This window comes from Lissotriton helveticus, chromosome 1_1, assembly GCF_964261635.1.
Source record: "Lissotriton helveticus chromosome 1_1, aLisHel1.1, whole genome shotgun sequence".
In the NCBI taxonomy this organism is placed as follows: Eukaryota; Metazoa; Chordata; class Amphibia; order Caudata; family Salamandridae; genus Lissotriton; species Lissotriton helveticus.
Window position 1 is genome coordinate 29202622 of NC_136057.1, and position 284409 is coordinate 29487030.

The 284409-nt window shown below is 48.2% G+C and overlaps 1 long non-coding RNA gene and 1 pseudogene across 1 annotated transcript; both read right to left on the reverse strand.

The window, feature by feature from the left end:
• Positions 1-41466: 41466 nt before the first annotated feature.
• Positions 41467-212368, reverse strand: LOC144818438 (uncharacterized). The gene is made up of 2 exons (XR_013607106.1): positions 210315-212368; positions 41467-42210 (listed from the first exon to the last, which is right to left on the reverse strand). It is a non-coding gene; the product is annotated as an uncharacterized LOC144818438 (long non-coding RNA).
• LOC144777279 (5S ribosomal RNA) lies at positions 67570-67681 on the reverse strand (annotated as a pseudogene).
• Positions 212369-284409: the final 72041 nt, after the last annotated feature.

The window sequence follows — 284409 nt, forward strand, 5'->3', positions numbered from 1 at the left end:
GCTTCAGGCCTATCGTGGGATCATGTTATTGCTACAGTGGAACACGGGGTGCAGGGCACCGAGGGGAGGGGACTCAGGGCTGTGCCTGGTGCAACAGCTAACCTTCTCCTTTCTTCATCCTCGCACGCAGAGTACCCACTGAATCAGCAATAGGGCGCACGCCAGCATAAGGTCCACCACCCAATCCGGATTAAGTAAGTATAAGGGTTGGGGACGGGGCAGAGCAGCTGGCGGACTTAGGGTCATTGAAGTCCAACCAATAACAGTGTGAAGTCCAGTGTTATTTTCTGACGCCAAAAATGTGTCTCCTCAGATTGGGTGGACTGTGGGGCCTGCAGTTCAGCATGGATGGCCACGGCTCTCCCCCCCTATTCTCGCAGATGTCTCAGGTGGAAGGCTCTTTGCTGGACACCTCCCAGGCCACACAGTGGGCGGCATTTATCCAGATGGCCAAGGGATTGGCATGGGCCACTGGTCTCATGAAGGCGGTCGATCCGGAGGACTCTACATTAGGATCCTGCTCTGGGGTAGGGGCATCGATGACGATACTAGAGGCAGGACCACCAAGGCCTAAGCGGGTCCGCAAGCCCACGGCAAAGGATTTTCCGGCAGATCCGCCACCCCCCAAGACCAGGGCACTACCTACACCCAATGATGCTGGTCCCCCACTGGTCTCTCCCCCGCCCATGGGGCCGGCTACTCCTCCAGACAATATGGCAGCCGCAGGGAACTACGCCACCAGGGATGATCTGGGTAAGCTCATGGACACAATGAGGAATTTCATGGCGGAGTTCAGAGCAGGGCAGACAGGGACGGACTCACTGCATCTGGGCAGTGGAACAAGCACAAGAGAGGGAGGAGCGCTGTTGTTGTGTGGGCAAGCCAGGGGAGAAAGCAGCAGGCAGAACGAGGGGCCACCGCCGCAGACGCTCCGGTGTTATCGAAGGAGGGGGGCGACCCCACCAGGGACATGCAAGTCATCAACGGCCTCAGGGGGGAATCGCTTACATCCACGCCCACCCTCCATCCCCCGTCAACGACACTAAGCTCGGGGACATTGGCGGGTCCGGCGGACATGCCGGCCGCCGGGGTAGGGTCACCTCCTTCTACCAGCGCTGTGAGTGTTAGTCCCCCAGCCAGCACCGGGGACCTCACAACAGGACCACATACACCTCCAGTCACCCCCCTGCCCGCAAGTGTTACTCCACTACAGCTGATCACGCCTCCGGCTCCCACCCGGCTTGTCACCGCAGCCCCGCTGCTGTCTGGCCGTTGCTCCCTAGCTTGGCAGGTACCTCAGGCGGCCAAGGAAGCATTATGGAGGCGCGAGTTGATAGACGTTTTCTCTCTGCTCATACTCGACCAGGAGGGCCTGGATGCCAGAAAAGCTGGGGGGAAAGAGGAGGACAAGAACATTAAGTTCCAGGCATAGCCAAAGTAGACTACTGAGAATTGGCTTGAACTGTTTTCTATCTTGTCTGCTGTCATTTTGGAAAAACAACCAGAGTTGGGCCAAGGGCATTTGCAATACGGCAGGTTAATTCACAATGAGGCAATTAAGCAGGGGGGACTTGACTGGTTGAATTACGATAGGGAATTCCGGAAGCAAATGTCCATGTGTCCTGAGCTGGCGTTTGACCAGGAGGTTCAGTTATGGTTAGACCACATGTGTTCTCGCACACAACAGAGCTCAGGGGCACAGTCCAAAGTACAGGCGTGCTGGGCGATAGGCAAAGGTTCCTTTCAGTCAGACATGCGCGAATGTAAGCAGACATTTCGGTGAGGGCACAGGGCGGGGAGCCAGAGGGGTGGTTTCAGAGGTCTCCCTTGGGGACATGTCGCTTGTTTAACACTGGATCATACCCTTGGGACAAAACGTGCAAGTTCTTGCACGCATGCAACAGATGTGGGTGGCCCCACCCCGCGGTCTCTTGTCATATACAGCAGGAGGGTCAGCCCGCCGCCAAAGGCAGGCAAGATAGCTGAGATTTCCAGGAATGTCTCAGAAACACAAGACACCCCCGACCTTAGGCACAGTGCATCCTTTGTCCCTGCGACTGCACCAGGCAACGCCAGCATCGCCCCTCCCCACAATGGACAATGCCCCGGTACCAATGCGCGCAGTTAAGAGCCTGTCACAGTCAGCCTGAACAACCTTTTTCCTCTCCTCAGACAGTACCCAAACAAACAGGACAGTGTCATGCTGCTGGCTGATTTTAGCGAGGGCGTCAAGATCCCCTATGGGGGCCACCTGGGAAGTAGGGAGGCCGACAATCTTAAATCAGCAAGGGAACTACCAGCAGTAGTCAGAGCCAAGGTGGAGATGGAGAGGGCTCTAGGAAGGGTGCCGGGCCCCTTCCTGCGGCCCCTGTTGGACAACTTTGTGGTCTCTTCCCTGGGGGTGGTGCCCAAGAAGGAGCCAGGGTCGTTTCGACTAATTCACCACCTGTCCTACCCGGAGGAAAACTCCGTCAACCATGGGCTGGAGGAGGGATCCTGCTCTGTGACGTATTGTACCCTGGACATAGCATTCAACTTAGTCAGAGGGCGGGCAAGGGGGACTGGTTAGTCAAAGCAGACATTGAATCCGCTTTTCGCTTGCTACCAGTTCACCCGAGCAGCCAACACCTGCTGGGTTTCAGGTTTGATGGCTGCATTCCCATGGGTTGCGCGGTTTCCTGCGCCTACTTTGAGGCGTTCCGCAGTTTCCTGCAGTGGGCTCTCCAAGCAAGCTAAGGGTGGTAGGGGTGACCCATTACCTGGACGACTTCCTTTTCATAGGGGGTGAGGGCAGGATTGCAGGAAGGCCCTCGCGGACTTTGAAAAGCTCTCCAGTCATTTGGGGGTACCACTCGTGCCAGGGAAGACGGAGGGTTTGGCACAGGTCTTAACTTTTCTGGGGATTGAGCTGGATACCATAGCAGGGGAGTCCAGGCTGCCAGCCGACAAGGTCCAGGACTTGGCACATCATATCCAGTCAGCCTTAAGTCAGGAGAAGTCCTCGCTTGGTTTCATCCACAGCCTCCTGGGAAACCTAAATTTTGCGGCCAGAGTAATACCAGCTGGGAGGGTGTTTGCACTTAGAATAGCTAGGGCAACGGCTAAGGTTAAGAAGAAGCACCACATGGTGAGGATAAGCAAGGGGATGACAAAAGACCTGAGCAAGTGGGCTAGGTTCTTCGCGAGCTTCAACAGCTCGGTCATCTGGAGGGCCCCATGGGCTAGCACTATTCACAGATGCGGCGGGAAGAGAAGGCTTTGGGGTGATCCTAGACAGCAAATGGTGTGCTCAGAAATGGCCCAATGTCTGGCACAAAAAGATCACGTCCAACATTACGGTTCTGGAGTTGTTCCCTATAGTGATAGCGTTCCACCTGTGGCCTGCAGTGCTGGCAGCGAAAAGGGTCTTGTTCTGGTCCAACAACATGGCTGTGGCGCAGGCCATCCATTGCCAGTTGGCGACTTGTCCCTTGGTCTTGTGTCTGTTGAGAGAACTGGTGCGGGCATGCCTGTTTAACAATGTTGAATGCTGGGCGCAACACATTCAGGGGGTGCAGAACACAGCTGCTGATGCTCTCTCTCGTTTTCAGTGGCACCGGTTCCGGGAGGCGTGGCAGAGAGCGAGAGAGGAGATTACCCCTTTTCCACCACACCTCTGGTTCCTTCTGAAGTGGAAAAGCGATTGAGAGGGCTGTGTGAGCTGTCCCAAGCACCTAGGACCAGTAAGCGCTATAGGGCTTGTGTGGCCAAGTTTTGTGCAGTGGCAGGAGCCGGGGAAGAAGGGAGGTCGGCACTCGAGAGAAGGGTACAAACTTTCATTGTATGGGCCAAGGATAAGGGGAAAAGCCACCCATGGATTGCAGGACAATCCCACAAAATCCTTCCTAATCAGGGCGGCGCTAAGGGGCTGGGCCAGGAGCGAGCCGTAGGCTCCGGACAATAGGTCCCCTATCAATTTTGAGACTCTGCATGGGATGCTGGACTGGGTGCACAAGGCTACCCATTCAGCTTTTGAAGCGGCCCTCTTTTCGGCCTGCTTTATCCTGGCCTTCTTCGGGGCCCTCAGCATTGGCGCGCTGGTGGCTAGGTCCAAGCAGTATATGTCTGGGTGGTCTTAAACAGGCAGGACGCAGCACAGTCTGCGGACGCCCTCACAATATTGGTAAGAAGTTCGAAAACGGACCAAGCAGGGGAGAGGAGGGTGATCTTGCTGCATCAACTTGACATTGCCCAGTGCACCTGGTCGCCGCCTACCTGGCCTTGCGCCCAGCAAGAGAAGGTTATTTGCTGGTGCATGCAGACAGAATGCCCCTTACGAAGTTCCAAGTGCAACGCATAATTCAGGCATGCTTGGCGTTGTCAGGCAACAAGGTCCGGGGAAAACGCTTCTGCAGCCACTCATTCTAGATAGGGGCAGCTACCATGGCCTTTAGGACAGGCTTGTCAACAGAACATATCAAAGAGGTAGGGCGGTGGGAGTCCCAATGTTATAAGAGATAAATCCGGTCTTGAGGTTCACACAGTAGGGCCTGTGGACTTGGGAAGTCTGTATGTACTGGCAAGGTTACTTGAGGGAACATGTTGCAGCACCAGATGCCGGTAGCTTGCAGTGGAGTATAATGAATGCATTTTAGATGTTGTAGTTGTGTGCAGTGAATCAATAAAAAAATGTGCAAACTTTCATTTATTTAATTACCAGGAACAAAGGTCTGGGTGATTGGCTATGCAGGCATCTTGCGAGTGTCACGGCGGGCTGAAAGCAGGAAATGAAGGCACGGCCTTACTGCCACAGAGCTAATTTTGCTTGGATACCAGGCATGCGCTGGAACTGCTTGCTGAAGAAACTGCAGCAGAGACTGGGGGGGGGGGGAACTCTCCGCCCAATGTGTTGGTCATACACCTGGGAGGGAATGATCTGGCATCTCTGGGGAGAAGGGCATGCTGCAAGAAATGAAGTCCACAATGTGTAAGTTGAGCAACCAGCTGGGGACCTGTGAATTATGGTGGTCAGAGATAACCCCCCGTGGGTGTGGCAGGGTGCACGTTCAGGGGAAGCCGTGGAGGTCTTGTGCAGGAGGGTTAACAGCGCGATGCGGAAATTCATCGAACAAAGGGAGTTTGGCTTCATCCAACATGGTTTACTGCACGCTAAGTCCATATGGTGTTTTGATGAAGATGGGGTACACCTGTTCAGAGTGGGAATGGACCTGTTCTTGCTTGATCTGGGGAGACCTTGGAATCAGCAGGGTGTAGGTAAAGGTGCCTATCTTAGTGGGGGGCCCTGGTTGTAACGGTGGCCACACCCAGAGCTGTGGCAGAGTTACATGGCGATCCAGAGGCTTTAAGATACAGAGGGGTCCCCTCAGCAGGAGCACAACAAGAGAGCAAAGGCCAAATATCCCCAGGGAGCTCCTCGCGTTGGACCCTGGAGGAGCGACGGCACCCCGTTAGTCCTACGGGCGGTTGTGGCCCGGGCAACTGGGGGTTACCTGGAACGCTCCGCCCCCTTCTTGGGGCATGAGTAATGGGGTGGACTGGCGGCCCTCTATGGGAGGGGTTATCCCCCCCCCCAAATCTGGCAAACACTGATTGGCTATGGCCACAGTGTAATTTGTCTCATCAGGTGGGCAGGCGGGGAGGGGCTGCCTGCCCTTGGATCGCCCGTAAGATAACCCAGCACGTTAGCATATTTGTTATGGAAATAAACCTGCAGCAATTTTCTCCACAAAGAAGGTGCCTTGTCTGTTAATTTCTCCAGGAGAATGCTTTATGGAGGATGGGGAGTGTTGCCGATATTGGCCCAATGACCATGACACGTATTTACTGTAAGCACAAAGGGCTGTGCAACCTGCCAAGCTGTAAAAACCGCAGGGCATGCTCTGTGTACACTGCAGTAAAATTAGATGATGTATTTTACAAGCAACAGAATATGTTTTTTATTGCTGTACAGGAAAGAGGAAGCTGCGCGTTTTAAAACGTGTAAACTAAGGTTGGCTAAAGTATACTTTCTGAGGAGCGAAACAAAGACAAAGGTAACTAACATCTAAGTACTGAAAAGTCAGATGAAAAGAATCTATGAACCTCTTGGTTACGGATGTCTCTCGTGGAGAGCCATAAGCTTGGACACTGGAATTTGAATTTCCGAACCCTGGGCCTAAATGAAAACCAAACTGAAAAAAGTGGCAACAACTCCCTTTCCCCTTCCATCCTCAACAAACCGACCCAATGCCGCAGCCACTCCACCTTATCTGGTGTTTGCGCTCTTTCCCATAAGGTACTGCCGCCCTCTGCTCCTACCCCGCTTGCTAGAACGTGTTCACTGCCCCCCACTGCCACATTGCTGCCCAAACTCACCCCCTTGAGGCCTACACTGTGTCAGCATGTGTTGCCTGCTGCGTTTTGCCAATTCATGTCTATTCTTACAGTACTCCTGCAATCATTGTAGGACTAGCAAGCTTGCCCGCTCCCTGACTGTCCCCTCCCTCCTCCACCCAACCCGTCTGGGTGGGACGCCCACTCTCTGTGTAAGTCAATGGGGTGGGCTGTTCTGGCATAATCGTTTGAAGGAACAACTTGTTGTCCAGCTACCGCCTAATACAATCCACATAATCTGCGTGGTGAGTGTGAAACTCCTCGTCATAGCGCACCAAAGACAACCTTCGAACCTAACTTGTGGTTTCCGCAGTAGATCGAGGTACTTAAACAATGGCATGCACCTCTATAGATATTTCTCGTAGTACAAGCTTGAATAAATAAGAAAAGCAGTTGTCCAGTTCTCATTATTGACCGGCACCGTGGGCCTGTGGGACAGTTCATACTCTTCCTCCTTGGAGCCCTCCTTCGCCCTCACCAGTGGGGAAGTGTGGCTCACTGGTTAGAAGCGGCAGACCCGGAAGCCGAGATCGGCCCGGGACCAGGGTTCAATTCCCGACGCGGCAGGGTCTTGGGTCAATGTCCGCAGACTCGATAATTCTCGCTGAGGTGCCTACGCTAACCATGGGTTCCACTCTGCAACTCTGGGCAATAGCTTGCTTAATCTCCACTACGGCCCCATCAACGCTGGGGATGCCTGGCTTCACCTTGGAGGTGCCCAGGAGGGACCATCTCACAGGGAAAGCCAGGATGGGTTCCCCAGCGGTATACAGCGCCAGGACACTCCGAGATGGAGTAACAGTGCGCTTTACAAGTATACTTACCTACCTACCTACCTCCCTATAGAAGAGCTTAAATATCTCCACTGGCCCACCTTTTCAAATGCACTAGTTAGTGACCAACAGCAGCTTTGTGATCCCCAAATATGGCAGTTTTTTCGCTTTCCCTCCTTGCTCTTCTTCTTCTAATCCATGCTCTTGTCCTCAAGAAGCGTGGCTCAGTGGTTAGAGGCGGCAGACTCGGAAGCTGAGATCGGCCATGGACCAGGGTTCGATTCCCCGCCTCGGCGGGTCTCGGGCTCAAAATTCCACGGACTCGACAATTCTCGCTCCGTTACCTACTCGACTCACGGGGTCACACTCTGCGACTCTGGGCAATAGCTTGCTTAATCTCCACTACGGCCCCTCGTGGCGGGATGCCTGGCTTTCACCTTGTGGATACCCTGCCGGGGTATCTCACAGGGGAATACCAGGACGGGTTCCCTAAGCAAGCGCCTTGATACCTTCGGGTGATACGTGCGCTATATAAGTCGCCATACATTTACATTTACCTGTTTCTCCAGACACCGGCACCGCCTCCTGCGATTTGTCACTCATCCTCTCCTTCTCCTCCCCGCTCCCCCACTCCCTCTGTGCCTGTCCCCTGATCCTGCACATACTTACCCTTCATCAAGCAAAGGCCAGACTCCCCCTGTACTTCTGTGTCTGTTTCCACAGCCTGCACTCCCACTTCCGCACCACCACCAGCAGAGTCAGCTGCACAAGGCTCCTTACCTGGCGTCAGGTCAGAGCCTGCACCAAAGCTGCCTGTCCTGATGCCAATCTCGTCTCTGATTGGGTGGACACTGCCCTTGCCGATGCCAAAACAATTTACAATCATCAATAAATGAAGACATTACATACAATCATCATATGCGGTTATGACCTGCAAGAAAAGAAAGAGAAATAGGCCTAATGCATTTATAAACATAAAATAGTACCCGCAAATGAATTTCAAGCCAATATAAAGGCAGTTTTATTTTTAGTTATTCAAATGCATCAATCACTTAGCTGGCACAAATCGGACCCTGGCCTGCCTGCCTGGGCACACGCCCCTGCCACCCCTTAATCCCAGAACCCCTCCCCCTTGACCTGAGGTCATCTACAGTTTATTGTGAAGTGAAAGCGAATAAGCTACTGGGGAAGATTCATATAAGGTTCCTAATGAAAATGATTAATAGAAATGATAAGAATGAGGGGCCCAACAATAAAATTGATTAGTGTTGATAGGAAACTCCAATTGTAACCCAAGTAGAGTGTTCTTCCAAATGGGATGTGAACCAGGTCTTGACTGTTTCCTCAATCTTTCCCACTGCCCCCGAGACATCCAAACGGAGACACTGGTGGTCCCTGCATTAGATGCAGGTGATGAATCAAGAACAGCCAGCAACACACGGTGCCCTCTAACCAACGAGTCCATGGTGGTGACTACCACATCTAGCCAGGCTGTCGCCATTCCATGGAAGGTCTGACCGAGACTGATGTGTGTCTCAGATGGTATTGTGTTGTGGGCGCAGTTCAATAGGAGTTGTTAATATGCCACAATCTGTTGGTCTGTAGTTAAGGGGATGTTCTACCCTGAGGTCTGTTTTTTAAGCAGAACATTTAGTTTGGCCCTAAGCCCTTCCAGAATGATGCATCAGTGAAATCTTGAACAAGTGGGCAGACCAGTCCAGCCCAGAACAACTTCAATAGGACAAATAGGTTTCACTGATTGTAGAAGGTTGAATAATTCCTCAAGGGATGCTGGGGCAAAGTAGGAGAGTGTAGGGCACCTGGTCATGCTGGGACCATGTAGCAGCAATACTTTTCAAGCAACGTTGGTTTATCGATTGCCTGAAAGTTGCTGTGTGAAATGAATACTTTGGCTGAGGAAAAAACTGTGATCATATTTTGCATATATATTTTTTTCTATTAAGTGCAGACCAGGACAGGAAGCTAGTGTCAGAGTGATATAAAACACATCATTCAGGAGAATGAGAAATTATGCCTGTTGAGGGCTGTGGAGGAGGCACAAATTAAACCAAAAGTCTTGAATCCCTTCTGGCAATGAGAACGACCCTCAAATGTTATTACAGCTCCCATGAGCTAGGGTCTAGGAAACAAGTTAACATTCATTCCAACTGGCAATGATAATGTGTGGGAGATGCCTTGGGCCAGGGAAGACACACTACTTTCTCCTCTCGAAAAATAAAGGATTTAGTGATAAGATGTACGCAATGATACTGGTACCCAGGTTTTATTTCGATTTTGCCATATCTAGTAACAGTGGATGCTTTAGAAATAAAAACACCCTCTTTAGGTGCCTTTTTCCAGAAGGTATAATTCTAACCTCTTGTTTTCACCACTTAATAGGACTACAGTTCGAGTCCAGACCATAGGGGCCGTGACCATCTTCAACACACACTGATGCCGTCCCTTAAGAGTAGATGAGGTGAGGATACCTACATCCCGATGAAATGCCTAGATACGTTTGGACTGTATAGGGCATGAAACATGTCGATCCCCTGAACACCTTACACATCCTCCTCAACTGAAGCAGGTATATTCCCCCCTCTCCAGTCTATGACTTTGCAGTCGATGTTTTACTCATGGCACAGGAACCCAGAGAATAAACTACTTTTGGAGAATCATGTAGCTATTTTTAAACCACACTCAAACTATCCCACTTCTACTCACTCCACATATGCCCCCACAATACATTTTCTCAGCTTCACGTCGGCAACCAGAGAAGACCGCAAGCAAAGAGCACCCTTGTGTGGCCCGTTAGGCATTGCAGCACCGGCCCAACGAGGAGCTGCCCTATGATGAAGTATTATAGGAAAAACAGGAGGGAACCCATAGACCACGTTGGGATGGGTGTATCATGTAGACAAAAACAATTCCCAACAGGTATTATTTAGAGACGGTTTCAATTGTGTATGCCTTAAGCATTACAAAGAACAGAAACAAGGAGTCAAATGATTTTAGAAAGGGGTGGTATTATTCACCAAGGACAAAGGTCATTCAAAAGCATTTACAGTTTAAACGGCACTGTAAAGATCAGATCTTGTGACAACCCAGTGGCACTTGGTGCAAGGTGCTATATACAGTTTAAGTGAGGTGAGAGTGCAAGTGCTTTTAAAAACAGCATTGGTGGCGCATAAAATAAAGTATATACATCAGTTAAAGCTTCAAATACAACACAAGTTACAATCACTTGGAAAACAGTTATTTTCTTGTAAGAGCTTTAAGTGCGATATGCGTCATATAATTCAGGCTGTATAGTCGACGGCGTTTCGATCCCCTTTGGTCGGGATCGTCATCAGGACGCGGCATTGAATGCATTCAATGCCGCGAACAGCCACGCCAGATGAGCCTTCGCCTTCTGTGCCCTTGATTTTTTCAGACGCTGCCTAACTACGTGAGCAGTCCTAGGACGAGCCGCGATCAGCAATCGGCCCAAAGTACCCCTGAGTGCCGCCAGCCACGCATCCATGCTTGGCTTCTTCACTGTACATATCGACAACCCCGTCCTGATGACGATCCCGACCAAAGGGGATCGAAACGCCGTAATGCTTAAGGCATACACAATTGAAACCGTCTCTAAATAATACCTGTTGGGAATTGTTTTTGTCTATGATGAAGTATGACACTCTTTAGGGTGTGTGAGTGCCCCTGCTCCTTATTGGAGCTATTCCTTTCTAACCATGTGCCTCTTTATAAGCACCTGGTTCTAACAATCATACCATCCTTGCCTGCCCCCAAATCCCCCAATCCTACAAAGGAACAGCATACCATTTTTTTCATTGTAACTGTTTGGGGCCTGTTTGCTGAACTTCCCAAGCCCCTGTCCCTCCTCGTGAGATCATATATTTTGATTTTGCCATATCTGGTAACGGTGGATGCTTTAGAAAAAGAACACACCACTAATGTTCATGTTTATAACCTTTAAAAACCCATCACACTAACAAATGGATGTGCAAACTTGCGAATCCTTAGCACTTCCTTGCTGAGTCAGTAATTATCCAGGTCTGGCTAATCAGAAGAGCCCATTTGCTCCTGCAATGGAGGGTGAGCATTCTTCCTTTTCTTGGGGACTGAATTTATGGGCTTCCTGCATTAGTTTCTCTTCTGAGACCACTTTGTGCTGGCCCTGGTGGAAGTGGACTGGCTTGGTCTGGAGAGTCATCTTACAGGAGATGTTGGACACCAGCCTGAAAGGGACAGGTTCATTTTTAGTTCTCGGCTAGACAGTGCATGAGCTGTCTCGAAGAGACATGTACATACCTTGTGGGCTTCTGATTGATGGCTTCATCGACACTCTCCTATTATTTCTACCCATTTGTCCATGGCATGCATGCATCATGCCTCTTTCTGTGTTTTGCCCTCCCCAAGAGTATGGGCCAATTACTACTATCCATCGAGTGCTCCCATTTTAGGAAGTGTCTTAGGAACTACTTTTTTCTTTGTTGAAGAGCAGTTCACACGAGTGCTCATGTTTTCACTCGATCCTAGCTGCGTTTCTGTCAGCCTAGCTGATCATATCCTTCACCGAAGACCCACACACCGCCAAAGCCAACCTCCACAGAGGAATGAAGGCCGTCACCGAATGGATGAAGGACAGCAGGCTGAAGCTGAATTCTGACAAGACAGAGATCCTCATCCTCGGCCCCACCCCCTCAGCCTGGGACGACTCCTGGTGGCCAACATCGCTAGGAACAGCCCCAGAACCCACCGACCACGCACGCAACCTGGGGGTCATCCTCGCCTCCGCCCTCTCCATGACCAATCAGGTCAACGCCGTCTCCGCTTCCTGCTTCAACACCCTACAAATGCTCCGCAGGATCTTCAAATGGATCCCCTCCGACACGAGAAAAACAGTCACCCAGGCCCTCGTCACCAGCAGACTGGACTACGGGAACGCCCTCTACGCAGGAACAACAACCAAGCTCCTGAGACGGCTGCAACGCATCCAGAGCGCCTCAGCATGACTGATCCTCGACGTCCCCCGACGCGGCCACATCACACCACACCTGAGAGGCCTGCATTGGCTCCCTGTCAACAACAGGATCACCTTCAAACTCCTCATCCACGCACACAAAGCCCTACACAACGCCGGACCAGCATACTTCAACGACCGACTCAGCTTCTACACCCCCACCTGCAGCCTCCGCTCTACCAACCTTGCCCTCGCCACAGTCCCTCGCATCCGTAAAACCACCGCCGGCGGCAGATCCTCCTCCGACCTCGCCGCCAAGACCTGGAACACTCTCCCCACCAGCCAACGACAGACCCAGGACCTGCTGGCCTTCAGAAGACTTCTCAAGACCTGGCTTTTCGATCAGTAGCAGCCCCCCCTCAGAGCCTTGAGACCCTCACGGGTATGTAGCGTGCTTTAAAAATGAAATGATTGATTAAATCTTGTTCTTATCTCCCCACATCTGCTGTGCATTCAAAGACCGAGGTCAAATGTTAGCGCTGCTTGCCCCCCAGTTGCTTGTTTCTTTTTGTGGACGAACTCCATGAGAGTGAATGTTTTCTGTCTCTCACTTTTGTCCCCTCTCCCCCAATCCAGACACCCTGCACTTCGTGTTGCATTTGTTCTATAACATTTTTCAGCGTTGTTGGCTTTGGTTTCAGGCTTGCTCCACACAGTAAGTGTTGGATTTAGCCCTGATCTCTTGACTGGGTGAGAGTATTCTGCTTAATTCAGAGACTCTGTCCATCACCACCCCTTGTTGTAAATATTTTTGTCCACACAGTAAGTGGCAGTGTTGCATTTACATTTATAACTTTCTTGTTATGTTAATGGATCTTATAAAGTGCACATAATACCAAACGGTTTCATGGCGCTGAACAGACACACCACAGTGCTCTCTGTATTACTTCCTAGTTTTTATCTTTTGAAGCATGCTGGGCTGCTTTTCTTCACTTATGTTGCCCGAGGCTAGATTATTCAAGTAGGGTTGTATGATGGAGGCACGAATGGTTAAACCACGCGTGCCTCTACAACGCAGCCTGACCATTAATGTGACTTAACCACACATGCCTTTACCATGCATTTTCGCTGTAAAGGCATGTTTGGTAAGGGAATGTACATTGTTAAGTCCACCACTACCTCAACCGTTCCCCTGCCCATAGCATCTATCTCTGCTACCTCGTACCCCACCTGGTGCTGAGGCCTAAAACCTACCCCATTCTGCCCTTACAACTACCCCTCCGCTCCCCTGAGCCCTAACGCCCTTCCCCCTTTAAAAAAAACTACCCTCACCCCCCCCATCCTGAGGCCTAAAACATACCCCTGCGCTGCCTTCAAAACCACCCCTACCCCCAAACCCCTTTGCTCCCCAGCCCTTAAAGATACCCCAACCCCACTCACCCTGAGCCCTAAAACCTACCCTCACCACTAAGCCCTCCCAAACCCAGCCTTTAAAACTACCCCTTCCCGCTCCCTCCACCCTGAGTCTTAAAACCGGAAACTCTGCCCTCTTCCCAAAATCACCCCCAACATCCCAACCCTGCCTTGAGCCCCAAAAACGACAGCCAACCCTTTCGTATCGTATCGTAAGGGGTGCTTATAAAGCGCACTGACACCATGGGTTTCCTGGCGCTGGTCAGAAGTGAGGGGGGACAGAAAGACTAACCAGATTGGGGGAAGAGCCAAGTTTTTAAAGATTTACGAAAAAGAGTCAAAGAATTAGAAGTTTTAAGAGAGAGAGGGAAAGAGTTCCAGAGCTTGGGGGCCAGGTAGGCAAATCTCCGGCCTCCAGATCTGCAGAGCTTGTAAGAGGGGACCGTCAAGAAGTGGAGGTGAGAGGATCTCAAGTTGCGGGATGGACAGTAGGGTCTGATGAGGGATTTCACAAAGGCAGGGCAGGGGCCAGCTAATGACTTAAAGGTAAGGCAGCCGATCTTGAAGGCTGCCCTAGAGATGACAGGGAGCCAGTGGAGTTTGACAAGGAGGGGCCTGGCGGATTGCCACTTCGGAATCCCTAAGGCCAATCTCGCCGCCTGATTTTGGACCACTTGCAGTCTAGCCAACGATGTTTTAGGCAGACCATGGTAGATCGCATTGGAAAAATCTAGGCGGGAGAGGACGAGGGCCATGATGACCTGCAGGAGGGCATCAGGTGTAAGAAGATATGCCATTTTCCTGATCCTGCGCAGTTGGTAGATACAGGACGAGACCACGGTCCCCACCTGCGGCCCTAGGCATGAGGCGGAATCAATGGTGACCCCCAGACTCTTCACCGAAGCTACCGGGGTGGGAGAAGGGCCCAATTCCGCCGGCCAGAATTGAGGCCCCCAGAAGGTGGCGCTCCTACCGGGAAGGAGGAGCTCTGTCTTACCGGGGTTCAACTTTAACTGGTTGTGGCCCATCCACTGGAGAATGTGGGACATGACTGCCTGAAAGTTGGGGATAGCAGAGGGGGAGTTGAGAGAAAAGATGAGTTGCAGGTCGTCCGCGTAATTAAATACGGTAACGTCCCACTGCCTCAAAGAAAAGAGAAGGGGGCGAAGATAGAGGTTAAAGAGAAGAGGGGACAAAGAAGAACCCTGGGGGACCCCACAGAGCGAGTGCTCTCTAGGAGCCCTGAAGGCGCCCAGACTGAGGGTCTGAGACCTGCCAGTCAGGAAGGATCTGACCCAGGCCAACGCCAGGCCCTGAATGCCAGCCTGCTCGACACGGCGGAGAAGGATGTTATGATCCACCGTGTCGAAGGCGGCTGACAGGTCTAGTAGTACCAGGGCCTGGGGGGCCCCCTTGTCAACACCGTCTCTCAGGGCATCCAGCACGGCCAAGATCACTGTCTCCGTAGAGTGGCCGGGTCTGAAGCCCGCCTGATTGACCTCGAGAAAGTTGGAGCTCTCAATGAACTGTGAGAGACAGGTGGTGACGTGGGCTTCCAGGATTTTTGAGAAGAAAGGTAAGAGGGAGATAGGGCGGTAGTTAGCCGGGGCAGCGGGGTCAGCCCCCGGCTTCTTCAGGAGGGGCACCAACACCGCCTCCTTAAAGGAGCCCGGCACCGTACCAGAGTAGAGAGAAGAGTTTAGCAGAGGGAGAATGCAGTCGGGTAAAGAGTGGCAGATGTCCCGGAGTATAGAGGGGGGGCAACAGTCATCTGGAGATCCCCACTTGATTCGGGTAGCGAGAGTGGCCAAGGAAGATGAGTCTAGGAGAGGAAATTGTGTGAAAGAGGAAGTATTGTGAGGGGGAGAAACGGATCCAGCGCCAGGAGACATAACAGAGATGGTGTCCTTAATCAATACGATTTTTTCGATGAAAAAAGTACTAAGGGTGTTACATGCTTCCTGTGTGGGGGCCTGGGTAGGGAGCGTCCTGGAGTCGGAGGTAAATTCATTAAGAACCTTAAAAATTTCCTTAGACTGGCAGGGGGCAGATAGGATTTTACCTGAGGCATACGTTTTTTTGGCAGCCATAATGGCAAGTTTATACCTATTGCGGGCAGCCACATAGGCGTCTCTGCTAGAGGGGCAGTAGTCCCTCCTCCACTTGCGCTCAAGCTGGCGGAGTTCCAGGTGGAGAACTTTTAGGTGGGGGGTAAACCATTTATGGGAATTGCTGTGCCGGGATTGGGGGAACTTAGTGAGGGGGGCAAAGATGTCACTGGCTGTGGTGAGCCAGTCTGCCACAAGCCCATGGACGGAGACAGAAGAGCCCCAGGGAATGCCAGTGGCTCGCAGTCTGTCCCCAGCGCTCAGCGGACCTTCGGTAGTGCTGCCACCACACCTCCTAGTACCGCAGAGCGCCCCAGATGTCTGGTCGATTTAAGCACAAACCCCACCCCCAGCTAGAGCGCAGCGCGCGTCGCCGCCAGGGACCAGGCCCTCACCCAAGATGGCGCCTGCCCTCCACAACAATCGGCACGTCAGCCGTGATGGACCGGGGCAGGGAGACACACCTCGGGATGTGGGAACGAGTAGTAGATCACCCGCTGTCTGGCCAGAATTAATCAGGTAAGTGAGTTAAAATGATTTTAAAAGATTAAAAAAAAGATCGCGCTGCCAAGCGCTGTGAAGTGGTCAGGAGTAGGTAAGACCAGGAATAAAATGAAGACGGAGACAGAAGAGCCCCAGGGAATGCCAGTGGCTCGCAGTCTGTCCCCAGCGCTCAGCGGACCTTCGGTAGTGCTGCCACCACACCTCCTAGTACCGCAGAGCGCCCCAGATGTCTGGTCGATTTAAGCACAAACCCCACCCCCAGCTAGAGCGCAGCGCGCGTCGCCGCCAGGGACCAGGCCCTCACCCAAGATGGCGCCTGCCCTCCACAACAATCGGCACGTCAGCCGTGATGGACCGGGGCAGGGAGGCACACCTCGGGATGTGGGAACGAGTAGTAGATCACCCGCTGTCTGGCCAGAATTAATCAGGTAAGTGAGTTAAAATGATTTTAAAAGATTAAAAAAAAGATTGCGCTGCCAAGCGCTGTGAAGTGGTCAGGAGTAGGTAAGACCAGGAATAAAATGAAGACGGAGACAGAAGAGCCCCAGGGAATGCCAGTGGCTCGCAGTCTGTCTTTAAAACAGAACCAGCCCTAGACCCACTTACCTGTCCGTGTTCCTGTCTGCTTCCATTCGGACATGTCTTTTCCGACATATGCAGTAAGTCTCCCCTCAGGCCAACTGACTGATTGAGCGTTTTATGAGTACGTAAAGAAAGCAGTACAGCGTGCAACTCTTGACATGCTCAGTTAAAAAAACTGTATTGAATTCCACCTTTCCAGCCTAGAGTTCAACACCTCACTCGACCACATGTGAAAGTCCTATGACTTTGAGGTTTGAGAGAGCATTGACAAACAAGTGACCTTAATGGATCAACAAAAGAAAAGGAAATGAGAACACAACTCATACAAAGGACTTGATTAAAAGCAGAAAATGAAAGCCTATCAGACAATAAGCGACATGCAGAGAACATCCAGTTTAAGAGAGGAGATCTGGTGATCGTCAGACAAACGCGAAGGAGGAAATCTGATGCTCCATATGATGCAGAACCTTTCCACATAGTGTCCCCACAGGGACATATGGTGACTGCCCAGCGTACTGGAAAGTCTGTTACCAGAGACTCTTCTCACTTTCGTCATTTGATTCATCAGTCTTCGGATTGAGATGGTGAAGGAAAGACTGAATCTGAAAACTCAGTGACTGCTGTTACCTCTTTAGTGTTCCATGTGAAAACTCTCACCATTCCGAGGGTCGCTCTTGGATCTTTATTCTTCGAAAAACTGTGAAGCTGTTCTAAGCCACACTCAGCTACCAATGAACTGCTTCGCATCAGACTTCAAAGGCTGCGGAGGTCAATAAACTGTGTAATTGCTGACTTCAAAGGAATGCGCTCCCTGCCCCTCCTACTCTGTCTACACTTCCCCCGCTCTCTCTTGCTTCCTTTCCCCACCTTGCCTCCTAACATTCCATGTTGTGCTGTTTAGGTTATGTTATTATATTATACGTTATGTAATTTTGTGACACACTTGTAACGTTTATTTGTGCAGCGCTGCCAGTATTTCTGCTCCTACACAATGTTGCTCCTGTTCCCTCTCTCACTTTCCGCTCAATCACCCCTCTCTCTTTTCCATACGTTCTCAGCATTCTTTCTCTAACTTCTCCGTTCTCTTTTACTTTCAGTCCGTCAATCACTCCTTTCATCTCCTCGCCTCTAGCCTCATTCTTTTCTCCTTATTCATTTATTTTCGTCTTCCTCATCCCACTTTTCTGCTCTTCGACTGCACGCCACACACTGCTGCACGTTCCAGGCCACACACTGCTGCAGGCCACACACTGCTGCACGCCACACACAGCTGCACGCCACACACAGCTGCACGCCACACACAGCTGCACGCCACACACAGCTGCACGCCACACACAGCTGCACGCCTCACACAGCTGCACGCCTCACACTGCTGCACGCCTCACACTGCTGCACGCCACACACTGCTGCATGCCTCACACTGCTGCACGCCTCACGCCTCACACTGCTGCACGCCTCACACTGCTGCCCGCTGCAGACCACACACACCTTTCCTCCTTACTCATTTATTTTCGTCTTCCTCATCCCACTGCTCTACTGCTGCACGCCACACACAGCTGCACGCTCCAGGCCACACACTGCTGCACGCCTCACACTGCTGCACACTTCAGGCCACACACTGCTGCACGCCTCACACTGCTGCACGCTCTAGGCCACACACTGCTGCACGCCATACACTGCTGCACGCCTCACACTGCTGAGAACGAGTGGAACAGAGGGCAGAAAGGCACAAAAACGAGGTAAAAACAAGGGGGAACAGAAGGCAAAAGGGGCACAAAAACGTGGGAAAAATGAGCGGCACAGAGGGAAGACGGGCACAAAAAACGAATGGCATGGAGGCAAAATACAGAAATATAGGGGCAGCTAAGAACAGAAGGCAGAACGGGCAGAGAGGCACGAGGGCAGCAAGGGGAACAGAAGGGAAAACCGGGCAGAGACACAGGGCAGCGAGGGGTACAGAAGGAAAGACTGGGCAGAGAGAGCACGGGGATAGCGAGGGAAACAGAGGGAAGAAAAAGGGGCACGGACCACGTACAGGCGGCGGGGGAAGACAGAAAACAGCAGTCACAGACACAACAATGAAAATACAGGCAATACAATACAAGCATTTACAATGCAATAGGTCTCGCAGCATTAAAGTTTGAGTTATTGGCATTGTGTATGACAATGCGTTGCATAACTTTTTTAGCAAACTTTGAATTGGTGAGCAGTCAGAGTGTGTGCAAGAGTATGCTGTTCTTGAAAGCAGTGTGGTACAGAGTGCAGGAATTTGGATGACCTGAGCAATGTGGATGATGCACCTCACGCACGGGGCTGACGCAGTTATTATTCACACAGCTCAGATGATGCACCTCAGGCACGGGGCTGACAATTATTATTCACACAGCTCTGATGATGCACCTCATGCACGGGGCTCACAGCTGTTATTATTCACACAGCTCTGATAATGCACCTCACGCACGGGCTCACAGCTGTTATTAATCACACAGCTCTGATGATGCACCTCAGGCACGTTTTTATAGCTATTATTATTCACACAGCTCTGATGATGCACCTCAGGCATGGGTTCACAGCTGTTATTATTCACACAGCTCTGATGATGCACCTCCGGCACGGGTTCACAGCTGCTATTATTCACACAGCTCTGATGATGCACCTCACGCACGGGCTCACAGCTGTTATTATTCACACAGCTCTGATGATGCACCTCAGGCACGGGCACACCATTCAAATGTTTTGAAAAAAAACAAACATGCATTAAAGCCATCCTTTAAAACAATGTTAATCAAAGCAATACCACCTTTAAGATTAAATCAGGAACTCCTGTCATTGGAAATCATGTCTCTAATCTCAGAGGGACATCCTACACTTGGATTCTGAATAAAATGTCACTTTCTGCATTCAGTATTTCAGGATTTGCTTTCCAAATAAAATGCTTACAAAGGCAGAGGCATAATATTTAGCTTAAATTCCAGTGTGTTGCGATCCGACAATCAGTGTGGAGGTCCCCTGACATATACATATAATCTGTGCTGAACATTATTTACCGTGATAAGATACGAAAGCAGAGCGACAGAGCTGCTGAACAGGAGAGCGAGCCCTTCTTAAAATGGCCAATGACTGCAATATGTGCGCGCGCACTCGAAAACGAAACCTAGCGTGGGGGTGGAACTTCTGTCTTGTGCGCGAAGCCTGCGCCCACGGAGTTCCTGGTCTGAGGAGCAGTGGTGACGCGGGGCTCCCATGCCTGAGGGAGAGCCCCGTGGAGGCGACAGAACACCGGATTGGCGGTAAGTGGGTCTTGGGGGGCGCTTGTGTGTGTGTGTGTGCGCGTGTGTGTATGTGTGCGACGGCGGGGGTGTCTCTGTATGTGTGTGTGTATGTGCGCTCCTGTGTGTGTGTCTCTGTGTGCGACGGCGGGGGGGTGAGTGTCTCTGTGTGCGTTTGTGTATGTGCGCTTGTGTGTGTGCGCGCATGCGTGCAGGGGGAGGTGTGCCTGTGTATGTTTGCGCTTCCCAGGAGACAGTCACGGCGAGCGCGGGGTGTGCCAGTTTCAAATCGCCTCCAAGGCGATGCGCGCGGTCAGGATTGTCTCCTGGGAAGCAGACACGGCGACAATAGGTTCTCGGCGAGAACGCGCTTCCGCGCGCTTAGCCGAGACCTAAAAAGCAATAAAGCGTTGAAAGGCACATGTGTATAGATTACCGTTACTTGGCAGGCAGGTAAAAATAGATGCAGCCAGGATCAGCAGTAGGATTTTCGTGCTGCTGTCCGATTGCTCACTTTCCACAAGCCCTTGGGTACCACTAAATAATACACTGCTGTATGCATACATGTCCATGCCAATAGACCCTATTCAGACGGTCTCCCTCTTGAAATTGACTTTGCTTCAAAAGGCGTTTTAAAAAATTTCAATTGTACAAATTGCTTGGGGGTCCCCGGCTTCCAGTAGTGATTCAGTGGGGGTCCTCAGGAGTCAAAAGTTTGGGAACCACTGCTCTAGTCTAAATAGGTCCCATTAATTCAGGGGCAGATTTAAAAACATTGACTGCCTGCTTTTCCAAATTCATTTCACGTTATTGGTAAAAGGTTACTCTTTAGCCCTTCTTTGGGCCTGTTTTTCACTTTGTGGCGACCTACCCTGGTACGTGTCCCCTTACATTACAATATATTGTTCTTTTGTGCGGCGCACTCTTTTATAGGTCACGCTTGAGCCAGCGCATGCGCTGGGCTGGCAAGAAATTTAGTAAGTGGGCTTTAGAAATCCAACCCTGGCCTAAAACTTGCGGTTACACGCACTGTGACGCATACAGGCACCATCTGGCTTTCTGTCACAGCTCATTAAGCGCTCGCGGCACCCTTCCAGCATGCTATCACTTTCACAGGCACCACGCCATGAGATTGATGGTTGACTTTTGAGGTACTGGGTTTTTCAGAACCGGTACCGAACCGGTAACCCAGTGGTGTCAGGGTACACACCCAAAGACCTCGAGTACTTTCCTGATTTAGACCACAGAAACTCAGAGTCTTCTAGCTGAAGTCAAGGATCGATTTTATTGGCTGCAACCAAGAAACAGGCGTCCTAGAAGTACAACAGCACGGGATGTATATTCTCAGGAGACTGCTCAATCTTACAAAGCCAGGCTTCTCTTTTTATACAAAATATTAAGCTCCAGGCAAACATTCTTACATTTACAGTAGACTATTCACATATTTTCACTACAAAGAAAAAGCAGAGTCATGATGACAAACCCACATTTCAGTTCGTCCAGCCAACAACAAATTACCCGGCAAGGCCCAACATTTTCATCAGATATCAGTGGACCCCCAATAAAAACGGGGACCTCCTCCTCGTAAAGCAAGTAAGAGAGAAAGGAACAGGGACAGGTGGGAGCAAGATTAGGCAGGTGTGTGTGCGATGAAAAGAGTTTATGGCATGTTCTGCCTTGATGCTATCTCGTTCGGCCACTGGGAGAGGAACTGACCAAACAGGTTCAGCCTGGGGCAATGGTTTCAGCTTGTCCAGGTCAGAGAAAAGTCAATTAAGGTGTACGTGTCCTTTGGAATCGAATTTAGCTGTATTATAAGCCTATGTGAGGGCAACTCACAAAATGGCTGCCGTACACAAAATGGAAGCCAAGGGTTCAGAACGAAAATGACGATTTCGAGGTGAAATCGTCACTCGAATATGACGAAAATGCTTGTACATAGTGTACTAGCCATTCTCGGTCTTTTGAAATAAAAATCGTCATGCTACGACGAAGTTTTATTCACGAGTCCAAAATGTTCAGAACTACAAACCCTCCTTTTGCCCTTACATAGGCAATTAACCTATCCTCATGCTAATCTGAGTCCAGGTCTATATTCCTAAAGTCATTGAGATGTTGCTGTAACATCATCCTAGTACTTAGCTCGTCTCTTGATACAGGTTTCCTTACACATGATGTAGCACAGAGGCCACATATTGCAGGAGCACACTGCACGCACAGACAGAACAGGAAAAGAATGGCTAAGACCATCCCAATGACCATCAGAATTTTCCATCCCCAGCCGGATATCAGTTCCCAGAACCATCCCATCAAAGACCAATCTCCTTTATCTACATGAATAGATTCGGAAATCTTATGCAGTTTGGAGATGGCCTGGTACACTGTTGGAGCGTTATCTGGAATGAAAACACAGCAACTCGATTGGATCAATTTACATACCCCACCTCGGTCTGCAAGTATGACATCTAATGCGACCCTGTTCTGAAGGGTCATAAGACGATCCGACTGGAGCTCAGCAGTCAAGTTACTAAGGGCACCAGCAGTTTCAATTACGGTGGACTCAACCACCCTTGTCAACTGCCTTATGTTCCTGCTGTTAACCATGGGTCCCCAGAACGGCAGAAAACCCTTTGCGAAGTCCCCAAATTCTTGTCCTGCAGTGTCTTCTTTACTCAAGACACCTCTAACTATCCTTGTCTTGTGTGTAGGTGGGAGGCAACAGGAACGAAACAAAACATGAGCCCGAAAAGTCAGGGGGCAACCATGTATAGGCTCTATCATGGCAGATGAAATAGGTACCCTTAGCTGCTAAAAACGAAGGGGAAGTCTGGGCTGCAAAAACATACGTTTTAGTGCAGATACTCTTCCCTAACGGAGCTCTGGGATTCTTGCCAGTACCTTGCAGACACAGGTGACCCTGATGGGGTACAATCCAAATCGGGGAAGATCTCTTAGCTTGCTGTTTCTCACTCAGGGTAGCTCCATATCCGGTTACATTCCATCCTATGTATACTAGTGTCTCATCTCTAGGGATAGTCTCATAAGAAATATCTTCCTTAATCATGTCTACTATACCCTTAACTAGAGCACTATTAGTAGGGGGTAGACTTCATGTGCATATATGAACATTGTTCTGTATGCCCACACAGAACCATTGTGGCTGAAAGGCAGGACCAGATAAGGGATACCTTTATCCGTTGTGTGAGGCATAAGACCACACACCCAACAGTTAGTTGTATTCATTACAAGTTGGTGTTGGTGCAAGAGCTGAACAAAGGAGTTATTAATAAACTCTAATCTCCTAGCTGATTCGTGTTCAGGAAGGGGCTAAAAAGAATGAGAGGAAACAGTAGAAAGAGGAGGTGTAGGCGATGTAGTGGGTGCAAATGTTACTCGAAAAGAGACTAAAACATATCCTATTAAAAACATTATCATACTGAATAACATGAAAATGCACAATATCAAAAAGCTTTTCTTTGTCATCATTTTACGTATTCTGGCTTTAAAGTTCAATGTCTTGGCAGGTCTCTCCATCTCGAAATACTCCATCCTCTCTAAAGTGCTGCCCGCGATGGGAGGTTGTTTCTGCTACGGAATGCTTCTGTCAGTCTAGGGCAACTCCCTTAGACCAACCAGAACTGTCGACCTAACGTCGTCAGCTGCACCCCAAAGACTTTGGGCAATCACGGCCCTAGCAGCGGAACCCGGATGGCGGTTCGAAAAACAAAAATAAGCAAGTTTCTCAGATGGGAGAGCTGCGCTTTCAAAAATAGTACTTGGTGGAAAAAAAACTTTTATTAGTTCGTATTTCTCGGCCTCAGATTATACCGCTGTTTTCCTGGTATTGTATTATCTTGGAAAAGGAGTTTAGGTTCTGTAGTGTCCAATCGAACTGATGGTGATACAGCTGGTTGCAAAATTGTATCACTCTCTTGTTCAGTAAGTGTTCCTTGTACTCGTGCATCACTGAAAGGCAGAAAACGTGGCACAGTTTCAGTCTCTGAGTCGGCTACACCCTTCTGGACCCACTGGTCGTACGGCAGAGGTAAAGGTACCCTCTTGCAGTGGACTCCGTGGATCCAGTGCTTCTTCCCTTCCACTCGAACAGCTGATCTCGTGGAAAGAAGGACGAGGTGCGCTGCGGTCCACCTGGGCTGGTCGTTCTTGGTTCGCTGGAAATTCTTCACGAGAACCCAGGATCCAGGGTCGATGGGGTGACCTGGAGTTTCAGAGACCGGAGACAGGGTGTCATGGACCTGTTGGTGTAAAACACGCAATTTAGCCATCAATTCGTACAAATAATCAAGCAAAACAGGGTGTTCGATTTCACTGAACTTTGTGGGCCTTGGCACTCCCCATATGTTGGCCGGGCGGCCAAAAACAATTTCATAGGGACTAAGTCCCACTCGCGAATGCACAGTCATTCTGGTGGATAGGAGTGCTAAGGGTAGAGCATCAGGCCAGACCAGTGCTCGCTTGAATTTTGGCTAATTTAAGTTTCAATGTGCCATTGTAACATTCTACTAGTCCAGCTGATTAGGGGTGATTTGCAGCGTGAAATTTCTGATGAATGCCTAGCCCTTCGCATACTTTCTTTATCACTCGACCCACAAATTCACTCCCATTGTCACTCCAGACCATTCTAGGCATTCCGAATCTGGGGAAGAACTCTTTCACAAGGGCTTTAGCTGTGGATAAGGCAGTATTGTCCTTTAGGGGATATGCTTCTACCCATCTTGAGAAGGCACAAACAACAACGAGTACATATTTTAAGTTGTTGCACATCTCCATGTGGATGAAATCTAGCTGCAAAACCTCAAACGGATACATAGGAGGTGCAAAATGACCAGCTGGAGTTGGGGTTCCCCTACCAGGATTGTGTTTCAGACACACCATGCAATTTTTTGACAACATTTTCCGCACACTTAAGAATTCCTGCATTTTGCCATACTGGAGCCAGCAACTTACAAATCCCTTTCACACTGATGTGAGCCATTCCATGAGCCATTGTAACCACGGCAAGCACATACGCATCGGGTAGCAACCATCTCTGATGCTCTGACAATTCAATCCAATAACCATTTGCATCCATTCTACCCGTACTTTCTCTCCACATGTTCAAATCTTTCTCTGTAGCCTCAGCTTGAATAGACTTCACACACTCTATCGTGTCTTCACACATTCCAACATCAACAAACCCATCTTGCAGGGCCTGCAACATACATTCGGCTCATCACATTCCTTGCAGTTTCTTTCGCGATTTCGTCAGCAAATGCATTTCCACGACCAACATCATCAGTCACCTTCTTGTGAGCACTACATTTCACAATCGCCACTTGCAGAGGCAAGGTCAGTGATTCAAGAAGCTCATTCACCAACTGACCATGCTGAATCTTAGCTCCATGCGAAGTCAGGAACCCACGTTCTTTCCACAATCGTCCAAAACTGTGAGCCACTCCAAACGCATACTGACTATCGGTGTAGATGGTCACTTTCATTCCTTTTGACAACACACATGCTCTTGTAAGTGCAATCAACTCTGCTGCTTGAGCTGAATTATGTGGAATACGTGCAGCTTCAACAATTGTATGCAAAGTCGTGACAGCATATGCTGCAGTCGTATCACCATTCGGGAGCTTGAAGCATGAACCATCCACCCATAATGTACCATCACATTCAGCAAGAGGAGTATCTTGGAGATCTACTCTCCCTTTCGTTTCTTCCTCTGTTCTAAGAAAACAATCATGCTGTTCTGAAGCATCTAGTTCCTCTACAATTGGCACCAACGTAGCTGGGTTGAGAGTGTTGCATCTTTTTAAGTGCACATGACTTGCTAACAAGGTTAATTCGTAACCTGACAATCGAGCACTAGTTAAGTGCTGTGTCTTGGTTCTGTTTAACAACGTGTCCACTGCATGTGGAACCATCACGACTAACATGTTATTCATCACTAGACCGGCAGACTGTCGAATAGAAACAGCTGCTGCCGCTGTTGCTCTTAAACAACTTGGCAATGCTTTAGCTACCGGATCCAAAGTCGACGAAAAATATGCACATGGACGCTGCTTGTCTCCAAACAACTGTGTCAACACTGATAATGCACAACCCTCGTTCTCACGGACATACAATGTAAAGGGCTTACTGTAGTTGGGGGTACCCAACACAGGAGCCGAACATAATGCTGTGCGCAATTCAGAAAAACTTTTCTGACACTCTTCAGACCAAGGAACGGGATTGGGTGTATCTTTACACGTTAATGCCACCAAAGGTTTGGCTAATAACGAAAAATTTGGTATCCATTGCCTGCAATATGATGTAATGCCCAAGAAAGCACGCACTTCTCTCTGTGTTCTTGGCACACTCAATTTTGCTATTGCCTGAATTCTCTCTGGGGTCAGTTTCCTTCCCTCCTTCGATAAGAGATGACCTAAGTAGGTCACTTCTTGTCGACAATATTGCAATTTGGAAAGTGACACCTTGTGATGCAAATCACACAGATGACGCAACAATGACAACGTGGCTTCTTTACAGATTTTCTCAGTATCTGCAGCAACAAGCAAATCATCAACATACTGAATGAGGGTAGCGCCATCAGGTAAAACAATCGTATCAAGCTGTGTTTTTAAAGCTTGACTATATATTGATGGACTTTCACAGTAGCCCTGGGGAGCGCGTTTAAAGCGGAAGCTTCGTCCTCCTAAACTGAAGCCAAAAATATCCCTGCTCTCCTCAGCAATCGGGATGCTGAAGAAAGCATTCTTCAAGTCAATCACCGAAAACCAGGTTGCAGAAGCTGGAATCATAGTCAATAGGGCAGTAATGTCAGGAACAACTGTAAATTGTGGCACAACTATTTTATTCACCTCTCTAAGATCAATCACGAATCTGTAAACAGGTGGCTGGGAAGGATTAGTTTGTTTCAAAACAGCCAGAACAGGACTATTGCAAACGTTGCCTCGTCTCTTCAATCACATCTTTTTCAATCAGATCGTAAACGATCGCTAGCAAAGCTTTTTCACCTACACTAGAGATTTTGTATTGGGGAATTCGTGGCATTTTAACATTGGCTTTCAATGTTACAACATATGGTGGTATTTCTAAAAGACCCACATCATTAGGACCAGTAGCCCAAAGAATATCAGGAAGAAACGACAATTCTGTTGGAAGTTTATCCCTTGATAAATACATTGTAGAAACCACTTTCTTACTTAAAGTAAGTTGTACTCCTGAAGGAGAACAGTACAAAGTCGCATACAATCTTTTTAACAGATCTAATCCTAACAAGTTTTCACCACAACCTGTTGTCAGAATAAGGGGTGCTTCGAATTCACAAGGACCAACAGAAAGAGACAAAGGGTCAGAAATCGGATTTCTAACCGGGGCGCCAGAAAAACCTACTGATACATTCGTTTCGCCAGACAAAGGTGCGCCAGGGAGTTTGGAGTGCATAATAGAACTCTTTGTAGCACCAGTATCCAACAGAAAAGGCTCTGACACACCTGATGTAATCACCTCAACGTATGGTCCACTCTGATCTACTGGAACTGAAACAACTCCCTCTCTTTGTCTATGACTCTCTTAACAATCATTACCTTCCATATGCTCATCTTCTGCATAGTAATCATCAGCATAGTACTGAGCCGTCCTACCAGATGCGTTATTCTGCTGATCGAACCTATTCATCGAATTTTGAGGTGGAAGAGACTGTGTGTTCTGGGGGAAATTTCCACGTCCTCTACCTCTAGACGCTTGTTGAACACCTCGACCTCTTACACCAGAAGCACCATTTGCATGCTGTAATAAAATAGGACAACTATACTTGAAATGACCCTCTTCCTTACAATAGGAACATTGATTGGGACCTACAGGGACAAGTGGTTGAGTATACTCGACTCTTTGCGAGTTCCTCTGATACTGTTGAGGCTGCTGATAATTATTCTGATAGTTACTCTGAGCACCATTATTCTGGCCACCACCACCACGTGGCGGATATGCTTGCTGTAATAGAACCTTCGTTTTCAACTCTTTAGTTTTCTTTTCTGCTCTATCTTTCTCGTCTTTGTCTCGATTTTCGTAGTACTGTGCAGTAGCCAATATCTGTGCTGAAGAGGAAACTGCCCAAGAACTCTCTGAATCTTTTAACTTTTTACACAACTCGGGAAGCTGATTATGCACAAATTTATCGACTAACAATCGCTGACCACCTTCTGTGCTCATATCTTGACCACTGTGGTCGACAAAAGTTTCTTCAAACCTGGTGAAGAAATCTGACACCGTTTCATCTTTCTTCTGCTTACACGCAGACAACTTATCCCAATTCACACGCATCGCAGGCATTATAGTTTTCATGTAATCAATGATCTTACCAGGAAGTTCTGCTACTAAAGGCTCAGGTTTAGCACCACCAATTTGTAGGGCATCTGCAGCAGCAATATTAGCCCATGAGTCACCTAATTCCTGATCATGATCTGCATGGTGAATCTTTCCCCATAAAGGCTGTGGAACAACGTTCCCAAACAACATGTCTATATCCGCAAAATTCATGATACATGTTGGACCCGGCCTCGTGGCGTGGTCCTACCCCTCCCGCATGGCGGGCCCCGGACGACATCGGCCCTTCATCCAGCCCAGGTCGGCCTCGGGCACACGTCTGCACGACCTACCAACCACCAGACCCGCCATCCGGCGGCCCCCAACCACTGACACGGCACACTCGGGCCGCCCCAGCATTACCGGTCCGGTGCCACCCTGGATCCACATCCCAGGCCCGACGCCATCTTGGGCCCCTCACGTCACAGACACGTGGTCCCGGCCCCACCACGGCCACAGCCCCAGCGAACCCGCCATCGAGGCACCAAGAACCTCCGGGGGGTAAAGTGGCCACTCAACCAGAGACAAGGAGAGGAGAGTTTCGATGGTCCTCCAACCATCCCCGGATGCCTGGTTTCGATCGGCCTCCGGCCTCCCTGGGCGCGGGCTCCACCCCCCTGCTGGGTGTCTGGACACCATCATCCCGGCCCCTCTGACCCCCAGGCGAGAGGGTCCGGACATCAAAGGACTCCAGACCTATATCTGGGCCAGCCCCGGAGTAGGAAGGCAGTTGTATCCCGGAGTCGAGAAGCCCTGCTGACGCTGTCGAGGCTGACCCCGAGACGAACTCACCTTGCTGTTCTCCCTGGACCCTGCTGGCGCTGCCGCGGTCCATCTTTGCTGTAACCATCTTGGAGCCTGCTGGCGCTGCCGCGGTCCATCTGTGCTGTAACCATCTTGGATATAAACAAAAAGGTTAGTTTTTTAGTTTACGTCACTAGTTTATTTTTGATTTAAATACTAGTTGAATTTTTTTTATTTTTCTATGATTTATAAAGTTACTGTTTTTTGGTGTATATACAAAAAAAGACTAATACGTTGACATATATACAGATAATTCAAAATATACATGAGACAATTTCCATCAATTTTTGGACACATTCAAACTTGCACGCTGGCCACAAACATTCATCCATCTACATTCAACCAATACAAACAGTACAAATCCCAAAGGTCAAGGTCAAAAAAAGAACAAAGGTATATATAACAGTGTCAATATACATATATACAGTTTTCACATTTTTGAGTATTCTTTCTTTTTTTATTTACAGAAATGTTCGCCCTATCTTATTTGGACCTAATTAGAGCAGCAAAAATTCAAATTTTTTGACACAATGACCATACAACCGGTCGACGCGTTTCGAACTCCCCAGTGCGGAGTTCTCCTCAGGACCAACAATCTACAAAGACAAACAAATCGGTTTTAACATCTATGTCCTTAAGATGCTGTTAATTAAATCAATTGTGAACCTCCCAATCAATAGCTCCGCTCATACCGTAGTTGGGTAACTCAAATACTCCCAGAATGTTGTGTGCTTAACACGATGGACAGCTGTAAATACAGAGACATAACATACAATTTAACACTCATTTCTGGTGTCAGACCTGCCATTGTGCAACTGCACTAATGCGACCTCAGGGCTTACCTTGAAAAGAAGGTTTGAAGAAATATCTGGAGGGAAAATGGAATGCATGTAAGCCTTCATCAAAAACCTTTTGTCCCAGAGAACGAGTCTAACCCAATGTTCCTCACCGTTTGTTTGAAGTACAGGAATCCTTTTAATTTTTACGGTATGCGTGTGACTGAAGCACAAGCGCCCTGCGGGGACAAAAATGTCACGTACCCTGGTTACTGGTGGAATTCCTCAACTATTTTGCCGTAAACCTCTGTGCTCCCAGTGTGTTCTTACAGTGGGTTTCTCTCAGAGTCCGCCTACAGAGTCGAGTTTCCTGGTTTGCAGGTCCCGGTTTACCTAACTGGCAATATTATTGGTCGCCCGTGCGATCACGTGATCGCTACCTCCGTTAGTGTTTTTTATGGATTTAAAGCGGAACTGCCCATTGCGGGAACCGAAACATTATTGAGGGTGAAACCTCAGCGCTTGAATAGATCTAATCCTGCACGGGATACTGGCCATAACGGCTTAGGGACATGGTAAAAATGAACAGAGGATTGCCTCGTCACGGTGTTAATAGGCCCCCTAGGGGTGCGCCCCAATATTGCACTCAGATAGTCTTTTCATAATTGCAAATTGCATTCTGGAATTTCCTCTCCGCGTGCAACTTCGTGGCTCTGTGTTTAGTGGGTGAATGCAACTGAAAGCATCACAACCCCTGTTATGAGTACCCAAACTGCGTGAACCTGGGTCTGAAAATGGATTATCCATCTCCCCTCACTATCTCAGAAATTTCGTTGAGACCTGTGACAGAGGTATTGTATTTCAATATGAGCATCGCCTCACGTTGGTTCAGTCTTTCCTCTAGGTTTCCACCCCGGGTATCATTCTCAATTTTGGAAATTACGGTCCATTGTAGATCCTCCTCTGTATGGTGATGGGTATTCCAATGATGCACTAATGGTGCATTTGGTGTTTCTCGTCTAAGTCTCGATTTGTGTTGAGTTATCCCCCGCTGCCTGACCTCTTGCGTTGTCTTTCCTATGTACAACTTCGGGCAAGGACACATAACTCCATACACCACATTTCTGGTGAGACAATTTGTGAACGTATTGTGCTTCCAATGTATCCCATTGAACGAGAATACAGATCCTTCCTTGGTTTGTGAGCAGCAAAGACAATTCCCACATTTACGATGTCCCTGAATGGGGGGTAGTCCTAGCATCCCTCTCAATGAAGTTTTTTCTGCCTGGGGTAATGAGGTCCTCACAATATGCTGTGCAATGTTTTTTTCTTTCTTAAACGCGAAGAGTGGGACCTCATTCAGATCACTATTAAGGTCTTTAACTAAGTGCCAATTTTGGGTTACCATTCTCCGCAGCACATTGGCATGTGGACTGAAAGTGGATACACATACTATTCTTCAAGCGCTGAGGTGTCACCCTCAATAAAGTTTCGGTTCCCGCAATGGGCAGTTCCGCTTTAAATCCATAAAAAACACTAACGGAGGTAGCGATCACGTGATCGCACGGGCGACCAATAATATTGCCAGTTAGGTAAACCGGGACCTGCAAACCAGGAAACTCGACTCTGTAGGCGGACTCCGAGAGAAACCCACGGTAAGAACACACCGGGAGCACAGAGGTTTACGGCAAAATAGTTGAGGAATTCCACCAGTAACCAGGGTACGTGACATTTTTGTCCCCGCAGGGCGCTTGTGCTTCAGTCACACGCATACCGTAAAAATTAAAAGGATTCCTGTACTTCAAACAAACGGTGAGGAACATTGGGTTAGACTCGTTCTCTGGGACAAAAGGTTTTTGATGAAGGCTTACATGCATTTCATTTTCCCTCCAGATATTTCTTCAAACCTTCTTTTCAAGGTAAGCCCTGAGGTCGCATTAGTGCAGTTGCACAATGGCAGGTCTGACACCAGAAATGAGTGTTAAATTGTATGTTATGTCTCTGTATTTACAGCTGTCCATCGTGTTAAGCACACAACATTCTGGGAGTATTTGAGTTACCCAACTAAGGTATGAGCGGAGCTATTGATTGGGAGGTTCACAATTGATTTAATTAACAGCATCTTAAGGACATAGATGTTAAAACCGATTTGTTTGTCTTTGTAGATTGTTGGTCCTGAGGAGAACTCCGCACTGGGGAGTTCGAAACGCGTCGACCGGTTGTATGGTCATTGTGTCAAAAAATTTGAATTTTTGCTGCTCTAATTAGGTCCAAATAAGATAGGGCAAACATTTCTGTAAATAAAAAAAGAAAGAATACTCAAAAATGTGAAAACTGTATATATGTATATTGACACTGTTATATATACCTTTGTTCTTTTTTTGACCTTGACCTTTGGGATTTGTACTGTTTGTATTGGTTGAATGTAGATGGATGAATGTTTGTGGCCAGCGTGCAAGTTTGAATGTGTCCAAAAATTGATGGAAATTGTCTCATGTATATTTGGAATTATCTGTATATATGTCAACGTATTAGTCTTTTTTGTATATACACCAAAAAACAGTAACTTTATAAATCATAGAAAAATAAAAAAAATTCCACTAGTATTTAAATCAAAAATAAACTAGTGACGTAAACTAAAAAACTGACCTTTTTGTTTATTTCAGATAGGTTTATTTCAAGGTGATTGAATAATACCTGGTACTGGCACTTGTTTTGTTATTTAATAGTTTTGACTCAGCCTTACCGGTCAAGAGTCACGACCCTGTGTCGTTGTGTATGTGTGTAACCATTTTGGAGCATGCTGGCGCTGCCGCGGTCCATCTGTGCTGTAACCATCTTGGAGCCTGCTGGCGCTGCCGCGGTCCATCTTTGCTGTAACCATCTTGGAGCCTGCTGGCGCTGCCGCGGTCCATCTGCGCTGTAACCATCTTGGAGCCTGCTGGCGCTGCCGCGGCCCATCTTTGCTGAACCATCTTGGAACCTGCTGGCGCTGCCGCGGTCCACACTCGCTGACCCATCTTGGAACCGGCTGGCGCTGCCGCGGCCCACATCCACTGAACCATCTGGGAGCCTGCTGGCGCTGCCGCGGCCCAACCTTCCGGGACCCCCCAGCTCGAGGATTGAGAGCTGTGCGAAGGGTCTCCTTACAACCGACCATCTATAAGACTGTCCCGCTACCTTGCCCCCTTTGCCACGAGACTTTCTAGATCTCCGGATCTGCTGTATATAATTGAAACAATACTTATTGCCAGATAAAAGATTGAGAACGCTATCCACGTGTGGTGTACTTTTGTAGTGGTGTGATTACTCTGCTGTACGATTCTAGGAGAGGGCCCTCCCGTCGGAGGCCTCTCGACATCGCTCGGTCCCTTCTCTGAAGGAGGGGTAGACCTAGGGGTGGTCAGTCAGACACCTTCTGCCGCCCCCGGGTTCGCCTTTCTAACATTGGTGGCAGGCGCTGCGATCCGAGCCCACGCAAAATCGTACAGAGAGGGATCTACCCGCTACGTCAGAAAAACACACGGAGACCATGACGACCCAAGGAACCAACCTACCTACCGAATTCCAGAAAGAGAAGATAGAAGAATACAGCCACAAGGAACTAAAACAATTTTGTAAAGACATGGGTATCGCTACCACTGGCCTGAGCACAAAAGAGGACTTCAAATCGGCCCTACAAGCCTGGGTGGAAACCCGAGACAGACCACCCCAAGAGGAGAATAGCCCGAACGGGCAACCGGAAACCAGCGCACACCCGACGGGGGAAAGAACCGCCACACTAAATGCGGACCTCATCCATGAAGACGCTCGAGAACGAGAGCGCAACCGGTTACACGAATTGGAGCTGGCACGGCTCTGGCTAGACGGAGAACTCCAGCTAGCGGAGAAAAAGATAGCCCTCGAGCAACTGCGGCTGGATGGGGATCTAGAAGAGAAACGGAGACAACGTGACCTCGAAGAAAAACGACTATCATATGAACACGAACGAGGCCTGAGAGAACTAGAAATCAAAGCCAAGATCAACGAAGAGAGCGCGGCCGGGGCCAAGACCTCGGCCCCTCCCGTGGACACCAAGGTTCACCTACTAAAAGAGGTAGTCAAAGAATACTACAAGAACGATGACATCCAGCAATGGTTCAAAGCCTACGAGGTGGCCATGACCGCCCATCGGGTGCCCCTGAAGGATTGGGGCGCCGGCCTGTGGGGAAAGTTCATCAACGAAGGGAGGGACGCCCTGCTGGAACTCCCTGACACCGAGATGACCTCCTATGAACACATGAAAACGGCCCTACTCACGCGCTACGGACGCACACCCGAAATGTACCGGCAGAGGTTCCGAGACTGTAAAAAAATCCCCGGTACCACGTGGGTGGAATATGTGAACTTTTTTAGCAGAGCCTTCGAGGGGTGGGTCAAAGGCAGTCAAGTCACTACCTACCAGCAGTTGGTCGACCTTATGTTATGGGAGCACCTCTCCAACAACTGCTTCATTGAACTACGACAGCACCTCCTCAACAGCAAGTTGACCGAGCCACGAAAGCTAGCGGTCGAAGCAGATCGGTGGGCGAGCAACCGCGTCCACCGGAACCCCACTGGAGAATACGGACGAGGGTCCCCGGGGAACCACCGGCCGCGAGGCGGCGGGTCTGGTATCAGCCGGGGCCGAGACCTCCCGCCGGGGTCTACGCCCGCCGCCGCTACACCGGCCTCCAGCCCGAGGGGGGCCCCTCCAGCCCGACCGGGGCCACGCCCCCACGTGACGTGCCACAGATGCCAGCGGCCGGGTCACTATGCCAATGATCCTTTCTGCCCCATGTACCAGCGGCCCGGCACCACCGGGCCCCCCGGTCGACAAATCACCGCGGCGGCTTTGAGCGCAGAACAGGACGAAGAAGAAGAGGTCCCTATGGAACCAGAAGAATGGGAGTCCGTGGCCATGTGCCTCGCCTCCCTGGGCGACAAAGACATGATCCCCCGAGACCAGATTCCGATCAACACCCAGAAGTACCGCCAGTGGGTCACCATCAACGGACGCCGGGCCGAGGCTCTCCGGGACACGGGGGCCAGCATAACAGCCGTCCGCTGTCATCTGGTGACCCCAGAGCAAATCCTGCCATACGTCCTGTGCCCTGTCCGGTCAGCAGACAATTCCGAGAGCCTGTGCCAGATGGCTCGCATCCCCTTCGAGTGGGGAGGAGTGTCCGGCTGGCTGAAAGTCACCGTCCGAGACGATGCCCCAGTGGACTGCCTCCTGGGGAACGACCTGGAAAGTTCCCCCTGGGCACAGATCGAGCGAAGAGAGCATCTGGGTAACCACCCGATCCATGTCCACCCGGGACACCGTCCCACCCGAAGACAATCGGCCCGAAGAACAGGAGTGGCCGGCACCACCGCCACCCGCCACTGCCACAGCCGAACCCGAACTGGGGCCGCAGGGCCCCAGCCATGAAGAACTTCCCGAGCTCGGGCCCCTTCCCGAACTAGCCCAGTGGCGCCAAGAAGGGGGGCCCACCCGCGAGCAGTTCCGTCGGGAACAAAGGACCTGTCCTTCCCTTGAGGGACTCCGACAACAAGCCGCCACACAGGCCACGGGAGCCCCCTTGGGGTCCCACTGGATCTACTGGGACCAGGACCTCCTGTACAGCGAACAGAAAATCGCCGAGCTGGGGGCCGGCCGAGTGCTAGTCGTCCCCCTCCACTTCAGAGACTTTCTCTTGACTCTGGCACATGATGTGCCCCTCGCTGGGCACCTGGGGCAGGACAAGACCTACTGCCAGCCGCCTGGTGACCCACTTTTATTGGCCGAAGATGCGCAGCGACGTGTACAACCACTGCGGACCTGTCTGACCTGCCAAGCCAGCGGAAAGAGTGGGGGGAAAATCAAGGCCCCACTCCAACCGTTACCCGTGGTGACCACTCCCTTCGAGCGAGTGGGGATCGACATCGTGGGGCCCCTGGATCCTCCAACCTCTCAGGGGCACCGCTTCATCCTCGTCCTGTTGGACCATGCCACCCGCTACCCAGAAGCTATCCCCCTACGGACTATCACAGCCCCCGTAGTGGGGCGAGCGCTAATGGGGATCTTCTCTAGAGTCGGCTTCCCCCGAGAGGTCGTAAGTGATCGGGGAACAAACTTTATATCCAAATATATGCGGTCCCTGTGGCAACAGTGCGGGGTCGCATATAAGTTCACCACCCCGTATCACCCTCAAGGGAATGGACTCGTAGAGCGATTTAATAGGACCCTGAAAGGAATGATCAAGGGCCTGGAAGAGCCCCTCCGGCACAAATGGGACGTTCTGCTGCCATGCCTCCTGTTCGCCTACCGGGAGGTACCCCAGAAATCCCTGGGGTTCAGCCCCTTTGAACTATTATATGGACACCCTGTGCGGGGCCCCCACAGCCTGGTCAAGGAAGGCTGGGAGCTGGCCGCCTCCGATGTCCCCTCCGATGTTTTCCGATACCTCTTGACTCTCCGAAACCAGACTCGGAAGTTCCGGGAACTGGCCGAAACCAACATGAAGGCCAGTCAAGAGGAGATGAAGCGCTGGTATGATGAAAATGCCTCGTCCATTGAATTCGAGCCGGGCCAGCAGGTCTGGGTCATGTCCCCGGTCGACCCCGGCGCCCTCCAGGACAAATGGACGGGGCCCTTCAAAGTGGTGGAGCGCAAGGGCCCGTCACCTACCTAGTGGACATGGAGTCCCCCCGGAACCCCCTCCGGGTCCTACACGCCAACCGGCTCAAGCCCCACTTTGTCCGCACCGAACTGAGCCTGTTGTTGGCTACCGATGACGGAACAGAGGACGACTCCGAGCCTCTACCGGACCTCCTGAGCACCTCTGAGAAAGATGGTTCCGTCGAGGGGGTCGCCCTCTCGCCCATGCCGACACCCAAACAGCACCAGGACTGCCAGAACTTGCTGGGTCAATTTGCGAACTTATTTTCCCTCACCCCCGGGGTCACACAGTGGTGTGTTCAAGACGTAGACACTGGGGACAGTCCGCCCGTGCGGCACCGAGCCTATCGCGTCCCCGACCGAGTCCGGGCCTGCATCCAAGCCGAAGTTTCCAAAATGCTGGCCTTAGGGGTGATCGAACCCTCAGACAGTCCATGGGCCAGTCCCGTCATCCTGGTCCCTAAGGCCGCTGCCCCCGGGGTGCCCCCGGAGCTGCGGTTCTGTGTCGACTACCGGGGACTGAATGCCGTCACCAGAACCGACGCCCATCCCATTCCCCGAGCGGATGAACTGATCGATCGCCTGGAAGCCGCCAGGTACCTCAGCACATTCGACCTCACGGCCGGATATTGGCAAATCGGCCTCACGCCCGGGGCACAGGAACGATCCGCTTTCTCGACCCCGGATGGCCACTACCATTTCAAAGTTATGCCCTTCGGCATGAAAAACGCCCCGGCCACCTTCCAGCGACTCGTGAATAGGGTGCTGGCGGGGCTAGACGAGTTCAGTGCCGCCTACCTAGACGACATCGCAGTGTACAGCCTTCACTGGGATGAGCACCTGGCCCACCTCTGGAAGGTCCTAACCGCCCTCCAACGGGCCGGACTAACAATAAAAGCCAGCAAGTGCCAGATCGGTCAAGGGTTCGTGACCTATCTGGGACACCAAGTGGGGAGCGGCCAAGTGGCTCCCCTCCAACCCAAGATCGACGCCATCCAGGCCTGGGAGCCCCCCGTCACCCAGACCGCCGTCCGAGCCTTCCTGGGGCTCACTGGATACTATCGGCGGTTCATAAAGGACTATGGGAGCATCGTGGGGCCCCTCACAGAACTAACCTCCAAGAGACTTCCCCCGAAAGTGCACTGGACCCCCGAGTGCCAAGTAGCCTTTGAGACACTAAAGACTGCCATGTGCACCGCCCCTGTGCTCCAAGCCCCTGACTACAACCGAGAGTTCATCGTCCAAACTGACGCCTCGGAACACGGCATTGGGGCCGTACTCTCCCAAGTGAACTCTGACGGAGTCGACCTTCCGGTGGCCTTCATCAGCCGGCGCCTGCTGGCCCGGGAACAGCGATGGAGCACCATCGAGAGGGAGGCCTTCGCCGTCGTGTGGGCCCTAAAGAAACTCTGGCCCTACCTCTTCGGCACCCACTTCTGAGTACAGACCGACCACCGGCCCCTGCGGTGGTTGATGCAGATGCGGGGCGAGAACCCGAAGTTGCTACGTTGGTCCATCTCCCTCCAAGGAATGAACTTCGCCGTGGAGCATCGCCCTGGCAACGACCACGCCAATGCTGACTGCCTCTCCAGATTCTTCCGCCTCGGCGAGGAGAACCCCCAAGAAGATGGGAGACTCTCCCCTGCCTTCAGCTGGGGGGGGACGCGTGTTGGACCCGGCATCGTGGCGTGGTCCTACCCCTCCCGCATGGCGGGCCCCGGACGACATCGGCCCTTCATCCAGCCCAGGTCGGCCTCGGGCACACGTCTGCACGACCTACCAACCACCAGATCCGCCATCCGGCGGCCCCCAACCACTGACACGGCACACTCGGGCCGCCCCAGCATTACCGGTCCGGTGCCACCCTGGATCCACATCCCAGGCCCGACGCCATCTTGGGCCCCTCACGTCACAGACACGTGGTCCCGGCCCCACCACGGCCACAGCCCCAGCGAGCCCGCCATCGAGGCACCAAGAACCTCCGGGGGGTAAAGTGGCCACTCAACCAGAGACAAGGAGAGGAGAGTTTCGATGGTCCTCCAACCATCCCCGGATGCCTGGTTTCGATCGGCCTCCGGCCTCCCTGGGCGCGGGCTCCACCCCCCTGCTGGGTGTCTGGACACCATCATCCCGGCCCCTCTGACCCCCAGGCGAGAGGGTCTGGACATCAAAGGACTCCAGACCTATATCTGGGCCAGCCCCGGAGTAGGAAGGTAGTTGTATCCCGGAGTCGAGAAGCCCTGCTGACGCTGTCGAGGCTGACCCCGAGACGAACTCACCTTGCTGTTCTCCCTGGACCCTGCTGGCGCTGCCGCGGTCCATCTTTGCTGTAACCATCTTGGAGCCTGCTGGCGCTGCCGCGGTCCATCTGTGCTGTAACCATCTTGGAGCCTGCTGGCGCTGCCGCGGTCCATCTGGGCTGTAACCATCTTGGAGCCTGCTGGCGCTGCCGCTGTCCATCTTTGCTGTAACCATCTTGGAGCCTGCTGGCGCTGCCGCGGTCCATCTGCGCTGTAACCATCTTGGAGCCTGCTGGCGCTGCCGCGGCCCATCTTTGCTGAACCATCTTGGAACCTGCTGCCGCTGCCGCGGTCCACACTCGCTGACCCATCTTGGAACCGGCTGGCGCTGCCGCGGTCCACATCCACTGAACCATCTGGGAGCCTGCTGGCGCTGCCGCGGCCCAACCTTCCGGTACCCCTCCGCTCGAGGATTGAGAGCTGTGCGAAGGGTCTCCTTACAACCGACCATCTATAAGACTGTCCCGCTACCTTGCCCCCTTTGCCACAAGACTTTCTAGATCTCCGGATCTGCTGTATATAATTGAAACGACACTTATTGCCAGATAAAAGATTGAGAACGCTATCCACGTGTGGTGTACTTTTGTAGTGGTGTGATTACTCTGCTGTACGATTCTAGGAGAGGGCCCTCCCGTCGGAGGCCTCTCGACATCGCTCGGTCCCTTCTCTGAAGGAGAGGTAGACCTAGGGGTGGTCAGTCAGACACCTTCTGCCGCCCCCGGGTTCGCCTTTCTAACAATACATGACCCAGCAGTCTGTGAAAACTCTTTGTAATACCCTGCAGGATTTTTACGGGGATCAGGCAATGTCTGCTTAAGGGCCAAAACTTCAGATCGCTTCCATGGAACATGTACCCACACACGCTGAAAATTAGGCTGAATAGGTGGGTTAGCTTGTAGGTCCCCTTCCCTCCATTGTGGGGGAACTTCTCTCCTGGGATATTGTCTTCCCTTCTTTTTAACAGAAGAATCGGACTCAAACAACGACCTAGAAACACCTTCAGTCCTAAGCGACAACAATGTCGCAACTGCAGACTTATTTTTGTCTGCCTCTGTCAACTGCCCACAGTGTGCGAAGAGGCCAGGTGTTGTTGTGACCTTTGGGCCAGTCTCACCTAGTTGTCAGTTCTCACCTATAAAAGCAGGTCCTTCTGCGGTCATAGCCCTGAAAATACAAGATTTTAAAAAATATTATTGTCTACGGGTGCTCGGGAAGGCAATTTCTATGGACTGGAATCTAGAGAAAGATAAAGTGATTCTGGTATTTTACTGGCCTCTGCTGGTCATTTTTCAAAAAAGAACGTTGAATAGAGGCAGTTGCCAGAGAAATTTAAAAAAAGAAAGTCCCTCAGCAGAAAGCAATTCTGGTATTTTACTGAGCTCTGCGGGTCATTTTCTATCAAAGACACAGTTAGAGGCAGTTGAACAGAAAAGAAAGTCCCTAAGCGGAAGCAGACCTGTCCTAGGGCTGTTCTCGATCCCACAAAGTACATAATAGAGTATATAACAATAAGTCTCGAATGCCCGACCTAAAAAAGGGTCAGAGTTGCCAAAGCCACTCACTTGTATGGCCAGCAGACCCTATAAGCATCGGATTTCCTACCACCCTTCGGCAACAGAATTCAGTCTGAAAACAGGACTTACACAAGGTTACAGGAAGAAAGTAAACAGCCAAGCTCTATGAAACCACCCTGCTCTGCAGAAGAGGACAACTTAACATTTCTTCTTCACCAGAGTAAGAAAAGTACAATGGAACGTCTCAGACACAGCTGTTCAATGATTACATATTTGTGGGTGGCATGATACAACTGTCTGTTGTCCAACTTTGAGACAGTTTATGCCTTTTAGTCTTCGACTACAAAGATGAACAGTCGGTTGAGGGTGGGGAATCGGGTTAATTGGGTAAAACAGATTCCTTGGTGACCCCAGAACGAGGGACCCACACTTCTCTGAAACCTGTGGGGTGAAGCCCTAGCTTGGAGGTGAATGCTCTCTGTAGACTAAAGTGCAATTATGCTTTCCACACCAAACATCCAGACACAGTAATCACAACTCTACGAGTCCCAATCAGGAAGTTTACTTGCTAGACGTTAGTGGTAAAAGAAATCCTATAATATCTGGAGGACGTGCCTTATCCAAAAAGGTGATCCACCAATTGAACTTCTGTCACGTTATCATCAGTTATGGTTGTATCACTTGTAAGAAAATGTAGGATTCCGAAAGGGGCAATGTTTACCCTTTTGTTATTTACCCCAAACTCTGCCAAGTATTGCCTTGATGTCCCTCTCCATATCTTTTTAACACATTTCACTTACCCGTTGATGCATTTATGAACTATTTCGGCTAATCACTTCCCCTTCTTTCATCCCATTGGCTGCTTAAAGGTCCACCCTTCCTAGGGAAGGCAGTCGCCTTATGTCCCTCAAAACCCAACAGGCAATCGCAAATATCCCTCGAAACCCAACAGCTCCCCACACCAAGCCAACTGCTCCAATGAAAAAAGCTCCCCACACCAAACCAACTGCTTCAAAGAAAAAAGCCCAGTCCGTTTCACTTTTTGGGATGAGTAGTAATACCCCATTTATTACTACAGAAACATTTAAAAAACATTGCATGTAAGAATAAAACAAATGAATCACATTCTTATTTACATAGCTGAGACTTAACCTTAACAGAGCTGCTGGTACATGGACGTTACCTAGCTAACTAATTTGTTCCTGTGCAACCAAGAGAAAAAGAAAAACATTTAAAGTGAGATTACGACTGGCTTAAGGACACCTACTCTTCGAATCCCCTATCCAATAAAAACGTATAGATCCCCTAAGGGGGGGCCCCACCATCACATAACAGGAGGGTATGTGCAGATGGGGCCAGCTGCCCCTAGGACACCTACTGTGGTCACCCCACATTCTTCGCCATCCCAGCCCAGGGTATGCCACCAGCAGAGGTAGCTGCAACTTAGGGGCCCAGTGTTAAACACCACCCCCACCTCCCCAAAACCTCTCATGGACTTGCGGCCAGCACCCCTTTGTAGGGTCCCCTGATGTCAGTTAACTTTGGGCTAACGGATACCTTCTATGGACTCTAAAACGTCCCCACTAATCATGTCCTCACTCGACAAACACTTAAATAGAACATACCAGCACCAGACAATAAGATAACCATGCAAACCAATGGTGGTTCCTGCAAAAGAAAACCTATTCAGAACACCTGTGCCACAGGAATATCCCCCCACCCAAACCCCCCGTACTCCTTGCTCTGGGGATGCCAGACGAAAAAGCAAAACTAGGGCCTGAAAAGATCCAGGCGAGTCTGGTGACTTGAGCGAGAAGCAAAGAGGCCTGCATGCGCCAACTCAAAAAATCCTTTATCTGGGTTGCGACTCCTAGAAGCACTTTAGTGCCTCCGGAGGTTGCACCCAGCCAGTCTGACTGCCCTGAAAGCCCACAGTGCACCTGCATCACTAACAGCGCCCCAGGCTGCCCACCATAATGGGCAGCTCCCCCAAGCGAGAGCCCCTGTAATATGACAGGAAGTCGCTGATGTCCCTCAAAACACAAAAGCCCCTTAACCAACCGCTCAAATGAAAAAAGACCCCCTGGCTGTATTCCAGCATATACACAAACATTATCTCAAAAACATTGCTCAGTTCTTAATTACATAGTTGAGAACTAGCCTTAACAAAGCCACTAGTACATGGGAGTTACCTATCAAACTAAGTTTTTATTCCTGTGCAACCAAAAGAAAAAAACAAAAAACATTCAGAGTGAGGAACACCCATGACCTCACCCACCACAGACAGGCCTACCACCTACTATCTGGGCCCCCCACCCGACAAGGACAATGTACCAACCATGACAGTAGATAAGACAAGGATTGCATTCTCTTCCTTGGATAAAACTTCTCCATGCAAGAAAATTGTTCTCTTGATGCACCCATGTGGTGGAACGGTTGACAACCAAGAAGACCTGAACAGCTTACCAACCGTGTTATTCCCCCTCATAACCTAGTCAGTAAGGGCTCACCATGCCAGTTTAACCTGGGAGCCATACAATTACAGTTGCAAAGAACCATTCTGAAAGCCATCCAACCTCTAAAATAATGTGCTCAAATAAGTTTTTCCGGCCAGACCGTTGCTGCCCAGGTACAATATTATGAGCCCTGAGAGGGTAACCACAGGGTCAAGTGTCTGTTCAAGGCTGGGACAAATGTCTGTTCCTCAACCAGCCAAGCGTAATCCAGGACCACAGAATGTCAGCCTCAATTGTACTACCATTCCACGCACTCAACAGCCTCTGGCTAAATAAACAGACTGGCCTGACTCACATACGAGCGGCCTCACACCCACATTTCTGTAGCACTTCTCGCTCCCGTGTAGACAGAGGATGAAGGCCAGACAACCGGGGAAGGGGCTTTTACCAGAAGGGTGCTTTCAGGAAGGCTACTCCGGGATATTGTCTCGACTTTTTAAAACATTTGGACTCTGGGTGGGAATAAAGACCACAAAAGGAACAGCAGTGTTTGAACTTACACACTCCTGGGGGTCTGGAGCAGAATCTCCTATTGAAGTCCCAGCAATACCCTTTCTTTGGCCTGCCTCCTGGACTACCATTTCCTCCAGTCCCTGACCGAAACGGCTCACTGGGGACAACATCCAGCCTTGGTCTAGTTATAATATCGAAATAGGAGTACTCATGAATCTGATTCCATGCTAGACTGGGCATGTTTGCTTTAATCCTTCTAAATTCCTTGTCATAATCACACCAGGCCGTGCCTCCATGATGTTGTTCAGTGGTCACAATCCTATACTGGTAGCATAACAACTGCCCCCACAAGGAGGGGAAACGCTCTGCCATGATTGCGAGGAAGACCGAGAAACACTTTATCCAATTCAATAGAGTCTCCTCCACCCTCTGGTTTGGACAAGGGCCAACCTCCCAACAGCAATCGCATTCCTCACTCTGCTTCCACTCTGGTCTGTCCGAAATCAGATCAAACATATTAATGTAAGAATCCTTCCAAATTTTCTCTTTTATTTCCATTGGTATATGCCTAGTAAAACCGGACTTCGCATACCCCAAGTCGATGCTTGGCAAGGGCACCACTGTACCTATTGGTGCCGTATCCTGAGGGGGTGCTGCCCCCGCTAGTGCCGGAACTACTTGCTGAACACTGGCTGAGCTCAGGGTGCTTCCCCTCTCTGACTCTTGTGGCCCTGGCCCAGGCAACGGCTTCCTTCCCGTGCACTCAACATGGGCCACAAGTCTCCTGGCCATTTCCACATAGTCCCCTTCAGCTATACCGGCCAAAGCTCCCCGAATCACATGCTCAGACAACACCCCCAGCTTAAAAAGCCACGGTAAGGCATTGGCTAACTTTGTGACAAAGTCTGGCTGCTCTGCGGACATGACGCAGCCTGCCATACAAGGGTCGCCATTCTGCACGGGAGGAAGGGCCCCCTGTGCCCGGCCATCGTCCACACCGCTCTCAGGCGGGGAGCCCGCAGCGGTCTCTGCCCTTGAACCCTCCTCGGTGGCTGCCGGTCTGCGCGCTCGCTTCTTTGCCCTCCGTGGCCTCTCCACGGGCACCACTGGCCCTGGAGCTTCCTCCCCTTGCGAGGCCCGCTGGCACAGCAGCTCCAAGCTCTCGTCCATCGCCTCCAGACCCAGCTCAAAGCGAGAGCGCTTGCGGCCCTTCTTTGCACTCCTATGGATGGAGACCCCCGGAGCAGGACACTGCCGGCGTCCTAGCCACAGGGGTCGAGAGAGGGGACCCCCCGCCGCAGGACAAACACCGGGGCCAGAGGGGAGGGAAGCCCCCACAAGCAGCCCCTTACCTCCGCGGCCCCCACCGAGCGACGCACACCTCGGACCGAGCTGCTCCCGGCCACGAACTCGAGGGCCCCGCACAGCCGAGCTGCTGAGGGCCGAGGCCGGCGAGGGCAGGGCCTGGAACAAGGACCAGAAACAAGAGGGAGCCCAGGGGAGTCTCTGTAGAGCCGCGCGGCCACCGGAAGTAAACAGAGCCGCGCGACCACCGGAAGTAAACAGGCCCGCCCGTCCAGCGAGCGGGGTTATATGGGGCGGGCCCGACCGTCTCCTGGGCCGCGTCCCCCGGAAGTACTCCAGTGTTTCCGGAGGTCACGCCCGTCCGGCCAATCAGAGCCCATGCAGCGCGCGCCTGCGCCGTGAGCAGGCGCCGCCGCGTGCCACCACGGCTTCCGGTACAATGGAGTCTCCCAGAGATGGAGGGGCCCTGTTGTAAAGTGGCCTCGGATCAGCAGCGGTTATCACGAAGAAAGGGCCTCTGTGATGGAGTATCGGGAAACGTTTCAGCTCCTAGCATTAAAACACACACACAGGCTCCTTCACAAGAGAAGGGTATAAATGTGACAAAAGCTGGGGGTGCGGGGGGGGGGGGGTGGATGAGAATTCGCATACTTGCCAATAGACCCGATTCAGGCGGGAGACTACCGATTTTTCAAGCCAAAAATGGTTTTATTTGAGCTGTCTCCCGCCTTAAAGTGCATTTTCTACAATAGAAGTCAACAGGGAATTCTCATTCTCCCGATTTTTTCCTTTAAATCTCCCACGTCCCTGTCCCAAAATGCATGTATGAATTCGGGTCATAGCTGGCTGGTGTGGGCGCTCGGAGGCAGCGAGTAGGCCATTCTGTTCATGGCACAGACGACCGTCAGCATGTGGCTGACGGAACTGCAGTTAGCAATGTACTATGGAAAGAAGAATGTTAGCATGAACACTGTTAGGTCAAAGTAATGTCTAATTTCCTTCTCATACTGATACCTATTCCAATAATCTCCATGTGTCCCCCCTGCACAACTGGCGGTTCACAGGGACTTTGCTCATGCGATACAGAAGTGAGGCATGGGGCGAGCGAAGGGCAGATAACTACCTCAAATGTAACTTAAGTTGGGAGCAGGGAGTACGTGTGGTAGGTACTTTAAATCTGGTATACACCACAGCAAAGTTAATGCTCATAAATAAAGGATATACTATTCTTAGTAACTCCTGCCTGAATATATTTATAATGGGCAAGTCATGTTGCACACGTACAGTGAGATGTTAACCCTCGAAACATTTGTCACATTCGGTTTAAGAAAGGGAGAGGTTTGGTGATCTGACCTGTAGTTTGAAAGACCACACATCTACGCTGGAGTCCTGGCTGGCCCCAATGTAGTACTGAAAGTCAGCCATGGGGGTGGGAGGGTCCTCAAGCCTTGAGGTCCCGGTATCCACAATGGCTTGGCACCCTCCACTGCAAGCAATCACTTGTCCATTCATGGAGGAGCTGAGAGAAGAGGCAGACTCAGCAAGTCATGAAGAATGTCCTCTCTTATCCAGCACTGTTGTGGGCATCAGATGTCAATCATAGATGGGGCATCTTATGGTTGAACTAACAATACTATTTACAAATAGATAGGTCCCTTCTCTCATTGGTAACTGCAATACCTATCAGTTTTGAGGCAAAAAAGAGCGTTTGAGAGGCACATTAAATAAAGACCATTAAATCAGTAATGGAAGTGAAGATAAGAAAATGCTCAAAAGAAACATTTGTTGAAGTAACAACATTAGCATCGACAAGAAGATTTTAGGAAAGCTAATGATAAAAGCACAGATAAAATACTTTGTTTAATAAAAGAGATGGATACATTCAAGATAACTGGACCCGATTCACAAAGGTAAACTTACACTTTAGTGTAAGTTTACTACTTTTCGATATTCACAAAGGTAAACTTAGACTAAAAGTCTAACTTTACTAGTAGTAACTTATCTTTGTGAATACCGAAAAGTGTGAAGTTGGACTTTTGGTCTAAGTTTACCTTTGTGAATACCAAAAAGTAGTAAAGTTACACAAAAGTGTAAGTTTACCGTTGTGAATCGGGCCCTTTTGTCTTTAGTGTACAATTAGAAGAATTATGGGGTTTCATTCATACCAGGATTGTAACCACGTATAAGTAACATCCTTGTAGGTTTGAATAAGGAATCATCAAACTATGAACAATAACAATGAACTTTAACAATCTTTTCAAGATGAGACAATCTCTTCTTAGTAAGGATGAGAAGATTAGCAAGGCAGTGGACAATTCTCATAGATCCATTATTAGCTCAATCACATATTTTTGTTATTTTAGGACACATACAACAATAGGATTAAAGTACACTTTCCTGTAGATATGTGACTTGTCTGCCTGTCGCTCTCTTGCTTTTGCTTGCATCAGTACCTCTCGGAGGGTTATACATCCCTGTCCACAGTGATCTGCCAGTATCCCTCAGCCGAGAGGAGCACCCAGTAGAGGTTCCCAAAGTAGTATGAGGAATCAACTCCTCCAAAGATCACAACACTTTCAGACTGATCATTCCTTTTTTTTATTTATTTATTTTTATTAGTTTTATTTTTTGTAAATCAGACAATATGGTTGTGGCAACAAAAACGTATGCAAACAACAAATTTCATACACAATGGAGAAACAAAAAAATTAAAGAATAGTTCGTGAAACAACAGCACTGTACGAATTTCCAGATTATACATAGAAAAAACAGATAAAAAAGAAATCATCCAGGGTGTTACTTTAACCATGCCTCCACCGGAGGCCAGATCTTACAGGCTAACTTCCGCCTTCGCCTACCCTTTAAGGGAAATACAGAAGATTCTAATTCATAAAAAGCCAGCAACCTTGCTCTCCAATTAATAAATGTTGGAGCTTCCGGACTAAGCCATTGCGATGTAATGCAGAGACGAATCATTGACATGGCGATGAACAGAAATGCAGACGTAAACCACAAAGTTCTAGACACTGCTGAGTCTTCAACCCCCATTACCACCATCTCTGGGGACAATAAACACGGAACATGGAGCGTAGAATTAATAAATCGCTCAACCTCAGATAGAAAGTCGCGAAGACTCGGGCAAGAATAGAACATATGTATTGATTCTGCTGCATGCATACCACACCTTGCGCAATGATCTCCCTTACTACAGCCCCATTTCGCTATTTTTGCAGGTGTGTAGTATAGATCGAATACCGCCATGTAACTTTGCATTTGGAGGCTTCCAGAAACTAAGACCTTGCTGGCTAATTCTAATGCTGGCCTCACATCAACACCGGTCTTGCCTAGTTTACCTTCCCATTTAAGATTTAACATCTCAAGATATTCCGGGACGCTGGATAACAGATATTCATAAATGGTCCCTATTTTTGCCTTTTTCTGAATCAGCTCAAAAATGTGATAATTATCAAGCATGGAGGGAGATACCCTAAGATGTTTAAGTATATAGCTTCTAAGCTGTAAGTATTTAAAAAAAAATCATGAATAATCAGCTGAAATTTATCCCTGAGAGACATATAGTTCAAATAGTTCAAGTTCAAATATTTGTATAGCGCACTACTCACCCAGAGGGTCTCAAGGCGCTTGAGGGAGGGTGGGTGTATTACTTATCGAATAGCCAGGTTTTTAGATGCCTTCTGAAGGAGAGGTGGTTCTGTGTGAGGTGGAGGTGAGTGGGGGAGAGTTCCAGGTTTTGGCCGCTAAGTAGGAGAAGGATCTTCCCCCCATGGTGGATCTATGGATGCGCGGAATTGCGGCGAGGGCTTGATTGGATGATCGTAGTTGGCAGGTGGGTGTGTAGAAGGACAGTCGTGTGTTGAGGCATTCGGGTCCTAGGTCGTAGAGGGCTTTGTGTGCGTGGGTGAGGAGACGGAACGTTATTCTCTTGTTGACGGGGAGCCAGTGGAGGTCTTTCAGGTGACCGGAAATGTGAGCTTGACGGGGTATGTCCAGTATGAGTCTGGCTGAGGCGTTTTGGATGCGTTGGAGTTTTTTCTGTAGTTTGGCTGTGGTTCCGGCGTAAAGGGTATTTCCGTAATCGAGTCGGCTAGTGACCAGTGCGTGGGTGACTGTCTTTCTTGTTTCGGTGGGGATCCAACGGAAGATTTTTTTGAGCATGCGTAGGATGTTGAAGCATGAAGATGAGACGGCGTTGACTTGTCTTGTCATCGAGAGGGAGGAGTCTAGGATGAATCCCAGGTTACGTGCGTGATCTGTGGGTATGGGTGCTGTACCCAGGGCCGGTGGCCACCATGAGTCGTCCCAGGCAGAGGGGGATGATCCTAAGATGAGGACTTCTGTTTTGTCTGAGTTTAGTTTTAAACGGCTGTTCTTCATCCATTCGGCTACTTCTTTCATTCCTTTGTGTAAGTTGGTTTTGGCGGTGTTAGGGTCTTTGGTGAGGGAGAGGATCAGCTGGGTGTCGTCTGCGTAGGAGATGATGTTGAGGTTGTGTTGTCGCGCGATGGATGCGAGTGGACCCATGTAAACGTTGAAGAGGGTGGGACTGAGTGATGATCCTTGTGGTACGCCGCAGATGACTTCGGTAGCCTCTGATTTGAATGGGGGGAGGCGGACTCTTTGGGTTCTTCCGGCGAGGAACGAGATGATCCAGTCCAAAGCTTTTCCTTGTATTCCGACGTTGCTGAGGTGATGTATGAGGGTGCTATGACAGACTGTGTCGAAGGCGGCGGAGAGGTCAAGTAGGATGAGGGCAGCTGTTTCTCCGTTGTCCAGTAGTGTTCTAATGTCGTCAGTTGCTGCGATGAGGGCGGTTTCGGTGCTATGTTTGGCTCGGAAGCCGGACTGTGAAGGGTCGAGGGATTTGTTGGATTCGAGGAAGGCGGCGAGCTGGCTGTTGACGGCTTTTTCGATGACTTTGGCGGGGAATGGGAGGAGCGAGATGGGGCGGTAGTTCTTAAGTTCAGTGGGGTCTGCTGTGGGTTTCTTCAGAAGGGCACTGAGTTCAGCGTGTTTCCAGCTTTCCGGGAAGGTGGCGGAATTGAAGGAACAGTTGATGACATCGCGGAGATGGAGTGCGATGATGGAGTCTGCTTTGTTGAAGATGTGGTGGGGGACATGGGTCGGTTGGCGAACCTGAGTGGATGGAGTTCATCAGGCGGATGGTGTCTTCAGTAGTAACTGGGTTCCAGGCGCAAAGGTTGTTAGGGTGCAGTTTTTGTTCGGAGGTGGGTGGAGTGGACTGTTCTTCGGACTGGTTTTCAAAGCTGTTATGTATGTCGGCGATTTTGTTGTGGAAGAAGGAGGATAAGGAGTCGCAGAGGTCTTGGGAGGGAGTGATGTCGTTGGTGCCGGCGGTGGGGTTGGTAAATTCTTTGACGATGTTGAATAGTTCCTTAAATCCTTAAATGCTGATTTTTTGGTGGAACGGATCAATTGGAGGTGTTTGCGGGTGGCTTCCTTGAAGGTGGCCAGGTTGTCAGTGATTGGGTTTTTTCTCCAGGTTTTCTCGAGGGTGCGACATAACTTCTTGGATTTCTTAAGGTCATCGTTGAACCAGGGGGCCTTTTTGCTACCTTGTTTGATTTGATGGTTTTTCAAGGGTGCTAATTCGTCAGCGCTGTGGGTGATCCATTGTGTGAGTTTGGTGGCAGCTTGGTTTGGGTCCGAAAATATGGTAGGAGGGTTTTGGTTAAGCGATGTGAGGAGTTGGTCGGTGGTGATTTTGTTCCATTTTCTTCGAGGAATAGGTTGTGGGGGGTTGTGGGTCGTGGTCTGTTTGTAGCTGAAGTGGACGCAGCTGTGGTCCGTCCAATGTAGAGCTGTGGTGTGGTCGAAGGAGATGTGTTTGCTGGAGGTGAAGATAGGGTCGAGCGTGTGTCCGCCCAAGTGGGTGGGGATGTCAACAAGTTGTTTGAGTCCGAGGTTGGCCAGGTTGTCCAGAAGGGTGGATGTGTTGCTGTCGTTTTTCTTGTCCAGGTGGAAGTTGAGGTCTCCCATTAGGATGTAGTTCTCGGAGGTGAGGGCATGTGGGCTGATGAAGTCTGTGATGTCTTCGCTGAATTGTGTGCGGGTTCCTGGTGGTCTGTAGATGAGGGTGCCTCTAAGTGTGGTCCTGGGGTCGGTGTGGATCTGGAAGTGAAGGTGTTCGGCGGTAGCGAGGTTATCGTCGGAGCTGGTCGTGATACGGATGGGGATCTTATGGACGATGGCGATGCCTTCCCCTGTGTGGTTGGTGCGGTCTTTTCGGATGATCTTGTAAGCGTCCGGGATAGCTATGGCGATGTCGGGTGCTGAGGAGGCGTTCATCCAGGTTTCTGTGAGGAAGGCAACGTCTGGTGATGTGGTGTCGAGTAAGTCCCAGAGTTCAGTGGCGTGTTTGTGGATCGAGCGGGTGTTCAGCAGGATGCACTTCAGGTGGGTAGGGTCGGAGCTGTGTTTGGAGTTCGTGGATTTGGTCTGGGTCCTGACGCAGGTGAATTTGCAGGAGTGGCAGGTGAAGGGTCCATGGGTGTGTCCAGGGACAGCCTTGCAGCATAGTGGTTTGCGACCAGGGTTAAGGGTAATGAGGGCAGCCGCATCGTACGTAGTGCGGGAGGCGTGGGTTTTGCGAGGACCAGGGGGTCTGGCGCTGGGCGCGGTCCAGGCGCGGAGGGGCGTAGACGGGCTTACCTTTGGCGTACCTTCGGCGTGCATGGGGCGCAACCGCGGAAAGGCATCTGTCATATATGGATAGTGGAGGGGGGAGGGGCGAGGGAGGGTCAGCAGGGAGGCGGGAGCGGGTGGAGAGGCAGGCTGGGAGGCAGCAAACAAACAAACAAAATGGCAGCAGACTAGGATCGAGGCAGGGCGAGATTGGGGCACAGGCAACAATATTGCCGGCTAATGCAGCCTTCCCAGAAAGCGCCACGAAGTCCCACAGTTACAAACACACAGTGCGCGCGATGTGGGCTATGCGCTCACAGCGTTATGGCAATTACAGTCAAGCAGGTAAATAAATGTACTAGCGTTACAGAAATTACAATGTAAACAGGCAAAAGAATGCAATAGATGCTAATAGGTGGTGAAGTTAGCAGAGAAGCAGCAAAGCGCTACGATACCACAGTGCAGTCAAGCGCCAGGACACCGGTAGTGGAGCAGGGAGTGACCGCCTTAGATCGAGTCAGGACGGTCACAGCTTAAGATCGGAGAGGTCAGCCCCTAACTTCCAGTGGGAGGGAGGGTCAGCAGGGAGGCGGGAGCGGGTGGAGAGGCGGTCTGGGAGGCAACAAACAAAATGGTAGCAGACTAGGATCGAGGCAGGGCGAGATTGGGGCACAGGCAACAATATTGCAGGCAAATGCAGCCTTCCCAGAAAGCGCCACGAAGTCCCAGAGTTACAAACACGCAGTGCGCGCGATGTGGGCTATGCGCTCACAGCGTTATGGCAATTACAGTCAAGCAGGTAAATAAATGTACTAGCATTACAGAAATAACAATGTAAACAGGCAAAAGAATGCAATAGATGCTAATAGGTGGTGAAGTTAGCAGAGAAGCAGCAAAGCGCTACGATACCACAGTGCAGTCAAGCACCAGGACACCGGTAGTGGAGCAGGGAGCGACCGCCTTAGATCGAGTCAGGACGGTCACACATATAGGAAAGTACTTGACCGGCCCCGACTAAGTCCCCTATAGTTTGAATTCCGAGTGCCTGCCATCTGAAGATGGTTTGATCTTGGAAGATACCGGATAGGAGTCTTGCAGATTTGAATGAAGTATAAAGATTTACATTAGGAATGGATAGTTTCCGTTCGATCTTTTGACTGATCATTCCTAAGGGAGAGAGGAAGGAGTGGTACTTTCTCACTGCCCCCACACAGTGCAATGCAAGCAATGAATGAAAACGTTGAGGGTGATATCTTTATCGGATAAATTAAAATGTGAACTAGCTAGAAAAGTCATACATGATTCTTCTAAATAACGTGTTCCTTCCACAAATAATTGTAGCCTACTCCACTCTGGGTAGATTACAACTGTGGGTGAAGCCACCTCTGAATGCTCTGCAGACCCCTTGAAGGGTAGTTGGTAATGCATATCAACCTGTTGAAGTTAGATAAATTGACACATAGAAGAAAGTGGGTCTCAGTCTCTTTCTAAAAACAACTGGTAGATCTGGGAATAGGGGCAGCGCAAAGGTTGCCCATTTCTTATGCTGACTGTGATAGTGGACATCATTCTCTTAGGACTAGGATCCTGTCACATATCTCACTCCTTCCAGAGCTGGGGTTAGACTCTAGAAGCAGAGACTCCCAGTCCTGAGGTCCTATCACAAATATCACTCTTTCCAGAGCTGGCATTAGAGGCTAGAAGCACAGAGTCTCAGACCTGAGATCCTATCACATCCTCTCTAGAACTGGGGATAGAGTCTATGGCACAGACTCCCAGAGCTGAGATACTATAGCAGATTTCACTATTTCCAGTGCTGAGCTTAGAGGTGCAGACTCCCAGACCTGACATCCTCTCATAGATCTCACTCTTTCCAGAGCTGAGGTTAGAGTCTAGAAGCAGAGACTCCCAGACCCGAGATCCTATCACAGACCTCACTCTTTCCAGAGCCGGGGTTAGACTCTAGAAGCAGCGACTCCCAGGCCCGTGATCCTATCATAGATCTCACTCTTTCCAGAGCTGCGGTTATAGTCTAGAAGCAGAGACTCCCAGACCTAAGATCCTATAACATAGTTTCTAGAGCTGATGTTAGACTCTAGAAGTACAGCCTCCCAGCCCTGCAGATCCTATCAGAGCTTACCCTTTCCAGAGCTGAGGTTAGAGTCTAGAATGGTAACTAAGATGGCCGCGAGAAGAGAGCACTGGGATCACTGCTGCAGTGAGAATCCATGCTGCCCCCATCTCCTCACCGCAAGAACGAGGACTCACCGGAATAAGACCCCAAGTCGGACAAGCCTGAATCAAGCTCCCATCATCATCAGAAATGAAGATATGAGGATATGCACCCCATCATCTCCAGGATTGAAACTGATGCCTCGAAGGTGATCGGCGGCTAGCAGACCTCACTCGATCCAAGGGCACCCCACTTTGGACCCGCGAGAGTCCCGACAGTCCCGGACCTGCACCGAAACTTCCACCTAGCTGGCACTGGAAGAATCATGGGAAAGCTGAGCCACCCAATCACTGGTGCTATCTAGACTTGACTATGGGAATGCAGTCCTCACTGGTACAGCTCGATCCCACCTAGCGCCCCTCAGAACAATTCTTAATGCAGCTGCCAGAATGGTCACCGTTGTTTAGAAATATGACCACCTATTTCCCGCATTCACAGAACTAAAATGGCTCCCAGTCAAAATGCTTGCTAGCTTTAGAACTGCCTGCCTCACGCTCAAAGCCCTGCACACAGGGAAACCAGAATACCTGGCCTCTAACCTCAAGGAAGCCGGCCAGACAAGAAACCTCAGGAGCTCCAAACCCCCCACTTACTCATCCCTATGAAACACGCAAGCAAAAAACCGCTGCACGATCCTTAGCTGGAAACAAACCTAAAATTTGGAACTCCATCCCAGCCGATATCAGGACTATCCCTTCCTTTAAAAAATTCAAAAGACTCATAAAAGACCGCTACCTCAACCATGCCTTCCCGAACCGAGAACCGCCACCAAAACGCACAGGCCTGCACTCCACAGCCACTTGACAATGTTCCACCGTAACCTACCTCTTCCAGCACTTTACAGCCCCTTGACAATGTTCCACCACTTCCTACATCATCCCCGCTCCCCGACCCACTCCTAGTTCCCTCCTCCTGGAAGGAGTTTTAGCCCAGAACACTGTGCACTCAGCAAGGCTATCTCAGAACTACCATACCTCAACGACGGACATCACACCGGGTCTTTCGAACATTTACATTTACCTATGCCTATTTTATGTGACTTTTGCATTGAATATGTTGTAAAGTGCTCCGATACCCTCTGGTCTGGCCAGCGCTGTATAAAACTTCTTAATAACAATAAATAATAATAATAATAGAAGCACAGACTCCAAGACCCAAGATCCTATCGCAGATCTCACTCCTTCCAGAGCTGAGGTTAGAGTTTAGAAGTACAGACTCCCAGACCCGAGATCCTATCATAGAGCTCACTCTTTCCAGAGCTGAGGTTAGAGTCTGGAAGCACAGACTCCCGTGCATCCAGATAGCAAGGGACTCCTTGGCCCCAAGGACACTGGAGCTTGTGGTCCCGATCAGCGCGATGCAGACAGGCAGAGCCTTTTCCCTTAATGTGCTTTTCTCCCAGCTGCCCCCTTTTCACATAAATTATATTCTGTATAGGATGGTACTATGCCTACTGAAAGGAGTCCCTCTTTCTTCAAACAATCTTGAATGGCCCATTTTATTATCACACTTATGTTTCCCTTTGCACCACACAAGATCAGGTAATAAAAGCATTGTCCAAAAATATAAACATAATTTTACAAAATGCACAACAAAGTGCACCCCCATACACCCCCACACTCCAGCCTAGGAGGATACCTCCTCTTTGGGTTTGATTAGTGTGAGAAAGTGGGTTTCTGTTGCAGTACCCCCCCCCCCTTTTTATTGCGGTATTTCTGATGCACTTTCACTTGATGTGCCCTGGATCCCTGCCAATCAGGCTCCCAGGGCCTGTGTTCTTCCCCCAAAACCCAATTGGCATCTCTGGCCACACGTCAGCCCCTGGTAAATGGTACCACAGGTACCCAGGGCACTGTGACTAGATAAGGCCCCTAAGGGCTGCAGCACTAATTGTGCCACCCTTAGAGGCCCTGTACCCTGACACACAAACACTGCCTTCGCAGGCTGAGTGTCGTGGTGCAGAACAAAACAAAGAGTCGACATGGCAGACATTCCTGTGTGCCATGCCCACAAAACCCTGCCCTGGCATACCTCAGTCATCCCTCATCTGGGTGCCCTATGCCATTGGTGTGGGTACAGGTGCATGAGCCCTGTACCCCTACTGTAGTGGAGTGCTGCCATTAGGAGTATATGGCGCTGGGAGATTGTCATGACAAACTCCGCAGCACCATGATGGCAACACTGAAGACTGAGAAGTTTGGTATCAAACTTCTCAGCACATTACACCCACGCTGATGCCAGTGTGGGATTTAATGTAAAATGCACGACAGAGGGCAGAGGCTGCCTAGGCTGCCACCCAGCAGACATGTTGCTGGACCCCTGGGTAGAGAGCCATCCGCTCTCGTGGGCCTGCAACAATGCACATCCTGGGGTGAAGTGCTAGGCCTCCTCCCCCAGGATGGACAGGGGAAGCTTCAAAGGCATGCCACCTTTGTGAGCCTCTCCAGACCACTTGCTGTACTCAGCAACTGGTCCCCACCGGTTCTGGCCCCCACTCTGGCAGGAAGACTGGTGGTAGAACCAAAGTGAGGAAGGGGGGTGTGCCAGCCTCTGCCAACCCCACCCCTCAGGTGGGGGAGGCGAGGTGAAGCACAACTTGGGCTGCCCCAATCTTGAGGATGGGGAGCCCTACCCAATCAGGACTAGGCTCCTGCCCCCTCCTACTGGAGAGTGGCAGGATAGGGGGTGTACTCACCCTAGGAAAGGGACCCATAGGTCCCTGACCTTCCCCTACCTGTAACGCCCCTAAATGTAGAATTTAGGGGCACCCTGAAACTTCCTTCCTCAGATCCCGATTCCGAAACAAGAAGAAGAACAAGAAGAAAGAAGACCTGCCGTGCAGCTGCTAACAAGAGGATGACACCAACTGACTTGGCCCCAGCCCTACTGGACTGTATATCCTTGAAACTGCTCCTGCTAAATCCCGGCATCTCCTATGGTCAGCAACCTCGAAAACCCCAGAGGTCCTGACTGCCTTGCTCATCCAAAGGCTGGGACTCCCACGAGCAGTGTTTCTGCTCAAACAGCAACAATCTCTGGTGCCAGCCAAGAACCGCGAATCCAGCACACTCTGCACCCGCCGAGCCCGGCCTGTGCCTGAGTGAACTAAGACCATGAGGACGGCCCCAGGTGACTGTTACCACGAATCCAGCACCCAAGGACCCTCTTCGACGCTCCTGACGACGCCTGCAGCCTCACAACCAGGGACCCCTCCAACCGCGACCAGCTGAGGTTAAGATTTCTCGACACCAAAAGACACCCCTGCACCCGGCGCCCCACGGCCCCCTGTGCCCAACTCCTTGGTGTCTACCCAAACTACAGCTTCCCAACTTACCTCGCGAAGTGGTGGTCATACCTGAAGAATGTCTGTCCCAAGCTTGCAGCCTTTGTTCGTTTTGTAGCTTTCCCATTGAAAACCATTGGGCGCCAGAGTGCCACTGGAAGTGCAAAAACTATTCTTTTTCACTTCCCCACTTGACCTGCATGAGTGACCAGGAGCCCAGCTCCCACAGCCGCGTGGCCTGCCTGCTAGCAGCCACCAACCAAAGGCACCCTCCCCGCCGTAGGCTAACATTGGGCCTACTCTCTCTGCACCCGGCTGCCCATGTGCCGCTGAGGATGTAACTACTGTACCTACCTGAACCTGGGAGACCCCTGAGTCTAACCCCAGAACCTTAACTCTGCCAGTTGAGTACTTACCTGAAAGCTGTTAACCTACATTTTCTCTATAGGGTAACATTGACTCGTTTCAAAGTGTCGAGTTTTGAAACTTTAAAATATTCACTAAAAATCAGCTGAACAACGAAAACGGAATTACTCAGCTTTTACTAGAAGAGATCCCAGTGCTGGATCTTTGGGCCCAGCACTGACCCAGAAAAGTAATTACAACTGTGATTTACCGCTAATCATATTTTCCTCCATAGGATAACATTACTTGGTTTTTACCAAAATTTCTTCGAAGTGTCGATTTTCAAAACATACAAATATTCCATAAAAATCGCTTGTGTAACAAAAACAATTTCTTTCAACTTTCAAACTTCCCATTGAGCTCAATGTTATTGTGTTGAAATTATGTTGCATATTGCAACAACTGTAACTATTGCATTTAAAAGTCTATTGCTCATCGAAAGTATTCAACTGTAGCATCTCACTCTAAGAAAGTATTTTCTTTTTACCAATTTGTGGTTCTAAAATAAAACAACAATATATTGTTATATACAAAACAATTGGCCTAGAGTTCAGTTCTTGAGTGTATGAGACCATTTGCTGACTGAGTGTCTACAACAAATGCTTTACACTGTCCTCTGATACTGCCTCACTGCTCGACCAAGCTACCACTTTAGAGAGTAAGGTTATATCTAACTTTAACCTCTGCAAAACCTCTGGGGACTGTGGACACTGTACCTTACTTTGGTGCAGTATATACAGAGCCACTTTCTTACAATTAGTTTGCCAGAGGGGACTCAATGTAAATGTAGTTGAGCTTATAAAGCGCACAGCTACCCGCAGTGGGTTTCCCGGCGCTTGCTTAGGGAACCCTTCCTGGTATTCCCCTGTGAGATAGCAGGGTATCCACAAGGTGAAAGTCAGGCATCCCGCCGCGAGGGGCCGTTGTGGAGATTAAGCAAGCTATTGCCCAGAGTCGCAGAGTGTGAACCAGTGAGTCGAGGAGGCACCGGGGCGAGAATTATCGAGTCCGTGGAATTCTTTAGCCCAAGACCCGCAGAGGCGGGGAATTGAACCCTGGTCCAGGACCGATCTCAGCTTCCGGGTCTGCTGCCTCTAACCCCTGAGCCACACTTCTCCACTATGTGTATGTATTCCTCATGCTAGTATATCCTCACTCCCTTCTTTTTAATTAGATTAATTTTTGTTGATATCCAAGCAACTCAATACCATATTGTGCTTGTATGTTTATCGATATTTGTGCGTACAAAAGAGCTTAAATCCATTTTATTTATTGATTTCAGTTGTCATGCTTGTGGGACCTAAAATCCCATTAGCAGCAATTCAATCATATTGTTTCATTGCCTGCGTAATCTTAAATTCATGAAGTTGGGTAACATTAGTTGGTACATTTCAGGGAATCACGCTCGGTTGCATTGCTATGCCTTATCCTGTAAGACTGCAAGTTACCATGAATGGGATCTCAAAGATTTTTCTAGATCCCTCAGAAGGCACTCAAGATCTACACTAAGGTGCAACAACGTGCAGCACCAGTGAAACAATGGCAGGGCCCTGAAGGGGGCACTATGGATGAAATTGACTAGATTAATAAGGTAAGCATAGCTCACAGTGGGACATCAGTATACGGTGGGGTTGGGGGAGGGGGAAGATCGGTGAACCCCCCCCCCCCATTTCTATTTCTTGTCTGTTCCTGTCACTGATCAGGTTGTGTTATTGGCTGTTAGACAACTAGGGAGACAGATTGGAGTGCTCTTGGCTGGTAGCTGTAGTATGGGACGTTCCCCATCAAATTTCATTTTTCAGTCTGACTGTTATAGCTGAGAAGCTATGACCACACACAACTCCACATGTAGATTCACAACTTAGGGCAATGCTGTATTACTTCCTTGTTTTTATCTTTTGAAGCATGCTGGACTGCTTTCTTCACTTATGTTGCCCCGAGGCTAGATTATTCAAGGGTTGTATGATGGAGGCACGAATGGTTAAACCACACGTGCCTCTATAACGCAGCCTGACCCATGAATGTGACTTAACCACACATGCCTTTACCATGCATTTTGGCTGTAAAGGCATGTTTGGTAAGGGAATGTACATTGTTAAGTCCACCACTACCTCAACCCTTCCCCCGCCCATAGCATCTATCTCCGCTACCTCGTACCCCACCCAGTGCTGAGGCCTAAAACCTACCCCGTTCTGCCCTTACAACTACCCCTACCCTCCCCTGCCCTGAGCCCTAATACCCTGCCCCCTTAAAAAAAACTACCCTCACCCCCATCCTGAGGCCTAAAACATAACCCTGCGCTGCCTTCAAAACTACCCCTACCCCCACTCTGAGGCCTAAACCCCTTCCCTCCCCAGCCCTTAAAGATACCCCGACCCCCCTCACCCTGAGCCCTAAAACCTACCCTCACCACTAAGCCCTCCCAAACCCAGCCCTTAAAACTACCCCATCCCGCCCCCCCGGCCCAGAGTCTTAAAACCGGAAACTCTGCCCCCTTCCCAAAATCACGCCCAACATCCCAACCCTGCCTTGAGCTCTAAAAACCGATACCCAACCCTTTAAAACGAAACCAGCCCTAGACCCACTTACCTGTCCGTGTTCCTGTCTGCTTCCATTCGGATATGTCTTTTCCGACATATCCAGTAAGTCTCCTCTCAGGCCAACTGTCTCATTGAGCGTTTTATGAGTACGTAAAGAAAGCAGTACAGCGTGCAACTCTTGACAGGCTCAGTTAAAAAACTGTATTGAATTCCACCTTTCCAGCCTAGAGTTCAACACCTCACTCGACCACATTTGACAGTCCTACAACTTTGATGTTTTGGAGAGCATTGACAACCAAGTGAACTTAATGGATCAACAAAAGAAAAGGAAATGAGAACACAACTCATACAAAGGACTTGATTAAAAGCAGAAAATGAAAGCCTATCAGACAATAAGCGACATGCAGAGAACATCCAGTTTAAGAGAGGAGATCTGGTGATCATCGGACAAACGCGAAGGAGGAAATCTGATGCTCCATATGATGCTGAACCTTTCCACGTAGTGTCCCCAAAGGGACATATGGTGACTGCCCAGCGTACTAGAAAGTCTGTTACCAGAGACTCTTCTCACTTTCGTCATTTGATTCATCAGTCTTCTGATTGAGATGGTGAAGGAAAGACTGAATCTGAAAACTCAGTGACTGCTGTTACCTCTTCAGTGTTCCATGTGAAAATTCTCACCATTCCGAGGGTCGCTCTTGGATCTTTATTCTTCGAAAACCTGTGAAGCTGTTCTAAGCCACACTCAGCTACCAATGAACCGCTTCAGATATGGACTGCTCCGTAAGCACAACACTGAGCACTTCTCCATGAGTCATCTTCACCAAGTGCTGTGGTACGATGACTCTCTTTAGTGTATTCAGTAACTAGTTTATTTCCTCTCTTCTAAATGTCAATTTGCATTTTCTGACACCTGGTTATCTCCGCCTTGCTGCACTTCAGTTTGCAGCATTATTTTGCAAGTTATGATTAGCCACGTAGGCAATGCGTAAACCAGGTTGAATCTGCCTTCAGCGTTAGCACTCCGTATAATGTACAAATTTATCTTACATGGCAGCGTAGTACCTTTATGTTTGACCTGACCACCAGGTTCTCAACCATAGATGTTTAGATTCTTTGCAACGCTTCCGTTGTCTTCACCTGCTTTACAGTGGCTGGAGTTGCGCTTTGACTCCACATGCATGAAGTGTCAATTCTGTACTTTTACAGAAACACACGTGGCACACACAAGCAGTGTGCTTGAAAAACAGCAAACTAACTGGGAGAGCACAGTCATTCTTCAAGTTAATCCTCCCCGATCTCGTCACCATTTGTAGTGTCCTCCCCAGCCTGAGTGCTCGCCAATGACTATGCCTCACATGGAGCTTAGAATTACACGTCTTTATTTTACTGCATGTATCTGCAAACGAAACATCCTAAAATAAGTTTCATTATGCTCTGCTCTGACACCTATGTCACAGCTCTATGGAGTTGGTTAGGAGCCAGAGGGGTTCTGCCATATAATTTGCAAGACACTACAGGCAGCAGGGAAGATGAGCAGCAGAACAGCTGGGCAGTCCTTCTTGCAGCAGAGCAGCAGAGTAGAAGAGCAGTCCTTCTCATGAGTCTGCCACTGGTCCGAAATGATCTGATGAGTGGGTCTGAGGGCCCCTTTTTTATACCTGGTTCACTCTTTGACGTGGGAGCAGCTTCTGGAGTTTCCCCCTAAAGAGGTGTCGGAAGTATCCTGCCTCCCTGCCCTGGTCTCAGTCGGTCTTGGGGTACAATAGGCTTGTGTAAATTCATTTGTGTGTAGGCTGAGCCAGTATCTTTGAAGTGCAAGTACAGTAGGTGACAGCCCGACCCCATCCGGCCAGAGATGGCTCATCCAGGAACACCTAGTCCCCATTTACAGCTAGACCGCGCACTGCCTTAACCAGGCATATGCGTAGTTAAGGAAAGTGTGGTTTAGCTTGCAGGGAAACGCACATGTGGCTCAGCCTGTGTAGTAAATGCTGTTTCCCTTCAAGGAGAAGCACAACTGAATCGCACTCGCCCTTTTAATTTCAGCAGGTGCAGGCGGCTCATTGTTTGTTTGGGAGTACGGGCTTTCTGTCTCCTTTGTAGTTCTGCCTCACAGAGCTGTCAAGTTTTCAGGCTGCTTATATGCGATGTTCAAATGTCTTACGAGTGACACTGAGGATACTTTACCATGAGTGGAGCCATTTAGTTATGGCTATGTAATGAGATACATTTCAGAATGGTTTGAGTGACACCTTCAGCCATTATTTACCTTTCAACCAACAGTACAGTTGCACTTGGATGAAAGTTACAGTCCCCTGGATACATTTTTAGTGAACTTTAGATCCAGACACAAATGTAAGGGATTTGCAACATCATGTTTGCTGCTATACAAAGTTAATTAAGTAAACACTGCTGAGTGCTTGTTCAGTCGACCAATCAAATTTACAAGACCAAAAAGAAGAATGCCCTCATTTATTAACACTACATTCTTCTAGGTTACTACTGCTGCTAAAGGTGCTATTTACAAATGATTTGTTTATTGTGATTTAGTATAAAATGAAACTGTACAATTTAGTTCCACTTGCAATGCAATGTGTCCATCTCCATGTACATATAAACAAAATTCTCCAGCAGTGAGAAATTATCTTACCTAAAACTGTCAAACTTGATGGTTTGATGGAAATCAGTGCTTAATTTGTTGAAGATGCAACAAGAGCAGATGATGGACAGAATACTGAATTAATCAAACATTCAAACATTCAAACATTCAACTTCAGTCACAGATCTGGGTTAAATCCATAGTTTTTTTGCACGCCACTTCATTCCAGGTAAACCCAGCCATATGCAAATCCGATTTGACATCGCTCCCCATGGGAACACTCCAGCCTGAACTGCCAGGCAAAGTGGAAACAAACATCCTGGGACCGGTTTCGGGGTAACACCCCTCATCAGCCATGCTAGCTTGAATCTGGTGGCATAACGAGCACAGTACCCATGTTTGGGCATCCCCTTCCCACTTAGAGTGACAAAAGAAATATAAACAGACGATGGACGGAATGCTGAATTAATCAAGTATTCACCCCCAAACACAGATCTAGGTTAAATTAATCGGTTATTTGCATGCCACGACATACCAGTTTAGACTCAGCCATATTCAAATCAGTCTAGATCCTGCTCCCTATGCGAACAATCTAGCCCGAACTGCCTGGTGATGTCCTCCCTGGACCAGAAACAAGTATCCTGGGACCGGTTTCGGGGTAACACCCCTCATCAGCAAGGCTAGCTTGAATCTGATGGTGTAGCGAGCATGGGACCCACTCCTGGGCATACCCTGCACACGTAGGGGGACAAATGCAAAAAGAACAGATGATGGATGGAATGCTGAATTAATCAAACATTCGGTATGGACTGTTTCCATGAGGAACAGGGTCAAGACTGATTTGCATATGGCTGGGTCTGAACTGGGGTGGTGAATAAGCTAAAGAACGATGCTGGATTCAACCCAGATCTGTGAATGGGGGGGTGTGTATGAAAAGATTCAGCGCTCCATCCATCATCTCCTGATGTTTGCTTTGTTCTCCCAAAGTTGGCAGGGTAAGCTCAGACATGGGTCCTTTGCTCACTTTGCCACTCGATTTAAGCTAGCCTGGCTGATGAGAGGTGTTACCCCAAAACCCGTCCCAGGATGCTTGTTTTCGTTCTAGGGAAGACCTGGCTTGACAGTTTGGCCTGGAGTGTTCCCATGAGGAACAGGGTCAAGAAAAATTTGCAAATGGCTGGGTCAGTACTGAGGTGGTGAAGTGAACGATGATGGTTTCAAAACAGATCTGCAACTGGGGGTGAGTGTCTCAAACATGTCAGTGTTCCAGCCATCATCTCCTTGTCTATGCTTAGTTCCCATGGGCGTCCGCAGAAATGTTTCCGGGGGGGGGGGCAAAATTTTTACTTCATCACCATCCTCTGACATGGTTGAACACATGTATTAAATACATTAAAAAAAATCTAATAGGACAAAGAGCTTAAATAAACAAAGAAACCCATAAGGGGAAGAGAAAAATCCTGTGAGGTGCCACAGCAGACGACCTGGCAACTACAATAAAACAGAGGGAAAAACAAAACATGGCCAGAAAAAAACAAAAACATTCTAAATCAGGTTGATGTGGTTCTAGAGCATGGGTACTCACAAACTTTCTCTCAGGGGCCAAATTTACAGTGTGGTTTGTGGCCGAAGGTCGCACCAGTGGGGGCGGGGTCAGTGAGGGAAGGAGGTGGGGCTAGCAACAAAAAAAACTATGACCATGAGGTTGAACACATACCCGGCAGCGGCCGTCTTCATCCACTGAGCCACCAGACCCGGCATACACACATCTATCTTTCTCTTTCTCTCTCTCTCTCTCTCTCTCTCTCTCTCTCTTTCTCTCTCTCTCTCTCTCTCTCTCTCTCTCTCTCTCTTTCTCTCTCTCTCTCTGTCTGTCTCCCTCCTTCTCTCACTGTCTCCCTCCCTCTCTCTATCTGTCTCCCTCCCTCTCTCTATCTCTGTCCATCTCTCCCTCTCCATCTCTCTGTCTCCCTCTGTCTCACTCACTCTGTCTATCTCTCTCTCCCTCTCTGTCTCCCTCCATCTCTCTCCCTGTCTCCCTCCCTCTCTACCTCTCCCTCTGTCTCTCTCCCTCTGTCCGCCTCCCTCTGTCCGCCTCCTCTGTTGCCCTCTTCCCTCTGTCTGTCTCCCTCTATCTGTCTCCCTCTGTCTGTCGCCCTCTGTCTGTCTCCTTCTGTCTGTCTCCCTCCCTCTGTCTCTCTCTCTTTGTCTCCCTCCCTCTGTCTCCCTCACTCTTTGTCTCCCTCTCTCCCTTTGTCTCCCTCCCTCTGTCTCCCTCCCTCTGTCTGCCTCCCTCTGTCTGTCTCCCTCTGTCTGTCTACCTGTCTGTCGCCCTCCCTCTGTCTCCCTCCCTCTGCCTCCCTCCCTCTGTCTCCCTCCCTCTTGTCTCCCTCTCTCTCTCTGTCTCCCTCCCTTTCTCTCCCTCCCCCTGTCTGTCTCCCTCTGTTGCCCTCCCTCTGTCTTCCTCCCTCTGTCTGTCTCCCTCTATCTGTCTCCCTCTGTCTGTCTCCCTCTGTCTGTCTCCCTCTGTCTGTCCCCCTCTCTCTGTCCCCCTCCCTCTGTCTCCCTCCCTCTGTCTCCCTCTCTCTGTCTCCCTCTCTATGTCTCCCTCTGTCTCCCTCTCTCTGTCTCCCTCTCTCTCTGTCACCCTCTCTCTCTGTCACCCTCTCCCTCTGTCTCCCTCCCTCTGTCTCCCTCTCTCTGTCTCCCTCTCTCTGTCTCCCTCTCACTCTGTCTCCCTCTGTCTCCCTCTCTCGCTCTCTCTGTCTCCCACCCTCTGTCACCCTCTGTCTCCCTCCCTCTCTCTCTCTCGCTCCCTCTGTCTCGCTCTCTGCCAGTCTTAGTCTCTGCCTCTATTTGTCTGCCCCTTTTCCCTCCCTCTGTCTCCCTCTCCGTCTGTCTCTGCCTGTCTTCCCCTGTCCCTGTCTCTGCCTCCATCTGTCTCTCGGTCTCTATCTCTTTCTGTCTCTGTCCTTCTCCCCCTCTCTCTCTGTCTCCCTCCCTCTCTGTCTCCCTCTCTCTCTCCCTCTGTTTCATTCACTCTGTTCGTCTCTCTCTCTCTCTCTCCCTCTCTCTGTCTCCCTCTCTCTGTCTCCCTCTCTCTGTCTCCCTCCCTCTGTCACCCTCCCTCTGTCACCCTCCCTCTGTCACCCTCCCTCTGTCACCCTCCCTCTGTCACCCTCCCTCTGTCTGTCACCCTCTGTCTGTCACCCCCTGTCACTTCACCCCAGCTTCCCAGGCACACACACAGCCGCACCAGAGTACTTCACAGGTCTTTAAAAGACCATTTACTTGTTAATGAGGCTTTTTTGTGAATCACCCAGCCCCCATAGAGCAGAGTGTCTCGGCGTCCGCGCTGCTGTGGTGGTGTTTGCTGACACTCTTTAATTAAAAAAAAAAAAACACATGTAAGATGTCTGCAAGGCACGTTAAAGGCAGCTGGCCCATTGTCATTCTTTATGTGATGATCAGCAGCAGACAGAATGACAATGGGCCTATCCACAGTCTGCTCCGGGGTCGGGAAGGGGCTGCTGCAGCCTCTAGAGTTCATAGAGAAGTGCGAGAGGCCCCATGTGAGAGAACGTTTAAACTCCTGGGCCTTCTCGCAGGGTAACAGCACAGCCTGCTGTAATTGTGAAAATTAAGGGGACCAAAGGCGTCCGTAAAAGGAATGTTGATGGCCTCCCTGCTCAGAACACATGGGCGTCCGCTACAGCAACGTGCGCTGCCTGAATGTTAATACCACACTGTCACTGGGCCAGCACCAGACGGACCGGCGATCCAGGCAGACCCGGTTCTATGATTCTTGCTCAGGGAGGGCCACGAGCATCGATGGGTGGGCCACAAACATCGATGGGTGGGCCACAAACATCGATGGGTGGGCTACAAACATGAATGGGGAATGGACAGGGTACAAAATATTGCAAAGATCTGATATTTTAGGTATTTACATTGTCAACTTTTGACATTTTGAACACCATAAGTATCAAACAACGAGGGACCTACTTTATTTTCCCTGCTTTGCTTCTAGCTTTATGTTTCTGTTGCCACACATCTCTTTGCAGTTTTTCTTGTTTAAAAAAAAATTACTTTTACACTTTGCACTTTGCAAAGCATTGAAGTTTAAAAGTGTGGTGCAGCAAGCCCTCTGACAACTTTGCACAACCCGGCCTAATAAAATAATTCAGACTTTACAATTATTTATCCTCCCTTTCTATGTACATAGGCAATAAAACACAGTTAAAAACTGAGCTATGGTTTTGCCAAATGTGCAAAACCAATGCAACTCACCAGTTGTGCTAACCAATGCACACATAATTCATGTTCCCCACCATGCTCAAAACCCTATCTTAACTGGGCCTGGGTCTTTCTCCCATCTCTTTTCAGGCCATCAAAGTTTTTACTGAGATATTGCTTTTTTTCCCTTCCAGCCTCTGGCTGTCATCCCTGTAGAGGTGAAACTCTCAGCATTCACATCTCCCCCTTAATGGAAGAAGCAACAACGTGCTTGAAGTGCTAGTAGTGAGTTGTCTGCTTGTTTAGGTAGGAGCGACCCTTTCTGGTAGCCACAGTGCTGCTAACAAGTCAACGTCAGGGCAGACAGTGTCTTCTCAAAGGAGGCTCCGAGACTAAAAAAAAACACCCTGAAGGGAAAAACCTCTGATGGAAGAGATGACTCCAGAATCCAGGCAACAGGACACGAAAAGGAGGATAGTCAGCAAGGGGATGACAGACCTGCGAAGAAGAGGAGAATTGCAGAAGAAGGAACCCACAGGACCAAAATACCAAACTGGAGAAAAGTGTCACCAACAGAAGTGAATAGATATCAACAGGAGAAAAGAGCACCAACAGGAGTGAAGAGTGTTGCAACACAAGAAACATGAGAAATCCAGTCCCTTATATATACACAAGGACAGCAAGGAAGTGACGCAACAGGAAAAGGAGAACCACCATCTTGGTTTAGGAAGAAAAAGTAAGAAGGTTATAAAACCTCCATCTTGGAATGGTGAAGAAAAAACAGTACTCAAGGCACTCTGGGAACCAGACAGAGGAATTTTGGAAGGAAGGAACACGAAAAAATAGCCCCTAACCATGACTGCAGGCAACTCATATTAAGGTCACTCTAAGATTCAGATAAGTCTACAGCACCTGGTTTTCCCAGGCAGTCTCCCATCCAGGTACTAACCAGGCCCGACCCTGCTTAACTTCAGATGAGATCAGGTGCTTTTAGGGTTGTATGGCCACTGCCCACAGTGGCGGCGTACCCCAAGAGAAAAGAGAAGTGCTTCATGGCGCGTCTTTGCACCCAGAAAAGAAACTGCAGGGCGCCACACTGAGCTGCGGCATGCCCAGCGTACAGAAATAGGTGCCACGGACCGAGTTACAGCCCGCAGCTGTGAGGCGGGACGTGCGCAGGTCATGACCCAGTCCACGGCGTATCACCACATCTATTAGATTTTCAAAGTTTTTGAATGTCTGACCATATATCATACCAACTTTTCATTCTGTCTTCCTCCCTCTGTCTTTCTCTCATTCTACCAACCCCTCCTTTATCATACTCTATCCCATTATCCATCTCTTTCATTATCCATCCCTCTTTTCCTCTCTCTCTTCCTGTTGTTACCCTGATTTTCCCATTTCAATTGCCCCTGCACTATTTCCCTCCCTCTCTCTTAGTCTATAATTTACCCCTCTTTCTCACTTGTCTCCCATAAACACTCTATACTTCATTCTATTTCTATCTCCTATGTCCTTAGTCCCCACTCTCCAAATTCCTATTGCTTCTTTGAGATTTACAGCTGAATAGAAAAGAAGGAAACCCTGCCAGGGTCGATTTCAAGGTCCCACTAGGGGATCCTTACACTCAAACAATGGGTGACAAGAGGTTACATATCAGAGCTGACCCAGAATCACATAGGGTCCATACACCTTTTTTATGGAAAAATATGTATTTTATTTATCATTGATTAAGCTAGACTTGATATAGAAAATTCCACATAGGTGCTTAGAAAAACATGTAAAACGCCAATTGATTTTGGATCTAATATACAGTGTGTCATAAGAGATTTAAAGTAACATACATTTATTCAAGTCCCACACACTCCCACAGTCATCCACTGCAGATACTCTCACTCACAACCTCAATCAATACAATATTTAAACATTCATACATAGACAATTATAGAGATACATGGCAGCCTGCAGAAAAGATTTTCCAATAGTCGCTAGAGCTGAAGTTATAACATGGAGGCAATACAAGGTAAACAAGATGGTAAAACATGAGCTACATAGATGCCATCCATGTGGGTCACGCCAACGCGCGTTTCGATGCTGAGCCTAATTAGGCTGCCCCTTCATCAGGGCGAGGAGGGCCAGGGGGGGCAGGGACAGGTACACAATTTTTCACACTATGTGGGAAGGTTACATAGAAAGGTCAAGATTCGTGGAGTAACTGATTCTGCTTCAAGGAAATAACTATGCAGATTTGTGGTACATCCTCCGGTTGTTTTTTTTCCCTGGGGGGCGCTTCCAATTTCCAGAGGGCCCGTGAGATTGGTGGTCGTAGGCTGAGAGGGTATAGGAGCCAGGAATTCCACGGGCAGAGAAATTCCCTTATTATACAAAGGTTCCGTTCTGAGTAGATGCTCTTTGTAGACTTCTGTGGGTCGTTCTAATTCAAAAGGCCGCCCCAGGATTTTAAGGTCCAGATCAGAGGTCTCAAGGGTTCAAATTAGGTCTTCGCATGCTTTGTAGGTCGAGTCGGTCACCCGTCAGAGAAGGACAGAGGGGGGGACCCTTAAAATAGTGGGGCAATTGGACTCTCAGGGCAGTCGATTCTGTTCTGGCAGGGGATACGGGTAGATTCAAAGAGCGGTCCTGGTTCGGGAGCGGTAGCGCGGACCGCAGAGCGGCGTCCTCTTCTTTGAGATTTTCGTCAGTTCTTTTTCCGGTATTGAAAATTCTCCTGTTCTTCAGTTATGTCTTCTCATGCCAACTACCTGCTTTATCAAACCTTGTCATTTGCAAAAGACCCTTCTCTGTAGACATTAAATAGATTCCTGTCCCTGTGAGTGCTTTCCGTTCTGCCTGCTTCTAAAGGTTAGGAAAGTGGAAAGACCTTGTTCAACCTTTATTAGGCATTCGATCAAAAGAAAGTTTATTGTTGAGTGAAATGGAAAATCCACCTATTTCTGGAGGAGTTGTTGGATACCGTTGAGACTCCACATGTGGCATTTCTTTTACCGAACTATCCTTTTCCTGAAGTGATAGTGCCATATTTCTTTGATTCTACTCCTGATTTGGCACTTCCTCAAGGTATCACCAACCTCTAAATCATGCTGTAGGCTGCTGAAAGTTAGAACTAAGAAGTGTGTGTGAGGCCTTGATTCATCCTTTCCTTATTAATACTGACCAGGAAACTTCTAATAATCCTCTTCTGCATCCATCCTTTGCGTTGTCATTCACTATTCTTTTTACTCCCCTTGCCATCGCCCTTCTCCACTTTCGTTTCCTACCCTATCTTTACCAATCTCTTGCTCTAACCTTCTCTCCACTTAGTCTGTTCTCACTTCATCTTTTACTTGGCTGTTTCCCTCTTTCATTTCCCCCTCTCTCCTTGTACTTATCTATAATTATGTCCCTCCCCTCTCGCCTCTTTTCCTATCTTCTCTCGTCAATCATTTCTCCCTCTTTCCTCTCCCCCATTTCCGTTTGTCTCTACTCCCCACTCCGTCTCTTATTTTTCCTTTTGGCTCTGTCTCTCTCTTTATCTCTCCTCTGCTCTTAAGTCTCCCTTGGTCTCAACATGGAGGGTTAATAAGATTTTTCACTACAACATGGTCAAAATCGAATTTTCATTTTTTCTCTCCATTTTTAGTCATATTGTTCTTTCAATGTAGTTATTTCAGTCTTCAGTGTTTTTTCTGGATTTTTTTTCACTCTCAGCTGTGTACAGCACACTCCACATTGCTCAAACGGATTAAGTGCAACCTGTGTTGTCACGTTATTCCAATATCTTCATAACACTGAGACTTTCCAATACCTCCAAAAAGGAGCCAGAGATGAGTTACCAGAGATGAGCTGCACAAGTTGCCTCTCCTTCTAATGGTCAAACGTAGCTGCTGCTTTGACTGGAGTAGAGTTTTCTTTTAAAGTGGTAGACATTTCCAACATAGGTTTCATAGAGGGGGGGGGATAGTTATGGTTCAAGCAGTTATGTCTGTAATGTATATCATCTTATTATGCGAACAATAGAAATACTGGCCCAGTTACTATACATTGTTATGTTAACTATGTCATTATCAGCGTCCTGCTTTGCATGTACTATATTCACCTCAAAAACTATCAAATAGATGGTGTGGTAGTTTCCTTTACTCCCACATAAGTATTTGTTGACATGAGAGTCGGTCTTGCGATCCTGGTATTTGAATTGTGACTTTCAAATAAAATTGATCTCCTTTCCCCTGGAAGGATTGGTTCCTTTTAAATCCGACTATTAGTAGTAAAGCGCATTCCGTGATCTAACTCAAAGTGATGGGGCTCAAAGGGATTTGGAGCACCCTGCTGACACGTCACAGCTGAATTACCTCATGCATCATGGTCGATGTGGTTCAGTGTTACTCGCTTCACACACAGTTCTCACAGTTTGTTGGCCAGTGCCAGTACCAGTATTCTTTTCAAGTGTATCTCCAGACACGTGTTTCTAGATTCCTCTTTCATTTTCCCCACTGATGAAAGAGGAATCTAGAAACACGTGTCTGGGGATACACTTGAAAAGAATACTAGTACTGGCACTGGCCAACAAACTGTGAGAACTGTGTGAAGCGAGTAACACTGAACCACATCGACCATGATGCATGAGGTAATTCAGCTGTGACGTGTCAGCAGGGTGCTCCAAATCCCTTTGACTGTCAAAGTGATGGGGCTCACTGCAGAATGCAAAGCGGGCAGTGCTTAATATGAAAATAAATAAGAAGTGCTTGGGATACACATTGTTCCTGCCAGCACTGCCAATGACAACCCCTATCTATCACACTGTCACCAATGTGACAATTCCGAATATTCCAGGCCCCGGCTCAAATCTGTAAGAATGGCTTGGGTTGCAGGTATAAGTCTTTCTAATGTAGGTAGAATTAATAAACAATTATTGTGCTCATATCTGAATTAGGCAGACAGCGCTACCCTGCAGCAGCCTTCCATAAGTTGCGGTGTTAACAATTGAGTGCAGTGTCGAGCACAGGACACAATCGGCTCAAATTAAATACTAAAAGAGGGCCCACTGAATTTAAACATATTTCACAGATATTCATTAGACTAGCCCCGCTCACCAAACGCCCCACCCGCGCCCCATACCTTTTTATCCGATCATGTGGCCTGCTGTGAGGGACTAAAGATCACGTCCCCTGCCTAAGACTTGTTAATTGTGCTGCTGGAAAGCATCAGCAGCTCCCCAAGGACTCAATCTCTTCTCCTGAGGCCTGGGATGGAGGAGATGCTCCCTGCTGTGTCTCCTCTTCCGGGCCATTATCATTCTGCCCATGACAATGGAACGGCTGACTCGGTGACCTGCTGAGAGTCACACTCGGGCTGTAGCAGCCTTTCAGGTGTTGCCCCAGCAGGAAAGTCGGCCCAGGTATGTGGGCCTGCTTTTCCACTTCTGAATCGCCTTGGGAATCGGGCCTAGATCCAGGGGGGGGGCAAGCGCCCCCTCTTGCCCCCCCCTGCGGACGCCCATGTTAGTTCCCCCTAAGTTGTCAGGCTATACGCAGACGTGGGTCCCTTGCTCACTTTGCCGGTGGATTCAAGCCAGCCCGACTGATGAGTGGTGTTACCCCGAAACCGGTCCCAAGATGCTTGTTTCTGTTCCAGGGAAGACCTGGCTTGGCAGTTCAGTCTGGACTGTTTCCATGAGGAACAGGGTAAAGACTGATTTGCATATGGCTGGGTCAGAACTGGGGTGGTGAAGTGAACTAAAGAACGATAATGTATTCCACCTAGATTTCTGACTGGGGGCGAGAGTCTGAAAGGTTTCAGCGCTCCATCCATCATCCCCTTGTGTTTGCTTAATAAGTTGAAGAATCAGTATTGATGCCTAAAGTGTTGCTCAGAATCCTGTGCCCGGCACCAGCCCTCACAGTTCCAAGGCTGCATAATCTGGAGTAAACCTCATGCCTCTTTAACAGACTTTCGGACAGTCCTTGCACCTTTATCGCTCACTTGTAGGTTCCTGCTTTCTCCTTTTTTTGATGTTTTTTCATCTTTTTCTTTTTCATTCTTTCTCCATTGTAATGAAAAAAAATGAAATGAAAAATTCCACTTATATAGCGCATAACCACCCGGAGGCCTCGCAGCGCTGTGTGTCCAATAGCACTGCTAGGAAGTTATTTTTCCAGAATCACACAGTTATGTTTAACACATGGAAGCCAGGATCATAACTTAGGTGTCCTGGTGTCACAGCTAACACTTTATCCACCAGACCACATCCTCTGCATGAAGTGGGAAGCTGAAAATCACAGGCCTGTTACATTGCGTCCGATTGCACCAGCCAGAGACTCGACCCCCTCCCTCCCACACAACTGCAGCTCAGCTCCTGCCAGCGGGCTGAGTTACTTACTGTTGATAACTTCCCTCATAAATCAACTTTCTGAGAGGTAAACAGAACATGAGAGCTATGAGGCAGATGAACCTCTCCAGCCCAGCAGATGTTCTGCACAAGTGTTTATTTTTGCATATACTGAGTGAAAGGCATATTAATGTACACGATCACAATAGTCCGAATTTTCATATGATGTTTTTATCCTTTTTTGCATGGTTATCAGATAGGCATAGAGAATACTTATCCAGCCCTGTCACGGTTGAGGAAGTGACTGATATCATTAAGGCCCTCCCTAACGGCAAAGCACCAGGACTGGATGGCTTCACTGGTGAGTTTTACAAGGCGTTTGCAGATCTGCTGGCCCCACGCCTGGTAGAAATGTAAGGTGATGCGCATGAAAAGCAAATCCTCCCGGCGTCTCTTCGTGAAGCGATGCTGATAGCACTGCTGAAGCCGGGAAAAGATCCAGAAGCCTGCGACTCATATAGGCCATTGTCACTTATTAACGTAAACACCAAGATTATTGCGAGTTTGCTGGCCACGCGACTTAAGCCATTGATGCCGTCATTAGTCAGACCATATCAGTCAGGTTTTATACCTGAGAGGTCCACAATGCACAATACAAGACCTCTCTTTGCGCTATCCCATTACTTATCACCTGAGACCAAAACCGCGGCGATCCTGTTAGACGCCGCGAAGGCCTTCGACACGATTGAATGGGAGTATTTGCATGCAGTATTAAGACGCATGGGTTTTCCGATAATGTTTATACAATGGATATCAATGCTGTACACGGACCTCTCAGCCCGAATAAAGGTAAATGGCTATGTCTCGGATCCAATAGTGATAGGCAGAGGGACCAGACAGGGATGCCCCCTGTCCCCACTGCTGTTCGCGTTGGTGGTAGAACCACTAGCATGCAAGATTAGACAACATCATCATTATTCGGCACTCCAGTTCCCAACACGACCCCTGCACATATCCCTATATGCGGACGATATGGTGCTATATGTAAAAGACCCCGCCCAAAACCTCAACCCCTTAATGCGGGAATACATTACATTTGGCCAGCACTCTGGTCTGCAAATTAACTGGGCCAAGTCTCAAATACTGGCGTTATCAGACAGCACTACTCCATTCACATTAGAATACCCGCTGGAATGGCGGGAAGAACCCACGAGATATTTAGGCATCTGGTATCACCGAGACCCTGAACTGGTCATCCGTACAAATTATGGGAGGGTCATTTCGGAGCTGGAAGGGAAAATTAACAGATGGAACAAGTTGCCACTTTCATTAGCGGATAGAACTGCCATAGTAAAAATGGTGCTTCTGCCCTAATTCCTCTATTTATTCAACAACATTCCCATTAAACCGCCTGCAGAAGTGTTCCGGAATATAAACAAATTGGCCCTGAACCTCATTTGGGCGGGCAAGCAAGCTACGTTGGAATTACAAACATTAACGTTGCCTTATGCACAGGGAGGCTTCAGGGTACCGGATCTCTATGTTTATTATCTATGCGCGCAGGCGCAATTTGCACACTTCTGGTATCATGAAATACCGTTCATGTCGCATATTGCGGTTGAGACAGGAGATGCCTACCCCATTCCCTTATCGGCCATACTACAACACAAACGTCAGCCATTGCATACCCGGGACATAAATACTATAGACGCCACCAACACAGCCTGGTACCTGATGGGCAAAAAGGCGGGCAAGCTCCCATTATATGCTCCTGCCATGCCATTGGCACATCACCCGGAGCTCTCGGTCACCCAAGAGGTAGTGGGCATGGAATTGCTGCAACGAGCAGGAATAGATAAAATGGGTGATCTCTATGAAGAGGGGCGGTTTAAGACGGTGGAATCGTTGAGTTATATCAGTAACCCGACACTATTGTTCAATTTCACATACTACCGGTTACAGAGGGCGATGAAAGAACTCTACACAATGTACCCCGAGGAACCTCAACAACTGCTCTCACTGCAGTTTCTATTAATGGCACTGTCACCTTTCGGTCACAAGAAGGGAAGGAGCCAAGACTAGAGGGCGACTGTTTATCTAGTTTATTGCGGGTTACAGACTGTAGAACAACAAAACAAAGTCTTTCAGTCAGACACGGGGTCGGTGGTAGGTTTGTGATCCTCGGGGCACTTCCTGGGTCGGGGTCCGGGACGCTCCAGCACATGGAAGAAAAGAAAACAATGTGGCTTTTAGTGGGTTGTTCCGTTTACTAGAAACTCTTGGAATAGGGAGGGTGTGAGGGATAAAGCAAAAACCACCACCACATTCAGGGAGCTATACACGGCTTTGCTAAACGAGGTGCCCCGGTGCTTGCACGGTCCCTTATCCGGTCCCTCCCTTCTTAAAGTTTAACAAAGAACCCAAACGAGCACGCACCTGGGAGAGCCACGCGTCCTCCTTTGCGTGGCTGGGCGAAACGCGGTGTCGTTGGCCTCCTGGCTTTACAGCTGCCTCCGTCCGCTCCTCTTCTGTGATCGGTCCGGCACCTTCTCTGCTCCTGGTGTCGTCCACTTCCAAGGAATCCGTCCCTGCGGTGCTTTCCGTCCTCCCGGTCGCGTGGTTCTCCTGGCGTCTCACTTCCTCCTCCCACGACGGAGACACAGCGTCTTCCGGGTCTCTCCTCATATGGTGAGAGGCCACTCCTGATAGGCCCGAAAAGTCAGGTGGTCCAGATGCGAAGCCTCCGTCACGTACACAAAGGCTATCCTTAAAGGGCCCGTAGTAATCCGCCTGTTGAGGAGACGGACAATCAGTTAGCCCTGTCGGGGCTGAGCATGGGACCCCCTGACAAATCCCTCCCCTAGACTTTTCCCGTTCGGGGGAAAGTGGATAACGGGACAAGTAGTCAGCATTCGTTTGAGCCGTACCCTGACGGTGACAGACTACAAAGTCGTACGGCTGTAAGGACAGAAACCAACGGAGTATACGCTCATTGCGTCCTTTGTTCCGCTGGAGCCACTGCAAAGGGGCATGGTCAGAGTACAGCGTAAAACGCCGACCATCCAGATAATAATGCAGCCTCTCTATGCTCCATTTCACCGCAAGGCACTCTTTTTCTATGGTAGGATAGACAGTCTCTCTGGGGAAAAGTTTCCTGCTTAAGTACAGAATAGGACGTTCCCTCCCCTCTTGATCCAATTGAGACAGAACAGCCCCCAGTCCCACCCCGGAAGCATCCGTTTGCAAATAGAAAGGTTTGCCAAAGTCAGGTGTAATCAGGACTGGAGATGAGGAGAGAACATCTTTCAATGCCTGAAAGGCAGACTGTGCTTGGGCAGAGGGTTGCTTGAACTGAACAGAAGAGGCTGTTTTCTTTAACATATCCGTCAAAGGGGCTGAGAGCGTGGCAAAGTGCGGTATAAACCGTCGGTAGTAACCAACCAAACCAAGAAAGGCCCGGAGATCTCGCCTATGTTTAGGAAACTCCTGTTGTTGTATAGCCTTCACTTTTTCTTGTTGCGGAAACAACTGACCGTTACCCAGCATGTAGCCCAGGTACTTCACTTGAGAGAAGGCAAAACGTGATTTCTTTGCATTTATGTGTAGTCCTGCCTTTTCCAAAGCCGTAAGGATTTGATTTAAGTGAAGTAGATGGGTCTGCCAATCTGGACTATGGATGACAATGTCGTCTATGTAGGCTGCCGCAAAGTGTCTATAAGGGGCCAACACAGTGTCCATAAGACGTTGGAAGGTAGCAGGGGCCCCATGAAGTCCAAAGGGCAAGACAGTGAAATGAAAGAGACCATCAGGGGTGGTGAACGCTGTCTTTTCCTGATCTTTGGGGGAAAGAGGCACCTGCCAATATCCTTTGGTGAGGTCAATGGTTGTTATGTATTGAGCCTCCCCAAGGCGTTCTATCAGCTCATCTACCCTGGGTAAAGGATACCCGTCTTGTTTTGACACTTTGTTCACTGCTCTGAAGTCAATGCAAAACCTCTTACTCCCGTCAGGCTTTGGCACCAATACCACTGGGGAAGACCAATTGCTTTTAGAGGGGACTATAATCCCTGCTTCTAACATTTTATGTACCTCCTCTTTTATCACTGATCTTCGCGCTTCGGGGACCCTATATGGTTTCTGTTTTACAACTACCCCCGGAGCTGTCGGGATATGGTGTTCAGCCAAGGTAGTTCGACCTGGCTGGTCCGAGAATATAGCCTGGTGGGTTAGCATCAGCGCCTTCAGTTCACACCTCTTAGGATCTGTAAGGTCGTCATTTACAACAGCATGCTCGATGGTATGAGCAGGCGGTGTTGCTAGTGACACTGAGACATGAGGCCTCGGAGGGGTACCCAACCACTTCTTCAATATATTAATGTGGTAAATCTGGGTTCGGGAGGGAGATAGTTTCAGCGCATATGTGGTCCTACCTATTTTCCTGACGACCTGGAAAGGTCCTTGCCACTCCTTCCGAAGCTTGTGAGTAGAAGTTGGAAGAAGGACCAGAGCCCAATCACCTATGTCCAACTCTCTCCACTTCTTGCCTTTATCATAAAAGGTCTTTTGTCTGTCTTGAGCTTTCTCTAGGGTTTCATAGGACAGGGTCCTTAGCTTGTGTAACCGGGATTTCAGCTGCTGGGAATAGTCCAACAATTCTTCAGCATCTTTTGAGCTTGTCTTTTCCCAACTATCCCTGGTTATTTCTAACAAGGTACGGGGTTTCCTGCCAAACAGTAACTCAAAGGGGGAAGTCCCTAAACTGGTTTGGAACTGGCTTCTTAACACATACAGTGCCAACGGTAGAAGTTGATCCCACTGTTTACCATCTCCTGTCAAAAGTTTCTTTAGAGTGGTTTTGATCAACCCGTTGTAACGTTCAACCAGACCATCGGTTTGTGGATGGTACACAGAGGTACGCAGATGTTTCACATTGAGGAGCTTACACACTTGTTTCATGAGGCGAGACACGAACGGTGTCCCTTGGTCGGTTATAAGATCTTTAGGGAATCCCATCCGTGCAAACAACTCAACCAGTTTTTGGGAAATGGCGCTAGTGGTAGCTGCTCGTAATGGGAACGCCTCTGGATAACGTGTCGCATAGTCAACTATTACCAGAACGTATTGGTAACCCCTATGTGATTTCGGTAAAGGGCCTATGATGTCTACCCCTATCCTTTCAAAAGGTTTCCCTATGATTGGTAGTGGAACAAGGGGAACCTTAGGTGGAATGTAAGGATTCCTCTTCTGACAAATCTGGCATTCCTGGCAGTACTTCTTCACTTGTGCATACACCCCGGGCCAATAGAAATGCTCAATGATGGAATTAGTGGTCTTTTCGGCACCAGAATGACCGGCCAACAGATGTGCATGAGCATAAAACATTACTTGCTCACGGAACAGGGTAGGAACTAGTAGCTGTGGAGTGTCCTGATTCTGCCCTACTCTGTACAGAAGACCGTTTTGTTCAATGAAACAGGGATAAGTAGGGGGATTCTGATTCTTATTATCCTGTGCTTTTTGCCAGGCAGAGGACAATGAGGCATCATTTAGCTGTGCAGCTCTAAAGTTGGTATCGGTGGACCAAGGTTCTTCCGCTAACAGGCCCTCTCTGACCCCGCCTCTACCTTGTTTCTCTAACACTTCTGTCATCAGGGTAGAAAACCACTTATTGTCTGTACCTATAATGAGTGGTTCTGGTAGATTAGGAAGGACTCCTACTTCACACTGTACATGGGTTCCTTTTTCTGTTGTTATGGTGATCCTGGCTAGGGAGTAAGTACGTATGTCCCCGTGTACACATTTTATCCGTACACTACGGTCTAAGAGTAAAGAGGAACTATTCAGGGCGTTTTTCTGGATCACCGAATGGCGACAACCAGAGTCCAACAGGGCACGGGTTCTCTTACCGTCTACCAAGACACTTACATAAAAGGCTGGACCAGTCTCTTGTGCATACAAGAGGGCACGCGGAGCATACCCCACCTCCATGGGCTCTTCCTCCTTCTCTTTCTTTTTACGGCAGTACTTGGCAATATGTCCCCACTCGCCGCATTCATAACACTGAGGACTTGTAAAGACTGGTGGCTCGGGCTTCAAAGGTTTTGGTTTTATAGGAGGAGGCTCGTTTTGAGGTTTGTAGGGTTTTTTCTCAGTTTTCGTAAAGTTTTTGTTCACAACAGGTTTTTCAGAATCTCGGAAGACAGGCCTGGTTTGGGCTCTTGCATAGGAATTAGCCATTTCAATGGCGTGTTCTAACGACAACCCTGCGTGCTGTCGGAGCCACCTTTGGGTGCCATAGGGTAAGGCTTCAAGAAATTGTTCCAAATAAATTTTATTCATAACATTCTCGATATTCCCCTCTTGTGGTTTTAACCACCTATCTGCTGCATCTTTCAGCTTATAGAAGAGAGTTTTAGGAGCATCGGTTGGGGATCCCCTCTCCTGTCGAAATTGTAAACGATGAGTCTCATCATCGACTCCCAGTCTATCAAGGATTATTTGTTTCACGTGTCCATAGGTCGCCGTACCGTCCTTATTGGCCAACTGATAGGCTGCCTGGGCTTCTCCGGTAAGGAGAGGAGCTAGATAAAAGGGCCATCTCTCACCCGGCCAGGAACTAGCGCGGGCTGCCCTTTCGAAATTGAGGAAGAAGGAAACAGGGTCGTCTCCGGGAACATATTTTTGGAGCGGCACGACTGCCCCGGGTGGGTGTGCGGCTCGACTTTGACCCAAAACAGCCAACAGCTGCGTTTGTCCCTCTGAGAGTTTAGTAAGGTGATCAGCCTGTGTCTGTATGGACGCAGTGAAAGTAGCTCTGTCACTGTCCGCTTGTTCGTTAGAACGGTTCATTGCCCACTCTAGCTTGGACTGGCCTTCGCTCAATTGATTTAGTAAGGTCTCCATCTTGTTTAAATCAGATGGAATGTCTCCTGGCTGGCTCGCCACTTGTCACCTTTCGGTCACAAGAAGGGAAGGAGCCAAGACTAGAGGGCGACTGTTTATCTAGTTTATTGCGGTTTACAGACTGTAGAACAACAAAACAAAGTCTTTCAGTCAGACACGGGGTCGGTGGTAGGTTTGTGATCCTCGGGGCACTTCCTGGGTCGGGGTCCGGGACGCTCCAGCACATGGAAGAAAAGAAAACAATGTGGCTTTTAGTGGGTTGTTCCGTTTACTAGAAACTCTTGGAATAGGGAGGGTGTGAGGGATAAAGCAAAAACCACCACCACATTCAGGGAGCTATACACGGCTTTGCTAAACGAGGTGCCCCGGTGCTTGCACGGTCCCTTATCCGGTCCCTCCCTTCTTAAAGTTTAACAAAGAACCCAAACGAGCACGCACCTGGGAGAGCCACGCGTCCTCCTTTGCGTGGCTGGGCGAAACGCGGTGTCGTTGGCCTCCTGGCTTTACAGCTGCCTCCGTCCGCTCCTCTTCTGTGATCGGTCCGGCACCTTCTCTGCTCCTGGTGTCGTCCACTTCCAAGGAATCCGTCCCTGCGGTGCTTTCCGTCCTCCCGGTCGCGTGGTTCTCCTGGCGTCTCACTTCCTCCTCCCACGACGGAGACACAGCGTCTTCCGGGTCTCTCCTCATATGGTGAGAGGCCACTCCTGATAGGCCCGAAAAGTCAGGTGGTCCAGATGCGAAGCCTCCGTCACGTACACAAAGGCTATCCTTAAAGGGCCCGTAGTAATCCGCCTGTTGAGGAGACGGACAATCAGTTAGCCCTGTCGGGGCTGAGCATGGGACCCCCTGACAGGCACCTACAGCGACACACATAGTATCTAGACTATATGCTAGGTTACAAGAGGATATTGCGGGTAACACTGACAAAGTGAGACATAAATGGAACGATGTAATGCTTGAACCGCTATCCACGGAAGAATGGTCCACGACATGTATGAAATGAAATGAAATGAAATGAAATGAAATGAAATGAAAAATTGCATTTGTATAGCGCATAACTGCCCTAGGGCCTCGCAGCGCTTAACTGCCCTAGGGCCTCGTATGCTAACTGATATGCTCACCCCGAATGGAAATTTAAGAATAATTCACTATAAGTACCTGCATCAAATGTACTACACACCACACTGGTTAAATAGATATGGTTTGATTGCAGACTCTAGATGCAAAAGGTGTAAAATGGAAGGGGCTGATTTCATTCATTTAGCTTGGCATTGCCCCAAAATTGCTGACTATTGGAGAAATGTGACGGAAGCACTAAGTGTAATGTTAGATACTGATGAAGCAAAGCTTCGCATATTTTGCGACTTGCTGTATTCATGAACCTCGTTTGTGTGTAACAAGGTAATAAATTGTATGTTTTACTAACGTTCATATTAAGTTTAAGCAAGGATTATGAAGCTTGCCTATGTGTATTTCTAATGCATTTAATCCGTGTCCTTAAAACATGGCCGCCGCTTGTATTTAGTTACTGCGCATGCGTCAGCCACACTCACGTGTCCTGACGTGTCTGCAGAGTTGGAGGGAAAATAATGCGCATGCGTAATACATAGCTTGTACTGCTCGTGCAGTTCGCTCTTGTTCATGTGTATGTGTAGCTAACATTTAGACTGCATAAGTATATTTTATGATGATAAGTTGAAAGTACAAACCAAATGATGTGTTTTCATAATGTTATTTCTATGTATTAATTTGTTTTCGCTTGCTTTTCATGTACCGCGGGGAATGGGGGTCTGTCTGTACCGAAAGCCATCTTGGAGGTCCCTTCTGCGCATATGCGACTTTCCGGGGACCTGACAACCTTGGCTGATGGAACTTAGCCAGCTGGCAGTGATGGGCAAGATGCTCCTGAGAACTGACCTGCGAACTCGGCTGAACGGAGTCATGTGTTCCTGCTCCGATACATTGTACAATTGTCATTGTATTTCTCTGCAGTTTCTCATGGGAACCCCAATCTCGCTAGGCGGTACCCAGATATGTAAATGAAGCATCCAAATAGTGTGTTATGATTGGTGTGTTACCCAAATCCTACCTTAGGACCAATCGAAATTGGGGATTCTGACACTTTGCAACATTTGGGGGGTGGTACCCTGTCCCAAAACAGTATATCTACCCTGGGCTCACCTAGGGAATTTGTCCGACTTGTCTGGTTTAGCTGACCTGTCACTGACCCATCGTACTCAATAGGTGACTGAAGATACAGAGCGCTGCGGAGCACTCTGTCCGAAATTGACCATAGACTAAGGTTTTACTGAACCTTAAAGTGCTGGCGAAGCATTTTGCTGGGAGTTCGCTGACCCAATCGGGGTCTTGATCGATAGCCGCAGAGAGGGTGGAGCGCAGGCGTTGCTTCCAAACTGCGGGTGCGGTCCTGTCCTGAGCGGTCCTGTCCTGAGCGGTCCTGTCCTGAGGGTTTGCTGTCCTGTCCTGAGGTCCTATCCTGATTCCTAATCTGAGGGTATCCTGTCCTGTCCTGGGTGTCCATTCTGCACCTGCTGTCCTTTGAGGGGTATCCTTCCTTGAGGGTTTCCTGTCCTTAACTGACCAGTGGCCAGGGTTTGGTTTCCACACCAGTCTAGGTAAATACTGCTCTAAGTTCTTTTAAACTTGCACCTTTCTATATTTCTGTCTTTTGCTTTAATAAAGACACACCTTGCATATGTTGATTTTTCCATGCTTTTTCCGCAAACTGTTGAAACGTAAAGTCATTTGCATATTTTCTGATACGTTCCCATGTTACCCTACCTTTTAGAAATCATATTTTGCATTGCAGTTTGTCATTTTCTGATATGGTCTAGAACGGCCTTACTTAAATTTTCTAAAGAGTTTTTGCCTTGAATGCATAGTTTTCTTGTTGCATCTCATATTTGCATTTAATGATTACCCTGACTTTATTTCTCTATAGTTATGTACTTTTCATTACCTTGGTTATTGATTGCCTTATTCTTGTAAGTTTGATGCTTGATGAAAACGAACTTTAGATAAACATTTTAAAACTTCCAGTTGTCCGTGGTCATTTTACAACAGTATTGAATGTCATTTGAATTTGCATTTGCTGCCTTTCCTTTTACAGCTAGGCCCCTGATCCGTTGAAGTCATAGGTACCCGTGTCGGTGGATGGTAAGTCGGGTACTCTGAGTAATAACGGTAGGGAACACACACAATTGGTAGCAGCCCGTGAAGTCGCCCTGTCAATGAGTAGTGTGAATTGAAAGTATATGGGCCCTGAAGCCGGAAATGGCGGAATCATTGGCTGGGTGACCTCGCGCGCTCTATCAGTTTTCTGGTAGATCAGAGGATGGTTAGGGACTAGCTAAAGGTTAGGTAGGACTAGTTAGACTAGTTAAGTCGGTAGCTGCTAGTACATTATTGCTGCTATAAGAGCGGCTGTTCCGAGGGACCCGATCACTCTCTTGTGAATACGCTGCTGAAAATTCATGAATTGTTGTATCATTATTATTCTTGTTCTTATATTGTTATATGTACTAATCCGTGCGTTTGTAAACCGAATTGTTTCTTGTTGTCCGAACTCCCCGGGGAATTGAAAGGGCAAGTGGTGAATAGAATCCATTGTCCTGAGGTCACAGGCTTAAGGAAATTTAGGTGCAGGTTAGGATAACCGGGAAGCACTAACTAGGGTTTTCTGAATACATGTGTGAATAAATGTCAGTAACGAGGTTCATTGGCAAAATTCCCATAGTGGCGTAACCTAGTAAGGGTCACATCGGAAGAGTAGCAGGTTCCTCTGAGCTAGGGTGAAAGCAGAGGTGTCCGCTGGGAAACCTTAGACTCGGATATATCCCGGAGAAGTGGATGAGTTTAGGGGAATAACAGGTTCACCAATGCTAGAGTGAAGGGTAGGCGGAAGAGATCTGCCCGCAGCGCGTGAAAAGTAAATGGAAGTAGTTTACTTGCAGTAAAAGAAATCTTTCTGTCTAGACACTTGAGCACTGTGGCGAATGTGTATTTGTTGTAAAATAACCTAGCACTGAGCACTTTAAAAGGAAAGAAAGTTTCCGTTACCTTGTGAAGGGAGGGAGTCAGTCGCGAAGCGTCTCTGACGTCACTCCGTGCCGCGCTGGGATTGGTAGAAACAGCGGGCGGGTAGCGGGGCTGGAATTGTAAAGGAGGGGTGAAGCGCCGAGGAGTGAGAACTGTCTCACGAAGGGGCCGCGCACCCATTGGCCGAAATTATTTGAACGCGCGCACCGCATTGGTTGCACGGAATTACAAGACGCGTTCTGATTGGAGGTGACTTTGTAAACAGAGTTAAGCGTAGAAATCGTATGTGGCACTCATATTGTCCAGAGACTAGACCCGATCCGAGAAACCAAGGGTTTGAAAGGGATCAGTGGAAAGCCAATAGATACGATATTATGTATGGAGTTAAGAGAAAGATGTCCCTTGTAAATAGGGTAAAGAATTATTTCAAAACGGACAAACCGATTAAGTCTAGAGAGGGCGTTACTATCCCGCCACCGAATACTCCCGCCTCATTCATGATGTTTGACCGAGGGTACAACACCTGTGTGTGGTTGGAGAATTGGGTAAAGTACACAAAAGATGACGGGGTATTGGCTTTTCCGTTAGATGGTACTTTCAATGGCAGAATTTTATTTAATTTGAGAACCCGAATGAATGAATTACATCCTAGACCAAGATTAACGCAGTATGAGGCATTAGAGGAATGGGAGATTGAGGCTTTTGAAAGAGAGAAACCCCGAATGGACAAAGGTCTGACTAAGTGGTACCCCAGGCTGAAACAAGAGACCAGGGATAAGAGGATGAAACAATGGAGGCAGAGCATGATTGTTGAGGGTCTGTTTCCCATGATGCCAGCAAGTAACCCTTCTGTGGGAGAGAAAAGGACAGAAAAGAGTAAGCATTGGGGAGCCCATGGGGAGTCAGATGATGAATTGTTAGATGACATCTTTACGAGAAGTCCGCCCCCTTATAATGAGGGAGCCCGACCTTCCAGTGCAGGAGAGAATCTCCAGCGTCCCTCTATTAAGGAGGAGGACAGATCCCTATGTAGGGGGGGAGGTGGCCAGGTGTTGCCCTATTTTGAGAATCCCGGACCGGCGGAGGTACGAAATATATATCCCAGTATGCCCGCGAGCCCGGAGGAAAAATATTCCCGTGAAAGAGCCTTCTTCCCCAGACCACTTTATGAGAACGAAGAAAAGCCAGTAGGTTCAGGAGTGCCCTTTTTGCAGCCTCCATATGGGGAGGAGCGCAGGTCATTTGGGACAGGAACTTTGTTCCCGAAACCAAATTATGGTGGGGGACCGAGTGAAACGCATCCTACTGCCCCGAGTTTTACGCCTCAACTGACCCCACAGATAATGCCTGAACGAACATTAGGAAGGATACTGGAAGAAAGGGAGCAAGAAGTTCTAGCTAGACAGAGAACAGAAATAATTCAGAAAATCTCCCAGTTAAATACCAGTCCTGAAGCTCTGACTATTCCAGTAACTATTGGACCAGTGGTTCCGCTATATGGGAATAGTCAGGGAAATCCGAACCCTCCAGTTATGAACCCAGTAATGGCCCCGCCGAGGCAAGAGCCCCTACTGATAGATGATCAGTCCAGTGAGTGTGAGTCTGAAGTTGCGTTCTTGGACCTGCCAAACAAACAGACCGGGAAGGGAGTGCAGAAGAGGCATAATCCTTTTGATGCGAAAGAAATTAAATTAGAATCAGCAACGGGTACCAGGAGTGTCTCTTTGGTAACGCCGGAAGAAATTGAAAATTGGAGTCGTGAATTAGAAAAACAGGCTCCGCAAACGAAACCTTTAGAACTCTACACACTGAGAGTAGAAATAGAGGAATTAATGGCAGGAAATGTGGGATTAGACAGATTGAATACTTATTCTGAAGAAGAATTGCTGTTTATGTGTAAAAGCCTTACCCGGAGTACTAGGGTGCTCCACGAAAAACTGACAGACACCGCAGTTAGTATGGGGATAGATATATCCAGATCGAAGCCCTTGCAGAAACCATACCGAGCTGAGTTCTCAGACAAGGATTTAGAGAACTTGAATGTGTCAGGGAGGAAGTTGCAGATTAAAGAGTTGCTTGCAGTTTTGCAAAAATGGGGAGACGTGGAAAGGTGGAAAACGAGGTGGGCACGAAAGAAAGATGAGGCCCGATCCAGACAAGCTACCCCTGAGTTCCCTCTGAGAGAAGTAGACAAGCCCGAAACGTTATGCCCCATGCGGGAAGTACCCGGTGGGAGGTATGTGCACGTTCCGTGGTCCAGACAGGATATTGTGTCCTTTACTAACGATTTTCCGAAACTGCGCGAGAAGCCGGTTGAATGGTACCGGCAAGTGGAAAGGTTCGTAAAGGTGCAAAAATGCCTGTGGAAAGACCTGGATGGGTTTTTCGACATTGTGGTCCCGGTCGATCTATGGACCGAGTGTAAAATAGCCATAGCCTGGCCTAGTGAAGAGTACACAAGAGATAAAGAAACAGGGGAACCTTCGAAGGAAGTCATGAGAAAGTATGAGCAGGTAATTCAGCACTTGAAAGAAAAGGTGCCCGCAAAGGAAACTGATTGGACCAGGATAGATAGAACAACGCAGGAAAGAGATGAGACAGTGCACTCCTATTATGAAAGGCTGTTGCAGGTGTTTAAAACCTACAGTGGTATAGATAACATCGAGATGAAGGATATGACGCACTTTATTTACAGGTTTGTAAACGGTTTAAGACCTGAAATTTGCCAGTGGATAAAAGATAACAAAATCTGTTGGCACTCCAAAAAGGTAGACGAGGTCCTGCGGTACGCAAAGTACTGCGAGGACGAAATGGCAGAAAAGAAAAAGGCTCTCAAGGAGAAGGTCATGTGGGCTCAGGTGAAGCTCGCAGAACAGCAGGAAAAGCAGTTGAGTAACATGGTCAAAAATGCTAAGAACGAAGGTCCTGGGGGAGGGGGAGGAGGCAAGCCCCGGCCCAAAATGAGCAGGGAAGAGGCTATGAAGAAATTTCCCTGCCATCAGTGCGGCGAAATTGGACACTGGCGTAACGAGTGTCCTTATTTGCCAGATGATAACCCCAAAACTCCTGATTTAACTCCACAGACGCAGAAAGAAAGACCAAGAAAGACTCAACCACAGGTAAAAACGGTGCAGGCGCCCCGAGCTCCTAAGCAAGTGCATAGGGGGAAAGCGACAGAGGGTGATGAGATAGAAGTCTGGGAAAGCAATGAAAACAGAAATGCAGCAACTTCGCAGTATCTATTGAATGATACCTTCCTTTGTGATGACCAGTACTGACGGGGCCTGAGAGGGGAGGACGAGGAGTGCGTACTTGGCGCCTCCTTGCCGGTAGACCAGTCCGGACCATACATTGAAGGAAAGGTTGACGGAAATGATGTCACCTTCCTGTTGGACACTGGCGCTACCCGTTCTACTGTGAGAACAGTGGACGTTCCAAACCTACCCCTCTCGGGAGAAGCCATCCAAGTAGTGGGTGTATCTAATCAATTGATTAGTACTCCTGTTACCAAGCCCATGGAAATATCAATTGGAAACTTTAAGGAAATGCATAGATTTGTCGTTTGCGACACCAGTCCAGTGAACTTCCTGGGACGTGATTTGCTGTGCAAAATTAACTGTACCATCTTTTGCACACCAAAGGGTGTTGAAATTCAGACCCCAGATGAAGACGGCATTTATAAATTAATGTTGGTTCGCCCTGACTCGGAAATTAAACGAATGACCATGCAGGATTTACCCAAAGAACTCCAAGAAGCAGTGAAGCCAGAGGTGTGGGACTTTACTGGGAAAGATGTAGGGTCAATGAAAAACGTGGACCCCATACAGATAGCAATAAAGGACAATGCAGTATACCCCAATACTAAACCCTACAGAATGAATGCAGAAGTGAAAGCTGGTGTTACTGTGGAAATACAGAAATTGCTAGAAGGGAACATCATACAGGAGGTAATGAGTAGCCCATGTAACTCCCCGATTATGGGCATTAAGAAGCCTAGTGGGATGTACAGAGTAGTGCAGGATCTACGAAAAGTCAACAAGATAGTAGTTCCCTGTTGCCCTATTGTCCCGAACCCAGCAGTGATTCTGTATCAGATTCCCTGGGATGCTGAGTGGTTCACCGTGATAGACCTGTGTCATGCATTCTTTTCCATTCCCTTGCATCCAGATAGCAAATTTCTTTTCTCATTTGCCTTCAATGGTCACGTGTATTGCTGGAACCGGGTCCCTCAAGGGTACACAGAGAGCCCCTCTATCTTTAATCAGATCTTGAAAAAATGTTTGGAAACTTTGGTCTTACCTGGGAACTCTGTCTTAGTGCAATACATAGACGACCTCTTGGTGGCGTCTAAAAGTCATAAGGATTGTGTGATTGACACCATTGCCCTATTGAATCACCTGTGTGAAAAGGGACATAAAGTGGCCCCTGACAAGTTACAGTTTTGTGCAAAATCGGTAAAATATCTGGGACACCAGATAGAGAAAGGTGTCAGAAAAGTGACATCGGAAAGAGTGAGAATAATTCAAAAGATGCAGTTACCCCGTACTCAAAAAGAGATCAGAATGTTCCTGGGTGTGATAGGATACTGCAGGCAGTGGATTCTGGGATTTGCAGTCCTGGCCAGGCCCTTGATAAAAATGACCAAGAGGGGAGCACCCGATATTGTAGAATGGAATGATGAAAGCTTAACAGCTTTCACCAAACTGCGAGATTGTCTGTGTACAGCCCCTGCATTGGGAATGCCAGACTATTCTAAAGAATTTGCCCTATTCTGTGACACTCGCGATAATTGCGCGTTGTCTGTCCTAACTCAAGAACATGGCACAATCAGAAGGCCTGTGGCATATTTCTCTGCCACCTTGGATCCAGTGGCTGCTGGATTACCAGGTTGTCTGAAAGCAGTAGCTGCTACCTGTGCCAGTTTAGAACAGAGTGAGTCAATTGTCATGGGACATCCGGTAACTGTGTATGTTCCACATGGAGTGGTAATTTTACTGACCAGAACAAAAACTCAGTATCTCACCCCTAGTCGGCTGACTAAATACGAGAGGATTCTTGTGGGTGCTGCAAATGTAAACATTGTTAGGTGCAGTATTCTGAACCCAGCCACCTTACTCCCCGACCCAAAGGACATGGAAGGGGGGGTGGATGATGAACATGATTGTATTGATCTAACAGAATTCAACACCAAGCCACGCCCAGACATAAAAGAAATGCCATTGCCTGAGCATGACAAAGAATTATTTGTAGATGGTTCATGTCTAAGGCATGAACAAGGAGGCCTGAGTGCTGCCTATGCGGTAGTCTCCTTAGAGAAAATTGAAGAAGCAGGTTACCTGTATCACATAAAGTCTGCACAAGTAGCCGAATTGATTGCTATGATAAAAGCTTGCCAAATTGGGAAGAACTTACGCATAACAGTGTATACTGACAGTCAGTACTGTTATGGGGTTGTGCATGACTTTGGCCAATTATGGCTACAGAGGGAGTTCCTGACTTCATCAGGTACCCCTATTCGAAATGGAAAAGTTGTTCAGGACCTTTTAGAGGCAATCCAGTTACCAAAGGAACTGGCAGTGGTAAAATGTGTTGCTCATAAGAAGAGCATGGACAAAGTATCACTGGGAAACGATTATGCTGATCGAGTGGCCCAATGGTGCGCCAGAGATCGGTATATCGTAAATCCAAAACGAGGGGGGCCAGGAACCAGCTGCCAACTTCAGGTGTTTGAAGAAGTGCCTACATGGGATGAAGTGAAAGAGTGGCAGCAGGCGGCACCTTGGCAAGAAAGTGAGAAGTGGAAGGACGATGGGTGTAGACCAAGACGTGTGGATGGTGTCATCTTAGGTCCAACTGGTATGCCTGTGTTGCCTAGACACCTACTTAGCACCATGGCGAGGTTGATACATGAAGGATCACACATTGGTAGGGATGCCATGATTCTAGTGTTCCAACAGACTTGGTACAGTAAAAAGTTCAGGAAAGTAGCAGAGTCCCTCTGCCAGAGGTGCCTGTCATGTCAAAAGATGAACCCAGGGAAGAAAACTTTGGTGGAACTGGGCAAAATTGGGAGGTCCGGGGGTCCTTTTGTGAGAATACAGGTTGATTTCATCACCATGCCCCGTTGTGAAGGGAAGCGATATGTCCTTGTCATGGTCTGTTTATTTTCAAAGTGGGTGGAAGCTTTCCCTACTCCCCAAAATGACGCAAAAACAGTAGCTAAGTGTTTGCTGAAAGAACTGATACCTAGGTTCGGGGTTCCAGTCACTATTGAATCAGATCAAGGCTCACATTTTCAGAATGCAGTGATCGACGAACTCTGTAAGGCCTTTGGAATTTCCCAGAAGCTTCACTGTGCCTACCGTCCAGAGGCTTCTGGAGTAGTGGAACAAATAAATGGAACTATCAAAAACAGACTAGCAAAACTGTGTGATGCATCTAAATTGACCTGGGTGAAGGCCCTGCCCCTGGTCCTGATGGGACTCAGAAGTGTTCCTGATCGCAAGACAGGCCTAAGTCCCCATGAAATCATTATGGGAAGAGTGATGAGACAAGCATGGGTACCAGGAAGCAAACTGTTGAGTATTACTGATGATTTGGTGCTTGAATACTGCAAGAGATTGGGTGACCAAGTGCGTTCTATCTCTCGCCAGATCGGAGAAGACGCCATCCTCAATCCAACGACTCCTCTCCACAAACTGGTCCCAGGGGACTGGGTGAAGATAAAGAAGCATACTCGGAAGAGCTGCCTGGAGCCAAGGTGGGGAGAGAAACGTCAGGTGATCCTGGTAACTACCACAGCAGTAAAGTGTGCAGGAGTTCCACGCTGGGTACACGCCAGCCACACCCAGAAGGTACCACCAGACGAGGTGCCTGAAGCAGAAGGACGTCCAGCAGAGGACTCTGCAGGAGCCAGACCGGAAGTAGCTGACGTACAGCCCAGTACCAGTCGAGCTGCAGAATCAGCAGACGTTGGCCCAAGAATAGTTGATGACGAACTACCAAAAGTCCAGCCTGCTGAAGGGGTCCAAGAAACTGAGCCAGAAGTAGCTGAAGACGAGCTGCCAAGCATATGGCCAGAAGAGTGGATTCCATTGATTGACCTCACTGAAGACCCTATTCGAACAAGTGAGAGACTTTGGGAAGGTAGAGAGTGGACTAGTCAGGAAAAGCAAGGCACAGGCGAAGAACCTCAGAATCTTGAGATTCACATCAAAACTGAGGAAGGAGAAGGTCAGACAGGGACAGAGCACGTGATTAATACAGAACAAGTGAATAATACTGAACAAGTGCCCAATACTGAACAAGTGAAGGATACAGAGCCAGCGTTTGATACTCCTCCACTGACTCCTGATATCGGGAAGGGACAGACTAGACATAGTGTAATAGTTCGAGCAGAAGAAGGTTCAGAGATCGAAGTGCTTGAACAGGATCAGACAGAAGTAGAAGAACGTGTTCAGGAACAAGAAACAGAGACATTTGAAAAACAAAAACAAGATTTACCTGAACAAGGCCAGATTAGTAACCAGGCAGAAGAAATAGATGCGAGCCCTGGACTTAGTCAGATAGAAGAAGAAGAAACTGAAACAGAATTGCCAACAGCTAATGAGAACAAAAGGGCAAGAGAAGGAAACGAAGTCCAAGTACCAACCAAAAGAGTTAAGAAAAGAAAACATCTTGAGCCCAGGTTCGTAAAGAAATTAAGACTGAGGATAAAAACGGTGGAAGAGAAACGTGCAGAAGAAAGGAGAAGTGCACGCATAGCTAAGCAACAAGAAGATACCTCCAACCGAAGGAGTGATCGAATAAAGAAACAAAACAAAAAGTACAAGTCACCTGAATGGACACTTGTGTTGGAAGAACTTGAAGATCTTGATATAACTGACGTAAGCGACGGAGAGCCCGTCCCTGAGTACTCTGACGAAGAAGAAGACGAGCCACCGTGAATGTGCACAAAGTAAGATACTCGTGTAAAGTCACAAAGAGGGGTCGAGAAACTTCTTCTGAAGCCAAAATGTCTGATTCAAACGTGAGTGGTAGACCTAGTCGCAGCTGTTGCAAAACATGCTGCAAGGTATGTGTCTGTAGTGTAGTTGTCCTGATATTAGTTTGGATAGGATTAACAATTTTTATTCCCTTTGCTGTAAGTAAAAATACTAACATTGTCCCTACTGAAATTGTAAATACTGACAGTGAGGAGCTGACAACACAGAGTGTAGCAAGACATGAGAGAGCACTGAAACAAACAAAACAAGACTTAGAAGCATCAGATGAGGGAGGACTACATTATCACGGAGTTAAGAACAAGACACACTTAAATGTTTTCGCAAACTTGTTGATACACTATGTAGAGACTATGGAAATTGAAGATTGCTATGTCTGCATGAAGCTACCTACCTCTGTAGCTGAAGGCGTGACATACCATCACTTGCCGTTGACATATGGAATCTCCTGTAGCATTTTAGCTAGTTTATTTTACAAAAGAGGACCGTTACAGTACTATTACTCTAATAATGACGTGATCTTTTCTGAGCTTCCTATACGTGGGAACTTGAATCCTGTACATACCAAAAGTGACGTAATACGATATATGGGAGACTACTTTCTGACTATAGGTAACATTGACATAGCGGACGCACACAGAGATAACTTGACTTGTTCTTTGCGTGAGCAGGAAAAGATGTTCCTGAACATGGCAGAGAAAAGGAGAATTAAAATACAAAAGAAGGCTAATGACGAAAGTCAGAAAAGGCCGAGATAGGCAGAGAACATGGAAGGCACCTCAACTGGTGGGGCGGGTCCTGCTCTGTTGCTGGATTTTGAAAAGAAAGGCAAGCTATGTCTTCACCGCGAGAAGACTAGCTATTATAATAACATTTTCATTGGTTCCAGTGAATGCGAACATAATTACAAGGTAATTGGAGGTTGGGGTTTCAAAAATGGGTCAGAGCCTGTGTTTCCTGGAATTTATTATATTTGTGGGGACAAGGCTTATTTCAAATTGCCGGATCACTGGTATGGAAGCTGCTATTTTGGCATTGTCTTCCCGAAAATATACCATGTGAATGGAGTTGCTGGAAGCAGTGAAAATACTAATGGCTTAGTGCGTAGTAAAAGAGAAAGTATAGGTGAAATTATGGGTAGTATTTTCAGTGCACTGATACCTGGAGTGGGAGTGGTTCTGAACACTCACAGAATTTGTAAATTGTCCACTATAGTGGATGTATTGTCTACTGAGACAGCTCATGGATTTCTGTTGGTCAATACCGAAATGGTTGCGATCAGATCAATGGTTTTGCAGAATCGACTTTCTCTTGATACCTTATTAGCGAAAGAGGGCGGAGTCTGCCGGATGTTGAAGGCGCAACATTGTTGCACTTATATTCCGGATAAAAGTGTACAGATCAAAAGATATGTGAAAAACATTACTAATTTGACAAAGGAACTCAGACCACTCGAGGTTGATAGTGCCTGGAAGAGACTGGTAGATGGTCTCTCAAATGTAGGTCATTGGCTTGCTAGCGTAGGTAAAGGCTTATTGCTCAAAGTACTGATGCCAATTGGAATTATAGGTCTCATCCTATTTTTCATATTTGTCTGTTGCAAATGCCGTAAGCGCACCAGAAAGCATGAAGTGAATGCAAGAGGGGTGAAACGAAGTGTGGATGAGCTCGAATTAGAAGAGGTGAATGATCAGATTTATAAAAAGGTGAAGAGTTCTCACCCTACCAAAACTGAAAGAGAAAAGCTGGAACGATTGCTGGAAGAGATGGAGCTGTATAAAGTATGAGAGAAAGTTGGCATCTGGTTCCATTATATTTTGTGATGATAGTAAATATGATCAAAGAGGGGATTGATGAAGCAAAGCTTCGCATGTTTTGCGACTTGCTGTATTCATGAACCTCGTTTGTGTGTAACAAGGTAATAAATTGTATGTTTTACTAACGTTCATATTAAGTTTAAGCAAGGATTATGAAGCTTGCCTATGTGTATTTCTAATGCATTTAATCCGTGTCCTTAAAACATGGCCGCCGCTTGTATTTAGTTACTGCGCATGCGTCAGCCACACTCACGTGTCCTGACGTGTCTGCAGAGTTGGAGGGAAAATAATGCGCATGCGTAATACATAGCTTGTACTGCTCGTGCAGTTCGCTCTTGTTCATGTGTATGTGTAGCTAACATTTAGACTGCATAAGTATATTTTATGATGATAAGTTGAAAGTACAAACCAAATGATGTGTTTTCATAATGTTATTTCTATGTATTAATTTGTTTTCGCTTGCTTTTCATGTACCGCGGGGAATGGGGGTCTGTCTGTACCGAAAGCCATCTTGGAGGTCCCTTCTGCGCATATGCGACTTTCCGGGGACCTGACAACCTTGGCTGATGGAACTTAGCCAGCTGGCAGTGATGGGCAAGATGCTCCTGAGAACTGACCTGCGAACTCGGCTGAACGGAGTCATGTGTTCCTGCTCCGATACATTGTACAATTGTCATTGTATTTCTCTGCAGTTTCTCATGGGAACCCCAATCTCGCTAGGCGGTACCCAGATATGTAAATGAAGCATCCAAATAGTGTGTTATGATTGGTGTGTTACCCAAATCCTACCTTAGGACCAATCGAAATTGGGGATTCTGACACTTTGCAACATTTGGGGGGTGGTACCCTGTCCCAAAACAGTATATCTACCCTGGGCTCACCTAGGGAATTTGTCCGACTTGTCTGGTTTAGCTGACCTGTCACTGACCCATCGTACTCAATAGGTGACTGAAGATACAGAGCGCTGCGGAGCACTCTGTCCGAAATTGACCATAGACTAAGGTTTTACTGAACCTTAAAGTGCTGGCGAAGCATTTTGCTGGGAGTTCGCTGACCCAATCGGGGTCTTGATCGATAGCCGCAGAGAGGTTGGAGCGCAGGCGTTGCTTCCAAACTGCGGGTGCGGTCCTGTCCTGAGCGGTCCTGTCCTGAGCGGTCCTGTCCTGTCCTGAGGTCCTATCCTGATTCCTAATCTGAGGGTATCCTGTCCTGTCCTGGGTGTCCATTCTGCACCTGCTGTCCTTTGAGGGGTATCCTTCCTTGAGGGTTTCCTGTCCTTAACTGACCCGTGGCCAGGGTTTGGTTTCCACACCAGTCTAGGTAAATACTGCTCTAAGTTCTTTTAAACTTGCACCTTTCTATATTTCTGTCTTTTGCTTTAATAAAGACACACCTTGCATATGTTGATTTTTCCATGCTTTTGCCGCAAACTGTTGAAACGTAAAGTCATTTGCATATTTTCTGATATGTTCCCATGTTACCCTACCTTTTAGAAATCATATTTTGCATTGCAGTTTGTCATTTTCTGATATGGTCTAGAACGGCCTTACTTAAATTTTCTAAAGAGTTTTTGCCTTGAATGCATAGTTTTCTTGTTGCATCTCATATTTGCATTTAATGATTACCCTGACTTTATTTCTCTATAGTTATGTACTTTTCATTATCTTGGTTATTGATTCCTTATTCTTGTAAGTTTGATGCTTGATGAAAACGAACTTTAGATAAACATTTTAAAACTTCCAGTTGTCCGTGGTCATTTTACAACAGTATTGAATGTCATTTGAATTTGCATTTGCTGCCTTTCCTTTTACAGCTAGGCCCCTGATCCGTTGAAGTCATAGGTACCCGTGTCGGTGGATGGTAAGTCGGGTACTCTGAGTAATAACGGTAGGGAACACACACAATTGGTAGCAGCCCGTGAAGTCGCCCTGTCAATGAGTAGTGTGAATTGAAAGTATATGGGCCCTGAAGCCGGAAACGGCGGAATCATTGGCTGGGTGACCTCGCGCGCTCTATCAATACACCCATTGAATGTTCGATAAGAGTATGCCTGCTAGGCCTTGTCCCTAATATACGAGCGAGAAAACGTAAGTACTGTGTAATAGCACTGCTGATGGCTAAGCGCAGAAACTCGCTCCACTGGAACAGCACAAGGTGTCCCACCCAGAGGAAGTGGTTGGAAGACCTCACATACTGTAAAGACACACTAGTCACCTATAAGGAGGAACTGCCTGCGGGTTCTAGACCCAAAGACTACTGGGCGTACCTAGTTGAATATCTAAAAGAGAGGCCACTGACAGCCACAGAGTAAACTGACAACTGTCAGACATACATGTTTGTACAAGGATACACCATATCTGGGAATAACAAAACAAAAGATAAAAACAAAAGGAGGGAGAATGTTGTGATGCAGTGATCACTGTATAGTTAAAGGAAGGTTATGTATGGTTACTTTAAAAAAAACTAAAATGAGTTCTAATGTAATGCTTTGTCAGATGTATTTGTCACAGGTGCATGACACGTAACACATATTCCTGTCGAGCGCCGCCGGACCCCCGGGTTGCCGGTCAAAGGGCTGTGTTAATCTGTTACATACTCCATTATCTTTAAACTTAACATGCTGCCGGCCCCAGGGTTGTAGTCACACAGCTGTGTACCGTGTGGAAGAATCAATAAAGCAGTTTGAACCCAAAAAAAAAAAAAGAAAATGTTTTTATCCTTTTAAAAGAAAGATATTGGCCTTAGAGTCTTGTAATCACAATTTTTGTGACGCATTATGTGTCTCCTAGAAAGTTCTTCGAGACTATAAGAAGAAAGACCCTCCGCGCAGTTTTTTCCCCTTGAACGACCATAAAACAAATAGCATACCTCAGCAGAACATGAGAACAGTAGGCCGGATGTACACTAAAGTTTTAGCAAAGATAGTCTTTCAGGAGGTTAGGGGCCACCTTTCTTGGCAGTGATAACATTTGAGTTGACGGCACCACAGAATTCCATATCATGCTAAAATATTCAACTCCACGCCACATAATTCCACTCCACTACATGCCACTTCATGACACACAATACCACTCAACATAATTCCACTCCTTTTAAGCCAGAGAATAACAAGCTTTAATACACAACACGGCCCATCGAGAATTGGTGCGTTTGTGCATGGCCCGACCCTTCTTTGCGCCCACGTAGCCAACAAAAAGTTGATAATCCACTCGGAACTGTTTCGTGCGATCAAGGTAGAAGGAGAGCGCGCGTTTTGGGTCCAGACAGTGGAGCCTCTCTTCCTCCTTCGAAGGATGCGGAAGCGGAAAGAAGGTGGGCAAAGTTATGGTCTGTCCGATGTGGAAGGCAGTGACCACTTTAGGAAGGAAGGACGGACGGGTCCGGAGAACCACTTTGTCCAATGAACTGACAAGAAAGGAGGCTTTGAAGAAAGAGCCTGGAGCTCACTCACCCTTCTAGCAGAAGCGATGGCTACCAGGAAAGCAGTCTTAAGAGTCAAGAGACGTAAGGGACAGTTATGAAACGGCTCAAAGGGAGCACACATTAAATAAGTCAGCACAAGATTTAAGCCCCACTAAGAAATAATGAAGGGGATTGGAGGAAAAAGATGTGTCAAGCCTTTTAAGAAACGGTTAACTACTGGGAACTTGAAAAGAGTCGGCTGATCTGGCAGCTGAAGGAAGGCAGAAATGGCTGAAAGGTAGCCCTTGTTAGTGCCCAGAGCAGAGCCTTGCTGAGAGAAGGAACAACAGTACTTCAGAAAGAGGGGCAGAAAGGGGATCCACAGCCTTTGCTGTGCACCATGCCACAAATTTGTTCCACCGGCAGGTGTATACCGTTTTAGTGGAGGGACGCCTGGCTGCCAAGATTACGTCACAGACTTTAGGAGGCAGGTCGAAAGACGTCAACTGCCGCCGCTCAATGTCCACGCAAGGAGGTGGAGACTGGACTGGTTCGGTTGGAGGACCATCCCCTGCTGCTGCGACAGAAGATCCTCCAGAATGGGCAGTCTCATCGGAGGATTGATGGCCACGTTGAACAGCTCCGGATGCCAGACTCTTCGTGCCCAATCCGGAGCCACAAGAATGACTTGGGCCCGTCGCACCTGATCTTCTTCAGCACTCTGGGCAGAAGTCGTATAGGCAGAAAGGCGTACAACAGACCGCAACTCCACTCGTGACAGGAAGCGTCGCCGAGCGAGTGCCGCCTTGAAAATTCCAACATGCAGAATTGCTGACATTGTGCGTTCTCTTCAGTGGTGAATAGATCCAACCAAGTCTCTCCCCACTGTCGAAAGAGACCTTGCACCACCTCTGAGTGAAGACGCCATTTGTGATCCATCATGCACCTGCGGCTGAGTTTATCCGCCCTGGGGTTCAGAGAACCTGCCAGATGTTGAACCACTGGGGATATGCCCTGATGGTCCAGCCATGTCCAGAGGTGGAGGGCCACCTGACATAGGGTCAACGACCCCACCCCGCCCTGTTAGTTGCAGTACCTCATGGCAGTGGTGATGTCCATGAACACCTGCAATACTCTTCCCCGGACAGAGGAAAGGAATGCCTTGAGTGCAGGACGAATCACCCTGAGCTCCAGAAGGTTGATATGGAGCCCAGACTCCACTGGAGACCAGAGGCCTCTGATCTCCTCCTCTCCCATGTGGCCGCTCCATTGCAGAAGGGATACGTCCGTCACCACTGTGTAATCTGGTTGGGGGAGGGAGAGGGATCTGCTGCTGACCCAATCCTGGTTTGGGAGCCACCACTGCAAATGTTGTGCAGTGCCCGTCGAGATCTGGACGCAATCGGACAGACTCCCCTGATGCTGCGCCCACTGGAACTTCAGGTCTAACTGCAGAGCCCGTATATGCCACCTGGCATGATCAACCAGCAGGATGCAGGAGGCCATTAGGCCCAGCAGCTTCAGGGTCATTCTGACTGAAACCCGGGATAGAGGCTGAAAGATCAGAATCATAGCCCAAATCTCCTGGACTCGCTGCTCGGGAGGATAGACCTGCGACCTGCGTCGAGAACGGCTCCGATGAAGAGGAGCTTCTAAGAGGGAATCTCGTGCGACTTCAGCACATTGATGGAGAACCCCAGTGAATGCAGGAGGTCGGCCATAGTCTGGAGGTGGGAGACAACTGACTGTGGCGAGCCCACCTTCAACAGTCAGTTGTCGAGATAGGAGAAGACTGAAACCCCTGATCTGCGCAGATGATGGGTTCTGGTAAGGCCTAGGAGGAGCACGGTGAACGGAAAATGCTTGTGGCCAACCGTGAACCTCAGGTAACGCTGGTGGGCTGGCAGGACAGGGATGTGAAAATAGGAGTCCTGCAAGTACAACGCTACCATCCAGTCTTCTGGGTCGAGGGCAGACAGGACCTGAGCAAGCGTCAACATCTTGAACTTCTCCTTCCGGAGGAAGCGGTTGATGTTCCTGAGATTCAAGATAGGATGTAGGCCCTTGTCTTTCTTGGGCACCAGAAAGTAGTGGGAGTAATAACCACGACCTACTTCTGGGGCAGGAACACGCTGAATGGCCCCCTTGGCCATGACAGCCGCAACTTTCCGTAGGAGAAGTGGCAGGTGATTCTCCGACATGCAGTGGTATTGCGATGGCATGGCTGGAGCGGTAGTCTCAAAGGGGAGGGAGTATCCCCTTCGGACTATGTGCAAAACTCACCTGTCCGAGGTGATGGTGCACCAGTAGGGGAGGTGATGGCGAATCCTTCCGCCCACTTGCGTTTGGTGGGCCTGAAATGTCAGTTTAGGAAGGTTAAGAGACTGCTGCAGAGGGGGGATTGGTGGATTGGCCCGCCCGCTGGCCCCCGGAACCATGCCGGTTGTTTCCACGTCCCCGCCTACGCGAAGGTTGGGTAACTTGCTGTGGCCTGTGGCTGTGGGTGGGACATAGCGGGGCACCCCTTCCATGGCCACAAAAGGGGCAAATAGCAGACTGCACCAGATGGGTGGAGAGGCCCAAGGACTTGGCCTTAACCCGTGAGTACTTGAAGTGCTCCAGGGCGTTGTCTGCTTTGTTGCAAAAAAGGAGACGCCCATCAAAGTGTGTTCTGGACATCCCCTGACAAGCCAGTGGACCTCATTCAAGCGTAGCGATGAAGCGCTACCGACGTTGAAATGGTCCTGCCCAGAGAGTCGGCGGTGTCCAGCCCACAACATATCGTAAACTTTGCTGCATCTCTCCTGGTGGCAACAGCCTGGGAGAGCACTACACGGGACTCCTCTGGACACTGAGGCAGCACTTGCGCCACCGTATTCCACATACAGTGCAAATAACGGCCCATGAGACATGCAGGGTTAACGGACCACAGTCCTAAGCTGGCGGAAGGGAAAATGTTCTTGGCAGGTGGTCCAGTTTCTTGGACTCCCTTTCCAGTAGAGCAGTGGGGACGGGGTTCTTGGAAGTGGAAGCTTGAACTACCAAGCTCTCTGGGGTGGGATGTTGGGAGAGGAAAGTAGGGTTGTCCGCAACCGGGCAGTGGCGTCGGACAATAATCCTGTCCATGGGAGCCATCGTGTTGGGCCTGGACCCCGAGCCCAAAAGGATGTCTGTGAGGGCTTCATTAAATGGCAGCAGGGGCTCCAAAGAGCTCACAGCAGGTTGAAGCACCTCAGTCAGGAGTTTAGTCCTGACCGCTGCCATAGGAAGCTCGAGGTTGAGAGCCTCGTCTGCCCTACGCAACACCACTGTGTATGACGCTCCCTCCTCCGTAGCCACGGTAGTAGGAGACAACATGCCATGGTCTGGGGAGGTGTCCAAACCACTGGCATCCCCCAGTTCCTCTCTCAAGTCCTGCCCAGTTTCCAGTTGGTCAGTCAAAGGGTCACCTGACCCCTCCCAGTCCTCCACCTCATCCTCTGGGTGCCATTGTGGTTAAAAAGGGACCCCAGGAGTCAACAGAGGCACAAAAACCCCACCCGGCACCGGATCTGGCACCGATTGACGCCGGTCCACCTCCGTGTTCACGTTGGGATGGAGGCCTGAGTCGACGCCGGCTGGGACGCTGACCTGCGTGAAACGTGGTAGTGGTACTATCGGAGGCGGCGCCGATCCAGATCTGGATCCAAGGGGGGCCTAAGGCGCCAGGACCGGTGCTGCCGGCAGCTAAGACCTAGACACCCCAATCAAGTCTGCGGGCCTGAAGGTGCGCCAGTGGGGTCGGTCTGCTCAAAGATCGCATGTATCCCCTCGTAGAACATACGAAGCTGGGCGGGAGTCGCTCCGGAGCCCGGAACGGGAGGAAAACTCGGATTCGACCCTTCTGGATCTGCGGGAGTTGCACCACCCGTAGGCCTCGTCGGATTGGCGGACCAAAGAGGAGAAGTCAAAGGGCGATGATGCTTCTTCGACTTCTTCAAATGCTTCGACTTACCCGGCCCCAATTGCGAAGACTTCGATGATTTCAAACCGGACTGGTGGTGGCTCCGTGTCCGGTCCCTCAACCTACCTCTCGACCGGGACCTCCAATGGCGTGGAGCCGATGGCCGGTGTTTAAGCAGCTTTTGGGACCGCTCCCGCAAAACCTTCGGTGCCATCGATCGGCAGTCGGAGCATGACTTGGGGTCGTGGTCGCGCCCCAGGCTAAAGAGGCACACGCAGTGTGGATCCATCACCAACATCAGTCAGTTACAGAAACCGCAGGCCTTGAAGCTGGGCATCCCTTGTGCTCCTTTTCGGAGTTGAAGACTCAAAACAAGAAGTCGCCAAAAGTCGAGAAAAAGTTAGTCAAAAGTTGACTGAGGTACCGCTCTTCCCAAATCTACGCTGGCTGGCACATAAAAAGAAAGCACTGACATCAGCACAACAGGGTAGCGTCTAAGTAGCTGCCGCAATGTCATCCTGGCGATCACGACGTCAATGATGGACGCAGAGCCGACCAACGCCACCTTCCGACGCGCAGAGGTACTGCTGACAAAACAACTTTCCAGATCCAGTCTGACGCCTGGGGGTAATTCTAAGGTAAAGAATCTATAACTAATGTGTCTCTTTCAGATATTGATGTAACAGCGACAACTTCAGAGGGAACGTGGTTGGCTGTCTCTTACACCCTACAGGCAAGCTTACTATTGTAGAATATTGTTTTTCTGTCTTGCATGGAATTCATTTTGTCTTGCTGAGTTCTGTGATATTCAGTGATAAGGCCTGTAGAATGTGCACAGCTTGTATTTTGAACTTTTGTGAGCTGCTGTACTCTACTGTAAGTAAGCTGCATTGCAATGCAAGGCTTGCTCAGGAACATCATCCACACAGCACGATGCTAGCATAAGCAACAGGCATTGGGCCACACCATATTTAGAAGCTGCAACACTTATATGTCCCTTATTGGACAAGTATCACAAATCTTTCAGACAACATTTAACGTTACTAGTGCATTGTTCAAGTGTGGAAGAAACCCTACTGTCCAAATCTGGACATGTGGGAAGGATGTAAGTAAGTACGAATTTTATTATGCATGATTAATTAAAACCATTGCATTCAGAACATTGGTGGTTAATATCAAAGAGACTTACATTTAATAAAACTATTTTAAAAAGTTAAGATTAAAGAGAGTATTTCTATTGAGATTAGAAGACAAAGTTATTCTATTTTTAGTAGCGCTGCTGTCACAGGATTGCAGGCCTATTTGAAAGCATTTATGCGACGTAGTTTTGAAACCAATGGAGCGGACAAGATCAGAGTCTGCTGTTGTCCTAATAGGGCACAACTATTGGCAGCGAGAGTTTACCAGTCTCTGTGCTGTCAGGTCAAAGAATTTTGTAAGACGACAGTTTAGCTGCACTAAGGAGGGATTAAATCACATTATCACTGCCTGTCTGCAGGACCTTGCTCCGTGCTGCTTGAATAGTGGTTTTAACAGGCTTTTCCGTATGTCATCTAGCTTCCTGCATATACATATAATGTGAATCAAAGTCTCCGTGTCATTCGCACACAACCAGCACAAGTGATCGGCCCCTCTTCTTTCCCACGGGGGCATGAACGGGTAGATCAGACCGACTCCCAGCGTAGTTTTAGACATTTTTCTTTTGTCTCAAACTTGGTTCCAACCTTTAGGTAGGGCTGAGGTTTTAGAACATTGTAGTTGTTGAGCACGGCCCAGCCGTGAGCTCTCTTGGAAACCAATTAATTGTCCTCTAAATCCGATATGAGCCTTGTTGATTTTATTACTATTTTTTTAAAAGCCAAATGGCCCATTGGAGTGTTCCAGGCATCAACAAGTCCTGCAGAGAATTCTGAAGGTCGGCGTTAACTGGTAATTTTCCAGTGCGGGACAGCTCTTGCCAGAGTTGGTTGTTCAAGGACCCTCTCTCACCAGCTCTGATTTTGTGCCAACTCTTTAAGAAAGCTCCCTGCCTTTCTGTTTCCTGTTTCTGGATTCCAAATTCCAGCCTTATTTGGGCTGGTGAGACATATTTAGGGAGCTGGAATATCGCTCGGTAGGAGGTTGTGAGTATACAGTCGAGGGTAGCAGCATCTCTACAGGTCATAGATTCGCTCCCATAGGTAATTACTGGTTGTAGCTTCGCTCGTAAGACCTTTTTAAAAGAGGGTCAAGTGTTAAATCCGGCAACAATTTCTATAGGGGCTTTAAAGCCAAGCAGGTCATTACCCCCTTTCTTCGTAAAGATTCAAGTTGTGGTTTGAAGGAATTGTTTTTATCTAGGAGTACGTCCAAGTATTTGTAGGTAGTTTTCGTGGTCCAGGCTTTTGCCTTCCATTTACCAGCTGGGACTTGACTTCTTGCGGTGGTTTGCACTCATAACTTTCGATTTAAAAAAAAAAAAAAATTTATGCGTTCCGATATGAGAATTTGTGTGTGGCATCTAAAAGGTGCTGAAGTCCTATCGGAGTTCTACTGATCAGCACTAGGTCATCAGCGTAAAGTAAATTTGTCAAGTCCATGGTTCCTAGCTTCGGGGGTGTGAGGAACAAGCATCCAATTCTGCCGGCAGGTCTGCCAGGAAAAGGCTAAAGAGCAAAGGGGCCAAAACGCATCCTTGCTTTAAGCCCTTCCTTGTAGTGATTTTTCTTGAAAGGTGCCTACCTGCACCTAATTCGATTCTGACCCATGTGTCGGTATGCAGCTGTAGGAGTTGGTCTAGGAGTGTTAGCGGAATCCCCCATTCTTTCAGCTTTAACCAAAGTTTGGAACGGCCTACGTGGTCAAAAGCTGCGGAGTAGTCAATGAAACAAAGGGGAAGGATGTGAACACCACCACTTTGTAACATGATGGTAACACATAATACTAGCTTCTTCTGATTGGCTCTGTATCTAATTGTGTAACCTGAACTGTCTGTAGCGTGGACACGTATTGTATTAGTCCATAGTTGCTGAGAAACTCTCCTATTCTTGTGACATACAAGGAAACACCTTTTGTGGTTTGGGGGCTTAAAAGATTGTGTTGAACTTTTGCAATTTGGACATTTGGATTTTCCATACCATCTGTTCCCATATATACGTATAAAGCAGCTTGTGAAATTCAGCTGTGTCTGTTATTATTTTATTTAGCTTCCACACTATCGGCTAAAGGAACCGGAGATGTGTATGAGTGGGCTGGCGTGGCCAATGGGACAAAACCAGCCCTGCACCACGGAGACTCCAGGCCAAGCCTGCTATTGGCTAAAGGAACAGGAGATGTGTATGAGTGGGCTGGCGTGGCCAATGGGACAAAACCAGCCCTGCACCACGGAGATTCCAGGCAAAGCCTGCTATTGGCTAAAGGAACAGGAGATGTGTATGAGTGGGCTGGCGTGGCCAATGGGACAAAACCAGCCCTGCACCACGGAGACTCCAGGCAAGCCTGCTATTGGCTAAAGGTACAGGAGAAGCGTATGAGTGGGCTGGCATGGCAACGGGACAGAACCAGCCCTGCACCATCTTGTACAGCACACACGTGACGTCCAATGGACACAAGCATTCACCCATACATGTACTTTCACATGTGAAGCCGCACACATGCAGGTACTCTTCATTCAAGTCCCAGACATGATGAACACCAAGGATGCAAATTATGAGCAACTTAACTGAACTTTACAAGGAGGGAACTTGGTGGCACAGGTGAAAGGGCTTGTGCCCCTGACTATATCATAAGCAGCCACCATTCAAGTCTCCTCTTTCACAAAAGGGATTCACACTATTGAACCCTCACTCCCCCTCTCCACCGTCCCCCAAGCCTCAGAGCCCTATTATTTATGCCCTGGAGTCTGAGAGACCCCTCTGGGAGAGCCCACAGTGTAAAGGGAGCACACACAGCGGAGGTGTGGGAATGGCACCATTTCCACTGGGATCACAGCACTCCGGACGTTGGACACGGTTTTCTCTCGTCTCCCGGTTGCGTTTCCTTCACCCCCCACTTCTTTCCCTCTTTCATTCTTTGTCTACCTCCCCTGCTCCTATCCTCTCTCCTCTGAATCTCTCCCCTTGCCTGCTTTTTCCCTTACGTATATGTTTTTAACACATGTAACTACGCTCCAGCAATTTGTAACTATGCTCTGAAACTGTGTAACTTGTAACTATGTAACTGGTAACTGTGCTCTGAAACAATGCTCGTCCTCATGTAAAACGCTCCGATACTATATAAAACTTTTCAAATACAATAAAAAATAAATACAATAAAAATAAAATCAGTCTGAACCCCGCAGCATTGCATGACTGTCGAGCTCACTGAGGGGTGTTACGGTGTGGTCCAGAAATGTAAAACGGTGGGTTAATGCCGCGTCTCAAAGCCATGGAAAGGACTCACACCAACAGTCATTTTATTTCCTTTCGCCAGTCCTACAGTTCATGCCATGAGTCAGTGATGGCGAGCTTCGACCATTTGGCATATGCAGTAAGGCCTTTCTTTTGCAGTGAAGATACCAGGTGTAAGAGTGGTAAGCGTGCCAGTGAGAGGCACAGACAGGGCACCATCTGCACAACAAGCCACACCCAGCAGTGCAGAAACCACAACATCTTACTTCACTTGGTGAAAATCAGGACCATGCATGAGGGTTGTTTTAAAAGGTCACACACACTTTAAACTCCCTTTTAGCTTCTGAGTTATTAGTGAAAGGTTTTCTACATGAATCAATTATTTCCACACAATAGTTGCAAAGTCTGGTTGGATGCCCACCAGAACAATGATTTTCATCTCTCTATGATGTGCACACGTATCATTATTCTTGTTTCAGTTACACAGTTTTGTGTCCTTCTGTGTCATTCAGTTCTCACGCCGATCGGCAAAGCTTATAATTATATTATATATATCATTTTTTGGTGCCATACACGCTGATAAACACAGCTTTGTGTTTGCATGTGTCATTCATGTTCCACGCTGATGTCCATTTATTTTATTTATTTTATATTCTTATAAAGCGCCAGACTAGACCCCCGAAGGGGTATCTCTGCGCTATTGCTGCAAAAGATGGTGTTCTAATACTGATTGTGTGTCCAGAGGAGGAATGTAGACTAAAGAAGCATTATTTACCGGGATAGAGGTACGTTTTTAGAGTTTTCCGAAAAGTCAAGTGACTGGTGAGAGACCTTAGTTCTGGGGGCAGAGAGTTCCAGAGCACTGGTCCAGCATGGGCTAGCGCGCGGCCACCTTGTCTGGTCTTTTTCACTCTGGGTACCTGCAATAGCTGCTGGTTACTGGAGCGCAGAGAGCGCCCGGGGATGTAGGGCTGGAAGATTTCAGTCATATATTTCGGGCCCTCCCCTATCATACTCTTGTGAATTGTACATAGAGTTTTAAACTGGACTCGTTTCCTCACTGGCAGCCAGTGGAGTCTCATCAGCAGGGGACAGGAGGGAGTCCTTGGTGGAACATTCAGGACAATCCTTGCTGCTGTATTTTGGATTACCTGCAGTTTGCTAAGTTGTTCCTCGTTAGCTCCGAGGAGCAAACCGTTGCAGTAATCCACCCTGCTGATGACAAGAGCCTGCACAAGCGTCTTCCTATGATGGTCCGGTATGTAGGGGAAGACTCGTCTTAACATCCCAATAGCCCGAAAGCAGGTACCAGCAACTTGATTTACATGGCCTTTGAATGTAAGTTGCTGATCAAAAAGCACTCCCAAGTTCCTAACCGTGCTCTTGGGAATGGGAACAGGGCCTAGCTCTAGAGGCCACCAGTCAGATGCCCAGTGTGTTGCCGCTTGCCCAAACAACATGACCTCAGTTTTCCCCACATTACACTGCAGACAGTTTGATTACATCCATTCTGCAATGGCTTTCATGCCATCTGCAAAAGATCTTTTTATTGCAGGTGTGATGTTTTTAAAGGGAAAAAGGAGTTGGGTGTCGTCGGCATACGACACCGGGGTGAACCCGAAAGATCTTGCTAAGTTGGCTAAGGGGGCCACATACACGTTGAAGAGTGTAGGGCTTAAACACGAGCCTTGTGGCACTCCCTTATTGAGCTCCCTATGAGTGGATTTGTGGGAGCCCAGCCTAACTTCTTGGGAACGACCAGACAAAAAGCTCTCCATCCATGCCAGAGCCCCTCCCTCCACGCCCACCTCACCTAGGCGGTTGAGAAGCACCGTGTGAGACACCGTATCAAAAGCGGCGGAGAGATCCAACAGCACCAGAATCATAGAGCTGCCATCATCCAGTGCCATTTTGATGTTATTGGTCACTGTCTGAAGGGCTGATTCCGTGCTGTGGTTTGGCCTGAACCCAGATTGTGAATAGTCCAGGCCATCCGTCGCTTCAAGATGTTGAGAGAGATAGGTGTTCACGTGCCTCTCCGTAACCTTGCCTAGGTAGGGTAGGAGAGAGATAGGTCGTAAGTTGGAGAGGTCTGTCCATGGGGATGATGCTTTTTTTCTTATCGGGTTCACCACCGCCCTTTTCCAGTCTGCTGGGACCTGGCCTTTCGTTAGGGATGTATTAATCACATCCAATATGGGGGGTCCCAGGAGGGAAATCATGGGGCCAACCATCTTGGCAGGAATAAGGTCGCTGGAAGACCCTGATTTAATATGGCTGCAGAGGGAAAGGAGCTCTGTGTTGGTAATTGGAGGGAAGGATGTTAGAGGGGGTTTATTATTTATTGCCGGAGTCTGAGGAGGGCAGTTGTTGGTTTTGTTTATGATGTTATTGGCTGCTACTATTCTTTCATAGATAGTGTTTATTTTATCCTCAAGAAATAGCGAAACTTCATCACATAGATCTTGTGAGAAGTCCTCTGAGCTCTCACATGCAGTTGGTTTAATAAAATTCTGCAGAATATTAAAGAGCTCCTTAGAGCAGTTGCCAGCTTGTGCTATCTGTTGCGTTAGGTGTTGTTTCCTAGCTAGCTTTATGTTTTTATAATACTCTGATTGAGCATCTAGGAAAACTGCTCTGCTGTTCTCGGTTTTCCTTTTCCTCCAAGCCTTCTCAGCTCTTCTGCATTTTGTTTTTCTGCTCTCAATTCATAGGTATACCAGCTTTCCTGTTTAGATGCAGGATACTGCTTATGCCTTTTTAAAGGAGCTACAATGTCAATGGCTTGCTTAATAGAGACATTGAGCTTAGCTAAGGCCATATCGGCTGTGTCTGTTGCTAGAATATCCGGGTTTATCCAGAATTCCTGTATTTTGTTGGCAGTGACTTTATGCCATTGTCGTCGCCAAATGGGGGGAAGAGGAGCACTTTTAACAGGTCTTAATGGAGTTAATAATAAAAATTCTAGCATGGAGTGATCTGTCCATGATATTTCTTTTGCCGGGGAACAGATTACTTTGGCGCAGTTACAGAAAAGTAAATCAAGCATGTGTCCTCCTATATGGGTAGGTCCATGATTTTGTAATTCTAGACCTAGATTAGAGAGGTCTGTAATCAAGGCAGTGGATTCAGACAGTGTTGGAAGGTCTACATGTGTGTTAAAATCGCCCAAAAGAAGAAAATCTTCTTTGGATTTAAGATGGGGGGCTAAAATTTCCTGGAGGGTAAGTGCAAATATCGGGTTTGGTCCCGGAGGCCGGTAGACCAAAGCACCTTTCCAGGTAATGTGGTTGGTTAAAATGATTTTAAAAATCATAATTTCTAGCTGTGGGTGTATGTGTTGTTCTCTAATTGTGACTTTTATACAATCTTTATGTATGATTGCTAGACCACCTCCAGTTTTAATTTCTCGATCTAAATGTTTGATCTTGTACCCGGAAGGGATCCCCATTGCTATGGCAGTGACTGTATGGGGTTTTAACCATGTTTCAACAAGAAAGCAGATATCCGGCTGAGTGGTATGAATTAGGTCCCAAACCTGATGTTGGTGTTTGGGTAGTGATCGTACATTTAAAAGGAAACTCCTCAGACCCTGTAAGGGAGTATTTAGGTCGGAGGGAGGTATGCTGTTTTTGGAGAGACGCCGACATTGTAAACAAGAGAAGCCTCCCTCTACCCGGTGCCATGGAATTGTAGTGCTACATAGCCTAGATGGTCTAAGGCTCAGTAGCGTTTGGCCAGAGTAAGTAATTATACGATTACCCTTACCGGTAGAGGCTCGATGAACGGTGTCAGAGTCCATCGCCCCGCGCCCCGTCCTGTCGCGGACGGGCGCAGACGGGCTTTTCTTCGGCGCTTCTTAGGCACGCTCGAAGGCGCCCCCTGCGCGCAACCGCTGCGCGCTTAGAGGAAGGGCGTGGCTAAATAGCCCGGAGTGAGGGAGCCACTAGAGCGCTAACCTCAGCTCCGGCAGAACCGGAAGTGCTGCCTGCCTGGCTCTTGCCTGTCCGCCCTCCGCACAACGGCACTGGTTGCCGAGTCGGAACGAGGCGGGCAGGCTGTAAAATCGAGCCCAGGCGGTCAGTTGCAGGGAGAGAATGCAAATATTAGTGGGACACGTGAGTCTGTCCTAAATTAAAAATACAGTTTACACTTTTAAAATCAGTCCGCTAATGCTGATGCTTCTCGCAGCCCTCGCGTAATCACAGCAATCACTAAAACACTCACAGGTACAGCAGCGGGTCCAGGAGACACTGCCACCGTCTCCCTACCGCCATAGGAGAAAGAAAGCTCCTTATTTGAAGAGAGTTTATATACGCTGATAGGCACAGCTTGTTTGGATTAATGCTCATCGTTCACAAGAGTCTTGTTGATGGATTTAACTGGTTCATTCTTTGTCTCTCACACTCTTCTTGCTGACCAGCACAGTTTCTTACCTTTTAACACTCATTGTCACATTTAGTGATTCCTTTAATTATTTTATTTGAATGTTTTTTTCAATTTTCTTCATCCACATTATGAAAAACGTCACAGCTCCTCCTTTCTTCTTGGTGTCCCATGAAGTGGCAGAAATTGAAGAAAGTATTCGAACGTTATGCAAAGGTGTGTGGCACTTCACTCAGTACTGAACGGAGGTCTTCGCTACTGCTACACTGTTTGGGCTCTGAGGGACAAGAAACATATGATCTTCTCCCTGAGTTGAATGACACCGAGTCCCAAGGTCTCTATGAATTTGAGGTTTGTATTAAGAAATTGGATAAACATTTTCTTCACAAAGTTAGTACCATATTGGAAAGATATAATTTAGCAAAAAGACTACAAGCTGAAGGAGAGTCTGTCCAGACTTATATTACTCACTTAAGGACGCTGGCATCCTCTTGCAAATTTGCTAACCTTCTTGATGAGAGAATTAGGGATCAGTTTATGGTGGGGTGTAATATTGAGAGGGTTAGAGAGGAGTTGTGGATGCGTGATGAACCTCCTCTTGATGAAGTGCTACAGGTGGCAAAGCGTGTTGAACACTCTTTGAAGTGTGTTGAGATTATCAACAAGGATAAGCAACCCGTTGTACGTCATTAAAGATTATTGTAAGAAACTTGTAGCCAAAGCAGAAGGAGGTGAGGTAAAAAGTAAGTTCATCATCAGAAAATGCTACAGATGTGATAAGCCTGGGCATTTAGCAAATGATAAGAATTGCCCAGAGTTGAAAACTGTAAGCTCCAAATGCAAGAGAAAGTGACATTTTATTAGCATGTGTAAATCTAGGGGAGCAGCCTTGTAGGAGAGGAGGGTCTGCTTCCTACGGTCATCCCCACTTTTTGCTGTGATTTTCTGGTTTTCCAGACTGGCAGTGGCCCTGCTAATCAGGTCCACAGCCTAGCTGTTCTCTCTCTAAATTGTAACCATGTACTTTAGGTACATACCAGATTGGGTATTGGGTCACCTTTGTGAGCCCCTGTATAATGTACTGTAGGAAATGGGGTCTCCAATCCCACAGGAGGTAGCTTGGCGCAAGCAGGCAGGCAGGCAAAGATTCAGGTAACTCCTTCCGCCTCCCCGGGGAGTTACCTGAATCTTTGGCCCTTCCCGGCCCTTGCGGCGGTCTCCGGGAAGGAGGAGGGCTCTCGCTCTTCTCAGAGCCCTCCGGTGTGTCCCGCGCTGCTGGGGGCCGGCTACGAGGCACAGTAGGCTACACGGGGCCCAGCGCTGATGGTAGGGCCGGTTGGAGGGGGCTCTCACTCCTCCAGGCCCCCTCCGTGATGTTTCTCGGGCCGGTCCGTGGCTTCTCCCAACGTTGGGCCAACCGGAGGCCTCCCCTGAAGCGGTGCGGTCCAGCGGGCCAATCACGCTGCAGCAGGGGTGGGGGCGCGGCCAGTGACGCGGCCGGGCGCCCCCGTCACGTGATAAGGGTGGTGATGGCTTCAGGGCCTAACGCTGCCCACTATAGCGCTGCGGCGGCCCTCTCCTGACACCGGGGGCCGCCGCGACAATGCCGGCAGCCGCGGAGGGGCCCTCCAGATCGATACGGGCCCACGGCGGTGACAGCAGAGCGGGGGCAGCTGGTAGCGCTCCAAGGCTCAGCCCATCACGGGGCTGCGGCGGTGAGTGCACGATCAGCGCTTCGGCCGGGGGCCTTCAGGGACCACAGCGCTTCTAGGCAGAGGGCTAGCAGGGCAGGAATAGAGCTCAGTAACTTTGTGGCGCTTCGGAGGCAGTTACAGCAGCCTTGACCAGTCTAGCGCTCGGGGGCAGTTACACAGCGCTTTGGAGGCACCGCAGTTCTGGGGTCGGCAGCGCCTCCCAGGGGGGCACAACAGGAGAGCGCTTGAGAGGCAGCTCAGTTCAGATCAATTTTGGGCAGTCCAGGACCACGCAGCTGTGGTGGGACAGTACCAGGCAGTTGGGGAACAAGCACAGTCCAGGCAGGGCAGCGCAGGAGGACAGAGCCGATGGTAAGCGCTGGGTACCTGGTTGATCCCCAGTAGTTCTTCTTAGCAACAAGTGTTCTTCTTGGCGCTTGATAGTTCCTGCGCCCTTGGTAGGTGATTTCTTGAGGGGGGGGGGGTTGAGTTGGAGGCTGGAGGCAGAATAGTCTCAGCAGGTCACTACAGGTGGTCCCAGGGTTCCCCTCCCGCCGGGTCCGATCAGTGGGCTAGACCAGAGTCCCTTACACAGCGTCGAAGGCAGCACCTAAGCCCTGTCACTCCCAGTGGTATAGGTTCCCCTCTTGGCCCTACCGCCTAAGTCTCCTGCGTAGGTTCCGCCAGGTCAGAGATGCCCCAACTGACTAAAAAGTTTCCCTCATTTCCTTATATCTGCCCAGGTCAGGTGACCACTCTCTAAGGTGGCAAAAGCAGACCCCTCCCCTGTTCTGGAAGGTTCCAGGAGCTTCCCTAGGCTAGCTATGGCAGAAAAAGGCGGGCTGGTGTTGCAACAGTATCTAGGGTCCCAGCCAGCTCCTGGCAACTAGGGTGCTACTAAAAAGACCACTCCGCAGTAGCAGGGGCCTGTGGCAGCCATGTTGGAAGAAGAGAGCACCTGCACCTTAGCATTGATTAGCAATGGGAAGGCACTCGGAGACCTAAGGCCAACGAAAAAGAGGGTGGGAAAAATAAGGCAAGGGGTTTTGTCGTAGTCCATCCGGAAGTGTCCTTAAACAGTAACTTTGTAACTTCTTTGTTTCCCATTATATGTCAATGGTAACACGCGGCTGTGTTTAGACACTGCACGCATCTCCCGTGGGCCTCCTACATCCTAACCTTTGGTTGTTCAGTTGTTCAGTGTAGCCCCAGTGATTCCACAGGCCCTAGGCCTACTTTCCATTCCAGACGTGGTTCTTACACCACTATTTTAGTATATGGTTCGTGAGGCCCCTAGGGCATAACGTATACTGTGCAACTTATCGTATGCTAATTAAGTTCCTTGTATTGTACTTTTACCTCTGACCTCATAAAGAGTGCAGAGGGGTTGGTGTAGAATAAATACACATATATTTGATATATATCTTGTGTGGTGTCCTTTCATTTGGTATTCAAGGGATTATACATGGTAAAACAACTTGCTTCACATGCTCTCTGAAGTCTTAGCCTGTTGACTGCTGGTCCATGCTACTACTAAATGGTACTCCGCGGCCATCTTGCGTAAGGCAAGAGGCTAGTAGGCGGTCCTCCGCACTCTGGGGTGCTACTAAAGGAACTTCGAGGCAAGGTCAGCCAGAACCTGCTTCCAGCGCATTCAGCTGCCGCGCTTATATCTTGCTGTATTTTAAAGCGTCAATTGCATTTGTATTTTAATTCCCGCGGCGCTCTGACATTGCGCTTACCTGTCGGCGCTCACCCTCTTGGCCAGAAATTTCCCTTCTACTACTCTTGTCGGCGTCCATAGGCCGGGGAACCTTGTGAGGCATACCTGCATCATAATAGCTCACTTCCTCGCACTCGGCGGGGATCAGTAAGATTTAGCCGGGTCCGACATCTTGGGTTGGGTAGTGAGGCGAGGTACTCTGCGGCCATCTTGCGTAAGGCAAGAGGCTAGTAGGCGGTCCTTCGCTCAGCGTAATAGTATTTAGGATGGACAGACAGACGCGCAGCGGGCGCGTCGTAGGCGCGCCGGAGGTGCGCCAGAGGTAAGCCCGTTTGCACCCGTTCGCGCTACGGACGCGCTTAGGGCCGCTACCTCTGGCCCCTCGGGCTCATTTCGTATAGCCTATTCCCGGGCTGAGCTTTTTAGACTCAGACCCAGCCAGAACCCGGCAATGCAACCAGCCAGTGCCCATGTCTCAACTACTAGGCAAATCTCCTGTGGGTTGCTTAATGTCAGATCCCTTTGCAAGCACCACACGGAAATTGCCTTCCTCATTGACTCAGAAAATCTCGATGTCCTCTTCCTCACAGAAACGTGGACTCGGGAAGACTGTGAGGTTGAATTGGGCCTAGCCTGCCCTGCAGGCTATAAAATTAGTCATACTCCGCGCACACTTAACCGAGGAGGGGGTATCGGGTTTATTCATAAAGACTCGTTGACCCTTTCCCAGTTGAAGATTCGAGAGGTGCCAGGCTTTGAACTGATGGGATTCTCGGTCAAAAAGCAGGAGCTGATACTTTGTTTGGGCGTCCTATGTTATCGACCTCCAGGACCGGCCTCTTCAGTATCGCTACTTATTGACCTGATCTGGGAGCTCTCCAGCTCCCACTCCAAGTTATTGATTCTTGGAGATTTTAATCTGTGGGCTGGCGGCCCATTGGACAAGGCATTCTCCTCCCTTAGTCAAGCCTGTAAAGATATCAGTCTGGAACAGCTGGTGAATGCCACCACGCATCGGAAGGGTCATATCCTGGACCTAATATTTGCTGATCCACAATGGGTATCTATGGATGAGATTAAGCGCCAGTTTTGGACAGACCACTTCCTGATTATGTTCTCTCTTTGTTTAGAGGACCACTCTTTGCGGGAAGCTGGACTATCCCAAGCCAAGTTATGGAGACCTTGGTCCCGAATACTTAACAGCTCTCCACTTCCGAATATTTTAGGGAAGGATTTTAAGCTTGGCAGTTCAGCTGAAGAGAGCTATACTCTCTTTAGTCAGTCCATCACGAGCTCGCTGGATAAGTTGGCACCCCTCCGGAAGTCCCGAGGGAGGGTGAATCGAGCTAGTCCTTGGTATACGAGCGAACTACGCCAGCTTAAACTTGGCTGTAAACGCGCTGAAAGAGCGTGGAGGAAACAGTATTTAGACTCGGAGAAAGCTGTGTTCCGGTCCGCCTTACAAAAATATAAGGCACAGATCAAGATAGCTAAAGCGGCTTATTTTGAATCCTTTTTGAACCAGGCCCCAAACAAGGCACAGGCCCTCTTTAAGATTGTTAGGGACCTCGCCCACCCTGTGTGTGCGGCTAACACCGTACCTACATCGCAAGCTCTGTGTGATTCGCTTGCTGATGCCTTCGAGGAGAAAATTTGCAAAATTCTGGAGGGTCTGCAGGATTCAGTTAATCCTACCACTGGTTCGGGAACTCCGGAGGCGATGGCCAGTCGACCCCTGCAGAGGGGTTCTGACCTCTGTTCGGAAGCTCCGGCCTCGCCTTCCAGTCGACCCCGACCAGAGGCCCACGCACTCAGCTTGGGAGCTCCGGCGATAGAGTCCAGTCGACCCCAGCTGAACAGCTTTCCCCTTCCCACTGGTTCGGGATCTCTGGAGGCGAGGGCCAGTCGACCCCTGCAGAGGGGTTCTGACCTCTGTTTGGAAGCTCCGGCCTCGCCTTCCAGTCGACCCCGACCAGAGGCCTACGCACTCAGCTCGGGAGCTCCGGCGATAGAGTCCAGTCGACCCCAGCTGAACAGCTTTCCACTCCCCTCCTTGGAGGAGTTTGGCAGCCTGGCTCTTACGATTTCATCCGGCTCGCCTCTCGATCCTCTTCCTCCAAAATTTTGGAGGGTGTTTCAGGAGGAACTTTTCCAGCCTTTGCACTCCATCTGTTGCCAGTCGTTTGGATCAGGGATTGTACCGGACTGTTGGAAGAAGGCTGTGGTCTCTCCGCTCCTAAAAAAATCCACGCTCGACCCTGCCTGTCTTTCCAACTATCGGCCAATTTCCCTGCTTCCTTTTCCAGTCAAAATCATGGAAAAACTGGTCACCCGCACTCTGACCGGCTTCTTAGAAGGGAACACCTGCATGGATGAAACGCAATTCGGTTTCCGCCCAGCTCATGGGACGGAATCCGCGTTAGTGACCGTGCTAGACAATGTCCGGACGCCAGTCGACAGTGGTCGGGCAGCCTTTCTGGTGCTGCTCGACATGTCGGCCACGTTCGACACGGTCAGCCATCCTACCTTGATCATGAGGCTGGAAGAATGCGGGGTTAAAGACAAGGCCAGGGATTGGCTGATCTCTTACTTGGACAACCGTCAGCAACGGGTATCGCTCCCTCCCTTCAGCTCAGAGGAGCGGAGAGTAGGACAAGGAGTACCTCAGGGCTCAGCCATCAGCCCTATACTCTTTAATATCTACCTCTGCCCTCTGGTCCAGCTTATTAAATCATTTGGGATTTCCGCATTCAATTATGCAGATGACACCCAGCTGGTCTTTTCACTGGAGGGACAGGATGCAGTCCCTTTGGAAACTTTCCATCGATGCATGCAGGCTACAGCGGAATGGCTCCGGTTGAACTCGTTGCAGTTCAATGGGACTAAGACAGAGGTCCTGTATTGTTCCAACGACCGAATTCCTCGGATTCTTCCAGACGACTTCTGGCCTTCGTCATTTTCAGAGACGGTGTCAGCCGCACAATCAGCGCGCAACTTGGGTGTTAGTTTCGGGCCCAACTTGCAGTTAGATCTGCACGTAAACAAGGTCACCTCGACGTGCATGATGCTGATCCGCATGCTGCGCAAAGTCCTGCCCCTCCTCCCTGAGCAAGCCAGACCAGAAGTAGTACGGAGTACCATACTAAGTCGACTTGACTATTGTAACGGACTACTTCTGGAGGCCCCGATGACACTACTGGGTAAGCTACAAAGGGTGCAAAACATGGCTGCCAAACTCGTCCTCTCTCGCCCCTACCACAGCTCATCCACGGCAGCGCTACAGGAACTTCACTGGCTGCCGGTCCATTTACGCGTGCATTACAAAGCAGCCTGCATCGTGTTCAGGGCTATTCATGGCCTTGGCCCGGTCTCTTTGCGGAAGATGTTCGCTTGGTACCTTCCACCTCGAGCCTTACGCTCCTCCTCATCCAGGTCACTCATAGTTCCGCGCTTCCAGAGAGTGAGGATGGGCGGCCGATCTTTTAGAGTAGTGGCGGCTAAACTCTGGAACTCCTTGCCGATATCTCTAAGGAGTCTTGAGGATCTCTTAGCCTTTAGGAAGGCGTTAAAAGCCCATCTTTTTCCCAGGATAGGCTAAGTTGCTGCAAATTTGTTGGTTCATGGTTCGAAGCGCCAGGATGCCCTTGGGGTGACAGGTCTGCGCTCTACAAATACACCACAAATACAAATACAAAATACAAATACTAGGATAGCTTTCTATAAGGTTGACTTTACAACCACCATCAATAAGGGTTGATTAGACTGGTGCAAGGTGGCCACTAGAACTAGTGGACATCATATGCCAGGCTAAATTCTCACATTGGTGGCAGCGGATGGGATAAGAGCTTGCATTTGTTTTACCATATAATCTTGAAATATCGTTTGAAAGATCACATTAAGGTACTTGTAGGTGCATATAAATCAAGTCTTATAAATATATAAGTTCTACTGAACTTAGCAGTTGTAGGTGGTAAGGGCTTAGCACACACTGACTACAACTCCTAGAGAGGTTCTAGTAGGAAACAAATAGTGTAGGTAGGTGCACACACCACACCTCACTAGAAATGTCCTTGGATGCAGGGCTTAGTGGCCCTCTGCCAGAAGACAACCAGAGGTTGCCTCCTAAAGATGACACATTCACTTTTCAGGAACTGAGAAGTTTGTGTTCAGTCAGGAGACTGAGACAAGGACAGAGTCCAACCTTTAACCACCTGGTAGACATCTTAGTGGCCTATGATGCAGAAAATGCATCAGACCCAAGTAACCCAGGTAGTGGAGAGGGGGGCCATTCCTCAACAGAAGAGGAGCACACTGGTGAGCACCCAGTGACCTCTGATGATGATGTGGATGCTGGCCAGGATGAGGTTAATTAACCCCACCTGGGCCACTTAGGATTACCTGGGACTGGAGGAGGAAGAATCCACTCCAGACCCCCAAGTAGGCCTAATGGTGACCACAGGAGAAACAGCTCTGATTCAGAAGACTCTATACATTCCGACTCATCAGTAGGGTCCAATGCCTCAGCTCTAAGGAGGATGTCTTCCCCACAGAGAAGAGAGCATAAAGCTAGGATGAAGGAATCTAAGCTTAGGATCAAGAGGCAATAAATTGCCCTTGCCAAAGAGACCCTGGCTCTTGAAAGAGAGAGAAAACTGTGTGGGCTTGAGCCCACTGGTGGCAGTATAGTACCTAGAGATAGGGAAAGGTCTCATGACCATAGGAACCTGAACAAAATTGTCCCTCCCTATCAGATTGGGGATGACATCCACAAGTGGATAACTGCTTTGGAGAGGGCCTGCAAAGTGCAGCAGGTACCCCAGAGTCAGTGGGCAGCAATTTTGTGGCTCTTCTTTGCAGACAAAGGCAGAGATAAGCTCCTGACAGTTAGTGAACAGGATGCTGACAACTACTATGTCCTGAAGAGCGCTCCGATAGATGGGTTTGGCTTAACCACTGAGCAGTACAGGTTGCTGGTCAGAGATACCCAAAAACACTGACTCAGGATTGGACTGACTTTGTAGATTGTGCTACTAAGGCTCTGGAAGGCTGGTTACTGGGCAGTAAAGTGAGTGACTATACAGGATTGTATCACCTTATAATGAGAGAACAAATTCTTAACAACTGTCAACACCAGTTATTGCATCAGCACTTGGTTGACTCTGATCTGACCACTCCCCAAGAATTGGGTAAGAAGGCGTACAAATGGGTCAGAACCAGGGTGAGGCAGAAGGTACAGAACCAAGGTGGTGATCAGAAGAAGCAAGACCAAAAGGGCGGGGAGAAAGCAAAAGACCAGAAGTCTTCTCATGGTCCCCAAAAAGCTTCTAATGGTGGGGGTTCACAACAATCCAAAAAGAAAGAAGGTCCTAAGAAACCATGGTGTAAGATTTGTAAAGTAAATACTCACTGGACCAGTGAATGCGCCAAGAAGGAGGCAGCTCCAGCCACCATTGCCCCTAAGGCAACTGTTCCCCCTAGTTCAGCTAATAGTGATGGTTCTCAACCGAAGGGTGTAGTAGGGTTAACCGTGGGAACTGAGATGGATTCTGGCCTAGTCAGGATACCAACTCAAGCTGTTCTTGTCTGTGATGAGGACATAGCAATGTCCTCTACTGTGAGTCCCAGTAACTTGGGCAAGTACAGACAGACTCCTTTGATTAATGATAAAGTGGCTCAGGCCTACAGGGAGACATGTGCTAGTATCACTATGGTGACACCCAGCTTTGTGGGCCCTGGACAGATCACACTAGGTGAGAATGACCTAGTGACCAATGCTAGCAATGTCACTACCACACACAGTATGGCAGTTGTTCATTTCTCCCGGGGAGGGGTAACTGGCCTAAAGAAGGTTGTTGTTAGCTCAGACCAATCCTGTTGAATGTTTGCTTGGCAATGACCTGTTGTCTTCAGCCTGGTCTGAAGTGGAGGATAGGACACATGCAGAAATGTTAGGCATCTCAGCTCATGAGCTAGCTGTGACCAGGTCACAGGTCAAAACGTGCAACACTGAACTGGCACTGGATCCTGGAACAATGGACCAGCTGCCTGCCAGGAGGAGAAGCAGTAGGGTTAAGGCAGTGCCTTCCCCCTGCCTCAGAATGAGGATCAGCCTTCTCAGGAAGCTGATTGTGAGACCCCAGAAGGAACTGTCCTAGAAGAGCTTGAACCTGAGCAGGTTGAGTTTCTTGGGATAGGGGGACCTTCCAGGGCAGATCTGAGGCAGGCGCAGTTGGACTGCCCCTCTCTTGAACCCCTCAGACAGCAAGCTGCTGCTGAGGCTGCAGGGAATGCTAGTGGCACCCATAAGACCTATTGAGATGAAGGGCTCCTGTATTCAGAGGCTAGAGACCCCAAGCCTGGTGCTTCCAGGAGGTTGGTCATACCTTTGGCATTCAGGGGCTTCCTTTTGTCACTAGCCCATGATATTCCCCTTGAAGGACATCTTGGCCAGAACAAGACTTGGGACAGGCTTGTCCCTCACTTTCACTGGCCCCATATGTCAGAAGACACAAAGGAGTTTTGTCACCTGCCAAGCCAGTGGTAAATCAGGTGGTACTACAAAGGCCCCCCTAATACTACTACCTGTGGTGGGGGTTCCCTTTGAAAGAGTAGGGATTGACATTGTTGGACCAATGGATCCCCAAACAGCATCTGGGCACAGGTCTATTCTGGTGGTAGTGGATCATGCCACCAGGTACCCAGAGGCTATTCCCCTTAGGACCACTACAGCACCTTTGGTAGCAAGAGCCCTTTTGGGAGTGTTCTCAAGAGTGGGTTTCCCTAAGGAGGTTGTATCAGACAGAGGTGCAAACTTCATGTCTAGTTACCTGACTGCAATGTGGAAGGAGTGTGGAGTAAACTATAAGTTCACCACCCCCTATCACCCACAATGCAATGGTCTAGTTGGGAGGTTCAACAAGACCTTAAAGGGCATGATTAAGGGTCTCCCTGAAAAGCTAAGGCAGAGATGGGACGTCCTGCTGCCCTGCCTTTTGTTTGCTTACAGAGAAGTCCCACAAAATGGGGTTGGTTACAGCCCTTTTGAACTTTTGTTTGGGCATCCTGTAAGAAGACCCTTTTGTCTGGTAAAGGAGGGATGGGAGTTACCTCTCAAAGCTCCCAAACAAGATATTGTGGATTATGTACTTGGTCTCCGCTCCAAGATGGCTGAGTATGTGGAAAACGACAATGTATATGTACATAAGCGGCGTTCATTTGTGTTCACCCTCGCCACTGTTGAAGGTAAAGCGAAAGTCACGTAACGGTGGCCCCGCCACCTTGTCCCCCTCTAGGCCCCATCACGAACATAGATAATAGCCATTTTGTGTGTTATGACCTCTCTGCCCACTGCCAATAACCTGCGTCTTTCTCTCTCTCCCCCCACTCCCCAGCCTCGCGAGTATTCCCCCGCGCCCGACAGCCCCCGGTCTCTCCTGCTCGGGCCATAAACGCACCTCTAAACATGACCCTGTCTCCGTGCTGAACCCCTGCCCCCTTTCTCTTTCATCCTACCCATAGAACAGGCCCTTTTGGTAACCTCTTCCTCCCTGCCCGATTGCCCGGCCTGATCCCAGGCCATCACCTAGTCCAACAGATGCAGTTTATTGCCCCCTACAGTAGGACCTCGCCTCACATCAGAGGAGCGGTGATTAATCAAGGCCTTCACACCCCTAGATCTGACCGACACCCCTGCATTCCTCCCAGGAACACCCTTCCTCTCTTCTGATGACCCCCCCCCCCCCGGCTACACCTGGCCTCTCGACCCAGTCCCATGTCATAAACCTAGGTCTCGTGGATGTACCCCCCCCCCGGCCCCGCATAGCGAAACGTGATCTTATCGCCTGCCCAACCTTATATCCGACCACCCCCTCTTGCCCTCGTGTCCTGTTGGAATGTCCGGCTGCAGATTACAATCACATGTTACATTTGGGAGGGGAAACAACATCAGAGCGACCGGTATGGGAATAGGCCTGAAGCTGGGATTCCAAACATGCTTTTTCGTACTTCAAAGTGTCTTTATTGCAAATAGGAATGTTTGTGCATCATAAACCTGTGTATAAGAGACAGAGCCGTAGAGAAACTTGTTAGAGCACCTCGAGAAGATACCCTGTTGTCTGATTTGACGTGTTCTGTTCCGTCGGAAATAAACTCCTGTTTCCTGCCCTCCAGTCTCCAGCGCCTGCCTCTTTATTTGGTAATCGTGAATTGGGTAAGAAGCGGCTAACGCCGGGCAAACCTAGAGAAGGGGTAAAACGACCTGATCTGCCTGAACCCTTTTTCATCAAGTATATGAAAAAGGTATCCAAAAACCTTGAGGCAAGTCAGGAATTGCAAAAAGCCTGCCATGACCAAAAGGCTGTGCTGACTGTTTACCAGCCAAGGCAGAACGTGTGGGTGTTGGAGCCAGTGGCCCCAGCAGCTCTCCAAGACAAATGGGTTGGACCCCACACTATTGTTGAACAGGATGCCCTTTGGGTGACAGGTCTGCGCTCTACAAGTATACCACAAAAAAATACAAAAAATACAAACAGAAGGGAGAAGTAACCTACTTGGTTGATCTTGGAACTCCCAGGAGCTCCCACTGGGTGCTTCATGTCAACAGACTGGAACCATATGTTGACAGGGCGAACATGGGCTTGCTCATGGCCACTGATGAAGGGCAGGAGGAAGAGAGTGACCCTCTCCCAGACCTGCTTTCTCAGAACCTTGATGATGGTTCAGTTGATGGTGTAGCCTTGGCAGGCAGCCTCACTGACCAACAGCAGAGAGACTGCAGACAAGTTCTGCAGGCCTACTGACATATGTTTTCACTGACTCCAAGTCAGACTACCTGGTGCACTCATGAAGTGGACACTTGGGACAATCTGCCTGGTAAAAGTAAGATTTACAGGCAACCTGATCATGTCAGGGACTGTATCAGGACAAAGATATTGGAATTGGGAGTCATTGAGCCCTCAGAGAGCCCTTGGGCCAGTCCAGTAGTCCTAGTGCCTAAACCTTACACCCAAGATGGTAAGAGAGAGATGAGGTTTTGTGTGGATTACAGAGGCCTCAATGCTGTCACTAGGACAGATGCCCATCCAATAACCAGGGCAGATGAACTCATAGACAGATTGGCTTCTGCCAAGTTTTTGAGTACATTTGACCTGACTGCTGGCTACTGGCAGATCAGACTAGCTGAGGATGCAAAAGCTAAGACAGCATTTTTGACCTCAGAAGGACATTATCAATTTGTGGTAATGCCCATTGGTTTGAAGAATGCACCTGCCACTTTCCAAAGGTTGGTGAACCAAGTCCTCTCAGGCCTGGATGACTACTGTACAGCTTATCTTGATGATATTGCTGTCTTTAGCTCCACTTGGGAAGATCACCTGATCCATCTGAAGAATATTTTGGAGGCCCTGCAAAAGGCAGGCCTAACTATCAAGGCTACTAAGTGCCAGATGGGGCAGAGTCAGGTTGTGTACCTGGGCCACCTTGTAGGTGGAGGCCAGGTTCAACCATTGCAGAGCAAGATCCAGACCATAATGGACTGGTCTGCTCCAACCACCCAGACTCAGGTCAGAGCTTTCTTGGGCCTGTCTGGGTATTACAGGAAATTTGTCAAGGGGTATGGTTCCATTGTGACACCCCTGAATGACTTAACTTCCAAGAAAATGCCAAATAAAGTTCAGTGGACAGTAAGCTGTCAAAAGGCATTTGATGACCTGAAGCAGGCCATGTGCTCTGCACCTATTCTGCAAAGTCCAGACTACTCCAAGAAATTCATTGTTCAGACAGATGCTTCTGAGTTGGGAGTGGGGGCTGTGCTTTCATAATTGAATAAAGATGGTCAAGACCAGCCAGTAGCTTTTATTAGCAGAAGGCTGACCCCTAGAGAGAAACGTTGTTCAGCTATTGAGAGGGAGGCCTTTGCTGTGGTTTGGGCCCTGAAGAAGCTGAGGCCATTAATTCTTTGGCACTCACTTCAAGATTCAGACAGACCATAAGCCCCTCTTGTGGCTAAATCAGATGAAGGGTGAAAATCCAAAACTGCTTAGGTTGTCCATTTCCCTACAGGGGATGGACTTTACAGTGGAACATAGACCTGGGACTGACCATGGCAATGCAGATGGACTCTCCAGATATTTACACTCAGAACATGAAGACTCAACTGGTCAAGGTTAGTTTAATGTCCCTGAGTTGGGGGGGAGAGGGGGGTTGTGTAGGAGAGTAGGGTTTGCTTCCTATGGTCACCCCCACTTTTTGCTGTGATTTTCTGGTTTTTGACTCTAGACTGGCTGAATAGGTGCAGAGCACATGGCCTGCTTCAGGTCTTCAAATGTCTTTTGACAGCTTACTGTCCACTGAACTTTCTTTGGCATCTTCTTGGAAGTTAAGTCATTCAGGGGTGTCACAATGGAACCATACCCCTTGACAAATTTCCTGTAATACCCAGACTCAGATCAGAGCTTTCTTGGGCCTGACTGGGTATTACAGGAAAGCCATGTGGGAATCGCAAAACAAATATTACCTACATATGGCCCTAAATCATTCTTCTTCAACAAACCTATTGATAGAGTTACTTTGAACAAACCTGACATCAAGCCAATAGCATATGGTGGTGAGCCTATACCTCTGCAAGGTTAGTTCATTGGACTAATAGAGTATGAACAACGTTATGTTTCTGGGAAGATATATGTTTCTGAGAAAAGAGACAGCATAATAATAGTGATTTTGGGGTAATTCTTGACCCGAGTAGTAGTAATCACATTATTCTTAAAGACAGAGTTAAAGCGGCTCAACACTCCACTTCTCTCAGTACTGTCACTGTAGATCACATAAAAAATAGGTTTCCTAATGTTTTCAGAGAAGGACCTAGGTGTCTTACAGATTTCAAACTTGAAATACAATTGCGTGCTGGTGCCCAGCCGGTTTGCTCCAAAGTGAGAAATGTCCCTTTAGCCACCAGGGAAGAAATGGGAAAAGAACTGCAGAAACTTAAGGATGGAGGAATTATAGAGGCAGTGGAGAGTACTGAATGGTTGGCACCCGTTGTCACAGCTCGCAAATCCAACGGCAGTCTCCGTCTCTGTGTTGATTTGAGACAACTTAACAAGAGCGTTATCGTAGATCATTGTCCGCTACCAAACATTTCTGAGCTTTTAGTTTTGCTAGAAGGTGCCAAAGTGTTTAGCACAATTTATCTCACCTCGGATTACCATCAGATTGAGCTGGATGAGGCTTGAAGAGATCTTACTGTGTTTGTAACCCCTTTTGGGGGCTTTCAGATTTGTGAGGATGCCATTTGGCCTTGGGTCAGCAGCGTCTGTTTTTCAACGCATTATGGAGAAAGTCCTGAAGGGTTGCAAAGGAGTATGTGTCTATCAGGATGACATACTTATTTTTGGTAAAGATGAGGAGCAACAAGGGCATCGCCTTTGTGAGGTACCAGAAAGGCTTATTAATGCTAATTTAACCATTAAAGCTGAGAAGTGTCAGTCTGGTGTCGCTACTATTAGTTATTTGGGCCACTCTGTCTCAGGTAATGGAGTCTTGCCTAAACCTACTTGGTAGAGACCATTACTCGCATGTGTGCACCAAAGTCTAGAGAGGAGTTTATGAATTTGTTATAGTATTCTATCATGCCAAGGAATTTCATTGAGACTTTTTCTATACAAAGTGCCAACATGAGATTATTACTCAAAAGAGGGGCTGAGTTTATATGGAGTGATCCTTGTGAACATGAATTCAAAGTTTTAAAACAAAGTCTCAATTCAGCTCCATGCCTTAAGAGTTTCGACCCCCTTAAAGTATCTTTCATCACCACAGATGCTTGTCTTAAGGGTTTAGGAGCAGTACTCCAACAGCAGAGTGATGAAGGTTTGACAATCATGTTTGCTTCCATAGGATTGAAAGAGGCTGAGTCACGCTACTCTGTCATCGAGCATGATGCTTTGGCAGTATTTTGGGCCATAAAGAAGTAAAAAAAATTCTTATGGGGTACAAAATTCATTGTTAGAATCTATCCCCTTTTTAGTAAGTCTCACACAAGGGATTGTGGTCAGTCCTGTCTCCAGCAGAATTACTAAACGGGTCATTGGCTTACAAGAAATTGATTTTGACATGAGGTACATACCCGGATTTGAAAATGGAATAGCTGACACATTGTTAGACCTGTCAGCCCTAGGGTGGTCTTTCCCTACTTTTTTCGCCCTTGCCTCATTTTTCCCACCTTTTTTTTTTGCTGGCCTTAGGTCTCCGAGCGCCTTCCCATTGCTAACCAATGCTAAGGTGCAGGTGCTCTCTTCCCCTAACATGGCTGCCACTGGCCCCTGCTACTGCAGCATGGTCTTTTTAGTAGCACTCTAGTTGCCAGGAGCTGGCTGGACCCCTTAAACATTGTTGCCATACCAGCCTGCCTTGCCTGCCCATAGCTAGAGTAGGCAAGCTCCTGGAACCTCCTAGAATAGGGGCGGGGTCTGCTTTTGCCGCCTTAGAGTGTGGTCACCTGACCTGGCATATATAAAGGAGGGAAAGTTTTTAGTCAGTTGGGGCTTCACTGACCTGGGGGACCCTACGCAGGAGACTTAGGCGATAGGGCCTAGTCAGGAACCTATACCACAGGGGGTGACAGGGTTGAGGTGCTGCCCACCAAGCTGTGTGAGGAACACTGAACTAGCCCACTGATCTGGCCCGGCGGGAGGGGAACCCAGTCACCTGCAGTGACCTGCTGAGGAATCCTGTCAGCAGCCTTCAACTCAAACCCCACGCCCCTAAAGAAACTACCTACAAAGGGCGCAAGATCCACCAAGCGCCAAGAAGAAACCCACCTGCGCTAATCAGGACTACTGGGGATCAACCAGGTACTGGGCTGTGCCATCTCTGCACCCTCTGTCTGCACCTGGGGCCCCAGCGCTGCCCTGCCTCATCCCCTCTGTTAAAACTGCCTGTGCGGCTTGGCTGCTTTACCTACCTACCCAGCGCTCTCCTACTGTGCCCCCTTGAGAAGCGCTGTGATTCGGGAGATTATTGCTGCCCTTGAGAAGCGCTGAGTCCATGAAGAGCTATTGTGGAGACTGCCCCCGAGCGCTGACTCTGCTAAACGCTAACTCTGCCAAGCCTGCTGCTAGCCCGAAGCCTACAAGCGACCGCGCCAGTCCGCCCCGGCACTGGGCCCAGAAGCGCTGCTGACCCGAGTGGCCCCGGCGAGGCGCTACTACAGGACTCACCGTCACGGCCTGGGGCTGCATCAGCGAAGTGCCGTCAACATTCCCAGGGCCTCTGAGGGGCCCGGCGCTCCGCCGTCGCGACCAAGGCGCTGCTTCCCAAAAGGCCCGACTGCTGCACGTCCTTCGCGGCGGCCCCCGGCATCACGAGAGGGCCGCCGGACTCCGGAGTGGGCCACGCTAGGCCCTGAAGCCTGTCTCCTCATCACGTGACGGGGGCGCGGCTTGCCCCGCCCCCGCCAACACCGCACTCCCATTGGGCATTGAGGCCGTGCCCCCGCGTTCCTCGCCGGAGCGGGGCCTCCACTGCTGCAACGGAGGCCCCGTGGTAGCCCCTGCCATCACCGGCCCTGCTCAGGAGGCTGCATCATCGAGCGGAGTGGGCTCAGAGGAGAGCCAAGCCCTGCCCCGCATACAACACCTCAGAAACCTCCGCAAGGGCTCCCCGAGGAGCCGAAGAGACCAGGTAACCCCCGCGGAGGTGGGCGGAAGGCCAAAGGAGGCCCCGAGTTTGCCCTTCCCCTGGGGCACATTGTTGTTGGGCCCCGTTGGCTCTTATTAGCCCAAAGAAGGCCCCCCTGAACTGGGCTAAGACTCTGGTAGGCCCCTTGACCCGAGGCTGGATAAGTTAACCCTTGCCTGGGGTACAGTTGAACACCAGACCCTGTCGCTTTATGAGTGGACCATTCTGGATATCTGAAATGCTCATTTTTAGCCGGATAGGTGGTTTATTAATGCCTAATGCAATGGTTATTCCGGCCTAATGAAATGTTGGCTTTTCCTGACGTGATGTTTGTTCTCTTGCCTAATGAAATGTTCACCCAGCTTAAGGAAATGTTTCACCTTCAATGACATGTTTTACTCCTGCTCAGGGAAGTGTTTTCTACTCCTGCCTAATGCCGCATTTCCTGAATGCCTACAGTTACATGATGCAATAGTTATTACAGAGTAATGAAATGTGCAATCCTTTAATGAAATGGTTATGATGATATGCTATAGTGAATATTGAATTGCTCCCCTCACCACCCTCTGATGAATTGCATGCCGAGACATTGATGTTTTGAATATTGAGTGCCCTGAACCTTGAACTTAGATAAAACGTATTGATTTTTACTCCAACCTCACTGGTGTGGTGTCAGTCATTGCGTGCATTTATTGTCTCAGTGGATGTGTGTGCTGTATAGTCACTTTACACCTAAGCTTTCGGGTGCCTACCTGCTCATGCCAGGCTACCCCCTGGGGAACTGATGACCCTAGTTCCTACATTTGGTGGCGAGCGGTGGGATCAGAACCTGTGACTATGCAGCACCCTCCAGTAAGACAGAGTGCGCCGCAATCGGACTAGACACCTGTTGTGTATGCAGGCCTAATCAATTGACCCCCCCACTGTCTAACCTGAGTGTGTAGAGTCCTGTTTTGACCCAATACTGTTACCTGCGTCCTAGTGTCTTTCCCTTTGAGGATCTGGGTCCCCACCTGTCAAAATGGAGTTCCAGCTAGCCGACCTGGAAGAGTATACAGTGGTGCAGCTAAGGGAATTTTGTCAGGGAATGGGGGTGCCGGTTGGGCGGAGAGCCGCAAAGGAGGAGCTCCGTACAGCCTTGAGGACATGGGTAAGGGCCCACCCAGAGGGGAGAGGGGAAGGGGAACAGGAGGGGCAGGTCACACAAGGGGAGGCGGGTGCTCTAGGAGAACTAGACCTACTCAATATTGTTTTTTTTTTTGTGTAAACGATTTTTATTGCAGAACAAAATGCACAGAATACTTATCATCACAGGATCTTTTCAGTACAGAGTTTCCTCCCCTTATCCCCACACCCGATTAGTACACACAGCCATTCAGCCCACATCCCGGAGGCCGGGCGGCGTCTATTGCATTCCTGGTGCATGTTACAGTTTCTACCACACATCGTCTTTGTATGAGGCAATCTGCTGTCTGCTTTTCAACCTGTTCTCCCCATCTCCCAGTGCCGACGGGCAACATTTCTTCAGTTCCTTCAATTTTGTAACCCTGAACTTATCCCCCCCACCCCCCCTCAGTGTCCCCGCCTGCGCCTAGCTCCGAGTAGCACGAACCTATGGTAATGGGCAGAAGCATTTTAGTGTTTACTGTGTGTGAGTGTCTGGTAAGGGGGCCGGCACCGCGGCATTCTCGGTCGGGTCAACAGGGTCCTCAGGGTCCACCCCTCTCTCCTCCTCCACTGAACTATCTCGTAGTGCCTGCACCATCACTTCCCATGCCAACGCCGCCTCCTGGGCACGCTCGTCTGAGCCACGGCGGGCCAGTTGGTACCTGATCGTGCTCTCAGATGCCGGCCATTTTAGAAATTCGTTCAGCCATCTCCGGTGCGTCGGCCCCGTTCTCGATTTCCATCCCTTGGTTAGTTCCCTCTTCGCTAAGATTAGGCCTGTGTCAATGAATTTACTCGACATTTAGTTTTTGGGCGTATGTGGGAACCAATGTAATATGCTGACCGCTCCGTCGAGCTGCAGGTCCCTGCCCGTCACCTCATTCAACGTGGCGCCAATGTCCTTCCAATATTCCTTCAGGTGAGGGCAGTCCCACAGCATATGCACTAAGTCTGCTCCCATCTTATTGCATCTGGGGCATGCCGCGTCTACTGCACCGAAGTACTGTGCGATTTTGCCCGGGGTGAGGTAGGCCCTGTGAATAACATAAAGGTGTATTAGTTGGAAGCGCGCATTTCTAGTGCTCTTTCTAGCCCTCCGTACTAGCTGGGACCACGCGGTGTCCGGGATTTCCCTCTGCAGGTCCGCCTCCCACTTGGCCTTCAGCGCCGTGAGCGGCTGCAAGGACTCCCCCAACATTCTCGAGTAGAGGCATGTCACCGCCTTGAAGGTGCCCGCCGCCATCATTGTGTACTGGCAAGCCAGTGTCGTCGGCGGTTCGATCAGTCCTTCCCCCCAGTGTGCCTGAACTGCCCTCACCACAGCCGCGTGTAGTAGGTAGACCCCCTCGGGAGATCGTAGCGCTCTTGCAGCGTCTGGTATGGGGTTAGCACACCATCTTCGTAGAGATCCCCTATCACCTGCAATCCCGCATCCTGCCATAGCTGGAGCCTCGACCAGTCTCCACCGTGCGGGAGTGCTGTCACCATGCCCAGTGGGATTTCGGGCGCATATGGGTGTTTGATTCGTGCTCGTTTCTGCGTGCGGTTCCAGCATAATCGGAACGTCCGTTCCTCTTGGGATAAGTCACTGAGCACTAGCTTTTGCTGCAGGGCGATATAAGCCAACACGTGGCGGGGGGTGCCGTCGTCCCTTTCCCGTTCCGGCCCGCGGTAAGCTCTCGCAATTTCTTGCGTGAGTGTTTGCAGTTGGGCAGCCAGGTAGTAGCAGCGAAGTCCGGGACCGCTAGACCGCCTTCGTCTTTGGGGCGGGTTAGTGTTGTTAATGCAATCCTACGTCTGCCCTTACCCCATAAGAATGATATAATCGACGTCCTTAACTGCTGAAAAACCGCTCCAGGAACCCAAATGGGGAGAGTCCTGAAGTAGTACAGCAGGCGCGGCAAGGCCACCATTTTTAAAAGTGACACTCGACCGGCTACCGATAGAGGCAGGGTGGCCCAGAAGGACATGCTGTTCCGCAGAGCACGGACACAACGGCCCACATTGCCGTCCAGCATGTCCGCCGTTTCGTGGTAGACGTGTACCCCTAGATAGGTCAGGCAGTCAGGTTCCCATCTAAGCAGTGGGCGGGCTGGGGGTTGGTCCTCCTCCTTCCGTAGGGAGAAGAGACAGGTTTTAGCCCAGTTCACTTTTAGGCCAGATAAGGCGCCGAAGCGCGTCAGCAGTTCTTCTGCGCCCTCCACAGCTCCCTTGGCATCCTCCAAATAAAGGAGAATGTCATCTGCATACAATGAGATAAAGTGTTGTGCTCCTCTGAACTCCAACCCTTTATAATAAATACCCCGCCTGGCCAGCGCTGCCAGAGGTTCCACCGCCAGTGCAAACAGTAGGGGAGAAAGTGCACATCCCTGTCTGGTACCTCGACGCACCTCGTACTGGTGTGAGACCAGGGTGCCAACCCGCACTCTTGCCCTCGCCTCAGCGCATAGTACTTTCGTCCAAGTTATATATCCCTCCCCTAGGCCGAATCTCCGCATCACTTTATACAGACACTCCCATTCTAGGCTGTCAAAGGCCTTCTCTATGTCAACAGCTAATACGAGGGGAGTCTCTGCCCCTGGGGGTGGGTCGTCTATCAACCTTAGCAACCTCCGGATGTTGTGTGTTGTGTTACGGGTGGGTATAAATCCGGACTGGTCTTTATGGACTAGGTCTTGCATGTGGGTTAACAATCTGGAGGCCAGCACAGTACTTAGGATCTTATAATCTGTCGTTAGCATGGACAGTGGTCTATAGGAGGCGGGGTCCGTGCTCTCCCTGCGCGGCTTCAATAGGGGAATCATTATAGCTTCACGCATTGACGGGGGGAGTTGGCCCTAATCTTTGGCTTCGTTGTATATTATTTGGAGCTTTGGGGTCAGTTGGTCTAGATATCGTCCGTAGAATTCCACGGGCAATCCGTCTATACCCGGAGTTTTGTTACGTGGCATCCGCTTCACTGCTCCCTTTATTTCTGTCAGCTCTATTTGGCCCCCTAGGGCGTCTGCCTGTTCCCGTTCGAGCTGCGGCAACTGTAGGCCACTTAGAAAAGCGTCTATCGCCTCTCCCTGGTCTCCTAGTGCACTCTTGTATAAATTCTCGTAATACGCCTGAAAGCCAGTCAATATGTCAGATTGCGTGTTACCGATGCAGCTGTCAGCTCCCTTCAGAGCTAGGATCGGTTGACTGCTCCTAGTGGGGTTCGCCAGCCAGGCTAGGAGTGTGCCAGTCTTATCTCCCTCTGCGTGTGATTTCGTCAGATACGTTCTGTAATCAAAGCTGCGAAGGCGCTCCACCTCCACTGCTACCGCTTCCCTCGCGTCGCTAACCTTCCCCTGAAGCTCGGGCCGGTTGGGGCGCCTACGCTCAGCTTCCCTCAGTGTATGCTCAGCCTTCTCCAGGTCGTCCAGCAGGGTCCTGCGTACCCCCGTATACGTCCCTATGCAGTGCCCTCTTACTACAGTTTTGAAGGCGTCCCATTCCACTGCTCTGGTGGAAGCGGATCCCTCATTCTCTATAAAATATTGGGAAATCCTCTCTCCCAGCTCACCCCGGAATGGTGGGTCATCTAGTGTGTCCCGCCGCAGCCGCCACGTCGGGATCCGCGGCACCTCAGTCATCCAGTTCAGCGTTAGGAGGAGGGGGTTATGGTCGGACAGGGTACGCGCCAGATACTCAGTTCTTGTTACTGCAGGGAGCACCGACTGGGAGCACAGAAAGTTGTTACAGAAAGGGGGGTTGAACCCATGCAGTCGCGGGGACCTGGGCGCTACGTGGTACATAAACAGAAGGGTCCCCGCAAGGACAGCGTATTGTACACTACATACACTGAAGACTAAACACAATACAAAAAAATACTGTAAAAATATGTATAAAGTATTGGCATTTATTTGTCAACACCATGTAATTGCCAAATAGCAATCAAAATTCACAATCAATTAATGGCCCCATAGGAAGGCAAAGGGACAGAGGGAGAGGAAGGTAAGTGCTCGTGAAGCGAGTGGGGAAAAGGTGAACACAGTCCAAAGACAAAATCAATTGTAACTTTATCGATCAATCACAATACATAAAATACATAAGCCCTAAATCAGGGCGGACAGTGAGACTAAATAAACAAATGACAATCAACGGTCACATACAGATTTTGAGAACAGTCTGGGGCATGTGCCGGAAGTCCAAGGAAAAACAGTCGACGTTTCGACCCCTGTCTATAGGCTATCTTGAGTCCTTTTACGGGGTCTTCATCAGGACATAGAACCGGGAATTGGGGAGGGAAGATTGGGGCGATGGTCTCTGAAAAATTAAAAACAAAATTGGCACTTAATATGGCGAAGGTGGACTAAATCCAACCATCCGTAAGGTGTTCTAACATACAATGAAATGGTAAATTACCATGGAGTAAAGGCCCACAATGGCTCTAAACATGGAAAAGGAGATGATGCCACGCGATGTGTCGTGATCAATCTCATCGATAAAAATTCACAACTACAGAGGGGGACAGTAAATCATGAAGGTGAGTACAGAACTCCGATCATCAATATGATCTAACATCAATTAACTTGAAACACAATAAAGGATTAACACATGACTCAAAAGATATTGCCGTGATGGACAGTGAATGAGTCAATTGTTGATTTATGAGCCTACCCGGCCTACAAAGGCACCAGCTGTAAATAGACATCATTAAACTACGTAAGAAAGGGAGGAATCACTACAATGACCTTAAAAAAGATCCAAACTTACATACCATTGCTTAAATGTTCAACCACACATGTGTCATGTGGAAGTATAAAGGAATTTCGATTTGTGGCAGCTCTTACTGTAATATACAAAAGAAAAATCTTTAAAAAGGAGTTGGTGAACAATTATACAATATACCTCGTAAGACCAATGTCTATAACATACCTCTTCGAATTGGAAGAAACAGCGAGGTGCTTTAAAACGTGGCTGTTGTCAATATTGACGGACCTTAGGCTCATGGATGCATTCACTCGTGGGTGACATTCGAAGTTAACACTCTAAAAACGAGTGAATAAAAGGCGGACTTAGTGATTTAATTACATCATCCTTCGCTTCTAAAACGGTCACGAAACTGTTGCCTACCTCTGAGTGTTAGACGGGCTGTCTAAGAAGCTACGACATCAATGGCGTGTTGTGTGGCAAAAACAAGGTAGGGCGGCAAACTGTCCAAACGCCTTAACAGAGTCAGTCCTGCGGGTTAAGAGGAAAGACCGGTAAGCGCGTGCTCTCTCTAAAGAATCTAAAAGGGTTAACGGCAGAAACCAACGCTACTTACATGTATACGGATCAATGTTGCCTGGTGAGATACTCGCGCGAACAACAGCCAAACCACTACGCAAAGTTGGAGGCGGAGTTTGGTTAGGCAGCAACCTGTCCAAACGCCTTAACAGAGTCAATCCTGCGGGTTAAGAGGAAAGACCGGTAAACGCGTGCTCTCTCTAAACAATCTAAAATGGTAAACGGCAGAAACCAACGCTACTTACATGTATACGGATCATTGCTGCCTGGTGAGATACTCACGCGAACAACAGCCAAACCGCTACGCGAAGTTGGAGGCGGAGTTTGTGGGTTAAACAAGGTTACCAAATAGAAACGGGAGAAAGACTTCATTGGTATCTGAACATTTTCCTCAATAGGAGGGCAGACTCACTTACAATTAATAAACGTGCATTCTTTACAGTCAGAGGGAAAGAATAAACCTATTTTTTAGAAAAACATTACATTATATTTGAAATTATATTTGTTCTTGCCACCGTGCAACTCCCACACAGGAGGTTGAAAACGGGTGAGATCATCTTACAAAATATATACATGCCACAATACAAAATTCTATCAGTGGGAGAGAAACAATACTTGGATGAGGCTACAGTAACAGTCAGTGGTAACGCACAACTCTCAATACATGAGGTTGTAAGCGAAATATTTATACATATTTAACCTTGATCTCACAATCTGCAACACTTAAAGTGTAATATTACAAGATTTTCAATATAACTAGAATTGAAGGCAGTTTCAGATAAGCGGTATTACCCCAATGATGCCAATTGTGCTAAACTGCTGTCCTGCTCATTCAACCCATTATTGATTGAATCAAGACTGGACATCCATTTGGATTCACGTGTGTTTAGTACCAGAGGCAGGTTACCTCCTCTCCTACCAAGGAACACCTTTTCAATTACAAACCATCTCAGGTCTGATACAGTATGGCCTGCTGTCTGCCAGTGTTCTACCAGCGGCGAGCCCGCCACTTTACATCGCAGTCTACTGCAATGGGAAGAAATCCGAGATTTGATTTTTTGTTGGGTCTGTCCCACATAGACTAAACTGCAGGGACACTGAATAATGTAAATCACGCCAGTAGAGTTACAATTTGTGTAGCGTTTCAGATTATATTTGAGACCCCTATACTCGAATACTTTGGTTTGAACAGTGGTTTCACATGCAGTGCATGTCCCGCATCTATGGTGTCCAATTAGTGGGGGCAAATTCCATAAGGATGTCAGAGTGGGTTGACTCTCTGACTCCAAATATGAATGGACCACCATGTCCCGTATGTTTTTGGCTCTCTTAAAGGAGTGAAGGGGAAGTTGTGTTTGCTTAACCACCTCGGCCACCAAAGGCCAATTTTGGTTGATGATTTTCTTAATTTCATTGCTACGGGTAGAGAAAGTCGTCACACAGATAATGCGATCTGTGGCAGATTGAGTAGTTGCCTCTGGGTTGAGCAAAGAGTCTCGTGGGTTATACCACGCACGTTTCCTAGCTCGTTTCACCATCCGAGCAGGGTAACCTCGTGAGACGAGGCGCTCGCTAAGGATTTCAGATTCCAAAAAATAATTAGCTCTGGTGGAGCAATTTCTCCTAATTCTAAGGAATTGGCCCACAGGTAGGTTATCTTTGAGACCTCTGGGATGATGACTGTAGCAGTGAGTTGCGTTCGGTTGGTTTCCTGAATAAAGTGGTTCGTAGACGATCTCCATCTCTATAGATTGATATATCCAAGAATGGTATAGTGTCATTACTGGATTCCATTGTGAATTGAATGTTGGAATTTCTAGAGTTAAGCCAATCATGAAATACATTAAGTTGATCTTTATTGCCCTCCCAAATGCATAGCACATCATCGATGTATCTGACCCATAAAGTCAACTGGGTGTGGAAAGGGTTGTCAGATGAAAAAATGTGTTGTTGTTCAAAATGGTCCATATAGATTATGGCCAAATTGGGAGCAAAGGTCGCTCCCATCGCGACTCCCTTCGTCTGCAGATAGAAAACCTCCTGAAAGATGAAAAAATTCTGCATCATAGCGATCTTAAGTAGCTCTATTATGAAGTCAGTAGGAACAGGTACAGGGGCCGGTCGCTTATCCAAAGCCTCCCGCATCACTTCCAGAGCCTCCTCTTGGGGGATGCTGGTGTATAGCGATATAATATCGCAAGTGACTAAGAGAGAGGTTTCATGATTAAATGGTCTTTCATCTATCAAATTGATAGTCTGAGTGGTATCTCGCAGATAGGCCCTTGTATTAAGTGCAATGGGCTTAAGAAAAAAGTCAACATATTTACATATAGGCTCTAGAATGGATCCGCACCCGGACACAGTCGGGCGTCCTGGAGGACTATTCAGGTTCTTGTGTACCTTCGGGAGGGTGTAAATAGTGGCCAATCTTGGAAATTTTGGATTAAGAAATTTAAATTCATGCTCACTTAAGAAACCCGCATCTACACCTTTCTGTGTGGTTTTCAAAATCGTAGAGGCTATATCACGTAAAGGATCACTGGGTAATTGTCGGTAGCTGACCCCATCTGTCAGCTGTCTGTAAATTTCATCTTTATAGTTGTTAAGATCCTGCACGGCAATTGCCCCGCCCTTGTCGGCGGGCTTGATGATGACACTTTTGTTGGTACACAAATCAGTGAGAGCCTTTTTCTTATTTTTACTCAAATTGAATCGGGTGAATTTATGCTGGTCTGTTATCCGGTCTACCGAAGCAGTCACAATTTCTTCAAAAGCCAGGATTCTAGGGTTCATAGCATAGGTAGGTGGAAAAAAATGTGGGAGCACAGAAAGGCATCAATGCGGACATGGAGGTCATGCGGACTGGAGTAAAATTAATAGTCTTGTTCTGCTGGGTGTTGTGTGCGCCAAGCGTCTGTGAGTCCCCATTGTCCCTGCCAGTCTGATCTATATCTCGCTAGCCTGTGTACTGGATATGAATGCAGTGGTGGATGCGACCTATCTAGTACCGTGTCCGCTACGGAATTGAAGTCCCCTCCCATCAGAACAGGACCTGTGAGATAACTGGCCAGCTCCCCGGATAACTTTGTGAAGTAGTTAGCCTGGTCTACATTGGGAGAATAGATACTGCTGAGCACGACGTGTCGGCCTCTAAGCTTGCCCTCGACTACCACAAACCTCCCTTCGGGGTCAACTATATGTCTGGTTACTTGAAAAGGAGTGCCCGCCCGTATCCATATTAATACCCCTCTAGCAAAGGCAGAATACGTAGTATTGAACAAGTGCCCTCTCCACCTACGCTGCAGCGCGAGCCCTTCCGACTTCGTCAGGTGGGTTTCTTGCAGAAATGCTATGTGTACCCCCCTCCGAACCAGATAAGCATGAATCTTGTGCCTTCTAGCCATGGTATGCAGCCCCCTCACATTCCAAGACACACATTTTAACGATCCCGCATTAGCCATTGTCCCACAGTGTTCGGGTCAAAGCAAGCGTGTTTCCCCTCCCGGCATCAGGCGTGACACTGTTACCAACCCCCCCACTGAGCATCCCCTATTCCCCTCCCCTCCCCTCCCCCACGCCTTGAGTCACCCCAACTTCTCCAGGCCTCCCCCCCCCAGGACAGGACCTAATCCCGAAAGAGCAGCTCCCATCCAAACTGCGTATGAGCAAACGTGCTCACAAGTTCTTCTATTCCGCAGTCTGCACTACGGAGCGTGCACTAGCCTCAAGCACTTTAGTCCCAGTTCCAATTCCCCCCGCCCCACATACGCAGTAGAACTCACGGTGATCTAGCCTTACAGCTGCCTGCTCAGGTGTTCAAGGCGGCAGTCCCAGCAATTTCTATTCCATTAAGAGCGCCATTGCTGTCTCTCAGCCCTCAATTATGTTCTCCGACGTCTGTGGCGTGATCGACGGGCCCTTCATGTCGCCAAACTCCGAATGCTCTGTCTCTGAGCCCGTTCCCTGTTCTTCCGAGCCCGAGGCTCTCCCCGATTGGGCGAGCGCCGAGCCCATGACGTCCATTACCGCCTGCAACGCTGCCCTCCTCTCGTCCTCCGTTTGGGATTCCGTAGGTCTTCTGGATCTCCGGCTGCGCCCACGGTGTCTCCGCGACTTCTCCGCCAGTTGCTTCTGCCGTTCCTCCTCCGCTCGAAACCGGGCCCCGTCTGTGCCCGCCTTGTAAGTGTCCCACCAGGTCCATGCCTCCGCCGCCGTGGGGAAGAACAGCGATTTCTCGTCCACTACCACTCGGAGTCTAGCTGGGAAAAGGAGCGAATACTGTATGCCTTCAGTACGCAGTTCTTTCTTGATGGAGAGGAAAGAGGCCCTCAGCTTTTGAGTCTCGAGCGTGTAGTCCGGGAATAGCGTGACTCTACTATTGTCCACTTGGAAGGGGCCCGCTTCCCGGGCTCTTTGTAGAAGCCAATCCCTGTCTTTGTAATGTAGCAATTTGACGACCACTGGGCGGGGTGGTAGGCCCGGTTTCGGGGGTCTGGCCGGTACTCGGTGTGCCCTCTACAGCGTGAAAAAGGGCGACAAGCCCTCCGGGGCGACAGCCGTCTTCAGCCATTCGGTCAGGTAACCCACCATGTCTGTACCCTCTTTTTTCTCCGGAAGGCCCACTAGGCATACGTTGTTCCTTCGACTGCGGTTTTTGGCATCCTCCGCTCGCCTCTCCAGGGTGTGTATGCGATCCAGAGCCTCTGTAAGTCGCCCCTCCATAGTCTTGTGTGCCGGTGCTATGTCCTTCAGAGTATCTTCCGCCAATTTGACTCTGTCCGCCAGCTTCCCGTGGTCTGCACGGAGGAGTCCCAGTCCCGTCGACACCTGCACAATATCTTGATGCAGGGCGTCTTTCGTGGCCATGATAGCCTCCAGTATACGGTTCTGCATCGTCTGTAGTTCAGTCGAGGTTTGCGGATCATCCTCAGGTATTTCCGCGGGTGGGTGACCGTCTCCCTTCGCTCCCCTTGGCTTTCCCATCTTGTGGTGGGGTGGTTGGTCGTACCGGAGCCCCAGCTAAGCCCACCCGCGTCGAGGCGGCCCGCGTCGCGGGAAATCAGGAGGGCAACGGTCAAGCAGGCCCCAGTTCGAGCCCGTTTGCGGGCTCCCTCGGAACTCACAGTCTCCTTGCGTGTCTGTACCCCACTGGGGTCCGGTCAGGTCGGGGTGGTGGAGGCTCCCAGCGCAGGTCCCACACGCCGGGGCGGGCGATCGTCGTCCACTCGCCCGCGGGCTGGTGCAGTTTCCTCCGCCAGCGCAGGGTAGGTCAGCACCCAGGGTCCAAGGCCAGCAAAGGGGTATTGGGGGCGAAAGCGCGCCGGGCGGCGCGCGATTCTACTGTCCTTCAGGAATCAGCACTTCCGATAGGCACCCCCGGGATCGCGAGGACGCAGCCAGCGCCCGTGTCAGGGGGGGTCCACGTGACAATCTCAGCCCACAAAGCTCGGGTAGCGGGGATGTCCAGGCGGCGAGCGAGCCCCGTCGCGCACCGCGGCCCCAATCGCGAAATCTGTTCCAGGGCTCCGCCTCACCGCAGCTCCCGGTGGCTCCCAAGTCACCCGGGAGGGAAGGGTGGTCTGCCGCCACCACGGGGGTGCCCCTAGGATCCGCAGAATCCGGCAGTGTTCCGAGTCAGCGAGGTGAAGGGCCGGGGCTCGATGTGAAGCCTCCGATTCAGCCCAGGGCCCCTGAGGCGGCTCCGCGGTCACAGCAGGAGGCGGTGTCGGGGCTCCACAGACCTCCGGCGGTCGGGAGGGCCTGAGTCCGTTGTAGGCCCCAATCCGGGGGGTTGCGTGGTCGGGCGCCCCGGCGGAGGGATACTCAGTCGGGTCAGGGCCTCACCCGGCAGACGGGACTCCGCCCAGCTGACTTTTCCAACGCGCCCGCAGGTAGAGCCTCCGTCGCGGCAGGGCGCTACTCGCTGAGATCCCGACTGAGGTCTGGGGCACCGGCTGGCTCACAGGGCCAGGGTCCGTCAGGGCCCAGAAGCCGGGGAGTCTCGTAGGTCCGCCAGCCAGGTGTGGAGCGCAGCGAGACCCGCCCGGAGCAGGGAGCCGAGTTCCCGCGTTTCGAGCCGGGATGTACCTCCGCTGGATCGAGCCGCACCGGGCAGGGGTAGGCTCCTCCGATACACGCCTCTCCGTCCTCAGTCTGCCGACAGCTCCAGCCGGGTAGCTAGGGCCTCTGTGCGGTCGCCATTTTGTGCGACGCCGAACGCTCTGCTCCCCGCTGGCTTCCAGCCGTCCCGCAGCGGCCAAACGGGCGCTGTCAGCTCCAAAGCAAGCACCGGAATTCGTAGTCGGGGTTTCCCCCCAGGTATCCGGGGGAAAGCCCACGTTCACCGTGGATTATATGCAGGATTAGCGGGCGGAGGTCGGGAGCCGCGTTAGGCAGCGACCATCTCCGTTGGCTGCTAGCCATGCCCCCGACCTACTCAATATTGATGTGAGTGAAAATGTGTTGCCAGGAAGACATTCCAGGGCAAGTAGTAGTGGGTCTAGAAGGAGTACGTCGTCGCAGGAATATGAGGACAGGAGGGAGGAGAGGCAATTGAAATGGGAGCTTGCTAAGCTAGAACACGAGAGGGAGAGAGAAAGGGAAGATAAAAAGTTCGCAATGGAAGAAAAGAAGCTGGCGCACGAGCTTCAGCTTAAGGAGTTGGAGCTGCGAGCCTTGCAATTAAGTGCGCTAGGAAGTCCTAATGATGGCAGCGTACTAGGGGCTCCACATGAGCCTAAGTTTTGGTTACCCAAAGAGGTGATGAAATGAAATGAGGGCATTTGTAAAGCGCACAGCTACCTCACCTGAGGTGTCCCGGCGCTGTCGGTATACCGCTTAGGAACCCTTCCTGGCTTTATCCCTGTGAAATGTCCACTCCTGGGCATCCCCAAGCTGAAGCCAGGCATCCCAGCGCTGTTGGGGTCATTGTGGAGATTAAGCAAGCTATTGCCCAGAGTTGCAGAGTGGGACCCATGATTAGAATAGGCACCGAGGCTAGAATTATCAGGTCCAAGGAAATTGAGCCCAGGATCCGCCGAGGCGGGTATTGAACCCTGGTCCCCGACCAGACTTCTGCATCAGGGTCTGCCGCTCTAACCATTGAGCCACACTTCTCCATAGCGAGTTACACTCAGGGGGATGACATCGCCAAGTGGTTGGAGGCGTATGAGGTGGCCTTGACAGCCCATGGGATGCCTGAGAGCTACTGGGGAGGTGGCCTGTACCGATACATACCTCCCAATGTGAGGGACACCCTCCTGTACCTTGATAAGGCGGATCAGTTCAGGTATCCTCCCATGAAGGAGGCGCTACTTAAAAAGTTTGGCCTCAACCCCGAAAGGTATCGCCAGAAGTTCCGTGACAGCCATAAGCTGTCCACACAAAATTGGGTAGACTTTTTTGATTATGCCCGTAAGGCTCTGGATGGTTGGGTGCGTGGCAGCGAGGTGCATGATTATGAGGGCCTGTACAACTTATTTCTAAGACAGCACCTCTTACATAAATGTTTTCGGAGCTGTGCCAACATCTGGTGGACGACAAGCTGACTGATCCCCGTGAGCTTGCAGAGGAGGCGGATACTTGGGTTAGCACCCGGGTGTCTCACAAGGGCCCCGGGGGAGATGGCCCGAAAGGCGGACAGGGTTTCCCCCAGAAGAAAGATGGGGGAGATAAAAAGAAGGAGTTCTCACAAGGCCCACAAAACAGACAGTTTGGGAGAGGAGTAGGTACCCCACCTCAGTCCAGTTCCCCAAAGCCCACTTACCCTGACAAGAGTCAGCAGCCAAGAATTGTCCGTTGCTACGAATGCGGGGAGGTTGGACACTACAAGGGGGATCCCCAGTGTCGCAAGAGACCCCCAGCCCCCACAGGAGGCAAGAGTCCTGGGGGTGGCTAGTGTAGCGCTTGGGATGGAGCTGCCCCTAGATAGGGAAGGGGAGTGGACAGGCCTGACCCTGGTTTCACTCGGGGACAGAGAGATGGTCCCAGTGACGCCCTTACCATCGAACACTGCTAAGTACCAGCAGAGGGTGAAGGTTAACAGGGAGGAGGTGGAGGCTCTGAAGGACACAGGTGCCAGCATGACCACCGTAGTGAGGCGGCTAATGTCCCCTGAGCAAGTGATCCCTGACGTATTACATCCGGCCGTGTTGGCTGACGACAGTCTGAGTTACTATCCCGTGGCTCAGGTTCCCTTTGAGTGGGGAGGAGTTAAAGGCCCGTTGAGAGTTGCTATAAGCCCTGCCTTGCCTGTGGTCTGTCCGCTAGGAAACGACCTGGAACATACCGCCTGGAAGGAAGTGGAGTTTAAGGCCCACACTGAGATGCTGAGGTTACCAGGATGGACTTGCGTGGTCACGAGGTCCATGGCTGCCCCGCAAGGAACTCAACCCGGGTTGGAGCCTGAGACAACGGCCCAACCCAATGCCGGTCCAGAGGAGAATGTTGTGGAGGACACACCCCGTGTGATGGAAAAGGAGCCCGTGGAGGTAACCCCGGAGTCCGTGGACGTGGATGTTGTTCCCGTGGGGGACTTGCCGACCCTTGCCGAGTGGCATGTGGAAGGAGGGCCCACCCGGGAGGAATTCTGTCGGGCGCAGAGAGAGTGCCCCCCGCTTGAAGGCATGCGGCGGCAGGCCGAAGCCCAAGCGACCAACCAAGAGACCGGCAGTTATCATGTGTACTGGGAGGATGGCCTCCTTTACAGTGAACCTAAGGTTCCGGTGCATGGATCTTCGAGGGCCTTAGTGGTCCCCAATGCTACGGGGCCTTCTTATTGGAATTGGCGCATGGGATACCTTTGGCTGGACACCTGGGCCAGGACAAGACCTTTGCGCGGCTAGTCCCACATTTTTATTGGCCCAGGATGAGAGTTGCCTCTGACACCTACTGCAAGACCTGCAAAACTTGCCAGGTGAGTGGCAAGACTGGGACTAAGGTGAAGGTTCCTTTGGAACCGCTCCCGGTTGTCGGGACCCTTTTTGAGCGGGTCGGAATTGACATTGTTGGGCCATTGGACCCTCCGACCTCTTCGGGACACCGGTTCATTTAGGTGTTAGTGGACCACGCCACTCGGTACCCAGAGGCTATCCCTCTGAGGACCATCACTGCACCTGTGGTGGCGCGGGCCCTGATGAGGATTTTTACCCGAGTGGGATTCCCTAAGGTCGTGGTGTCAGATAGGGGCACGAACTTCATGTCGGCCTACATGAAGGCCATGTGGAAGGAGTGAGGAGTGACCTACCGGTTCTCCACTCCTTACCACCCCCAGACTAACGGGCTGTAGAGCGCTTTAACAAGACTCTGAAGGGGATGATCCGGAGCCTGCCAGAGGACTTGAGGCAGAAGTGGGACGTCCTCCTCCCTTGCCTGCTGTTTTCATACCGCGAGGTGCCACAGAAGGGAGTCGGGTTCAGCACCTTTGACATGCTCGATGGCCATTCCGTTAGGGGACCCCTCAGCCTTGTCAAGGACGGGTGGGAGAAGACTTCGAAGAAGCTTCCCCGTGATGTTGTCAGCTACATGCTGGCATTCCGCAGCCAGGTGGCTAAGCTGTGGAAGGAGGCCTCAGACAATCTGCAGGCTAGCCAAGCCGTCATGAAGGAGTGGTATGACCACAACGCTCGGATGGTGGAGTTGGACGCTGGACAGAAGGTGTGGGTCATGGAGCCTGGGGAGCTTAGAGCCCTCCAGGACCGGTGGACTGGTCCGTACAAAATTGTGGAGCGTCGAGGCCAGACCACCTATGTCGTGGATTTGAAGACCCTTTGACAGCCCCATCGAGTGCTCCACGTCAACCGCCTGAAGCCGCACCATGAGCGATCTGAGCTTGCTCTCCTCATAGTGACGGATGGGAGCAAAGAGGAGAAGAGTGAGCCTCTTCCAGACCTTCTGGCGGCTCAGGAGAGGGATGCATCGGTGGAGGGAGTGGTCCTCTCCCCATCCTTGACCCCAGAGCAACAGAGGGACTGCTGCCAGGTGTTGGAGCAGCACGCCTCGTTCTCCCTCACGCCTGGAATTACACAACTGAGTACCCATTATGTGGACACAGGGGACTGTCCGCCTGTAAAAACCAAGTCTTACCGGCTGTCCGAAAAAGTTAAGAACAGCATCCAGGGTGAGGTGGCCAAAATGCTGGAGCTGGGGGTGATCCAACCTTCCAGCAGCCCTTCGGCTAGTCCGGTCGTGTTGGTGCCGAAAGCGGCCCCACCGGGCACCACACCAGAACTTCGGTTCTGTGTGGATTATCGGGGATTGAACTCTGTCACCAAGACAGACGCTCACCTGATCCCATAGGCGGATGAGCTGATTGACCGGCTGGGAGCAGCCGGGTACCTCAGCACCATCGACTTGACATCAGGGTACTGGCAGATTGCCATGGCTGATGGAGGAAAGGAGAAGACAGCGTTCTCCACCCCGAGGGCCACTTGTAATTCAGAGTGATGCCCTTCGGGCTCAAGAATGCTCCGGCCACTTTCCAGCAGTTGGTGAACCAGGTGCTATCTGGCTTGGAGTCCTTCTCAGCGGCGAACCTGGACGACATAGCTGTCTTCAGTAGCACCTGGGAGGACCATCTGCAGCATCTCCAGGAGGTGCTGCAGGCTCTGCAACGTGCTGGCCTGACCATCAAGGCTAGCAAGTGCCAGATTGGACAGGGATCTGTCGTCTAACTGGGACACTTGGTGGGCCGGGTAAGGTGCAACCCCTCCAGGCCAAAATTGAGACCATCATGGCCTGGGAGCCCCCCAAAACCCAAACTGAGGTCCGAGCTTTCCTCGGCCTCACTGGATATTACTGCAGGATTGTCAAGGGGTATGGTACCATCGTAGCCCCCCTGACGGAGCTGGCGTCCAAGAAGCAGCCACGAAAAGTGATCTGGACGGCTGCTTGCCAAGAGGCATTCGAGACACTGAAGCGCGCGATGTGCACCGCTCCGGTGCTTGCAACACCTGACTTGACCAAAGAGTTCATCGTGCAGACGGACGCCTCTGAGCACGGCATACAATCAAAAAAGAAAATAAAGCCTACGGAATTATTACACGTCCATCTAATTTTAGGAATGGATACCATTAATTATCCATTCTTGGATTAATTGGTTACACAGAACTTAATCAAAAACGATTTTAAGTATAGAGTTTCTCCAACTAGCCAGCCAATCAAACACAAATAATCTCCATGTACGTGGTTTAACTATTTCTTTTAATTAAACCATGTTTCTACATAAAGTACTAGTATCTCACATTTAACATAGATATACACAATTTGTACATATATACAAAAACAAACAGAATTTGTACATTTACACATGTATACAATTTTCTTTGAACCAAACTTGGGGTTCTTTTGCCCAACTTATTTTCAAAAAGGATGTTTATATACACTATATCCAAAAACATTCCTTATTTTCAGATCACCAAAACAAAACAAAACAAAGAGTGTCCAAGGTTAGAAACTTTTAACCTCTCTCCATCTAGCACTCCTTATTAATTCTTATTTCATCATCCAAGTCAAAAAAACTTTTTTTTGTATTGGTGCCTTCAACAAAACTGTGTCGACGCGTTTCAGCCTCTTATCAATCCAGGCCTCATCAGGACTTTCAGGGCAAATATAATTCATACATTCGAAGTTTAAGTATGAAAATTATGGAGAACTCAATTCTCTTCCAGGTGGCCCTTTCATTCAAACTTCCATAAAGGAACGCCGAAACTACGGACTTTGTAGGCAGTTTAATCCATTCTGATCGATCCTGTTGTCTGCCACCTCCCCTGCCTGGGCGCTCTCCATCCTACTCCTCAGTCCTCAGTTACCTGCTGAGGAATCCGGTCAGCAGCCTTCAACTCAACCCCCCCCCCCACCCCCCCTCAAGAAACTACCTACAAAGGGCGCAAGATCCACCAAGCACCAAGAAGAAACCCATCTGCGCTAATCAGGACTACTGGGGATCAACCAGGTACTGGGCTGTGCCATCACTGCCCCCTCTGTCTGCACCTGGGGCCCCAGCGCTGCCCTGCCTCATCTCCTCTGTTAAAACTGCCTGTGCAGCTTGGCTGCTTTTCCTACCTACCCAGCGCTCTCCTACTGTGCCCCCTTGAGCAGCGCTGTGATTCAGGAGATTATTGCTGCCCATGAGAAGTGCTGTGTCCACGAAGCGCTATTGTGGAGACTGCCCCGGAGCGCTGACTCTGCTAAGCGCTAACTCTGCCAAGCCTGATGCTAGCCCCGAGGCGCTACAAGCGACCGCGCTAGTCCGCCCCGGCGCTGGGCCAAGAAGCGCTGCTGACCCGAGTGCCCCCGCTGAGGCGCTACTACAGAACTCACTGTCGCGGCCCGGTGCCGCGTCAGCGAAGTGCCGTCAACATTCCCAGGGCCTCTGAGGGTCCCGGGGCTCCGCCGTCGCGACCAAGGCGCTGCTTCCCAAGTGGCCCGACTGCTGCGCGTCCTTCGCGGCGGCCCCCGGCATCACGAGAGGGCCGCCGGACTCCAGAGTGGGCTGCGCTAGGCCCTGAAGCCTGTCTCCTCATCACGTGACGGGGGCGCGTCTTGCGGCTGCGGGCGCTCCATTGCCTCGCCCCCACTGGTTGGCCCCCGGCCCCAGAAGCCATCCGGAGGCCTGGGGACCGTCCCTCACCGGAGCGGGGCCTCCACTGCTGCATCGGAGGCCCCGTGGTAGCCCCTGCCATCACCGGCCCTGCTCAGGAGGCTGCATCATCGAGCGGGGTGGGCTCAGAGGAGAGCCGAGCCCCGCCCCGCCTACAACACCTCAGAAACCTCCGCAAGGGCTCCCCGAAGAGCCGAAGAGACCAGGTAACCCCCGGGGAGGTGGGCGGAAGGCCAAAGGAGGTCCCGAGTTCGCCCCTCCCCTGGGGCACATTGCTGTTGGGCCCCGTTGGCTCTTATTAGCCCAAAGAAGGCCCCCCTGAACTGGGCTAAGACTCTGGTAGGCCCCTGGACCCGGGGCTAGATAAGTTAACCCTTGCCTGGCGTAAAGTTGAACACCAGACCCTGTCGCTTTATGAGTGGACCATTCTGGATATCTGAAATGCTCATTTTTAGCCGGATAGGTGGTTTATTCATGCCTAATGCAATGGTTATTCCGGCCTAATAAAATGTTGGCTTTGCCTGACGTGATGTTTGTTCTCTTGCCTAATGAGATGTTCACCCTGCTTAAGGAAATGTTTCACCTTCAATGACATGTTTTACTCCTGCTCAGGGAAGTGTTTTCTACTCCTTCCTAATGCCGCATTTCCTGAATGCCTACGCATTTTGCGATGCAGTGCGCGCTACGAATTTCGTTTTATTAATTAAATAGTGTACTTACCTGCAATTATCCATATGCCAGGTTTTAGGTACCTCCACCCCGCCCCTCCCCCTCCCCGCCTCCCTGCCCCATCGTAACTCCCTTCACGGCCCGCGGCTGTTGAGATGTACTTTCTAATTCTCCTAGTTTTTCTGAAATGATTTTTAAACTATGTACTATCGGTAAAATTAGTGATTTTATCAAATTCTCAAAGTTCTCTACCAGTTCTTTAGACAGTGGAATTTGTGCTGTGGGTTTATTTGGAACGTTTGTACCGTTTGAAATTACATCTTTTTGAGTATTAAAAACATCCCTGTATTTGGTGTCCAATTTCTTTCTCGACTTAGCTCTTCTACCTTGGAATAGATCCACCCCTCGTTTCCTCTTTCTAGCAGCAATCTGGTTCTTAGGCCTTATCAGTGAAAGAGTAAGTTGTTGTGGCAATGACGATGATGTCCCTTCAAGTGGGGCGTTGTTTTCTAATAGATCCAATGTGGGAGTGTTAGAAGAGATCTGTTCGCGCAGCTGGAGAGGAATACTAATATCTCTGTCATTATCTTGGGCCATGGATTGGTGTAAAGGGGACAGGGCTTCGCTAACTAGCCGCACAGGGGCGCTGGCGTCGCCTGACAGCGAGGGAGAAAGTGCCGTGGAGTGCAGGGAAGGGAACTCCACGACACTAGAGGCCCCTTCAGTGCGCTGAGCCAGCGGTGGAATACCTGGGAGGGACACAAATGATGGAAGTAGATAGGTATCCTGGAAGTTATTGGTGGTGTCTGACAAATTAATTATGGAAAGCGGAGGCAAAGAGCCTATAGGTAGGGACAGGCGTCTTTCTGTATACTCAATAGCGGTTGTTGCTACTCCAATAGTCTTTTGTAGCATGCGATCAATAGCTGTCAAGGATTGAATATTAGATTTGGGTTGTTTGACTGATTTAATAGAAGGCATGATGACTAACAGAGGGTTGATGGGGAACAGTATTGCAGCTAACCAGGATAGCAAGTCTTACTTGGTGATGTAGAGATGACCAGCAGAGAGAGAACAAAATCAAGTGAGGGCCAAGGGGGGAGGCCCAGCCCAGCCTCCTTCGGCCCCCGAACGGCCACAAAACGGCCCGCCCTTTGCCCGGGCTTAGCCCGGCTGCGCCCGGGTCGCGTCCCGCGACGCGGGAGTCCTGACCTCGTGTAAGAGCGCCAGCTGGCGCGGAATCTCTGTGGGCGGGGTCAGCCGCGGGGAGCGCTGGGGGTTGTGGTCTCCCTCCTCGGCGGCCGCGTACGGATGGTAGAGTGCAGCAGCGGCGGGGGAGACCAGTAGGACCCACCGGATGTTTTGCGCGCGTCCCCCGCAGCCCTCTCGCACTGCCAAGACACCAGCACAGTGGCTCCACTCAGAGGAAGGCTCCCAGGTAGGGAAGGCCGCTCCGTCGATATGGGAGTTCTATCTTACAATGTCCGTCCGACACTACTGAATTAGAGGGGACAAGCTATCTGTTGTGCACTAACCCTAATAGTCGCCCTCCTCAAGGGCCTCCTACCGGACGAGGCTTCTCTGGATGATTCATATAGAACCGCCTTACCAACCGTGGAGCATGTACGTAAGACGCTGGCTCCCAGGAATTTTCTGTTTCATCATATCCCTTCCATTCTACTAAATAGAAAAGACGGCCATGGATTCTTTTAGCGTCTTTTATGCTCTTCACCTCATATTCAAGATTGCCCTTGATTGGTATAGGTGGGGGTGGGGGCTCGGGACGAGTTCTATGGTTATATGGCTTAAGTAAGGACACATGAAAAGTTGGATTGACCGGGTACTCATCCGGTAAGTCTAATTTTACAGTGACCGGATTTATTATAGCTGTGATGTTAAAAGGTCCAATAAAACGAGGTTGTAGCTTTCGGGATCCTCCTATATTTAGGTTTTTAGTAGAGAGCCATACCCTGTCACCAGTTTTATACATTGGGGCCTCAGTTCTGTGTTTGTCTGCATGTATTTTCATACTTTCTTTGTGCTTCAGTAAATGTTTCCTGGCCTTATCTTGTATGTCTCCTAATTTTGTTAATCTATCAGTTACTGTTGGTAATAATGAATCCTCCAATAGAACGGGTAAAGCTCTTGGATGATACCCCTGCATGAAATAGAATGGTGTGCAATGCAATGCTGCATGCTCTGTGTTATTGTAAACTAATTCTGCCACTGGGAGAGCTTCTAACCATTCACTAGTGTAATTTGCCAATAAACAACGTAATGTCTGTAATAAGGTCTGGTTCAGTCTTTCCGTTTGTCCATCTGTTTCTGGGTGGAAAGCAGTGGACAATGCTACATCAACCTTTAGTTTTTCACACAAACTTTTCCAAAACTTTGAATTGAACTGGCTCCCTCGGTCTGAAACCACTTTACTTGGTAGGCCATGTAAACGCACAATTTCTTTTAGGAAGATATCAGCAAATTCAGCTGCAGTGGGCAGTTTCCGTAGTGCCATTGTAGATTTATTTATTTATTTATTTAGCGATTTGTAAAGCGCCTGGTGACCCGAAGGCATCCCCGCGCTATATTGAATGTATTATCCAGAGGAGAGGGGAAAAGAAGGAAGGGACTTTATTTTGGGAACAAGAGCGTTTTCAGTTTTTTTCTGAAGATCAGATAACTGGGTTCCAGTCTAAGGGTACGGGGGAGGGAGTTCCATCCGGCAGATGCCTTCACTGAGAAGCGTCGGCCTCCCGTCCGTGTCTTCCTGTATTTGGGGATGTTGGCCAGACGCTCATTCTCAGACCGAAGGGATCTGGGGGCCTTATAAGGAGTCACCAGGTCATTAAGAATCGTAGGACCAACTCCATTCATCAATTTGTGTGCAGTGCACATTATGGAATACAGTTCACAAGCAACAGTCTTGTTCACTGTAAAGACAACACACGAGCGTGCAACAGACACCAAAGGCATTAGAGGTGAAATTTCAAAATAGATTTGTAACCAATATATGCAACATTTACTAGAATTAGAGCAATAAGAAACTAAATAGGGAATCTGGCGTGAGGCATGCAAGAAAATGGAACAAATGACACTGGATTTGTGTAGCGCCATTGTGGAGAAGCTACATTATTTCCAAATGTCATGTCCTATTAGATCAGCAGCTGCTACTGGTTCAGTACTAGCTTTCAGAAGCTGTGGAATTGCTGAAATCTTTCTGGATCCTGTCTGATACATAGATATATTAAATAGAAGAGGAATCTGAGGAACATATCCAGTAGAAATAGTTAGCAGCCACAAACAACAGCCAATGAAGGGATGAATGAAGAGAACATATTCCTAGGTAGTACCACTGCTTTGAACTGCAGGTTTATTCTGATATTTAAGAGGAAATAGTTTAAAATTTAAGAGGAAATATGCGTCCTATGCAAACTTACAATCTGTATTTCCTTGTCATGTGTTGGGTGAAACCCAATTGTGTATTTCAGAAAACCATTCAGAAAAACATCAAGTAGAATATTTCTGTTCTCTTACTCAAACAGATGAAGAAAGATAGGCATGTATATTTTACACTAGATTACATTTTACTTGTCAAAATAGATTTGTCTCACATAATTTTTTTTAACAAATCTAATTTGGTCCCCTTCAGTCACATACACAAATAGTAGCTCACTTAAACAGGAACCCTGTTTATCTTGTAACGGTTTAATTTCTTCTTAGCATTTACAGATTTATTTATTAAGCTATTGCTCAGAGATATTCCCAGCACCACCCATCACTAATAAGGTCCAAAATGGGTTGTGAACATCCTAAATGCAGGCCTGTAGAACCTCACAGACAAAAGCATACTAACATTTCGATTTTGGAGTGACATAATACAAACCGGCTCTAACCAATTCTGCCAATAATGATATGTGAACTCCTTAAAGCCATAACTGAATTACAATATACTTTCATACCGAACCACATGACATTTTGCCACGTCATTTGTCATAACTGTTTACAGGCCATTAACTGCTTTTTAAAGATGGTCATTAAATAAAAGTGCAAGTGCAAATGCACACGGCCAGTAACTACATGTCTACCCTTACATTTTCATTGATCCCTTAAGTAACTATGCACATAAAATCCCATTCTGTGTAAATAGGTTATCTGATACAAGTGGAGATCTGGGAAAGTAAAAGCAAAGCTTCGAAAATAGCCTCTTATCAGCAGGTGGTGAAAACGTAACTTGATCAAATTCCGAATGTGCTTCTGCAGAAGAGTCCAGGCTAGTGCTAGGTAAATGCCGTTGAATTGTAGAACGTCACCTGAATATATTTTGGAAAACCACATTTTCTAAATTAGCTTGAAAGATAGGACGCAGAAGTAGACATGTTGGTGTAGTTTCTGTCTTGGATAATGTAAAATGAGAAATCCACGGAATTTGCTATGGATCGATGGAATTTTTAAAGCTACCTACTGCATTTCCCCAAAGTATTTTAAAAGAGTTTACTTGCTTTGAATTGGTTCCAGTAGATCTTGAAAGTTTTTCTCAACTCCAAAACGTGAATGATACCTCAGCTAGACTAGAGTGTGGAACATAATTTGGTGAAAGAAGCCCGTCTGTCCTAGATAATGTTGAAAGCGGACACCCTACAGTAAAAAAAAACGTGAAATATCCATATACACCCCCACTGGAAATTTCACCACCCAATCACATTGAGAAGTAATTGCTTAAACTCTATTCAATGAGCATTCCAGAATGGTATGGAAATGGTACCCAGACTCCAAAAGTGGTATATGGTGTCTTACAAATGGCAGAATTACACTACACTACATACATCAAACAAAGCCTATGTTCTTGATCTTTCCTTGTCTAATTAATGGAAAACAAGATTGTTCTCTCATAAATAAGAAAATGGTAATAAAAAAGAGCCCAATACTTAAAGGTGGGGGGAGGCTCTTACCATATAGGTGAATCAATATTCAGATTCCTTTGAGAAACCCCTTAAACAGGAAACTTGTGAAGGAACTTGTAATAAACCTTAATGGTGTCTACAAATTTCATTGAAGACCCATTAACTCAAAACATATCATATCAGCGGAAACGGGAAGGAAGTGGGTTAACATTTTGCAGATGGTCCAAACAGCTGCCAAACCCTCATATAAATGTCATTTAAAACGGGTTTCCTCAAAATGTGAACATCTTAATATTAACAAAGCAGGAAATTAGACATTTAAGATGTTCTCTTTAGTAGACTAAAAAGGCCAAGGCCATTAATTCTGATACTGTTCTAAAATTGATTGGCCACGTGCAAGAATGGATGCTACAAGTTTTACATGGCAAAAAGTATTTTTCTGAAAAGTTGCTTTTAAGGTTTACTGATAGAATAAAGAAATATAAATTGAATGATCTCTTGGTATGGTAATGACGACCGATGTTACTATGACCCAGCGCAGCGGTATTAGTCATATTTTACCAATGAATGTAGAGTGCAGATCATCTCAATCTAACGGCAAGGTTTGGCATTAGAGTTGCAGAAATTCCCACAATCGGTACATTACACCATTGAATCATTTTATCTTTTAAATTCAGTGAATCAAATAAATTTGGCATAATTTGGACTTCCTCCTGAGACAACCGATCACATTCAGAATTATACGAAGGGTCTTAACATGGCAAAATTCAGAAGATCAAAGTATTCAAAATTCATTTACCAAGCTCGGGCAGAATTGCAACAGAACGATGTATTGGAATAACAGATAACCAATAAGTGAAGAGAAAACAAGTTCTGAGATAAACTGATCACAAAGAAATTCCCTAGTGACAGTGGACCTCGGTTCATACAAGACTTGTACACATGGCACTTTGAAAAATCTCTTGGGCTAACAGGCAAATTTGGGGCAGATTTAAAGTGCTGATATTGTAAGGTCTCATTAATGAGCTTATGAGGGAATGCTAGGTCTGTGCACTTCCCTTCCATAGATACCATTCTTGACAGACTGCTACAACAAAAATAGGTTGGTCTGGAATCCACCTAAATCTGGACTGTTAGCAGGCAGCGAACGAAAGTAGGCCTTAGTTCTAAAGAGATAAACGGATTTTGATGGCATTGTTACAGACCGAAAAACCAATTTAATGAAGCAGCCGATGAAAACCACTGAGACTAAGACCATCTCATTCAACTGTTAAAGGAGTCACATTTTATCTTTCTATGCCAACAGATTGCAAATGATAAGTTGTTGGGGTGGGCTGGCCATATTACCTCAATATTAGTGGAAACCATAATTAAAATAGGTTGTGGCATAGCATTCAAAATATTAACCTCCAAGCCAGGATGAGTTGTCTAACACACAAAATGTATAAGACATCATCAAAACTAAGCCTGGGTGGAGTTCGGAACTCCACGAAGTGACAAAAAAACTCTGCCAAGTTCCGCGGAGTTCCGCGAGCGGTGGAGTGGGTTACTTAGCACTGTTCACACTACATTTTAATGCCAGGTGTTTGTCCCGCACTGTAAAATCAGCACAAACAGCATCTCACACAGTGCAAGAGGGCACTGCTTCTTTCTGCTGCTCAAGTAGAAGTTCTACTTGAGCTGCAGCTTTCTCAATGCGAACGGAAGGCTTCTCAATGCGAGCTGTAGTGGCCATCTGCGACCGCTCGTGTTGAGAAATCTAACTGGGAGGTGGTCTAGCGTTGGATTTTCCTCGCTCGCCAACTTACAAGATAAAAAGTCTACTATCACTAACACTGTTGTACAAGACTTTACTGGCGGTAAACCTACAATAAAATCTACACTTACAGTGTGCCAGGGTTGTGTAGGTGATGGCATAGGTGTCAGCATACCAGCGGGTGCTTTATGGTATGATTTTTGTCTTGCACAGATTGGACAAGCAGTGACAAAGTCTTTAATGTCTTTACTCATGTTTTTCCACCAAAAATGCTTCCGCACATTGTCCAAAGTTTTTACCCAACCAGGATGACCTGCCAAGGGTGACACATGATGCCACGTCATCACTTTAATTTGCAGTTCGGTGGTGGGTATATACAACAAGTTGTCATGGTACATGGTACTCTGCCCCTAGCATTACGTAGTACCTCCAACCTGCTGAATTTTAGGAAGGGCTTAAAACCTGGCTTTTTGCCCTTTAGGTTCCTCCTTCTTCTCCTTGCTGGGCCTGTTTTATTTTACTGTGTTGTGTTCTCTCTGTTTTGTTTTCCCAATAAAAGCGCCGGGACACTCCATGGAGTAGCCGTGCGCTATAAAAGTTTATATTAACATAACATAACATAACATAACATTAAACCCTGTTGTATAGAGTTCAAGGAACCCTTCAACCATTCTTGAGGTAAAACCTGCATATGTGCATTATATACTTCTGTCATGAAATCTTTCTGTTGTACAGGTGCTAAAAGTCTTTGAGGGGCAATAATTGGCTCACCTATTCTATCCTGCTTTGTTTCAGAGGTATACCCATATCTAGATAATACATCAGATTGAATTTGCTGCGTCCCTGGTCTGTAAGTAATTACGAAGTCAAACATATTAAAGAAAGAGGCGTGGCTACGCGGCCGTGAGCAATCGCCGCAGTTTGAGCCGGCTCTTCCTATCCCGCGGCTAATGACCGCGCTACAGCCTGCAGACCCGGACGCAACCCTCGCATAGTGCCCGATGGAGCAGCTGACGGTCCTGTGAAGGCTCCGGTGCGGTGTTCAGGGACCAAGATCCCCGCAAAATAGAAGTTTTGCCGGTCGGCACCCGGGACATCGTAGCAGTGCAAGATGGCGGACCGGGCGTGCTGATTGAAGCGCGACTCTGCTCGGCCCTCGCAGACCTCCAGGCGGCTCCCCCCCTCCTACCAGGTGACAAACAGATAGGGGCTCGACCCCTGCAGGGGCAGAAGAGGCGAAGCAGGGGGACCAGGAGGGAGGCTTCTTACTCGCCTTCGCCGGAGGTTGCAGTAGTGTGGGCCCCGGAGCAGGGCGAAAATTTAAGCCCCGGCTTTGCGGCCTATCAACGGCTGACAACGGGTCTAAGGAGAGGAGCCGCCGCAGGTCTTGCAAAAGAGCGGGGCGAAGCGGGACGGATTACCCGCTATCGCCGGTACTACACACGGTGCAGGCCCCCCACAGGCCGGGGCTCTGGGACTGCTTCTGGGAACGTTTTCCTTACACCTGGACAATGCAAGTGGAGAGGTCCTTTCTGCAGCGCCGGGACCTCCTGAGGAGTCGGAGGACCTTTATGGACACGGTGTGTGCTGGCCTGAACCTCAACGCCGCCTTCCCCTCCCGTCTGACTTATTGGGCCGGTCTTGGCAGGGGCGAGCTCGGCAGGGGCTACTGGATACAGATCGCTTGACCTCATTGACCGATTGAGAGGATCTGACGACCGCGTCCCAGCCCCACAGAGCTCGGGGGCAGGTGGTGAATCTCTTGTGAGATTGCTGGACACAGGACGGACCGTACCCCGAAGACGCCAGTCTTGAAGTTACGTACTGAAGCGTTGGCGCATTCCTTCCGGGGTCTTTCAACGGCTGGCCTTTCGTTTGGGGGGTTAGAATGGCGACGGGGGCAGAAAGTCCAAGAACACCGCTCAGGCGAGACTGTCCAAATCTGCATGGCAACAGGGCGGAGAAAAAACCGACTCGCCAAGAGGGGACAAGGATGGCGTAAAAGGATCATCCCCCCAGCCTAAGGAACCCACGCTCCATGATGTCCTAGCGGCCATTGGAGAGATGCGCACGTCTATGGACTCAGTAACGACGGAAGTTTCCTTACTACGCGCCGATTTTAAGCAGACGAATGAGAAAGTGCGCGAACTCAAGGTGGTGACGGTGGCTCTCCAGGAAGACACTTCTGAGCTCCAGCGCCAAATGTCCGACAAGGGAAAAAAAACAGGCTCGTATGGCGCAGCAGCTGGATGAATACGAAGGGAGGGCCCGTCGCAACAACATAAGAATCCTTGGGGTCCCGTAAAAAACGGAGGTGCCAGCGACGGACCTGTATGTGGAGGAGTTGATCACGAATCACTTGAAACCCAAGGTGCTATCTGCCTATTTCTCCATTGAACGAGCCCATAGGGTGCCGGGCGGGAGGCCTAAAGTCGCCCCCCCCCCCCCCCTAGACCAATAATAGCCAGAGTTTTCAATTTTCGGGACCGAGATAATATCTTGCAGACTGCCAAGTCGGGCCCCCCATTGAAGATCGATAATTACGAGGTCTCCTTCTTTCCGGGCTTTACGGCTCGCGTCCAGGCGCAGCGTCGCAGCTTCCAGGCGGTGAACCAAGAACTGCGTGGCAGAGACATTAAATACGCGATGCTCTTTCCAGCGAAACTGAGAGTCGAAAGGGACGGTAAATCATGGTTTTTCGATTCACCTGAGGCAACCTGGGACTGGCTGGAAGGTTGGACTACGGTCAGTGACAAGACTAGAAGGCGTAACGGCCCACCGGAGAGGGGGACTGGTGATAGGTCGGAGTTCACAACGAAGGGGGCTGAGCCGGGGGCAAGCGGCCTGTCCGAACAGGAGTGAGAGGTCCCAAAGAACTTCCAATGGACTAATCCCGATGAACAATTGCAAGTATCAGGGGGGGGTGGGCTGTCGGCACGGGAGCAAGTGGAAGTACGTATTTGACTTTAAGGATTTCGGGTTTGTAATGTGGTTAATGGCATTTACTTAGACATGTTATGGTGATTTTCTTTAAGCAGATATTCTCGATTGCAGGCTGTACCGAATTGTTTGCTTGATACTTTGCCGCGGGGGGAGGGGAACGATTCATCTCTGCGCAATCAATATGGGTGGGGAATGCACAGGCACTCTGCCGGGTTGGGGGTGGGCAGTTGGAAGTCCACAGGCAGGGGAGCAGGGAGGGGGGAGGAGGGGAGTGAGTGGAATGTTTCAGTGGGTGGGTGGGAAAGTGGTACTGGTGGTATTGTTTATAATGCATATGTGCGAATTCAGAATGCAATGTTTGGGGAGGGGAGGGGACGGTTGCACTTTGTTTGGTGCTTTAGTTTTGGACTACACTTCAGGGATACGGGTGAATACATGGTGGACGCGCTATTGAGTTCTCGAGGAGGGTTTGACTATGATGGCGGAAGAGGTTTTGGATGAGGTGAAATAATATGTCACTGCCCCGGTCCTGGCTCCTGTGTCCCCCCTGACCCTGATCTCTTGGAATGTACGTGGTTTGGGGGACAAAATAAAGAGGGGATTAGTAAAGTAAAGTAAAGTCCACATTTGTAAAGGGCACAATCACCCGTAAGGGTCTCTAGGCGCTGGGGGCCGTCGGGGAGATTAAGCGAGCTATTGCCCAGAGTCACATGGTGCTGGGCTAACCTGCCGCCGGAGCCGGGGATCGAACCGTGGTCCCCAGATTCCAGCGTCAGTCGCCCTGGCCGCGGCGCCACACCTCTCCCAGTGTTGCAATATGTACGTAGGGCAGCCCCAGCACTGGTACTGCATTCAGGAAACACATTTGGTAGGTTCGACATGTAAGGCTCTGGATCGATGGGGATATATACGATGGTGGCGCACTCTGAGTTTTCCTCTGGCTCCAGGGGGGTGGGTATCATGCTGCGTAAGCATTTCCCAGTGATAGTACATCAGGTGTGGAAGGATGCGCTAGGACAATTTGCGGCCATCTCCTGCTCGTGGGAAGGTCGGAGACTCAATGTGGTGTCCGTATACATTCCACCTGCCCTACACTCAGTTGCTTTCCCCGCCCTCAGTGCATTTCTGCTGACGCTACCAGAGGGCGAGCTTATACTGGGCGGCGATTTCAATGCGGTCCTTGATGAGGGTCTTGACCGTCATCCTAGCAGGCTGATGGGGTTGCGCAGGGCGAGGCTGGCAGGATATGTAGAGGCCATGGGTCTTACGGACGGATGGAGGTTCAAACACCCCGGGGAACGAGGTTACACCTTTTATTCTGGGGTACATAATAGTCTATCACGTATTGACCACTTTTTTATATCTGCAAACAGCTTGCCCACATACTGGATGTAAAGATAGGCCCTAGGGGCATTTCGGACCACTCTCCTATCACCATGATGTACCCCTCTCATGTAAAAGCTCGGAGGCGCATCTTCCCGATTTCGCCCCATTATTTGCAGGTTCCCAAAGTCAGAAAGGACCTAGTTGCAACCACGAAGTGTTACTTCCAAGAAAATGTCACCTCTGTGGACTCACCTGGGGTCCTTTGGGAGGCGTTTAAAACGGTGATAAGGGGCCAGGCGATAGCCTCCATAGCAGGACACAGGCAGATTATACAAGAAGACCTGGCAACGCTAGAATTTGACCTAGAAGTTTTACAGACCGACCATGATCGCGATCCTACTGAGGAGCTTAAGCGTCACTTACGTCGTAAACAGGCAGAATTAGCTGAATATCAGAGAGTACAGGTCAGACAACGTCTGCTGCGCACCCAACATATCGTATACGAGGTTGGGGATAAGGCAGGAAGACTTCTGGCGTGGCTAGACAAGAAGGACAAGGCCCAGAGGACGATAGCACAACTTCACTCCCCTGAGGGCGTACTGTATACTTTCCCCGCGGATATAGTAGACACTTTGGCCAATTACTATGAAACAGTTTACACTTCCTCCTCGGATATGTCCTCTGCGGAGGCGCAAACCTATATTAAAGATATCCAAATGCCCTCTCTCGCGGACGCGGACGCTGAACTTCTAGAGTCAGACTTTACTACGGATGAGGTCGTGGGTGCTATCCACTCCTTGCAGTCGGGCAAGGCTGTGGGGCCGAATGGGGTCCCCATAGAATTTTACAAGAGCGTTTCAGATCAAGTGGCCCCACATCTGCTGCGAATGTTTGAAGACAGTTTGGTCAAGAGGGAACTGCCTCGAGATCAACGCACGGCTACGATCAAAGCTATACCAAAACCTGGTAAACCCCCGGACGAATGTACATCATACCATCCTATTTCACTGCTGAATGCAGAGGCGACAATACTGGCCAAAATGATCGCCGTGCGCCTGACCCCGCATCTGGAGAGACTGGTGCATCCGGATTCATGCCAAACAGGAGCACCGCTCTAAATTTGAGAAGAGTTCATGCGGTGATGGCGCAGATACCAGTTTTGTCAGAACCGGCTGTAATTTTGTCCTTAGATGCGCGAATGGCCTTCGACATGGTCGAGTGGCCGTATTTATTTGCGGTATTGCGACATCTAGGCTTCGGGCCAAAGTTTTGTGCTTGGGTCAAACTCCTGTATACAAATCCGCTTGCGCATGTAGTGGCCAACGGCCATATTTCCAGGGATTTCATGCTAAGCCGCGGTACGCGTCAGGGGTGTCCCCTGTCGCCTCTGCTTTTTGCACTGATTCTGGAACCATTGGCAGCCTGGATACGGTGGGATCCCATAATAAAAGGTCTCCACTGGACTGAATCCTGGGAGGACCGCATGTCGCTGTATGCTGATGATATTCTCCTCTACTTGACTCGCCCCAGGCGTTCTCTCATGGTTCTTCTTGACATTTGTAAGATCTTTGGGTGGGCCTCAGGATATACCATCAATTGGTCCAAGTCAGTACTATTTGTCCTCAAAGGCCCCCCACCGATCCTCCCGAACGACTGCCCTCTGATGGTCACCGGCGGCCCCTTTAAATATCTGGGGGTATGGGTGACAGCGAATCGGGAGATTTTTTATCACCGCAACTTGCAGCCACCACTTGAACCGTTTCGCACGGATGTGAGGCATTGGCACACCCTACCGCTAACTCTGTTAGGAAAAGCTGCGTTATTTAAAATGATGACATTGCCGCGATTGCTCTATACCCTGGAAAACACTCCATTTCTCGTGCCTCACAAATACTTCCAGTCCATAAACGCACTAGTTTCTGGTCTGCTATGGGGGGACAAACCGGCACGCATTGCCCGACAAAAGTTAGCACGAGGATGGTTTGACGGAGGCATTGCGCTCCCGGATGTCCAGTTGTATTATTGGGCATCTCAACTAAAGATCATAAATCACTGGCTCCACGCCCCACAGACGGATCCCGCGTTCAAGGCGGATAGATATGACCTAGGGACCGGAGGAGTGATGGCCGCGCTTTATGATCCTCGAGGTGTGACGGCCCTGCAGGGCCCCACGGCTCACACGGTGAAGCTCTGGCACGTGGCATCGGCTCGTCTTAAGTGTCAGAACACGATCACGACGATGACGCCACTTTGGGTATCGCGTCGCCTCGGCCGTCTCTGTAATAGTAAGGGATTTGAGGCCTGGGATCATATAGGTATTTCGACGATTGGAGACCTTTATAGGCGGGGTAAAATCCTCACTTTTGATCAACTAGCGGCCCAATTTACCTTGGCAGAAGCAGAACGTTTCCGCTATTTGCAAATCAGTCATGCCCTGAGGTCAGTGCTGCCGACTGAAGGTAAACTACCAGAATCCACTCCACTAGAGGATAGATTGCTTACGGAACACATGCTTAGCAAGGCGACCTCACTGGTTTACCGTAAGTTAATTAACAATATGCCTGACCCCATGGCCAGACTCAAAACAGCCTGGACTGCGGAACTAGGTGACTTTGATGAATCGGACTGGCAGACCGCGCTCTCCTCGCCTCAGGAGGTTGCTATATCGTCAAGGCTTAGACTGATACAATTAAAAGTCCTGCACTGAGTATATTACACGAGGGTCACACTACATAAGATAGGAAGAACCACACACCAGTACCGTTTGAGAGGCTGCGGGGAGGCGGGGACGTTCTACCACACTATCTGGGACTGCCCATTAATTGCTGAATACTGGTCCAAGGTTATGCGAACAATATCTCAAGCGGTTGATGTTTCGCTGCTCCCAGAGCCGCGTCGATGTCTGTTAAACGTTTGGGAGTCTAATGTTTTAACAACTCGATGCAAGACTGGGCAACGTTGGGGATTGTATACGCTAAACGAAATGTGGCCAAGGCCTGGGGCTCCCCGTGTCACCGGCGCTCAGAGACTGGAGCGCGGATATGGACTCTGCGATGGTTCCCGAAAAGGCGGTATATTTAAACCGGAAATGTCTGAGAAAATGGGGGAAAAGTTGGGGAGCCTGGAATGAATACAGCGGGTATGTTTGTGAACCACCTCAGATGGAGAGTGATACTGATTCGGATTGATAGGGAGGGAGGATGGGATAATCTCGGAGGTGAAGTCTTGTGATGTATAGAAATCTTTGTTGTGATAATGTTGCTTCCTCGTGATCAAGCGAAATGGCCGCTATGTATTTCATATTAACTGTGCACGATTGATGCGTACAATGTAAACCTTGAAAATGTCCAATGTTCACTTTTATTAACAATTAAAAAAACATTTTTAAAACATACTAAAGAAATGTAACCAACGCATTTGGAGTAAGAGCTTTTAGTAACCCAAAAAATTGCAAATTTTTATGGTCGGAAAAGATGCTAACTGGGAACTTAGCTCCCATCAGATGGGGTCTCCATTCAGTAAAAGCTACTTTAATAGCTAAGAGTGCTCTTTCAGCTCCCCCCACCCCCCTCTGATGAAATGCTTTGCCGAGTCATTGATGTTTTGATTATTGATTGCCCTGAACCTTGAACTTAGATAAAACTTATTGATTTTTACTCCAACCTCACTGGTGTGGTGTCAGTCATTGCGTGCATTTATTGTCTCAGTGGATGTGTATGCTGTATGGTCACTTTACACCTAAGCTTTCGGGTGCCTACCTGCTCATGCCAGGCTACCCCCGGGGGAACTGGTGACCCTAGTTCCTACACACACTATCCAGACTTGTGGGTTCTGTGGATGAATCTGAAATTCTAGATCAAGATTGTGAAGATTATCATGTGTGCGTAGTGGATGAAGAGATTGTCTCTCAAGATGAGTGGCGTAGAGAATTCTTATCTGATTCCACCCTTAAAGAAACTGTATCTCTAATTAATAAGGGGTGGCATTCTAAGAGACCAACCTCGGAGGAAGCTCAAAAATGTTGGGGTGTGAAGGATGAGTTAAGGGTATCCAGTGAACTTCTGTATAGAGGCACAAGGTTGGTTCCCCCTCTCAATCTCCGTCCCAAGCTAGTTGACCTAGCCCATTTGTCTAATCTTGGTATGTCTAAGACCAAAGAAAGACTTTGCATGTCGTATCGGTGAACTGGGATGGATCTACTTGTGAAGAGACTTGTTAGAGATTGCGCGGAGTGTGCTTTGAGTGACAAGACCAAGATGATGAGAGTACAACCCATGGTAATCAGGGAATTGCCAACTGGTCCATGGAAGGAAATAGCACTTGACATTTTGGGGCCTATCCATGGGAATGGTCAACAAGTTTTTGTCAGTGTTGCCATAGATATATTTTCCAGATGGCCTCAAGGTTGCTTCACAAGTGGCATAGAAACAAAGAGAGTAATTGAGTTCTTAGAAAGTCTCATATCTAGAGAAGGGCTTCCCAACACCATCTTAACTGATAATGGTGTTCAGTTGGTCTCTCAAGAGATGGAGGAATTTTTGAGTAAACATGGTGTAAGCACAAGAAATGCTCCTTATCACCCAAGACCAATTAAATGATTGAACGGTTTAACCGTGTTTTGAAGGAGGTCATCACCTTAGCCAATGCTTCTGAGCTAGATTGGAAAAAATAAGTTCTTAGAAAGGTTCACATGTTTAGGTTGACTCCACATAGTACCACTGGAAAGTCTCCTTTCGTTTTGTTCAGAGGCAGAACCCGTGTACTTTGGTTGAACCTCCTTAGGCGCGAGGATTGGAAAGGAAGCCAGATGTAAGTCTTGACGAGGACTTGTGGCGTAAGAAAGAGGTTGAGAAAGCTAAAGTGAGGAAATCTCTTTGACTCCAGAAAAGCTGTTAAGAGTACCAAAGTTAACATTGGTGATGTGGTGGTTATCAAACAACCTGATTTGGGTGGGAAGTTTTCTAAACCGATTAAGTTGTTTAACAATGCTGTTAAAACACAAGACTACAGAATCTGGAATCTGCGAAGAGTTGTCTTGTACAAAGGTCCCCTGGATTCCAGTGTTAATCAATCAATCAATCATCGCATTTATGAAGCGCGCTACTCACCCGATAGGGTCTAAAGGCGCTGAGAGGGCTGAGCCAGGTCTTGAGTTGCTTCCTGAAGGAGAGATGGTCCTAGGTCAGCCGCAGTTGGGAGGGGAGGGAGTTCCATGTCTTGGCTGCCAGGTAGGAGAAGGATCTTCCTCCGGTGGTGGTTCTGCGAATCCGAGGGGCAAGGCCAAGACTGGCGGATCGGAGCTGGCGGGTGGGTGTGTAGAACGTGAGGCGGTTGTTGAGGTATCTGGGGCCCATGTCGCGGAGAGCCTTGTTTGCGTGGGTGAGGAGCCAGAATGTGATCCTCTTGCTGACGGGGAGCCAGTGCAGGTCTCTCAGGTGGGCAGAGATGTGGCTGTGACGGGGGATGTCCAGGATGAGTCGTGCAGAGGTGTTCTGTATGCGCTGCAATCTTTTCTGTAGTTTGGCTGTGGTTCCAGCGTAGAGGGCGTTCCCGTAGTCCAGTCGGCTGGTGACGAGGGCCTGGGTGACCGTCTTTCTGGTTTCGGTGGGGATCCACCGGAAGATCTTTCGGAGCATGCGCAGGGTGTTGAACCAGGATAACGAGACGGCTTTGACTTGCTTGGTCATCGTGAGGGAGGAGTCCGGGATGAAGCCCAGGTTGCGAGCGTGGTCCGTGGGCTTAGGGGCGGTGCCCAGTGCGGGGGGCCACCAGGAGTCGTCCCAGGCGGAGGGTGATGGTCCGAGGATGAGGACTTCCGTCTTGTCTGAGTTCAGTTTCAGACGGCTGAGCTTCATCCATTCCGCGACGTCTTTCATTCCTTCATGGAGGTTGGCTCTGACGGTGGCAGGGTCGTTGGTGAGGGAGAGGTTCAGCTGGGTGTCGTCAGCGTAGGAGATGATGTTCAGATTGTGTTGGCGTGCGATGGCTGCGAAGGGGCTCATGTAGATGTTGAAGAGGGTGGGGCTGAGTGAGGAGCTTTGAGGAACGCCGCAGATGATCTTGGTGGCCGCTGAGCGGAAGGGGGAGAGGCGGACTCTCTGAGTTCTGTCTGAGAGGAAGGAGGTGATCCATTCCAGAGCTTTTCCTTGGATCCCGGCGTGGTGGAGGCGAGTTGTTAGAGTGCGGTGGCAGACTGTGTCGAATGCGACTGATAGGTCGAGGAGGATGAGGGCAGCAGTTTCCCTGTTGTCAAGCAGGGTCCTGATGTCGTTGGTGGCTGCGATGAGGGCGGTCTCGGTGCTGTGGTTTGCTCAGAAGCCGTATTGCGCTGGGTCAAGGGATCCGTTCGTCTTGAGGAAGGCGATTAGCTGTTTGTTGACGGTCTTCTCGATGACTTTGGCGGGAAAAGGGGAAAAGGGAGGAGCGAGATGGAGCGGAAGTTCTTGAGGTCCGTGGGGTCCGCGGTGGGTTTCTTCAGGAGGGCGCTGAGCTCCGCATGTATCCAGCTCTCTGGAAATGTGGCAGATGCGAAGGAGTTGTTGATGACGTTTCGGAGTTGGGGTGCGATGATGGAGTCAGCTTTGCTAAAGATGTGGTGTGGGCATGGGTCGGCTGGGGAGACGGAGTGGATGGTGTTCATCACGCGGGTGGTGTCTTCGGTGCTGACGGGGTTCCAGGTGCAAAGGGTGGTGGTGGGGGAGCGTTGGTTCGGTGGTTGGGTGCGTGGTCTGGGCGCCGAAGCTGTTGTGTATGTCGGCGATCTTGCGGTGGAAGAATGTGGCGAGTGAGTCGCAGAGGTCTTGCGAGGGCGTGATGTCGTTGTTGCTGGCGCTGGGGCTGGAGAGCTCTTTGACGATGCTGAAGAGTTCCTTGCTGTTGTGGGCGTTGTTGTCCAGTCGTTCTCTGAATGCAGTCCTTTTGGTGGTGCGGATCAGTTGGTGGCGTTTGCGGATGGCGTTCTTGAGGGCTGTCATGTTTTCTGTCGATTTGTCGTGGGGCCAGGCTTTCTCGAGGGTACGGCAGGATTGCTTGGAGTTTTTGAGGTCGATGGTGAACTACGAGGCTTTCTTGCTGCCGGGTCTGCTGGGAGGATTCTTCAGTGGTGCAAGAGCCTCGGCGCAGTTGGTGAGCCACTGTGTGAGGTTGCGGGCTGATTCGTTGGAGTCCGTAGTGTTGGTGGGAGGGTCCTGGCTGAGTGAGGTGGTGAGCTGGTCAAGGTGATCTTGCTCCAGCATCTACGGGGGCCTGTTGCGGGTGGTGGTGGGTCGCCATTTTCCTGAAGTTGAAATGGACGCAGCTGTGATCTGTCCAATGTAGTTCGGTGGCGTGGCTGAAGGATATGTGGTTGCTGGAGGAGAAGACTGGGTCAAGCGTGTGGCCGGCGTTGTGGGTGGGGGTGTTCACCAGTTGCTTGAGTCCGAGGTTGGTGAGGTTGTCCAGCAGGGTGGTGGTGTTGTTGTCATTGTTGTTTTCTATGTGGAAATTGAGGTCTTCTAGGAGGATGTAGTCTGGGGAGGTGAGGGCGTGCGGGCTGATGAAGTCTGCGATGGCTTCGCTGAATTGTGTGTGTGGTCCCGGGGGTCTGTAGATGAGGGTACCTCTGAGGGTGGTCTTGGGGACGGTGTGTATCTGGAAGCGAAGGTGCTCGGCGGCGGTGAGGGTGTCGTCGGAGTTGGTCGAGATGCGGATGGTGTTTCTGTGGACGAGGGCGACGCTTCCTCCTGTTTGGTTGATGCGGGCCTTCCTGGTGATCTTGTAGCCATCCGGGATGGCTATGGCTATGTCGGGGCTGAGGAGGCGTTCATCCAGGTTTCTGTGAGGAAGGCGATATCCGGTGTTGTTGTGTCGAGGTTCCAGAGTTCAACGGCGTGCCTGTGGACGGAGCGGGTGTTGAGCAGGATGCACTTGAGGTCGTTGTTGCTGGTGTCTGGCCTGGTGGGTGTGTCGCAGGTTCTGAGGCGGGTGAATTTGCAGGCTTGGCAGGCGAAGGGTCTGTGGGTGCGTTTTGGGGTGGCTCGGTGGCAGGCAGGGGTCCGGCCGGTGTTGAGCGCGTGGAGGGTGGCGGTGTTGTAGCTCCGTCGGGTGGGCTGGCAGTGGCGAAGGCCAGGGGTTCTGGCGCTGGGCGCGGTCCAGGCGCAGACGGGCTTGCCTTAGGCGCGCCTTCGGTGCGCCAGCTGCCGCTGTGCAGCCTCCATAAGAGGGGGCGAGGGAGGGAGGAGCAGCTGGGAGGGGGAGCGGGGGCCAATGGGTGGTGGGGGGGCAGGGGGGCGGGGGACGCGAGCGGCGGGAAACCAAGGGCACAGAGGGCAAGGGGGGCATGGGGGGAGAGAAAGGCACATCGGGTACAGAGGAAAGCAAGTGGCACAGAGGAAAAACAAGGGGTACAGAAGGAAATCAGGGGCATAGAACGGCAAAACAGAGAGGGAAAAGGACACAAACAGGGGCACCGTAACAGTGGGAATTGGGAGGTAAAAACACGAAAGCAAACAGTAGGTTAGGCGGTGAAGCACAGAGGCGAGAACCACGGAGAGCAGTCCCCAGGGAAGCGGTCAGCACGAGGTTGACCAGTCTGCAGGGAGGCAGCGGATGAAACGGGCTAGCAGCAGCGGTAAGGCGGGGGTCTGCGCAGTGGCAGAGGGAGCAACCTGCCTGGATACAGGGTCAAGGGTCGCTCCCTTGTTACAGGTCATAGTGTTGATTGCTTCACAAATACTCACTCTACAGTAAGAAACAAGATGTCACCATAAAAAGCTCCCAGATTGTCCACAAGGATGAAAGTCAAACCTTCATATTTGAAGGACTTTATACATTGAATTTTCACACCTTCTTGTTGTCTTGATTTATTGTATTTTATTTTTGTTCCTTGCTTTCTTTCTTTTGTGTTTTTTATTAAGAGCGGGAAGGTGTTTGGCATCTGCTTGCATCTGTGACATCTCTGTTGAAGTCATGGTTACCAGAAAATGTATGTCACAAGGCCCTTGATGCAGCTTTCTGACTAGGAGTTGGAATCTTACCTTTTGAATATGTAACTGGACAGCTTACCGGCTTGTGGTACTGCCTGGATGGGATCTTCTTCCTTTACAATAAACCTACATTCTACTTCTTCACATCTACCTGGCGTGATCATTTCATCTGGATAAAAGGATTCTACACCATTTCTTTCTGAAGTCACCGTGCCTGCTCTTCCTCTTCGGGGAGACGGTGACCCCACTCTCCTGTGAGCATTGCTTGGACCCATTCGCTGCAATGAAAACAGCATCTTGTGCCAATGTGCCAGTCCCTACCCCATACCATCAAGTCTTTGTGGTTCTGTTCCCACTGCACGACCCTGGTATTCCTGGCATTATGCAACAATAAAGAAACCCCAATACAGAAATCCTATAGTATATGTTGGGAAGGGGAAAGTCCCATGCCTCTTATACTGGTGTGTCCGCCTTCCAGGACTACCCAACCCTTGCATCGCTCTAACCAGGCTGGTGTGCAGAGGTACATGTCAAAGGCCGCAGCTTGTTCTATGACGGGGAGAGGCACACAAAGTGTCCCCTCATCGCGGGCTTAGGACTATTGGCCTGCCCTGGGTAAGTCACATAAAGCAGTGTTGGCAGCATACCAAGTGTTTGCGAATAATTAGAATTGTTTTCCTGTGTCAAAAAGAGCATAGTACAGCTGTATGTAAACACCAGATCCACACACTGTTATCTTGTATATGGGTCGAGTTTGTCTATGGGCAGTGGAAGTGTTGCACATGTGTGAGGGACTCTTTTTGTCCGAGAATGACGATTCTCCAATTATTATGCAGAGAGAATCTTGATTTCATTAAAGACAAACGGAGGCTAACATTATGCATATACTTTCATTTGCTGCCCAAACATGCAGCCCTTTAAATAACATTAATACATCGATTCATAAACTTTATTTGACAGTTAAGTCATGAAAGTATTTCATAAAACATCCAATATTTACAAGATAAAATACATAGAATAGCATATCATAACATAGAGTACATTTATATAAATATTTTAAAATGTCATTAAATTACCACATAACTACCGTTGAATATACTATTTGCATAAAACCATCAGATCACACATTTATAAAAAAAAATTTAAATCAACAATCTGTACTTGAAGATCCATTATTCATTATAAAAATGTCCTCGTATCCAGTTTTGTTAGTCAAAGGGGATCAGGATAGAGTACCATCAATTTTATGGTAATTACTGCTTCAGGCGGATAACCCACGCCCATTTCAAAAACTTTGCTACGGCTATGGCAATGGGAGGACTTGGGTCTGTAGATAAAATTCTCAACGCCTCTTCATGTCGGCGGGTTCCAATTAATTGGCAAATAGGTTTCACCCACTTTTGTCGGGGTGCAGCATATAGTGGACAGAAAAACAAGATATGGCTTTCAGATTCTTGCTTTTCCCTGCACCTCGGGCATTTATCATGCACCCCCACCCACTACGCCGGACACACGCTTGACCCAGTCTTCTCCTCCAGCAAGTACATCTCCTTCAGCCACTCCACCCGACTCCACTGGACAGACCACAGCTGCATCCACTTCAGCTTCAGAAGGACCACGACTCATCACCACCCGCAACAGGTTCCCCGCAGAAGCTGGAATAAGATCACCACCGACCAGCTCATCACATCACTGAGCCAGAACCCTCCCACCAGCTCAACGGACCCCAACCAAGCAGCCAACAACCTCACACAGTGGATCACCAACTGCGTTGTCAACCTCGCACCTCTGAAAAACCACCCCAGCAGGCCCAGCAGCAAGAAAGCCTCCTGGTTCAACGACGATCTCAAGAACTCCAAGAAGAACTGCCGTACCCTCGAGAAAGCCTGCCGCAAAGACCCGATGACAGACAACATGACCGCCCTCAAGCACGCCTCCCGCAAACACCACCAGCTGATCCACACCACCAAGAAGACAGCATTCAAGGAACGAATAGACAACAATGCACACAACAGCAAGGAACTCTTCAGCATCGTCAAAGAGCTCTCCAACCCCAACGCCGGAAACAACGACATCACTCCCTCACAAGACCTCTGTGATTCCCTCGCCTCGTTCTTCCACAGCAAGATCGCCGACATACACAACAGCTTCGGCGCACAGACCATGCACCCAACCACCAAACCAACGCCCCCCCCACCACCACCCTCCGCGCCTGGACCCAGGTCAGCACCGAAGACATCATCCACACGATGAACACCATCCACTCCGGATCACCTACCGACCAATGCCCCCACCACGTCTTCAACAATGCCGACTCTGTCATCGCACCCCAACTCCGGGACATCATAAACTGCTCCTTCAACACCGCCACCTTCCCGGAGAGCTGGAAGCATGCCGAACTCAGCGCCCTCCTGAAGAAACCATCTGCAGACCCCACCGACCTCAAGAACTACCGCCCCATCTCGCTCCTTCCTTTTCCTGCCAAAGTCATCGAGAAGACCATCAACAGACAGCTTGCCGCCTTCCTCGAGACGAACGGATCCCTCGACCACTCGCAGTCCGGCTTCCGAGCCAACCACAGCACCGAGACCGCCCTCATCGCAGCCACTGACGACATCTCAGCCCTGCTCGACAATGGGGAAACAGCGGCCCTCATCCTCCTGGACCTCTCGGCAGCGTTCGATACTGTCACCGTACCCTAGTGCAGCGCCTCAGCAACATCGGAATCCAAGAGAAGGCACTAGAGTGGATCACCTCGTTCCTCGCCGGAAGAACCCAGAGAGTCCGCCTCCCCCCGTTCAGATCCGAGGCCACCGAAGTCATCTGCGGCGTACCACAAGGATCATCACTCAGCCCCACCCTCTTCAACGTCTACATGAGCCCCCTCGCAGCCATCGCACGCCAACACCTTGAGGTACTGGGTTTTCTTAAGAACCGGCACAGAACCGGCAACCCAGCGGTGCCAGGGCACACCCAGAGACCTCGAGTTCTTCCTGATTCAGACCTACAGAAACTCAGAGTCTTCTAGGTGAAGTCAAGGATCGATTTTTATTGGCTGCAACCAAGGTAACAAGTGTCCTAGAAGTACAACACACGGGGAGTATATTCTCAGGAGACTGCTCAAATTTACAAAATCAGGCTTCTCTCTTTATACAGAATATTCGGCTTCAGGCAAACATTCTTCGAATTTGCAGTATATCATTTACAGGTTTTGGTTACAAAAGAAAAGCAGAGTCATGATGACATGTACATTTTTCACGTTGTGCTGCCCATAACAAATCACCTGGCAAGGCCCAACATTTCATCAGATATCGCTTGACCCCCAATAAAAATGGTTACCTCCCCATCATAAAGAAAATGAAGAAAAGGAGTGGAGACAGATGTGAGCGAGATACGGCAGGTGTGCGCGCTGAAATGGTTTTATGGCTTGTTGAGCCTTGATGCTATCTGGCTCGGCCACTGGGAGGGGAACTGACCTAACGAGTTTGGCCTGGGGCAATGGTTCCAACTTGTATAGGTCAAAGAAAAGTCGATTAAGGAGTGTGTGTCCTTGCTGAATTTAATTCAGCTGGATTAAGGCCTATGTAAAGGGCAACACACAAAATGGCTGCCATATACAAAATGGAAGCCAAGGGTTCAAGGTATAAGTGACGATTTTGAGGTGAAAACCATCACTCGAATGCGATGAAAATGCTTGTGCATAATGTACTCGTCATTCTCGGTCTTTTGATACCAAATTCGTCATGTTTCAGAGAGTTTTAATTCTCGAGTCCAAAACGATTATACGAATCCAGAATTTTCAGAACCACAAACCCTCCTTTTGCCCTTACATAGGCAATTAATCTATCCTCATGTTAGTCTGAGTCCAGATCTATATTCCTAAAGTCATTGAGATGTTGCTGTAACATCATTCTAGTACTTAGTTCATCTCTTGACACAGGCTTTCTTACACATGATGTAACACAGAGGCTACATATTGCAGGAGCACACTGTATGCACAGACAGAACAGGAAGAGAATGGCTAAGACCATCCCAATGACCATTAGGATTTTCCATCCCCAGGCAGATATCAGTTCCCAGAACCATCCCATTAACGACCAATCTCCATTATCCACATGAATAGATTCGGAAATCTTATGTAGCGCGGAGATGGCCTGGTACACTGTTGGAGCGTTATCTGGGATGAAAATGCAGCAGCTAGATTGGATCAATCTGCATACCCCACCTCGGTCTGCAAGTATGACATCTAACGCGACCCTGTTCTGAAGGGTCATAAGTCGATCCGACTGGAGCTCAGCAGTCAAGTTACTAAGGGGACCAGTAGTTTCGGTCACGGTGGACTCAACTACCCTTGTCAATTGCCTTATGTTCCTACTGTTATCCATGGATCCCCAGAACGGCAGGAAACCCTTTGCAAAGTCCCCAAATTCTTGACCTGCAGTGTCTTCTTTACTCAAGACACCTCTAACTAGCCTTGTCCGGTGGTAGTCTGCCGCTGCTGTGTAGGTGGGAGGCAACAGGAATGAAACAAAACATGAGCCCGCGAAGTCAGGGGGCAACCATGTATAGGCTCTATCATGACAGATGAAATAAGTACCCTTAGCTGCTAGAAACGCTGGGGAAGTCTGAGACCCAAAAACATATGTTTCTGCACAGACACTTCTCCCTAACTGAGCTCTGGGATTCTTGCCAATACCTTGCAGACACAGGTTACCCTGATGGGGTACAATCCAGATTGGGGAAGATCTCTTTGCTTGCTGTTTCTCACTTAAAGTAGCCCCATATCCGGTCACGTTCCAACCGACATATGCAAGTATCTCATCATCCGGAGTATCTTCATAAGAAATTACTTTCTTAATCATGTCAACTATACTTTTGACTAGAGCACTAGTCTTGAGGTTGTCTTTTACAGAACGTAGGGGTTGGTCTTCTCGTGCATATATGAACATTGTTCTGTATGCCCACACAGAGCCATTACGACTGAAAGGCAGAACTAGATAAGGGATACCTTTATCCGTAGTGTGAGGCATCAGATCACACACCCAACAGTTAGTTGTGTTCATTACTAGTTGGTGTTGGTGCAAGAGCTGAACGAAGGAGTTATTAATGAACTCTAACCTTCTATTGGATTCATGGTCAGGAAGGGGGTGAAAAGAATGAGAGGAAACAGTGGGAGGAGGTATGGGCGATGCAGTGGGTGCAAATGTTACACGAAAAGAGAACAAAACATAACTCATTAAAAATACCATTATACTAAACAGCATAAAAATGCACAATATTATAAAACTTCTCTTTGTCATTACGTTGCGCAATTTGTTCTTAAAGTTTGTTCGTTTGGCAGGTCTCTCCACATCGGGAAACTCCATCCTCTCTAAAGTGCTGCCCGCGGTGGTAGGTTGATTCTGCTAAAGGATGCTTCTGTCGGTCCAGGGCAACTCCCTTAGACCAACCAGAACTACCAACCTAACGTCGTTAGCTGCACCCCAAAGACTTTTTAGGCAACCGCGGCCCTAGCAGCGGAACCCGGATGGCGGTTCGAAAAAACAAAAATGAGCAAGTTTCCTAGATGGGAGAGCTGCGCTTTCCAAAAATAGTATTTTGGAGGAAAAAAAAATATATTTATTTGTCCATAGGTTTTGGTCTCAATTTGCAAAAGAAATTGTTTTATTAGTTTGTTTTTCTCGGTCTTAAATTATATCGTTGTTTCCCAGGTATTGTCTGATCCGGAAACAAAAGGTCAGGCTCTGCAGTGTTCAATAGCTTGGATGGTGGCACAGCCTTGTGCGAAATGTTCTCAGTTTCTGGTTCAGAGTCAGTTCTTTTTACGTGCAAATCATTCAAAGGGACGGCATGTGCCACGGTATCAGGTTCTGGGTCAGTGACACCCTTCTGGACCCACTGGTCATGAGGCAGAGGGAAAGGGATTTTCTTACAATGGGTCCCGTGGACCCAGTTGGCCTTCCCCTCCACTCGAACTGCAGATCTTGTAGAAAGAAGGACGAGGTGAGGCCTGGTCCACCTGGGCTGGTCGTCCCTCGTTCTTTGAAAATTTTTGACAAGAATCCAGGAACCAGGGTCAATGGCGTGACCCGGAGTCTCAGAGACCGGAGGCAGGGTGTCGTGAACCTGTTGATGCAAAACACGCAATTTAGCCGTCAATTCATACAGATAATCGAGCAAAACAGGGTGTTCAAGCTCACTGAATTTTGTGGGTCTAGGCACTCCCCATATATTGGCTGGCCGGCCAAAGACTATCTCATATGGACTAAGTCTCACTCGTGAATGTACAGCCATTCTGGTGGACAGGAGTGCTAAGGGTAGAGCATCAGGCCATTTAAGACCTGTGCTCGCTTGGATTTTAGCCAGTTTGAGTTTTAAAGTGCCATTGTAACATTCTACTAATCCAGCTGATTGGGGGTGATTTGCAGCGTGGAACTTTTGCCGAATACCTAGCCCTTCACACACTCTTTTCATTACACGACCCACGAATTCACTCCCGTTGTCAGACCAGACCATTCTAGGCATTCCAAACCTGGGGAAGTACTCTTTCACAAGGGCTTTTGCTGTGGACAGGGCAGTATTGTCTTTTAGGGGATAGGCTTCTACCCATTTTGAGAAGGCACAAACAACAACGAGTACATATTTTAAGTTGTTGCACCTCTCCATGTGGATGAAATCTAGCTGCAAAACCTCGAACGGATACGTAGGAGGTGCAAAATGACCAGCTGGAGTTGGGGTTCCCCTACCAGGATTGTGCTTCAGACATACCATGCAATTCTTGACGACATTCTCTGCACACTTGGGAATTCCTGAATTTTGCCATACAGGAGTCAACAACTCGCAAATCCCTTTCACGCTGATATGAGCCAATCCATGAGCCATTGTAACTACTGCAAGCACGTACGCATTGGGTAACAACCATCTCTGGTGTTCAGACAATTCAACCCAACAACCATTTGCATCCATCCTACCCGTACTTTCTCTCCACATGCTCAACTCTTTCTCTGTAGCCTCAGCTTGGATAGATTTCACACTTTCCATCGTGTCTTCACACATTCCCATATCACCAGTCCATCTTGCAGGTCCTGCAACATACATCCGGCTCATCACATTCTTTGCAGTTTCTTTCGCGATCTCATCAGCAAATGCATTTCCACGACCAACATCATCAGTCACCTTCTTGTGAGCACTACATTTCACAATCGCCATTTGCAGGGGCAGGGGCAGTGATTCAAGAAGCTCATTCACCAACTGACCATGCTGGATCTTAGCTCCATGCGAAGTCAGGAACCCACGTTCTCTCCACAATCGTCCAAAACTGTGAGCCACTCCAAATGCATACTGGCTGTCGGTATAGACAGTCACTTTCATTCCTTTAGACAACACACATGCTCTCGTGAGCGCAATTAATTCTGCTGCTTGAGCTGAATTATGTGGGACACGTGCAGCCTCAACAATTGTATGCAAAGTCGTGACAGCATATGCTGCAGTCGTGTCACCATTCGGGAGCTTGAAGCATGAACCATCCACCCATAATGTACCATCACATTCAGCAAGAGGAGTATCCGATAAATCCACTCTCCCTTTCGTCTCTTCCTCTGTTCTAAGAAAACAATCGTGCTGTTATGAAACATCTGATTCCCCTACAATAGGCAATAATGTGGCTAGGTTTAGAGTATTGCACCTTTTTATGTGCACATGACTTGCTAATAGAGTCAATTCATAACCGGACAATCGAGCACTAGTTAAGTGCTGTGTATTGGTTCTATTTAACAACGTGTCTACTGCATGTGGGACCATCACGACTAGTGTATTATTCATTACTAGACCAGCAGACTGTCGAATAGAAACAGCTGCTGCCGCTGTGGCTCTTAAACAACTTGGCAATGCTTTAGCTACCAGATCCAAAGTCGCCGAAAAATAAGCACATGGACGCTGCCTACCTCCAAACAACTGAGTCAACACAGACAATGCACAGCCCTCTTTCTCGTGGACATACAATGTGAAAGGCTTACTGTAGTTGGGGGTACCCAACACAGGAGCCGAACATAATGCTGTGCGCAATTCGAAAAAACTTTTCTGACACTCTTCAGACCAAGGAATGGGATTGGGTGTGCCTTTACATGTTAATGCCACCAGAGGTTTGGCTAATAATGAAAAATTTGGAATCCACTGTCTACAGTACGATGTAATGCCCAAGAAAGCACGCACTTCTCTCTGTGTTCTTGGCACCCTCAATTTCGCTATTGCCTGAATTCTTTCTGGGGTCAGTTTCCTTCCCTCCTTCGATAAGAGGTGACCTAAGTAGGTCACTTCTTGTCGGCAATATTGCAGCTTGGAAAGTGACACCTTATGATGCAAGTCACACAGATGGCGCAATAATGACAGCGTTGCCTTTTTACAGATTTTCTCAGTATCTGCAGCAATGAGCAAATCATCAACATACTGTACAAGAGTAGCACCTTTAGGCAAAACAATCGTATCAAGCTGTGTTTTTAGAGCTTGACTATATATTGAAGGACTTTCACAGTAGCCCTGAGGAGCGCGTTTAAAGCGGAAGCTGCGACCTCCTAAACTGAAGGAAAAAATATCCCTGCTCTCTTCAGCAATTGGGATGCTAAAGAAAGCATTCTTCAGGTCAATCACCGAAAACCAAGAGGCAGAAGCTGGAATCATAGTCAATAATGTTGTAATGTCGGGGACAACTGGGAATTGTGGCACGACTATTTTATTGACCTCTCTAAGATCAATTACGAATCTGTACACAGGTGGCTGAGAGGGATCAGTTTGTTTTAAAACGGGCAGAACAGGACTATTGTAAACGTTGCCTCGTGTTTCTTCAATCACATCTTTTTCAATCAATTCATAAACGATCGCTAGCAACGCTTTTTCACCTTCACTAGAAATTCGGTATTGGGGAATTCGTGGCAGTTTCACATTGGCTTTCAATGTTACAACATATGGTGGTATTTCTAAAAGACCCACATCATTAGGACCAGCGGCCCAAAGGATATCTGGAAGAAACGACAATTCTGCTGGAAGTTTATCTCTTGACAGGTACATGGGAGAAACCACTTTCTTACCTAAAGTAAGTTGTACTCCTGAAGGAGAACAGTACAAAGTTGCATATAATCGTTTTAGCAAATCCAATCCTAGCAAGTTTTCACCACAACCTGTTGTCAGAATGAGGGGTGCTTCGAATTCGCAAGGACCAACAGAAAGAGACAAAGGGTCAGAAATCGGATTTCTAACTGGGGCGCCAGAAAAACCTACGGAAATGTTCGTTTCGCCAGACAAAGGTGCGCCAGGGAGTTCGGAGTGCATAATAGAACTCTTCATAGCACCAGTACCCAAAAGAAAAGGTTCCGACACACCTGATGTAATCACCTCAACGTATGGTCCACTCTGATCTACTGGAACTGAAACAACTCCCTCTGTTTGTCTATGGCTGTCCTAGCAATCATAAGTTTCCCAATTTTCACTTTCTGTATAGTAATCATCAACATAGTATTGAGCTGTTCTGTCAGATGTGTTGTTCTGCTGATCAAACCTATTCATAGAATTTTGTGGTGGAAGTGGACGTGCGTTTTGGGGGACGTTTCCACGTCCTCTACTTCTAGAGGCTTGCTGAACGCCTCGACCTCTTGTGTTCGAACCACCATTTGCACGCTGTAACAGAATTGGACAATTATTTTTAAAATGACCTTCTTCCTTGCAATATAAACACTGATTGGGGCCTATAGTGACACGTGGCTGAGTATACTCGACTCTTTGCGAGTTCCTTTGATACTGTTGAGGGTGCTGAAAGTTATTCTGATAGTTATTCTGGCCACTATTATTCTGATTACCACCACCACGTGGCGGATATGCCTGTTGTAACAAAACCTTCGTTTTCAACTCCTTAGATTTCTTTTCTGCTCTGTCTTTCTCGTCTTTGTCCCTATTTTTGTAATATTGGGCTGTAGGTAATATCTGCGCTGAAGACGAAACTGCCCAAGAACTTTCTGAATCCTTTAACTTTTTACACAATTCTGGAAGTAGATTGTGTACGAATTTATCGACGAACAATCTCTGACCACCTTCGGTGGTCCTATCCTGACCACTGTGATCGACAAATGGTTCTTCAAACCTGGTGAAGAAATCTGAGACAGTTTCTTCTTTCTTCTGCTGGCATGCAGACAACTTGTCCCAATTTACACGTATTGCAGGCATTATCGTTTTCATGTAATCTACTATTTTACCGGGGAGTTCTGCTATCAAAGGCTCAGGCTTGGCACCACCAACTTGTCGGGCATCTGCCGTAGCAATATTAGCCCATGAGTCACCTAATTCCTGATCGTGATCCGTATGACGAATCTTACTCCATAAAGGCTGTGGAACAACATTCCCAAATAGCATATCTATATCGGCTAAATTCATTATACATGATCCAGCAGTTTGCGACAACTCTTTATAATACCCTGCAGGATTTTTACGCGGATCAGGTAATATCTGTTTGAGTGCTAGAACTTCAGCTCGTTTCCATGGGACATGTACCCATACGCGCTGAAAGTGTGGCAGAATGGGGGGGGTCAACAGTTGTGTTTCCCTCTCTCCATTGTGGGGGAACTTCTCTCATGGGGTATTGTCGCCCCTTTTTCCTACTACATGTACCATGTTCAGATTGTGACCCAGAAGCGCTCCCCTTACTTTGATATGATAACAATATTTCAACCGCTTTCTCGACATCTGGACCTACAATCATACCCTCTCTGAACTTATACCGCACACGACACAATTCTTGCGGGTTGCATTCTAGATCATTGTCTTCCAAATCATACAAAGAAAGACGCACATTTGTTCGAAGACATATCTCTGCGTCGGTGCTTCCCATTGATGGAAGACTTCCATGACAGAATCTATATCGTATCTCCCAGTGTCCATCACCCATTTACGTGCTAAACGATTCAATGAGTCTCTCTCTTGATAGTCAGGCAGTCGACTTCGCAACTGTCTGCGTTCCATGTTAGGGGTCGTGGTAGGCGACCCGAAAAGAGGCGAGAAAAGGTTAGTGACAGTGCTGGCCATTTTCTGCCGAATGGAAGGTGAAACTGAAGGAAGAACGGGTGGGAAAACTGGGTGAGAAAAGGCAGGGTCAGAAGCAATAGCAGAGGGGTCATTAGGAGAAACAGAAGGTGCACTAGGTGAAGTGGTAGAAAGCATAGGTAAAACAGAGGTGATTGGTGTGCTTTGAGAAGGCTGCACAAAGGGAGCAGAAGCCAGCTGAAGAGTAGCTGGTGGGTGCTGTGGAGAAATAGGAGGCAGCGCAATTATAGGTTGCGCAACTAAAGGTTGCGGCGGTGCCGTAGCATTTTGTGCATAGGGGGGTGGAAAACTTAATAAATGCGGCATTAATGGATCTTTTTCACATTCTTTTGCAGCATCTTGCTTAGGAGTCTGCAAAACTGGATAACATTTATCTACTACCATTTTACGTTGCCTGTGCAACTGCTCACTCATCTGTTCTTCTTCATTGTCTTTATACTGCATAGCAGCTTGCATTACTGAAAGTCCCCCATCTCTTTTATTTTTCTTAGCTAATTTGATTTCCTTCTGTTTGGCCTCCTTACGCCATAGGCGGAAAGAGTCAAACATTGCCGGCCGGGCTTTCTTTTTGAACAGTTTAATTTCAAGATTATCTAGGATTTCAGTGTCAAAACTACCGTGTTGGGGCCATTTTAAAACACCATCTTCTCTGGTGTATTTGATCCACACTTCATTGTATGTGATGGGGCCTACCCCATGTTTCACATATAACTCGTAAGTTGTCCAAACGGAGGAACCGGGCACGAGTCCTCCAATCGGGAGTTCCTATTATTATCACCAAGACAAAACAAGTTTCTAAGTCTAAGACTAGGCATCTTCGCTCTCTAGTCTAGTTCCAAACTTCGAAGAATTATCGATTACGATAGTTCTTGTGAATACACAAGTCCCTCGGTTTTGGTGCTTGCAAGTACCAACAAAACTATCCCAAAGGATACCCAAAACTAAGAACCACTAAGGACTGGGAGACGCTCCACTTATACTTAACTGAAATATCGATGACTTCACCAGAAGACTCGTCTCAGTGTTTCGCTCTACCAAACTTCAAGGGTCCAAATCAGGGCGATAGCCAGGGCAGCAGTCCTTCGTAGCCGTCGAGAAGCGGGGAACCTCGCAGCAAAGACCTTCGGACCACGTCGACATGCAGGGGTCGATGAAGTGGTTGGCCGTCCTCCGGAATTTCCACACGAAGCTCCTCACGAACCTCTGGCTGGGCTGGTACCGCTGGAATCGCCCCGCGTTGTGCGCCAACTGAGGTACTGGGTTTTCTTAAGAACCGGCACAGAACCGGCAACCCAGCGGTGCCAGGGCACACCCAGAGACCTCGAGTTCTTCCTGATTCAGACCTACAGAAACTCAGAGTCTTCTAGGTGAAGTCAAGGATCGATTTTTATTGGCTGCAACCAAGGTAACAAGTGTCCTAGAAGTACAACACACGGGGAGTATATTCTCAGGAGACTGCTCAAATTTACAAAATCAGGCTTCTCTCTTTATACAGAATATTCGGCTTCAAGCAAACATTCTTTGAATTTGCAGTATATCATTTACAGCTTTTGGTTACAAAAGAAAAGCAGAGTCATGATGACATGTACATTTTTCACGTCGTGCTGCCCATAACAAATCACCTGGCAAGGCCCAACATTTCATCAGATATCGCTGGACCCCCAATAAAAATGGTTACCTCCCCATCATAAAGAAAATGAAGAAAAGGAGTGGAGACAGATGTGAGCGAGATACGGCAGGTGTGCGCGCTGAAATGGTTTTATGGCTTGTTGAGCCTTGATGCTATCTCGCTCGGCCACTGGGAGGGGAACTGACCTAACGAGTTTGGCCTGGGGCAATGGTTCCAACTTGTATAGGTCAAAGAAAAGTCGATTAAGGAGTGTGTGTCCTTGCTGAATTTAATTCAGCTGGATTAAGGCCTATGTAAAGGGCAACACACAAAATGGCTGCCATATACAAAATGGAAGCCAAGGGTTCAAGGTATTAGTGACGATTTTGAGGTGAAAACCATCACTCGAATGCGATGAAAATGCTTGTGCATAATGTACTCGTCATTCTCGGTCTTTTGATACCAAATTCGTCATGTTTCGGAGAGTTTTAATTCTCGAGTCCAAAACGATTATACGAACCCAGAATTTTCAGAACCACAACCTCAACATCATCTCCTACGCCGATGACACCCAGCTAATCCTCTCCCTCACCAACGACCCAGCCACCGCCAGAACCAACCTACACGAAGGGATGAAAGACGTAGCCGAGTGGATGATGAACAGCTGCCTGAAACTGAACTCAGACAAGACGGAGGTCCTCATCCTTGGATCAACACCCTCAGCCTGGGACGACTCCTGGTGGCCCCCTGCCCTGGGCAGCGCACCCAAACCAACAGACCACGCACGCAACCTGGGCTTCATCCTGGACTCCTTCCTCTCGATGACCAGACTAGTCAACGCCGTCTCATCATCATGTTTCAACATCCTAAGCATGCTCCAAAAGATCTTCCGATGGATCCCCACCGAAACCAAGAAGACGGTCACCCAGGCACTCGTCACCAGCCGACTGGACTATGGAAACACCCTCTACACCGGAACCACAGCCAAACTACAGAAGAGACTCCAACGCATCCAAAACGCCTCCGCAGGACTCATCCTGGGCATCCCCAGACACAGCCACATCTCCGGACACCTGAGAGACCTGCACTGGCTCCCCGTCAGCAAGAGAATCACGTTCCGACTCCTCACCCACGCACACAAGGCCCACCACAACCTGGGCCCCATGTACCTCAACAACCGCCTGACCTTCTACACTCCCACCCGCCAGCTACGATCGACCAGCCACGCCCTCGCCGCCGTTCCACGCATCCGAAGAGCCACCATGAAAGGAAGATCCTTCTCCTACCTGGCAGCCAAGACCTGGAACTCCCTCCCCATCCACCTCCGTCTGACCCAAGACCACCTCTCCTTCAGGAAGCAACTCAAGACCTGGCTGTTCGGGCAGTAGCGGACCCACCTCCCCAAGCACCTTGAGACCCTCCGGGTGAGTAGCACGCTATACAAATATCTTGATTGATTGATTGATTATCATCATTAGTTATTCCTACCCATTTTGCTGTAAATAACCTTGTCGGGAGGGTACCTACCCTGAATTGAAAATAGAGTTTGCGGTCAACAGGGTTCTCTATGGCATCCCAGTATAATTCCAACATTGGTCGAGCTTTAAATTCTAAAAATCGACCTGTGAGGTGAGAAGAGAGACCCTTTGTGCATGTTGTTAGGTTAATCATCTCCCAATATCTGGCCTTCAATATTTTTTTGGAGGGGAATACTGCATTTGATGGATCATCCCACAATTCTCTCATTCCCAATCTCACTAGCAAGGATCTAATTTCCTTCAGCCAGGTTATTTCTTTGAAGCAATACTTGACAATAACATTTTTAGACCCCGAGCATAATGCAGGAGTTCTTCGGTGGTCCATATTCTACGCCAATACAATAATGGACGTAGGGTAGCTAGATCTTTGACTGCTTTTCTCCCACGTTCCCACAGCAATGGTATTAGCGGAGTGCTTTGCGGGACACCTATAGCTTTTCGCAAAAACTCATTTTCGACCAGTGTCAAACTTTTCAGATTTTCAAATCCCCATAGTTGGGACCCATAAAAACTCATAAAACTTAGTACCTTCATCCCATATATCTCCATGAGTGGGTTTATAGGTTTAGTTGTTGAAGTTTTAAACCTTTTCAGAAGAAGTCCTGACTGCTGCTGGTACTTTAATTCAGCCAAATCAAGTTGGCTGTTCCAGCGCATATCCCTCTGCAGGGTCACCCCCAGATAGGTAAAGGCGTCTACCTGCTCTAGTTGGCTGCCGTTCATATATATGCTTCCTCTAAATGGTTTAAGAAGCTTGGAAGGTTTACGTTCGTTAAGGGACATGAACTTTGTTTTTGCAGTATTTACTTCTAATCTGTGCAGCAAACAAAAGTCTCCAAACCGCTGGAGAGCCCGCTGGAGGCCACTCGGTGTTTTGGAGACTATCAGCGTATCATCCGCGAACATGAGGATTGGTACACGGTTACCTGCCATTATAGGGGCATCAGTGGGGACCAAGGAGAGGCAGTCCGCCACCCCATTCACGAAGAGTGAGAACAGGGTAGGCGCCATAACGCCCCCCTGACGCACTCCCCGCTCGACTGGGAAGGTTTCCGTAACCTCTCCCCGTAGCCCCCACCGGACCCGGGCAAAGCTATCCTCATGTAGGCGCATAACCAAAGTCAACAGCTCTGGGGCCATTCCCAACCCCTCCAGAACTCGCCATAGTTTGCAACGTGGCACTAGTTCGAAGGCTGCCCTCAGATTCACTAACACTGCATACAGTGTCCCTTTTCCCAGGACCACCGTCCTCCAATAGAGGATACTAAACCGAAAAACTTGATCAATCGTACTTGTTTTGGGACGAAAACCTGCCTGGAGTGGGCTCAAGATGTTATTATCCTCCATCCAGGTCTGTATTTTTCCCAAAACAAGACGACCCATAATTTTCTGGATGGAGTCTATAAGGCTAATGGGCCTATAGTTGCCTGCTAAGGAATTATCTCCTTTTTTATACACAGGTACAATTTCTGCTCCCTTCCAGGAATCGGGGACCGCTATCCCATGTGCTATTGCATTTGCTAAACAAACAATATATTGTCGCCAACGTTGCTTATCATTTAAAAACACGTTGGTGGGAACGCAGTCCATACCCGGTGCTCGTCCCTCAGTTACCAAATCAAGTGCCCTATCAACATCCCCTAAGCTAAAAGCGGCATCTTTATAAAACATAAAAAGGGGTATACCGTTGTTTTCATCACTGTCACTGTCACTACAAGCGTATTGCGGACCGAAATAGTTAACCCACACATTTTTTGCAACATTATTCTGTGGGCAATCCGGACAACCACCCCTGTCCCATTTGAAAAGATTCCATAAGGCTTTCGAGTTTTTAGACACACATGCCTCCTTTAGATCCCGCCATTTGTACTCCTTCCATGCCTTTTTTGCTCCCGCCTGTCCCTCTTTTTAAAAATGACACTCCTTTCATTTCGTCTAGTTTCCGTTGGCTTAGAGCACAGAACATCACCCATCAGGCTTGCATTAAAGTAATTTGTCCTCTTTGCTACATCATCCTCGTTAGAGGCCCCTATACTAGCCCTCCGAACACAGTCGAGTACTTGCTGTCAGTCGCACTCTTACAGCCCTGATAAAGCATCAAACCTATTAGCTAACAATATATTCCCTTATACACACCCTCTCGTTTGCCCCCATTTGGGAATTTTTCTCTGTACAAGTCTATTAGACTCTGCTTGCTGTGTCCTATCCTTTTGTGCCATTTGTTCTACCACTGTCGAACTACTACTACTAGGAGGGGGTGCAAGACAGGGCGCTAGGGACTCAGTCAGAATAACACTATCACTCCCTTTGGGAGATATATTAGAATCAACATCTACTACACTTTCCCCTGCACCACTTGTCTGCTTGCTTTTTAACCTATTGGCTCGATTTCCCACTTTCCCCTGTATTGAGGCAAGTGAAAGTTCAAGGCACACAAGTCTAGTTTCAATAGAGTCCAGTCTATCATATATCGGGAGACATACTCTCTTAAGGGTGCATTCCAGTTTTGCCCAAAATGACGGACCCATCTCAGTCAATACTTTATCCCCATTGCATGGTGGGCGGTTATCTCCTTGTTTGCTGGCTGCGTTAAAATAGAATTTTGAGAAGGAGATGGAGTCAAGTTCCCATTAGGTAAGGCAGGTTTCATAATTTTTGCTTTCTTCCCCTTTGCTTGTGCTTGTACCCCAGTACGCTTCCTTTTTAGATGCCAGACTCAATAATTGTTGAGGTTTACCCATTTTAGCATTACTAGCTGACCGAGTCTTAATGTTGGGCGAGGGCACAGTCCCTGCAGTAGTGCTACAATTTTCCATAAGTCTCGTATCCAATGATGCAATGGGATGATCTGGGTGGCATGGCAGGGGGTCAACAGGTTGCGATATTTGGCTTCTCTCTAAGTCCTCCAAGGAGGATAATAAGTCATGAATATTGACCTGTTGGGGGTCTGGTGACCGGGATATCGCCAAACTGCCCATTGAGGATCTCTTGTCAAAGGCAACATCAAGAGATAATCTCTTTTCTGTTAATTCAATATCCCGGGCTAATACTGTGGACACTCAGACAAGGAAATTATCCAAAGTGCCCATTAATGACTCTCCAGTGGATTTCCTAGCATGCCCGCCAGTAGATGGGAGAGTAGGCATGATTTTTGCAAACGAATAGCTCGAAATCCACTTTTCGATTAGGATTATGAAGTGATGCTCAATCTATCTCAGGGGACACTAGTACATACAGCTGCTCACTGACCTTATTTAATGATGTTAGGGGTGTGGCCGGTACCGTGCTAGAACGGGCTAAAACGGGCCCAGGCTTCGCCCGGCTCGTCCCGCGAGCGATCCCGCGACGCGGGGGTCTTGTGCGGGCTATATGTGCCGCATGGCGCTGTCTTCCCGCGTCGTCTGTGCGCGCTGCGCCGCTGGGGCTGCCGGGAGTTTCAGTCCTGGGGTGGCAGCGCGCTGTTGGAAGCAACCTTGACTCTGGACGGTGGCGGCGGAAAAGGTGAGTCGCCCCGCAGTGCTAACCTGCACAATTACGGACTCTTGGCAGTGTTGGCAGTATTTCCAGTCTGCGAACAAACATTGATAAAAGGAATCCATCTCTGGTATTAAGGAAATGCAGAAGTTTTGAAAAACCATCTTGTTGCACTTCTCAATCCTAGGTGGAATTATCTAAAATAAGATAAAAGGGTTATAAAGTAAAGGGAAAAAAGCACTGGATGATAAACATATTATAAACGTACATGTTTAGCAAGCTTTACAAACTCAAAGAAACTTTAGTATCCCTTCTCTCTTCATAGGGTGGGAAATGTTAGCCTCTGTTTGTCTTTAACAAAATCAATATTCTCTCTGCATAACAAGTGGAGAATTGTCATTTCATTACAAGGCCGGAGGCTACCATTATGCATGTTCAAAGCTGCTGAGAGTTACATTGCTGACATGCTCTATTAGTCTTATGAGTAATTTTGCAAAGGTGTTTGTGTTAAGACCAATTAGCTGTTCAAGGATGTATGAAAGAGATCCTCCTGACCGGAAAACCTTACTAGACATTGCCCCTCTAAATGAATGGGCCCCAAATCTTGACAGGTCTATGCCAGCTTCACACATTATGGTACGTATCCATCTAGATAAAGTTGCGATAGAGACTGGTTTATGGGGTTTAACATAAGATAAAAGCAGTTGAACAACTCCATTCATCCTAAATTGTGCAATTTTGTCATCATAACCTTTCATGCATCTTACCACACACAATGTTTCACAGTCGTTGAAAAAGGGATGGAAAACAGAGTCAGACATAGTCTTTGTTCTCTTCCAAATGTCGAAATGTATGCCTTCATTAGAATAAAATCTGTTAGATAAATCAAGAACCATTATATCTGAAACTCGTTTTAAAGAAATTAGGCAAAGTAAAGGTGCCAATTTCATGGAAATCTGTTTAAGAGATAAGAAGGTATTAACTTGCCAAGATACCAAATCTTTGAAAATTAGACTAACATCCCACAAGGAATCATAACCTGCTTTGGGGAGTCTTTTAAGGTTAACCCCTTTCATAACTTGTTTGATAAGAGAGTTGCTACCTATTGCTAGACTATTCACTGAAGCGTGCCCAGATGAAATTGCGGATCTTCAACAGTTAATGGTCCTATAAGAGAGATCGGAGTTAAAAAGGGTTGCTAAATAGTTTGCTATCAATTGAACAGGTACCTCCACGGGATCAAAACTCCTCTCCAGACACTAAGTGCACCATTTTTTCAACACACCCTTATACCTTTTCCTGGGGCCCAGGATTCATCCAATAAGTTCTTAGCTTCTGATGAAAGGTCTGAATATCTATTGGGTCCCCTGAAATCCTCCAAACAAGAAGGTTCATTTTCCCCTCTAAAACCAAAGGGTGTTCCTCTCCCTCTGGGTCCTGAAGCAGGCCCAGGGATGCTGGAACTAGACAAGGTATATCTATAGCCAGTTCCATCACTCCGGGGAACCAAACCTGGGATTTCCAGAAGGGAGTCACAAGAATGATAGTGCTCGAGTCTACTCTCACTTTCCACAGGACTCTCTGGATTAAGGCGAAAGGGGGAATGCATAGGCTATGTTCTTGCCCTAAGGTTGAAGAAAAAAAGTCTATTGCTGCAGCCCCAGGGTCTGGTTTCAAGTTGAAGTAGGTTGGAACTTGAAAGTTTAACCTGGTTGCAAAGAGATCCATCTGGATTGGGCCCCATAGTTCCTGAATCAGAGCGAAGACTTCTGGATGTAACTTCCAATCGTTGGAATCCCTCAGGAATCTCGAGTTCCAGTCTGGTCTTACATTTTGAATCCCTGGAATAAACTCCGCTCTTAGGATAATCTTGTGTTCCCAACAAAAATACCACATTTGTCGTGCTAAGTCTGAGAGAATCTTGGATCTCGCACCGCCTAGTCTCTTTATATAGGATACTGCTGTGAAGTTGTCTAAGTGGATCAGAGTGTTTGAATTCTTTAGAAGGTCCTTGAGACTCATAATAGAGTTCAGGGATGCCAGTATTTTTAAATCATTTATATTAAGAGACTGTTCCTCCAGGGACCATCTAACCCTTGTCTCTATTTCTCCTAACCATGCTCCCCAACCTTTGTTGCTTGCATCGGACTCTATAATAAAGTCCGGTACATTCCTGAAAATGGCCCTGCCGTTCCATGCACTGAGGTTGTTTAGCCACCAAGTTAAATCCTCTTGTGCATCTGGTGAAAGGGGAATCAACTCTTCGTACCATAGTCCTTTCCTTAGACCTAAGGTCTTTAGTCTCTGTAAACCTCTGTAGTGCAAAGGGCCGGGAGATATGGCCTGGGTGGAGGATAAAAGCAGTCCCAAAACCCTTGCAAGGCCTCTGAGCAGTATTGTGTCCTTGGATAAGACTGAATCTACCTGAAAACCTAGGAATTCTACCTTTTGAGTGGGAGTCAGAACCAATGTTCCCTTTAATTTTTTCCTCTATGTGCGGCAGTGTAAGGTCTCTGTGCGCTTCACCCAAGGCTATGTGCGTCAAGAACTGGACCGCATGTGGGGGTGCAGCGGCAGGGGATCTGACATGGGGATTCCTGCTTGATTGTGAGTAGCACGCTACTTCGGAAACCAAGCAGGATTAGTGGGGAATTAGTATAGGGAAATATGAAACTAATTTGAGTGGTGGACAAAGCGCAAAGAGTCCGACACCTAAAAACACTCAGTCAACGTTAGGTTAGAGACTGATTATGGACAAGAAGCTGCCAGTTCTGCCCCTGAGAACAATCTGGGCCAGTCTCAGACTGGAAGAGTAAAATGCAAGCCAGGGAGAGGGGCTGAGAACCCCCCTTGTTGTGGAGACATAACGTTGGTACAGACCTGGAAGAAGAAAGACCCAGTTCACACCTGGGAAGGTGAAGGCATGAGCATACCTTCCACAATTCTCAGCTACTTGTGTCACGAGTAGTGCGGATAGATGTATCCCCTGCATTCTGGGATTTGTGGTCCTGGTTTCACAATACTACTAGTCCCAGAATGCTAAGTAAGCCCTGTACTGGATAAAAGTGGTCATAGTAATTTACGATGTTTGTCTGCACACAGTACATTTGACATAATCAAAAGTAGCACTATATATTAATAAAAAACGGGCTCTTATGGTGCATAAACTGAATTACGTGCTAATGTAGGAAACGTCTCTCCTGCTATAGTAGTACCTTTTTAATAGAGGGGCCAACAGTGCACATAAAGGGGTCATTCGTGAAATACATTCACGTACATTGGCAGGACCGGTTTGCTCCAATCAAAATAAAATGTCACTCAAAGGGTCAAACTTTAGTGTTGTGTTGTAAGTAAGTGTTTGAATACAGGGCTCGAAAATTCCACTCGACCGCTCGCATAGTGGAGCTAAATTTAACACGGTTGAGCTGTTTTTAGGTCCTACTCGCCCTTTCTGGCGAGTAGGAAAACAAACCAACTTTTGTCCTCGGTCTGTGAAAGGTACCTATGCACCCGGCTTCCCTGGGTGAGGTAACACGAGTACTCCGGTGCTCCCGTGGGTCTTGACTCGGATGTATGTCGTTATAACGTATGCTTTTTCCACGCATGCCTTTACAACGCAGGTTTTACAACGCAAGTCGTTACAACGACTTGCGTTAGGGGGCGCTGGATAGTGAATAGTTTAATTTACTATTCCAACTCCAGTCCCCGTGGATAGTAGGGAAGGTTTTGGATAGTAATTAAATTATTCCCTATCCTACAGCGCCGTTGTAACGACTTGCGTTGTAATTCCTGCGCTGTGAAGGTACTGCGTTGAAAAAGTTTCGTTGTAATGGATGTTTCCCCTTGACTGTCGAAGTGTCCTAGGCTAAAGGGGTTTTGTTGTAGTCCATCCGGAAGTGTCCTTAAACAGTAACTTTGTAACTTCTTTGTTTCCCATTATATGTCAATGGTAACCCGCGGCTGTGTTTAGACACTGCACGCGTCTCCCGTGGGCCTCCTACATCCTAACCTTTGGTTGTTCAGTGTAGCCCCAGCGATTCCACAGGCCCTAGGCCTACTTTCCATTCCAGACGTGGTTCTTATACCACTATTTTAGTATATGGTTCGTGAGGCCCCTAGGGCATAACGTATAATGTGCAACTTATCGTATGCTAATTAAGTTCCTTGTATTGTACTTTTACCTGTGACCTCATAAAGAGTGCAGAGGGGTTGTGTTTAGAATAAATACATATATATTTGATATATACCTTGTGTGGTGTCCTTTCATTTGGTATTCAAGGGATTATACATAGTAAAACAACTTGCTTCACATGCTCTCTGAAGTCTTAGCCTGTTGACTGCTGGCCCATGCTACTACTAGGATAGCTTTCTATAAGGTTGACTTTACAACCACCATCAATAAGGGTTGATTAGACTGGTGCAAGGTGGCCACTAGAACTAGTGGACATCATATGCCAGGCTAAATTCTCACATTGGTGGCAGCGGATGGGATAAGAGCTTGCATTTGTTTTACCATATAATCTTGAAATATCGTTTGAAAGATCACATTAAGGTACTTGTAGGTGCATATAAATCAAGTCTTATAAATATATAAGTTCTACTGAACTTAGCAGTTGTAGGTGGTAAGGGCTTAGCACACACTGACTACAACTCCTAGAGAGGTTCTAGTAGGAAACAAATAGTGTAGGTAGGTGCACACACCACACCTCACTAGAAATGTCCTTGGATGCAGGGCTTAGTGGCCCTCTGCCAGAAGACAACCAGAGGTTGCCTCCTAAAGATGACACATTCACTTTTCAGGAACTGAGAAGTTTGTGTTCAGTCAGGAGACTGAGACAAGGACAGAGTCCAACCTTTAACCACCTGGTAGACATCTTAGTGGCCTATGATGCAGAAAATGCATCAGACCCAAGTAACCCAGGTAGTGGAGAGGTTGGGGGGGCATTCCTCAACAGAAGAGGAGCACACTGGTGAGCACCCAGTGACCTCTGATGATGATGTGGATGCTGGCCAGGATGAGGTTAATGAACCTCACCTGGGCCACTTAGGATTACCTGGGACTGGAGGAGGAAGAATCCACTCCAGACCCCCAAGTAGGCCTAATGGTGACCACAGGAGAAACAGCTCTGATTCAGAAGACTCTATACATTCCGACTCATCAGTAGGGTCCAATGCCTCAGCTCTAAGGAGGATGTCTTCCCCACAGAGAAGAGAGCATAAAGCTAGGATGAAGGAATCTAAGCTTAGGATCAAGAGGCAATAAATTGCCCTTGCCAAAGAGACCCTGGCTCTTGAAAGAGAGAGAAAACTGTGTGGGCTTGAGCCCACTGGTGGCAGTATAGTACCTAGAGATAGGGAAAGGTCTCATGACCATAGGAACCTGAACAAAATTGTCCCTCCCTATCAGATTGGGGATGACATCCACAAGTGGATAACTGCTTTGGAGAGGGCCTGCAAAGTGCAGCAGGTACCCCAGAGTCAGTGGGCAGCAATTTTGTGGCTCTTCTTTGCAGACAAAGGCAGAGATAAGCTCCTGACAGTTAGTGAACAGGATGCTGACAACTACTATGTCCTGAAGAGCGCTCCGATAGATGGGTTTGGCTTAACCACTGAGCAGTACAGGTTGCTGTTCAGAGATACCCAAAAGACACAGACTCAGGATTGGAATGACTTTGTAGATTGTGCTACTAAGGCTCTGGGAGGCTGATTACTGGGCAGTAAAGTAAGTGACTATACAGGATTGTATCACCTTATAATGAGAGAACAAATTCTTAACAAATGTCAAAACCATTTATTGCATCAGCATTTGGTTGACTCTGAGCTGACCTCTCCCCAAGAATTGGGTAAGAAGGTGTACAAATGGGTCAGAACCAGGGTGAGGCAGAAGGTACAGAACCAAGGTGGTGATCAGAAGAAGCAAGACCAAAAGGGCGGGGAGAAAGCAAAAGACCAGAAGTCTTCTCATGGTCCCCAAAAAGATTCTAATGGTGGGGGTTCCCAACAATCCAAAAAGAAAGAAGGTCCTAAGAAACCATGGTGCAAGATTTGTAAAGTAAATACTCACTGGACCAGTGAATGCACCAAGAAGGAGGCAGCTCCAGCCACCATTGCCCCTAATGCAACTGTTCCCCCTAGTTCAGCTAATAGTGATGGTTCTCCACAGAAGGGTCTAGTAGGGTTAACCCTGGGAACTGAGATGGATTCTGGCCTAGTCAGGATACCGACTCAAGCTGTTCTTGTCTGTGATGTGGACATAGCAATGTCCTCTACTGTGAGTCTCAGTAACTTGGGCAAGTACAGACAGACTCCTTTGATTAATGATAAAGTGGCTCAGGCCTACTGGGACACTTGTGCTAGTGTCACTATGGTGACACCCAGCTTTGTGGATCCTGGATAGATCACACTAGGTGAGAATTACCTAGTGACCAATGCTAGCAATGTCACTACCACACACAGCATGGCAGTTGTTAATTTCTCCTGGGGAGGGGTAACTGGCCTAAAGAAGGTTGTTGTTAGCTCAGACCAATCCTTTTGAATGTTTGCTTGGCAATGACCTGTTGTCTTCAGCCTGGTCTGAAGTGGAGTATAGGACACATGCAGAAATGTTAGGCATTTCAGCACATGAGCTAGCTGTGACCAGGTCACAGGTCAAAACTTGCAACACTGAACTGGCACTGGATCCTGGAACAATGGACCAGCTGCCTGCCAGGAGGAGAAGCAGTAGGGTTAAGGCAGTGCCTTCCCCCTGCCTCAGAATGAGGATCAGCCCTCTCAGGAAGCTGATTGTGAGACCCCAGAAGGAACTGTCCTAGAAGAGCTTGAACCTGAGCAGGTTGAGTTTCTTGGGATAGGGGGACCTTCCAGGGCAGATCTGAGGCAGGCGCAGTTGGACTGCCCCTCTCTTGAACCCCTCGGACAGCAAGCTGCTGCTGAGGCTGCAGGGAATGCTAGTGGCACCCATAAGACCTATTGGGATGAAGGGCTCCTGTATTCAGAGGCTAGAGACCCCAAGCCTGGTGCTTCCAGGAGGTTGGTCATACCTTTGGCATTCAGGGGCTTCCTTTTGTCACTAGCCCATGATATTCTCCTTGCAGGACATCTTGGCCAGAACAAGACTTGGGACAGGCTTGTCCCTCACTTTCACTGTCCCCATATGTCAGAAGACACAAAGGAGTTTTGTCGTTCCTGTGTCACCTGCCAAGCCAGTGGTAAATCAGGTGGCACTACAAAAGCCCCCCTAATACCACTACCTGTGGTGGGGGTTCCCTTTGAAAGAGTAGGGATTGACATTGTTGGACCAATGGATCCCCAAACAGCATCTGGGCACAGGTCTATTCTGGTGGTAGTGGATCATGCCACCAGGTACCCAGAGGCTATTCCCCTTAGGACCACTACAGCACCTGTGGTAGCAAGAGCCCTTTTGGGAGTGTTCTCAAGAGTGGGTTTCCCTAAGGAGGTTGTATCAGACAGAGGTGCAAACTTTATGTCTAGTTACCTGACTGCAATGTGGAAGGAGTAAACTATAAGTTCACCACCCCCTATCACCCACAATGCAATGGTCTGGGTGAGAGGTTCAACAAGACCTTAAAGGGCATGATTAAGGATCTCCCTGAAAAGCTAAGGCGGAGATGGGACATCCTGCTGCCCTGCCTTTTGTTTGCTTACAGAGAGGTCCCACAGAAGGGGGTTGGTTACAGCCCTTTTGAACTTGTGTTTGGGCATCCTGTAAGAGGACCCTTTTGTCTGGTAAAGGAGGGATGGGAGTTACCTCTCAAAGCTCCCAAACAAGATATTGTGGATTATGTACTTGGTCTTCGCTCCAAGATGGCTGAGTATATGACAAATTTTAAGTGGCCTGGTCCCACAGGGGCGAATAGGACTACAACCAGCATCAACGTTTTGTGTTTATCCATGTTGGAAATGCGACCCCAGGGGAGACAGAAGGTGTCTGGCTGTCCGCCCCGAGACCCACCTCTCTTTTTGGAACAGGCCGAGCGCCGTAGGGAGGCCTCCTTGGCGAGGCTGCTCTCCTACAATCGTAACAGCAGAGCAATCACACTACTTACAGATAGACGCCACACAGGAAGGATATTCATAAGAATCTTTATATAAGTAATCAAAGCAAGTTCTCGGCGGGATAGCGGGCAGTCTTGGCACCCACTGGTGCGTGGATAGTTCAAGGGGTCAGGCCGCGACAGCGTCAGCAGGGCCTCGAGGGTGGTTCAGCTTGGTCAGGCCGCGACAGCGTCAGCAGGGCCTCGAAGATAGTTCAGCATGGTCAGGCCGCGTCAGCGTCAGCAGGGCCTCGAAGGTGGTTCAGCTTGGTCAGGCCGCGACAGCGTCAGCAGGGCCTCGAAGGTGGTTCAACTTGGTCAGGCCGCGACAGCGTCAGCAGGGCCTCGAAGGTGGGTCAGCTTGGTCCGGCCGCGACAGCGTCAGCAGGGCCTCGAAGGTGGTTCAGCTTGGTCAGGCCGCGACAGCGTCAGCAGGGCCTCGAAGGTGGGTCAGCTTGGTCAGGCCGCGACAGCGTCAGCAGGGCCTCGAAGGTTCCAGGTGCAAGAGTTCGGATCAGGATCAGCCGCGACGAGGTCAGCAGGGCTTCGACTCCAGATACAACTGCCGTCCTAATCCAGGGCTGGCCCAGATATAGGACTGGAGGGCTTTGATGTCCGGACCCTCGCGCCTGTGGGGTCAGAGGGGCCGGGATGAAGGTGTGCAGACACCCAGCAGGGGGGTGGAGCCAGCGCCCAGGGAGGCTGGAGGGCGATTGATACCAGGCGTCCGGGGGCGGCTGGGGGCCCATCGAAACTCTCCTCCTCCGGGATCTTGTCGAGTGGCCACTTTACCACCTAGGAGGATCTTGGTGCCTCAATGTCGGGGCTTTGCTGGGGCCGGGGCCGGGGATGGCTGCGGCCACGTGTTCGGGTCGTGATGGCCCCGAGATGGAGTCGGCCGGAAAGGGTGGCCTGGTCAGGTTGCCAGGCTGGCAGCGTTGGCGAGCAGGTTCCGCCGGGGTACCCGGGAGGGGTTGTAGGCGGCCGGGGAGACTGCTCTCGCCGATGGTTTCGTGAAGGTGCGTGTCAGGGGGGTCGATAGTAGGTAAATGGAGGGCCGATGTCGTCCTGGGCCCTCCATGCGGAAGGGGTCGGACCACGCCACGAGGCCGTGTCCAACAATCCAATTAACATATCAAGTCAGTTTTTTCAATTTGCTTATACATAAAGTTTTATTTGAGATATTTATTAAAAAAAACAAAGTCTTTTACATGACAGGACTTTTTACAATAATTTCATACAATTTCAATTTCTTCATACATAGATAGATACATTATAACTTCACACCCAATGCATTTCGAGACCGATGGTCTCTTCTTCAGGGGTACAGCTGAAAAAGAAAATATATTATGAGACCAAATCACTCTGATACCGTCATTCTAATAACAAAATATAAAACCTCTCCAAGCAATCAGTGTTCTAACCCAAATCACCAACACCTGTGTATCACACTTAATTAAACCTCAACTTACTTGAAGTCCTATGTAATTCTGTAAATGAAACAACTGCAATAGAAACATAACATCGACCTAAATCAAGTGTCAATTCATCTCTTCTCAAATTATAACACGAAATTAATAATACTCCTATTTAGTTACCTCAGTTTCATAATGCCAACTTCTAATCAAAGAGATGCAGGACAGCCGTTTAGTTCCTCCGAGAATAGATGATGCTGCAATATTATATAAACCTTGATAAGTGACATAGAATCCACAAGTGATTCATTTCCCCAAAATTTTTTACTTGAACTCTCACCTAAGATAGTACTCAGTGATAAGTCATAGAAGATTACTGCTCATTTATACCACGGCGATCTGCAAAATAAATATAACAATCTGTCACTCTATCCCACTGTTAAAACAGCATATGATAGAAATAGTGCCTCTCCAAGTTCTAAAAGATATCGACAGTAACTACAAATAGTCTGTTATACTTCCAACCCACTGTTGAAAACAACGCATCACCGAAATGACTCCAGGCTTTCCGGGAAATTCTTACCTTAGCGCGTACAGATATTTGAATCAGATGCTTCCGAACGGCCATCCCGACTCAACCGAATAGCGTGAGCGTTTTGCTACACAAAGATACTTCCATGTCACGTGATTCCGCATTCGAAATAATGAAGCTAAAAAGCGGACTTCTTAGCAATTACGGAGCTCTGTGTTACCAATGGAGGTGCAAAAACCTTTCCTACGCTGTGGAACATACCAATTCAATATTATAAAGGAAATTCAACAGGTTAAAAAAAAAAATAAAATTAGACTCTCATAACCATCCAAATAAATACCTAATTGGTATTAAGGATGAATAACCAATTTTCGGTAAACCGATCCGAGAAATATTAGACAATATGACCTGAATCCGTGTGACTATCTACTAGAATATCTGTCCTCTATGTATAAAATACTCGTTCAAACCATGTCTCTAATTGATAAACTAGATCGGTAATGTTCCCAATGAAATCAAAGAAGGACTGGTTAGGCAGTCTAGTAGGTCCTATTTGTTTATAAGCGACCTCACGCTTTTTGCCTGATTTAAAAAAACATTTGTATCAACCAAATATTATCCATTATGTGACGGCTGAAATACACATTTTCAATCAGAATACGGCTGTACTGTGATAATCAATGTTATTTCTTAACAAAGGATTGCAGTCTATTACATTGCATCAAATAAATTAACATGAGATTTTCTGAATGTGTGAATTAAGATATTGTGTTAGTGTGTGGATAATTATTTACACTAGTGATAAGTTTGGAGTAAAAAGAACATATGTCAGAGAAAACACGACATCTCCAATTTGTCATTGAGTCCTGTCGGATTAAGAGTTCTCAAACGTTTAATCCAATATACTTCTCGTTGAAGGAGTTTTTTGGAATTGTCACAACCTGATATTTTTGCCACTAGTTCAATTATTTGAAATTTGAGTTGTGCAATCGTATGTCTATTTTCTTTCCAATGCATTGCCAGTGATGATGTCACATTTCCTGTCTGCATCCTACTTTTGTGCTCTGAAAGCCTTGTTTTCATTTTCCTTTCAGTCTTTCCGACATATAACAGCCCGCAAGAGCATTTAATAGTATATATGACGTTCTCTGAATCACAAGTACTCCGATCCTGTAGAATGATGCTTTCGCCTGACTGTGGATTTACAACGAGCACACATATCGACAAAACAGACACTAACCAGAAATTGAATGCGCTAGGTACACTCCTCATTGTCTTGAGTATATGAAAAAGGCATTCAAAAACCTTGAGGCAAGTCAGGAATTGCAAAAAGCCTGCCATGACCAAAAGGCTGTGCTGACTGTTTACCAGCCAGGGCAGAAAGTGTGGGTGTTGGAGCCAGTGGCCCCAGCAGCTCTCCAAGACAAATGGAGTGGACCCCACACTATTGTTGAACAGAAGGGAGAAGTAACCTACTTGGTTGATCTTGGAACTCCCAGGAGCCCCCACTGGGTGCTTAATGTCAACAGACTAAAACCATATGTTGACAGGGCGAACATGGGCTTGCTAATGGCCACTGATGAAGGACAGTAGGAAGAGAGTGACCCTCTCCCAGACCTGCTCTCTCAGAACCCTGATGATGGTTCAGTTGATGGTGTAGCCTTGGCAGGCTGCCTCACTGACCAACAGCAGAGAGACTGCAGACAAGTTCTGCAGGCCTACCGACATATGTTTTCACTGACTCCAAGTCAGACTACCTGGTGCACTCATGAAGTGGACACTGGGGACAGTCTGCCTGGTAAAAGTAAGATTTCAGGCAACCTGATCATGTCAGGGACTGTATCAGGACAGAGGTCCAAAAGATGTTGGAATTGGGAGTCATTGAGCCCTCAGAGAGCCCTTGGGCCAGTCCAGTAGTCCTAGTGCCTAAACCTTACATCCAAGATGGTAAGAGAGAGATGAGGTTTTGTGTGGATTACAGAGGCCTCAATGCTGTCACTAGGACAGATGCACATCCAATACCCAGGGCAGATTAACTCATAGACAGATTGGCTTCTGCCAACTTTTTGAGTACATTTGACCTGACTGCTGGCTACTGGCAGATCAGACTAGCTGAGGATGCAAAAGCTAAGACAGCATTTTCGACCCCAGGAGGATATTATCAATCTGTGGTAATGCCCTTTTGTTTGAAGAATGCACCTGCCACTTTCCAAAGGTTGGTGAACCAAGTCCTCTCAGGCCTGGATGACTACTGTGCAGCTTATCTTGATGATATTGCTGTCTTTGGCTCCACCTGGGAAGATCACCTGATCCACCTGAAGAATATTTTGGAGGCCCTGCAAAAGGCAGGCCTAACTATCAAGGCTACTAAGTGCCAGATAGGGCAGAGTCAGGTTGTGTACCTGGGCAACCTTGTAGGTGGAGGCCAGGTTCAACCATTGCAGAGCAAGATCCAGACCATAATGGACTGGACTGCTCCAACCACCCAGACTCAGGTCAGAGCTTTCTTGGGCCTGACTGGGTATTACAGGAAATTTGTCAAGGGGTATGGTTCCATTGTGACACCCCTGAATGACTTAACTTCCAAGAAAATGCCAAAGAAAGTTCAGTGGACAGTCAGCTGTCAAAAGGCATTTGATGACCTGAAGCAGGCCATGTGCTCTGCACCTATTATGCAAAGTCCAGACTACTCTAAGAAATTCATTGTTCAGACAGATGCTTCTGAGTTGGGAGTGGGGGCTGTGCTTTCACAATTGAATAAAGATGGTCAAGACCAGCCAGTAGCTTTTATTAGCAGTTGGCGGCTGCGGGCGCTCCATTGCCTCGGACCCCACTGGTTGGCCCCCAGCCCCAGAAGCCATCCGGAGGCCCGGGGACCGTCCCTCGCCGGAGCGGGGCCTCCACTGATGCATCGGAGGCCCCGTGGTAGCCCCTGCCATCACCGGCCCTGCTCAGGAGGTTGCATCATCAAGCGGGGTGGGCTCAGAGGAGAGCCGAGCCCTGCCCCGCCTACAACACCTCAGAAACCTCCTCAAGGGCTCCCCGAGGAGCCGAAGAGACCAGGTAACCCCCGGGGAGGTGGGCGGAAGGCCAAAGGAGGCCCGAGCTCGCCCCTCCCCTGGGGCACATTGTTTTTGGGCACCGTTGGCTCTTATTAGCCCAAAAAAGGCCTCCCCTGAACTGGGCTAAGACTCTGGTAGGCCCCTGGACCCGGGGCTAGATAAGTTAACCCTTGCCTGGGGTAAAGTTGAACACCAGACCCTGTCGCTTTATGAGCGGTCCATTCTGGATATCTGAAATGCTCATTTTTAGCCGGATAGGTGGTTTATTAATGCCTAATGCAATGGGTTTTCCGGTCTAATGAAATGATGGCTGTGCCTGACGTGATGTTTGTTCTCTTGCCTAATGAGATGTTCAACCTGCTTAAGGAAATGTTTCACCTTCAATGACATGTTTTACTCCTGCTCAGGGAAGTGTTTTCTACCCCTGCCTAATGCCGCATTTCCTGAATGCCTACAGTTACCTGATGCAATAGTTATTACAGAGTAATGAAATGTGTAATCCTTTAATGAAATGGTTATGGTGATATGCTACAGTGAATATTGAATTGCTCCCCTCACCCCCCTCTGATGAAATGCTTTGCCGAGACATTGATGTTTTGATTATTGATTGCCCTGAACCTTGAACTTAGATAAAACGTATTAATTTTTACTCCAACCTCACTGATGTGGTGTCAGTCATTGCGTGCATTTATAGTCTCAGTGGATGTGTGTGCTGTATGGTCACTTTACACCTAAGCTTTCGGGTGCCTACCTGCTCGTGCCAGGCTACCCGCCGGGGAACTGGGGACCCTAGTTCCTCCACACACTATCCAGACTTGTGGGTTCTGTGGATGAATCTGAAATTCTAGATCAAGATTGTATAGAAGATTATCATGTGTGCGTAGTGGATGAAGAGATTGTCTCTCAAGATAAGTGGCGTAGAGAATTCTTATCCGATTACACCCTTAAAGAAACTGTATCTCTAATTAATAAGGGGTGGCATTCTAAGAGACAAGCCTCGGAGGAAGCTAAAAAAAAGTTGGGGTGTGAAGGATGAGTTAAGTGTATCCAGTGAACTTCTGTATAGAGGCACAAGGTTGGTTCTCCCTCTCAATCTCCGTCCCAAGCTAGTTGACCTAGCCCATTTGTCTCATCTTGGTATGTCTAAGACCAAAGAAAGACTTTGCATGTCGTATTGGTGGCCTGGGATGGATCTACTTGTGGAGAGACTTGTTAGAGATTGCGTGGAGTATGCTTTGTGTGACAAGACCAAGATGATGAGAGTACAACCCATGGTAATCAGGGAACTGCCAACTGGTCCATGGAAGGAAATAGCACTTGACATTTTGGGGCCTATCCATGGGAATGGTCAACACGTTTTTGTCATTGTTGCCATAGATATATTTTCCAGATGGCCTCAAGTTTGCTTCACAAGTGGCATAGAAACAAAGGGAGTAATTGAGTTCTTAGAAAGTCTCATATCTAGAGAAGGGCTTCCCAACACCATCTTAACTGATAATGGTGTTCAGTTGGTCTCTCAAGAGATGGAGGAATTTTTAAGTAAACATGGTGTAAGCACAAGAAATGCTCCTTATCACCCCAAGACCAATGAAATGATTGAACGGTTTAACCGTGTTTTGAAGGAGGTCATCACCTTAGCCAAAGCTTCTGGGCTAGATTGGAAAAAAGAAGTTCTTAGAAAGGTTCACATGTTTAGGTTGACTCCACATAGTACCACTGGAAAGTCTCCTTTAGTTTTGTTCAGAGGCAGAACCCGTGTACTTTGGTTGAACCTCCTTAGGCGCGAGGATTGGAAAGGAAGCCAGATGTAAGTCTTGACGAGGACTTGTGTCGTAAGAAAGAGGTTGAGAAAGCTAAAGTGAAGAAATCTCTCTTTGACTCCAGAAAAGCTGTTAAGAGTACCAAAGTTAACATTGGTGATGTGGTGGTTATCAAACAACCTGATTTGGGTGGGAAGTTTTCTTAACCGATTAGAGTGATTAGGTTGTTTAACAATGCTGTTAAAACACAAGACTACAGAATCTGGAAAGAGTTGTCTTGTACAATGGTCCCCTGGATTCCAGTGTTACAGGTCATAGTGTTGATTGCTTCATAAACACTCACTCTACAGTAAGAAACAAGATGTCACCATAAAAAGCTCCCAGATTGTCCACAAACCTTCATATTTGAAAGACTTTATACACTGAATTTTCACACCTTGTTGTTGTCTTGATTTATTGTATTTTATTTTTGTTCCTTGCTTTGTTTCTTTTGTGTCATCTATTAAGAGCGGGAAGGTGTGTGGCATCTGCTTGCATCTGTGACATCTCTGTTGAAGTCATGGTTACCAGAAAATGTATGTCACAATGCCCTTGATGCAGCTTGCTGACTAGGAGTTGAAATGTTACCTTTTGAAAATGTAACTGGACAGCTTACCGGCTTGTGGTACTGCCTGGATGGGATCTTCTTCCTTTACAATAAACCTACATTCTACTTCTTCACATCTGCCTGGCGTGATCATTTCATCTGGATAAAAGGATTCTACACCATTTCTTTCTGAAGTCACCCTGCCTGCTCTTCCTCTTCGGGGAGACGGTGACCCCACTCTCCTGTGAGCATTGCTTGGACCCATTCGCTGCAATGAAAACAGCATCTTGTGCCAATGTGCCAGTCCCTACCCCATACCATCAAGTCTTTGTGGTTCTGTTCCCACTGCACGACCCTGGTATTCCTGGCATTATGCAACAATAAAGAAACCCCAATACAGAAATCCTATAGTATATGTTGGGAAGGGGAATGTCCCATGCCTCTTATACTGGTGTGTCCGCCTTCCAGGACTACCCAACCCTTGCATCGCTCTAACCAGGCTGGTGTGCAGAGGTACATGTCAAAGGCCGCAGCTTGTTCTATGACAGGGAGAGGCACACAAAGTGTGCCCTCATCGCGGGCTTAGGACTATTGGCCATGCCCTGGGTAAGTCACATAAAGCAGTGTTGGCAGCATACCACATGTTTGCGAATAATTAGAATTGTTTTCCTGTGTCAAAAAGAGCATAGTACAGCTGTATGTAAACACCAGATCCACACACTGTTATCTTATATATGGGTCGAGTTTGTCTATGGGCAGTGGAAGTGTTGCACATGTGTGAGGGACTCTCTTTTTGTCCGAGAATGACGATTCTTCAATTATTATGCAGATAGAATCTTGATTTCATTAAAGACAAACGGAGGCTAACATTATGCATATAATTTTATTTGCTGCCCAAACATGCAGCCCTTTAAATAACATTAATACATCATAAACAGATAGAATGTTCGTGAACAAGTACAACTATCCAGTGCACAGGGCTGTCTTCCTCTTTAAACTGCGAACAAACATTGATAAAAGGAATCCATCTCTGGTATTAAGGAAATGCAGAAGTTTTGAAAAACCATCTTGTTGCACTTCTCAATCCTAGGTGGAATTATCTAAAATAAGATAAAAGGGTTAACATATTATAAACGTACATGTTTAGCATGCTTTACAAACTCAAAGAAACTTTAGTATCCCTTCTCTCTTCATAGGGTGGGAAATGTTAGCCTCTGTTTGTCTTTAACTAAATCAATATTCTCTCTGCATAACAAGTGGAGAATTGTCATTTCATTACAAGGCCGGAGGCTACCATTATGCATGTTCAAAGCTGCTGAGAGTTACATTGCTAACATGCTCTATTAGTCTTATGAGTAATTTTGCAAAGGTGTTTGTGTTAAGACCAATTAGCTGTTCAAGGATGTATGAAAGAGATCCTCCTGACCGGAAAACCTTACTAGACATTGCCCCTCTAAATGAATGGGCCCCAAATCTTGACAGGTCTATGCCAGCTTCACACATTATGGTACGTATCCATCTAGATAAAGTTGCGATAGAGACTGGTTTATGGGGTTTAACATAAGATAAAAGCTGTTGATCAACTCCATTCATCCTAAATTGTGCAATTTTGTCATCATAAACTTTCATGCATCTTACCACACACAATGTTTCACAGTCGTTGAAAAAGGGATGGAAAACAGAGTCAGACATAGTCTTTGTTCTCTTCCAAATGTCGAAATGTATGCCTTCATTAGAATAAAATCTGTTAGATAAATCAAGAACCATTATATCTGAAAACTCGTTTGAAAGAAATTAGGCAAAGTAAAGGTGCCAATTCCATGGAAATCTGTATAAGAGATAAGAAGGTATTATCTTGCCAAGATACCAAAACTTTGAAAATTAGACTAACATCCCACCAGAAATCGTAACGTGCTTTGGGGAGTCTTTTAAGGCTAAACCCTTTCATAACTTGTTTGATAAGAGAGTTGCTACCTATTGCTAGGCTATTCACTGAAGCATGCCCAGATGAAATTGCGGATCTTTAACAGTTAATGGTCCTATAAGAGACATCGGAGTTAAAAAGGATTGCTAAATAGTTTGCTATCTATTGAACAGGTACCTCCACGGGATCAAAATCCCTCTCCAGACACCAAGTGCACCATTTTTTCAACACACCCTTATACCTTTTCCTGGGGCCCAGGATTCATCCAATAAGTTCTTAGCTTCTGATGAAAGGTCTGAATATCTATTGGGTCCCCTGAAATCCTCCAAACAAGAAGGTCCATTTTCTCCTCTAAAACCAAAGGGTGTTCCTATCCCTCTGGGTCCTGAAGCAGGCCCAGGGATGCTGGAACTAGACAAGGGATATCTATAGCCAGGTCCATCACTCTGGGGAACCAAACCTGGGATTTCCAGAAGGGAGTCACAAGAATGATAGTGCTCGAGTCTACTCTCACTTTCCACAGGACTCTCTGGATTTAGGTGAATGGGGGGAATGCATAGGCTATGTTCTTGCCCCAAGGTTGAAGAAAAAAATGTCTATTGCTGCAGCCCCTGGGTCTTGTGCCCAGCTGAGGTAGGTTGGAACCTGAAAGTTTAATCTGCTAGCAAAGAGATCTATCTGGATTGGGCCCCATAGTTCCTGAACCAGAGAGAAGACTTCTGGATGTAACTTCCAATAGCTGGAATCCCTCAGGAATATCGAGTTCCAGTCTGCTCTTACATTTTGAATCCCTGGAATAAACTCCGCTCTTAGGATAATCCTGTGTTCCCAACAAAAATACCAAATTTGTCGTGCTAAATCTGAGAGGACCTTGGATCTCGCGCCTCCTAGTCTCTTTATATAGGATACTGCTGTGAAGTTGTCTACGTGGATCAGAGTGTTTGAATTCTTTAGAAAGTCCTTGAGGCTCATAATAGAGTTCAGGGCCGCCAGTATTTTTAAATCATTTATATTAAGAGACTGTTCCTCCAGGGACCATCTAACCCTTGTCTCTATTTCTTCTAACCATGCTCCCCAACCTTTGTTGCTTGCATCGGACTCTATAATAAAGTCCAGTACATTCCTGAAAATGGCCCTGCCGTTCCATGCACTGAGGTTGTTTAGCCACCAAGTTCAATCCTCTTGTGCATCTGGTGAAAGGGGAATCAACTCTTCGTACCATAGTCCTTTCCTTAGACCGAAGGTCTTTAGTCTCTGTAAACCTCTGTAGTGCAAAGGGCCGGGAGATATGGCCTGGGTGGAGGATAAAAGCAGTCCCAAAACCCTTGCAAGGTCTCTGAGCAGTATTGTGTCCTTGGATAAGACTGAATCTACCTGAAAACCTAGGAATTCTACCTTTTGAGTGGGAGTCAGAACCAATGTTCCCTTTAATTTTTTCCTCTATGTGCGGCAGAGTAAGGTCTCTGTGCGCTTCACCCAAGGCTATGTGCGTCAAGAACTGGACCGCACGTGGGGGTGCAGCGGCAGGGGATCTGACATGGGGATTCCTGCTTGATTGTGAGTAGCACGCTACTTCGGAAACCAAGCAGGATTAGTGGGGAATTAGTATAGGGAAATATGAAACTAATTTGAGTGGTGGACAAAGCGCAACGAGTCCGACACCTAAAAACACTCAGTCAACGTTAGGTTAGAGACTGATTATGGACAAGAAGCTGCCAGTTCTGCCCCTGAGAACAATCTGGGCCAGTCTCAGACTGGAAGAGTAAAATGCAAGCCAGGGAGAGGGGCTGAGAACCCCCCCTTGTTGTGGAGACATAACGTTGGTACAGACCTGGAAGAAGAAAGACCCAGTTCACACCTGGGAAGGTGAAGGCATGAGCATACCTTCCACAATTCTCAGCTACTTAAGTCACGAGTAGTGCGGATAGATGTATCGCCTGCATTCTGGGATTTGTGGTCCTGGTTTCACAATACTACTAGTCCCAGAATGCTAAGTAAGCCCTGTACTGGATAAAAGTGGTCATAGTAATTTACGATGTTTGTCTGCACACAGTACATTTGACATAATCAAAAGTAGCACTATATATTAATAAAAAACGGGCTCTTATGGTGCATAAACTGAATTACGTGCTAATGTAGGAAACGTCTCTCCTGCTATAGTAGTACCTTTTTAATAGAGGGGCCAACAGTGCACATAAAGGGGTCATTCGTGAAATACATTCACGTACATTGGCAGGACCGGTTTGCTCCACTCAAAATAAAATGTCACTCAAAGGGTCAAACTTTAGTGTTGTGTTGTAAGTAAGTGTTTGAATGCAGGGCTCGAAAATTCCACTCGACCGCTCGCATAGTGGAGCTAAATTTAACACGGTTGAGCTGTTTTTAGGTCCTACTCGCCCTTTCTGGCGAGTTGGAAAACAAACCAACTTTTGTCCTCGGTCTGTGAAAACGGAGCAAACGTGACAAGATAACAAGATTTAAAGGCATTTTTATTGCTCACAAAGTTAATGAGTAATAAAGATGCCTTTAAATCTTATTATCTTGTCACATTTGCTCCGCTTTCAGAGACGGCGGTCAAGTAGGTTGCAGTTAGGTTGAGGACATTTTTTAAGGTACTAGTCCTGCAGGACTAGTACCATTTTTTGGATTTTTCGAGCCCTGGAATGTCATGTATTTTGTATGCCCAGAGGGGTGCTGTGGTATTGGGGAGTCATACGCGGCGGTAGGCCGCTGGATGAAGGCTGCCCACGACGCGGATGCCTCTGGTGAGTTCCAGGGTATTTCTGGATAAAACAGGACATACTTAATTCGAATATCCACGATCCATCTCTACAATAGCGTCACATAATCACAGCAAACATTGGAAACGCCACACTTAATACTCTGTTTGAAACGCTCCTTTAACCCTTCTGTTTGGGCTAGGGGAAATGGGGGAGAGGGATTAGGGGTTTAGGCTTGGGGTGTTTATAGGATTGGAGCAGTGATTGTGAAAAAGATGCAGCGTAAGGGCTAAGAGCTGCCTACTTTGGACCTGGGGAACCTGGTTCGAGTCTCAGCGTGGCTCATCATCTTGTGATCCTGAGCAAATCACTTAAGTTGGAGAAATATAAAACTGTTATAATCAAAAAACAAAAATGTGACACATATCGGAAGAGAAATGCAGATATTTGTGACTGGTCTGAGGCATGCAGCAAATCCAGAAGCTAAATCAATAGTCCAACCCTCATTGGGTTGGACCCCCCGGTGCACAATCTTGGTCTCTAGATCATTAGAGGATTTTAAAATTTGTATGATTTTTTGAAAAAACAGTAGTCAAAGATTTTCAATCCAATTGGTTTTATTTGATTAACTTGAATTCAGTCCATTATTGTATAATATTCAAAGTACCATCATAATTATCCTTTTTAGATTTCTCAAATCCAATGCATTTTGGGCTGGTGCCCTTCGTCAGGGAGAACTCTAAAGTTAAATACAAAATGCCGTGAAGTATGTGAGAAACCATCATGTCATTCACGAAATATAAAAGTCTAAAGTGTATTTCAAAAATCTGATGAATGTATTAAGTAGACGAATGATGAAAGGAAAGGTGAACAGTTATATGGTTAAAAGAACGTGATCATAAACTAACAAGTAGTGTGTATAATGTTTAATAGCCAATATTCATGATCTGATCAAAATATTAGGAAAGAATCACAGATTAGCAATGAGAGCATGCCCGTTGTTGAGCAATGTGCATTAGTGCATTACAAAAAGAAAAAGGAAAGTGCCTGATACAAGCTTGAGGCTCTGGTGCGTTGAATGTTTTGGAGGGAAGAGTTTAGAAAGGTTTGTTTAAGGGGAACGGTACAGTAAAAAGAGGTGTCAGATGATGCAAGGAGGAGTAGAGTTGGAGAGAGTCTAGAAAGGGTTATTTTGGCGATCATAGTAGTGGTATGGGGTTTGGGATAAATGAGAGAGTGGATGTAGAGGATATATTTATAGATGTATAGGATGAGAGACAGGGTAATGCATTGGAAAGAGTAGTAGATTCCTTTCAGGTTATTGGTAAAAGGTTACTCTTTAGCCCTCCTTAGGACATGTTTTTCACTTTGTGGCGACCTCCCCTGGTACTTGTAGCATGTACTTTTGGGGAGATCCGGGTTTTGTCTAGTCCGGTTTCCCCCCATGAGGATGTATTCATATCTGTTGCAGCTGAATCAAATACCCTAGTCGAAATAGGTCCCATTAATTCAGGGGCAGATTTAAAAACATTGACTGCCTGCTTTTCCAAATTCCTTTCATGTTATTGGTAAAAGGTTACTCTTTAGCCCTCCCTCGGGCATGTTTTTCACTTTGTGGCGACCTCCCCTGGTACGTGTTCCCTTACATTCCAATATATTTTTCCTTTGTGTGGCGCACTCTTTTTTAGGTCCCGCCGGAGCCAGCGCATGCACTGGTCTGGCAAGACCTTTAGTAAGTTGGCTTTAGGAATCAGACACTGGCCTAAAACTTGCGGTTACACGCATAGTGACGAGTACAGGCACCATCTGGCTTGGCTCATGAAGCGCTTGTGGCACCCTTACAGCATGCTATCACTTTCACAGGCACCACGCGCGTTTTTTTTTCCTTTCAGCGCGCACAGCGCGGACCAGCAACACAAGCACGCACAACAATGCCCTTTGGAAAATGGGGCATTTGCACACGTAGGATTGTGCTTAGGGTAAATATTCAATTTTTTAGCACTTCTCGTAGAATTCCAGGAGTGCCTTGGAGAATCTGCAAGTGTTTCAAATGCCAACGAAAAGTAACCTGCGCATATCCATTTGTACACACAAATGTATCTGTGCAGCTTTCCATGTGCAGAAACATAAAGCCATAGTCTGTGCTTAGTATTTTTTTTTCTTCACTTTTCTTTAAGTCAAATAGTCTTAATGACTTACTTATTCCTCATTGCCGACTTCCACCTTCAACCAAGAGTTATGCTTCTTAATTTAGGAGAGATGACAACTGGGCATCCTGCTATGCCAGCGTGGTCCATCTTATTGGCATTGAATTTTATAAAATATCTACTTGTCCAAGGGGAACAATACTTCAAAAGTGTGATTGTCATGTGTTCAAAAAGGTCATCTTGTCTACCATGAAGTGAGGAGGGATGTTATGGCAGCCTTGGTATAGCAAATCAGCTCGGATAATTTGCCACGTTCTACAAATCTGCACACAGGATCTGGAATTGGGCTTGAAGCTGATGTTTAGGGATGGATGGAATAACCACTGAGTTTGTATTATCACAAAGTTACATGGTGAGGGGCGCACTGAGAGGCCAGAGACGAGGGGGGCACTCGCTGACAAGCCATGCCAAATGGTGAGCGGCGCACCGAGGGGCCAGGGATGATGTGGTGCAATTAGCGAGCCCCTGGCCATAAATTCTGGCTTCTCAGTAAGTGTCCTGCATCATTCCTGGCCTGTCAGTGCACCCCTTGCCATTTGACATGGCTTGTCAGTTAGTGCCCCCTCCCCCCTCTCATCTTTGGCTTCTCAGTGCAATGAGAGGCCAATGATGGGGGGGGTGATTAGTGAGCTCCACGCCATAATTAGTGAGCCCCACGCCATAATTCTTGACTTCTCAGTGAGAGGCCAGGGATTATGGCGGGGCCACGCCTGAAGGTGTGGGGCTATGGAGCACTTACAGACAAGCCAGGACTGCTGGTGTGAGACTCACTAAGACCAGAGCAGATTATTCACATGGCTGATGTGGCAACTCACTAAAAAGGCAGGGGTGGGGAGGGGGCTCTGTAATAATTTACTTCTGGTTTGTATTCACTAAACAATCAAGACCGTGGGATCTCCCTGGATCCACATTTCTGGTCTAGAACAATCACAGATAAGGGCTATCCAGGTCCTGACTTGCTCTGTCCCCAAGGTGCAGATTGCTGGTCTCACTCTAGGCACTATGCGTGCAGGATCCAAAGTGCATTCTTTGATCGTGCTCCTCTTTCCACAGCTATTGACTGGTGCAGCCCTTCCGGGACCCCAGCCAGGCTGCTTCTGCCATGTTGAGCAGACACTAACTGCTTCTCTCAGTCAGAGGGTGCCAAGCTGCGGTGGTAGCATTTGAGCAGAGTAATGACCCCTCATCCCAAGACAGCAATGTGCCTTTGTCGGAGATACAGACTCGTCTTCGTGGCCATTCCCAGCACCCACTCAGAGGCAGACGCAAAGCAAGGATATTACACCAGATCCCCTGCGCGTGAGCACACAGGCCAGAAAATGGCATGATCAGTTCTGGAACACAAAGTGTGTCAATAGTTAACAGGCATTCGCAAGGCAAAGTGTGTCAATAGTTAACAAGCATTCGCAATGCAAGTGGTCTCACCTTTGGGACCGTATATGTATTTAGCTATACAGCACATTAACCTGGGTGATGAAACCTCTACTGTTGTATAACATGGAGGGAAAGTAAACACCAAACTGCATGACACACCAGGTATGAGAACATATGGAGAGAAATATTGCCGTTCACCAGGAAATTGTATAGTCCAAAAAACTCTGTTTTTAATATAAAAGCAGGTCCTTCGGCGGTCATAGCACAAAAAATACAAGATTTGAAAAAATATTGTCTACGGGTGCTCGGGAAGGCAATTTCTATGGACTGGAATCTAGAGAAAGCTAAAGTGATTCTGGTATTTTACTGACCTCTGCTGGTCGTTTTTCAATCAAGAAAGTTGAATAGAGGCAGTTGCCAGAGAAATTTAAAAAAGAAAGTTCCTCAGCAGAAAGCAATTCTGGTATCTTACTGACCTCTGCGGGCCATTTTCTATCAAAGACAGTTAAATAAAGTCAGTTGAACCTAAGCGGAAGACCAGTCCTAGGGCTGATCTGGAGCCCACAAAGTACATAAGTATATAACAATATGTCGCGAATGCTTGACCTAAAAAAAAAAGTCAGAGTTGCTCGAGTGACACCACCAATTCCTTGTGTTTCTTCAGCTGCCACTCAGACATGGACACCCTGACATAGCTTACTCACACTCACCGGGGTAGGCACAGCTCCCTGAGGCAGGCACAGCCCAGTTACTCACAATCATTGGGAGAAACGCAGCTTATGGCCACTCACACTCGCTGGGAGAGACACGGCTCTCAGCCACTCAAGAGAGAGGCAGTTGCCATAGCCACTCACTTGTATGTCCAGCACTTAAACTCTGAAGCAGACCCTATAAGCACTCTGATTTCCTACCACCCTTTGGCATCATAATTCAGTCTGAAAACGGAACTTACACGGGGTTACAGGAAGAACATAAACAGCCAAGCTCGATGAAATCACCCTGCTCTGCAGAAGAGAACAACTTAACTTTTGTCCAACTTTGAGACAGTTTATGCTTTTTAGTCTTCGACTAGAAAGATGCACAGTCGGTTGAGGATGGGACGGGAATGGGGTTAATTGGGTAAAACAGATTCCTTGGTGCCCACAGAACGAGGCACCCACACTTCTCTGAAACGTGTGTGGTGAAGCCCTGGCTTGGAGGTGAATACTCTCTGTAGACTAAAGTGCAATGATGCTTCCCACACCAAACATCCAGACACAGTCATCGTAACTCTACGACAGTCCCACTCAGGACGTTTACTTGCTAGACGTTGGTGGTAAAAGAAATCCTATAATATCTGGAGGAAGTGCCTTATCCAAAAAGGTGATCCACCAATTGAACTTCTGTCACGTTATTATCAGTTATGGTTGTACCACTTGTAAGAAAATGTAGGCTTCCGAAAGGGGCAATGTTTACCCTTTTGCTTTACCCCAAACTCTGCCAAGCATTGCCTTGATGTCCCTCTCCATATATTTTAAACACATTTCACTTACCCTGTGATGCATTTATGAACCATTTCGGCTAATCACTTCCCATTGGCTGCTTAAAGGCCCAGCCTTCCTAGGGAAGGCAGTCGCCGATATCCCTCGAAACCGAACAGGCAATCGTAAATATCCCTCGAAACCCAACAGCTCCGCACACCAAACCAACTGCTCCAATGAAAAAAGCCCAGTCCATTTCACTTTTTGGGATAAGGAGTAGTGATACCCCATACCATGTTTATTACAACATACAGAAACATTTCAAAAAACGTTGCATAGTAAAAACAAATTAATCCCATTCTTATTTACATAGCTGAGACCTAACCTTAACAGGAAGTTACCTAGCAAACTAAATTTGTTCCTGTGCAACCAAGAGAAAAAGAAAAACATTCAAAGTGAGATAATAACTGGCTTAAGGACACCTACTCTTCGAATCCCCTATCCAATAAAAACGAATGGATCCCCTTAAGGGAGGGTCCCACCATCACATAACAGGAGGGTATGTGCAGGTGGGCCTAGCAGCCCTTAGGACACCTACTGTGATCACCCCACATTCTTCGCCATCCCAGCCCAGCATATGCCACCGGCACAGGCGGCTGCAACTTAGGGGCCCAGTGTTATAAACCACCCCCACCTCCCCCAAACCTCTTTTGGACTTGTACCAGCACCCCCTGGAGGGTCCCGTGAGGCCTGTTAACTTTGGGCTAAAAGGATACCATCTATGGACCCTAAAACGTCCCCACTAATCATGTCCTCACTCGCCAAACACTTAAATAGAACATGCCAGCACCAGAAAATAAGAACCATGCAAACCAATGGTGGTTCCTGCAAAAGAAGAACTATTCAAAACACCTGTGCCACAGGAATACCCCCCCCCCCCCCCTTTCCCGGTACTCCTTGCTCTGGGGAGGGCCTGAAAAAATCCAGCTGAGCGCAGCAGGGGAAATCCTCGGGGAGTCTGGTGACTTGAGTGAGAAGCAAAGAAGCGCCAGCTCATAAGAAATCCTTTATCTGGGTTGCGACTCCTAGAAGCACTTGAGTGCCTCTGGAGGTTGCACTCAGCCAGCCTGACTGCCCTCAAAGCCCACAGTGCATCTGCACCACCAACTGACAGGGACCAGGGCTCCCCACCATAATGGGTAGCTCCCCCAAGTGAGAGAGCCCCTGTAATATGACAGGCAGTCGCCGATGTCCCTCAAAACACAAAAGCCCCTTAACCAACCGCTTAAATGAAAAAAGACCCCCTGGATGTATTCCAGCATATACACAAATATTATTCCAAAAACATTGCACAGTAAACCAAGTTAATTTCATTCTTAATTACATAGTTGAGACCTAGCCTTAACAGAGCCCCTAGTACATGGGAGTTACCTATTATAAATAGGGCTCCCGGTTTTCCGTTTTTACGGATATTTACATATAAATACAGACGGAAATCTATATTTCCTTTGTCTGTATTTATATATAGAAACGGTAAAACACTGGCAAATGTTGCCGTGCTGCCGCTGCCTGAATTCATTCTATTCCCTTCCAATCAGTCTTTTGGCACCCTCGTGTGGACAAATTGGCACAGGGTCTTTGAAGGACAGCCGTTCACCTGAGCCAATCCTCGTGGGAATCAAGCCTATGTGTGTGAGCGTGCCAACACCTACGGCCTCACCCTCATTACTTTTTCCCTTTATATGGGGGTTCACCTGACTATTTCTTCTTTCCCTGCCCGGTTACAAGACGCCTTCCTGCCACCATCAGGTTTTGCACCTGCACCGGCCCTTCTCTACGTTCTGCATCTCCAGGGCCCCGGCACTCAAGCTCTGCACCAGTCCGCAGGTAAGAGGATTTCCCCTGCCCCCCCCATGCCCCAGCATCAGTAGAGGATCGTGTTCAGTCATCATGTGGGTGATGGGGAGGTGGGGGCTGTTGTTAATTACTGTGTGTGCTGAATGCAGTGCGTAGGTGGAGGGAAAGGGCCCGCCATCGCGCCATTCCACGATTGATGGCCTACTTAGCATGAGGTTAATGCCAAGTAGGCCCCGGCAGGCATGTCATTGCATTTCTCAAAAAAAACTTGCACAAAACACACTTGTGCTTCGAGTATTTGACCCGTGACGACCTGCGGCTCAAGTCAGTTCCTCTGGAAGTGTTCCTTTTTCAGTCACTCTGGAAATTTCGGCTACTTTTTTAATATGAGGCGATTGTCATCGCATGTGCTTTTGCGATATGGGCTTGTTTCAGCAACAAAGTGCCTCTGTAGACAGTACCCTTACAACATGGTAGACAGGACACGGGCATTACGTACATCGGAGCGTCAAAGTAACAATATCAGTACAGGCTGCATATTGTCGAAAAAAAAGTCTCCTGAATCTTCACTGCCCCACGTTTTGCGGTTTCTGTTCCATTTCCTTGAACAGTCACACTGTTTCTCATAGGAGCTAAGGTATTTCATGTTGGTTCCTTGTGCAAGAAACGTTGCTTTTTAATGACCATGTAAATATCGCAAATGTCCACCATTTCCGCGCGCTCTAAATGAACCTGCTCGTGTGATCAGACTCTGTCCGAGAGATCGTGTTTGGATTTACCAACATATTTACATATTACCGGCTAGTAGGGGTCGAAACTGGCCGAAATATTTTTATAATCCAATAACTTAGACAGCACCTACAGTCTACTTACAGTTTTCCTGCTGCAGTGTGTCACATACCGGCCCCCTAATAGAGCCGCATTTAAACAATTTTCTTTTATTGGGGGCTGCTGAAGCGATCTCACGCTCACCTTCTGAGTAACTAATGTAATGACCCAAATTCAGAGAGAAAACAGAGCCCTTTCAGGGCAGCATCAGCAGAGGATCATGTTCAGTCATCATGTGGGTGAGGGGGAGGTGGGGGCCGAAGTTTATTTTGAAATTAGTGTGTGTGCTGAATGCCACAGGGTGCCTTAGTGTATCGCTATGTTGGAGGGAAAGGGCCCACCGTCGCGCCATTCCACGATTGATGGCCTACTTAGCATGAGGTTAATGCTAAGTAGGCCATCAATCGTGAAATGGCGCGACGGTGGGCCCTTTCCCTCCACCATCGCGATAAACTAAGGCACCCTGTGACATTCAGCACACACATAACAAAAAGACGGCTGGGGTGACAGTAAACACAATATGGATCCCTTCTTTGAAGTAAACAGGGAATGGCGCATAGGGATAGGGGTCAGATGTACACGAGAGGCATTGGCAAAGATCCAAGAGTCAGCCCTGAAATGATGCCATGAATTCGACACAAATGCCATAGTTGTACCCCACCCTCCACAAACAGCTCATCCAGGATAAAGTTTCGTCACTAATGACGTATGCATCCAAATCTGATGCACAGACCTTTTTGCAGAAAACCCATATTTCATAATTTCCCACAGATTCTGGAGTCTTTGAAAAATCCCTCAGATTTTGGAAATGTTGGAAATTACCTGCAGTTTTAGTATCTCTGCCTCGATCCACAGGTAGCAGAAATCAAGCAAAGTTACCAGAGATGGGGAGGAATATCTGAGGGCAAGGAAGGTGGGCTGTGCCAGCAGTCACCAACACAGTTTAGCACACTGCTACGGCCTCGCCCTCATAACTTTTTCTCTTTATTTGGGGCTCACCTGACTCTATTTCTTCTTTCCCTACCCGACGCCTTCCTGCCACCATCAGGTTTTGCACCTGCACCAGCCCAATAACAACCGGGCGCAGGTGTGCATTGTCAAATTAAATAAAAGTGGAAAAATACTAGCGGTGGCCTCGTCTTTTGCTTGTGGCAAAAATAAATGTGGATAAATACAGAAAAAATGCCCAAAAAATAAATATGGATAAATACAGACGGAAATGGCAAAAAAATAGATACCATAAAACCGGGAGCCCTAATTATAAACTAAGGTTTGATTCCTGTGCAACCAAAAGAAGAAAAAAAAACATTCAGAGTGAGAACGCTCATGACCTCACCCACCACAGAACATAGCACGTATCTCCCCCCACCTCGCCCCCCCCTCACCTCCCGCTCCCCCACCCAACTAGGATGATGCACCAACCAGGACAGCAGATTAGAGAAGCATTGCATTCCCTTCCTGGGATAAAACTTCATCCTCAAAGAAAAATGTTCTCTTTTGATGCTGCACCCATGTGGTGGAATGGTTGACAACCAAGAAGACCTAAACAGCTTACCAACTGTGTTATTCACCCTCATAACCTAGTCAGTAAAGGCTCACCATGCCAGTTTACCCTGGGCACCATACGGAACCATACAATTACAGTTGTAGAGAACCATTCTGAAAGCCACCCAACCTTTGAAATAATGTGCTCAAATAAGTCTTTCCTGCCAGAACGTTGCTGACCAGGTACAATATTATGAGCGTAACCACAGGGGCTAGTGTCTGTTCAAGGCCGTTCCTCAATCAGCCAAGCGTAGTCCATGACCACAGAATGTCAGCTTGTACTGTGCTACCATTCCACTGGCTCTACAGCCTCCTCACATATGAGCGGCCTAACACCAACATTTCTGTAGCACGTCTCGCTTCCATGTAGAGGATGAAGGCCAGATGACCGGGGAAGGGGCTTTCACCAGAAGGGTGCTCTCAGGGAAGCTTCTCAGGGCCTTTGCCTCTTGACTTTTTAATACATTTGGACTCTGGGTGGGAATAAAGACCACAAAAGGAACAGCAGTGTTTGAACTTACACAGTCCTGGGCGTCTGGAGCAGGATCTCCTATTGAAGTCCCAGCAACACCCTTTCCTTGCCCTGACCCCTGGACTACCATTTCCTCCTGTACCTGACCGAAAAGGCTGACTAGGGACAACATCCAGCTTTGGTCTACTCATAAAATGCAAATAGGAGTCAATAGGAACCTGATCCCATGCAAGACTGGGCGTATTGGCTTTAATCCTTCTAAATTCCTTGTCATAATCCCTCCAGGCCGTGCCTCCATGATGTTCGTGAGTGCACACAATCTTATACTGGTAACATGCCAACTGTCCCGACAAGGAGGGGAAACGCTCTGCCATGATTGCGTGGAAGACCGCGAAACACTTTATCCAATTCAATAGTGTCTCCTTCACCCTCTGGTTTGGACAAGGGCCAACCTCCCTACAGCAATCGCATTCTTCACTCTGCTCCCACTCTGGTCTGTCCGAAATCAGATCAAACATATTAATATAAGAACCCTTCCAAATTTTCTCTTTTATTTCCATTGGTATAAGCCTAGGAAACCCAGACTGCAGATACCCCAAGTCGATGCCTGGCAAGGGTACCACTGTACCTATTGGTGCCGTATCCTGAGGGGGTGCTGCCCCCGCTAGTGCCGGAACTACTTGCTGAACACTGGCTGAGCTCAGGGTGCTTCCCCCCTCGGACTCTTGTGGCCCTGGCCCAGCCACCGGCACCCCTCCCTTGCCCTCAACATGGGCCACAAGTCTCCTGGCCATTTCCACATAGTCACCTTCAGCTATACCTGCCAAAGCGCCCCGTATAACATGCTCAGACAACACGCCCATCTTAGAAAGCCATGGTAAAACATTGGCTAATTGTGTGACAAAATCTGGCTGCTCTGCGCCTCCAGCGGACATGACGCAGACTGCCATACAAGTGTCGCCATTCTGCAAGGGAGGAAGGGTCCCCTGTGCCCGGCCATCGTCCACACTGCTCTTCTCAGGCGGATCGTCCACACTGCTCTCAGGCGGATCGTCCACACTGCTCTCAGGCGGATCGTCCACACTGCTCTTCTCAGGCGGATCGTCCACACTGCTCTTCTCAGGCGGATCGTCCACACTGCTCTTCTCAGGCGGATCGTCCACACTGCTCTTCTCAGGCGGATCGTCCACACTGCTCTTCTCAGGCGGATCGTCCACACTGCTCTTCTCAGGCGGATCGTCCACACTGCACTGAGGCGGATCGTCCACACTGCTCTTCTCAGGCGGAGCGTCCACACTGCTCTTCTCAGGCGGAGCGTCCACACTGCTCTTCTCAGGCGGATCGTCCACACTGCTCTTCTCAGGCGGATCGTCCACACTGCTCTTCTCAGGCGGATCGTCCACACTGCTCTTCTCAGGCGGATCGTCCACACTGCTCTTCTCAGGCGGATCGTCCACACTGCTCTTCTCAGGCGGATCGTCCACACTGCTCTTCTCAGGCGGATCGTCCACACTGCACTGAGGCGGATCGTCCACACTGCTCTTCTCAGGCGGAGCGTCCACACTGCTCTTCTCAGGCGGATCGTCCACACTGCTCTTCTCAGGCGGATCGTCCACACTGCTCTTCTCAGGCGGATCGTCCACACTGCTCTTCTCAGGCGGATCGTCCACACTGCTCTTCTCAGGCGGATCGTCCACACTGCTCTTCTCAGGCGGATCGTCCACACTGCTCTTCTCAGGCGGATCGTCCACACTGCTCTTCTCAGGCGGATCGTCCACGTCCACACCGCTCTCAGGCGGGCCGCCCGCAGCGGTCTCTGCCCTTGAACCCTCCTCGGTGGCTGACGGTCTGCGCGCTCGCTTCTTTGCCGGGGGAGCCGCCCCTGCCCTGCGTGGCCTCTCCACGGGCACCACTGGCCCTGTAGCTTGCTCCCCTTGCAGGGCCCGATGGCACAGCAGGTCTAAGCTCTCGTCCATCGACTCCAGTCGATGCATCATCGCCTCCAGACCCAGCTCAAGGCTGGAGCGCTTGGTGCCCTTCTCCGCGGTCCCAGCCATCCTGGCTCCGGAGCCACCAGTAGCAGCCAATGTATGGAGACCCCCGGGCCCACGGAGCAGGATACTGCCGGGGTCCCAGGCTGAGCCCCCCGTCAGCTGCCTGCACACCACCGGAGCCCCAGGGGTCGAGAGAGGGGACCCCGGCTGCAGGACAAACACCGGGGCCAGAAGGGAGGGAAGCCCCGCAAGCAGCCCCTTACCTCAGCGGCCCCCAGCGAACGACGCGCACCTCGGACCGCGACAAACTCGAGGGCTACACACAGGTCCGCGGGGGAGAGTTGCCGAGGGCCCGAAGCCGGCGCGGGGGAGCGCAGGGCCTAGAACTGGGACAAATCCACGGCTCGAAACACGAGGACACGGCGGGGGGAAGCCCAGGGAAGCCTCTGCAGCCACGCGACCACCGGAAGTAAACAGACGCACGCAGGCTTTACAATGGCGGCGCATCACCCGGAAGTACTCCAGTGTTTCCGGAGGGCACGCCCGGCCAATCAGAGCCCGCGCTGCTCGCGCCTGCGCCGTGAGCAAGCGCCACCGCGGCTTCCGCCATAATTGTATTTATTTATTTTATTTATTTATGCATTTTTATATAGCGCGAAGGTGTCAGAGCGCTTCACAATAGGAACACAACTGATACGTGAGAACATTACACGTGAAGAAATTACAAAAGCAAACGTTACATTAAATGAAGCAAATGACAGTACTATCTTTCTACCTGTGTTTGGTACTCATGTGTAACTTGCACCCGTCACTTTCTCTTGTAACACACTGTTTTCTACCTCCTACAATTGTTTTCCTGCACAAGTGCCACCATTCCCTTCTTATTTGTTCTTGTGCTTGAGTGCCCTCCATATATTGCAGTATTATACCTCTGTTTACTTTGTACGCTTTTGTAACTTGCACACGTCACTTTTTCCTCCTGTAATGCACCGTTTGCTACCTCTTTTGTTGGTTCACGATTGTCACTTTTGTAATGCACCGTTTGCTACCTCTTGTATTTTGCTGGCTCACGATTGTCATTTTTGCTTCATTTAATGTAACGTTTGCCTTTTTATTTGGTTCTCATGTACCAGTTCTGTTCCTATTGTGAAGCGCTCTCACACCTTCGGGTAAAGTCCGCGCTATATAAAAATGCACAAATAAATAAATAAATGACAATTGTGCGCCAACAAAATATAAGAGGTAGTAAACGGTGCATTACAAAAGTGACAATCGTGAATCAACAAAATACAAGAGGTAGCAAACGGTGCATTGCAGGAGGAAAAAAGTGACCTGTGCAGGTTACAAAAAGCGTACAAAATAAATGGAGTCTCCCCCGAGACGGAGCGGCCCACCTGTTGTAAAGCGAACTAGCATCAACGGCAGTTTTCATGAAGAAAGGGCCTCTGTGATGGAGTATCGGGAAACGTTTTAGCTCCTAGTATTAAAACACACACACACAGGCTCTTTCGCAAGAGAAGGTTATTAATATTACTTGAGCTGGGGGATGGATGAGAATTCGCATACTTGCCAAAGGGCCTCAAATTGCGTTGTCTACAATAGAAGTCAACGGGGAATTCTCATTCTCCCGATTTTTTGCTTTAAATCTCCCACGTCCCTGTCCTAAAATGCATGTATGAATTCGGGTCATAGCTGGCTGGTGTGGGCACTAGAAGGCAGCGAGTAGGCCATGTGTTCCTGGCACAGACGATCGTTGGCATGTGGCTGACGGAACTGCAGTTAACGATGCGCTATAGAAAGAAAAATGTTAGCATGAACACTGTTAGGTCAAAGTAATGTCTAATTTCTTTCTCAGACTGATACCTATTCTACTCCTAATCTCCATCTGTCCCCCCTGCACATCTGGCGCTACACAGGGACTTTGCTCACGAGATACAGAAATGAGGCAAAGATCGAGAGAAGGGCAGATAACTCTACCTCAAATGTAACTAAGCTGGGAGCAGGGAGTACGAGTGGTAGGTACTTTAAATCTGGTATACACCACAGCGAAGTTAATGCCATAAATAAAGGATCTACTATTCTTCGTAACTCATGCCTGAATATATTTGTAATGGGCAAGTCATGTTACACACATGATCTGTTCAGTGAGATGTTAACCCTCGAAACATGTGGCACATTCGGTTTAAGAAAGGGAGAGGTTTGGTGATCTGACCTGTAGTTTAAAAGACCACACATCTCCGCTGGAGACCTGGCGGGCTCCAATGTAGTACTGAAAGTCAGTCATGGGGGTTGGGGGGTCCTCAAGCTTTGAGGTCCCGGTATCCACAATGGCTTGGCACCCTCCACTGCAAGCAATCACTTGTCCATTCATGGAGGAGCTGAGAGAAGAGGCAGACACAGCAAGTCATGAACAATGTCCTCTCTTATCCAGCGCTGTTGTGGGCATCAGATGTCAATCATAGATGGGGCATCTTATGGTTGAACTAACAATACTACCTAGAAATAGATAGGTCCCTTCTCTCATTGGCAACTGCAACACCTATCAGTTTTGAGGCAAAAAAGAGTGTTTGAGAGGCACATTAAATAAAGACCATTAAATCAGTAATGGAAGTGAAGATAAGAAAATGATCAATAGAAACATTTGTTGAAGTAACGTTAGCATCGGCAAGAAGATTTTAGGAACGCTAATGATAAAAGCACAGATAAAATACATTGTTTAATAAAAGAGATGGATACATTCAAGATAACTGGACCCGATTCACAAAGGTAAACTTACACTTTAGTGTAAGTTTACTACTTTTCGATATTCACAAAGGTAAACTTACACTTTACTGTAAGTTTACTACTTTTCGATATTCACAAAGGTAAACCTAGACCAAAAGTCTAACTTAACTAGTAGTAACTTATCTTTGTGAATACCGAAAAGTGTGATGTTGGACTTTTGGTGTAAGTTTACCTTTGTGAACACCGAAAAGTAGTAAAGTTACACAAAAGTGTAAGTTTACCATTGTGAATCGGGCCTTTTTGTCTTTAGTGTACAATTAGAAGAATTATGGGGTTTCATTCATATCGGGATTGTAACCACATATAAGTAACATCCTTGTAGGATTGAATAAGGAATCATCAAACTATGAACAATAACAATGAACTATAACAATCTTTTCAAGATGAGACAGTCTGGTTTAAGAAGATTAGCTAGGCAGTGTACAATTCCCATAGATCCGTTATAAGCTCAATCACATATCTTGGTTATTGTAGGACAGATACAACAATAAGATTAACATACACTTTCCTGTAGATATGTGACTTGTTTGCCTGTCACTCTCTAGCTACCGCTTGCATCAGTACCTCTCGGAGGGTTACGCATCCCTGTCCACAGTGATCTGCCAGTATCCCTCAGCCGCGAGGGGCACCCAGGAGAGGTTCCCAAAGTAGTATAAGGAATAAACTCCTCCAAAGATCGCAACACTTTCAAACTGATCATTCCTAAGGGAGAGAGGAAGGAGTAGTACTTACTCACTGCCCCACACAGTGCAATGCAAGCAATGAATGCAAAAGGTTGAGGGCGATAGCTTTACCTGATAAATTAAAATGTGAACTAGCTAGAAAAGTCATACATGATTCTTCTAAATAACGTGTTCCTTCAACAAATAATTGCAGAATACTCTACTCTGTGGGTAGTTTACAACTGTGGGTGAATCCACCTCCGAATTCTCTGCTACCCCTTGAAGGGTAGTTGGTAATACATATCAAGCAGTTTAAGTTAGATAAATTGACACATAGAAGAAAGGGGGTTTCAGTCTGTTACTAAAAACAGCTGGTAGATCTGGGAAAAGGGGCAGCGCAAAGCTTGCCCATTTCATATGCTGACTGTGAAAGTCGACATCATTCTCCTAGGATTAAGATCCTGTCACATATCTCACTCTTTCCAGAGTTCCAGAGCTGGGGTTAGACCCTAGAAGCAGAGACTCCCAGACCTGAGGTCCTATCACAAATATCACTCTTTCCAGAGCTGGGGTTGGAGACAGTGGCACAGACTCCCAGACCTGAGATACTATAGCATATTTCACTCTTTCCAGAGCTAATGTTAGAGCTTAGAGGTGCAGACTCCCAGACCCGAGATCCTATCACAGATCTCACTCCTTCCAGAGCTGAGGTTAGACTCTAGAAGTACAGACTCCAAGCCCTTAGATCCTATAACATCATTTCTAGAGCTGGGGTTAGACTGAGGTCCTATCATAGAGCTCACTCTTTCCAGAGCTGAGGTTATAGTCTAGAAGCAAAGACTCCCAGACCCGAGAACCTATCACATATCTCCCTGCTTCCAGAGCTGAGGTCTAGAAGCACAGTCTCCCAGCCCTGAGGTCCTATCACAGATCTCACTCCTTCCAGAGCTGAGGTTAGAGTCTGGAAGCAGCAACTCCCAGACCTGAGATCCTATCACAGATCTCACTCCTTCCAGAGCTGAGGTTAGAGTCTGGAAGCAGCGACTCCCAGACCTGAGATCCTATCACAGATCTCACTCCTTCCAGAGCTGAGGTTAGAGTCTGGAAGCAGAGATTCCCAGACCCAGGTGGTTACAGTTAGCAAGGGCCTCCTCCTTGGCCCCATGGACGTTGGAACTTATGGTCATGATCAGAGCGATGCAGACAGGCATCTGGTTTCCCTGCACTGCGGGTGCAGTGAACATGCTCTATATAGCTCAACAGCCCTAGGTGGTTACAGTTAGCAAGGGCCTCCTTGGCCCCAAGGATGCTGGAACTTGTGGTCCCGATCAGAGCGATGCAGCCAGGCAGAGCCTTTTCCTATTATGGCCTTTCTCCTAGCTGCCACCTTTTCACATAAATTATATTCTGTATAGGATGGTACTATGCCTACTGAAAGGAGTCCCTCTTTCTTCAAACAATCTCGAATGGCCCACTTTATTATCACACTTATGTTTCCCTTTGCACCACACAAGATCAGGTAATAAAAGCATTGTCCAAAAATATAAACATCATTTTACAAAATGCACAACAAGTGCACTCCCTACACCCCCACCCTCAAGCCTAGGAGGATACCTCCTCTTTGGGTTTGATTAGTTTGGCAGAGGGGACTCAAGGTATTCCTCATGCTAGTATATCCTCACTCCCTTCTTTTTAATTGGATTTATTTTTGTTAATATTCAAGCAACTCAATACCATCTTGTGCTTGTATTTTCACCGACAGTTGTTCATACAGAAGAGATCAAGTTTAAATCCATAATATTTATTGATTTCCGTTGGCATGCTTTGTGGGACCTAAAATCCCTTTACCAGCAATTCAATGACATTGTTTCATTGCCTGCGTAATCTTAAATTCACGAAGTTGGGTGACATTAGTTGGTATATTTCGGCTAATCAAGCTCTGTTGCATTTTTGATGATGCATCAACAGACTTGTGCAGTTTCCATGGTCCATGACTTTTTTGTATGTAAGAGCAGGAACTTGCTGTATATTCTTATGACTAAAGATGGTCTTCAGTTGTGTTTCACTTGTTAGGTAACTGATTATTTGTATATGCTATCAAACGCTCCAGTGGGTTCTGGAACAGTCCCATCTGATTTTTGATTGTAATCATTGTGTTTCACAATCTGTTATTTTGTGTTTTTTGATCCAGTAATATGCATTGGTGCTTGAAATGGTTGTAAATTTTAATTTGAAATGTTTAGTCTAACTGTACATACAGCTCTTCTTCGTTATTGAGTCCTGTTCGACTCCTTCTCCTTCCCTACTCCTACATGAAAAATTATCATTTATTTTATTTATTTATAAAGTTTTATATAGCGCAAACAAGATCCCGAAGGATATCAGAGCGCTTTACAAAAATGATGGAAGGAAGGAAATAAGAGCAATGACGACATCGAGTAAGAATAAAATAAAATTAAAATTCTCTAGGAAGCACATTTGACATTTCTACTTGTTCCCAAGCACAAGTTATCACTTATCAAATGTAGTAACCCAATGTTATCCCATGAACGAGGTAGACCTCACAGTAGTGAAAGAGCAATGAGTCCAAGGTAAGATGTTTCACTGGTGGGGGCACATACCCGTACTCCGCACCCATTGAAGCAAAGTGGATCGTTTATAAGCTATCAACAAGTGGATATATACTTCTGTTTATTACTTTGCCAGCAATTGTGCCAATGTAGTTATGTTGAAAATTAGTACGTTTTGGTGAACATTATCTGCGCCATCTTGCCTCTTCCCCTGATGCCACACTTTTGTCGTGCGCGCCCGCCATTTTTTTAAGATGCCCCGATCAGAACGAACCCTTTTGCATGCCGCTGGCCCCTGACATAGCCCTTCGCCTTCACTAAGCCTGCACGCTGACCGCCCCCTGCTTGCACCTGCCTTGAGTCATAAACCCCTCTTCGGCGCTGCTCTGCCCCAGGCCCTCATCCTGTTCCCAGCGCGACACCCCCCTGCCTCCCTTTCATGATCTCCGGCCCTTAGATGCAAACCCCCCTTCTTCCCCGTGTGCCCGTTTTGTCTTCCCCGTTCCCAGGCCGACACCCAGCTCTGCCGATACCATTCCTTGCCCCTCCCCGTACAATAGAAAGTTTCCCCCATCAAAGGATCCCCGGGTTGATCAAAGCCCTCACTCCATGAGATCCGATCAAACCCCCCACATTCCGTGAATCGGCGGAATATCCAGCTGCGTGATACTCATCGCCTGTTGTGACTAGGGTGGGGACTTCTACTGTAGATATGTGTGGGAACGGGCCCAAAAGGGGGATTCCGGGAATGTCTTTCCGTATATCAAAGCTTTGTCATGTGTATGTAAACTGTAATAAAAACCACAAACACTGTATATAAGGGGCCAGGCCTCAAACGTAAGTTAGAGCACCTCAGAACGATACCTTCTGTCCGTTTCGTTGTGTTCTCCTCCGGAGAGAATAAAAACCTTGTTTCCTGCCTTCCAGTCTCCAGCGCCTGCCTCTTCAATAGTTTAACTTCTTTGTGGGTTCAAGAGGCGACACCGCCGGGCAAATACTTAAGGATCTTATATTCTGGTTGGTAGTGCCCCCCAATTATTTTCTACAATTGGCGTCCCAAGCGTGGGGCCCATCAGCGACTCGTGGATCCAGTGGGAGAGGTCCCGACGACAGAGTGAACGACTGCAACGATCGGGAGAGCTCTTGCCCAATAGACCCTCGTCTGGCAGCCGATCATCCGAACTTCACTAGTTCCGAACAGACCTCTCTCGAGTGATCTACGGTCCTGACTGGGGACCATCAGGAGTGCCGTGAGAAATACGAGAAAAAGAGGACGATCGGGCGCTGGATTCGGAAGACAAGAAACTGTCCACATGGTCCGGGTAAGGTCGTGTAATCACGACAAGTTGCGAAATGATTGCTTGATTGCTTGATTGTTTAAAAATACTAGTATTGCTCTTTTTATTTATTTGGAGATTCACTGTCTACAAACGGAGAAACAACGGGCTCTCTCTTTGCAAGCAGTGGAGGATAGGTAGGGCAGCAGCCGTGCTTATTTTTTCTCCCCCACTCAATAATTACTTGAAACTGAACTGTTGTTCGCAAAACTATTGTTTTCTGGAGATTCCCTGTCTGCAAACAGGGAAGAGACCACCCTTTTTGCAGATAGTGAAAAGGGTAGGTAACGCAGATCTTTGCGGACCTACTCATTCTCCCCATTGTTATTTATTGGTCTTTTTATTATTTTTGATCCATGAGGTATTCACTGCCTGCAAACAACGTTGAATAGAAATATTCTGTCCGGTCTTTGCACCTAGTGATAAGATAGGCAGTGCTGACTTTTTAGTCCCTCGTTACGAGCCGTCATGTCTGTCTTCTCCCCACTGATTAATAGCCTGTTTAGCCCGGACCGAGTATTAGAGGTGGACCATATAGCTCCACTAGAAGGCACCCCTAATAAGGACATGTTCATAAACTATGGATTAGTCACCATAGCCTATAATAAATTGTGGCACAGGTATACCGAAGATAGTCAAGACAAACAGTGGCCACTGGCAGGATCCTTTGACCTTGATAAAATAGAAACGTTAGAAATAGCCCTTCGAAATAATAAGACAACGCCAATTATGCTCGACAGTCTCGGTATGTGGCGCAGAGAGGCTATGCAACGACAGAGAAAAGACGAGGACAAACCAAATAGAGAAATATACCGACAGGACAACCCCAGGACATCGCTACCCACAACTTATCCCCCGACACTATGCAAAAGACGACCAGACTTAGGGCCAGCCCAATGCGCTTTTTGTAGGTATGTCGGACACTGGAAAGCCCAATGCCCGACTCTACTGAGCGTGAGTAAAGGCAAAGGGCCGACAGGAACGACAGACCGGCAGTACAAGAAAAAGCGCGAGACAAAGAAGAACCCGACTTACATAGACAGACCAGACAGAACCACCACGTTTGATTATGCCCGATGGCACAGATTTCGCCAGGACAATTTCAGCGGCATGCTCAAGTTCTCCTAGGTCGGGCAACGTCAAGACGGGAACCCAGCCTCGTTTCAAATTCACAGACGGAAAGAGATAATTATGACCAATAACTGTTTTATATTCGTCTTAGGTCTTTGTATGTCGTACTTGTACTGTCCCCCGTCTGAGTTTGTGTGTATGTAATGTACAAATCTGCGTCATCCCTCTACACGTGTTTCCGTGTTACTCAACCTCTGTTAGCAGAAACTTAGCATAAAAACAACCTGAAAAGAAAGAAATGGTAAAACAAAATCCGTAGACCACTAATGAACTTGAACTTTTAATTTAACACAACAAACAAGGAATAATAACGGTAAACTGTAGAAAATGAAAGTCAAACAGAACATTCGCCCCCCCCCCCTCATTCTGGAACCTTCCAAAGTAGGGCAGGGTTACGGCTACGCCCAACCAACGGCAACCCATATAAGGCGGGCCCGGCCGCCAACTCTTGGTCAGGAAATCTTAACGTATGGGGGAGCCGGAGGAGAGGCAGGAGCCAGCAGCCGGGGCAGTTGTAGGTAGTCCCGCCACATGTCTCTTCAGCCAGCCGCAACGGGCCTGGATAGACTTAAGTAGTCCCGCCACATGTCCAGAGGAGAACGAGGCACCTTTTTTCCTTTTCTCTTCCGTAACAGCCGCAGCAGCTCTGGACGGCGGGATGTCCTGCACGTACCTCCACAACAATTTGTCCAAGTTGGGCTGGGAGGGAGAGGCGACGCGGACGAGCCTCTCCCACCTCCACCGATAGGAGGTCTCCCAGCCCCCGGCCCGACGCCGAACACCCCCAGTCAGGCGATGGTGCCAATACTTCCACAGCACCGAACACACCATGGTGGCACCCCAGTACTTGCGCAGCACCGAACGTGCAATGGTGACCATATTTTCGGAACACCGAACCTGCAATGACTGCACTGATACTCGTGCCGCGCCGAATGCGCGCCACAGGTGGCCATGCTCCCACAGCACTGAGCACAGGACTTGGGGAACGCCGGATGTGGAGAGACCTTCATGCGGGGCGATGAAAAGGAGCGGCATGGAGTGCACCGGGAGAAGGAGACGATGCGAACGAGTCTCCCTCGCCCCCCCAGGTGGGGGCATCACAGCTGCACCCCAGCTGAACGTCCCGCTTTCACACAACAGGGACCTCTTCCGTTCACTCCGAAGGATCTCTCCCACTCTTGCAAACTCGACGAGAGTGGCCCCTGTAGGGCCTCAAAATGGCGTCTGGGTCCGCTGGAAGGCGGGCCCCGGCCACTAGAGTAACTTTGACCAGCAATATAACTCGAACATTTGCCCCTTGGAGCACGAGCCCCCATCTCCGACAGCATCTCCGCAGCCTTGAAGATCCTACAAAGGTCCCCGGCGGAACCTTCGGCCTTTGCAGGCTTCCGGTAAGGGACGGCTGCCTTGATCGCCAACGAAACAAACATGACATTGCCACTCCTTCTGTTAGCATGAATTCTAGAACTGCCGAAAAGGACTCTGGTCCAAACTGCCAGTAATGGGAAACATTTCCCCCTGATGCTGCTTCCGGACTGAGCCGGCCCCGCCCAAAATGGCGCTGGTATCAATCGGAACTTACGAACGCCTCGTGGTGTTCCTTCGCACTAATATAAACTTGATGTTCTGAGATTTTATATGATCCTTTGTACACTTGGCTAGAAAAGACAAGGAGAACTCACTCGACGAACAGTATGAAAGGATCCCCGTTACAAATGTTGATTACAAATGTACAATGTATTATATTTTTATAACTGATGTAAACCTCATTTACGACGCTCACGTACGGTATGCATATAGGAAATCTGATTACCACTATTATGATTATGCTTCTAAATTATGAAAATAAATGCCCCCGAACCCCCAGCCAATTAATAGACGTTTTAGTTTCTTACAAATGAATGAGTAAAACTTTCCGATGTTTTTATTGCTGCAAACGACACCCCCCCCACTGTATGCACTTTAGCCATTGCCTTTTGACCGGCCAAATACGACCACACCCTCATAATCCTCATGCTGAAATGATGTTGCAAAATAAAGTTTTTGAAACTATGGACGGGTATTGCATGCTTTATTTTAAAAATGTGGGGTCGGTGGGAAAGTTCTTTTCTGTGCACCCTACTCTGCTCTCTCTTTAAGGTTAAAAGAAGATGGTTGCCCAGCCCTGGAGGACGGATCGGATTGACAACACGACACTCCGCCTTAAAAGTACGCGACTGACTCGTGAACTCTCGCGTAGAGGAAGACCTTGACTTCCAAGGATGGGTAAAACGAACGGTGTAAATGAGGGAATGTAAAATGAGGGTGAAATGAAATAATGTAAATGTGATAAAGTACAACGTTCCAAAGTATCAGGGAACGGAGCTGACCCAAGAACCGAAGAACCTTAGAACGCCACAGCGTTGAAAGAGGTTTAAGGATCCCGATAGTGAGATACATCCTTTGACTAGATACCTCGCACTAGGCACCTCTGGTTTCCTTTTTACGTTTCCCCGCACACGACCTATATGGACACACTACCCCCCTCGACTCCAGAAACCATATCCCCGGGGACCCTGCCCCGAGGAGGAAAGACGAGTAAGAGGTAAGTAAAGGTCTTATGAATCCGTGTGTTTGAATATGCGCGAATGCTGTCTCCCCCACCCCTTTTTCCTCCCTCTGCAGGTTACATCAGAGATTACAGCCAAGGTGTGGCGAAGATCTGAAGCCTTGCCATGTCTAATACACGAAGCGGACTAGCGCCGCAAGGTGGTGTCTAAGCACGCCTGCAAACTACTCACGTATTGAACAAATCCGAAAAATTAGCACAACCTGATAAAAAGTGATCACCCTTAAACCAGACCGGACGAATGAACCCATGTCACGTATGATGCGAAACTATGAGGGAATGTGTGTGTGTGACTGAGGCGTCGGCCTAACTGGTCGAAGGACCGAGAATGCGAGAAAGTGCGACAAAATGGTACCTCCTTTCTTCTTTCCTTTTCTCAAGGCACGTCCCCTCTACCCTGTCTAATGCTCAAACTGCATGATTACAAGATTCTAACGCAGACCCGTGAATGCCCTTTACTGTGTAATGCACTAAATAGCCTTTCTTGAATACACTGCCACCCTCTCTGTTGCACGTGTACTATTTAGCCTGCCGTTGCACTCTCTCTCTCTCTCTCTCTCTCTCTCTCTCTCTCTCTCTCTCTCTCTCTCTCACTCTCTCTCTCTCTCTCTCTCTCTCTCTCTCTCTCTCTCTCTCCCTCTCTCTCTCTCCCTCTATTTTTGCACTCCCACTCTTCCGAGTGATTAGCCCCGAAATTGGCAGACTGCCACCCCTAGCACACCACCTAATTGGCTTCAAATACCGTCAGTATTTGCACAAAAACTTGTCTTTAATACAATCACCCTGAGGCCGCGTCATTACCTCTCCTTTTCCGCTAGAAGTCAATGAACCGAGGTCGGGCCGTAAGGGAAAGGACAGGTAAGACGACAGAGGTTCCCTAATCTGACCCGAAATAAGGGAACTACCTGTCAACGGCTCCTATGGTATAAAACAAGGACCTCAGAATACGCGACCCTCCCCTCCCCGAATTGTCGCAATACCCAAACCAGAAAAATGATCACCCCTGTTACCCCCCCTGTATCAGCCGCCCAAAAAAAAAAAACTGGAATTATGAAACTACCCCTCATTTCCGGTTGTGAGAGATGGGTCGATTTATGCCCTTACCACAAGTTTCCTATGTCCCTGGTTGTTCCCCATAAAACCCCTGTCCCTCCTAATTAAGTAATCGGGCTGTAAAAGGTTACGTAGGATCCAGAGTGATGTTTTACAAGGTTAACAGACTAGTCCAAGGTAAAGAAATCATCGAAATGAACCCCGTGGTAGTTGAAAGGCAGGATGCATCGATAGAAAGGAAATGTTTAGCCATGTTCGTCTCTCAGCAAAATACCTGTGTAGTACTATGTTGACGACTCACAGTACCCTTTGTAAATGTAAAACTCTAGAGAACGGCGTATCTTTGCCAGGTTCGTCTCACGAAGGTGGGTCACTATCAGACGAACTGTCGTGACTGTAATAAATAATTGTAAAGGAAAGTCATAGTAAATCCAACAGGCCCGTCACCGGTCATTCATATGCCAGTTGTGAACACTAATATAACGGGCATTTTTCATTCTTTGCCCGGAGCTGGGAGAGAAATAGACTTTTTGATTATCTTCATCTGCAAATTCTCTAAAGACTGTCTTTTCAAACTTGTTTAAGGGTACTGCTGTTGGAGGAGAGAAGGACCGGATGTGGGAGCACGAGGCCTGACTGCAGACTAAGGAACACCTGCGACATTAGCCAAGGCGAGACCACGACAGAAAGGAGCTGCAGGACGAGGCACTGTTTTCGACAAACATGAGAAGAAAGGGTCGACCTGATGCCCCTGCTCGATGTCCAGTGTCTGTCGACAAGTCCCCGCTCTCTGAATTCGGTCACACGCCCGCCTATTTGAAGTCTCTCGTTCCCCTAGTTTGTTCCTAATTTGGCCTTGCTCCATCCCCCTTTTTCCTCTGACCTACCCTATGGACTGTTTTGTGCGCTCTTCTTCCATCTGAACTTTCTGACAATCACCTCAAAGGACACAGGGCGAAAAGGACCTTTCCGACCAGAAACGCGAGGAAAGGGTCGTGCCCTGCAACGCAGAACTTAGAACAGAGCTGGACTTGTAGCTCCACCGCCGGTGCTCAACAGCGCCAACGAAAGGCAACAAAGAATGATGAGAACTCGTTAAAACTTCGAACATTTGACATCCCCAATCGCCGTTTCTACTAGACCTCATTTCTCTCCCAGCCGCCATTGTATTGATCATGCACCAATCCGAACCTGATATATATGTAATCACCTGCCAGTATGAAATCGCTACAGAATCGTTTTTGTATTGCATTCCTATGACTTTCCTGCTAAACAAATTGATCAAAGTTTATCAAATAGGTCCACCTCCTAAAAACTAGAAATGTTAAAATGTATTGTTTACAACTCTTTTCATCTAGGGTTCCTACCGTTTTCTTCCTCATACCCACCACAATAGAACCGAGTAGAAAATGAACCAGCAAGATGTCTTGAATATGTTAAAGGGAGGACTGTTGAAAATTAGTACGTTTTGGTGAACATTATCTGCGCCATCTTGCCTCTTCCCCTGATGCCACACTTTTGTCGTGCGCGCCCGCCATTTTTTTAAGATGCCCCGATCAGAACGAACCCTTTTGCATGCCGCTGGCCCCTGACATAGCCCTTCGCCTTCACTAAGCCTGCACGCTGACCGCCCCCTGCTTGCACCTGCCTTGAGTCATAAACCCCTCTTCGGCGCTGCTCTGCCCCAGGCCCTCATCCTGTTCCCAGCGCGACACCCCCCTGCCTCCCTTTCATGATCTCCGGCCCTTAGATGCAAACCCCCCTTCTTCCCCGTGTGCCCGTTTTGTCTTCCCCGTTCCCAGGCCGACACCCAGCTCTGCCGATACCATTCCTTGCCCCTCCCCGTACAATAGAAAGTTTCCCCCATCAAAGGATCCCCGGGTTGATCAAAGCCCTCACTCCATGAGATCCGATCAAACCCCCCACATTCCGTGAATCGGCGGAATATCCAGCTGCGTGATACTCATCGCCTGTTGTGACTAGGGTGGGGACTTCTACTGTAGATATGTGTGGGAACGGGCCCAAAAGGGGGATTCCGGGAATGTCTTTCCGTATATCAAAGCTTTGTCATGTGTATGTAAACTGTAATAAAAACCACAAACACTGTATATAAGGGGCCAGGCCTCAAACGTAAGTTAGAGCACCTCAGAACGATACCTTCTGTCCGTTTCGTTGTGTTCTCCTCCGGAGAGAATAAAAACCTTGTTTCCTGCCTTCCAGTCTCCAGCGCCTGCCTCTTCAATAGTTTAACTTCTTTGTGGGTTCAAGAGGCGACACCGCCGGGCAAATACTTAAGGATCTTATATTCTGGTTGGTAGTGCCCCCCAATTATTTTCTACAGTTAACGCCTGGGCCTGAGTTTCCAAAAGAAAGGATTTTTTTGTTTTCTTAGTAACTTTAGCTGAATAAAACTTTCCAATAATTAGCTTCATCCACTTTTGCTTCTTTGAGGAATGTTTTACATCGATTCATCAAGTGAGGCAAAGAAAAAGGGGTGTCTCAAAAGCACTGTTTCTCATGTTAATTCCAATAGGAAGTTTTACTCTCATAGAGAGAAAAAAACGACTAAATGAAATTCACCAAATTTGGAATGGAAGAACACATTTACTCAAGAAAGTGTCCTTTTTTATTTGGTTTAAATCTGTTTAGTAGTTTTGAAGAAATTTGTGTTTAAAAAGGTGCTATGGTTGGACTTGATTCAGAAAAGGACTTAAAGCGGTTAAAAAAAATAGAGATATCTGTCTGTTGGATTCTTGCAGGATTCGCAGATCTTAAAAATTAAGAAAAACTATTAGCCGAGGTGCTTTTGCTCCCATCAGCCTTTTCGGTCCCATGGATTTTGAGATGGATCTGCGGATCCAATGATCTGATTGGTTGCCCACAACATCTGAAGAAAATGATCATCAGAGATGTACTTTAACATTTCTGCAACCCTCAGTGTGACATCTGACTTTGTAGTGTTTTGGAATAGCACCCCGCCGATCAAATGTGTTTTATTGGGGGCCAATCTACTGCGACCATTGTGGTGTCGCTGCCTATCTGTGAGATCAATCTGGGGTTTCCTGTTCGTGCGTTTGTCTAAGGGTTGCAATGTGTCCCCCACCTGAGATCTGTCAATCAGTTGCTTCAGGCCTAGTCCGCAGGGGCTGCCTGACCACGTATTTCTGGCTCGGGTTGAGGGGGAGGTCGTATCGGATGACTTCAACAATGGCGTTGCAAGTTCAGTATTGTACGCACATGTATCATGGTGTATATCGACATCGTATTTAACAATATTAACATTTCTTGACCACAATCGTCTATTCAGACTCCTGAGTCTGTTCCTCCACGGTGCTTTGTTTATTTTTGTGCCTTGCTCTTGTGTTAATAGATTTTGCTTGTTGTACATGAGCACAACTTTCAGCTTCTTTGTAAGCTTTTGTCATCATTAATAGATCTCCACCCACTTTTCAATTCTATCTTTATTGTGCTTGTGCTCATGTGTGTTTTTCAGGCTCTTCATTACTTGTGTTTTCTATGCCTCTTGTCTTTGGGCTTTGCTTCTCAATTTAACAGGGTGTGGCTCTATGTGTTTCAAGTGTAGCCTTTTCTCTGCTAAGTCCTGCATTAAAAGTATCCCAATTTCCAGTGTGGTAATTATGGCACCTTAAACTCAGGTGTGGAATTTGCAACAGTTATCGCCTATCACTATTTGTACCTGCAAAATGGAGCATTACCTTGATTTTGGTGAATGTCACACCACAATTTCCATGTCTCAGTATTTTCTCGGAATTTACCCCCATAAAAATTAGTAGGTTTAACCCGCTAAAATGTATTCGGGGGAGGCGGGTTTTATGGAACCCATTAATAACAGGTGTGATAAACTACGCACAGCTCATAATTCAGATATATGTAGTAAAAGCAGGTACCACACTTATAGGAATTATATAAGTGGCTTCTGATGTGAACTAAATGTGTTGTGTGTTTATCTTTGTTCTACAAGCATTCGCTGGTGCTGTGGGTCGGTGCTGTAGAGTTCTCGCCACGTGGCGGGTGGAGCCTTGTGTTCACGCGTCTTCTGCTTAGCGAGCGTATTTGGGATGCTTGTTCACCTTGTGTAGGGCTGGTATCTCTGTTTGCAAGAGCCTGGTTGCAAGCCAGGGTATACACCGGAAAGTTACAAAGAGAGGTGTAGAGTCGGGTCACAAAGTGTTTTGACTAGGGTCATTTAATGCCCCTAGTGGTAAATTAAGGTACTGTTTGCTGCAATCACTTTTGACCACTGTATTATAAGCAGCCTTTTGGAGGGGGTAATGTGCGACAGGGACGCATATCTGTTGCATCACGTTTTGCTTTAGTGTTACTTGCTATGACAAGCACCCCTTTATCAAAGTCTGAGGCACTGATTCCAAATGTGTTGGAATCTATGTGGTATTAATTGCACCTGATAAATAACGATATCCTGGAGTGCAATATTTATCTGGTGCAATAAAAATCACATATTGTCAAACCACTAGCCCCATCTCGGCGGCCCCTCTAGTGCAACACAGGAGAGTTTAGAGGCGGGAAGGGCTTCCCGTGATTGGAGCGTTGGCCAGGTGGCCTGCATTGAGAAACACTCCGGAGTGCTAAACGGGCCGGGTTGCCCACCAAGACTTCATCTGCCCTATTGCCTGACCCCACCAGAAGAGCGGAGGGAGACTTTGCTGTGGGCTCTCGGTGGTCACTGCCACAGGTGACGACTATAGGGTGTACTTGGCTACTTGAGGAATGGGGACTGATGCCCTGCAGCTGCAGCAGCAGGCCTAAACCGACGTAGGCAATCGGATGTACTTTAACTCCTGGAGGAGCTGCGCCGGATCCCTGTTGGAGCGACCTTGGCAGCGCTCGAGAGGCGGCGGACCGAGAGGTGAGCAGTGTTGCGGCCTGTACACACTTGAGGTACGGCGAAGCGCTCTTCAGCCCACACCGGCCCACACTGTGAACTGGGGTGGTGGGTGTTGTACCCACTAGCGATTGGTTCCAGAAGGCGCTGTGGAGTGGAAACCACACTGTGACGCAGAACCTGTCTGCGCGGCATCAGTCACTGGAGTATCCCTGTGGTGATCATCGCTGTCCACGTGTTGGGGGGCGAGTCGTCCCGGATCTGGACTGGCCGTCATGGGCAAAGGTGACAAAACACAGTCCAAGCTCACATTCGACCAACGGAAAAATAAGGCTCCGGAGTCACCAGCACCTGAAGTACCACTGCGGGAGAGAGGCCCAGAAGGCTCAATGTATGCGGATATAAAAGACATGCTGGTGTCGATGGAGAAAGGACTGCAAGACAGCATGACGTCTATTGGTTCAAAGATTGACGCCCTCACGTACCGAATGGATCGCATGGCAGAGCGGGTGGACAAACATGTGGAGCGGCTCGACATGTCTGAGAGACGACTCACCGAAGTGGAGGAAGCGCAGACTGAATGGGACAAAGACCGCAAACAGTTCACCAGATTACTCTAAGTTATACAGGATAAATCAGAGGACTTGGAGGCCCGCTCGAGGCGCTCGAACATACGCATCACGGGAATTGCGGAGACGACGCAAACTGGGAAGATGGAACTCTTTGTAGAAAAACTCTTGGTCACTCTCCTCGGCGATGACGTCTTCTCGCCGATGTTTATTGTGGAGAGAGCTCATCGTACGTTGGGGCCTCGACCGTGCACAGGGGCGCCTCCGAGACCGATAATAGCGAAATTGCTGAACTACAGGGACCGAGATACGGCGTTGCGGATCGCGAGAGAGAAGGGGAAGCTACAGTTTGAAGGTATGGATATCTCCTTGTACCCGGATTTCACTGCGAAAGTTCAGGAGGAGCGCCGACATTTCGCCCCATATAAGAAGCAACTTGGATTAGACTATGCTATGTTGTACCCGGCGAAACTACGGATAAATAGACAAAGTCACTCACACTTCTTCACAGACCCTAGAGAACTGCAAACATCCTTGAAAGTGTGGTCCAAAGAACGGAAGAATAGCCCGAGAAGTCCCCGTGAGGAGCAGGATGAGAACAGTCACCTGGATGACCAGGAATAATCGGGCTGGTGACACCCAGGTTGATTCACTGCTGACCTTGAGGGAAGCTGGGGAGAGTTGTAACAATGGGACCTCGCTGCGCAGGGCTCCGGTGAGCGGTGCTGTGCTGCACCGGGACCTGAAGGAACCTGCGACTGGGCTACGGTGCCATGGTTGGGTGAGATCTTTACACTGTATATGCGCCAGGTGGAGTTCTGGTGACATTCATAGATTATTTGCGGAAGTGGTTTTTGCCTTACCTCATGATGTATATGGTTATTGAACATTGATATTGCTGGGGGTGCTGTGGAGGGGGGGATAACGGGAAATGCCCTTAGGACACTTGCTGAGTGCATACTTAGCCTCACGTTGGTAGACACTTAGGGGGCATTGGCGCGGAAACGAATTCAAAGTACACTGTACTGTCATACGGTTGTGTGTTTTTTTCTGGCATCCTCTGCCCTGGCGCTTTTGGCTCTACTGGTCCCTAGGGTGGCCAGATTTGGGGTTGCACAGAATGGTTCCGGTGGGGGGAGGAGGGGGAGAGAGAGTGGGAGCTGCCAGGCCAGGTTGGGGGTGGTCTGCTGTGGGAGGGAAGGAGGGGGGTGGTGGGGGTGTTTTGTTCTGGGGAAGGGGAAGTTGTTTGTTCTGCCAGACGATGTGCCTCTTAGTTCCAATTGTCGAAGAATAGTCCTGCTAGCTGATGCCCATAGGAGTGCGTCCCTAAGGCGCCAGAGAATCCCTAAAGATGACAATTGTACCTCACTTTGGTGATGAATGATTGTGGTGGTATGACTGAAGAGGGTGCCACTGAATCTCTGAGAGCGTTGACATGGAATGTGAGAGGTCTCAACGATTACCGTAAGCTCAGGAAGGTACTAATGTATTTACACAGACACCACATAGACGTTGCACTTATTCAAGAAACACACCTCCCAACTACAAGCAAGATGTTATCGGCTAAGGGGCTGGTGGGTAACAGCGTGGTTGCGGGGTTTACCACACATTCCAGGGGAGTGCTGGTCTGGGTGAAACCTAGATCCAAATTGCAGTTGACCATGATTAAGGCTGACTCAGAAGGCCGGTACTTGATAGTCAGGTGTGTAGGTAAGGGGCACGATCTTATACTCGTTAATGTTTACGGACCCAACTACGACTCCCCAGAGTTTTATGATGATCTGGCCGCGCATTGCCGGCCTTATGTCAGCTCCAGTATGATTTGGGGGGGTGATTTTAATTTAGTGTCCACCAGATGACCGGCGGCTGCGGCCTTGCATATGAAAGCGGAACTTATTAAGCTAGACATGGTTGATGTCTGGAGGCATAGAAGCGCGACAAAGGGCGGATATACGCACTATTCAGCCTACCATGATACACACACACCAATAGACTACTGGCTGACATCCCGGTCTAGTGTCAAGCACATAAAGGGGTGTACGATATTGCCGCGTACCTTGTTGGACCACTCCCCTCTGCTCCTAGTCTTAGAAACACCGATAAAGAGAATCCCCCCATTTACGTGGCGCTTTCCCCCATACTCATTATTGGATGAAGTATTTAGAGGTGAATTAGCGAAGAATATAGATAGTTTTTTTAAATTAATACGGGGTCAGTCGATAGTTTTCAGACAGTGTGGGATACATTTAAAGTGTATATCCGCGGTATAGCAATGTCCAAACACTCTAGTGTTCTCAAGGCGATAAGGCAGAGACTGAAACATCTGGAAACACAACTATTGACCTTGGAAAAGCAACAGCAGGGTAATCCTGCGGCTGACACTGCAGAGCAGATTAAGACGCTAATCACTGAATATAATGAGGAGGCAGACAGGGAAGTGCAACACATGGGCAAGTACGCCACTGCACGCATATATGGTGAGGGGGAACGACCCGGCTCCCTGCTAGCTAGAATAATGCGGAACGAAAGGCGGCCTCAGGTGATAGATGAGTTGCTATCGTCCACGGGGGCGACACTCACAGGGGAACCGGAAATACTCGAGGAATTTAGAGACTACTATACAGGACTCTACAGGTCCAGATCCTCTCGAGTGGAAGAGGAAATAGATGACTACCTTAGCTACATTAAAATGCCCCAGCTGACTGACTCCCAAAGAGAATTCTTAATGATGCCCATACAAAAAGATGAGATTATGGAGGCGCTGGAAGGGATGCGATCTGGTAGCGCGCCGGGAGCGGATGGCCTGACGGTGGGTTTTTATAAGGCCTTTAAAGATAAACTAGTTCCACATCTATCTACTCTGTTTGACGATATCTGTGTGGAAGGTAGAATGCCTAGATCTATGAGGGAAGCACTCCTTGTCACAATACTGAAACCAGGGAAGCCTTCGAACGCCTGTAGCTCTTATAGGCCGCTTTCTCTGATAAATGTAGATGCTAAATTGTACGTGAAAGTATTGGCCACGCGCCTTGCGTTGCTCATCCTGGGAATGGTTGCACCGGAGCAAGCTGGATTTATTCCTGCCAGAAACCTCACTTATAATATCCGTACAGTGCTAGGGACCATGCAACACGTAAGGCAGGAGAACAAAGCGTTGGCGATTTTCCTCGATATGGAGAAGGCTTTCGACTCTGTGTAGTGGCCCTTCATGCTGAGAGTACTTCGAAAACTGGGACTGGGGGAACCCTTTTTGCAGATGATAGGGGCACTATACTGCAAACCCACAGCGAGACTGCGAATGGGGGATCGTGTTACGGAAGTTTTTGAGATTAGTAGAGGAACTAGGCAGGGCTGCCCCCTTTCGCCCTTACTGTATGCGCTGGTGGCAGAACCGCTGGCGTGCGCAATTAGGGAATACCATAGGTTCGAGGGAATAAACTTTCCAACATACCAAATTGGTATCTCTACATACGCGGATGACACGTTGTTATTTGTCCGAGACCCGGAAACGAACCTCTCCTCAGTGCTCAGAGAGGTGGTGAGATTTGGGGCCCTATCAGGGCTGAAGGTGAACTGGCACAAATCAGTAGCGTTTCCATTAACACCCGTGACATCACAATTTGATGTGGAATACCCGTTACAGTGGACAACGGACCCGGTCCGGTATTTAGGAATTCAGCTCCATACGGACCCCGAGGTTTTGATACGGGAAAATTATGGAGTTGCATTTATGAAGTTGGTCGAAGATGTGGATGCATGGTGTAAGCTACCCCTGTCTTTAATGGGAAGAATTGCCATCATGAAGATGGTGGTATTACCTAGATTCCTATTCCTGTTTAATACTATCCCGGTGGTCCTATCCAAGGCCTTTTTCAAAAGCCTGACGCAGGTTTTAGTTAAACTTGCCTGGGGCGGTAAACAGCCCAGAGTCCAGTGGAAAGTTTTAATGCTTCCCTACGAGACGGGAGGGCTGGGAGCACCGGACTTGGAGAAATACTACAGAGTTGCCCAGGCAGCGCACCTACATACGTGGATACACGGGAATCCTGATATACCCCATGTGATTCTAGAACGTTTGTTTGCAGACCCGGCACCCTTGCCAGCCACTGTGTTTTATCCAGCTGATCGCAGTGTTGGTAAACTAGACTCGATCAAGACCACGAATCACGCGTGGCATGCACTGCTACGGGACAGGAACTGTGAACTCCTATACTCTCCACATATGCCAATACAGTGGGCGGTGTGGCTTGCCCCGCTGAAAGAAAAGGGAGTTATAGATGCACTACATAAACTAGGAATAGCAAAAATGGAGGACCTGTTTACAGACGGGGTGGTAAAAACATGGGAGCAGGTCCTTTCTCCGGGCATTGTAGCTTCAATGCTATTACCCTTTCAGTTCCACAGGGTGCTCAGCGCGCTGTTGGAACTATTGGGTGCAGATCTCACAGAACCACCGGAAATCCCGGAACTCACATATGTGATAAAGGGGAGAGGAGTTGGCCTAACAGCTAAGGTGCTCGACCTCGGACCTGGGGATCTGGGTTCGAGTCTCGGTAACGACGCCAAAACCTCCTGTGATTCTGGGCAAATCACTTAATCTCCCCGTACCTAAAAATGAAAGTGTGTGTACTCATGTAAAATGTAACTTGTGCAATGTAAAGCGCTCTGATACCTGATTCGGTTCGGGTCTAGTTCGCGCTATATAAAACTCTAAAAAAAAGAAAAAAAAAGAACTGCGACTCCTCGCAAACTAGTCACGAACTTACTTAAGATAGGACGGCAACAAAGGGAACAGCATGAGTTGAAGGCTAGAATGGAGTGGCAGCGCGATTTACAAATACCGATAGATGACGCAATGTGGAACTATTGTTGCACAAACACGAGGAAGCTGTCACTCAATGGAAGACATAGGCTGATCCATTTCAAATACTTACAACGTGTCTATTACACACCAGAGAGACTGCATAGATATGGGCTCCGCCGTTCGGCTGAATGCGAGCGTTGCCATGCACAAGAATCTGGTTTCATGCATATGGCGTGGAGCTGTCCTGGTGTTAACAACTTTTGGAAAGAGGTGTTCTCGGAAATGAGCGTGATATTAGAGATTGAGATGCCGGCTAACCCTGCGCTGGCGTTGCTGGGTTACTCCAAGTCACTTCCGGTTGCACTGAGACGACTGGCAGATATGGGCTTCTTAATGACCAGGCGAGTGGTCGCTATCTGTTGGATGAGGGGACCGTTGCCGTCTAAGAGGAGATGGGCCAGGGATATGTTGTATTGCTGCACACAATCGGAAATTTACAGTGAGCTGCTACCACCTACGAGCCGCCCTAAGAATTTTTGGAGTCTGTACCAGACACATTTGCACACTGAGGATGGTGAGGAGCTACCTCGAGGTGAGGGAACTGTAGGACAGGGAGTGCACGCGGGAGACCGAGAGGGAACACCATAGAGCGAGGTAATATGGACAGGGACTGCTCGTTGAGGGATTGAGGGGGCTTACAAGGGGCGGTTATCTGAACTTAAGAGGGAGTTTGGGTTGAACGTGATAGGAAAGGACGGTTGTCCATGGGGAGGGTGGTGGTGGGACCATGGGATATAACCTAGTGTATATTCTGAGACGTGGGGCTGAAGGGAGAGCAGCACTGTGCTGACTTGTTCATTTTTGACGGACAGTACATAGAGTGGACTCGAGCTGGCTCCTGAGGTGAGATAGGTAGGGCGGTAAGGTCATGTACTTCCAAGATGATGGGATAGGGAGGCTAATAACTGGCGAGTTAAAGGGTGGGTGGGCTGTTGGGGTTAGAGTTTGTTATTTTGTGCATCGGACCTTAACTTAGGCCTGCATATTAGAGGGGTAGGCGCAGCACTTGTTGACTAGACACCAAACACTTATACGCTTGGGCAGAAAGGCGCGTTCGTACCGACGGAGCGGTAGATAATCTGGAGATGCTTACCTAACATGTTAATTGACTGCCGCCGGACCTCCGGGATGTCGGCTTATTGGCTATGTATGATATGTTCAGATGATGATGCCTTGCTGCCTATGATATGCTGCCGGCCTCCGGGTTGTAGGCTGTATGCCGTGTGATATGCACATTGTGTGAATAAAGGTTTAAAAAAAAAAAAGAACTGAAGAGACCATGTTTTAAGTTATCACTTCCAGTGCTCACTCCATATTGATGAACTGCACCTTTCGCACATAACCGACTGCAAACTTTTTTTATTGAACCTGCAACATTCTTATGGATCTTTGAAACTATAAGTGGACTCTGTCCTTCAAAACATAACACAGGGCCAGTTGATGTGCAAAGAAAAATAAAAGGAAGAAAGAGGTCCCACACATGGGGCAGAAGGAAATAAAAGGGGGTTGGTGTTTCCTCCCATAAATGTAGGGGAGGGGTGATGGGAAACCAAATGGAAGGTAAGGCTTTGTGAATGCAAAGGTCGATAGGATGTTGTAAGATGGTTTCAACGGAAAAGGCACTGTTTCTAAGTCCTATATCCTTGTCCCAGTCATTAAATGAGGTAATTCCCACCTCTGACATGAGAAAGAACAGGAAGTTTCAACTGCGGCTCCACCAAATTGACCTGGACGTCATTCCCCGTTGATTACTCTCCTTTTGTCTTCTGAGTGGCCTTCTTCTTATCTTCCATGCTCCGCGTGCCTTCTATTTCTTATTAGAATATTCGAATGTTGGGAGCTCCATTGAAAACAATGGAGTGCTCCGGGCTTCTAATGGCTGGTAGAAGCCCGGAGCTCCAACATTCCAATGTTTCTGTATTCACAGCTCTGGCTATGAACAAAGGCTTCAGGGAGCCTGAGGGGATTCCAATCCCCTCACTCTCCCATAAGGAATTTCTTCTTTTTTGTTAGAACATTCTGCCCTCCAGTGGCAGAATGTTCTAATAGCATTATAGCCCTTCGTAGCTGAGCTATACCGGCTATTAAAGCCCCTCTCCCTTGTTGAAGGCCCTCGCCTTCAGCTCAGCCCTTTAACACTGGAGAGGGCCTTTAATAGCCGGTATAGCCCTCTACGGTGGGCTATAAGGCTATAGTATAGCCTCCTCTTAGTCTCATGCTTGTCTGCTTTATTCTCTCTTATTGTAATCTCATTTCATAGAGCACAGCCTCTCCTTCTTTAAAACCCTATCCCTGCAACTTAACACTAATCCCCTCGAGCCTATCTCACCGACCAGTCACCTGACACCTACTAGCCCCACTAAGTGGTATCAATATCATCCATCACAAAGTAACTGGAGTAAATGCATGTAAATTTATGTTCAGCAAACATGACTAATCCCAATAATTAAGAATAACCGCTGTATTAATCACAACCATGGATTCCTGAGTAGCGTGTGATCTGCCATACAGCGCTTCAATGCTTCATCAGTGGTAGTAAGAGCTATATAAATGCAATCACATTTACAATTACAATTACCCAAAGCCCTATATGGGTGGAATGCGTAACTGCACTTCTTGTATTTTCTCATGTCCTGACTGGGACAGTAAGTTGGGGTCTCTGCTGGGCAGGGGCATCGCACAGTGCCCCCAGTTATATTCTGTGCATGGCATGGAGGGTAGGAGGCAGTATATTGTTGTCATGAATAGGAATATCTGGACAGCCGATTCCGGTAGTATGAGCTGCGTGTCCTGAGGGGTATTGTATTATAATTGCATTTGTATAGCGCTTACTACCCCTGACGAGGCGTCAAAGCGCTTTTTCGGCGGGTAGCACGCTACTCCGGGACCCATAGAGGATTAGTGTTGAATTAGTATAGTGAAACATGCAAGTACATTTTAAGTGGTGGATATGTTAGTCAGTTATTTGGATGCAGAAGGATAGAAGAGGAAAAAAGGTTTGTATTTATATAGCGCTTCTTACCCGATGTGGTGTTGAAGCGCTTTATTTTGGCAAGTAGCAAACTACTCCGAAAACCCATAAAGGATTATTATTATTATTATTATTATTATTATTATTATTTAGACATTTATTAAGCGCACAGCTACCCCCAACGGGGGTGTCCCGGCGCTGAGGAATGCAGATCGAGAGGGGGGGAGGAGTTATTGGCCCGAAAATAAGAACGTTTTCAGTTTGCCCCTGAATTGAGACTCGATGTCAATGAGCCGAAGGGGTAGGGAGTTCCACAGTTTTGAAACTGCCACTGCAAACGCTCTGCCACCCTTTCTCGCAAAACGGAATCTAGGGGTGAGCAGAAGGCGAAGGTGGTTAGGCCTGAGATTGAGAGACGATTGGACTGGTTTAAGTCTATGTCTCAGGTATTTTGGGCCTTTTCCGTTGAGGGCCCTAAAAGCTAGGACCAGGGCCTTAAACTTAACACGGGCCGTAATTGGGAGCCAGTGCAGTTTCCTTAAGTGGGGGGAGATCGAGTGTCGATAGGGGACTTTGCAGATCAGCCTGGCAGCGGCGTTCTGCACAATCTGCAGCCTATGGAGGAGGTAGGCTGGAAGTCCTATATAAAGACAGTTCGCATAGTCCAGATGTGAGGTGATTAGGGCATGCGTCACTGTCTTCAATGCTTCAGTGGGGAGGAAAGGGGAAATTTTTCTGATCATATGGAGTTTCCCAAAACATGCAGAGGTGACTTTCTGGATCCGAGTTTTAAAAGATAAATCATTATCAAACTGGACTCCAAGATTGCGAGCCACTTTTACCGGAGAAGGTGGAGGGTTGAGTTCCACAGGCCACCAGGTGGCGGGCGGCAAGGGGACAGTTTGATTAAAAAAAAGCACCTCCGTCTTATCCGTGTTAAGTTTTAACGTGTTAGAGGTCATCCAGGCCACGATATTGGAGAGACAGGTTCTAAAATTTTCAGAACCAGACAGCGAATGATCTCTAAGGGAAAAAATAAGCTGCGTATCGTCAGCGTAGGATATCACTCTGACCCCCAAAGACTCGATCACCTTAGCCAGGGGTGCGACATAAATGTTAAAAAAGAGGGGGTTGAGGGCAGATCCTTGGGGCACCCCGCAGCCTAGAGGTTTCCTGTCCTTAGACCAGAAAGGTCGGCACCAGACTTGTTGTGTACGGTCTGTAAGGAACGAGGTAATCCAGGCCAGAGGGGAGCCACAAATTCCTATCTCTCGGAGTCTGCTCAGGAGGATGGCATGGGAGACCGTGTCAAAGGCTGCGGACAGGTCGAGGAGCACAAGCATGGCTACCTCTCCCTTGTCCACAGTCTCCCGCACGGTCTCCACCACCTCCAGAAGGGCAGTCTCCGTGCTATAACCGGTCCTAAAGCCGGATTGCGAATCTTGTAGCAGGACATTGCTTTCAACATAGTCCGAAAGTTGTTCTTGCACTAATTTTTCCAAAATTTTGGCCGGTTTAGGTAGCAAAGATATCGGACGATAGTTACTGAGAACAGCAGGGTCTGCATCAGATTTTTTTAAAAGAGGAATGAGGATAGCCTGCTTCCAGGTCTCCGGAAACTGGCCTGATACGAGAGAAGAGTTCCATATCGATAGCTGTGCAATCGCAGGAGCGACTGTAGAGAAAACTTGAGCAGGCATGGGATCTAAGGGTGAGCCTGATTTGCATAATTGCAGTTTATTCATTGCCATGTCAAGAGTAATGGGTTTGAACGCCCCAAACCTAGTGTCTTTGGGCGTGAGATCCCTGGGGGGTAAGCCCTCTGTGTCTGAGTTATTCGCTATATTAAACGAGGCATAGATGAGGGTAATTTTCTCATGAAAAAAATTAGACAATTTGTCGCAGAGTTCTTGACAGGGTTCTGTCTTATGCAGAAGGGCAGCAGGGTTAGTAAAATCTTTCACAACTTGAAAGAGTGCCTTGGACGAATTGTCTGCAGATTTGATTTTTTTGGCGAAATAATCCCTCATTGTTGTTTGTTTGAGTTTGTGAAATTTTTTTAGAGCCCCTCTGTACGTTATTTTGGCAGCAGGATCATAAGTGCGACGCCAAAGGCGTTCAAGTCTTTTGCATTTACTTTTTTCTTCCCTCAGCAGCTGAGAGAACCAGGGGGCAGAAGGCTTGGTTCTCGCTGAGGAGAGGACAATGAGGGGGGCAATGTTATCAATGGCCGTAGTCAGATGTTGATTCAGCTTAATACCATCCTCATTAATGTTCGCAGAGGGTTGCCAATTAAGTTTGGCCAAGGCAGGCTTAAGCTCCTCCAAAGATACTTTGAACCACTTTCTTCCCGTCCTCTCCATCCTACAGACCGTGGTCGCAGTAGGTGGGAGTATAAGGTTGAAAGGAATAGTGAAGTGGTCCGACCAGGTCACGGGGAGAGGGGTCAGGGTGGAGAGGCCCAGAAGATTCGTAAAGATAAGGTCTAGCGTGTGGCCGGCCGTATGCGTGGGACCCACCACCTTCTGAAAGAGGTTGAGGATTAGTGGTGAATTAGTATGGTGAAATACGAAAGTAATTTGAGTGGTGGATAATAGTCATTTATTTGCAGTGAGAAGGATAGCGGAGGGATAGAAGGGAAAGAAAGGTTTGCATTCATATAGCGCCTGTTACCCCTGATGGGGTGTTGAAGCGCTTTTCTGGCGAGTACCAGGCTATTCCGGAACCCGTAAAGGATTAGTGTTGAAAATTAGTATCATGAAATATGAAGTAATTTGAGTGGTGGATATGTTAGTCAGTTATTTACATTGAGAAGGGGTAAAAAAGGGAGAAAGGTTTGCATTTATATAGCACTTGTAACCCTGATGAGGTGTTGAAACGCTTTGTTGGCGAGTAGCACGCTACTCTGGAAACCATAAGGATTAGTGGTGAATTAGTATAATGGAATTAGAGAAGTGAAAATGTTAGTTGTCGGGATGCAGTGCTCTCGCAGCAGACACAGGTTTGTTTCCATGTTAACGTGAGTGTTTTTTTAATCAAAGAACTTCACGCATTTCGACTCCGTCTCTTGTATTGGGAGAGTGGAGCCGCGGATCTCAGTGGGTCCTCCGCATGCCTACCTCTTTGCGCTCGAGGCTGAAGCCTGACGTGTACGGCCTCCACAGTTACCTGCTGCAGGTGCCTGGATTCTTGTGCCTTGCTCTTCCTGGGGTGTGGGGGCTTGTTTCTGGGAGTGTGCGGCCCCTGCTTTCTCAGTTTTATGCGCATATGCATTTGGCTGGTCTCTGCACATGCACATTGGTATGACTATCCAAGCCAAGGAGGATATGCAGATACTCAGCATTTAGTAATTAACATGGGTTTTTAAACACCTTCTCAGAGTTTAAGCGTTGTTACTTTGTAACTTTCTCAGTCTGTCTGTGAGTTTCTGCTTCCTGGTTGCTGTTGGCTGTTCCTGCTCTTGGCCACCCTAATGGGGAAACATTTAGCTAGAAGGCATACTGCTAAGGAGGATTCCCCTTCTGGTTCCTGCTCTCCTCTGCCTGCAAACATCACAGGGCAGGAGATAGACTTGGAGGATAGAAGTAGGTGCATTGGAATGGAGTCTATGTCTGGTGGTCGGCCTCCTTCTAAGCCTAAGGATCCTTCGCCGCTTTCTGCTCTGTTTCTGATTCAGAGGACAGGCGAACCTCCCTAGGAGTACACTAATGAGGAGCCTTTGCCTTATCTCCTGGCCACAATCCGCAGATACAATGGATTCCCCGAGAAAGAGCTGCACTTATCATCTGCAGATGCAGTTCTCAGGTGGTTTGTTAAAATATGGTCCGTAGTCTTGCCTGTCCACCAGTATTAGATGTCCTCATGCCTAAGTAGAAAGATGCGGACAAAATCACATCCCTAGGTTTATGTCCAAACTTTATGATCTGGAGGATGCTGAGAAGTTACCTGAGACAATAGGAGTGGACCCAAGGGTCGTCAGCCTTGCTGTTACTGAAGACTTGATCATGAAGGACAAAACTGATTAAAAGATTGACTTAGGCCTAAAAAAGAGTTATGCTGGGGTACATTTATCAATGAAAGCAGGCATCTATGAGCCAGATGTATCAAGAAAGCATTTTACAATTCCCAAATAGAGATTTATACTGCATTGCTATTTGGTAATCGCAAAATGCAATCTATTAAAAAATTCAGAAAAAAATACAGAATCTGTAAAATGCGCATTTGCAAATACAGATTCCCAATTTGCAGTTCCAAAATAGCAAATTTTCAAATTTAAGAATCGCAAATTTGCGAATCTACTATTTCAATGCAGCATGATGACCTCCACCAGGAAGTGAGTTTTCCCATGCTCACACACCTGTGTTCTGAGTGGGAGGATTCAGACTGCAGGAGAACAGTACCTGGGAGCCTGTTTGGAGAGCTGACCAGTGGAATCCAGCAACCATGGCAGCTGAAGACAGTGGGAAGGGGCCAGCAATGCACAAAAGAAAAATAAAGTTCAGTTAGAAGTCCTTACTGAGGAAGTTGTCATGCACCATGACTGACAAACTTTTTGGGAAGAAGTCACTCCATGTCCCTGAGTGTGAGAAGAAAATGTGGCTGGACGTACAAAGAAAAATCAATGCAGTGGGGGTCACACTTCGCTCAATGGAGGATCTACCCAAGCGCTGGTATGATATGCACAGCAGGGCAAAGGAAAAGGTGGCTGCAGGGCTTGCAGAGGCAAAGATGACAGGAGCAGGCCCACCCACTCAAATTGGTTCCACACCCTTGGGGGACATGGTTGAGTCTACCTCCCAGCCTGAAGCTTTCATAGGAGGGACAGAGATAGACGCCTCTGTGGGACCCAGTACCTCCCAAGGTAAGATTAACTTCAAAGTACATGTGCATGTTAGGTGTAACAAATTACCCAATTTGGGAAAGCAGGAAGAAAGCTGTTAATACCACTCCAGTCCACATATTGTTGCAACACAGCAATGCATTTTGGTAGCAGTATCAGTCAGTAGACACAAGAGGGGAGACAAGGAGGTATGACCAAGCAGCATATGTGCATGTAAGTAATCCAAGCAAGTGACAACACACACTGGGTGATTCTAAACACACTTTAATGCCCAAAATAATGTGAAATGTGACATAGTAGTACACTAATATTTACACTTAACAAGTGCTGTTTAATGTCACAGATACCCGAGCACAAGAGCCAGAAGGAAGTCCATCCACTGACCCTCTGGAGATTCAGGAACAGTCAGGAGATGAACAGAGGCCCCCTCATCCCCAACACCTGCACCTACAAGGCGCAGAGAGCCTGTGCCACCACTACCTGACTCTGATGTGGAAGGAGAAGAAACCAACCTGACCCGCCCACAACCCAGGCAGAGCATACATCCCCCCAAGAGTCCAGTTCCACAACATCCCAAGCAGGAGGCACAGGGCAATGGCACAGTTGGAAGAGGAGGAAGGCAGCAGCTCTCCAGTCTATGGTGGCCTGGAGGCAGCAATGTTTAAAGTGCAGTGCCTGCAATGTAAGCACATGTGGTCAATGCAGGCACAGCTTGTTTCCATCAAAAATAACATTTCAGAAATGAAGGACAGCATAACATAGATCAGTACAGCAGTGGTGGAAGGGCAGAGAGAGAGTGCGGACACCTTCAGGCACATGACAGATGCCATCAGGGAACTCTGCAATGTCCTGAAGGAAGACCATGTGTCTCAGCATAGAAAGCACCACCAATTACTTGGCTGTTTAGATGGCTGCACTAGGCCATCGAGGGGAACATCGTTTACAACAAAACTTTTACCACGCACTACCATTACAACGCAGGAATTACAACGAAAGTTGTTACAACGACTTTCGCTGGAGGGCGCTGTTGGATAGGGAATAGTTTAATTTTCTATCCAACACCTTCCCTACTATCCATGGGGACTGGAGTTGGAATAGAAAATTAAACTATTCCACTCAACGCAAGTCGTTGTAACGACTTGCGTTGTAATACCTGCGTTGTAACGGCATGCGTGGTAAAAGCATGCGTTGAAACGTCATACAACTGGCCATCGACTGCATGAGTAACACTACAGAACTCCTGTCTCAACAAGCAGTGACCATGCAAGCAGAAATGGCACCTTGTAATGGTGATGTGGCCAAGGGTCTGATTCAGGTCACAAATGCTGTCGAACAGTTACAGACTGCTACTGTTGGTGGTAGCAATTTACAGGGAGGGGAGGATAGTGAGGAGGCATCAGGCCTAAGCAGTATCACAGTACCAGTTACTGAATGCAGAAGGCGCAGTTCTAGACATGCCTCTGCCTCAGAGGCCTGATCAAGGGAGGCAACAGAGCACATAGACCGGGCCGCAGGAAAGAGAATAGCTTTGAGCCATGACAAGCAATTTGGTGACGTAGCATTCAATTCTCTTGGCAGGCAGCCAGGAACTGTGTAAAAGTTATACTTGTTGCATTATCACTTTCTCTAATATTATCCTTTACTTTGAATGTGCCGACAGCCAGGAACTGTGTAAAAGTTATGCTTGTTGCGTCATTACTTTCTCTAATATTATCCTTTACTTTGAATGTGCCGACAGCCAGGAACTGTGTAAAAGTTATACTTGTTGCATTATCACTTTCTCTAATATTATCCTTTACTTTGAATGTGCCGACAGCCAGAAACTGTGTAAAAGTTATGCTTGTTGCGTCATCACTTTCTCTAATATTATCCTTTACTTTGAATGTGTAAATGAATACAACCTGGATTCAGGGATGAATAAAACACATTAACAGTTGAACTTATGTGGTGCATTGTTTCATCATTACTCACTTATAAAAAGTTGTTTGTGATTTCAGCACGTCTTGTCTGCCATTTGCTGCCCTTGCAATGTTTGCTGCTCGGCGAGATTGACGTGGTTCATCCTCTTTATCAGACTCTGAATCTGTCGTGCAACATTGCACAAGTGGCTACAATTTTACAGCATATTCCCGGCCTTTACTGCAGTGCACCTCCACTTTTGTGTAGGCAGCGGAACTTACTCTTCAGTAGGCCGAAGGTCCACTCTATCACATTGCGTGCAGACTTATGCGTAGCATTGTATTTCCTCTCACTTTGAGTTGCAGGATTCAGGTATGGGGTGAGTATGAAGGAGCACACAGCATATGCACTGTCACCTACAGGGTAAAAGGCAATAGAATAGTCACTGTACTGTTTCACCATACCAAAAGAATCTATCAGACTGGGTTACATGCATTTACCTAACAGGTATCCTTTGGCAAATTTACCCCCAAGAGGACATGTTTATTTACCACTGTGTCTGAATATGAAAGAATCATGCGTACTGCCAGGGAATTTTGACACTATGTCAGTTATTAAATGTGAGGCATTACTTATGACCTGGATGTTCATTGAATGAAAGGATTTCCTGTTCCTGAACACGTACTCATTACCTGAGGGGGGACAAATGGCTAAATGTGTACCATCAAAGCACCTAATTGCATGGGGGAATTGGGCTACCTGGTAGAAGTCTAATTTAGTGTGCTGCAAGTCTTGGGGTGTAGTGGGGAATCTAATGTAATGGTGTATCCTCAGGACCATAGCGTCCAAGAAGGCATTGAAAAATCGCAAATGCACACTTTGGGAGACCCCTCCTGCTGCTGCTCTCACCCCCTGATAGCTCCCTAAAGCTAGAAGGTGCAGTGAAAATAGGACCTGCACATGTGTGGAAATGGCATTGTTACTGCGAGTTTGATGCTGCAGTAGTCGATGAAATTCATCTATCAGGTCTAGGATTGTAGCGGAGTCTAATTTATATTTGTCATAGATTTCTTCCTCTGTCTGCTGAAACAGAGTTAGGCTCACTCTAAAAATGCGTTATTGTCTCCTCCTCCATCTCTGTTCTGTTGCAAGAATCCTCATCCTCCGTGCTATGATGTACAGCGCTAACATTGTGAAACATTCTGAGGCCCTCTGGGCCCGTTTACATAGTTTGCACCTGGTTACCACCTGATTGGAATAGGTGGTAATTAGCACATGCAAAATTGTGAATTTTGGATCATTCGCAATTTGCGAATGGTTCATACATTGGTCTGCGAGTACCAATTTGTGAGTCGCAATTTGAGAATCGCATTATTGGTATTTGCAAAATAAGGAATCAAATTTTTTGATATTACCATTTTTCCAAATGTGTTCGTAAATGGCAGATTTTTGCAATTCGCACCGTTCGTGAACACAAAATGGTTTCGTACATCTGACCCTATGAGCCTATGCCGGTCAGCCTCTGATTTCAGACGTTAATCAACTCTTCAAGGCAGTTTAGGATCAGTCTGAATGCTCTGAATTGTTGTAAACAATCAAAAAACTGGCTGAGTTTCTCTCAGATGTTGCTTTTGATGGGGTTCATACCTAAGCTCTTGCTTAAGGTGCTAATGTGGCTGCCAAGAGGAATGTGTTCCTTAGGGAATGGCACACGGATGCTGCTCAAAAGTCTGCTGCAGTACGCATGCCTTTTGAGGAGGCACCTATGTTTAGAGCAGGGCTTGAAGACACACGTCATCTCCTATTTAAGGAGGAAAATCATTCTTCGTCTTTTAGGCACCCTTTGACGCCTTCTAAAAACTTACAGGCTACATGGAAGTCACCCTTTCATCAAACCTCCAGGGAATTACTACAGTAATATTTAGGATTCTCTAGGAGACAGTGGAACAAGAACTTCAAGAGTTCGTCAGACCCAAAATCCAAGACCATGTCGTCAAACAAGGAGCAGCCGTCCTGACTATGGCGAAAGAGGGACCTTTCCAGTGGGACATCGGTTAAGATGTTTTATTCCAGACTGTGAAAGATCCCCTTCAGGCGCCTGGGCCCAGGAAATAGGAAGGAGGGCCACATGATAGAGTTGTCCTTGCTCTCTCCCATAACTGGCACAATAATTACTCCCTGTTACTTAGGCAAGGTCAAGAAAGAAGCAATGTGGGAAGCTGTACAAACTCTTCTGAGGAAGGCTGTAGCACAAATTCCCAAAGACGAGGAGGGAGAAGAATGCTATTCTATAGTCTTCTTAGTTCTGAAATGGTTCGTAAAATACAGAATGATTATCGACCTAAAGGGGGGTCAACAAGTCCATCAGAAAAATTGTATTCAAGATGGATACTCTCCAGAATGTCATCCCTCTAATCATGAAATGAGATTTTATCACAGTAGATTTGGAGGAGGCATACTTTCATGTGTCTATTTTTCTTGGTCATCAGAAGTTCCTGAAATTCTACCTTTGGGGTCATGACTTCCACTTCCAGGTTTTTCCCTTCAAAATAAGGTCTGCCTCAATGGTGTTTATGAAGATGTTCACACCCATGGTGGCCTCTCTTCATCTGGAGGGATGGGAGATTTATCTATACATGATTGATTGGCTGCTTCAGATTGGCTCGAATGAGGAAGCTCTCTAGGGTTGGGCGGTGCTTCATTGTCAGCAGGAGCTTGGGTTCCTCATAAAGCATCAGCACCAGGATGCTCCTTTGGGAGTGGCAGAGAGCTTTACAAGTCCTCAATTTATTCAATCATTCATGAGAAGTGTCAGGTTGTTCTGGCTCAGAACAGCCTCTTCATAGGAGCCCAGTTCATGAGGGACTTGGGCATGGTTTTTCTGCCAGAAGAGAGATCCAAAAGGCTGAGGCTGGTGGTGCAACACCTTCCGGACAGCAACAAGGCTTCGGTGAGATTCTGGCTCCATGTTCAGGGTTGCACGGCGTATGGGGTCTTATTTAGTCCTGTGGGATCAGCTGCACCTGAGACCCAGGGTAATCCACCTGCTCAAATATTGGAAGCCTGTGTACATGGATCTGGAGGAGAAAATTCCAGTTACATCTCAAATCAAACTTTACTTGGAGCACAGGGGGAAAAGGAGAAGGATGCCCCCCACTCAAAGCCTATTCATACAAAAAGAGACTCCTCCTATCGGACACATATTCTCATTTAAACGTGACTATATGGAAAAAACAATCTTTCTTATTTCCCTTTTTATAGGAATTTCATTTATTCATATGTGTCACTGTGTCCAATTTATAAACATACATCACCCATCGGCTACCACCTTCAAACCCCACATTCCATCCAGAAAAAATGTGAGGAGAGAGAGAGAGCACCTCACGGAAGAACCGCCACAAGGGGTTGCTGGCTGATGATTACCAGTTTTACCGACTTATCATCATCGGTAACTCTCTCTCACTCGTGAAAGGAAGAGGAAAAGAAAGAAAAGAAAAGAGTAGTGAAGTCAACAAATAATTTCGCTACTCAGGAAACATAAATAATAACTCCCCCTTGTGCACACATCCACCCCTCGTGAAGAAACAAAAGTGTAATTCTCACCAATAAAATTGAGAGGCTCGCTTGGCCACTCTGACCTGTATTCTGGGCTGCAAGCCTATCAAACTAAAATTGGTTTCTATTATAGCCAACCTATTATTCAATTGCCAACATGTTTCGTTGCTGTAGAGTTTCGCAACTTCATCAGGGCTTACAGGGGTTCATCCTTTCACTCATTCCTCGGTGTTTCTCAATTCAACACCTGCAGTGGTAGACAATGATGAGTAGAACATTTTTAAATGTAAAAAAAGTTCAGAGATTGCTGTACAGAGCCACAATAGTGGTGATCTATTGCATGTAGTGACATTAGGATCATTTAAAACACAATTACCTTGAGGTGGCGAAGTAACAACATACCAGCACACCTCTTGTCCCGGTCATCGTGTCAATCAATCACGTTTCCCTGCGAAAACCCACCGTACTGCTAGGGTTCTATTCGAGTAGGCGATTGGGGCAGTGACGAGCAAGGCGGGTTAAATGATCAGGGAACGTGACGTTTGGAGTCGGTGCTCCTTGAACGCCGGTGGGACGCGGCAGCGGTAAGGTAGACCAGAGGGTCTGATAACGGCTGGCGGGCTTATACGTGAATGTAGCGCGCCGCGGTTGGGGTCCTAGGAGCAAACCAGGGTATTTACCCGACGGTTTGAGATCAGATGGGTGCAAAATTTGTTTAGCTACACTGTGATTATTTTATGTGCACGATAGCGAACTTCTGAAATGATATTAACCCCATAAGACGGAGTGACAGCAGCACCTCTCTGGTGTGTACATACTCTTTTAAACTGCGTAGCTCTAAACTATGAGCAAATATATATTCCAACGGACTTGGAGCCCGGCCAGCTTGTCCCTTGAGAGATTATACATCTCCTAGTACTTACATTGAGCGAGCGCTCCGTACAGTCAGAATACACAAGGGTAGGACTTCTGAAGCACTGATATGCACAATTGCTTTTTTCTTTTCTCCCCCGCCTACTCGAATAGAACCCCAGCAGTATGGTGGGTTTTCGCAGGGAAACGTGATTGATTGACACGATGACCCGGACAAGAGGTGTGCTGGTATGTTGTTACTTCGCCACCTCAAGGTAATTGTGTTTTAAATGATCCTAATGTCACTACATGCAATAGATCACCACTATTGTGGCTCTGTACAGCAATCTCTGAACTTTTTTTACATTTAAAAATGTTCTACTCATCATTGTCTACCACTGCAGGTGTTGAATTGAGAAACACAGAGGAATGAGTGAAAGGATGAACCCCTGTAAGCCCTGATGAAGTTGCGAAACTATACAGCAACGAAACATGTTGGCAATTGAATAATAGGTTGGCTATAATAGAAACCAATTTTAGTTTGATAGGCTTGCAGCCCAGAATAAAGGTCAAAGTGGCCAAGCGAGCCTCTCAATTTTATTGGTGAGAATTACACTTTTGTTTCTTCACGAGGGGTGGATGTGTGCACAAGTGGGAGTTATTATTTATGTTTCCTGAGTAGCGAAATGATTTGTTGACTTCACTACTCTTTTCTTTTCTTTCTTTTCCTCTTCCTTTCACGAGTGAGAGAGAGTTACCGATGATGATAAGTCGGTAAAACTGGTAATCATCAGCCAGCAACCCCTTGTGGCGGTTCTTCCGTGAGGTGCTCTCTCTCTCTCCTCACATTTTTTCTGGATGGAATGTGGGGTTTGAAGGTGGTAGCCGATGGGTGATGTATTTTTATAAATTGGACACAGTGACACATATGAATAAATGAAATTCCTATAAAAAGGGAAATAAGAAAGATTGGTTTTTCCATATAGTCACGTTTAAATGAGAATATGTGTCCGATAGGAGGAGTCTCTTTTTGTATGAACATCTCAAATCAAGTCAGCTCTGCATTGGAAGCTTCTGTAGCTTTAACTCACAAAGAGCCCACAGGTCCAAATGTAAAACTACTGAATATGTGGAATATACCAGACACCAAAATAGAAACCGAGTGGTACGGGGAAGGTATCCCTCACACACCTTAGGTGCCATGCTTCATCATAAGGGTGTCTCCTCACGTCAGGAACCTAGTCATGGCACGGGCTACAACACCCTCTCTATGAGAGAGGAGCTCAGGGATGGTTTTTTTTCAATTTGAGCACATGGGTTGTACTAAAAACCCTATGTGAGCGGCATGTGTGAATGAATGTATTGTGCAGTGCTAACGTGAATGTGAAACTGAGTTAAAACTGCCTACAGAGTTAGCTGTCAAAAACTTTATTTAGCTACCCAGTGACAGGATTAAAAACAATAGGCTGAATAATGAGACTGTCAGGATTCAAGACAGCTACATTAAAGAGATCAACATGTTTCGGCCTTTAGTGACCTTTAAAAAGTGTCTCAGTCTCCATCAGGATCGGAAAAAAACAGCTACTACAACAAGTGAAATGTGGATAACAAGACGGTAAGTGTATACTGAACCAGAGATTCGTGTGTTCAGTGAATCCACCACTGGGACCTGTAGTGAGACAAAAACAAAAAAATACAAATGGTGCAGTTGCTGGTTTGTTCAACATTCAGCACTGGGTATGGCAAAAGCCATTTTAATCTGAATGTGGCACAAACCAGCACCTGCATCATTTGGTTTTAAAGGCCTTACAGGTGTTGGTTTTGAACCATTGACTTTGGTGGACTGAAAATACATGACTATCAAGGTAGTATTTCTAGTGACATGGTCTTCCGCAAGGAGAACTTGGGAGTTGGTAGCTTTACTGTGTAAACCTCCTTTTCTTAGAATTATGGAAGATGAGATTATTTTAAGTGCAATTTCTGCCTTTTTCCCACAGTGATTTCAAAATTTCATGTGCAGCAGGAGCTGCTGTTACCTTCTTTTTTCTCTAATCCTTCTTCTAAGGAGGCAGGATTGTGGCATCTGTTGAATGTTAACAGGGCGGTGTCTGTCTACTTAGGAAGGTTCAACAATTTCCGAAAGTCAGACCATTTGTTCATAAACTTTGGGAGCAAAGACGCGGGTCACAAGGCTTCTAATGTTTCCATCCGCAGATGGATGCAGATCACCATATCTATGGCCGACAAGGCAGGTCTACCAGAAGTGTCTCTGCTTCCTGGAGAGAGGTTCAAGGGAGCTGAATGAGATTTGTAGGGTGGCCACCTTGGGCCTAAACATTGATCATTGTAGGAATCAAGGTGTTGGGCTGGGTAAGAATCTTTTTGGTCAGAAGCTCTTGAACCTTAGCTTTGGATAAATAGTACTTCAATAAAGTTTGGTGATTTGTGTTTGGAGGATTATCTGTGAGGAGATATTATTTATTCATGTTGTGTTACCTGTAGGCCAGTTTTTCTTTGGTATGCCTTGTGTTTAATGACTGGGACAAGGACGTAGGTATAATGAAGTGATACCGTCCAATAAGGATCTATCTTTCATAAATATGCCGGCATCCAGCACCTCCATACTGCACACGCGTCTTCCTCGCCCCCAGATTTCTATCTTCCTGATTCAGCTTCACAATTCCCGTTTCTGCTTTCGTGCTGTTGTTCATGACATTGCAAAGAGGGGGTTGTCTCCTTGCTTTTCAGATTTGGCCCCAATTTGTATTTGAGTTACATCAGCATTGCATGAGCAGGAGTGAGAGAGTGGGGTAGATGCTTCGAAGAAATGGAACCCAAATTTCACAGTACTTACCAAAATGTTTTTTGTTTCCTAGTTGCATTTTTTGTGAAAAATTTATTATGAAAGCAAAGAATCATCAATCTTGCTATCAAGCTTCTGCAAATATGTGCATCTAATCAGAAAGTGCTCTCGTAGCCTCATATAGGTAGCCTCATATAGTTAAACTTTGCAAATGTTTTTTTTTTTCCTCATTCGCCAGTCGATGTACACAAAGCTATTTTGGGTTTCTCCGTGGCCCCCCTTTTGATTGGCGCCAGCTAGAGAGCTCTGAATCCAAATGGATGCACTTTACACAGAACCTCTCCTTTTCATACTTGGTTTGGTCTGGCCCTCTCTCTGAGTAACCCGCAGAACAACCGGAGGGGTGAAGTATGCCAGTGTAGAGGCATAATCATTGGACTACGCTCACGCCATTTTCAAGCCAATCTAGCCAATCTATATATGGTAAGCAGAAGCCTTTTTTCTTACTTCTTTTATTCAGTGATGCCCTATCAAACTTCATCGTATGTTTAACAGAGTTAATCCAATCTAAGACAGTCGGGGATGTGTTTTTAATCCAATATTAACAAGTAAAATCAGATAAAACAATAGCTTATTTTTATCTGAGGGCATAGATTCTTAATTTGGCATAACCCCGAAAAATACCAGCCTTAAGCTTACCTGCAAGTCCACCCCAAACATGGCATTGATGTCTTCACTTAAACCGACCCAAAAATGATGTAACATTGGGCAGCTTAAGAACGGTATACAACCTTTACAACGAAATTTTTACCACGCACTACCATTACAACGCGGTCATTACAACGCAAACCATTACAACGCATTGCTCTGGGGGGCGCTCTAGGATAGGGAATAGGTTAATTTACTATCCAATAACCTTCCCTAGTGTCCACAGGGACTGGAGTTGGAATAGTAAATTAAACTATTCACTATCCAGCACCCCAAAGCGCTATGCGTTGTAATGGTATGCGTGGTAAAAACCGCGTTGTAATGGTATGCGTGGTAAAAGTATGCGTTGTAACGTCATACATCCCTTAAGAACATGTGCACATCATCAGATTTTTCCTGTAAGCACTTAGGGCATTTTGGTAGGGCTCCCTTCGCAAATTTGGAAAGCTTTAAAGGAGACCAATATACCCTGTGGAGACAGAAGATGTGAATTCTGCTTAGGTTTGCAGCTTAGACTGTGGAATACAGTGTTATATTATACTTGCCATAGTTCTTTTAGATGAAGCCCAGGCAAGCTCTCTCCCCACAGTTCCGATGGAAGTTCGAAATCACCCTCTGCTAAATCGATCAAAAGCCAATATAGGTTTGCCATCTCTTTTTTCTCCCGACTTTTCTTAAGGCGAATTACAGTTCATTTGGTATGCAACAGTTGTTCAGACTGCTTGATGCCAGCACTTAATTTACAAATATTTGAATTTGGACAACTCATTACCCGTGGTGCTCCCCAGGTCTTCCCAGGAGAGCAGAGATCCCTCTTGTACAAGTTGGTCCCAGCTCAGTATTCCGGCTATTCTTAGGGGTGCTGCTAGGGAGTCTTTAGTCCATTCTGAAGATCCAGTAGCATCCCAGATAGGAGCCAGTGCACTGTAGTAGCTGATTTTTAATGTTTTCCTGATTTTGTGCCATGTAGAAACTAGCCCATGCAAAGTCTTGAGACGTATCTTTTAAAAAAAAACTGTGATCTCTGAATTTGTATATAAAACCTTGATCTCCTCCCTTCAGATCTAACAACATCGCCTTTAACATTTACCCAATATCTGAGCCATCCGGTTCATTCAGGAGCATTTTCCCTGCCCTCATGAGAAATACCCATGCATAGAAAACTTGATCCAGCAGACACAACCCTCCCTTGTTTTTTTCCTGCTGGGTTTTTTCCAGGAAATTCGTATACCTTTAGTTGGCCATATAAAACTATTGAGTGAAGATTCTTCAGCTGCTCTTCTCTGAAGGCTAGAGGGATATTTTGAAATAAGAAAATAGTCAAGTCAAAGACATTAGTATTGCGCACACATCACTACAAGAGTCTCATGGCACATGCAGACGACTCTGAACAAACTGCTTGCTTAGATATCAAATAGCCATGTTTTTAACTAATTGAGAAAGCAATTGTGGTCAGAGATGGAGCGTAGATGTGAGGGCATTTTGTTCCAGGATGCTGGTGCGAGAAAGGAAACAGATCTACCCCCTTTTCTAGCAGTTTGGATTCAAGGGGAGTAAGGAGAGCATCATTGCTGGATCTGAGTATCCTCCGTGGCTGATACCAACATAATTTTCCTGACCAGTATCTTAGGCCAACTCCGTTCTTATGAGTCAAACAAAGAGTTTTGAAAAGATTCAATTTTTTTACAGGAAGCCAATAAAGGGTTTTTAAACAGGGAGGAGAAGAAGATCTATATGGAAGATCTAAGACGAGCCTAGCCGCTGTGTTATGCAGGATCTGGAGCCTGTTCAGAAGATTTTCATTTATTGAGAGCAATAAGGCGTTGCCATACTCCATCCTGTTTATAATCAATCCCTGAACTAATGGTTTTGCACCTCAACAGGGATCCATTTGAAAACCCTCCGCAAACTGCACATTATTTATTTATTTATTTATTTATTTATTTATTTATTACAAGATTTATAATGCGCATGGCTGCCTCAGCAACGAGGCGTCCCAGCGCAACCAGAAGCCTAACCGGAGCAAGAGAACATAGCAAGCGAGGGACATTACACCAAAACAGGTGCAAATGATATGATTCATTTGGCTTTTCATGGACAATTGGTTGTCCATGTAAAAGCCAAGGTTGCGGACCGTTTCCTTCGCTGAATGCTCCTGAGACGTGAGCCGGGAGCTAGGGAGGATACTCTGATTTTACTCAGTTTTAGCCATATTGTGTTTTACTGTGTTTTTATGGGTCCTGTGCGCTGCTCCCTTTTAACGGAGGTATTCTATTAACTGACCCCTAATTTCACTCATTTCCGAATCGCTGGCAGGAGGGGCAGGCTGATCTATGAGCTTCTGCGCCCTTAGCCTGGTACGAGGTCGGAAACAGGGAGGGGGGAACTGCGACCGGACGCTCGCCTGGACGGCCGCCATCTTGTGGGGGGCCAAGGCCGAGCAGTCTAGTCTTTCTCCACCCCTGCTGTATAAAGGTCGCGACGAAGGCGCGCCAAAGGCAAGCCCGTCTGCGCCCGTCCGCGCCTGGCCCGTGCCTAGTGCCAGGAACCCTGCCGGTTACATTAGGGGGGAACTACACAGGGTGACATATAGCGCAGATACACTGCTAAACTTGATCGGACCAGGGAGAAAACCCAACTGCATAGTCCTAAATCTGGATAAGGACCAATCATCAAGCCCATGCGCCTGCTCAGGCTGCATGAGTGCGATCCCAGCCGTACTAATGTCCCCCATTAAGGCCTTATCCAGAACATATCGAGGTAAATATAAAGCAGAGGGATGTAACTTTGATTGCCTCCTTTTGAATGCTAGGTCGCTGGTAAAACACAGCCTGGAGTGTGCATTGTTAATTCAGGAAGAAAATATCAAAATCGCTTTTGTGACCGAATTATGGACGGATGCGGCCTCAGGCCCGGACTTAGTTAATGCCACTCCCCCTGGTTACCTTAGTTTTACGAGAGATCGGCCACTGAGAAAAGGTGGGGGTTTGGCAGTTATATATCATAACTCGCTTAACGCCTTCTTTCACCCGTTAACTGTGGACGGTTGTGAAGCGGTAGCATTTAATTTTACCTTAGGCAATCATCATTCATTTAACGGTTGTTTAGTCTATAGACCCCCTGGTTCTAAAAATATCTTTTTGAGCTCTGTGGGAAGCATACTGGAGGAGGGACTCTGCTCTAAGGACTTTACGATCCTGGGAGACTTCAATTTCCATTTAGAAAACCTCCTGGACGCGTACACCAACGCACTTATTGACCTGATGGATGGCGCCGAGCTTAAACAACTGGTTAGGGGTCCTACACATAAGGCTGGGGGAAACATCCTTTGCAACGCAACTTTTACCACGCAGTGCCTTTACGACGCAACTTTTACAACGCATTGCGCTGGGGGGCGCTCTAGGATAGGGAATAGGTTTAATGTACTATCCAACACCTTCCCTACTATCCACGGGGACTGGAGTTGGAATAGTAAATTAAACAATTCACTATCCAGCGCCCCAAAGCACTATGCGTTGTAAAGGCATGCGTTGTAAAAACCGCGTTGTAAAGGCATGCGATGTAAAAGCATGCGTTGTAATGTCATACATCCAAGGCTGGCCATACCCTAGATGGGATTTTTTCCAACCACCCCACTCTGGGTTTTTTCTAACTCTATACCGGTCACTTGGACCGATCACAGGGCACTGCTATTTGCCACCTCTGTGCCAAAATCCCAAGGTGGAGGGTGTCTGCCCAAAGTAGCCAGGATATGCAGGGCCTGGAATAAAGTTGAGGGTAGAGAATTGGAAGATCACTTGCTCTCCTCCAAGGAGCCCCTTCCATTAGAGGTGGAGGCGGCGGCTCTCGCCCATACTAGTTGGATTGATAAAGCCTGCAACATCCTCGCCCCACCCAAACTGCGTCTCCTGGCCAGAGCCCAGCCCTCAGCACCGTGGTTCTCTGAGGAATTAAGAAATCACAAGTTGGAATGTAAAAAACTGGAAAGGGTCTGGCGCAAGGAATACAGGGAAAGTGACAGAATGCTTCTTAAACAAAGCCTCCTAGCATATAAAAAAACGGTGGGGAAGGCAAAACAAGAGTACTATACTAATCGCATAAACCTTGCCAAGAACTCTGCGAAGGAACTGTTTACAACGGTGTCAGCTCTGGCTGACCCGGTTCCCGCGGCCATTCCCGCGAGTTCTGAATTATGCGAAGATCTTGCCAAATTCTTTCTAGGTAAGGTGGAGTTGATTTTTAAAGCCTTCTCTAGTCAGGAGAGGTTGAATAGCCAGGCGGCTTCTTCAGAAAGCGTCATGGAGCCAACCTTAGGACAAAATTTGGATTGTTTTTTGCCAGTAAATTGTGAAGAAATTATGCGGCTACTGTTAGCGGCAAAATCAGGCGCTCCATCAGATCCTTGCCCGGTGGCTGTGATAAAAATGGCCCCAGAACCGATAGTTACATCGCTGGTGACTGTTTTTAACAAAATGCTTGCGACAGTAGGTTTCCCAGCGTGTTGGAAACATGCCTCGATTTTGCCCCTATTGAAAAAACCTAATCTGGATATTAGGGACCCAAATAACTACCGCCCAATAGCAAGGCTCCCTCTACCAGCTAAACTAATAGAGAAGGCTCTGAATACTCAATTAAGTTCCTTCCTTGCTGCCACTCAATCTCTGGACCCCTCTCAACATGGTGTTAGACCTCACCATAGCACGGAATCCGCCCTCATTAAAACAACTGAGGAGATCAGAGCGGTGACCGATGCAGGAGGGAGGGCTGCCCTGGTGCTGCTGGACCTCTCCGCGGCCTTCGATACGGTCCACCATGGGATCCTACTCGACCGTCTGAAGGCCTGCGGAGTACAAGGGAAGGCGCTCGACATACTTACAGCCTTCCTGTCCGGCAGAGTCCAGAGTGTGGCCTTAGGAGAATATGAGTCAAAACCCTTCATCCTGCCCTGCGGAGTTCCTCAGGGCTCGTCGTTGAGCCCTTCGTTATTTAACGTTTATGTGAGTTCATTGGCTCCAGTAATCCGGGCATATGGCTTTGATCTTACATCATATGCTGACGACACCCAGATTGTGGTGTCCGTACTACCAGGGATGGAAAAAGGAGTGGCAAGGAATTTCTAGGACTGTATGCTGGCGGTTGGAAACTGGATGGCAGTTAACTGCCTTAAATTAAACTCGGCCAAAACCGAAGTTATAGTGTTTGGATCAAACACTAACTTCTGGAGCCCAAACTGGTGGCCGGACCAGATGGGCAGCGCCCCCACCCCAGTAGCTAAGGTGAAAAACCTGGGGGTGTTGATCGATGATCAACTCACCTTTCATCCCCAGGTCAATGCACTATCTTCCACGGTGGCCTACTTGCTCAAATCCATCCGTAAGATCCTTCCACTGGGAGAGGTGTGGCGCCGCGGCCAGGGCGACTGACGCTGGAATCTGGGGATCAGGGTTCAATCCCCGGCTCCGGCGGCAGGTTAGCCCAGCACCATGCGACTCTGGGCAATAGCTTGCTTAATCTTACCGACGGCCCCCAGCGCCTAGAGACCCTAACGGGTGATTGTGCGCTATACAAAATGTGGATTATTATTATTATTCCATTCATTCCAGGCAGCGACAGAAAAACAGTGGTCACAACGCTGGTCATGGCAAGATTGGATTACTGCAATAGTCTATTTCTTGGTGCCCAACAGGGGGTACTCAATAAACTGCAGGTATTACAAAATGCGGCTGCTAGGCTCATTTTGGGGATCCCAAAATGTGTCCCTGTGTCCCAGGAGCTGGTTAAGCTCCATTGACTCCCAATGCGGAAGAGAATTCTTATTAAAGCATTATGCCTAGTATTTAAGTCCTTACAAGGCAAGGGACCCTTATTCTTTCGGCAGTACTTCCATTGGTATCGTCCGATTAGAAATCTTAGATCAGCTGACATGGGGTTGATCACTGTGCCTCGTATTAGGAGAGCGCGCTGGGGAGGCAGAAGCTTTGTGCTGGGCGCAGCCAAAGCTTGGAATGCCTTGCCTCACGCCCTCAGAAAAATAACGGACCTCATGGCCTTTAGAAGAGCTTTAAAGACATGGCTGTTTACCAACTGATTCCCAATCTGCCTCTTTCTCAGGAGTAATACTTAGCGCCAGGACACCTACGGGTAACAGAGCGCTGTACAAATGCCAAAAATAAATAAATAAATAAGTGGTTGGGCAGGGGCCTAGATTGACTGGCCACCAGTCATGTGCCCAGTGTTCCGTGGCCTTGCCAAAGAGCATAATCTCCGACTTACCACCATTTGGTTGAAGGTGGTTAAATCTCATCCACCGATCCACATGGGACAGACAGTTTTGGAAACGTTGCTTGGTTTCAATAGGGTCCGGACCTAAGGTGACCAGGATTTGCGTATCGTCTGCATACGATATAACATCAAATCCGTAGGCTCTGATCACCTTAGCCAAGGGGGTCATGTACAGGTTAAAATGTGTCTGGCTCAAAATAGAGCCCTGTGGTACTCCCATCTTGACAGGTCTTTCACACGAGATGCTGTTTCCCATCTGAACAGTTGTTACACGGTCAGATAAATAGCTTTTAAACCAGTTACGGGCATTTCGTCTGACATCAATCTCCCAGACCCGATGTTCTAAAATGCTGTGGGAGATGGTGTCAAAGGTGGCAGACAGGTCGAGCAGGATGAGGATGACTGACTGATGTTTGTCTAATGCCAGCCGGATATTGTCGTGACCTCGACAAATGCTGTCTCAGTACTATGGGCCGCCCTGAAGCCGGACTGTGAGGAATCTAAAAGTCTGTGCTTCTCGAGATGGTTGACAAGCTGTTGGTTAATAAGGGATTCCAATTAACAAAGGAGGAGTATCGCCATAGAGAATCATAGATTCTTAATGGGATGTATGTTTGAAAAAGGAAAGAATTCATCCTTTTGTAAAAAAACCCTCACTCACCAGCCTAGTGGTGACATGCTTCATCATCGGGGTACACCCTGATGACCGAGTGCCATCAGGGTGTGCTACAACACCTGGAATACAGTGGAGCTGGTTTGTGAGTGTTAAGTGCAAAACAAGAATGTTAAAAATTGTCCTGGTTTGACTCAAAAATTAGATTTTATTCGTAAGTAACTGGACAATATTAAAAGAAGTGCGGATATACTTTGAGGGTAATTATGACCAAGGATATCTCTGTAGGTGGTCTGGTCTACATGTTTCAACCTTTAAGTAGAATGTACCAGGTTTTCTTCAGGACCAAAGTGCAACAAAATGGACGGTCTACACCCCCTAAAAGGCGTACCCAATCCTAGATTCTTGTAGCCAGATTAGCAAAAAAGTTTGCTTGTGGCGTGAGCTCCTGCCAAAATGGGCGAGCTAGAGATAAAAAAGACCTGTGGAAAAAAGAAACAAAAAGATGATCGTAAATAATTTAGTTACGTGCCTGTAACGTTGTGATGGTTCTTTTGTGTCCACATGCAACATGCCAATCCCATTATTGTATAGTCGGCTGGAGATCCCGGGGGCAAGCTTGTACTTATATCCGTTTGTTGTGTAGCTAAGTTGATGCTTGGAAAACGTGGTCCATCATACACACTGATCAATATGTGAGTGTGTGGTGGCGGATATTTGAATTTACTTTAAACACACGCGCATCCAAACTGTAGTGGCATGGTAATCCATCCTCTCAATACTATGCGTGAGGACGGGATTGAAAAACATGCAAATATATCAGTAATTGAAAGAGACAAACACGGACCAACAGACGAAGATACGATTAACATAAAAGGTAATTCGGCCATTCTTACTCCTATTAGGTGTCTTAAGGCATCGGAGGGCTGGGGGAGGATAGTCCTCAGCTAGAACATATTCTGTGGGTGGTGGGAAGGCAAAAGGTAGCGATTAGCGCTTATTATGAACGACCGCGTAGAGAAGCGGCTAGTTATGCAAGGTCCGATCTCCATTGTGGCGGAGTGCGTCGGAACTGTGAAGGAAAAGATTGGGTAAAGAGTACTTACAGTTCCGTTGTGCTTAGGACGGCTATTTACCTAACTGCCATGCCCGCTGCCCCGCTACAATGGCCGGTGCTTCCAATGTCTGTTAAGACCGGAGCTGGTTTCCGGGGTGGGCGTGGCTAGGTAGCGATCACGTGGCGGTTGTCATAGTGATCGCTTTCTGAATGAGCTCGGGTGTCCTAAAGGGCTCTAAAGGCGGCTGTCTGAGAATGTTCGCACAAGCGTTAAATAAAGTTCACAATATGAGCCGATGGAAAAACAATCTCCATTTACCAAGAGACACTTTGTACACTGTTCTTATCGGAGGTGTAAACGTAAAAACATGCGGGACGTCTCTGCATGATTCTGGATAGGCTGAAGGGCTCTAAAGGCGGCTGTATTGGAAGCCGATTGAGCAATTTGTCTATATTTACCGAGGGGCACTTTTTACATTGCTCTGATGGGAGGTGTTTCTACACGTAAAACATATGAGTGAGGGATGTCTCTGCATGATTCTGGATAGGCTAAAGAGCTCTAAAGGCGGCTGTAGAGAAAACGCTTTAGAGCTCTTTAGCCGTGGTGAAGTTTTATATATATTTCAGGGTCAGCTGGGTTTTTGCTTTTGCGCCATTTACGTTCTGTGGTTCTACATGAGAACTTGGTCATTCTTAATCGATCGGTGAACCAGGGGGCAGTCCTGGTCTAGATCTTCGAAATAGCTTTATCAAGACTATATGCACTCTGGTTTACACTAACATCTGAACTTGTCTGATCAAGGCAGAACTGCTTTAAAAAAAGAGGCTGAGTGACTTTGCGCCATGGCCTTCGCAATACAGAATTGCTTACTTGATCGTTTTTAATCATAGTTGAGGGGATAGCGAATTTCAGTAAATAGTGGTCTGTCCATAGAAGTGGGACTTGGGATTCTACTGTGATTCCGGACGAGTTAGTAAAAAGGAGGTCCAGGGTGTGGCCAGCACTATGTGTGGGTCGGACGACCAGCTGGGCAAGACCAAGGGTATTTATGTTGGAGATCAACGTATCAGTATCAGAATTGGATAGCATTTCTGTATGATGATTAAAATCTCCAATTAGGAGAAAATTATCTGAGGCTAATGTATGCGATGCAATAGTCTTGATAGAGATCGCAGGTCACCCGGCCAATATTTTTCACCGTACACGTACCAGGCCCATATTCTTTCAATTTATCATATACATTGATCGGTTGACCTAACAATTTGGTCTACCAGCAACCCTAGTTCCTTCCTATTTATTTCTATTGTACCTGACTTACCAATCCACCGTTACAGGTACCTAAGATCCACAATGGATCAGGGAGCTAGCTGTAAAAGAAAGGCAGGTAAAATACAAAACCCAACTTATTTCTATTTCGCATTAAATGATCACAGACAACTGAGAAGTTTTATAAGTTTATCTAGGAATCAGATTCGGAAATAATCAAGTTTACAGTTAGAAGGCAATCAATAATCAAGATAACGAAAAGAACATAGCCATAGAGGAACAGTGTCAGGGCAACCATTTATGAGTCTATAAGAAAGTTATAACAATGCGATCTACTAAATAGATTTTTAGAGAAAAGGATTCCGAACTAGACTTTACTGTTGGGAAAAATACTGCAAGGTATGGATTGCAAATCCTATACATCTATAGGAGGGGGGAAAATTGGAACACGCTATAGTTCTAGCATTTTTTACCTAAAATCAGATTTCAGGAGAATTTATATATCACAGTTATGATTCATAAACAGAATGGAGAGAATGTGTTCTAAAAGGTAGGGGAACATAGGAACATGCTAAGGAAAATATACTGAATGACCTTTATAATAGGTTGCGGAAAGCATGGAAATTAACATATGCAAAGAAATGTCTTTATTTAAGCAAAGACAGAAAAATAGAAGATGCAGTATAGAGTTTTCACACTATATTTACCTAGAAAGGTGTGCAGACCAACCCTGGCCACGGATCAGTCAAGGACAGGAAATACCCCAAGGAAGGACAGTCATCTATGGGACAGCAGGTGCAGAATGGACACCCCAGGACAGGACAGGAAAACCAGATTAGGATCAGGACAGGACCACCAGGACACGACCAGCACCCGCAGTTCGGAAGCAACGCCTTTGCTCCACCCTCTCTGCAGCTATCAGTCAGAACCCCGATTGGGTTAACGAACTCCCCAGCAAAGTGCTCCGCCAGCACTTAAGGTTTAGTAAAACCTTTAAAGTCTATGGTCAAATTCGGACAGAGTGCTCCGCAGCGCTCTGTATTCAGTCACCTATTGAGTGCGTTGGGTCAGTGACAGGTCAGCTATTCGGACAAGTCGGGCAAATTCTCTAGCTGAACCTAGGCTAGATATACTGTTTTCGGGTCAGTGTACCACCCCCCAATGTTGCAAAGTGTCAGAATCCCCAATTTCGATTGGTCCCCAAGTAGGAAAGGTCAACACACCAATCAGAACAAACTTCTACAAGCTCGTATTTGCATTTTAAGGAACCGCCTAGCAGATTTGGGGTTCCCATGACCTATTCTACAGAATACAATAGCAGAGTATACATTTGTTGCAAATGCAGTACAAATTCTGTTTCTCCGGCTGGGTGAAGGTGCATCTTCCCAGGCACGTCTTGGCAGGGACCTTCAGCTGGCATCTTGTCAATGCCACAGCTAGAGTTTGGGCATGCGCAGACTATCCTCTTATTATGGAGTCGTGCATCAGACCCTCAATACCGCGGTACATGAAAAGTAAGCGAAAACAAATTAAAACATTGAAATAAATGATTTTACTACATATCATGAGTAGCTACTTTATATTTCTTACCATAAAAATATTCTATGCTATTATGAATTAGTGCAACAGACAATAACACGAGAGCATCTGCGCAAGCTTCACCATGTGAGTTTCCAGACAGCCATATTAGAGGCAAATACGCATGAGCACAGTTTCCCACCAGAACTACAACTACGTCACGTCACGTGAGTGTGACTAACGCATGCGCAGTAGTAAATTCCCAAGCGACGGCCATTTTAAGACAAGGATTATTCGTATTAGTAAAACACATAGGCAAGCATCACTAAGATACATGTATATCAAAAATAAAGGAAATTAGTAAAACATACAAATTGAATTATAGGATTATAATGTGATTCGAGGTTCTTGATTTCAGCAAGTCGCGTAGTGTGCGAAATCTTGCTTCATCAGTCTCAAGTAGGTTATCAGAAAAGTTGCCTTTTGGTGCTGAGGCGGGCGATAAATTAGAGCCCCTCTCCAGAAACCATTAGAAAAGCCATTAATCTTAAAAATAATCATTTCTGTGCGGCTATGGGTCAGGCTCTCCAAAACAGTGATGTTCAAATCGTGAGTAAAAGCAATTAATAGACCACCCCCTCTTGTCTCCTTCTTATCTGTTCGAATTACCTTGTATTTAGGGGGAAAGGCCACATGTACATTAGGGTGGCATGTTCATGTAGCCAGGTTTCTGTAACAAAGCAGATGTCAGGAGCCGTTGATCCAGAAGGCTCCATATCTCCACTGTGTGTTTGGGAATAGAATGGGCGTTAAAATAGATGACACTCAATGGCTTAGGAACATTAGGCTGTTTGAGGCTGTGAGGTATAGTGACTTTTTTGAGAGTAGAAGATACAGCTAGGCACGATATATCTGGAATACTAAGTATTTCCATCTTCCGTGCTTTAGTGAGTTCTACAGTAGGGGCATTTAGGTCTTTTAGTTCCTGGCTTGAGTATTCTAAAAATACCATATTGTCACAGAATCACAAAAATGCTGTGAGCAGAACGATTGCTGGGACGCGGCGAAAGAAATACAGGGGTCCTAGTGTCTGGCGGCGGTCAGACACGGACGGGCGCAGACAGGTTTGCCACTCGGCGCGTCCAAGCCCTTCTTGCGTTAAAGTAGGGAGTGGCAAGGAAGAGCTGGAGCGCTAACTATAGCTTTCGGTAGTAACACCGGAAGCAATGACTGCCGAAAATGACCCTCCGTTCAAACGGCACAAGCCGTGATGGACCCCAGTCAGAGGCAGCTACCTAACCAGTGCGGTATGAGAGATAAAGGATAGTGAGCACGGGTCAGTTTAAAATTTGTAAAAACAATGCCCAACAAGTATTTTTCCCCACTGTGGTATCGGAAGCCAACTCATTTACTTCACGATATTCAAGGGTGGAGCAGGAGTGTTAGGTTTTTCAGGAGCCGCTGCACGCGTCCGTGCCTTTCTTCCGTTAAAGTAGGGAGTGGCGAGAAAGAGCTGGAGCGCTAACTATAGCTTCCGGTAGTACAACCGGAATGAGTGTTAGGTGTTTCAGGAACCGCTGCTTCGGTAGGGCCATCATTTTAATCAAATTAACTCTGCCAATTATTGTTAGTGGTAAGTGTGCCCAGCTTATTAGAGATTTCCATAGCTCCTTACTGACTTTATAAAGGTTTATTTCTGGAATTTTCTCAATATTTTGTGAAATCATGATGCCCAGATATCTTATCTCTTTCTTCATTACGTGGGGTTGTGTATCTGAATTCCAGGCCATACACTCCGTCTTGGACGCATTTATCTCATATCCAGAGACCCGGCCAAACTGTGATGCCACATCATACAATATTGGAATTGCCGTGATTAAATCAGACGTATATAGCATCAGATCATCGGCGTATAAGGCCACCTTTTTTTCCCAATTCTTATACTTAAAGGGAGATATTCCAATGTGACGTTGAATCTTTTCAGCTAGAGGCTCAATATACAAATTAAACAATAAAGGTGATGGCGGACACCCCTGCCGTGTCCCCCTATGGATTTTAAAGGGGGCAGACATATTCCCATTTGCTAAAACTCTGGCTATGGGGGTCTGATAAATCAAGCTCACTGCCCTGCAGAAATGTTTCCCCAGATTGCACAATCTCAATATTTGCTGTAGATAGGGCCAATTGACTCTATCAAATGCTTTTGTAGCGTCTTGAGTGATAGTAGCCAATGGTAGTTTATGTACTGTTACTAGGTCTATTGCCCCAATCAGATTGTAGGTGAGGTCTGGTAATTCCTCTCCCCCGAACAAAACCTTTTTGATCCTCATGCAAAAGACCCCCTACTAGTCTATTTAATCTCTCTGCTAAACTCTTAGCAACGATTTTATAGACAGCATTAAGCAATGATATAGGCCTATATGAATCACAGGAGTTTGGCGGTTTCGATGGTTTCAGGATCAAAGCAACTGTGGCTTTGTTCCATGATTGTGGCATGCTCCCACCCTCTTCAAAAATTTGGGAAAAGACTTACTCCATTATGGGGGTAAGGACCTCCATAAACATGTATAGAGTTCCACAGGTAACCCATCCGGTCCTGCTGCTTTCCCAGATTTCCCTTCTGTGTTCTCCTTTGTTAGAAATGGGATCTCCGGTTGGCTGAGGCTTGCGCCAAAGCCAGGCAGAAACCACCACTCTAGTCAGGCCAAGGGAGTTACACGCCAAAGATAACCCCTGCTCACCCCCTTGGTAGCTTGGCACGAGCAGTCAGGCTTATCCCGGAGGCAATGTGTAAAGCATTTGTGCACGCACCCACCAGCAACAACATCCCAGGCCCCCCACAAAAGAAACTCCACACTAGGTTATATAAAAAATAGCCTTTGTATTATCAAAACACATCAGATAGTAATCACACCATATACATTGTGCCAACTGGCACGGGCAATATTTACAAGGGATTATGTACACCTGACAGGGCCACATGGACCACTATCAGGATCATCACAAAGTGAACTTGGTAAAGGTGAACTAAAACATACAAGTAAAAATAGGTAATAGAATGTACAGTCAGTAAACACTGATAATCACTGCACTTGCAACAGTCTGTGCCATGAAATCCATCATACACAGTATCCCACCAGTCTACCTGCATTAGACCCTCACCACCTAAGTAAAACCTTACACTAGGGGCGTAAATCACACAGGGAAGTATAATCTCCCTAACATACCTAAACAGGTAAAACAACCTCCTATGCATACATCATATCTAGAGGCATCAAACACAGGGTGCGCAAACCATACTACACACAGTACCTTTCCTAACACCCAAAGCATTAGCACATAAATCACATCTAGCACATAAATCACATCAAGGTCCAGGTTGCGCCACTGCGCCAAAACCTAAACGTGGCAGCTGCCCACTACTTGCTGGGCAGCTGAGAACAATGAACAGGGCCTAAACGCTGCAGCTGGCACTAAGTGCTGCGCAGCTGTGGAAGACCAAGGTAGGGGCGAAGGAGTGCGACTCACTCCTGAGTCCAAAGACATGTCCCCTGAAGGAAAAGAACATAAACGGTGCAGCTGCCCACTACTGCTGGGCAGCTGTGAAGCAAACTGCGACATGGGCCCTCACTGGCCCTTTGGACAAAGACTGCGCCAAAACGTTGGAGCACTCTGGCTCTAGAAATACATATTGCGCATTTTGGAGCCCTCCATTTCTGCGTTGGAGCGGCCTGCTGCACACACGGGGCCGCTCTGACAAAGCACTGTGAGCCCCACTCACCTGGGCTCTCCTCGCGCCGGTGCCGTCTCCTCCCTGGGGACAGCGGTGGTGCCCTTGGGCTCCCCTCACTCCTGGGAGCCCCGCTAGGCGGACTCAGGCAACTCTTCACCTGGTCCCCCATCTCGGGACCGGGACTTTGGCAAGGGAGCCCGCGAGGCTCTCCCTGTCTCTTTCCGGCTGCCGGGGCGTGCGCAGGACTTCCTCTCTGGAACCGGAAGTCCGCTCCCCACCAGGCAGATGGCTGCCTGACTTCCTGCTTTGCCGCGGCTGCGGTGGCATCCCTTTTTGGGGGATAACGAGGGGTAGGCACCCTCGAAGCCTCGAAGTACAAAATAAAACTAGAAACGGGGTGGGCACCCGTTAAGGCGCATATAAAAAGGGGTGGCACCCTTAATAATTTCCACAAGAAAACGAAGACGCAGGGTGGGCACCTGCGCACTCGGGGGCATTAAAATAAGCGGGGTGACACCCGCGCTGCCAGCAAAAGGGCAGGAGCGCTTCCCCCAGAGGGAAGACGACAGCACTCTGCCCAGAAACCATGATAAAGCGTCCACGAGGCACTGGGGGCCCAGAAATCACCAAGGGCCCCAGAAATTACCCCCACAACAAGGAGGGTCCCAGCAACAAAGTCCTCCTAGGTGAAGATGGCAGGAGGGTGTCCAGAAATAAATCCTCCAGCAATCCAGGGGCTGGGCAGGGCCCAGGGAGGCAAGCCTACCCCTCGGCCCCAGCAGCAGCACACCCCTGGTAGATTCAAGTCAGGAAACAAGAACATTTTACATGAGGTCACAGCCTCTTTTTAAACACACATTTCCTTTGTTGTCAAAGGTGCAGGCAAGGGGCGAACCAGACGCAACTGGTTCTTGAGCACTTTGTTTTGCTCAGCCCCTCTTCCTATTCACAGGATGGATCAGGGACATCAGACACACCACAGGGGGTGGAGCCAGCATTGTGGAGGGACGACCCAGCCCTATTCAGGTCGCAGGTGCACTCTTCCTTCCCATCAACATGCAGATCTCTCCATTCACCACCGGGGCAGACCCATCCTGACTCCTGGAGCCAGGCACACCAGCCTGCGCCAGCCAATCACAAGCCAGACAGTCAATTCACATTCACTGCGCCGACAGGCCAACTTCTAGAAGTGGCACTTCTACACTAGACACAATAAATCCACGCACATCATCGCGCAGCATTTAATCACACGAGTCCGCACATACCAAACTCGACCCTGCACTCCCCACACATCAGAAACTACCATGGACCCACATATCCCCCATGCATTCCTATGGGAGGGCAGGCCAATCTCACACACGCACTCAGAGAGCGCACGCACTTTACACTGGGACACAGTGTCAAAGTGCGCCAAGACCAGAAATCACTAGAATTATGTAATATTAAAAGGCAAAAAGTTCAGGGGTGAACCTGCCAGAAGGGCCAAGTCCAACAGCCTTCTTCACCTCACTTCTTATAATTGGGCTCTTAAGTTTATAAGATTCTTCCTCGTTGATTTTATTTGGGACATCTTGGTCCAAACAGGCCCTTATTTCTTCTTCCAGGATGGTTAAATCTTCCTAGTACACCTTTTTGAAGTGATTTTGGAAAGCCTCCTCAATCTCTACAGACCTCCTAAGGATGTTCCCAGAGGATTCACATCTTAGTTCTTTTATGAATCCTCTAGCCAGGTCCTGTTTAGTGTTCCAGGCTAAAAGCTTTCCGCAGCCTTCCCCATATTTGAAGTGGGCTAGCTTACTAGCTTGCCACCTCTTCTTTAACCTTAGTTCCACCACCCCTGCAAGTTCCAATTTAAGAGATTTTGACATTGTTAAAGTGTCTTCTGTCGGTGAGCTGCTCCCGTGAGCGAAAGCTTTTGCTCCAGCTGCTGGATGTTGCGCTCTATTTCCCCAACTTAGGTTCTGTATTTCTTTTGTCTGGATATCTGAAATGACGTTATGCATCCTCTCAAAAAGGCTTTGTAAGTGTCCCAGCTTTGCAAATGTTTGTGCACAATTTTATACTTGAACCACTGTCAGTAGTGCAGTCTGAGCTTACGTTTCCTTACATTGCTCATCCTAATAATAAAGGCTTTGCATTGATGAACCGTAAAAACAATTTCAAACAGCATCAACCTATGGACAGAAATATTACCTTAACTGCAGACAATGCCGTTCCCTGGTCCATAATGTGGTTCTGTAAACTGGTAGCCAAAAGTTCTGTGCCTGCAGGGAGTTGGTAAGGAATTCCACTGCCCTGACAACACAAGAAAAATCACAGTCCAATTTATTGAAATAGTATATGTTTTTATCTTTAAATAGACACCAAAATCACAAAAATCAGATGTAGGGAGCCACGGTTATGAATTTTTCAAGATTCTCATAAATCACTGCTACAATTGTGGTCCAGTTTACGGTGTTAATTATATTGAATGAATTTCGTGAAAGATTTTATGCAGGTTTCACTGGGAATGTCTTAAGGCTCGCACTAGGTTCCGGTTCACCGTGCTGAGACAGTAACAGCGTATAGTGATCATACATTGTTTTGGTGGCCCATCAGTTAACAGTTGTCAGTGCAGTCTTTCAGACATGAGTTAGTGCCTGCTCATAGGCATGCTGGTCCTCAAGGCCACAGGTGTGTTAGTGCATGAATAAATGTAGAGAGAGCATGAACGGACATGTGCAACAGAGGCTTTCAGGATCTGGTACCTTTATAGTGACAACATCTGGATGAATGTGATAAGACATCCTTAACATGCTATCCTAACGCGCCTTGGAGTCCCCCATCATGAAAATAATGTAAAGGAAAGCAAACTACCTTCTTCTTGAAACCCCAATCTTCAAGGTACAAAGAACTCTCAAACAAGCCTTCTCAGGAAGCGCCCCAAAGATATGGAACGCCACAATCCTCTGCAATCTGAACTAGTCCCTTCTGTGAAACCTTCCAGAGGAGCTTAACTCTTCTCTTTCAAGAGCACTGCCTACTGTAATTTGTCTCTGGTGTCATGTCTACTGAAGCCCTGAACTCTTCACCTGTACCTGACCCTGTAGTAATATCACCTGACCTTGTTTCCTCTTCTTGGAGGTTCCTACTGCTAAAGTCCAGCTGTTATTACACTGTAATTCCACAAACTTCTAACTCATCCTTATATTCTTCTTGTGGCCTGTGTATTTTTGCATCTGATGGCCTTCATATCTAGGTAAAGCGCTACCCTCCCCAAGCCTAGCAAGCAGCTTGTATATAGGGGCATCAGTTTCCATCAAACTTGTATCTTTACACCATGTGGAGGTGGAGCTGATGTGTTGGAGTGACCAGTGCCTAGATGTGTAAGTCATCAGGATTTTGTTAGACTTGAATCAGACCTCTCTTTTTAACCTAAGCGACGGTTATGGTGGGCAACAGGATCATTGTGGGACGGTCATGATGAGGCTTATGTTGGGACCTGGTGGCATTCTGCTGACTCATCTTGGGAATGAGGCAATGCAGTGTTTCAGAGTCAGTAGATATCAAAATGAGATAAATAAAACATTCTGGTTTGTTCAGGGTAGGGGAGTTAATTGTGTGCTGAATTTATTTGCTAGCACACCTTTCAATAGCATGCAGGATTACTATTTTGGGACTTTTTAGGTCTCGCCTAGTGATGCAGCGCTATGCGCTGTCGCGTAAGCGAGATCTATTGTTGCCGCCTAGCTTAGCGATGCGGGACAGGATGGGTGCATGTGCTCTTGAAGACATTGAAGACATAAGCTGTGAACGTGTACGGCGGCGTCTGTAAGCGAGGGCAGCGGGTGCATGCAAAGGATGGCGGTCCGGTCCGCGCCGGCACTTCACTTAGGTTCAATATCAGCCTAGCGGGAGGGCAGGATTTTGCAGCGCAGTCCCCAATTCAGCCAAGGTGTTGCATTATTTATCAGGCCGCGGCACACTTAGTGCCCCCAGGCCATGACACTGGCCTGCCCAGCTTGCGCAAGCCGTCTCGCGTGCCTTAACCGTCTCTCGGCAGCAGGATGATCACTTCAAGATCCCGTGAGTCGTGTGCTTCTCCTGGTGCGACCCAGCCTCCGGCGCCGCGTGCCATGTGCCAAGCTCGGCATGGGGTCCCAGCACACCTCGCAGCCTCCAGCACGTGCACGGGCATCTCTGCTCCAGGCGCCGGCCCCAGTCAGCCCTCGTCCAGGGCCAGCTTTTGTTCCGCAGGATGTCTCCCCATAAGAGGTAGGTGTTACGTTTTTCCTTTTTTCCTTTAGGCCGCAGCGAACTCTTGCCATCCTCCAGGCAGCAGGACGTACATTTTAGGATCCCGATGCGGGTCACTGGCCACTCCTGGCGCGGCTCTACCTCCGGCGCCGTGTGGCATGAGCTATGCACCGGTATGGAGGCTCAATGGGCCGCCCAGATTCCAACGATCACACAGGCCGCCCTGCCCCAAGCGCCGGACTCGGGCAGCCCATGTCCAGGGCCCGCCTTTGTGTCTCGGTGTGCCTCCCCAATGCTGGTGACTGTCAGACGGGGGAAGTCCAGCACACCACTGGCATGTGTGCGCCCAGCCTCCCCTGTCGCTGTGTGGTCTCTGGATGCCTTGCACAAAGGGCCACCGCCGTGCCTCGTGGTTGCGGGAGGCTCTGGGTTGATATGCCCTACCAGGCTCGGTTTTTATCTGCACGGCGTCCTTCCTTCATTTTATGTTCGCCAGAGTGGCCCCCGCATTGTTGCGCTCGCTTTACCAGCTGGATGGCTTCTGAGGCGATTGTTTGATGAAGGGTTGTATGCTCGGCCGGCAGAGCTCGCACTTTATGTGGCCATTATGCAATGCGGCAAAGCCACACCCCTGTGGCTGCTGCTTTGAAATGAAATAGGTATTGCATTTACAAGAGTTTGAGCTATTAGCAAGTTTGAGCTATTGGCATTGTAAATGACAATGCCTTTTATTTTTGTGTTAATTATCAAAACAGATAAATAAAAGGCATTGTCATCTACAATGCCAATAACTTAAACTCTTGAAAATGCGAGAACTATTGCATTGCAAATGCTTTTTAATTTGGGCGGGTGTTACCATGTTGTTGTTTTTTCCCCAGTGTGTCTGCCTAGCAGTTTACTATTATTTTTATGGATGTCTATCAGTGGCCACAGTTGGGCAACGATTTTTATACTATATTTTGTCAACCTGTCATTTTAGCACTGGTGGGTGACTACTATATTTGATATGGTTCAGTATTATATTTTAAGAGAGGAAAGAGATGGCCAGGGGTAGGTTGTTCTTTTTAATGGGAGTGGAGAGGAGTTCAGGTACTTAATCTCCCATTTTTTAATTTCAACTTATTCAAAGTATTCTGGGAGGTTTCCAAATACGAATATTCTTTAGGTCTTCATTTTAATGTAGTAGAACATTTGGAGAAGTATATGTCAGAATTGTCTACAGTGGGTGGAACAAGCTTTAGCTAGGAGCCAATTGTATACAAAAAGTTCAGACGCATGAGATATGAAGATTGTGTTTGCTTTTTGGTAGCACTGTTAATGTGTTTTGCTACAGACAGTTTTAGCTGTCTGTTGGCCGGATATATTTTTTCTGAAATATTACAAATACCTAGCGTGAGATCTTGGTCCGCCCCTTGCTCGTAATTGGATAGCTTTGTTGCCTATCTTACCTATCTGCTTCTGATTCGAGGGCTCTCTGGCCCATTCTTGTTTGTCCTGCCCAAGAGCAATTAGGTCTCACATTGTTCTGACTGGAAGAGTTGTATCCATCCACTACATACTGAACAGTACTCTTTTTTAAATGTTCTGTTAAGCACTTCACGACAGTGAATGCGTTTCTTTTCTCACTCTCTTTCGTTTGCCTACCCCATGCTTTATGCTATTTGCTTATTTTTTTATTGCTATTTCTTGCTCTCTCGTTGTTTTTATCCCTTGCTCCCGCCCACACACACTCCTGTGCTTTCTTCACAGCCTTCCTACTCTTTTGCATAGGAATTTTTGATCTTTTTTGCCAAAGCTATTCAGCCTCACAAAAAACAAAAAAACAGAACAGGCTAATTTTCAAGTGCCCTTTTAAGACACCTGATGTGTCTACTGATAGTCGTCCAACTGTGAGGTGCCTGGAGTGTGCTTCTCTGGGTCTATCTATGGAAGTGCAATAAAGAAGCACCTTGGAGCAGGTTACTGAGGCACAAGCAGTGCATGTGTCCCCTCCAGATGCATTCTAGCTGAAGATGGCATTTACAGCATCCACTTGTGTACTTAGGCATTCTCTATGTGGGCTTTGGAGCTTTGGGGTGCCAAGACTGAAACAGGATAGAATGAACTGGTGCCACAGAGCTGCTGCGCGCTACTAGCAGCAGAGGAAGATTGATGGGATCCCGAGTGTGAATGGAGCTCACGGTACCCAGGTCATGGTCCTCAGTTTACTAAATCGTGGGGATAAAAAGGCATAATAACACTCTCCAGGGACACATCTCTTAATCTACAGCGCTGTCCCGCTCAGGGTCTTAACAAATAACATCACTGATGACATCTCAAATGACATCACTGGTGACAGACTGCTTCTGGTGTCGAAAAAACCCATGACATGAATGTCAGAAGGTATTTCGGATATTTTGGATATGGAGGAGAAGGATAGCTGAGAACTCATAGGAAATGTGTCCTCATTTTAGTTTTCCATGTCACTAACCTTGATTTCTATTTCTATAGCAAAGCAAACCGTATCATTTTTAATTTAAAAAGGAAATACTTTAGATTTTCTAACTTTGATTCCATTAAGATGGCTTCAGGTGTGGCGCAGTTTTGTCATAAATAGAGAACAGTAGTGTTCTACCTGCTCATTAGAACATTGTGGTGAAGCTACAGTAGAACATTGCAAACTCAGCTGACAGGCTTGAGAACTTACTATTCAACTCCTCCCACGCCAAACGTAACAATTCAAGGACACCATGCAGTATCCACATCAACCAATGCACGTAGGACATCCTCCAGTCAGCTATATCACATAAGGTGCCTTGGCTATGAAACCCAATATGATTAGGACACCCTCCAGTCAGCCCATTGCTCAGGTGCCTAGGAAACCCTCTTGTCAGACCATCACCCAGAACACCCTGCATGCTTAGGGCACTCTCTAGTCAGCTCCATCGCCTCAGTTGCCTAGAAGCCTGGAAGTATTCATTTATGTGATGATCTTCGTTCTGTGAACAAAAACATTGTAGTAGATTGCCACTCAGCCCCATCACAAAGCCAACCCAAAACTTTGTCCCATCAACCAATGAGGCTAGGATACAATACAGGCAGCTCCATCACTGAACCATCCTACAAAACCCTCCACTTGGTATCAATCAATCAATCAATCAAAGCATTTATATAGCGCACTACTCACCCGGAGGGTCTCAAGGCGCTGGGGGGAGGGGGTCCGCTACTGCTCGAACAGCCAGGTCTTGAGCTGCTTCCTGAAGGCGAGGTGGTCCAGGGTCAGGCGGAGGTAGGTCGGAAGGGAGTTCCAGGTCTTGGCGGCCAGGTAGGAGAAGGACCTTCCTCCTGTGGTGGCTCTTCGGATGCGGGGGACGGCGGCGAGGGCGTGGCTGGTCGATCGAAGCTGGCGTTTGGGAGCGTAGAAGTTGAGGCGGCTGTTGAGGTATCCTGGGCCTTGGTTGTGTAGGGCTTTGTGTGCGTGGGTGAGGAGCCGGAAGGTGATTCTCTTGTTGACCGGGAGCCAGTGTAGGTCTCTCAGGTGTCCGGAGATGTGGCTGCGGCGGGGGATGTCCAGGATGAGTCGCGCTGAGGTGTTCTGGATCCGTTGGAGTCTCTTCTGGAGTTTGGCGGTGGTTCCGGCGTAGAGGGAGTTGCCGTAGTCCAGACGGCTGGTGACGAGGGCCTGGGTGACCGTCTTCCTGGTCTCGGTGGGGATCCATCGGAAGATCTTACGTAGCATGCACAGGATGTTGAAGCATGACGAGGAGACGGCATTGACTTGTCTGGTCATGGAGAGGGAGGAGTCCAGGATGAAGCCCAGGTTGCGTGCGTGGTCTGTGGGTTTGGGTGCGCTGCCCAGGGCGAGGGGCCACCAGGAGTCGTCCCAGGCGGAGGGTGATGATCCCAGGATGAGGACTTCCGTCTTGTCCGAGTTCAGTTTCAGGTGGCTGTTCGACATCCATTTGGCTACTTCTGTCATCCCTTCGTGCAGGTTGGCTCTGGCGGTGGCGGGGTCGTTGGTGAGGGAGAGGATCAGCTGGGTGTCGTCGGCGTAGGAGATGATGTTGAGGTTGTGCTGGCGTGCGATGGCTGCGAGGGGGCTCATGTAGACGTTGAAGAGTGTTGGGCTGAGCGAGGAGCCTTGAGGAACGCCGCAGATGACTTCGGTGGCCTCTGATCTGAACGGGGGGAGGCGGACTCTCTGTGTTCTTCCGGCGAGGAAGGAGATGATCCATTCCAGTGCCTTCTCCTGGATTCCGACGTTGCTGAGGCGCTGTACTAGGGTACGGTGGCAGACAGTGTCGAAGGCCGCGGAGAGGTCCAGGAGGATGAGGGCCGCTGTTTCTCCGTTGTCGAGCATGGCTCGGATGTCATCGGTAGCTGCGATCAGGGCGGTCTCGGTGCTGTGGTTGGCCCGGAAGCCAGACTGCGAGAAGTCGAGGGAGCCGTTCGTCTCGAGGAAGGCGGCCAGTTGCTTGTTGACGGTCTTCTCGATGACTTTTGCCGGAAACGGGAGCAGCGAGATGGGGCGGTAGTTCTTGAGGTCGGTGGGGTCGGCTGATGGTTTCTTGAGTAGAGCGCTGAGGTCGGCGTGCTTCCAGCTCTCCGGGAAAGTGGCGGTGTCGAAGGAGGTGTTGATGATGTCCCGCAGGTGGGGTGCGATGACCGCGTCGGCTTTGTTGAAGACGTGGTTGGGGCAGGGGTCGGTCGGAGATCCGGAGTGGATGGAGTTCATCGTGCGGATGATGTCTTCGATGCTGATCTGGGTCCAGGCGCGGAGGGTGGTGGTGGGGGGCGGTGGTTCGGTCGTGGCGTGCGTCGGTTGAGTGATGAAGCTGTTGTGTATGTCCGCGATCTTGTTGTGGAAGTAGGAGGCGAGGGAGTTGCAGAGGTCTTGCGATGGGGTGATGTCGTTGTTTCCGGCGTTGGGGTTGGAGAGCTCTTTCACGATGTTGAAGAGTTCCTTGCTGTTGTGTGCGTTGTTGTCCAGTCGTTCCTTGAATGCGTTTTTCTTGGTGGCGTGGATCAGTTGGTGGTGTTTTCGGGTGGCGAGCTTGAGGGCAGTCATGTTGTCCGGTGTTGGGTCTCTGCGCCAGGTTTTCTCGAGTGCTCTGCAGTTCTTCTTGGAGCTCTTGAGTTTGTCGTTAAACCATGGGGCTTTCTTGCTGCCGGGTCTGCTCGGCGGGGTCTTCAGAGGGGCGAGGTCGTCTGCGCATTCGCTGATCCATTTCGTGAGGTTGGTGGCCGCTTGGCTGGGGTTCGTTGTGCTGGTGGGAGGGTTCTTGCACAGGGAAGTAGCGAGCTGGTCTGCAGTGATCTTGTTCCAGCTTCTGCGGGGGACCTGTTGCCTGTGATGGTGGAGCGTGGTCCTTCTGAAGCTGAAGTGGACGCAGCTGTGGTCCGTCCAGTGGAGTCCCGTGGCGTGGCTGAAGGCGATGTCCTTGCTGGAAGAGAAGACCGGGTCGAGTGTGTGTCCGGCGTAGTGGGTGGGGGTGGTCACCAGTTGCTTGAGTCCGAGGTTGGCGAGGTTGTCCAGCAGGGTGGTGGTGTTGCGGTCGTTGTTGTTCTCCAGGTGGAAGTTGAGGTCCCCGAGGAGGATGTAGTCGGCGGAGAGGAGGGCGTGCGGGCTGATGAAGTCGGCGATGTCTTCGCTGAATTGTGTGCGTGGTCCCGGGGGTCTATAGATGAGGGTGCCTCTGAGGGTGGTCTTGGGGTTGACGTGGATCTGGAAGTGCAGATGTTCGGCGGGTGCGAGGGTGTCGTCGGTGTTGGTCGTCATCTCCCGAAGTGCCTAGGGCACCTTCTAGTTACTCCTATCACATGTCTCTAGGACACTCTCTAGCCAGTATCATTGCCAAAAGTACCTAGAACATTCTCCAGTCAGACCTATTTCCCAATCCCCCTGGGACACCCTCCAGTCAGTTTTATCATTCAACATGTCTAGGACACCCTTGAGGGAGACCCATCACCCAACATGCCCAGGGCACCTTCCAAGCAAATCTATCAGCCAACTTACCTAGAATAACCACCAGTCAGGCCCATCACCCAAGATGCCTAGGACACCCTCCAGTCAATATCATCACACAACCATCCTAGGACAAACACCAGTCAGCCCGTTTCAACCAAGGTGCCAAGGGAATCAGCCAGTCAGTCTCATTGCTGAACCATTGTAGAACAGCCTCAAGGCAGTGTTAGCACCCAACGTGCCTAGGACACACTCCAGTCAACCTTGTTGCGCAACCATGCCTCTTAGGCAATGCATAGGATGTATGTCGTTACTACGCATGCATTTAAAACGCATGCCTTTACCACGCAGGTTTTACAACGCAAGTCGTTACAACGACTTGCGTTGGGGGGCGCTGGATAGTGAATAGTTTAATTTACTATTCCAACTCCAGTCCCCGTGGATAGTAGGGAAGGTTTTGGATAGTAAATTAAACTATTCCCTATCCTACAGCGCCCCCCAGCGCAAGTCGCTGTAACAACTTGCGTTGTAAAAGTCGCGTGGTAAAGGTACTGAGTGGTAAAAGTTGCGTTGTAAACGCTGTTCTCCCAATGCATAAGGCCTTGCGGGTAATTATTTTCCTTATGGGCTACCAGGGCAGTTTGTGTAATGCTGTGGAAGCAGACTGATGTTTGGGAAGGCGTAAGACAAGGCATGCTGCCGCATTCTGCAAGGTTTGAATATGGGGAAGCGGATGGAAATCTACTACAATGTTTTTGTTCACAGAACGAAGATCATCACATAAATGAATACTTCAAGTCTTCCTTTTCGCAATCAGCAGACATCCACTCTGATGAATCTGTAGGTTCGATGACCTTATCCTTGCAAATTTCTTCACAACATTTCTTAAGACCCTCCTGATCATTAAAAGGCACTGGTCTTGCACTGTGCTTAATAGGAATGGCACCCATTTTCAATTTATACAATGTTCGAAACCTTCAGCACAACCAACATTAAAAGAAAACAAATCTTAATACCTGTCAGAAAGAACATTAATATTTCAACTTTCACACTGTATATTAACACAAGTATTTCTCACAAGTAGGTCCATCAGCACCTGGTTTAAGTACGGTTCCCAATATGCCAAGATCACACATACCCACAATATTGCGACCCTTTAATGCCACATAAATTTTTGTGACAATAGTGTGATTTTTAAATTATAGGGAACCATTAAAATAACCCAACATGATAATATCCTGATCCCCAAAGGCCTTTGGATTGCCATCAGTAGAGGTCAGTTTAATATTTATGTAACAAAATCAGGGAGTGAAGAGGTAGTGTCGTACACGGACACTAGACCGGATACGTTCTCCTCTAATGTTCTGTAATTAATTCAAAGAGATTCACCTTAATGGTCTGACTGTGTTAGGGAAGTGTGTTTCTCATCCTGGTACGGATGCACACAGTGGTTGCTTAAATACCCTTCAGACACCAAAAGGGCCCTTGGTGTCATGCTTCATCATAGGTGTAGGAGAGTAGGATCTGCTTACTATTGTTACCCCCCCTTTTTGCTGTTGTTTCACTGTTTTTCGACTTTAGTCTGGCTGGCGCCCTGCTAACCAGGACCCCAGCCTAGCTGCTTCCTCTCTAAATTGATTGCTTGTACATTAGATTGGTTACTGGGTTACCCTTGTGAGCCCCCAGTAGATGGTACCTTAGGTACTAAGGGCATAGGTACCCCAAAGGCCTACCAGGGTCTGAAGCATGTATTATGCCACCCCTGGGACGCCTCCCAAAATGGCACCACAGGTCTGCTACTGCAGCCTGGGTAAGGTGGTGCATACACCCCTTACTAAGATATAGGCTACCTATATCTACCTCTTATCACTGACACATATAAACCTATAAGTCACTCCTATGGCAGGCCTTAACAATCCTGAAGGCAGAGTGCTTGGTTTTGTGTGAGAGGGTACCCAAGCATGAGCTGAGCCCCTCTGCAGCTTTCGGAATCACTTCTCTGTAGCTGTTCTGTGATGCAGCCATACCATATACTCTTAAGTGCATTATAACCTCGGGGTTAATGCTAACTTTGGAATGGCTGCATGGAAACATGTCGTAGAATTCCACCCTTCTAGAGGGAGAAGACATGTGCACACTTACTTAAACGGTAATAGTTTAAAAGAGCCCCGGCATCACAAAATGGATGCCACAGACACAAGTCTGACCTCCTGCTGCTGGACGCAACTATGGCAGGGGAGGCCTGGACAATAGGTTCCCTGTCACAGGGAGGTGTAACTACCTCCCAGAAAGGCTTTAGTGTATTGGGGCTGGGTAGGTGCATTCATAGAATGCTTTTTCAGACAGTGTTGGGGGCACACTTGGTGTCCCTGTGCATACCCCAGTTCAAACCGTTTGCAGGGACACTCAGCCCATGCTCTGGCGAGAAACTGGACAAAGGGAAAGGGGTGTAACCACCCCCACCCTGGGTCCTCCCATAGGTGGGACCCTAGAGTAAGTCCAACCCTTAAGCTTAGTATAAGTATAGGAACCCAGTCCTTAGGACTTCAGATTACCCTGGACGAAACTCTGCAACATATATTCTGGAACTTCGACATTCTATTTCGACTAGAAGACGGAAGAATCTCCCTTGGGGTCAAGGAGTGACTCCCCTGTTCAAACAGGCACCAAAAAAGCATCTTGCCGGTCTGCATTTCCAAGGCTCCTGCCGGATCCCGAAGAATTTGCGACACAGGACCCAGACTTCCAGACATCTCCGAGGCCGACACGAGATCACAGCAAAACTGAGACCCGCAGCCATCACGAGACGTGGAACCGGAATCCCTGGATACGGTACACATTTGCTAGTTCATTGACTTCCCGAGCTTTCCCGAAGTTGTGCGCTGGGCTACTTGTAGTCCAAGCCCGGAGCACCACTTGCACCAAAGATTGTGGGCCTACACTCCACAGGTGTTCCGTGGGCCCGCTTCTAGCATTTCAGCTCGAGGCTCGTTTGCGATCCCTTGTCCGTCGACTGGTGGGTCCCCACGAAGGTAACTCTTCTGTTTCTTGGGCTTTCCTGGTTGCTCCAGACGTGCCTTGGCTCCCCTCCAAAGGGTGAGTCCCCCATACCTTGCTGGTCTGCACCAAAGCCAATCTTTGCTTTCTGTGTGGATTGCTGTTGCCAAGGCTTGTTGGGTCCAATCCGGATACCGACGCTGCAGCACTAGACATCCTTCTCGTGGGACAGCTCGAATCCAGCTCCTGGTCATCGTCGATGCCTCCTAGTCCTCATGGCTGAAGAGTCAAGCTTCACCTTCTTCACCTGATATCACCCGACATTGGTTGGCATCTTCTCCTTGCCTTCCTGGTCACTGGCTAGTGACCCAGACTCTGTCCCCTCTGCTTTCAGGTTCTTCAGATCTTCGATCCACCCTTGGATCCATCCGGACACTTTCCACTTGGTCCCCTGCAGCACTTCTTTGCAGCTCGCCATAGGAAACGACGACGAAACCCGACATCAAAAGACACCTATGCACCCGGCTTCCCTGGATGAGGTAACTCGAGTACTCCGGTGCTCCCGTGGGTATTGACTCTAGAACTGCCTAGTTCTAAAGGGGTTTGCTCCAAGTTCACTACTAAGTGTCCTTAATCTGTAATTTTCCAACCGTGA